Source organism: Globicephala melas, chromosome 9 (assembly GCF_963455315.2).
Source record: "Globicephala melas chromosome 9, mGloMel1.2, whole genome shotgun sequence".
Taxonomy (NCBI): domain Eukaryota; kingdom Metazoa; phylum Chordata; class Mammalia; order Artiodactyla; family Delphinidae; genus Globicephala; species Globicephala melas.
Genome location: NC_083322.1, coordinates 82,019,356 through 82,307,713, shown reverse-complemented (window position 1 = coordinate 82,307,713; position 288,358 = coordinate 82,019,356). Strand labels below are relative to the sequence as shown.

Sequence of the window (288,358 nt, the reverse complement as noted above, 5' to 3'; positions counted from 1 at the left end):
TTTTTAATATGGTAAACATTTTTAATCTGATTGAGACTGTTTACTTCTGTTCAAACATACCCTCCCACAAAAATTGTAATTTAGAGTTCAAAACATAATCATTAAGTTTTTAAATATCTGTAATCAAATCAAATGTACTTCAGGTTAAAGAATTTAAATATGTTTCACATACAGTTTGTCTTAAACTGAGTTTCTCAGAGAGCAGACCCTCAAAGAAAGGATTCATTGTAGGTGATGAATTCGGGAAGTGGTCCTGGGGAGCAGGAATGAGAGATAGGAGAAGTGAGAACTTTTCTTTTCTTTTTTTTCGTGTATATATTCTCAGTCTTTTTATTGTTTTCTATAAATATATTTGTACACTTAGGGATTACAAAAATAGAATTGTAGTGTACTTGCTATTGCATATTCCTGCTTTTTTCACTTAATGAAGTATCGTGTAGTATTCCATCATATTGATGTCCCATAGTTTAATGAATTCTTTGCAATTAGATTTAGACAGTTTGCTTTTCCCTGTTACAGATTTTTGAGGAGCTCTCTCTCCAGAGAGGACAAATGCAGAAAGCATTATCAATAAGCTGCTGATGTCCTTTGATGGTACTTGGCCCTGTGGGTGTGTTAAGTGCCCTGACTTCCTGGTTGCACTTGTCTGAATGCCCATTGGGCTCCTGAGGGTGTCCCCACGCCACAGGATTGGAGGAGGCCCTGGTCGGGGAAAGCATGCTGCATGGCCCAGACTAGGCACTGTAGGGAATCACTGGAGTAACGCTGTTGAAACACGGGCTGAAGTAAGAGAGAAGGCCAAGAGATGTGGGGAGGGGTGATGCCTAGCCATTCATGTAAATGTCAGTATTAGTGTTAGCAGATAATAGAGTTTAATAGCTATTTGCCTAAAATGTAAATGCTAGAAGGTAGAATTGCTAGTGATTACAATATAAGCTAGTTTGTAGGAACTCCATAAATTCAATTAGTCGAATGCCAACAAACTCAAGGCCACCAGGTTCAGTCTCTGCCATTCTCCTGCTTTTTCTCAAAATGTGAGTCAAATGTCAGGTGGTTCAAAAAATACTGATTCCTTAACATTTAATTTATTATACAAGTAATATTGTAATGACGTTAGTGAGATTTCAGCTGGTGCAGAAATTGAACCACCTTACCAGATCTCCTAAATCGTTAGATATAGCCTTCTAGTCTTTATACTAGCACATTTTACCATACTTGTATTAGTGTTAGGAGTTATTTTTAAATTGTTGTTGAATTAACAGCTGATGCTAATTCTTGATATATTACACCTTGTTGCTTTACATTTCACACCTTTGAATATTACTGAAAAAAATTTGACTTTCCTCGTTGTATTAGCTCCTTATTCCTAAAGATAACAACAAAATTAGTGACTTGAAACAGTACAATTTTATTATCTTAAAATTTCTCTGGATCAGGAGTCCAAGTATTGGTGAGATGGCTTTTCTACTCAGTGTCTCACCAGGTTGAAATCAAGGTACTGGTCAGGATTCCAATCTCATCTAAGGCTTGGGGTGTTGTATTGCAAACTCAGATAGTTTTGGGCAGAATTCAGTCCCTAATGGCTGTGTGACTGAGGTCCTTGATTTCTTGCTGGCTGTCAGCTCCTAGAGACCATAGATCCCTGACCCACCCATAGGTCCCCTCACAATGCTGTAATTCACTTCATCTTTGGGGCCCACAGGAGAGCTCACCTGATGAGGACAGGCCCACCCAGTATACTATCCTTTCTGATCAACTCAAAATCTAACCACAGGAGTGATAGCCCATCATATTCACAGTCTTTCTCACACTTGAAGGGAGGAGATTTTACAAGATGTGTACACCAGTGGGCAGGAATCTTGGGGCCATCTTAGATTTCCACCTACTACACTGAGCTAACTTTGGGGCATAAAATAATGTATTGACTAGGCACAATATCTAGGTCAGTAGATTAATGTTTCAAGTAAGGTGGAAGACAAACAGAATTATATTAAAAATAAGCAAAGAAACATTCCAACCTGTTACATGAATGTTAAGGATAATTGCCTTATGTTTCACATAAACTTGAAATGTCTTAAAATGTTGAATAAAAGTTGCCAAAGAACTACCCATTTTCATTCACTGAAAACCATATTGATGTTAGATATGCTTGTCCAGATAATTACTTTAAAGTACAACTTAAAGTACAAGAGCAATAGCAACATTGTAAAAACTTTAGAAAAATGAGAAAAGAAAAAGAATTCCTCCTAACGTCAACCCCAGGCCCCTCCGCCTTGTCTTCCTGACCTCCCTGACTTGCCTGGATGACTTGCTCAGGATGTTCATCCTCACCTACTATCCCCATTGCTCCCCCGCCGCTGTCCTCTGCCAGCACATTCATTCACTTTTTCTCTAATAGCATCCCTTTGACTCCAGCTTATTACCCATATCAATTCCTGCCACTTCTCATTATGCTGCATGTATATGGAGTCCCTTCTGTCTTCCACCTGTTACCTTGTGTCATTTCAGAGGCTTTTCAATGTGTTTTTTTTTCGATACGCGGGGCTCTCATTGCTGTGGCCTCTCCCGTTGCGGAACACAGGCTCCGGACGCGCAGGCTCAGCGGCCATGGCCCACGGGCCCAGCCGCTCCGCGGCGTGTGGGCTCTTCCCGGACCGGGGCACGAACCCGTGTCCCCTGCATCGGCAGGCGGACTCTCAACCACTGTGCCACCAGGGAAGCCCTTCAATGTGGTTTTTATGTATGAATCCTCTAGGTCATGTCCATTGTGATTTTATATTGATATAAGTGAAAAAATCTTACATTACTTTTTCCTTGTGAATTAACTGAAGTAGATATAGGTCTTGGTGGCTTCTGATACAACTTGGATACTTTCTTTTGATTAACAAAGTCACCACTTCTGTGTTTCTTAGAAGGCTACAATCAGAATAGTAACAACCAGCATTTATCTGTTTAATATTCCCTAGGCGCTGTGCTATGTGCCTTATATACATTACTTACTTCTTACATCAACTCATTGAATTAGGAAATCATTTTCATCACCACCTTTATAGACTAAATGCTTGTGTCTGCCTAAAATCCACATGTTGAAATCCGATCCCCCAATGTGATGGTAGTAGGAGGTGAGGTGGTTGGTAGGTGATTAGGTCATGGTCCTCCTCTTGGAGCACTCAAGACTGGTATTAGCGCTGCTTCCTGCTGACGTGTGAGGACTCAGTGAGAAGACAAGCTTCTAGGAACTAGGAAATTTGCTCTCATGGGACGCCAAGTTTGCTGGCACCTTGATCCTGGATGTCCCAGCCTCCAGGACTATGAGAATAAATTCTGTTCCTTATAAGCCACCCAATTTGTGGTATTCTTTTATAGAAGCATGACAGGACTAACACCTTAAGGACAGAATCTGAAGCTCAGAGTTGAAGTCACATAGCAAATAGCAGCGCTGGAGTTTGTACTCAGATTCTGAGTCTTTCATTTGAACTTGAGCTCTTACAGTCCTAAGCACTAGGCTGAGTTGGCTACAGTCACTTGGCATGTTGCCTTCAAAAGCTGCGGTCTGGGAGTGTGAGGGAGGGAGTAGGTAACAGGGTTTCTCTCACTCCCAGACCGCAGGCGTCTATGGTTCCCTCTCAGCGTTCCAGTGAATGTAGGTGCCTCTCCTGCAGAAAGTTGTGATTTATTCACTGGAAGCACAATCTCATTAAAGTTTTTCTCCTTTTCTTATTTATGTCATGTTCTATTAATCAATAGTGTATTAAAATCCTGTGCCTTTATAGTGCTGCTGTCAATTTTTTTCTTCTGGAATCATTGCTTCCACCTTAGAAACTTTCTAATTTTATATCAGAAAATAAATGAGAGTGTGTAGAGACATTCCTTTTGCTCCTACGTACTTTGTTAGATCACCTGCTTCTAGTTTAGGTTTGTTTGAGACCTCAAAGATGTATTACTCACACAAAGGAAAGCAAATACATGCATGTTAAATCCATGATTTTCCATCATCCTTTGGTAAATTGGCTCTAAGATTTTTTTCTCCCTTGCCATTCTTCTCCTCCTCCAAATATGTATGCTTATTTTTCCTTTTTGATTTACAAACTCAAGGGTGTGAGTGGAAATTATATCTCCACTCCCACATGTGGAATGTGTTTGCCCATCCCTCCTATTAACATGGGAAGTCATGCAAGTAAATTATAAATGTATAGTTTTTTCACATGTATAAATTTATAAGGAGTTATTTAACTTAACTCCTTAAGTTAAAAAGATTATAAGGTACAGTATGAGAAAAATTATTTAAAAACCAACCTTTTACTCTCTCAGTAAATAATGATAGGCATGTTGTTGTACATTACTTGAACTAACCTACCTTCAGTTTGTAGGTTTTTATAAATGCTTGGAATGAAGTAGCACATTAAGTATCTATTTTAAAGTAATGTGATGATAATGATTATGAAGTTTAGAGGAATATGTCTTCATGATTCAACCTAATCTGAATTGCTATTTAAATGTTGATTTTCTCAACAATATTTTGTAAGATTCCTGTTCATTTTTACATGTAGTTTCTGAGTGAAAACTGGTGTTAAAAACAAAATTCAACTGAGTAAATTTTAAAGATCTTATTGGCTTTATTCAGTGATTCATGACTCAGGCAGCATTCAATCTAGCACAGAGAAAGTTGTACAAAATGAAAGACTTTCACAGGCAGAAAGTAGGAGGAACAAGGAAGTTATAGTAGGCAAAAAAGCAGGTTGCTTATTACAAGGTTACTTTCCCTTAGGGTATGGTTGGGTGTACCAGGCAGATGACTTCACTAGTGCTGGCCAGGTGATTTCTGATTGACTAGTTTAAGGTTCCATTTCTGGGGAAGCTGAAACTGTAACTAAGTTAAGTCCCAGTTTGGTGAAATGGGGCTTAACATAAGTGACTCCATTTTGAGCCTATAGTCTTCTTTTTAACACTGGATAAAAGACATCATGAACATGAGTCAAATTCAGCTGATAATCATTGAGATCTACAGTGATCAGGAAATGTAATAAGCAATTTGGACTCACTATCTCATTCCACTTTCATTGACACCTTCACATAAGGATGAGTCTTCCCTTTCAGTTGAGCAAACTAAGTTTTAAAAAGTTATATTATTTACTGAAGTTTAGATTAGCTAAATAATAGAACTAGGGTGGATCTTCTCCTGAAATTAAGTCACGTGTTCATCTGGGCAGAGGGGAAAGAGGTTCAGAGTACTAGAGACCATTTCAACCTGCTGAAGGATGAGATGGGATCACTGAAGTCTTGGTAGAGGGTGTGTGTTAGAACAACATTACTAGCTTTGGTGATAGAGAGGTGCATGGTTTATTTAATAGAAAAGAAATGTGAAAGGAAATTAAAAGAGTGAGTAAGAAAGTAAACATGATGTTTTTATTGGGCAATATTGTATTTGAAATCAGCATTGCCTTATCTTTCCTCTTTATGGTCAAACATCTAAAAAAAAAAAAAAAAGACTCATTACTTACTGTCACCATCTATGCGTGCATTCCCTAACCCATAACTATCTGACTTTGCCAAATGTCACTTTGCCAAAATGTCATCAGTCACACCAGCGTCCCTAAATGCAATGGATACTTACAACTATTGATTGTTTTTTTCCATTTTTGAAAAATTCTCCCACATTGTCTTATTCCTGCACACTCCCTGGTCTGAATCCTACTTCTTTTATTTTCCTTTCCTTTTCAGTGTCCTTCACAATCTCCTCCTCTTTGCCAAAAAGCTTCTGCAGTTCTTGAAGGCTATATCCCAAGCTCTTTTTTCTGCCTACTCCATATTCTTAATCTCATTCGTACTCACAGTTTCTATTACTACCTTTTCCTTGATGATTCACAAATGACTATCTCTAGTCCATAGTTCTCCTCTATCCTCTGGATCAGAATTTCTAATTACCTACTCTACAGGGATATCTTCAGCGCCCCTCAAATTCATCATGTTCAAAATCATTTTCATCTATTCCCTCTTCCTTCCTCAAACCTGGTGGTCTTCTACTGTTCCCTACCTCAGTAAGTCACCACCATCCCTGAAATTTCCTCCCCTTTCCTACCCACTAGCCCCTACCATATCTGACGGTGATGAATTAATCACCAAGGTCTGTTGGTTTGGCCTCCAGAATACATGATAACTCTGTCTGTCCTTTTATTCTCCATCTCTGTTGTCTGAGTTTAGGTTGTTGTTATCTCCTTCTGGAACATTTTGAATAGCTGCCCACTCACCTGTACAAATCGAGTCTTCCTTCCTCTAGTCATTTTTCCAGAGCACAACCAAGTTGGTCTTTTCAAATTGCAAATCTTATCATGCCGTTCTATTTCTGAACACTTGTGTTTTTTAAAATAAAGACAAAAATCCTTGACGTATCTTATCATCCTGTGTAGTCTGATCTTTTTAGCCTTTTCCCCCCTTCCTCTTAGACCTCCAGCCACCACAGTCTTTTACATGCACATGATTTCTCTTACCCCAGGGCCTTTCCAGTGACCTGGAAGAGTTTTCTTCCTCCCTTCGTCTCATTACTGCTTCCTTATCCTCAGTTCAAGTTTATTTAGTAAGCAAAAACTTCCCGGCCCCTCTGACTAGATCACTATTTGCATGCTATGTGCCAATGAGGTCTTATTCACTGCTTTCATAACATATGCTGCATTTTATACTTACAATGTTATTAGTTTGTGTAGTGGCATTCTCCCTCCTAAAGTAGAAGTTCCATGAAGGCAGGACTCGTGCTTGTTTTTGCTCACTATTGTAGCTCCCTAATTTGACACAATGCCTATTCTTTAATAGGTGGATAATATATATTTACTAAGTAAATGAATGAGTAACTGAATGAGTTAGTAAATGCAAGATTGGAGATCCTACCTTTGTTATCTGATTCTTCTTGAGATACATAGCTTATCTGCCTTACTAGAATAGTCTGTTTGAAAGTGGACACTAATCTTATCCACTCACACTTCCCTCATATGTCTAAGTTGGAATATAGTAAGTGCTTCATTACCATTTAAATTGAAAAAATACAAGTGACAATAAAACTAAATTCAAATCAGTGTTGTATTTTTGATGTTTTAAGCCATGTTTCCCCTACTGCCTATTCATAACTATCACAAATGCTTGGGTGTTTTTCAAAGCAACAGAATCAGAATATGAATCCGTGAATCTATATTTTTAAAGGATCAAGTTTGGTGTTAGCAAGAAGAGTTTGTGAAACATCAATTTAATACAGGTAATATATTTATATTTATAATAGACAAAGTGATAAGGAAAAACCAATGACATCATGCAGACATGTCTTAAGGAAAAACTATATTCTTCCTATTTCCCTTTCTTTCTTCCATCTATATGTTAATATTGATGTAGTCCAAAATCAGAGTCAAGTTTATTTACAATAGACTTAAAAATCTTTCCTTTTTTCTTTTCCTGCCTCATAAGGACACTTTGGATTTCTGACCAGTTTTTTGCTAAGGGCAGGAACATCTTTGTCCTGTGTGATAAAGAAATTGTTACTTGTGTCTTGACGTCAGAGATAGGCTAGTTAAAGTTAGATGCTGAACATGTGGTTGTACCTAATAATGTGTAATTTATCCTAATTTACAATGATGTCTCATACATTTTACTGTGTATTGGGAAGTCTCAACCTACCTGTTAACATTTTTCTAGGTTCAACTGTGTGGGCTAAATCATCTGGAAAATAGCTAGGTTGAGAAAGCCATGTTAAGATTATTCCAACGGTGTTTTAGTGAAAAATTAGTGTCAAGGAAGAGTTGTATTCAGATGAATGACCTCATATTGATTTTATGCAAAGGAACAAGTGGTTTCCTAGGGAAGAGAGAGAGGATCTTCTCTTTGATTCATCATTTTACAATGGTAACAAATAAGATTAATGACATTCTAATGGTTCCAATTTTGGAACAATTAAGATTTCTGCCAGGGTAGGATTTGTGTTTCAGCATTACAATTTCATAACTTAAAAGACGGTGCTCAATTCACTTTGGAGAGTCAGGATGAAAGTCAAGTCCCTGGAGAACTCCCAGGGCTTCTCCTTATCCAGGGCTTTTTGTTTTTTAAAGAAAATTACTGCACCAAATAGTACCTGAGCTCCATTCAGAAAAAAGCAGTGCTGGCTCCTAGCATAAAACCATTATCCACAAGATGACCTCACCAGGCACAGGACATTGCTCCCTCTCCTGCAACCTGGACTTTGTCAGTCATCAAAACTGCCTTTTACTGTGCTGAATTCCGTTTTCCATGTGCATGATCTAAAGGCATACAAATAGCACCCTTGTTTCATTGAAACTGAATGTGTACTCTCATCACCGTATGCTGAACAGAACTGAAAACCAGGAAGTAAGGAGAAAAGGCTTTTGTCCCAAAAACCTATCACAAAGTCTGTGCAGTAATGCTATCGCTGTAAATTTATAACCCAATATTTCCCAAAACGCTAGTAGCTGCAGAAATAAGGGTTCCAAAAAGGAGTTCTTATACTGTGTCTCCATCTCAAAGATATACAGCGTTAAAGAGATGTTTAACTTAATTTAACTTTTGTCGACTGAAAGGAAAACACACAATGTCAGAGCTGTGTTTTGAGTGTCAGTTTCATTCAGGGAGCTTACTGAGGACTATAGCTGGGGAAACAGTCTCTCGGATAGCTCTGATGAACTGCTCAGAAGAGATAAGAGAGGAGCCAATATCTGATTAAATTTTGGGCTAGGAAATACATGCAGTCAAGCATACATCTTGGTTAAATAAATGACTGCCAATAACAAAGAACAGATAGCTCAGCTTAATAATTGTAGTGCTTTTCTGTGATGTATGGGAAGATGGAAGAATCCAGGGTCATTGAAATACTTCTGGAGATACGCATCTTAACTATCTGGGGGGCCCGTTTATCCAAAGCACAGGGTACTTCCTCCTGTTTTCTTCATCCTGAAATCTGCAGTGGGTTGCAGCTTAACCCTTGTGTAGCTGGATGATGAGTGACACTCTATGTGCTTTTTGTTTACACCTTGTATGTCAAAAATGTGTTTGACAAAGCTAATCCCTCACTTTTGCTGAAGTTGTCCAATGTGGGAAATTCTGTTCTGTTAATTTGCAAGTATCTTGGTGACAGAGGCCTCATATTGAACTTTAAGGATTCTGCAGTAACTTTCAAATTTCCTATGCATGGTAGCTGTTTGTTGAAAAATTGAATAAATAAATGAATAGGTTAGTGTAGGGATGGACATATAGATGGAAGGATGAACAAGTAAATAAATTAATAAAAATAATTCTTAGGCCTAACACAATGAATGCAATTATTAAAAATAGTTTTTTGTTTTTTTTTTTTTTTTTGCGGTACACGGGCCTCTCACTGTTGTGGCCTCTCCCGTTGCGGAGCATAGGCTCCGGACGCGCAGGCTCAGCGGCCATGGCTCATGGGCCCAGCCACTCCGCGGCATGTGGGATCTTCCCGTACCGGGGCACGAACCCGTGTCCTCTGCATCGGCAGGTGGACTCTCAACCACTGCGCCACCAGGGAAGCCCCCGTGAATACTCTTGATATTTCTCTATACAACTTCACAACTGCGTGTTAACTTTTCTGCTCCCTCTGCTAATAACCAGTCATCTCTAACATCTATCAGGCACTCTTGTGAGCACTCCACACATACTATCTCGTTTATTCCTGGGATCTGGCCTGTAGCTGTTGTTATTTTCCTCACCGTATGGACGTGGATACTGAGGAGTTAACGACCTTACTCCAGCTGTGCAGCTAATCAGTGGCAGAACCAAGATATCAGCCCAGATGACTAAGAATCCTTAGGCGGCGTTGTTCTTCTCTGTTTATATTCTGTCCACACTAGAGAGCAGGCTTCTCTTGCATGTTTTTCTTTAAAGGCAAGCACTTTTTATCCTGGTGACTCATATCATCTTCTCACATATATGAGTCCCTACGATAATGAATAACATGAAACCCACATACCTACATTGTAATTCAGAGTATCATTGCATTACAATATAGTAATTACTGTTCATCATAATGGTTATGGGACATTAAGGAAAGGGTAAAATATGTTGAATGTAGTCTACCTCAGAAGACAAATAGTTTATAATACACTTGAACTATTCATTATGGTTTAAAATACCAGGGTTTGAAAGGAGCAAATCCTTTACTAGTTGGAAAGCATCCTGTTTAGTAAGAAGTCTCCCATGTAGACAGATGATCAGAAATAAATGCCCTTTGAGTTCTAGACTGCACAGTTTTATCGTATACTGCTTACACAACTTAGGTAACAGAACACTTTTCTTCAAAATTCATGCTCAGCTATACTATTCTTCTTGCCACTCCTTGTTGGTATAGTAATAAGATATGACACCACGTGGGTTACTTGATGCAGTGATTGAGAACTGCAGCATGTTTTTAATACAGCTCTAACATCCTTAGTCAGCTGATGGCTGGAGATTAATGTCACAATTAGTATGTGGATGCTTGATATGCCAACCTCCTGGGTTTAGAATACTTGTAAAGTGCTGTGGGCTCAGCTGGGCATTTTGTTGTCAGAGCTCACAAAGGTAATGTAAACAGACATCTGACGGGCCTCTGCTGAGATGGGGTTTGAAGGTAGGCGTCCCATGGAGTAAGACGTGGTTTAATTTAGAAAAGAAAAAAAACTTTCAACGTGAAAATATTATTTTCAGAACGTAGGTATCACGACACATTTTGTACACTGTTACGTGATCATCAGAAAGTCAAATTGTGTGTATTCACCATTCACATGGTGTGAGTGTAATAGATTGCAAGCTGGTTGTAATTTCATCTGGTCATTATGCATGAGGGAAAATTTGCCTCTTCAGATCTTTTTAAAAATTGACACTGTCGCTAGTTATATTTTTAGAATTGAAACACAACTGAGAGATAGCACAGACTAGTCCATGGACGGTAGAAATTCGTTGAATCTTTAAGCTTTTTCAATGTTGTCATCAAAGTGTCACGAATTGTATAGGAAAAATGTACAGTCCCCATCTGGTGGACTTAAATTTCTGAGTTCAAGAAGGACTGGTAGGTTTCATTAGTTTAAAAAACACTTTAAAACCTGTATTTAGGGCTTCCCTGGTAGAGCAGTGGTTAAGAATATGCCTGCCAATGCAGGGGACACGGGTTCAAGCCCTGGCCCGGGAAGATCCCACATGCCGCGGAGCAACTAAGCCCGTGCGCCTAGAGCCCACGCTCCACAACAAGAGAAGCCACCACAATGAGAAGCCCACACACTGCAATGAAGAGTAGCCCCCGCTCGCCGCAACTAGACAAAGCCCACGCACAGCAACAAAGACCAATGCAGCCAAAAATAAATAAATTTATAAAAAGAAACAAAAACTATATTTAGCAAATGTATGTTAGGTCTTCATGAAGCATGAGGTGTTGAGGGCAATTGTATTCAGCAACTTGACTCCGTAATTTACAGCCAAAAAAAAAAAAAGATTTGAGACTTGCTAGATTTGCTGGGTTTATAAATTTAAGGAAGGTTATTAGAAGAAATCTAAAAACTTTATGATTTTCCCTGTTATACATACACACATATACACCCATGTGATTAATGGAAATTACCTAACACCTAAATCTGTATCAAAGATCACAATTACCTCATCAAGATTGTGTTTATTGCCTTCCCACTGAAATCTATCACCAATATTCTTATACATCTCAGTGAAGGTAATATTTTTTATGTAAACATATTTTAAAATGTGAGAAATTTTAAAGAAAACAATATATTCAGATTATGGAAAACATACAAATAAGAGTTCCACTATTATCTACTTATATTTATAGGCATTAAAGGGTCATTAATTTATTGACTAATTCTCCAAGTTACATTGCAAGTTTTGAAGTGTAAGCATTTTGAAGAGCTGTAATAGAACTTTGATCAAGTATGTTTTGTAATCTTCTGGAGTGTTCCAGGTAGGGGTTATTTGTAGTACAGAGGGAACTGGCTTTAAAAGGTACCGATACTTCGATGAAAATATGATTTGTTGGTGAAGTGGTAGCGTACAGAGAAAGTTCAGAGTCTGTCCTGTTAAGGGGATAAAAGTTGCTTTTGAAAGACTTGAAGAGACTTAACAACAAAAAAGAATATCAAAATATCAGCAGTAAATTTAAACCTTCTAATTATTGTAAAAAAATCATAAAAAGTTATGAAGCAAAATGTTTAAAGATTCTGAACCTTAATTCTTTTATTGTTGGGTGTTGCTCTTCTAAGGGTAGTGCTTTGTAGGATGTAATTCTACCTTTACAAAAATTAGATAAAAGAAATGCTCACATTTTAGGCTTATTTTTTTATACAAATGGACTAATTATTACAGGCCTTTGTGATGTGCTGCTGTTCATTATCCAAAACCTCAAAAAAATCCATATGACTTGTATGTCTGCCCTGGATCAAAAATCTCATTTCAAACCTCTGGGACATTTAAATGTGTCTCTGTTTACAGAGGCATCAGGCTGGCAGCAAAGCCAAGACTGGTGTTGTTTTCTTTCAGACGTCTTTAGGGTTGGACTAGCTATAACTTCTTCGAATAGTGGTGGGTTTGAGTTCTTCTCCAGAAGCTTGTTTATTCCTATTGATACTAATAGGATGTGGCAAATGGCTTTGGGGAAACAGATTGCTGACATACTTATGTAGCCTTATTTGGAATATAATATTAGTGTATAAGATTTACCAATTGGAAATTTTGCCAAATGCATTCAAGATTTTTTGCAAGTCTGAATTGAGTAGAAACAAATGATGTCCTTTTATTCATGTTACATCATTTTCTTTAGACATTTTTATTATTTCTTTCTATCCTACTAGGAACATTTAGAGTTGGAAACTTTAAAACACACACACACACACACACAGAGTAATAGAGCATACACACAACTATCCCTATCCTAAAGTAGATTGTCTGCTTTTTGTAGTCTTCCCAGGGGCTGAAATGAATTTACTTGACTTCCTTATCATGATAAGGTTTACAAAGAAGGAGGTGCAGGGTGGTCAATAGGACAGACAGGTAACCAAGACGTGGCAGGTGAGGAGAGAATTTCTGAAAATAATCAAAGTCTAAAGGTTGATTTAATCAGTCAATGAATCAGAAGGAAGAATGTTCTAAGAGGGAGCACATTTGCAAGTGGATTGAGATAGAAGAATGGCAAAAGATGGGCCAGAGAGGTAAAAAGGTACCAGATCATGGAGAACATGTAAACAGGCAGGTGGACTTCATGACACTGGAGAGCCATGGCAGCCTTTGAAGTCATGTAATGTAATTGTTCTGCATTTCAGAAAGGTCATCCTGTCAGTTGGATGGAAAACAGATGGGAAGTGGCAAGAATGGACGGTGGGCGGACAGTTTAAGGACCTGTGCCAGGAATCTCTGCAAGAGAGAGACTTGAAGTAGACAAGGGGTAGTGATGATGGAAAAAAAGCAAATAGTTAAAGAAATATTTAGGATGCAGCCCCACAGGCCTTGTTGAATAATTTGAGATGGGTAACAGGTGAAAGAAAAGAAGGGTAAAACCTGAAGTCTGGACTAAACAACTGAGAGATCACAGGAGGAGGGATAGATTTTTTGAGATTAATTAAACTTATTAAATCATGAGTTTAATTTTTTAATGTTATTTTATTAGTCTGTATATGTCCCCAGAGGCAGTTAAAATGTACATCCAGGGATCAGGAGACTGAAGCTGCCTAAAGAAAAATGAAGATGTGTAAGTACTTTGGATTTCTAATAGAGGATATGTGGAGTAAGAAGACAAGATGGTCTAGATAAGTATCTTCAGTAAAAGTAACGTTTACAGGAAAATCAGAGGAGTTTGAGAAGAAGCAAGAGAGAAGGGAGAAGGATCAGGGAAATATGGCATTCTGGAAGCTGAAAGAAAAGCAACTTTCTAGGAGAACCCGGTGAACAATCATTGGTGTATTGGTTTAATTCACAAATATTCTTTAAGTTCCCACTTTGCATCAAACACAACTATGGAAAACCCACATATGGGCTCCACCCTCAGGGAACTAACGGTAAAGTGCAGAAACAAATACACATCAAACAAGCACACACATAAATATTTCATTGTAAATGTCAGTAAGTTATAAAGAGTAAATTTATTATAAACAGCTATAAAAGGATGTAGCCTGTGATCTTGTGTCTGTAAGGTCTGGGAACCCCTGTCTCAAGACGTGAACACAGACTTAAAATTTGAAGAATAGGGCTTCCCTGGTGGCACAGTGGTTGAGAGTCCGCCTGCCGATGCAGGGGACACGGGTTCGTGCCCCGGTCCGGGAAGATCCCACACGCCACGGAGCGGCTGCGCCCGTGAGCCATGGCCACTGAGCCTGCGCGTCTGGAGCCTGTGCTCCGCAACGGGAGAGGCCACAACAGTGAGAGGCCTGCGTACCACAAAAAAAAAAAAAAAAAAAATTTGAAGAATACGTAGGAGCCAGTAGGGCCTGGAGTGGGAGAGGGGCAGTCCTGACAATAAAACAGCAAGAGCAAAGGACGTACTGAGTGAGGGACCAGGGCCATGTGCCCTGAGCACTAGGACTTATCCTGAAACTATATTTTAGCATGAGAATGATCTAAGCTTTTAGGAATTTTAAAAAAGTAAAACTAATTTATTACTCTTAGGCAACCAACCATGCAGGGAGGGCAGACCTAGCTAGACAGCAATATTGGAGTTTAGAACTTGTCTGTTTCAGGTAGAGAGGTCATTGTGGGGAATGTGACCTTATTGCTTATTAATTTATTAAATACTTATTAATTCCATTACATGTGTGAGATACTATTGGGAAGGATGGGTGCCATATTATTTTTAAAAATTATCTTTATCATTATTATTGTTTTGATTTGAGGTATAATTTATATGTTCGTCCATTTCAAGTATGTAATTCAATGTGTGGTAACTTTATAAGTTGTTACATTAGTCTTTAATAATTTTTTTACGTTAATCAGTGCAGTTTTCCTCCCTTGGATGGCAAGGGATGATCTACCTGACTGCACTAGGAAATGTTCTTGTGAATCCTTAACTAGGGGCAGTGCTAGGTGCTAGATTCTTCTTCCCAGGAATAAATAACACTTCTGGCCCTCAACTGAACACTGAAAAGAGAAAGTCACAGGTTTTACTAAGTCACATTTTAAGTGTTAATTAAAAATCCTTTACACATCATTCCTCTTCCTGTTTTCATTTTCTTTTAGTTCTCAGTTAAGACAGGCTTACTCTGGTATCAGGATTCAAAGATGTGGCTGACTCAGAAGCTCAGGCCGGATTGGCTCGTGGGAATTGTTTACTCTGTTCATCTATAGATAAGAAAAGTAGCCACCTGGAAAAAATCAAGTGTTCGATGTCGCACACAGGGACAATTGGTGATAGAACTGAGATTTAAATGCAAGTTCTCAAGCACAGCCCAGGGTTTCCTACAGCGACCATGTCACCTTTCTTGGGGGAAAATGTAGTTCAGGGGGACTCGTGCCACAGATTCACAGTGAAATACCTGACGAGTAAGTTGCTGTTGGAATCTCTGAGTTTAATGAAGAGAGGCCACAACAGTGAGAGGCCCGTGTACCACAAAAAAACCCCCAAAAAACCCCCCAAAAAACAAACAAAAAACAATTGTACTATTACTAACGAAAAACGTGTTGGCAGTGGCAGTGCTGATAATAGCAAAATGTCACAGAGCACTCCTGTTCCTCTTGATGTGGTGGAGTGGCGGTTACAGAAAAAGGTGCAATAAACAGAATAATGGAATGGCTAATATTATAGCAGAATGGAATTTTACTCTGATTTACTGAAAAGATACACATTAATAGGCATCTACTTGATAACTATTCACAGAACATAAATGGTAGGCATCAAATTATTCTTTAACTGTAAGCTAATCAAGATTTTAGACACAATGCAGATGAATGGAAAACACACACTTTACAAAATTAATGGTTACTTAGATTTCAATAACAGTTTGAAAATGGCAGACAATAAAAGCACGCAGAGACTAAATATCTGTATAATATCAAACAAATTTGGAGCTGTTTTAGTAGTGGTTTCTCACAAATTTGACTAAGATAGTGCAATTATAATTATGTTGTACTGAGCTGGAAGCACAAAATGAGCTATGATTCTTAATAGGATTTTATTATCTGTTTCATTAATGTTATCGATCATCCAAATTCATTATGTTTGCAACATTTGTGTAGGAAAAAACACATGATGTAAGTGTGCCCCCAATGGCTATGGACTAGTTTGTAAAAATATAGAAAAGATCCAAATGTTTCAAATAAGGGCCTTAGCTGGTTATATTCTCCAGTGAATCCTGGCTCTATCTCAGGCAGAGGGTTCTCGCTCCTATTTTTAAAGTTATTCCAAATTAGAGGATTCACAATTTCTCCTATAGTTTTTACAAAGAATTTATTTTTAGCAGATACACGTTAACCAACGCTTCTACCTCTGATTCTGATGTAACAGTGAAAACACGTAAATCAACACAAAAGATTTATTTTTTCCTCATATACATGGTGTTTGATTATGTTAAGCCGGACTAATTCTCTGCAAGTACTTAAAAATACGTTTTGTGTTTAAAATAGGATATTGGATGAAGCAAGAAAATGTGTATTAGGACAGGCTCATAGCCTGAAAAAGTAGTTTGCCCATTTGTGTGATACACATGAAAACTATTTGTTTATAAATGTTGTTAATCAGTAAGATATTAGATATCTATAAGGTATGTTGTAGATTCCTCAGAATCTGAAACCCCCTTTCCATAGAGCATCTTCATAGAGTTGCCAACTTTTTGTATTTTGACACAAAGACATTGCCCAGTTAATACTCTTCTTCATTTAACTCTAGCCACTAGTCCCAAGATGCAAACACTTAACTTGATCAGTTCATGCTTCTGGAAAAACTCTGCAAGAACTAGTTGTTAGTGACCCCATTAGATGTAAGTCTGCACTAGATCTCTGAGGTAGTTCAGTGTGTCTACAATTGGGCAAATCTTAGAAAATAATGAGTTAGGATTAAAAATCTAAGGCAAGGATTGTGAAACGTTCTCAGTCAGGAAGAGAAGCTTCAAATAAGAGAAAAGGAAAATATCAGTATCATCACATTTGACCTTTGAATGACAAAGACTATTTCCTTGAGATACTATGAAAGAACACCACTAACTGTATAGTAAAAAGGTTGAATTTTCAATTGAAACAGATATATATATATATATATATATATATATAGTTTTGTTTTTTTTTTTTTGTTTTTTTTTTTTTTTGCGGTACTCGGGCCTCTCACTGTTGGGGCCTCTCCCGTTGCAGAGCACAGGCTCCGGACGTGCAGGCTCAGCGGCCATGGCTCACGGGCCCAGCCGCTCCGCGGCATGTGGGATCTTCCCGGACCGGGGCACGAACCCGTGTCCCCTGCATAAGCAGACAGACTCTCAACCACTGCACCACCAGGGAAGCCCTGAAACAGATTTTTTTTTTAACATCTTTATTGGAGTATAATTGCTTTACTACACTTTTGTGTTACTTTCTGGTGTATAATGAAGTGAATCAGTTATACATATACATATATCCCCATATCCCCTCCCTCTTGCGTCTCCGTCCCACCCTCCCTATCCCACTCCTCAAGGTGGTCGCAAAGCACTGAGCTGATCTCCCTGTGCTATGCGGCTGCTTCCCACTAGCTATTTTACATTTGGTAGTGTATATATGTCCATGCCATTCTCTCACTTCATCCCAGCTTACCCATCCCCCTCCCCGTGTCCTCAGGTCCATTCACTATGTCTGTGTCTTTATTCCTGTCCTGCCCCGAGGTTCATTAGAACCTCTTTTTTTTTTTTAGATTCCATATATGTGTGTTAGCATACGGTATTTGTTTTTTCTCTTTCTGACTTACTTCACTCTGTAGGACAGGCTCTAGGTCCCTCCACCTCACTACAAATAACTCAATTTCGTTTCTTTTTATGGCTAAGTATATCCCATTGTATATATATGCCACATCCTTTTTATCCATTCACCTGTGGATGGACGTGTAGGTTGGTTCCATGATCTGGCTATTGTAAATAGTGCTGCAATGAATACTGTGGTACGTAATTCTTTTTGAATTATGGTTTTCTCAGGGTATATGACCAGTACGAGGATTGCTGGGTCATATGGTAATTCTATTTTTAGTTTCTTAAGGAACCTCCATACTGTTCTCCATAGTGGCTGTATCAATTTACATTCCCACCAACAGGGCAAGAGGGTTCCCTTTTCTCCACACGCTCTCCAGCATTTATTGTTTTTGGATTTTTTGATGATGGCCATTCTGACCGATGTGAGGTGCTACCTCATTGTAGTTTTGATTTGCATTTCTCTAATGATTAGTGATGTTGAGTGTCCTTCCTGTGTTTGTTGGCAATCTGTATATCTGCTTTGGAGAAATGTCTATTTAGGTCTTCTGCCCATTTTTGGATTGGGTTGTTTGTTTTTTTTGATATTGAGCTGCATGAGCTGCTTGTATATTTTGGAGATTAATCCTTTGTCAGTTGCTTCGTTGGCAAATATTTTCTCCCATTCTGAGGGTTGTCTTTTCATCTTTTTTATGGTTTCCTTTGCTGTGCAAAAGCTATTAAGTTTCATTAGGTCCCATTTGTTTATTTTTGTTTTTATTTCCATTTCTCTAGGAGGTGGGTCAAAAAGGATCTTGCTGTGATTTATGTCAGAGTATTCTACCTATCTTTTCCTCTAAGAGTTTCATAGTGTCTGGCCTAACATTTAGGTCTTTAATCCATTTTTGTGTATGGTGTTAGGTAGTGTTTTAATTTCATTCTTTTACACATAGCTGTCCAGTTGTCCCAGTACCACTTATAGAAGAGGCTGTTTTTTCTCCATTGTATACTCTTGCCTCCTTTGTCAAAGATAAATTGACCATAGGTGCGTGGGTTTATCTCTGGGCTTTCTATCCTGTTCCATTGATCTATATTTCTGGTTTTGTGCCAGTACCATACTGTCTGGATTACTGTAGTTTTGTAGTATAGTCTGAAGTCTAGGAGCCTGATTCCTCCAGCTCCATTTTTCTTTCCCAAGATTGCTTTGACTATTTGGGGTCTTTTGTTTTTCCATACAAATTGTGAAATTTTTTGTTCTAATTCTGTGAAAAATGTTATTAGTAATTAGATAGGGATTGCATTGAATCTGTAGATTGCTTTGTGTGCTATAGTCATTTTCACAATGTTGATTCTTGCAATCCAAGAACATGGTATATCTCTCCATCTGCTTGTATCATGTTTAATTTCTTTCATCAGTGTCTTATAATTTTCTGCATACAGGTCTTTTGTCTCCTTGGGTAGGTTTATTCCTAGGTATTTTATTATTTTAGTTGCAGTGGTAAATGGGAGTGTTTCCTTAATTTCTCTTTCACATTTTCATCATTAGTGGATAGGAATGCAAGAGATTTCTGTACATTTTGTATCCTGCTGTCTACCAAATTTGTTTCATCTAGTAGTTTTCTAGTGGCATCTTTAGTATTCTCTATGTATAGTATTATGTCATCTGCAAACAGTGAAAGTTTTAATTCTTTTCTGATTTGGATTCCTTTTCTTTCTTTTTCTTTTGTGATTGCTGTGGCTAAAACTTCCAAAACTATGTTGAATAAAAGGGGTGAGAGTGGGCAACCATGTCTTTTTCCTGATCTTAGAGGAAATGGTTTCAGTTTTTCACCATTGAGAACAATGTTGGCTGTGGTTTTGTCATATATGGACTTTATTACGTTGAGGTAGATTCCCTCTATGCCTATTTTATGGAGAGTTTTTATCATAAATGCGTGTTGAATTTGGTCAAAAGCTTTTTCTGCATCTATTGAGATGATCATATGGTTTTTCTCCTTCAATTTGTTAATATGGTGTATCACATTGATTGATTTGTGTATATTGAAGAATCCTTGCATTCCTGGGATAAACCCCACTTGATCACAGTGTATGATCCTTTTAATGTGCTGTTGGATTCTGTTTGCTAGTATTGTGTTGAGGATTTTTGCATCTGTATTCATCAGTGATACTGGTCTCTAATTTTCTTTTTTAGTAGTATAGTTGTTTGGTTTTGGTATCAGGGTGAAGGTGAGCTCGTAGAATGAGTTTGGGAGTGTTCTTTCCTCTGAAATTTCTTGCAAGAGTTTGAGAAGGATGGGTGTTAGCTCTTCTCTAAATGTTTGACGGAATTCACCTGTGAAGCCATCTGGTCCTGGACTTTCGTTTTTTGGAAAGATTTTTAATCACACTTTCAATTTCATTATTTGTGATTGGTCTGTTCATATTTTCTGTTTCTTCCTGGTTCAATCTTGGAAGGTTATATCTTTCTAAGAATTTGTCCATTTCTTCCAGGTTGTCCATTTTATTGGCATACAGTTGCTTGTAATAATCTCTCATGATTTTTGTATTTCTGCAGTGTCAGTTACTTCTCCTTTTTCATTTCTAATTCTGTTGTTTTGAGTCTTCTCCCTTTTTTTCTTGATGAGTCTGACTAATGGTTTATCAATTTGGTTTGTCTTCTCAAAGAAGCAGTTTTTAGTTTTATATTGATCTTTGCTACTGTTTCTTTAATTTCTTTTTCATTTATTTCTTATCTGATCTTTATTTCCTTCTGCAAACTTTGGGGTTATTTTGTTCTTTCTCTAATTGCCTTAGGTGTAAGGTTAGCTTGTTTATTTGAGATGTTTCTTGTTTCTTGAGGTAGGATTGTATTGCTATAAACTTCCCTTTTAGAACTGCTCTTGCTGCATCCCATAGGTTTTGGGTCGTCATGTTTTCATTGTCATTGGTTTCTAGGTTATTTTTGATTTCCTCTTTGATTTATTCAGTGATCTCTTGGTTATTAAGTAATGTATTGTTTAGCCTCCATGTGTTTGTATTTTGTACAGTTTTTTTCCTGTAATTGATACCTAGTCTCACAGTGTTGTGGTCGGAGAAGATACTTGATATGATTTAAATTTTGTTAAACTTACCGAGCCTTGATTTGTGACCAAAGATATGGTCTATCCTGTAGAATGTTCCATGAGCACTTGACAGGAAAGTGTATTCTGTCCTATAAATATCAATTAAGTCCATCTTGTTTAATGTGTCATTTAAAGCTTGTGTTTTATTTGTTTTCATTTTGGATGATCTGTCCATTGGTGAAAGTGGGGTGTTAAAGTTCCTTACTATGATTGTGTTACTGTCGATTCCCCCTTTTGTCGCTGTTAGCATTTGCCTTATGTATTGAGGTGCTCCTTTGTTGGGTGCATATTTACAATTGTCCTGTCTTCTTCTTGGATTGATCCCTTCGTCATTATATAGTGTCCTTCTTTGTCTCTTGTAATAGTCTCTATTTTAAAGTCTATTTTCTCTGATATGAGTATTGCTACTCCAGCTTTCTTTTGATTTCCATTTTCATGTAATATCTTTTTCCATCCCCTCGCTTTCAGTCTGTATGTGTCCCTAGGTCTGAAGTGGTTCTCTTGTAGATAGCATATGTATGGGTCTTGTTTTTGTAGGCATTCAGCCAGTCTGTGTCTTTTGGTTGGAGCATTTAATCCATGTACATTTAAGGTAGTTATTGATATGTATGTTCCTATTACCATTTTCTTAATTGTTTTGGTTTTGTTATTGTAGGTCTTTTCCTTCCCTTGTGTTTCCTGCCTAGAGAATTTCCTTTAGCGTTTGTTGTAAAGCTGGTTTGGTGGTGCTGAATTCTCTTAGCTTTTACTTGTCTGTAAAGGTTTTAATTTCGCTGTTGAATCTGAATAGATCCTTGCTGGGTAGAGTAATCTTGGTTTTAAGTTTTTCCCTTTCATCACTTTAAATATGTCCTGCCACTACCTTCTAGCTTGCAGAGTTTCTGCTGAAAAATCAGCTGTTAACCTTATGGGGATTCCCTTGTATGTTATTTGTTGCTTTTCTCTTGCTGCTTTTAATATTTTTTCTTTGTATTTAATTTTTGACAGTTTGACTAATATGTGGCTCAGCGTGTTTCTCTTTGGGTTTATCCTGTATGGTACTCTCTGTCCTTCCTGGACTTGATCGACTATTTCCTTTCCCATGTTAGGAAAGTTCAACTATAATCTCTTCAGATATTTTCTCAGAGCCTTTCTTTTTCTCTTCTTCTTCTTGGACCCCTATAATTTGAATATCTTGGTGCATTTAGTGTTGTCCCAGAGGTCTCTGAGACTGTCTTTAATTCTTTTCATTCTTCTTTCTTTATTCTGCTCCCTGGCAGTTATTTCCACCATTTTATCTTCCAGGTCACTTATCTGTTCTTCTGCCTCAGTTATTCTGTTATTGATTTCTTCCAGAGTATTTTTAATTTCAGTAATTGGGTTGTTCATCACTGTTTGTTTGCTCTTTAGTTCTTGTAGACCCTTGTTAAATGTTTCTTGTATTTTCTGCATTCTCTTTCTAAGATTTTGGATCATCTTTACTGTCATTACTCTGAATTCTTTTTCAGGTAGGTTGCCTATTTCATCTTCATTTATTTGGTCTTGTAGGTTTTTACCTTGCTCCTTCATCTGTAACAAATTTTTTTGTCACTTTATTTTGATGTGTGGTGCTGTATTTCTGTCTTACTGGTTGTTTGGCCTGAGATATGCAGCACTGGAGTTTGCAGGCAGTTGGATAGAGCTGGGTCCTTGGTGCTGAGATGAGGACCTCTGGGAGGCCTCACTCTGATTGATATTCCCTGGGGTCTGAGTTTTTTTTTAGTCCAGTGGTTTGGACTCAGAGTTCCCACCACAGGAGCTTGGGCCTGACCTACAGCCTGGGAACCAAGATCCTTCAAACTTTGTGGCACAGTAAAAAACAAAACAAAAAAACGAAAAGCAGTACAGTATCAAAGAATAAAAAACAAAAAATAAAATTAGAAAGATAAAGAATATATTAGGAAAAATAAAACTATAATTGAAACAACTGCAACAAGGTCAAATAAAGCTACGACAGAAAAAAGAAAAGAAAAAAAGGGTGGGAAGAGAGCAAGCCAAAAGGAGAGATCACTAACAAAGTATAAAGAATAAAATAAACTTAGAAAAATATTTTTTAGGAAAAATAAAAATATAAAAGAATCAGCAACACTGAATCAGCAAAGTAAAACAGACTGCCAATCTAAAAGAGGAAAAAAGAAAAAAAAAAAGCCTTGGCTGTGGGTGGGGGGGCAGCGTAACTTAGGCAGGAGTGGGGTTTGATGTGGTGTGGGACCTAGGTGAGTTGGGGGGGTGATGTTTGAGCATAGTGCGGGGCCTAGGCGGGGCCATGTGCAAGCATGGGGTGGGGCCTCTGCTTAGGACCTGCGCAGATGGGGAAAGGAGGGCCTCTGGAGTGTGGGGTTCCAGAGTTTGGAGGTAGGGCCCTGAGTGAGGGTGTGTGGGCGGGGTTTAGGCCCGCTCGTTGGAGGGGGTCTCAGAGGGGGTCTCTGAGTGTAGAGGTAGGGCTCTGGGTGGAGGTGTAGGGGTGGGGCTTGGGGTCTGCGCAGCAGGAGGGAGGCTCCAGGGCAGAGGATTAGGCCTGGGAGCCCAACAGGCTCCCTGATGCCTATGTGGACAGGGAAAGCGCTGGCCCCGTTCCCTTCCGTTCCTTCATGCGTCTCCCCCAGGGTCTCCCCTGTCGCTGCTGCCACTGGACTGCTAACCGTGGATGGGTCTGGGTGTAGAAACTCCTTCCCTTCCCCAGCCACCCCTCAGCGGTGCTGGTCCCAGAGGTCCGGCCTTTACTTTTGCTCCCCCTTCCCTCCCTCCCACTCCCTCAGGACCTGCTGGCTGGAGGGGGCCTAGGTGGGCAGAGGCTCAGGCCTGGGATCTCAACAAGTTCCTGGGGGTCCAAGTGGGCAGGGGAAACCTGGCCATGCTCCCGTTTGAGCCTCTGCCCTCCCAATGGTCCCCCCACCATCCCCCTTTGGGGGTGGGATCCCTTCCCCTCCCCCTCCCCCAGCTGCCCCTCAGGGGCGCCAGTCCCGTCCCACCTCCACTTCTCCTCCCCCCTCACTCCCCATGCCCCACATACTATCTGGTCACTGGGGGTTCCTCCCATCCCCTTAGGTGCCCTAGTTGTGAGGAGACGCACATTTTGCGTCCTCCTAGTACGCCATCTTGACTCCACCCCCAGAAACAGATGCTTTGATTCTCACCAACTTTAACGTTTCTGGTCTCAGGGTGAGTTTCTTCCAGCTGAAGTGTATCTTCCCATATTTCCCATTTTGCTGCTTTCTTTAATTAACCCAAAATGCTGTGTATCCACTCCAACCCCTTTTTTATTAAAACATTTAAAAAGTAAAATCAGAAATAGACTCAATTTTTAAGGAGTGCAATCATTAAAGAAATAATGGAAACATTTATTTTATATTTTCCAAGTAAAAATTTCTCTTAAAGTTGTCGTTTAGCATAGCAACTATTTTTGATTGTGAAGAAAAGTTTTTTAAAGTTCAATTTTAGGATTGGAAGGAATTGAACAGGTTTTTTTAAAATAAATAATCCAAACTGATCTCTAAATTTAGTTTGGTAATTTAACATTGTTTAAAGTTCTCAGAGAACAATATTCATAAATACATACTGATGCCTGTTAATTTTTGCAAAGATTGAAATGAGTTATATTTTTTTAAAAGACCATTTCTGACCTCACCCTTTCTACCTATGTTATCTAAAAGAGGAACCCTAAAGGTAAGTCAGAGTCAAAATCTAAGTTATAATAGTAGTATTTCAAAAAATATTCTTTTCTGGAACATTCTTTTCACACTGTTAGAGAAAACAGATTAAAGTAAAGCAGGAGAACAAAAACAAAGCAATGGATGAAAGGACAGAATTTCTAATCTTAATTTAAGGTCTCAAAGCATTGACTAGCTCCTAGCAAAATGTTGGGTTGTTGTCCTATAGATAATGGATCTTAGCCAGAAAAATTTACTGAATACCTGAACTAAATATTTTCTCATACACTTTTTGTCTCTGGTATCTTAGGCTCCTTAATAACTTATATTTTGCAAAGAAATTTCAAATTAATTGTTCTTACTATAGTAACGTTTTTATTTGACTGTATTTGTTAATAACTCCTCGTGTTTTTGAAAATAAAGCCAGAAACACTCTAGTCAAGGTTACTGATCGAATAATGATCATTCTTGCATGATTAGAATGGAAATGTGTTACAGAACAGTGAAGTAGTGACACTGAGACAGGGCTACCTAAATCCGCCTGAGCTACAGATTTGCAAATTGCTTAATTTATGTTCCTTTCTTCTCATCTAGTTACACTAACCTAATTAGCTCTCTTTTCAAAGAAGTTACAGATCTTAAGCACTGATCTCCTATTCTGATCTATATATCACCTTCTGCAAGTGGAGAGAGTAAATGATATCACACGTGCTTAACAAGTATATGTTGTAAATAGTGCACACTTTAAAAAAGAAAAAGTCATCTTTTCTGTTTATAAATAATGATTTTGTTTGTAAAGCACCAAATTAGCTTTTAAAGAGTAGGCTTTGACCACTAGCATCTGGTGTAACGTTTAGACAGCACAATACACTACTAACAAGAGGTTCAATGTTTCTCTTTTAAAAAAGTCTCCTAATTACTCACTCTTACTTCCTACTTCTAATTCACAAAGCTGAAACACACTAGTGCTAAGACATTGAATTATTTTTTTCTCTTGAGGTCTCGATTTATTGTCCCCAAACCATCAATTACAATAACGTTCCATGCTGCTCTGGAACAAAATGTAGGAAACAAGTACTCCATTGAGGACTTCGTTCAGCCTGAGCAGCCTTACACTGTGTTCTTGACCACACGTGGTCCCCTGTTTTCAGTCAGATTGGTACAAAAATATATCATTGGAATCCTCAATTCTAAAGGTAAATTCAGCATTAATGAGTTTTTTCTAAGGAAAAGTAGCAAATAAAAATTGGATGCATATGAAATTTCCATCAACAGATACATGTATAGTGAACATTGCATTTGCAGGTGGCTGAATAGGAGCAGTCAAGAAAATAAACACCAGTAAAACACCACATGTATCATCTTTGAATAGTTTCTACAGTTACAGGCATGGTTACATGATCAGCAAAAATGAAGGCCTCTCAATGTCTGGCCAGTGGAAGTAATATGGAACACCTTGCTTTTTTCCATTGCTCTGTCATTAAAAATAGGCCACAGTGCAGAATTTACTTCCAAGCAAATTCAGTGTCACTGATACGTACAGTTATAGTGTTACCAAAATGTATCAGTTTTCAGAACTGAGGACATCAAAGACACCCCAATCCTCAATATTTCAGAGAAATCAAAACTCATCCACACGCAGGTGACAATACATTAAAATTTTTGTGTGAAAAATTTTGCCTTACAACACTAGTTATACAAGTCAATATCTGTTAAAACTAAACACACAGCACCTTTTATATGTTGAAGAGTATACATCAGCAAGAGTGGAAGAAAAAAGGATTGATTAGAAGAGCACACAGTCTTTCAGATTCTCTTTATTATATCTGTAACAGCGTCAAACACGAACTTGACGTTTTGAGTATCTGTAGCACAGGTCATGTGGGAATAAGTTTCCTTATCTTTTTTAAAATCCAGGTCTAGAAACTGGTTCTTGATGTAGTTCCTTGCCTCTTCAAATGTATTTGGACCTTGTTAAAAAAAAATTAAAGAAGTAAACTTTAACTGCATTTAAAAAGCATCAAATTATAAGTAATATCAATAAGTTTTAGGAGTTTCCTTTGCTATTTGATGTTCTCAGGATTGAAAAATCAAAATGGCAGTGGTTAATTATCAGAGGTTTACACAACAAGTTCCTGGGAACTATGTGCTGGGAACTATGTGCTGGGAACTATGCTTACCTCCCTGGGGGCTTCAGGTGGCTAAAATGCAACCTCTGCGTCAGAAAGCTCACAGTAGAGTAGAAACACTAATATATTTATATAACAAAGTGAGTGAGTAAAAAAACCCATATGTATGTCAAAGATTATGCATGTAAATGTGTGCATGGGTTGGGTGCATGGGTATTAATATGAACTAAAAGAAGAAAAGAATGGAAATTATAGATGCGTGGACTACATAATGAGGTGTTATTTGAGCTGGACCTTGAGGGATAGCTAGGAGAGACGAAAAACTGTGTGAATGAAAGCCAAAAAGTGAGAGGCACTTATTGTATGATTTCAGCTCTTTGACATTCTCGGAAGGGCAAAACTACAGAAACAGTAAAAAGATAATGGTTTCAAGGGTTGAGGGCAGCGAAGACGTGGACCACAGGCATTTTTTAGGGCAGTGAAACTATTTTGTATAATGCTGTAATGGTGGGTACATTGACATGACTTTGGCATAACCCATTGAATTGTGGAACACAAAGAGTTAACCCTAACCTGAAATACAGACTTCAGTTAATAATGTATCAATATCTGTTCATCAGTTGTAGCAAATGTACCACACCCCTGCCAGATGTTTATAATAGGGGAAATTGTGGGAGCTGGCCAGAGAAGGAGTATGTAGAAACTTTTTTCTGTTTATTATTTTCATAAACTAAAAATTGCTCTGAGAAATAAAGATGATTACTTAAAAGAAAACATACAGCCCTGAATTATGATTCTATATTTAATCAGTAACTTTCAGTACAGAAGCATGATTATATTCAATCATATAATAAATATGTAAACATAATGTTTACAAATAAGAAAAATATAAGTACTCATTATAGATGAGCACAAACAGCTACTTTGACACAATTCAACACCCCTGGCACATCTGGGCTAGCCACATATCTAAGTGGTGAAATTGGGTTTATATTTGTGTTTAAATCATAAATATTTCCATCTTACACAATTTCATTAACAACAGGGCATATAACTATTTACCAAAAAAAAAAAAAGTCTCCAAAAGAAACACAACCCTTTTAGAGAAACTGACATTTATATTCATTGGCTAAGAGGGTCAGTACTAAAACTCTAGGAGTTAGGAAAATTGGAAAAATAGATGTCACTCTTCTCATTCATTCAAGCTGTTCCTCCGGAAACTTAATTCTGACTTTGAAGAGCCACTGAGGTCTAGTACAACATTAAAAGGTTTCATTAGGAAATATACTAAAAAACGCCAATTTGGAATATAATTTACACTCCTATTATAATGTTTAAGATAATATAGTTTGTAATGTCATTATACATTACACAGAGTAACAACCCTGGTCTATCTAACGACCTCCCCTTTATTCATTAGAGCTTTGCTTTAATGCAGGCAGTGTAGAGAGGGTTTCCTCTTTATTTGTAAGATTCTTCCCAGGTTGGATCATATACATGACTCAGAAAAGTATCATAAGCCTCAACCTCTAAATATTACACATCAAAATCCAGATAGAAAAAATGTATCTCTATACACAATTTTACTACTATGGAATTAAAAGGAAATTATCTTACCAGTGTACTCTGGAAAGCAGATACCAAGATGCCCTTTGGTTACTTTTTCTTGAAAGAGAATTTTTTATTGAGAAACAGGACAATGGAGGTGGTTGCAAAGTACTTGTGATTACAGATACTGTTGAACAGGTGAAGGCTTTCATGCATTCTGTTCTGTTAGGTGTAAAAGATGAAAATGTGTAGGATTGTTATTTGCAAGAAATTAATGGTGGGCATTATGAACAAGGATGTAGAAGTAACATCTGTCTTTGGAAGGTCTTAACTGAGTTGGGAAATGGGGTATTCATATTGGAAAGCACAACTGCTTATTTTTTACCTTGACCGTGTTTTCCTTTTAGACTTACCACTTCTTCATCTTCCACCAAGAGCATATCATAGGCACTGACTGCAGCACAAAATATAATTCATGTAACTCCTTCAAGGAGGGAATCCATTTCTTTCTCTCAGATCTCTGTCCACCTGCATCAAGCATTCTTTAAAAAAACAAAAATAACAGAATAAAGAATCATACAGATATCTTCCAAAATTTACATTAAGATGAACATTTGGACTTACAACTGAATGCTCCCATCTGTTTAAAAGGTAGTCTTTCAGTTTTGACTGTTTATAAAGTAAGGCTTGTTTGACCAATTTGCAGCTCAAGGACTAGAGAAAAAGAGAACATTTATTTACTGGTTTTGGTATTCATGCAGCCTGGAGCAAAATAATTCACATACTGACTTTGAGCAACTGGAAAATTTACAGCAGTTTAGAGTTTTAGTAAGACATCTATTGGTCTTAGGGATTTTGATCAAAGTCTATGCATATTCTTAAATATCCAGAGCCCACAAGAAGATTGGAAGCTACCATAGTTCTGATACTATGATTCTTCCCTCGTCTCTTAGCTCCTCTTACCTCCATTCATTCATTCAGTTATCATTTGTGTTCTATGTACTAGACACTGTGCTAGGCCTACCAACACAAGGATAAAAGGACATGGTCACTCTGTCCCCTATAAGCTGGGTAACCTTGGGCAAGTTACTTAACCTCTCTGTACCTTAGGTTCCTGATGAATAAATGATAATTGCAGTACCTATATTGTGAGGTTGCTTTAATGATTGAGTAAATACAGCATTTGTCTCAAGTGTTAAAAGCTTACAACATCATTTGAACTCCTTTCTGTAAGGTTCTTGGACTTTTCCTAACATAAAGTAAGGGAATTAACTTTTTGTCCATGTTTTCACAATTTATCTATGTATTCCCTGTGTGTTGTCACTTGCTATTGTGTATGGTGGTTTTTTTCCATATGCTTTTATTTTTCTATAATTTTATTTATAAATGTTCTTTTCTCCTTTATGGCTTCTGAAGTTTGAATTGTTACTAAAATTGCCTTTACCACTTAAAAAAAAAGGACTGGTCAGTATCTTCAAAGAGCTTGCTGTCTTGTAAAGAGAAAAATACATTATTATAATATTATGTAATATTCTAATATATAAGGTAAAATGTGAGCCCAGAGGAAGATTTACATCAGCCTGAGGGACCATGTAACAGTTCCTTTAATATAAATCTACCTTTTTGCTATCTCAGGACTTTTGCGTAATCCATCTCCTTTCCACGTGACACAGTTCCTTTCTTCCTTCCATAAGGCTGCTGCTTTCCCAACTTTCAGGTCTTAATGTCAATATCGCCTTCACAAGTAACCACCTTGAATGTCCATGTAAATTCTTAACTCTTTTTATTGCCCATTTCCTTTCTATTGTATCACTCTCTTTATTTCTTTTATAGTAACTGCCACAATCAATAAATAAGTGGTTTATTTTTTCACATGTTTAATAGCTATCATCGCCCTAATAGAATAGTAGCCTCATGAGGGCAGGGACCTTATCTATATTAGTGATGCCTATATTCCCAGTACCAGGCACCGTGCCTGACACATAATAGACATTCAATAAATACTTGCAAATAAATGAATAGAATCCATGTTAATGGAATGGAGGGAGGAGTTTTACATAAAGTGCATGTACAAGTCATCAAGGAACATGGCATGCTTGGGGCAAATAATTATATTTTTGGAAATGTGAAGATTAAGGTAAAAACACTGAGGTATATGGCCTGATACTTATTCATTTATTCAGCAAATATTTGTTTATTGAGCATTTATTATATTTCAGGTACCAGAGATGATTCAGTCTTGAGAACCTTGTAAGTGGATGATGGTGGTGTTTATGTGTGTGTGTGTTTGCGTGTGGTGTGTGAATACACTTAGGATATCAGTATCTGATAGGAAGTGTGGAGGGTGGGTTGTAATTTGAAATGGAGTGATCAGAAACTGCAGAAGATGATAGTTGTGTAAAAAGAATAGAGGCAGCAAGGGCAAAAGTTTTGAGCAGGCAGGAGTAAGCCTGAGGTGTTAGGCCAGAAATAGATTTACTATGTCTTTTACATTACATGAGAAGATTAGTTTTTATATTGTAGTCAATGGGGATCTATAGGAGATTTGGGGGTAGGGAATTAACGTTTGTTTGTTTTTGTTTGCTTATTGTTATGGTAAGTCACTTTGATCTGAGTTCAGAAGATAGATTTGATGAGGAAGAGACCAGAGGCAAAGGAAAAATTATGGGGCTTTCATAATAGCTTAATCCTAAGATATTAAGTACCAGGGAACATCCTAGCTGTACAGAGATTTCAAAGGTAATAACTATATTGGGATATTAAATGTCAACCAGCTGATTTACTGAAGATAATGAAAAGTACAACACATTGTAGTGTTAGTACTTTACCTTTCACATACCCAAATGGAGAACAGATACATAGAACTAAAATTCCTCAAATATATATGTGTACCAATGCAAAATCACTCCATTCAATAGTAGATTGAAAGAGCAGTTGCTCACAATATTGAAAACAACCTTTAGGAATTCAGTCGTTGTGTGGTTTGGAAATTTAAATTCAGTGACAATAAAGCCTATTTTAAGTGCTGCTAATTACCAAATCCTCTGCAGTTTCAGACTTGTGATAAAAGTGGAGGAAGAGGACGGTATTGACTTTAGGTTATATTATATAAAAATTAGCCAACAAATTTAATTTTTAAAATTCAGTAAGCATTCTTATGGAAGCAAGGATAATAAATATGCATTCAGACTTTTAAACTTTTAGCCAACAATTATTTAAACTTCACCCTAAACTTATAAGATAGGTACAATTATTATTCCTGTTTTTTCATGAGCCCTTTAAGCAACTTGCCCGAGGTTTATTAATTCAACTGATATTTGAGGCTTCTGTGTACCAGGTGCCGTGATAGCTTCTTTGTGTATGATAGTGACTCTGTGAACGTTGTTAAGCTTTGTTGTGAAGCTTGTTAAGTCTACTTAATTAGATTAGAGGTGTCTAACTAGTACTACATAGTGTCTACTGTTAGCTCTCAAACCCTCACCAAGTAGATTGGAATTATCTTTGTTAGGGAGTCTTCTTTCCCCAGGTCAGATAGTAACTCTTTGTGTTATCGAACAGGTGACTGGGCAAAAGTTGAGAACTTTCCCCTTCCCAATGGTTTTGTTGCATTCTTTCTTTATTTTTTTGGAGTTTTTAAACTTTTTATTTTATTTTTAAAATTTTTTTAAACATCTTTATTGGGATATAATTGCTTTACAATGGTGCGTTAGTTTCTGCTTTATAACAAAGTGAATCATTGTTGCATTCCTTAAGTGGACCATCTAGCTATCTCCTGAGTTTGATAATTCAGCTTCTCTGTAGCCTGCTGTTGATATTAACACCTATGTGTAAGAGATAGCTATTCTCCTCTTCAGTCAAATATACACAGTTGGTAAGGGGTATAAGTTATGTAATATGACCTTTAGCCTACTGTTCTGTCAACACATCTTACAGCCTCTAATAAACATGTTTAAATATGCTTAGCTCTCTCCCAAGGAAGGGAGGACAAAGTTTACTCAGTCTTTGGGTTTTATTCATGTTGGTAAAACGGCTTCTGAAAGTCTATCTTAGATTGCATGCTAATAATCCTCTCATTTTATGACTCACTTGATAAATAGTTTTTTTTTTTTTAATTTTCTGTGCAGATTGACGTTAGGACATAGGTCCAGGGAGCATTGACCAGGTTTCTCTAATGCCGTCTGCTATTATTGAACTGAAATGCTCATTAGCAAATCAGACCAGTGGCTGGAGTTTTGCTTTTATATTGATTCTCCTGGATATTACGTTAGGTCTAAGAAAGGTTACATTTTGTCTTGCTGCTGTTGTAGTAATTTGTTTTTTATACTTCTCTTTTCATGTTTAGCTCTTCATCTAAATTTTAATTTGGGGCTTATTTTAGAGGCGTTAAGGCATTATAACGACTGAAAAAATTTGGAGATTCCCAAAGTGGAGCATGGAAGAAATGCAAATATACACTCCACCATAACTATTCTGAGAAAAACAGTAATAGAAATCAGAGGAAAGCCTGTATACTTGCTGACTGAATATCTGGATTGGTCAAATCTACTGGGATAATTAATGAGGTGAATGGATATGTGATATAGCTTGAATAACCTTAATTCCCTGAGTAGTTAAGATAACTAGAGCTTTAGAGACTTTAAATGGAACTTGGAATTCTCATTTTGGAAAGGTTTTATTTATTTATTTACTTATGTATGTATGTAATACATGTTTCCTTAAGTCTGATATTTAAGTAAGGATTCTTAAATAGTAAAGAAAACGGGTTTAAATGCCTGAAATGTATGATGTAACTAAAAATTCACAGGCTAGGCTTTTAAGCGACAAGTGAACATCAATTATTTGTTAAACTGCCCATGATATTTATATATTGCAAGCCATCAGAGTTTTATGGATTTATATTAAACAGTTGACTAAACAGTTGGGTTTTATAGTCCATTTTAAACAGTTGGGAAAGTTACTGAGTTTTATTAGTTTATGTTAAACAGTTGGCTAAATATTTGGCCACACCAGATTATTTACATTTCATATCAGAAGAGACTATTATGGAATAATATGCCCTTTATAGTGTTGGCAAACTCATTGAATAGTCTAGGATACCTAAAAATTAATAATGTTACTGCAGCTAATTTATTTGTGAGATGTCTTTGCTCATCCTATAAGCACGTGACTCTCTTGGAAAATAACGATTTCTGACATCATTTATATATTTGAGCACAGAAAAATAGGATCTAATCTGAGTAGAAATTTATTTTAAACTATTCTGTTGAATGGGATTTATTCAACATATTTGACTATATCAGCAATGGTATAACTTTTTAATTTTTTTATTGAAGTATAGTTGACATATAAAATTATATTATTTCAGGTGTACAGCACAGTGATTCAACTTTTATATGCATTATAAATTGATCAGCACAATAAGTCTAGGTATAAAATCCTAAGGTGGCTACGTATGTCAGGGCCAACAGGTAGATCTGTGTCACCACTACACAGCCACAGCAAAATGGCTTAACCAAGTCTTGCCCTGGTACCCAGTTCTGAAAATAGATTAGGGCAGATGCTTGCAGATAAAAAGTATATGCACAGAGGTCATTCTAAATCCCTTAATTGCTTTTTATTAAAAACAGAATCAAAAGGATTTACAACCACAAGGGAAGCTGGGTCTCTAGACTCCCGTAATTGTTAATACCGTCATATATTTCCTACTAAATGTGTGTGTGTAACTTAAAATACCCACTAGATAATTCTCTGATTATTGAATAATATAATTTTTAAAGTCATCAAAGTAAATTCTATCATGAGAATAAATTAGACATCATCTTATATAGCTTATAATTTTGGTAACATTAACCATGAACATACCTGAAACAAAGGTATAGTTATACATGAGTTACTGCTCTGTGAGATCTAATAGAGAACAACAAAGCTAAGTTGGGATATAGCTGCTGGGTAGACAACCAGACTCACTGCTAAGCTGTCTCATACTCCCACAGGAATGAACATAGTGCACATGATTCAACTTGAAATTCAAAACAATTATGATTCATTTCATATCATGGATCCACTAAACACTGTTGCAAATAGTTATATAACAGGTACAAAACCTAAAGCTCTATGTTATAATGGTTGCTGACCTCTTTTCCCTAGCTTCCGTATAGTTTTATGTCCTTTCAGTTCTATTTTTTAATCATAAAGCAATTAGGAAGAAAGGACTTCTCTATAACTGATAAATCCTTGTAAATATGTAAGTTCTTTGCCCTGCAGAATTATTTTATAGCAATAAAAGGGCTCACGTTTGCTTTGCATTTTCTGTTTACTTAGTAACTTCTGTAAGGAGAATTAATTTTACCAGTTTGACAGTTGGAGTTCTGGTTTGATAAGAGCTCTAAGGAAATTTGCATTAAATTAGGTGATACATGAGGTTGATACAGTACTTGGACAGAGAGCATTTTTTCATTTCGATGTTCCTGTTTAAAATTCTATAGTTCTTGAATTTAATATGTAAATTAAGTCTTTAGTTTTAAATAGTCTTAGGATGATTTATGCTATGTGAATACAAATCAGTGCTAATGTGAGTACCTGGGCACTTACTGAAACGAAGTTGGAAGGTACCTTATTTTTTTACAATTCCTATTTTGAAATACTATGAAATGTTACACTGCAAAAGCCTGTGTGCTTTAGGATAAACCTATTTAACACTTGGAAAAAAGTGATTTAGCTGTGAGAATTTATTAAGGGATTAATATATCTCAATTGCTGTGACTGAACTTAAAAATGTATTTAAATGATTAAAATAGTTCCTTAAAAGTACGTATAGCTGTGTTTTTTGTTTTATAGTAAAATTTAAGTATTTTCAAAATTTTATTGTTTAAATATTTGTTTTTAGAGAAATTCTCCACATTCTCTTCCTCATAGACAGTGCCTTTAATAACACACCCTCTTAAGCCAGAGAGAAAGCAAAACCTATTAAGAAAACAAAAGAGCTCAAAACCTGTTTTAGTGGGTGCGAAAGAGGTAATAGTTGCATAGTATAGAAAATGTTATGTCAAAATAAGTCTTAACTGAGCTTCACAATCCAATTCACAAGCATCTTACATTTTAGCATCAATACTGTAATAGAGAATTAGCAAGACCTTTCTCATTCCTTCATAAGGGCCGGTGATACATGAAAGTAGAATAGATCACTTATACAACTTAAAATGCTTTACAAAATTAACCAAAGACTTATAAAAGGACAGGAAAATGATGATACACCAATGAAAGTCTAGCATCCTAATGCAAATGCTGTATAATATTCAAAAAATTGTTTTAAAAAATGTATGAATATGATATTGGTACTGAGTGAACTTGATGTTTCAGGAAATGAACATGATTTTCTGAGGTTTTGTGTGTTCATTGGCAATCGTCGCATCTAGCCTCGTTTTAGAAGCACAGAGTGGTGAAGTACCACAGAGCCCTGCCAACTGAGAGATACCTCCCCAGTAGACTGTCCTTTTATTCCCCCTTCCCTCTTCTCTTTGAAAGGAATTGTGAATGACCAACAACACTGGAGGAAGCACTTACTGTACAGAAAAGGAATGGTTTCCAGCCCAATTTACCTTACAGCCCATCAGTGATAAGCAGTGTAAGAAGTGTGATATTTGAAGTTGGGAAGATATGCATTTTAATCACATTTCTAGCACTTCTGTGTATGGTCTTGGGGAAACCTTTTACTTTGTTTTAGCCTCCATTTCTTGACCGTTTATCCTACGTAAGGATAGCAATGCCCATTCATCGTGTTACAGTAAGGGTGTGAAGGTAGTGTTCATAGGTGCCTGGCATAGTACATTTATTCCTCCAGCCAGGATTGACTGTGTGCCTGCTCTGGGTTGGTCAGTGTGATAATCACAGGAGTTGTAAGCAAATACGGCCCCTGGCCTTCTGGAGCTCAGAGCACATGACGCAGAAACAGAATCAAAAAGAACAAACTGATAAAGAAACAAGGCAATTTCATATATTGGTATGTTTAAAAAGAGAAAAATAGTGTGATAGTATCAATTGTGTAATGAATGGTACTGGCTCACATTGGCGAGGCTAGAAAGAACTGCTTGTTCGTATTTCTTCCCAACTCTACATTTAGTGACATAATGTTGGTAGGTTGAAATTGGCTATTGTCAGGGTGTTTGCACCTGGGGACTCATCAAGGGCCAAAAATCAGGCTGCCCTCCCTCCCCCCACTCCTGAGAGCTTGTTCTTATGTGCTTACTCACACTTCACAGGGTATAGTAGTGACAGGGATATTAAGGGATGGTTAGTAGATAGGATGGTCAAGGCTCCATGAGGAGACAGCCTTTGATTTGGAAGCTTAATGGTAAGAAGAGGCCAGTCTTTGCAGAGATCCAGGGTCAGAGCATTTTAGGCAAGGAGAGCAGTAGGTGTGAAGACTCTAAGGCTTGGAATGTTCAAGGAATAGATGGATTAAAAAGATAATTCATGCTAGTGACTATTTCTGACAAGATACTAAATTGGTTGATGTTGTAGAGAATGACCAGGATTGGGTCATTCTAGGTGTTCAGTGTACGGCATTAAGTGTTAAAATTGGCTTATTATGATCCAGACAGTCTAGGATCCAGAAAATTCCATTAACTTATGTAAGGTAAGCGAACGCCAAGTTATAACTCTGTGCTGGTACTTCATTTCAAATAATCTTCACAACAACCTCATGAGGCAAGTAAAGAAAAAGTAGCTTTATTCCTCAAAAACTGCTGCTAATTAATGGAGAACCTGGGATTGGGACTTTGGTAGGATTAGCCCCAAGGCCTACACTCAGCTTCTAGTCTGTGTTTCAGTGAGAAATTTGGAGAGGAGAAAGGAGAGTAAGAGAGAAAAGTGAGTGTGCCACAAATGCATGGACAGGCTTAGGAGGGGCAGAGAGGAGGAATTGGACTTGGGTTCTCAAAGGAAAACTCTGAAAACTGGACCAAAGATCACGAGTCTGGAGAAAGTAGTTGCTAAAGAGGAACTGTACCACAGTGATGACAAGCCCGAAGACAAACAGCTTACATTTGCCAAGAGAGATGTCCATCCCAGTCTTTGCAGTTCCTTTATCCTGGTTTGATCTTTGGTTCATCTTTCAGAAAATTAACTATTTGTGGGCCTGAAAATGAGGGGTAAATTTTGAAGGGCTTTGTTCCATATTAACTTGAAAATATCCTGGCCATCCATGTAATAACTATTCTAATGAGATATTATGTGTCAGTAGTTTTAATACTTAAAAAATATTAAACTTTGATCCCAGTGAAACAAATTTCCCTCATAAATGGATACAAATAATTCATGTCACATTTTTTTCATTTTTTATACTTTAAAAAAATATTCCCATTATCTCATACATGAATGACTGAACTATGTTCTTACTGACTTTTTTCATTACCAAGGGGTACATCTAAAACATGGTTTTAATGTTGAATATTCCATCTCATCCGCAATCATAGGGAGAAGTACTTAAGTGTCAAGGGACATTTTCTAACACTATTGTATGGATTTCGACTTCTCGGTATAGTAAATGAGTAATTTTACAATAGAATTTCTAGGAGTGTCTTGATAATGCAACAGCAATGAAAATAATGGACTCATCTTTATACCCAAACCGTGCTTATAAAATAGGCTTTGTTATTCCAATAAATAGCGTCACATTCAAATAATTCTCAATTATTTTCATTTTTTTTAAACTAAGAAAACAAATTAAGAATATTTCAAGCAAATGGGAGAGTAGGAAGGCACAGGAAATATGATCCCTGGCACCTCTTGGTTAAATGTTATTTTAAATATATTTCCTTTTTTTTTCAAAGTAGGATATCAGTTTCAACTACGAGGAAAATAAAATCTAGCTCCCACCTAGTCAAGACAGAGTCTTTTTTTTTTTTTTTTTTTTTTTTTTTGCGGTACGCGGGCCTCTCACTGCTGCGGCCTCTCCCGTTGAGGAGCACAGGCTCCGGACGCACAGGCTCAGCAGCCATGGCTCATGGGCCCAGCCGCTCCGCGGCATGTGGGATCTTCCCGGACCGGGGTGCGAACCCCTGTCCCCTGCATCGGCAGGCGGACTCCCAACCGCTGCGCCACCAGGGAAGCCTGACAGGCATTTTTACTGGAGGGAAAGGATGAGGCTCAGGGTGAGGGTTGGCATGTAGAGCTACAGGAGGGCAATGAAAGATAGTGGTACTGAAAGTACCTGAGGCCTAGTGAGCATGCCCAAGGACTCACTGCACTTGACCATGGGTTAGAGTTCTTCTCCATGAAGAAATATTGTGTCTGATGCATATTTCTGTTGAGAGTTCAAAGAGACATTGGATCATACCTGAAATGCAAGTCTTTAACAGGAGAATTGAGTTCCAGTGATTCTAGTTGTTTTCACTTGAGAATGTGGAACATCTTGCTCATTTGGGACATAGCCAGGAGCTGCTCTTCTGTCCAAATCGTTCAGGTAGCTAATAAGAAAAACAAACAAAATAGCATATATAATTTTAACTTTGTACTAGAAGATATCAGTATTGAGTACAAATGAATTTTTAGTTTAGAGCCCATTAAAATTATGAAACTCCAGACTGGTGCTTTTCCAACGCTGCTCCTCAGAATTACAAGAACATGGTGGCTGGAGTGTTGCAGAGCACTGGGTGTGACACACAGCTGACCTGTGGGACCTTTTTTTTTTAAAGGCAACTGGATGAATGCTGCCTTAGCTTGTATTTTATAAGGACGATGTGATGGATTCACTGGCGTCTGAATAGACATTTGAGAAGAAAGCTCTCCTTATAGGACTTAGATCATCCCCCAAAATGCTACCTTGTAATGATGGTTACTAGACTAGTCTCAAAAGGCTGTTGTTTGTATGTAGACACTTCAAATTTTAAGAGAGAGACTAGTTTTAATATCATAATTTGATGGTGGTTGTGTTGTGTCTCCTGGATTGTTTAGTTTAAGAACCGGAATGGTTTTCATTAAGAACCATGACTATATCTGGTTAGCTCAGTAACAGAAGAAACTTTTGACTTTCTTGCTGGTTCATGCTGGAACTAGTTCATGAAATTGCTGACCCGCTCCCAAATCACACTCCTGGGGATAGAAAGCTGAATTTCCACACTGTATCCTCTCCAACCTCTTCTTTGCTTCCATCAGTGCCTCAGTGTGTCCTTCACTCTTCACCGGAGGCCATACTTAAAAACCCTACTGTTACCAGGAGAAATACTGTCCTCCTCCTGCCCACAGGATCTCTCACAGGTGGTGAGAGGCAGGAGTGAATCCGATTAAGCTGTGTGGTCTAGAAAAGTCTGTTAGATTAGAGGAAACAAACTGTTCTTAGCGTCATCCTTCAAACCAGATCATGTCTTTGGACTAAAACAAACTATCACTGCTTTAAAAAGTTGAAAATCACTTATTATACACTTTTGATACTAAGGCTTTAGGAGCTTAGCAATATGGCTATTTCTATAAAATTGTTAAATAGAGATAGCAATAGCCTGGTAAGGTTTTTATGACAAAATTGCCCATTATACTGAACCAAGTTTATACATATAACCTAAATAGGAAGATCATAATGGGCATGTATCCATCTAGACAGAATTTGAGAGGTATAATCTAACTGAATATTAGTTATTGCTCAACAGTTGACGTTTTCAGGGAATAAGCTTAAGGGCTGTTATGCGTGAGCACCTAGCACAATGCCTTGAAAGCCAATGCTACTTTATTTTATTTTTTTAATAAATTCAACAGCAATATAGATAATTTATTCTTGGAGGAACTTTCTGATTTTAAGCTGAAATAAACTAAGAATTGCCAAGTGCCTCAAAGGGATTTTGGCCAAGGACCAATAGACAGTCACATTTCAGAAACACATATATGTATAATGTGAAAATTTATCACCATATTTTATTCTAATAAAGTTTAATTTTATTAAAAAAGACAAAGATAGAAATATCAGAAGAAAGTATTGGAAAAATGTTCTAGTTTATCTCTTTTCGATTTTTGAAGCCAGGTCCTTGGTGAATTTCCTGTTAACTCAGGGCTGCATATGTGGTAGTATACTACTGGTCAGCTCATGCAGGAGCAAAAACCAAACCAAACCGAACCAAACAAAAACATACCTGCCATGATAGAGATTAAATTCATTTTAATGATAGCTGAATGAATGCTTTGGTAAAGACACATTTTAATGTACTTTTATTTGCATGCATAAATGATCTCAAGCAAAGCAGAAGCAGTAGCAGAGTGACAAATTTGCATTTAAGATGTTCATTTTAATAAACAAATATAGAATTTGGGTGCTCAAGCCTGTGGTCTAAAACAAACCAGAGGCCCTGAATACATCCAGCTCAAATCACTTAAAAAATATCTGATTCTTTTTCTAATCATATAAAAATAGTATTCTCCTAGTAAAGTCCATGTTGAATCTTAAAACGTGGAGTTTAAGTCACACACTGGACAGCCCAATCAGCAAACCATGAAGTATTAATTAAAATTTTTCCCACTCTCATGACCCTTTTCTTTCAGTTTGCTAGTACTGATTAGGGGAGAGGTGTTACGTAGCCAACAAACAACATTCTCTGATTAGGACTCACCTCTTTGCTGGCCTCAACTTAAAGGGATGCTAGGTTTGAGAGAATAACAGATATCTCACTTTCACACAAAAAAATGGATGGATGGATGGACGGGTGGATGAATAAATAGAAGGAAGGAAAGAAAGGAAAAGAAGGAGGGGAGGTAGAAAGGAAGAGAGGAGAAGGAAAAGAAAGACCCCTGCCCTATATAATGCATATGAAATAAAATGGATGTGTTATCAATCTGATAGTGTATTTAGTTTTAAAACGTGAATGTAATTAAGTATTTGAAAGAAAAAAATCGGCTGTTAATTTTTGGAAGAAAGCAATGGCCATTTAACTATTTTTCTTAGCAGGCATTTACTTAATCTTCCTTTTAAGAATCGCTAAGGGAAAAGAAAGTTAACATTTAAATTTTTAAATTTTAAATGAAAACTTTCTTTTTCCTGTCGTTATTCTACAGCTCTTTGCAAATCGATGTGGGTGGTTAAAAATCATTACATTACTGGCGAGGTTCACAAAAATGGATGCAGATAGATACTGTGTAGATTTGTTAAACTTGAAGAACAGACAGATGCTTTTAATATGAATCTGAAATGTGATAGTCCCAGTGTAAAATATATTTTATGTGTCAAAACAAAGAAAAAAGCTAAAATTTAAGATTAGAAAGTCTAGGAAAAACAATAAAATGTCATTCTATTTGCCCATTTTGGGTATACAATGTGTAAAATTTTTTGTTATCAAAGAGCAAAGAATTTGGTAAACATAATGATAATATAATTGCAAATACAAGTTACATTATTTTAAGGGAAAATGTTTAACCAGTAATGTCTATCTGAAACTAAATGTATGAATTACAAGTGTTGAACTATCCTTCTCTTCTTCTCTCCCCAGAACATTGCTAAGCAACATTTTATGAGAATATTCCATAATTCAGTTTCTGATTGTGACTGCCTTTATCAATGATTCATATCAAAAAGCAATGTTTTATACTATAGCTTAGTATTAAAACATTGTTGATGTAATCACAGGATGATATCCATTCTCTAGGTCATCAGAGAGATAAGAGCAGGACTTTCCTCCAAGGGCAACATGTCCATTGGATTTTGGAATTTAAAATGAAAACGAATGAGCAATCACAGAAGACTGTTGTTATGTTTTCCTAGAACTTATATGGTTTGTTTTCTCTCCATAATCCTCCTACTCGTTATGCTTAAAAATCTGAAGCATCATGCACGTCTTACTGTTCTGTCCTCAAATAATCTTCCATTTGTTTAACTTTTACTTAACTGCTTTTTAAAGTACTGCTAGCATGTTCTGTTGGGAGCCTCAGAAGAACTGCTATTTTTACCCTTTTACACATTCATATGCATGGACAGAAATATAGAATAAGTATTTACATTATATTTACATGCATGTGCACACGTGCTTATAAGCATGTAACCATGGGACAGGTCAAGGACCACTTACTAAAATGGAAATTTAAAATCATTTTGATAATGAAATTATAAACATTGTTACAACATCCTAATTTCCTTATGGCTAAAAGTTGTGAAAATTATATAATCTTGCTTGAGACTCAAAAAGAATCCCACAATATACAAATGTTTTTCAAATCAATACATAACTTTCTTCTAAAATGCTATATCATGCCCATCGAACCAATGGAGCCAAAGCATGTATCATTAATAAGGTTATTTTAGAAGATGATTTTAGTAACTTGAATAGAGATGAAGTGAATAGCCCAAGACCTCAGTGTGCATGTTACCAGTCTGTGTTCATGCTGAACTTAGTGTGTAAGGATTAAATCTTTTTATTTGGGAGAAAATATTTACAACATATATATCTTCTCAGACATATAGGTTCAAAATTAGTTATTTAAAATGCTCCTGCGGTTATGTTTTTCACATCTTATTTACATCATCTTGATCTTTTTTTCTTTCTCTTCACTTGCTTTTTAGTATGATAAAATGTAAAGCCATTTACTTTCATCATTTGTGATTACAAATGTAAAGCATACAGAGTTACAATTCTTAAATGTAAATGTTTCAGCTACAGTTCCTGTCAAACCGCATTCACTTGCTAAGCTGCTGAGTCATTGACCTGATATTCAGATGCCCTTTCAAAGCAGGCCTGAATCCCTGGATCTCTCCACAGTCGTTTTATTACCTCAGCCAATTCAGGCATCATGCTGCCATCTTCCAGGGTATTTGTTATCGCATAAAGTTGTCTTTGGTCTTTCTATAGCATTGTTTTTGTGAGAAGGATAAAAATACATTGTTATTTGGGATCACATATTCATTTTTTTCCAATAGAGCATTTCAATTTGTTGATTCTTATTTCATTCAGTAATAATTTTATTGAGCATCTAGTCACTGTATTTTCAGGTTAATACATTAGAACTCAAGTTCCGTATAAGGATTGGCTCATGTCCAGAAAAGTTTTTCATTGCAAAAACTGTGAACTATTACGTGGAGAAATTAGGATATTTTGGTATATATCACTGACTTCTAAATGTGATGTAAAAAGGGATAACAATATTTTAGTGAGAGTCCACTGAGCTTCTAGACAACCAAAATGCTAGTGTCAAAGGGTAATGAACCTGATCTCGTCAGACACATTGTCTTCCTGTGATTATGGCCATATTTTCCAGGAAACAAAAATACCAAGTAAGAATTAGAGTAAAAAAGGAAATTAAAACTCAGTACTCTAAAATTATAGTTTAAAAAACTGTATTGATATATAGTATTATTTGCGATCACGTACCTCTTTGTAATCATAAAAATTAGCAATGGTAAACTTTTTTAAAAAATTAATTTTATTTTTGGCTGCGTTGAGTCTTCGTTGCTGCAAGCGGGCCTTCTCTAGTTTCAGCGAGTGGGGGCTACTCTTCGTTGCGATGCGCGGGCTTCTCATTGCGGTGGCTTCTGTTGCAGAGTGCAGCCTCTAGGCGAGCAGGCTTCAGTAGTTGCAGCGCACGGGCTCAGAAGTTGTGGTGCGTGGGCTTAGTTGCTCTGTGACATGTGGGATCTTCCCGGACCAGGGCTCAAAGCTGTGTCCCCTGCACCTGCATTAGCAGGCGGATTCTCAACCACTGTGTCACCAGGGAAGCCCAGCAATGGTAAACATTTTGATCCACCCAGTTTTTGAACATCCTTGTAGGTGTTGTCACTTGCGTGCCTTTGGGGCAAATCGATAGGGCAGAGTTGAGACTTCATTAGGAAAAGAGATGGGATGGAAGTAAAGTAAAAAGAGGAAAAGGAGAAAAGAAAAAGCAAGCATTGTGTTACTCCTGATGGGATATTTGGAAGTGACAAGGGCAGAAGGAAATAAAAGTTTGAGTAAATAATGTAGTCCACAGTTTACTTAAACTAATAATGAAAAACTGGTTTATGACAAAAATTTTTGATTAAGAATCTGGATTTCAGACTAATTCAGTTATTGACCATGATGCTAGACCAAGCAAATGAAGAAATCTGGGCTCAAATCTTGGTTGTCAGACTCCAAAGCTCATGCTCTTTCTTGCTCAAACTCTTTTGAGTGCATATTATTATAACGACTCACATGACATTTAGCACTTGTAATATTTTAAATAATCCTGACAACAGTAGTCACATAGACACAATATTTTCTCCGTCTTACAAATGACGAATCTAAAACTTGGAGGTAAATTTGCCAAATCAATGAAGACAATAAGCATTGAATAGTCAAACCCAAACGTATTTTCTGCAAAATCAGGTGGAAAGTATGTCCAATAAGAACCTGATGACTTTCTGATATAATTCAATTTATTATTATTTGAAATCTATGACAGGCTTCTGTCACCATTTTACTAAAAATCTGCTCTTTGCATGAAGAACTAAGGGTATAGCTCTCATTGTTAAAGAGAGGCTCTGTTGAGACTAAAAACCTTACTTCATCTTTCTTCAATTGGATTTTATTGCCAAACCAAACTGATCAGATGACCACTAGGCCCCAAACTTTAACTGGCCCAAATCAAGGGCTTTGATCCCATTTTATTGCATCAACAAAAGGTGAACTTTAAAATCCTTCTTCCCGATTAGTTTGATGTGATAGGAAAGTGCAAATTAGTGAAATATGATCCAATCACTTTGCTGGCATCATCCTATTTGCTTCCTTCCACACTAAAGTGTGATTTAGGACAAATGATGCAGCGCAACAGCTGCTCAAACAGTATTGTCCCTAAAGGGAAGAAAATCACATGCCTTGTAAGCTTTACAAAACAAGCTATTATATACTCTTTCATTCTTTTAAATGGTCACCATTTTTAATTTACATATACTTTATTCGTCGAGGTATCAAGAATATAGTCTCACCATGAGCATTTAAATGTCCTGAAGTCCTCTTTGATCATCATTTATTATTAGCTTCCCCAAGGGCAAGCCATCCTGTCAGTTTGGTTTTGTCTTTCAAGACCTTTTATATTTTAGTGCACTGCATGCACAGGTAAAGTTGACGGTAGTGATTTTCAAACCAGGCTGCACATTGTAAACATGTGGGGTACTTTTTAAAAAATGTCAATACCAGGACCCCAACCCAAACAAAATGAGTGAATCTCCAGGTGTCACGGTCTGCAAAGGTAGCTTTAAAAATCTCCCAGGTGTCTCAGATGTGCAGCCTGAGTTGAGAATACCTGGCAACGTATTTTTTTTAACCATAAATAATATCGTATTAGACATACTGCAATTCAATGCTTGAAGTTCTTCTACAGTTATCAAAGGGTTGATGATAATTAAAGAGTCCAAATTGATATTGTTTAAGGGATTGGGCCCACCAATGAAATTTGAATTTTTGAAATACATCACACCAAAATTAACAGCTATTATGAACAGTCTTCTATATAACAGCCAAGTTGATTGAACATCAAACTCCTACCTATTATCTTCCAGAGTTAAAAAAAAAAAAACAAAAAAACTGCAGTAATTTCCCGTCAAACTCAGAATAAAGTTCCAAATTCCTTACTGTGGCTCACAAGGTTCTACATTTTTAGCCACGTCTTCCTTTCTAATTTTATTTCCTGCCTCCCCCTTACCCCTGCACTTTTGTCCCTCTTTCCTCAAGACACACTGGACTCCTTACTATTCCTTGAACTCTCCAAGCCCCCATTTCAGAGCTTTTGAGAATGGCTAATCTCTTCGTGTGTTTGCTGTGGCTCACTTCCTACTTCATTGAAATTTTCCCAAATCTTCATCTCTTCCCAAATACCACCTCCTCAAGAATGCCTTCCCTACCACCCTTTCTTTCATTCTTTTATCACTTTCTAGCCCCTTAACCTCCTTGATTTTTCTTCATAGCACTTATTGCTACCTATATAGTACACAGTACTTTATATCTTTTATATTACACTATAAGCATATGAAGGCAGAGATTTTATTGTTTTTTTCATTTCTATATCCTTAAAACCAAGAACAGAACCTAACACATAGTACATGTCCCTGAAATATTGTTGAATGGATGAATCAGTAAAATGAATATACTAATTAGCTCAGATCTTATGTTCTAGAGAAATTTTAAGGGATATCTAATAATTTTCCAAAAGTTTCAAATAATTCACAGTGGGTATGAGTGGCATCCTAAAGAAATTTGTTTTCCCTATCATGTATTTGGAAAAGCTTGGGAATTATGGTGGTTCTAGAATAGCTCATTCTCTTAATGTTGGATAGTTCTAGAATTATGTTGCATAGAAAGTGAAATACATGTTTCCTCAACAAGTTACTCAGACTTTCTTCATCAACATTAGTGACCTCAGATGATCCTAGAACCTTGTGGAACTCATTCTGAACCCTAGAATCATATTTCAAAATGTTGCAGAAAAAAGTATTGATATATCAATGGAAGGAAAGGATATCATAGCCTAATAATTTGCAGAACTGTCAGGTTCAGAATACCAAGTTTTAACTATAGGATTTTCAGAGCCTTTGCTTACAAATACTGTTGGTAAATTTCCAGTAAGTTGTTATAGTACATATGTATCCCAAACTTATTTGATTACAGAACTTTTATCATAGAACATCTTGAGGAATCAGTGTTCTTTAGTTGAAATTATAGGATTCACTTCATAGCATGCTATGTCAAAGATGGTCACAACACCCAAAATGTGTAATTAAAGTGTTGTTAATTTTCAGCATCCTTTTATGTTGGTCTAGTGATTGCTTTAGATGCTCTAAAATAGAATATAGGAATATTCAGAGAGAGTAAATGCCTTTATTATTTCCCCCTCTTGTTTCTTCAACTTTACCCTCTTTAAAGTTATATACTCATGAAATTAGTTTATCAAACATTAAACCAAAAGGAACAAGAATGACCCCCCTTTAGCTGTATTCCCCTTCAACTACAGATTCTCTCTCTCTCATACTCTTCAGCGATAGTTCTTTAAACTCTGTTCTCATATCTACTCATTTCTGAACACACTTCATTGGAGTCTGCATTCACAACTTTTCTGAAACCTCTCCCATAATCTCTACATTATCAAATCCATTAGATTCTTTTAAATATACTACCTTCTGGACCTCTTCAGACCTTTCAATTTAGATCACCTTCCTTTGGAGCACTTCACTCAGATTCCATGATTCCATATTCTCCTGGTTTTCTTCTTACTGTTCCATCATTTTCTCCAAAGTTCCCTATTCCTCTCAAATGACCGGAAACTGTTGGAGTTTTTCAACATTGTTACCTAAGTCTCCATTCTCCTTAGTGCCCTTCTCTTCTCAATCTGAGCACTTGATCTCTTCCATCCCATCCCCTTCCTTAATGTAAATTATATGCCTTAGTGTAAGCGTATGGCAGTAACACTGAGACTTAAGTCTCTAACCAAATATCGCCTTTGAACTTCAAATGAACATTTTCAACTGTTCATACATGTGGATAGCTCGCAGAATTACAAACTCAACATTTCCAAAGGGAAGTTTATTAGTTCCGCCCCATCCTCATTAGTACAGTCTTCCCTTTCTCAGTAATTCTCTCTGCACATGATGAGGATTTAGCTCCATAGCCAGCTGTGCTGCTCTTTTGAAATAGCTCATGCTTTGTAATTACTTGTTCAACACCCGAAATAATCCTAATTGTTAAAAATCCTTGTATAGGGAAAAGCACTATAGTGGAAGCCAGGAGAAGCGGTTTTGCCCTAAACTCTGCCTATTTAATGCAGGTCAACTTGCTAATCCTCTCTGGCCCTTCGTTTTTGTTTACATCTTTAAATAAGGGGATTATACTTGGTTGTCTCTTAAGGGTCAGTCATTAGCTTTTTACTTAGCAAGGTTATTTCTTTTCAAGAGAAAGATTTCAATATTCCGAGGACAAAGAGATACACAGAGTTCTGAAACTTTTTGTGGTGTTTATAACATGACGTCTAGAGGAAATGAAGTAATTTAACATAACATTCACATCTTGTCCTATCACTTAAGACACACTGGAAAATAGGAGTGCCTACTTTCTATTTATAACAGTAACGAAGGCATCCTCTTTAATGGCGGTAATTACCCTCTGTTAAATCCATTGTCGCTGTTCCATGGTGTGTACCTGCCGCTGAGTTCTCAAAGTTGAAATGCCTAGACATTTAATTTGGCTGAACTCTTCTTTCCCTTCCACTCATTCAAACAGAGCTCAAAGTTTTACCACTAGTTTTGGAATACACACCTATTGAAAGTTAAGGTCTTTGTGTATGCTAATCACTTTTTTGCATAATATGTTCTTGTTGCTTTCTGTTTTTTTTCTTATTGCTTTTAAAAGTGCTTGTGTGTTCATTAGGCATCATTTGAATGACATATTACTAAGGATTTGCGTTGCATCCATACACATAGAGGCTTTAGCATAGGGGGAAAAAACAACACAAATGCCTCCCAAGATATTAGAACCTTCAAATACAAGGACTCTTAGTGAAAAGAGTAAAGGCAGTACCTATACCTATTATTTATTGTTTTTAATATTTGATTGCCAATAATGGCTGTATTTCTACTTCAAAAATGGCCATGTTTGTCCTGCTGTAGCAAGCAATTAAATAACTTAAATAAGTGAATAAAATAGTCAATTAAAGGCTGTAGAAAAAAAACAGTAAAATGTCTTTATGGATAGATCAGGAATAAGTTCATTAAAGAAATCCCAGTTCTCTGTCAAAAATTGAAATTAGAATATTACTTTAATTAGTAAATTTAAATGGCAATTATAAATAAACCTGGCATCTAGGTTTTCTTCCTGGAACAGATTCTGATCGCTATACTTTTCTCATAGGATGAGGAAATACCTTTCACCAAGCAAATTGACAAAAGCACAGTTAACAAAATCCAGTTGTAGTGGGACTTAAGCAATATTGCTTTTTAAGGGCTGCAATTGATGTGAGACAGAGCTCTCTACCTGGAAGTTCATTCCTAGATCTGTTCAAATTAATAAGTATTTACTGGGCATTTTCAGTAACATATTTCATGCACTGAAGAGAATGAATGAATTATAAAAGTCCCTCCTCCCTAAAAACAGACTAGTGCACCATTGCCCCATACAGTAGCCACCAGACATGTCAATTAAAATTAAGTACAATTAAAAGTTTAGTTCCTCAATCACACTAGCCACATATGGAGAGCACAGGTGTAACATTCCTGTCACCACAGAAAGTTCTACTGGAGAGTAGTAGATTACAGGAAGACAGGGCATGAAATTCTATTTTTGTACAGTGTGATAATGTTTAGCAAAAATACTGGCAGGTGGTATGATGAACTAGAAAAAGTGATCAACTCTATTGGGAGTGGTTGTAAGCGATCAGGGAGACTGCCTGGCAGCAGTGATGATCAGCTGATTTTTCAAGGATAAATAGTTATTTCCAGAGAGTCAAAAGGAAAACGAACATTTTAGGCAGAAGGATCTGTGTGACCAAATAGATGCTGACAATCGTCAAGCTTTCAGTATGTGCCAAACATTGTTTTAAGTGCTTTCTATGTCTTATTTCTTACAGTAAGCCTTCATTTAAAGTAGGTAAAATTATCACCTACATTTTACAGGTAAGAAACATAGGCATAGATACATTAAGACACTATCCCTGAGTTAAAATGTTAGTGTGTAGGACAGCTGTTCAACAAACACAGTCGGCTTTTAGAGCCTGTGATCTTAGCCACTAAGCTGTATTGCCACCCATAGCATGCTAGTGCACAGGACTGTTTTAGTCCAGCATTTCTGAAGCAGGAAGTAGGAAGGGGGAAATTGTGGAATGTTAGGATGAAGAGATAGGCAAGAGCTGGATTCTGAACTGTTGATTTACCACATCTAGGAGCTTCATCTTGATCGTATAGGCGAAGCATTCAATTTATGAAGGAGATACAATCATTTTTTCAGGGATCGGTTGGTGGCAGTGTGGATAATGCAGTGGAAGGAAGAGAGGGGGAAGTAGAAACAGCAGAGCAAGATGCCGTTATAATCCAGGTCAGAAATGCTGAGGTTTTGAACTAAGGCAGTGACAGTAGAGTTAAGTGACATGTTGGGAAACATACCTTACGCAGATGTAGCATAACTTGTAAGAGAGTGAGGGGTCAGTATAACTACACCTAGATTTATTTCCTTAGAGGCTGCTGTTGCTGTGATTCATTGTAGGGGACTACAGGCCAGATGGGCAGATAAGTTTAATGTTGTTTATTCTGATTTAGACCTATCCACAGAATATACAGGTAGATATTTTCTGCTTCCCTAGTTCAGACAAAGTGTCTGAGTTTGGAAGAAATATTCTGGTACAGTCCCCTTGAAGATGATTGTGAAAATCAGTGGACTTCAGCGATTTTCATGTGATGAAGCCATACAGTAAGCAGACAAGAGGGCCTGATACAGTAGAGACACCAACAATGAAGATGTAGTCAAAGAATTGCGGAGGATAGTAGAGTTTGGAGGTGAACTGGGAAAGGGAGTGAACCTAGAAGCCAGGGTAAAGTTTTAGGAGGGAAAAACTCAATGAAGTCAAGTGGAATTAAAATAAGGACTCATCACTTTCTGAAAAATGGCAATTAGGAAATCATAACTGACATTTATAAGGGCAATTTCTGTGACGTGCTAGAGGCAAGAGCAATGGAAATGGTTGAAGGACAGATGGAAAGTGGAAGAAGAGAGCTAGTGTTCACTGTGCTTTTTTTTTTTAACATCTTTATTGGAGTATAATTGCTTTAAAATGGTGTGTTAGTTTCTGCTTTATAACAAAGTGAATCAGTTATACATATACATATGTTCCCATATCTCTTCCCTCTTGCATCTCCCTCCTTCCGACACTCCCTATCCCACCCCTCTAGGTGGTCACAAAGCACCGGGTTGATTTCGCTGTGCTATGCTGCTGCTTCCCACTAGCTATCTATTTTACGTTGGGTAGTGTATATATGTCCATGCCACTCTCTCACTTTGTCACAGCTTACCCTTCCCCCTCCCCATATCCTCAAGTCCATTCTCTACTAGGTCTGTGTCTTACCCCTAGTTTCTTCATGACATTTTTTTTCTTAAATTCCATATATATGTGTTAGCATACGGTATTTGTCTTTCTCTTTCTGACTTACTTCACTCTGTATGACAGACTCTAGGTCCATCCACCTCATTACAAATAGCTCAATTTCATTTCTTTTTATGGCTGAGTAATATTCCATTGTATATATGTGCCACATCTTCTTTATCCATTCATCCGATGATGGACACTTAGGTTGTTTCCATCTCCGGGCTATTGTAAATAGAGCTGCAATGAACATTTTGGTACATGACTCTTTTTGAATTATGGTTTTCTCAGGGTATATGCCCAGTAGTGGGATTGCTGGGTCATATGGTAGTTCTATTTGTAGTTTTTTAAGGAGCCTCCATACTGTTCTCCATAGTGGCTGTACCAATTCACATTCCCACCAGCAGTGCAAGAGTGTTCCCTTTTCTCCACACCCTCTTCAGCATTTATTGTTTCTAGATTTTTTGATGATGGCCATTCTGACTGGTGTGAGATGATATCTCATTGTAGTTTTGATTTGCATTTCTCTAATGATTAATGATGTTGAGCATTCTTTCATGTGTTTGTTGGCAGTCTGTATATCTTCTTTGGAGAAATGTCTATTTAGGTCTTCTGCCCGTTTTTGGATTGGGTTGTTTGTTTTTTCGTTATTGAGCTGCATGAGCTGCTTATAAATTTTGGAGATTAATCCTTTCTCAGTTGCTTCATTTGCAAATATTTTCTCCCATTCTAAGGGTTGTCTTTTGGTCTTCTTTATGGTTTCCTTTGCTGTGCAAAAGCTTTGGAGTTTTATTAGGTCCCATTTGTTTATTTTTGTTTTTATTTCCATTTCTCTAGGAGGTGGGTCAAAAAGGATCTTACTGTGATTTATGTCATAGAGTGTTCTGCCTATGTTTTCCTCTAAGAGTTTGATACTTTCTGGCCTTACACTTAGGTCTTTAATCCATTTGGAGCTTATTTTTGTGTATGGTGTTAGGGGGTGATCTAATCTCATACTTTTACATGTAGCTGTCCATTTTTCCTAGCACCACTTATTGAAGATGCTGTCCTTTCTGCACTATACATTCCTGCCTCCTTTATCAAAGATAAGGTGACGATAGGTGCGTGGGTTTATCTCTGGGCTTTCTATCCTGTTTCATTGATTTATCTTTCTGTTTTTGTGCCAGTACCATACTGTGTTGATTACTGTAGCTTTGTAGTATAGTCTGAAGTCAGGGAGCCTGATTCCTCCAGCTCCATTTTTCATTCTCAGGATTGCTTTGGCTATTCGGGGTCTTTGTGTTTCCATACAAATTGTGAAATTTTTTGTTCTAGTTCTGTGAAAAATGCCAGTGGTAGTTTGACAGGGATTGCATTGAATCTGTAGATTGCTTTGGGTAGTAGAGTCATTTTCACAATGTTGATTCTTCCTATCCAAGAACATGGTATATCTCTCCATCTATTTGTATCATCTTTAATTTCTTTCATCAGTGTCTTATAATTTTCTGCATACAGGTCTTTGGTCTCCTTAGGTAGGTTTATTCCTAGATATTTTATTCTTTTTGTTGCAGTGGTAAATGGGAGTGTTTTCTTGATTTCACTTTCAGATTTTTCATCATTAGTGTATAAGAATGCAAGAGATTTCTGTGCATTAATTTTGTATCCTGCTACTTTACCAAATTCATTGGTTAGCTCTAGTAGTTTTCTGGTAGCATCTTTAGGATTCTCTCTGTATAGTGTCATGTCATCTGCAAACAGTGACAGCTTTACTTCTTCTTTTCCGATTTGGATTCCTTTTATTTCCTTTTCTTCTCTGATTGCTGTGGCTAAAACTTCCAAAACTATGTTGAATAAGAGTGGTGAGACTGGGCAACCTTATCTTGTTCCTGATCTTAGTGGAAATGCTTTCAGTTTTTCACCATTGAGGACGATGTTGGCTGTGGGTTTGTCATATATGGCCTTTATTATGTTGAGGAAAGTTCCCTCTATGCCTACTTTCTGCAGGATTTTTATCATAAATGGGTGTTGAATTTTGTCAAATGCTTTCTATGCATCTATTGAGATGATCATATGGTTTTTCTCCTTCAATTTGTTAATATGGTTTATCACATTGACTGATTTGCGTATATTGAAGAATCCTTGCATTGCTGGGTTAAACCCAACTTGATGATGGTGCATGATCCTTTTAATAAGCTGTTGGATTCTGTTTGCTAGTATTTTGTTGAGGATTTTTCATCTATGTTCATCAGTTATATTGGCCTGTAGTTTTCTTTCTTGTGACATCTTTGTCTGCTTTTGGTATCAGGGTGATGGTGGCCTGGTAGAATGAGTTTGGGAGTGTTCCTCCCTCTGCTACATTTTCGAAGAGTTTGAGGATAGGTGTTAGCTCTTCTCTAAATGTTTGATAGAATTCGCCTGTGAAGCCATCTGGTCCTGGGCTTTTGTTTGTTGGAAGGTTTTTAATCACAGTTTCAATTTCAGTGCTTGTGATTGGTCTGTTCATATTTTCTATTTCTTCCTGATTCAGTCTTGGCACGTTGTGCATTTCTAAGAATTTGTCCATTTCTTCCAGGTTGTCCATTTTATTGGCATAGATTTGCTTGTAGTAATCTCTCATAATCTTTTGTATTTCTGCAGTGTCAGTTGTTACTTCTTTTTCATTTCTGATTCTATTGATTTGAGTCTTCTCCCTTTTTTTCTTGATGAGTCTGGCTAATCAATTTGTTTATCTTCTCAAAGAACCAGCTTTTAGTTTTATTGATCTTTGCTATCATTTCCTTCTTTTCTTTCTCATTTATTTCTGATCTGATTTTTATGATTTCTTTCCTTCTAACTTTGGGGGTTTTTGTTCTTCTTTCTCTAATTGCTTTAGGTGCAAGGTTAGGTTGTTTATTCGAAATGTTTCCTGTTTCTTAAGGTAGGATTGTATTGCTATAAACTTCCCTCTTAGAACTGCTTTTTCTGCATCCCATAGGTTTTGGGTTGTCGTGTCTCCATTGTCATTTGTTTCTAGGTATTTTTTGATTTCCTCTTTGATTTCTTTGGTGATCACTTCGTTATTAAGTAGTGTCTTGTTTAGCCTCCATGTTTTTGTATTATGTACAGATCTTTTCCTGTAATTGATACCTAGTCTCATAGTATTGTGGTCAGAAAAGATACTTGATAGAATTAATTTTCTTAAATTTACCAAGGTTTGATTTGTGACCCAAGATATGATCTATCCTGGAGAATATTCCCTGAACACTTGAGAAAAATGTGTATTGTGTTCTTTTTGGATGGAATGTCCTATAAATATCAATTAAGTCCATCTTGTTTAATGTATCATTTAAAGCTTGTGTTTCCTTATTTATTTTCATTTTGGATGATCTGACCATTGGTGAAAGTGGGGTGTTAAAGTCCCCTACTATGAATACGTTACTGTCAATTTCCCCTTTTATGGCTGTTAGTATTTGCCTTATGTATTGAGGTTCTCTTATGTTGGGTGCATAAATATTTACAATTGTTATATCTTCTTTTGGGATCGATCCCTTGACCATTATGTAGTGTCCTTCTTTGTCTCTTGTAATAATCTATATTTTAAAGTCTCTTTTGTGTGATATGATAATTGCTACTCCAGCTTTCTTTTGCTTTCCATTTGCATGGAATAACTTTTTTCCATCCCCTCACTTTCAGTCTGTATGTGTCTCTAGGTCTGAAGTGGGTCTCTTGTAGACAACATATATATAGGTCTTGTTTTTGTATCCAGTCAGCCAATCTGTGTCTTTTGGTGGAAGCATTTAGTCCATTTACATTTAAGGTAATTATCGATATGTATGTTCCTATTACCATTTTCTTAATTGTTTTGGGTTTGTTATTGTAGGTGTTTTCCTTCTCTTGTGTTTCTTCTCTAGAGAATTTCCTTTAGCATTTGTTGTAAAGCTGGTTTGGTGGTGCTGAACTCTCTCAGCTTTTGCTTGTCTGTAAAGGTTTTAATTTCTCCATCAAATCTGAATGAGATCCTTGCTGGGTAGAGTAATCTTGGTTGCAGCTTTTTCTCCTTCATCACTTTAAATATGTCCTGCCAGTCCCTTCTGGCTTGCAGAGTTTCTGCTGAAAGATCAGATGTTAACCTTATGGGGATTCCCTTGTGTGTTATTTGTTGTTTTTCCTTTGCTGCTTTTAATATGTTTTCTTTTTATTTAATTTTTGACAGTTTGATTAATATGTGTCTTGGTATATTTCTCCTTGGATTTATCCTGTATGGGACTCTCTGTGCTTCCTGGACTTGATTAACTATTTCCTTTCCCATATTAGGGAAGTTTTCAACTATAATCTCTTCAAATATTTTCTCAGTCCCTTTCTTTTTCTCTTCTTCTGGAACCCCTATAATTCGAATGTTGGTGTGTTTAATATTGTCCCAGAGGTCTCTGAGACTGTCCTCGGTTCTTTTCATTCTTTTTTCTTTATTGTGCTCTGCAGTAGTTATTTCAACTATTTTATCTTCCAGGTCACTTATCCGTTTTTCTGCCTCAGTTATTCTGCTATTGATCCCATCTAGAGTATTTTAAATTTCATTTTTTGTGTTGTTCATCGTTGCTTGTTTCATCTTTCATTCTTCTAGATCCTTGTTAAATGTTTCTTGCATTTTCTCTATTTCCAAGATTTTGGATCATCTTTACTAGCATTATTCTGAATTCTTTTTCAGGTAGACTGCCTATATCCTCTTCATTTGTTAGGTCTGGTGGCTTTTTACCTTGCTTCTTCATCTGCTGTGTGCTTTTCTGTCTTCTCATTTTGCTTTTCTTACTGTGTTTGGGGTCTCCTTTTTGCAGGCTGCAGGTTCGTAGTTCCCGTTGTTTTTCGTGTCTGTCCCCAGTGGCTAAAGTTGGTTCAGTGGGTTGTGTAGGCTTCCTGGTTGAGGGGACTAGTGCCTGTGTTCTAGTGGATGAGGCTGGATCTTGTCTTTCTGGTGGGGAGGTCCACGTCTGGTGGTGTGTTTTGGGGTGTCTGTGGCCTTATTATGATTTTAGGCAGCCTCTCTGCTAATGGGTGGGGTTGTGTTCCTGTCTTGCTAGTTGTTTGGCATAGGGTGTCCAGCACTGTAGCTTGCTGGCCGTTGAGTGAAGCTGGGTGCTGGTGTTAAGATGGAGATCTCTGGCAGATTTTCGCTGTTTGATATTATGTGGAGCTGGGAGGTCTCTTGTGGAGCAGTGACCTAAAGTTGGCTCTCCCACCTCAGGGGCACAGCACTGACTCCTGGCTGCAGCACCAAGAGCCTTTCATCCACACGGCTCAGAATAAAGGAGAGAAAAAGTAGAAAGGAAAGAAAGCAAGAGAAAGAAAGAACGAAAGAAAAGGAAGGAAGGAGGGAGGGACGCAGGAAGGAAAGAAAGAAAGAAGATAAAATAAAGTAAGATAAAATAAAATAAAGTTATTAAAATAAAAAATAATTAAGAAAAAAAAATTTTTTTTAAAGAAAAAAACCCAAAAAGTGGATGGATACAACCCTAGGACAAATGGTGGAAGCAAAGCTATACAGACAAAATCTCCCAAGCATACACATACACACTCACAAAAAGAGGAAAAGGGGAAAAAATCATAAATCTTGCTCTCAAAGTCCACCTCCTCAATTTGGGGTGATTCGTTGTCTATTCATATATTCCACAGATGCAGGGTACATCAAGTTGATTGTGGAGATTTAATCCGCTGTTCCTGAGGCTGCTGGGAGAGATTTCCCTTTCTCTTCTTTGTTTGCACAGCTCCAGGGGCTCAGCTTTGGATTTGGCCCTTCCTCTGCGAGTAGGTCGCTGGAGGGTGTCTGTTCGCTCAGACAGGACAGGGTTAAAGGAGCAGCTGCTTCGGGGCCTTTGGCTCACTCAGGCCGTGGGGAGTGAGGGGCACGGAGTGCGTGCCGGGCGAGCCTGCGGCGGCGGAGGGCAGCGTGACGTTGCACCAGGCTGAGGTGCGCCGTGCGTTCTCCCGGGAAAGTTGTCCCTGGATCCTGGGACCCTGGCGGTGGTGGGCTGCACAGGCTCCCCGGAAGCGGGGTATGGATAGTGACCTGTGCTCGCACACAGGCTTCTTTGTGGCGGCAGCAGCAGCCTTAGCGTCTCATGCCCGTCTCTGGGGTCCGCGCTGTTAGCCGCGGCTCGTGCCTGTCTCTGGAGCTCCTTTAAGCAGCGCTCTTAATCCCCTCTCCTCGCGCACCAGGAAACAAAGAGGGAAGAAAAAGTCTCTTGCCTCTTCGGCATGTCCAGACTTTTCTCCGGACTCCCTCCCGGCTAGCCGCGGTGCACTAACCCCTTCATGCTGTGTTTACCGCCAACCCCAGTCCTCTCCTATCGCTCCGACCAAAGCCCGAGCCTCAGCTCCCAGCCCCGCCCGTCCTGGCGGGTGAGTAGACAAGCCTCTCGGCCTGGTGAGTGCCAGTCGGCACCGATCCTCTGTGCGGGAATCTCTCTGCTTTGCCTTCCGCACCCCTGTTGCTGTGCTCTCCGCAGCGGCTCCGAAGCTTCCCCCTCTGCCACCCGCAGTCTCCGCCCGCGAAGGGGCTTCCTAGTGTGTGGAAACTTTTCCTCCTTCACAGCTCCCTCCTAGAGGTGCAGGTTCCGTCCCTATTCTTTTGTTTCTGTTTATTTTTTCTTTTGCCCTACCCAGGTATGTGGGGACTTTCTTACCTTTTGGGAGGTCTGAGGTCTTCTGCCAGCGTTCAGTAGGTGTTCTGTAGGAGTTGTTCCACATGTAGATGTATTTCTGGTGTATCTGTGGGGAGAAAGGTGATCTCCGTGTCTTACTCTTCCGCCATCTTCCCCGGTGATCCCCAGACCTACTTTAAAACAAAGAGATTAAGTCTCCTGACTCGCATATTAATGCTATAATGTTGCTTTCTTTTTTTAAAAAAATTATTTTATTTATTTATTTTTGGCTGTGTTGGGTCTTCACTGCTGCACGTGGGCTTTCTCTTGTTGCGGCAAGCGGGGACTAGTCTTCGTTGCGGTGCGCGGGCTTCTCATTACAGTGGCTTCTCTTGTTGCGGACCATGGGCTCTAGGCATGTGGGCTTCAGTAATTGTGACACACGAGCTCAGTAGTTGTGGCTCGTGGGCTCTAGAATGCAGGCTCAGTAGTTGTGGTGCATGGGCTTAGTTGCTCCACAGCATGTGGGATCTTCCTGGACCAGGGCTTGAACCCTTGTCCCCTGCATTGGCAGGTGGATTCTTAACCACTGCGCCACCAGGAAAGCCCTGTTGCTTTCTTTTTAGGTATGCACTGGTAATGTCAATATCAAAATGATATCAAGACATAAGTTATTTTAAAATCACTTACTTTAAATTAATATGGAGGAAGTGAACTTTCATAGACATATGGGTTTGCAGTGTCTGCTTGTCATCTGTTGGTGGACTGTTGGCATAAAAGATTTTTAGGGTAACCCTTTTTGAAGCAACTTGATTTTATTACATTCACTATTTCTCTTTCTCATTGAGCAACAACAAACTTACCTGTCTCTTCCACATTACAACCCTTCAAATAGGCTAGACAGAGAGTAGAAGAATGTAATAAGCAAACTCATGCTTTGGAATTAAATAAAAGTGAGCGTGTACTCATTGCTGACTTTGCATGTCTTGATCAAAATTAATTTCTGAGAGTATCCTCTTTCATAAAATTGGCTTATTAATATCTACCTCTTAGGGTTTGGGTAGATTATCATATAAAGTACCTGGTGCATACTCTAACTTACAGTGAGCTCTCAACATTCTCAATTATTTGAAGCATGCCGCACCTTTTTTCCAAGAGACTTTTCAAGTATAATATGTTCCACTCCTTTAACCCTTCCTGGTGGAACATGAGTTTTAGATTCCTTACCCTCTGAACCACACTCCATGCAAGAGCCTATGTCCTTTTGAAACACTGTCCTACTGAAAATGGTGCCATAGATATCAGGTGATTTTATTGAGAGCACTGATATTCTGATGTAGAAAGATAGGGGTGCAACATAGGACTGCCTCAATCCTGGTACTTATTTCTAAATAGAACACTTTTCTTAATAGAGACCATGATTAGTTTGCCTCTTTTCTTCTTCTTTTCTTTTTTGTTTGTTGGGGTTTTTTTGTAGCTTTATTACTTTTTTTTTTTTAACCTATATTGAGCTTGTAGCAGTTAATTTGTTGCTATGTTTTTCACATCACATCTTAGTAAACAGATTCTCCCACATACTACATGTGTATACTGCATGAGTATAGTTGATTTTGAGCCTCAGTTGAAGATATCTGTTAAATTCCATTTTGCTCATTTGGGCCAAGCATTTCTGCTAGTTGAGATCACTTGGAATATTGACTTTCCTGTCACTATATCCTTCCAAATCCTGAATCTTACTCAAGTGTGAAATGTTGCCTTATCTATCTTTACCCAAATCCCTGATAAGAGCATTGAAGAGGAGAAGGTCAAGGGCAGGAAACTGTCAGACCCATTCATCATCATAAGTCCTTGTTCACTATGTGTAGTTAATGATGCTAAATGTTCCCCATTAAATATGACAGTTACTGCAGGTTTTTGTACATACTATTTATCCTGTTTAAGAAATTGCCTTCTATTCCTAGTGTGATAAAAGTTTTTATCTGGAATGGATAAAAAGAAGTTTATTTAGTGTGTGTGTGTGTGTGTGTGCGCGTGCGTGTATCTCCTGTCATAATCGTCATCTTTCTACTTTGATAATATGAATATATTAATCTTCTAATAGTATTTCAACAAGGCATTCTTGAGATAACATCCTTCCCACCTCTAGCTCTTTTTTTTTTTTTTAGTACATCTTATACATTGTTGGAATCAGTTTGCTAATATTTTGGTTTGGTTTTTGGATCTCTGTCAAGGAGATTGGCCAAATTTTGTTGTCAAGGTTATCAAATAATGCATTGAGAAGAATTTCCTAAAAAAGTTTATGTGATTTTAAAGTGATATGCTCATGAGATATCTCATAGAATTCATTTGTAAGGAAATGTACATGAATTTACAGATACATTTGTATATTTCTTTTGCCAAAAAAATGCACTTATTTTTCCCAAATTTTAATTTTAATAATCTTATAAACCTATGGAAGTTTGAGAAAATATTAGAAACATATTTTATACCTTTTATACCCTTCACCTTACCAAACACTTTGTCATTTGTCTTGTTTCATATATATATAAAAATTTACACAACACATGTGTATATAGCTATATATATACACATATTTATGCTTTGATTTGCTGAACCTCTTGAAAGCAGTCAGACACTTCACCCATCATACTTCAGAATGTGTCTCATAAGAATAGGCCATTTTCCCAGAAAACCAGAATACTATTTTCACGATTGAGATGTATAAATCCAAAATGTTATCTAATATATACTCCATGTTCAAATTTATCTGATTGTTCCAAATATTCAAATTTATCTGTTCCAAATATTCCACACATTTCATATGTCTTGGGCCCAAGATCCAATCAAGGCTTACACATTTCCTTTGGATATTATGCTGTAATATCTAAACTCTTAATTTAGAATATTTCCCTTGTTATATTGTTGTTGTTATTTTGTTTTCATGACATTGGCATTTTTCTAAAGCCTAGGACAATTTATTATAAAATGTTCAATATTCTATATTTGATGGTTAGATCTAGTGTAAATATTTTAGCATAAATATGATATAAGCAATATTGTCTTTTTTCAGTGAATCACATCAGTAGTCATATGGTGTCAGATATATTTCTATTACTATTAGTATGTCCAAGTACCTGTTTCTGTGATACAGTAATGATAAGCATTATGAAACTGTAAAATATGTCATCACCCAAACAAGCATATTTCATTTGTGAGAAAGAATGTTGTGGCTGTGTAATCTTTTCTTTCTAATGAAATTTTATTTAAATACTTTCAATTTTATACTTGCTCTAAAAATATCTGATAATATTATATTTAAAACATTATTTACATAAGCCTTCTTAGATTTTGAAGTATTTTAACAGATATGTGATCTTTCTTATCTTTTTAATATACTTTTTAGACTAAAAAAGGGGGAGAAAACCCTGAAATATAGAATTCTGTGATTTTTTTTCCCACCCAGGCCTGCTTTAAATAGAAACATAGATGATAGATAGAAAGATGGATTGATAGATAGAATTTATCTAAGTGTTCCTTAATTGTGGGAGCGCTTATGCACACACATTTTGTATAAATTAATGCTTCAAAAAAAAGGCCTTGGTTAATTATACAGTGTGTAAAGGTTGGCCTTTACACACTGTATATCTGGGAAAGGGAGAACAGAGGATTGAGTATATCAGATTGACAGCTCTCACTTGAGTTTATCCCTCCTGCTTTCCAGACCCATATATTCATCTATTTAATAGATATCTCAACTTGATTATTCTAGAAACATCACAAATTTGAATGTCTCAAATTAGTACTCCTTTCATTTCTTCCCTAACCGAAACTTTGTCCTCTCTTTCACATACCGATGAATAAAATAATCACTATTCCCAACTCTGCTCTTAATCATTCCTCTTATTTAACAATCACAGGCAGTCAAGTCACCAAGTTCTATTGATTTTTGTCTCTTAATGTCCTTCAAATCTCACTTTCAAACTTACAATTTCTGCCTTAATTTACAATCTCATCAAGTGTTTGCAAGGAAGTGACAATTTCCTAAATGGTCTACCTACCTTAACCGCCTTCATGAAATCTTTGTTTTATAATAGAGCCAGGATAGTCTTTGACAAAAAATCCAAGTATTATTATTCTCATTTACATTATAAAAACCTATCAAAATCTTGATTGACTTAAAAAACAAACTCCTGTCATCCACCAGAGGGCAGACAGCAGAAACAAGAAGAACTACAGTCCTGCAGCCTGTGTAACAAAAACCACATTCACAGAAATATAGACAAGATGAAAAGGCAGAGGGCTATATACCAGATGAAGGAACAAGATAAAACCCCAGAAAAACAACTAAATGAAGTGGAGATAGGCAACGTTCCAGAAAAAGAATTCAGAATAATGATAGCGAAGATGATCCAGGACCTTGGAAAAAGAATGGAGGCAAAGATTGAGAAGATGCAAGAAATGTTTAAAAAAGATCTAGAAGAATTAAAGAACAAAAATAGATGAACAATACAATAACTGAAATGAAAAATACACTAGAAGGAATCAATAGTGGTATAACTGAAGCAGAAGAACAGATAAGTGACCTGGAAGAAACAATGGTGGAATTCACTGCTGTGGAACAGAATAAAGAAAAAAGAATGAAAAGAAATGAAAACAGCCTAAGAGACCTCTGGGACAACATTAAATGCAACAACATTCGCAATATAGGGGTCCCAGAATGAGAAGAGAGAAAGGACCTGAGAAAATATTTGAAGAGACTGTAGTCGGAAACTTCGCTAACATGGGAAAGGAAATAGCCACCCAAGTCCAGGAAGCACAGCGAGTCCCCTACAGGATAAACCCAAGGAGAAACATGCCAAGACACATAGTAATCAAATTGGCAAAAATTAAAGACGAAGAAAAATTATTGAAAGCAGCAAGGGAAAAACGACAAATAACACTCAAGGGAACTCCCATAAGGTTAACAGCAGATTTCTCAGCAGTAACTCTACAAACCAGGAGTGGCATGATAAACTTAAAATGATGAAAGGGAAGAACCTACAGCCAAGATTACTCTACCCAGCAAGGATCTAATTCAGATTTGATGGAGAAATCAAAAGCTTTACAGACAAGCAAAAGCTAAGAGAGTTCAGCACTACCACCAAACCAGCTCTACAACAAAAACTAAAGGAACTTCTCTAAGTGGGAAACACAAGAGAAGAAAAGGACCTACAAAAACAAACTGAAAACAATTAAGAAAATGGTAATAGGAACATACATATCAATAATTACCTTAAATGTGAATGGATTAAATGCTCCAATGAAAAGACAGAGGCTTGCTAAATGTATACAAAAACAAGACCCATATATATGCTGTCCACAAGAGACCCACTTCAGACCTAGGGACACATACAGACTGAAAGTGAGGGGATAGAAAAAGATATTCCATGCAAATGGAATTCAAAAGAAAGCTGGAGTAGCATACTCAGATAAAATAGACTTTAAAATAAAAAATGTTACAAGAAACAAGGAAGGACACTACATAATGATCAAGGGATCAATCCAAGAAGAAGATATAACAATTATAGATATATATGCACCCAACATAGGAGCACCTCAATACATAAGGCAACTGATAACAGCTATAAAAGAGGAAATCAACAGTAACACAATGATAGTGGGAGACTTTAACACCTCACTAACACCAATAGACAGATCATCCAAACAAGGAAACACAAGCTTTAAAAGATACAGTAGATCAGATAGATTTAACTGATATTTATAGGACATTCCATCAAAAACAGCAGATTACACTTTCTTCTCCAGTGCACACAGAACATTCTCCAGGAAGATCACATTTTGGGTCACAAATCAAGCCTTAGTAAATTTAAGAAAATTGAAATCATATCAAGCATCTTTTCTGACCACAACACTATGAGATTAGAAATGAATTACAGGGGAAAAAACGTAAAAAACACAAACACATGGAGGCTAAACAATACATTACTAAATAACCAAGAGATCACTGAAGAAATCAAAGAGGAAATCAAAAAATAGCTAGAGACAAATGACAATGAAAACACAATGATCCAAAACCTATGGGATGCAGCAAAAGCAGTTCTAAGAGGGAAGTTTATAGCTATACAAGCCTACCTCAGGAGCAAGAAAAATTTCAAATAAACAATGTAACATTACACATAAAGGAACTAGAGAAAGAAGAACAAACAAAACCCAAAGTTAGCAGAAGGCAAGAAATCATAAAGATCAGAGCAGAAATAAATGAAATAGAAACAAAGAAAACAATAGCAAAGATCAATAAAGCTAAAAGCTAGTTCTTTGAGAAGATAAACAAAATTGATAAAGCATTAGCCAGACTCATCAAGAAAAAGAGGGAGAGGACTCAAATCAATAAAATTAGAAATGAAAAAGGAGAAGTTATAACAGACACCACAGAAATACAAAGTATCCTAAGAGACTACTAAAAGCAAATCTATGCCAATAAAATGGATAACCTGGAAGAAATGGACAAATTCTTAGAAAGGTATAACCTTCTAAGACTGAACCAGGAAGAAATAGAAAATATGAACAGAACAATCACAAGTAATGAAATTGAAACTGTGATTAAAAATCTTCCAACAAACAAAAGTCCAGGACCTGATGGCTTCACAGGTGAATACTATCAAACATTTAGAGAAGAGCTAACACCCATCCTTCTCAAACTCTTCCAATAAATTGCAGGGGAAGGAACACTCCCAACCTCATTCTATGAGGCCATCATTACCCCGATACCAAAACCAGAGAAAGATACTACAAAATAAGAAAATTACAGACCAATATCACTGATGAATATAGATGCAAAAATCCTCAACAAGATACTAGCAAACAGAATGCAACAACACATTAAAATGATCATCCACCATGATCAAGTGGGATTTATCCCAGCGATGCAAGGATTCTTCAATATATGCAAATCAATCAATGTGATACACCATATTAACAAATTGAAGGAGAAAAACCATATGATCATCTCAATAGATGCAGAAAAAGCTTTTGACAAAATTCAACACCCATTTATGATAAAAAGTCTCTAGAAAGTGGGCATACAGGAAACCTACCTCAAAATAATAAAGGCCATATGTGACAAACCCACAGCAAACATCATTCTCCATGGTGAAAACTGAAAGCATTTGCTCTAAGATGAGGAACAAGACAAGAATGGCAACTCTCACCACTATTATTCAACAGTTTTGGAAGTCCTAGCCGTGGCAATCAGAGAAGAAAAAGAAATAAAAGGAAGCCAAATTGGAAAAGAAGAAGTAAAACTGTCAGTTTGCAGATGACATGATACTATACATACAGAATCCTAAAGTGGCCACCAGAAAACTACAAGAGCTAATCAATGAATTTGGTAAAGTTGCAGGATACAGAATTAATGCACAGAAATCTCTTGCATTCCTATACACTAATGATGAAAAATCTGAAAGAGAAATTAAGGAAACACTCCCATTTACCACTGCAACCAAAAGAATAAAATGCCTAGGAATAAACCTGCCAGGGAGACAAAAGGCCTGTATGCAGAAAACTATAAGATACTGATGAAAGAAATCAAAGAAGATACCAACAGATGGAGAGATATACCATATTCTTGGATTGCAAGAATCAATATTGTGAAAATGACTATACTACCCAAAGCAATCTACAGATTCAATGCAATCCCTATCAAATTACCAATGGCATTTTTCACAGAACTAGAACAAAAAAATCTTAAAATTTGTATGAAGACACAAAAGACCCCGAATAGCCAAAGCAGTCTTGCAGGGAAAAAATGGAGCTGTTGGAATCAGACTCCCTGACTACAGACTATACTATAAAGCAACAGTAATCAAGATAATATGGTACTGGCACAAAAACAGAAATATAGAGCAATGGAACAGGATAGAAATCCCAGAGATAAACCCACACACCTGTGGTCAACTAATCCATGACAAAGGAGGCAAGGATATACAGTGGAGAAAGATACCCTCTTCAATAAGTGTTGCTGGGAAAACTGGACAGCTATATGTAAAAGAATTAAATTAAAACACCCCCTAACACCATACACAGAAGTAAATTCAAAATGGATTAGAGACCTAAATATAAGACCAGGAACTGTAAAACTCTTAGAGGAAAACATAGGAAGAACACTCTTTGATAGCAAGGTATTTTTTGATCCACCTCCTAGAGTAATGGAAATAAAAATAAAAATAAACAAATGGGAGCTAATGAAACTTAAAAGCTTTTGCACAGCAAAGGAAACCATAAACAAGATGAAAAAGGCAACCTTCAGAATGGGGGAAAATATTTGCAAATCAATCATCGAACAAAGGATTAATCTCCAAAATACATAAACAGCTCAGGCAGCTCAATATTAAAAAAACAACCCAATCCAAAAATGGACAGAGGACCTAAATAGATATTTCTCCAAAGAAGACATACAAATGGCCAAGAAGCCCATGAAAAGCTGCTCAACATCACTAATTATTAGAGAAATGCAAATCAAAACTACAATGAGGTATCACCTCACACCAGTTAGAATGGGCTTCATCAGAAAATCTACAAACAACAAATGCTGAAGAGGGTGTGGAGAAAAGGGAACCCTCTTGCCCTGTTTTTGGGAATGTAAACTGATACAGCCACTATGGAGAACAGTATGGAGGTTCCTTAAAAAACTAAAAATAGAATTACCATATGATCCAGCAGTCCCACTACTGGGCATATACCCAGAGAAAACCATAATTCAAAAATACGCATGTACCCCAATGTTCATTGCAGCACTATTTACAGTAGCAGGTCATGGAAGCAACCTAAATGCCCATCGACGAATGAATAAAGAAGATGTGGTATATATATACAATGGAATATTACTCAGCCATAAAAAGTAACTAACTTGAGTCATTTGTGGAGACGTGGATGCACCTAGAGACTGTCATACAGAGTGGAGTAAGTCAAAAAGCAAATATCGTATATTAATGCATATATGTGGAACCTAGAAAATGGTACACATGAACTGGTTTGCAGAGCAGGAATTGAGACACAGATGTAGAAAACAAACGTATGGACACCAAGGGAGGAAAGAGGCGGGGTTAGAGGTGGTGGTGTGATGAACTGGGAGTTTGGTATTGACATGTATACACTGATGTGTATAAAATGGATGACTAATAAGAAAAAATAAATTAATGAAAAATAAATATTAAAAAAAAAAGAGGACTTCCGTGGTGGTGCAGTGGTTGAGAGTCAGCCTGCTGATGCAGGGGACATGAGTTCGTGCCCCGGTCTGGGAAGATCCCATATGCCGCGGAGTGGCTGGGCCCGTGAGCCATGGCTGCTGAGCCTGTGTGTCTGAAGCCTGTGCTCTGCAATGGGAGAGGCCACAACAGTGAGAGACCCGCGTACCGCAAAAAAAAAAGGAAATTGAATACAAGAAGAAAGAAAAGTGTAGATTTCCATGTTCAATGATCTAATATTATCCTTAGCTCTGGTTATATGTGAACATATATATGAATTAAAAAAAAAGACAACTCAAAAAAAACCCAAACTCCTTATGAGATGGCTCTTTTTCAGCTCTATTTTCAAATACCAAATGTATGTCTGTGGTTTAGTCACCATGACCAACATACAGAGATATTTTAGGTTCTGACTCTGTCATTCTTCCATGCATTATGCATGCATGCTTTCCCGTGCTAAGCTGTTGGAATTCAAGAAGAGCAAAAGCATACATGCTCTCTGTTTTCATAGAACTTAGAATGCAGAGAGTAATTTAAAACTGACAAAGATAAAAAGAAAAGGGTGGAAAGAGTGTGGAGAAAAGGGAACCCTCTTGCACTGTTGCTGGGAATGTAAATTGATACAGCCACTCTGGAGAACAGTATGGAGTTTCCTTTAAAAACTAAAAATAGGATTACCATATGACCCAGCAATCCCACTACTGGGCATATACCCTGAGAAATCCATAATTCAAAAAGAGTCATGTATCAAAATGTTCATTGCAGCTCTATTTACAATAGCCTGGAGATGGAAACAACCTAAGTGTTAATCATCGGATGAATGGATAAAGAAGATGTGGCACATATATACAATGGGATATTACTCAGCCATAAAAAGAAACAAAATTGAGTTATTTGCAGTGAAGTGAATGGACCTAGGGACTGTCATACAGAGTGAAGTAAGTCAGAAAGAGAAAAACAAATACTGTATGCTAATGCATATGTATATGGAATCTTAAAAAACAAAAAGGTTCTTAAGAACCTATGGGAAGGACAGGAATAAAGACACAGACGTAGAGAATGGACTTGAGGACACGGGTAGGGGGAAGGGTAAGCTGGGACGAAGTGAGAGAGTGGCATGGACATATATATACTACCAAATGTAAAATAGGTAGCTAGCTAATGGAAAGCAGCCGCATTGCACAGGGAGATCAGCTCAGTGCTTTGTGTTCACCTAGAGGGGTGGGATAGGGCGGGTGGGAGGAAGATGCAAGAGGGAGGAGAAATGGGGATAAATGTATATGTATAGCTGATTTACTTTGTTATAAAGCGGAAACTAACACACCATTGTAAAGCAATTATACTCCAATAAAGATGTTTATAAAAAGAAAGGAAAGGTTCTGTTCTCCTGTAAACTCATTTGTCATCTTATAAATTGAATTACCTTAATTAGTTCTCATTTTCTTCTCTATATAATGAAAATACTATTTCATAGGGGTTCCTCATAGATTGAAAACAATAACAGAAGTAGTGGAGAAAAGAGAAATGTGAGACCCATTCTATCAGAGAAGAGCTAAAACTAAACTTTGTAACAGGCTTTGGACAATGGATAGAGAATGATTACAAAGAAAGGAGCTAAAGAAGATTGAAATATCATGTTGATCTAATGGGAAAGAATATAATGAGGGATCTCATTTAAAACATAAAAGTTTGAAGATGATTGGAAACAAGATAAACTTGGAAAATAATTTTGAGGTCTCCCAAAGTATACAATCAGGTTATTGATAAATAACGGAAATTTGCAAATATGGATCAAGAAATTGGACAAATTGTAGTCATTCTTGTAGAAGTGATAGTTAAGTCCTGATATGAGGTCCCTGAGAGAGTACAGATTGAAAAACACAAAGGCCCAAGGACAAATTTTGGTGAGTGAAACCACTCACAAATGGAGAGAAAGGAAGCAAGCTTCGGTGAAGTGGGGAGTAAAGGGATATAAAAAATGAGAAGGTATTTCAGTGTTACAGGAGTTAAAAAAGAAGAGAGATTCAGGTATTGAGGTCTCAGTTTTGTGAATTTGCAGGTTATCAGGAATCTGTGAGAGATCATTTTTTAGTAGAGAAAAGGATATACAAGTTGCTTTGCAGTTAACTGAAGGGAATGTAGAGAGTATAGAAATAGAAGCAGTGACCATAGACTATTTCTATAAGCATTTCAATATAATAACATTTTAAAAGATAACTCTATAAGGTGAATTCAAAGGGAGTCAAAGAAAAGAGTAAAAGCTTTTTAGGCAAATGGAGAGAAATATTATATGCCAAGGGGAAGGAGCTAGCAGAGAAGAATTTTGAAAATGGCAAAGAGATAAAATAATTCATAAAGCAAAATTCTTAATACAGAAGGGGATAGAATTTTTAGCATAAAGGCTGAAGTTAGCTTTAAATTAAAAATGGAATACCACCAATTCCTTAAAATTAGTTGAAGCAGAAGAGAATAAATGAAAGTTAATGAGTTTGGAGATGATGAGTTTGGAGAGATGAGTGATGTAAATTCTTACACACGGGTGGTCATCTAGGGTGAGGTGGGAAGAGAGGAAGTTCTAGAAGAAAATGATGTTGGAAATGTAGAAAGAGCTGCCTTTTGGAATATTTTAGTAGAAAAGTAGGAATAAGTAAAACAATTATTAGCCCAGCTAAAGCTAAAAACAGGAGGTTGTCAGCCAGGAAGCTGACAATGATAAATCGTTTTATTCTAAAACATCTGGGAATGAAGGAAATTAGGAGTTTACACTGGAACCAGGATGAGCACTGAGGGCTGAAAAGATGTTAAATAACATCACTTTGGAGGAAATCGGTTGGGAACAGTGTATTAAAACAATAATAAATGGAGAACATTGAGGAATTATCCAGGTTTGGGGTTGTGAATGCCAGTTAAGGTAGAAGATTAAGGGGACAGAATATTTCAGAGTTTTAGGAGGCGCACAGGTATAATGGCTGACTTTGAAGGAAAATATATGAAATTAAAGAACAAATTCAGTAACTGTGAACAAGTATGAGATAGTCAAGAATCCCATGCTCGTCAGAGAGTGAAATTTCCAGATACCTTAAAAGAGGAGCAATTCTAAATAGCAAATTTGTTCTATTTGAATATAAAATATTGAGGCAGGAATTAAACCTTCGAGTTCTACCTTATTAGCATCAGAATCTAGTAGAGAGAATGGAGATTTTCATATCTTGATTAATTTCACGCTCAGTTTCTCCTTGAATTCTGCTTCCTTAGGTGCAAATTCTACATTGATGTATTTGGAGGAAACTTAAATAAGGAGATGGATTCTGAATTTGAATCTAAATCTTAACTGTAAGTATATTTTATTTTATGTAAAATATATCATGGAGCCTTTACACCATCAAATGTTTCACTACCCTCTTTCCTTTCTAACACAATGGAGGGGTAAACGATTTTCGTTAACTGCTCATGTTGCTTATATGAATGTTTTTATAGGTACAGTATTGCTCTTGAGTCAATAATTCAGGTTTGAATAAAACGAATATGAAAATGTTCTGTGATATAACTAGAGAGGTTCTGTTAAGTTATAGTTAATGAGAGCTATTCTCAGCAAGACAGGATGTTTAATCTCATTAACAAATACCATCATTTGGCTAAATATGAAGTGCCTTAATGAATGGTTTGCATCTTTTATGTGAGAGACTTATGAGCCTATGGTTAATGTGTCCTGATTATTTGAGATAAATTAATCTAAAACAAACAACCAAATATATGCAAAACATTCGTCTAGGTGCTTTTTTCCTATTAGAAAAAAGAGACGTTGTAAAAAGCTATTTGATGCTGCCAGCTGCCTTCTTTATAAATAAATACAACTGCAACTATTTGGCTTTTCCTCTGGAACTTTCAAATTGTTATGGTGCAAATAGTTCATTGCTTTGAGACGATTGGAAATTCTCCAAGTAGACCTTTTCTTCCTGTTTTCTCTCCATTTACTCTAAAGCAATTTTAAACATTTGTATTAAAAATATTTGTGCACCTACAAGATTGATATCTTTAGAAACAAAATAAAATATTGTAAAATATTTTAAAACAAAAATGTATTGATATTACAGAAAGGAAAGAATGACTTTAATTTAAAAAAATGGAAACCTCATTCAGAAATAAGTTCTACATGTTGTTCACAAGGTTCTTATCACTAGTGATGAGAAAGAATTTTTTTTTCTTTCTAATTCTGCTAATTCTTCTTTGCAAGTTTTAAGTGTAACGTAATTATTCCAGGGGATCTGTGTATATGATCACATCCACAGACAGGCATTGACTCTACTGGTGTAATAGAAATTCAAAACAGAGCTTCTTACACTTGTTGAATTTATACTCTAGCCAGTGACTCAGGAACACCTCCAGTTTTCTGCATCCACTCCCACTCATATATAGAAATACTTCTTAAAAATAAAGACCTATTTAAACAAATACAATATAAATAACAACTTTGATATGAATCTTATGTCCTCTTTCTTCCTGATGTACATAAGAGGAAGAAAACCTGTATACATTTACTGACATTCAATTTATTTCAGATCTAGGAATCTGTTATACAGTAAGAGTAAACCACGTTTGTCTAGATTTTTACAATTCAGCAAATGCTTTGACACCCATCATTTCTCTGAGGTTATGTGTCTAGCTGAGGTCATTCAGAGAAGTGAAAAAAGCATAACACTTGATGAAAATATTAACAAATCAATTTTACCTCAAATGGCTTAAAAACATATTCTACTCTATCAGAATTGTAAATTGTATTCTCTCCACTCTGCCAGGTGGATAAACCTATTTAGCAAATTCTGCTTTGCAAGTTTTATTTTATCAGTTATTTTCTAACAGGCTTTTACATAGTGTCAGAATTATTATAATTCTCCTACTGTCATACTAAAACAACGGAACATCTTCTAAAACATCCACTTGTTGAATAAGTGGGCCAATTTGGAAAATTTGATGTTGATTAGTAAGTAAATATAAACATATTTAAAGTAGATTGAAAAATTTTAGACTCTGTCCAGGTTCATGTTTCTAAGAGCCAGATGACTAGAATAATATTTTTAAATGATAAAACTCAGCTGGCACCATTAAAAAAATGATAGTGTGATGCTTACAAGATAGCACATAAAAAATAAAAAATAAATGGTTTTAGAACTAAAGGAATAGAACAGCAGTGATGAACAGTCCATGACAATGTTGGGGATCACTGGCTAAAAGCTCATTACAATATCATAACTAAAAATTGTAGAGTGAATGAGGCAAGGTTTCAGATATGAAGAAAGAACGAAACTAATTTTTTCTCTATACTTCACAGCTTTGAATCTAACTAGCTCATGTGATAGAAATTTGTAAAAGTAAAAAAAAAAAGTAATGTAAATAAATAAATTTGAACTGAAATTTTTTCTTTCTTTTTTTTTTTTTTTTGCGGTACGCGGGCCTCTCACTGTTGTGGCCTCTCCCGTTGCGGAGCACAGGCTCCGGATGTGCAGGCTCAGCGGCCATGGCTCACGGGCCCAGCCGCTCCGCAGCATGTGGGATCTTCCCAGACCGGGGCACGAACCCGTGTCCCCTGCATTGGCAGGCGGACTCTCAACCACTGCGCCACCAGGGAAGCCCTGAACTGAAATTTGAAATAATAAATATAAGGAAAGGGGACAGGAAAAACAGAAACATGATCCACATTGATTTCACAATGAAATGCCATGTATTTCTTTTGAATAGAATACAAGTTTAATCAAACATTTGTAAATTAAGATTTAAAAAAAAGTAACATAGGAAGCTTACAAAAGAGAACAGCTTATTCATTAACATTTGTTTTTCTTATTAAAATGCATTCTTCCTGGGGCACCTTTACAGGCTAATTTTTTTTTTTAAGTATGTGACATTATTGTCTTGATAGCAGTTATCAAATGAGCCAGGAATGTATGTCATCTCCAGTGTTTCCTAGAAGCCTGCTTCTAGGAACAGATTTTGCATCTCTTCTATAATTTTACTGAATGTCTGAAAGGTACAATAAAAGGGAATCTGTCTGCAAAGTGATCCTTTAGTTGTAAAGTGCACTTTGATGTAGATAGCTCTTCAGATTAAGTGAAACCTTGTATTCAGTAATACCAAATGGTACATCTACTTTACAGCACATGTTAAATTTGGAAAGTTGTGTTAAAGCACCTAGAAATCTGTTGGCTAACAAGAGGATCAACATAAAGAATGAATTCTGTTGAAACTGTTTTTCAGATTTTTAATTTTTATAAAAATAGAGCTAGACTCAGGGACTGATTACTACCAACGCTTACCTGGTTAGTCCCACATGACGTCCGCTCACTGATAAACTTAAAAACAGTTGTTCAGACCAGACTGATGAGTGAGAATCATTGTCTCAATGATGGGAGAAGTTAGACAGATTTCATTAGTGAGGGGATTTGAGGGTAGGAAGGTTTTGTTTAGTTCCATTGAATGCTTTTATGATATCTTAATGACGCCAAATTGAATATAAAGATTATAGGTTAGAGAATTTGCTTTCAATTCAAAACATGAGAATTGAAGCAGAGTTGTTACAAAGCTTTATGGTTTTGAACTTGGACAACTTAATCATTAGATATCGAACTCATATAGAGTCCAGAAGGGAAAATTTAGTCAAGTGTTTGGACATCGAAATGTGAAAAGCTAAAGAGAATTTGATTCATTTTCTGTAAATAAGATGTGACAGAAAAGTTCAGGGACATATTGTTGGAACCAGATGAATCCAAGCTTATTGTATGGTAACATTGGGAACGAATTTGTGCAGTTGTCATTGTTTTAGGAAAGTTAAAGATGTAATAATACCATTAAGATTCTTTGATATCTTTTTTATTTTTTATTTAATTTATTTTTGGCTGTGTTGGGTCTTCATTGCTGCGCGTGGGCTCTCTCTAGTTGCGGTGAGCCGGGGGCTACTCTTATATTTCTTATAAAATGTTACCCTTTCCTCTTTATCTAGCCCACCACTTTAATCTAAAAATAATTGGTATATTGAAAATGTCTATTCTTTTGAAATTTTCTTCAAACATAGGGATTCTTAATGTAGTGTATCATTATTCCTGTGCCATTGTTCTTAGTACAAGAAGGACACAGAATGCATTTGCAGGAATGCTTGGTTTTCCCTCTCATCTTTTGTTTTCTCTGTGCCCACTTATTACTTTGACTCTTGATCAAAGCCTCGGAGAATACTCTGGAGTGTTAGGGGAGGTCTGTTTTCTGGTTTCGTAAGGGCTGACCCCTACATCTTTCCAAATTATCAGCCTTTCTTGGTGGTTACTTGCAAGTGCTGTGGGCAAGTGTGAGCCCTCAGGACTTGGACATAAAGGGAGAAAACGTTTCCTTTCCTTGGAGGAGCAAGTGCTGGGAATGCTATAGTTCGTTTCTGAGATACTCTTGCTACTGGGAGCAAATTAGACACAGTAAAGGGACACACAGACACACACACATACACACAAATGAGAGCATTTTGTTGTGTGAAAGATTCACAATTGTGGAATAAAATGAAGTCCTTTTGTGTATAACTAAGAGTAGGAGAAACATACAACTATGATTAAATTAAAGCTGTTTTGTATTCTTTTCATAGGTCTTTATGTTATTTCAAAAATATATTTATCTTCTAGTGACTATAACATGTTAAAAAATTTTAAAAAAATGTGTGGCATCTAGATTATTTTCATTCTTTCAATTCATTAAAGATTTATTAAGTTTATAGTTGTGGTAAAATATTGTGCTGAATTTTGAGGGAATAAAAGAGAGAAGAGATGTAACTCCTGACCTGAATGAATATTTAAATATCCCAAAAGGATTTAAATGGAGTATTTTTCAATCATACAGACAATATTACAGGCAGTATTCAGAAGCCTAAATAATATTATTAGTATAATTTAAAGTACTTTATCATTACTCTCCAAATAACTTGAGACTAATTGGTTTTAACAGTACAAGTAATTAAATAACATATTAGTGTAGATATCAAACAACTCAACATATTTTCAAACAAAATGACATAAATCTTTATAACTTGTAATTAAAGGGTTGTTTTCCATATAAAAAGTTGGTATTCACGAAATGACTAGGGTACAATAAAATAATAAATGTGCATGAGATTTTTAAAAAAATAATAAAAGATTATTGACATAGAGAAATTGAAACATCTAGTAAATATTTGTCTCTGTGCTTAACAAAAGACATGTAATAAAATGCTAAACAAACAAATAAATATTTATAGAGCACACAGAGTCAAGTTCCAAACACATTTTGGTAATAAATCTCCCGTATGGTAATACCCTTGCAATTAAAGTTTGAGAAAAGTAAATAAATCACAATTGAAAAAAAATCAGGGTTTTAAAGGCAAAAGAAAAAAAAAGCTATTACCTAATAACAGCAACTTTACAGTTCTTGCATCTCGCTCAGCATCTTCCTGAAGCTTTTTCTCCAGTTCTTTTGATCTTTTGCCTGACTCCTTGCTCTCTGAACTAATTCCACTTCCCATCTTGTAGTGTTTGATACTTGTCAGTTTATTTGCTCAAACTTTTTGAAATGTAGAGCACAGCTCTGGTTTGGACATAGGATGTAAAAGCAATGCTCTGCTGAAATACCCAATAGCCCATTCCCTCATTTTCTAAGACTCTGCTTTGACTAAGGAGATGCTTTCGAGCTGTCACCTGATCAAAGGGTAAAAACCATACAACGCTATGGCAGCTAAAGAGAAAATTCTTTATGCTTTCAGATTAAATGATTACTTCTGACACATCTTCAAACCTACTCTTCTTCCTTACAGAATAGCATACAATAATGTAGAAAGTTGTCAAAATCTGTACACTAAAGATAATCTGAAATGAACAGTTCAAATAGAACGTTTCTCACTAATAAGCAATCCTTATTACATGATTTAAAGTTATAATTACTAATGAACAAGTTGTGTCTTGTTTTTAGATATATGAGTCTTGAAATTCTTCATAATCACTCTAATATCACTATCAGAATATTTATATTGAATCACCCAAATTTATAGCCTTGCTACGCTTAGATTATGACTCAAAATGACTGAGACTTAGTATCTGCCAGCCAACTAGAAAACAGCTTTTTATTTAAAAAACGGAAACAAATACATGCAGTTCTTACACCTATACACATTGCTGTGTTGCCAAACATAGAATTCAACACACAGTGCCCTTAAATTACTTATTTTCGTCTCTTAGGATCGATTTCTATAAATTGAGCTTTTACTGCTTGTGAGAAAGTCAATCCATCAACATTAATTGAGGATCCGCTTGGTGTAGACACTGAAATGTGTTTGATTCAAGCAATACATTAACTCTTTGGGGCCATTAAGCAACAGCTGCTGTGCTGGAAGGACTTTGATTGATTTGGTACTGAGGGAATAAAAAGCAATATTCTTTGTAACCGTAGGTCATTTGGTTTCTCCTGAAAAGTAAGAACAGTAAATACACCTAAATATGTTCCATGCCTTTTGACTACCCCAATAGATGCCATGTCCTTCTTGATGAGCTGCAAGCTTGGGGACAGAGATTCTGTTGTATAATTTTTTGTTCATATGAAGCATAAAGTGCTTAGGTAGTCAAGTGATGTTTTCCTTATAAACAGAGTTGGCTACCTGTGGCAGCAGGCAAATCTCTCAGTGCACATTTTGGGACTTGTGAACATGCCTAACTGGGAAATGTTAGAATATAGTCAGTCCATCAGCATGTTGGTGCTGTTCTTGTGGTACCATGGGCAAAGTCTGAACAGGTGGATTTTTGCATATTCATAGAACAAGGAACTAGGCTGTCAAATTCAATACATAATCCTGCTTTGTTTACTTTTTCACATACAATGTTAGGCTGTCAATACATAAGTGTAGTCAAAACTTGCTGGGTTTCATCCATCCAAAGCCATTTTATGGTAGTGTAAGGATGTGGAAAGGTAGGTTTGTGAGGGTCCATGCAAATCATATGGTGTTGCTTTTAGAATGCAAAGGGCCTGCCCCAAGGGAACAAGATTTGCAATGACTGCTTTATTTATACTCATCCACGAACACGGAGTCTATGCTAACTGCAACACAAGATCACAAACGTTAAAATCTTTTATTTATTTTTCTTATAAATTTATTTTATTTATTTATTTTTGGCTGCATTGGGTCTTCCTTGCTGCGCGCAGGCTTTCTCTAGTTGCGGCAGGCGGGGGCTACTCCTAGTTGCAGTGCGCAGGCTTCTCACTGCAGTGTCTTCTCTTGTTGCGGAGCACGGGTTCTAGGTACACGGGCTTCAGTAGTTGGAGCACACGGGCTCAGTAGTTGTGGCTCGCGGGCTCTAGAGTGCAGGCTCAGTAGTTGTGGCGCACGAGCTTAGTTGCTCTGCGGCATGTGGGGTCTTCTTGGGCCAGGGCTTGAACCCGTGTCCCTTGCATTGGCAGGCGGATTCTCAACCACTGCGCCACCAGGGAAGTCCCCGTTAAAATCTTTTTGCCTTTTGTTTTTACGTAAAAATTGAACGTAAAGTACCTTGAATATAAAAGACTCTTGTATGTTCCGTAGCAATTATGAACGGATAAGGTACTTCGTATAATTGCATTCAGGTAAATATACCCCGTAGCTTTTTGGTGGGGACATACCCTGGCTTTGAAAGGGTATGTGTTTTAGTAGGACTTCCTACTGACTGGTTACTGACGAAAACGGACCAGCTCTTTCAGGAGTAGAGCTGTGCATTTTCTGCACTGTATAAAATTATGAATTTCCACTTTTCTGTGTAACCCAGAATGTTTAGTCATCAACTTTATGAGATTATTATGTGATTTTTTTCATCAGTGACTAAAATAATCTTGACATAAAATTCAAGATGTGTCTATATTTAAGGGAGGGAGGCTGGAGAAAGCCAGAGAAAAGAGAAAGGCTTCTTTCCCATCCCTCTCCCCTGGGTGCCTGGGACACAACTTCACTAATGACTTAGGGTTAATACAGCTATTAATCCATGATGCTTCACTTGGGATTATGGCTTTCTGGACCCAAGAAAATGATGACAATAAAACAGTAAATTCTGCTAGAGTGAGCACAACATCTTATTAGCTTGGATGTCCTCCACAGTATTTGGCACAGTGCTAACCAGAGGAAATGTTCAAAAATTATTTCTTTTTAAAAAATTGATAGAGACCTGGGGCCTTTTTGGTATGTGCTCTGCTGAGGTGACAGTATGGTTAGCATTTCTTTCCAAGGTTCAACGTCATAGTGGGTCTATCTCAACAGCCTAGAAATTTTAGAGTGACTCAAAAAATCAACAAAAAAGCCCAGTTTTAGTCAGAAGTTATGTCAATATCTATTGATACAATGACAACTGTTAGCCCAATATTTACCCCCTTTTTTTTTTCTCAGCCTTAAAAATAACACCAGCACACTCCCTTTCTATTGTTCAACCTTGCTCCATAGTGAGGGAAAGTTGATAGACAATGTCAATAGGAAAAGGTAACTAAATTCGATGTTTTTGTTCAAGGAAAAATGTGACCATAAATTTTGTTCTTTAAAACAGAAACATAAAGCTATTCAAGACCATAGCATGTTAGAGTTTCATATATTGACCAGCTAAAAAAGGCAGATTACTTTGTGTACACATATACACACACACACACAGATACACACGTATGTGCATGCCCAACCCAAACACACACACAAAGCAAAACACACTGTTGGAGCATCATGGTCTTTTAAAATAGTCATTCAAAAATGACTTCTAAGAACATTGTTGCCTTTAAAAAAAAAAATCACAAACCTGATTGTCAACATCTTCTTTGGGCAACAGGCTGTTCTAGAAAGAAAATTGAGGAGGTGAAATACAAAGAGTGAGTCCTCAATGCTAAAGGTCACTGAAATACTGCAAGTTTATATGGTGTCATAATTTTTCCTCTGTTTTGGATCAGGTTCTCTGAATCTTCAGACTGGGACATTAGCCTTTAAACAGTTTGAATAATCACCATTTTACATTTATATTTCAACATCTAGCTTGAGATAACGTGTGATTATTTACCATTTGCTTTTAGTATTGAGATGTCAACCTACGTTTTTAGAGATGTCTCTTTTGCCGGTATTACCGGATCTAAAATAGTCATCAAGCTGGATTTCCCCTGAGATTGTGACATGTGGCTGACATCAATAAGTGGCTTCAGTGGCTCAGCTCCTTCTGAAAATTGTCAAATCAGGTTGCCATCTGTATTATTTATTTTTTTTCCATATCTAATAGGAGGTGTTGACTTCAGGCATTGGGTCCCTGGGTGGTTTGAGTCCTGGCTCCCTTAGCGATGACCTTTATCCTTGTGTATTCCCATGACATTTGAGGCAAACTATCCCTTCTTTGCTAATTGTACTCAGATGTGCACTTCCGGGAGCTCTGTGCATGGTATTTCCTCCAGAGAGCTCATGTCTTTGGGGACTTCCTGAGAGCAGTCTTTCCATCTTGAGGGAATAGGGCAAAACTTGGTGTTTCAAGTTAGCACATTCAGATGGTGCAATAAGTTTACAGTGCCAGCCTTAAGCAGCTCTTATCTCTTAAGAGGTAGTGCAAATACATATTTTTATTCATTGCAGTTGACTTCTTCCTTTATTTTGCTACATACTCCTCTTTATGGATTAGGATGTAATTATATACCATGATTATTGGAAATAAAAAATGTTACAAGCCTGACTGACAAAGTAGATAATTATTTCCTGTGGGACCTCTTCCTGTCCCAAATTCTGTCTCTTAAAAAAAAAAAAACCTTTTATATTTCTTTAATGCAACATTTCCACTACATACTCGCTTAATCTTACTCCTCAGTAACTTCAGTCCTGATGATTTGCAACCACCTCTTATTTAGCTTTCCTGATTCTAGTCTCTACCCTATCCCAGTCTAACCTGTCTGCTTGTGCCATGTTAAATTACCTCAAACTCAAGTTTCATCATACTACTTTTCGTGTTGAAAAAGAACTTCTTATTTGTCACTGTCTCCTATATTAATCCTACCACCATGCACTCAATGAGATAGTCAGCACCACCCAACTCTCCAAATGTACTTCCCATGACTTCTCATAACACATTCTCTGTTAGAGCTGGGCTTTTACCTGCTTCCTAATTAGGTGTCCCAACTTAGCTTTCACTCATGCTTTTTTTTTCTCACTAGGAATATCTTGATCTTCCATGGCTGACTTTTTCTCATATAATCATCCTTTAAGAGAGAACCTAATCTGTATATTCTCCAATATGCTTCACATCTACTGTCCCCCATTAGGTGATTGTTTACTTTTCAAATCCCTAAGAGGAATCTGTTGCCGATCAGTTTGTCCATCCTCATTAACTAGGCAGAGTATTTTGCAGTGACCATGCCCTCTGGTACCTCTCTTCTGTTTGTAAGCTCCAAACTGAGAGTACATAGAAGAAAATCTTGTTTATTGAAATAATTAGTAAATAGTGAGTGATCAGTAGATAGATGCTGTTTGACAGCTCTTTGCTCCATCTTGGAAATGCACGATTCTCCTTCCCAAATGATTGCAAATGTGAAATATTACCTCTAGAATGGCAGGGATTCATTTATTCAACAATTGATATATTTAGCATTGTTAAGTACCAGGCATGGGAGATTCAGCAGTAAACAAATTAGATGCCTCCTCTCACAGAGCTCAAATTCTAGTGTGTGAGTGCATGGGGGGGTTCACACAGACAATAAACACACTAAATATTTCAAGGATATAGAATTATAGATGGTGACAACTGTTTAAAAAAGAAAACAGAGAATGGACATAAGGAGTATGGGGGTGGTGGTAAGGATGAGCGATTCGAATTTTATGTAATACATCCAAGAAAGACCAAACTGAAAAGGTAATTGTTTTAGGTCAAGTTCCATAAAAACTGACTTTTATATGAAAAAGGCATGCAGAAAGTTGACTGGAAAGTGTTCTTTGGAGTACTCCATGTAAGTGAGTGAAGGAAGCAATATTGGCAAAAGGAGAAATTGGAGTGCAGTGGAGTTGCAACAGGGAACTTAGCCAACCCTCTGGGGAACTTCAAAGCTGAGATGGTCCTTCATATTTATACTGAAATGGAGCACAAAGACTGGGGCACTCCACTCCATTTAAGGACCATGACAGCTGGGGACTGGGTGGGGCAGTAAAAGAGGCTCCCATCTGACGTTCCTCACTATGCTAACTCTTACTGTACAAGCCAGAGAAAGCAAAATGGGGAGTCTGCCATGTATATTCATTCCAACTGTGATATACACTCATTACAATTATACATTCAGGGAATTGAGAAATAATTACTGGCTGGGTCTGTGAATCCACTGGGCCCACTGTGACATTTATGTGGTCCAGGATACACTTATTACCTGGTTCCCATATGTCTCCACTCTAACATGAGGGCCGCAATGCTACTGCTGGTCCCCACGTATCAAAGTCCAATCAGACCTCCTAGGATTTGTTTAGTGAATATTCATTCTATACATTTGTCATGGTGTTGAAGATTTCTCCTTCATGAGGATCTTTCAGTATCTGGGATCTAGCTCTGAGAAATAGCTCAGTTCTGGAAACAGAATAAGAGAGCAAGACATTTTTTGACATTATCCCTCTAATAATTATCCTTGACTCTTGGGGTTGTTTAAATTCAGCAGTACTCATATGGCCCGTTCACTTATTTTGGTCTTAAGAACACTCTGTTCTATTAACTATTTCCATAGGTCTCTGCATATCAGGCTCTGCTGGCTGCCACTCTGACCTTTACTCTCTTTATAATATTATACCTTCTTTAGTGCTCATAATTAAATGCTGGTACCTGGCTTCTATTATTTTGGGGTCTTATAATGCCCATTGCTTTGAGGAAACCTAGGTCTGTAATTGCATTTTCTTTCATCAATCCCTGCCTATAGAGAACCATCTCAATAATGCTGAAATTCCTCCTCCCACTAGTGCATTCCTTACTATTTTAATACATGGAAATCTGTTTGATCATTTCCTAAAGTCTGATTATTTTTCCAATCTAGGAAGCCAACTTCTCTGAGCCTTTTGTTGCCTTCCTCTACCATTTTCCCTGGGACAACACTATATCTAGGCTTCTAAGAGCCATCTTAGAAAATATGTTGGTACTGTTTCCTAGGGTGTCGGCATCCTGTATCATAGGAAAGTGCTTCTGTGTGATACTTCTCCTTTATCCAACTTTATGTTCCACCTTCCTTTGATCTAGCACCCTTAACATCCAAATATATATAGGTATGTATATAAATATATACTCACCTAGCTCCTGCAAGTACATGTTGGATAGTTTCTGGAGCTCTTTTGGCTTGTGGGCTCTTTCTTCTGGTAGCAGGTCCAGAACTTCCCTGGTCAGATTATGTCATAAGTAGATTATAGTCATTAACCTGGTCTCCTGAAGCAGTGGGTATAGATCCTCATTAGATTGAATATTACCTTATAAGACAAAGGACTCTGCATTGTCTTCATGCAAGAGGGGGTGTTATTTTTAGAAGGGAATTGTGTGACACTTTCGCCAGCTCAGAAGGTCCAAGTAGAATCTAAGGATTCAAGACTTTTTGATGCATCAACTCAGGCATCGCTATTCTAATTATCTAGGTCCCATTCCTTTCCATGAAGACCTTGACTTTGGTGTTACAGTCTCGCCAAGGTTGAAAATTCAATCTTCTGTTGGACTCTCCTGTCTTTATAATTAAGTCCTATGCCTGATCATTACTTTTTCCACCTTCATCTCTACAGGAGATCCTCTGACTTTTGGACTTTGCATTAAGTTTCTGATTAATCACCCTTGGCCTTCCATTGTCATTTTTCAGTGAATTAATAGCTCCCAGCAACAGCCATGATGCTACCATCCTTATAATTTCTACTTGCCCTAACTCTTTCAAACACTGAGATTTTTCTTACTTATATATCGTCTCTCACTGATCTCCAATCTCAGATTACTACCAGTGAAATTTTTTAAAAACTTAACTGCTATTGCAAGCCGGGGGCTATCAGTCATAAACCTACCACCAGTAATGGGGCCCTAATTGCCCAGCTAGCTGAAGGTTGAGAGTGGGTGGTGGGTAATCTAGTTCCAATATCCATTTACAGTCTGCTTCTAAGGGACCACTCCTGGTACCAACTCTCTCAGATTACGTTTCCTGGAAACAGAATCTGAGGCAGATTTGCATGAAGAAGAGGGGTGGAGAACACCTTTGGCAGATACACCTGTATGGAAGGAGGGAGGCAGAGCTTGGCAGTAGGAAAGGGTGAACTATATACAGTTGTAACAAGGGCTTCAACTGATCCTTTGGGGAGTCTGTAACTGGAATGATTCTTCAAAGTTGTACTTGAGAAGGGAGATTAACGTTTATACTCCCAAGTTGCCAGTCATTGGATGAGGGTTGCTTTCAGGTGAGAGTTATAGCCTTGGGCAAGGCAGCTCCTTTTGGTCAAGGACCCCTCCCTGGAGAGGTACTCAGCTGCCAACACTGCCGGTAGCTGGAAGAACAAGTGTCTCAGTCGTGAAAGGAGCTCTTAGTGGTGCAGCAGAATGTTCACTTCAGTAACATTTGGGCAAAGACATCAAAGAGATGAGGAATGAAAAACACAGACATCTAGAGAAAGACAAATGTGAGCGAAGGGAATAGTAATTGTGAAGGCTTTGAGGCAGGCATTGGCCTAGTGTGATTGAAGAATCACAGGGAACCAGGGTGGCTGGAGTAGAGTGAGTGCAGGGACAGTAGTAGAAGAAGAAAAGAGTGAGTGAGCATAGGGTCGGTCCTTCACATTATTGAGGGACTCCTAAATTAGCTCAGGACTTAACCCTGTGAGAGTTTGGAAAACACTGCAGGGATTTGAGCAGGGGAATAAATTGATAGAACCAACGTGTTCACGGGAGAATTATGGATGACATGTTGAAAATTAGGAAAATTTCGCAGTAGTCCGGGTAAAAGGCAATGTGATTTAGGCTGGATTGTTGCCATGGTAACAAATGGACAGATTTCAGACACATGTTACAGGTAGAACTGGCAGGGTTTGAGATGCAGTGTTTAAGAGAAAGAAAGGGGCTTGAGTAATTTTAAGAATGGAGTTTCTACATATTGAGATGAGGAATACTATGGAACAAGCAGATTCGGAGGAGAAAGATCAGGAGCTCAATTTTGAATATCATATTTGAAAAATTATTAGCCGCATTAAGTGTTCAAGCAGGCTACCCATACATGCATTTCAATGTCAGAATTTTGGCTAGAATATAACTTTTTAAATTGAGGTATAGTTAATTTACAATGTTGTGTTTGTTTCAAGTGTACAACAAAGTGATTCAGTTATACATACATACATATATGCATGTATTCTTTTTCAGATAATTTTCCATGATAAGTTATTAGAAGATATTGAGTGTAGTTCCCTGTGCTATACAGTAGGTCTTTGCTGTTTACCTATTTTATATATAGTAGTGTGTATAGGTTAATCCCATACTCCTAATTTATCCCTCCCCCTATCCCCCTATAGCTTTCCCCATTGATAACCATAAGTTTGTTTTCTTTGTCTGGGAATCTGTTTCTGTTTTGAAAATAAGTTCGTTTGTATCATTTTTTTCAGATTCCACATATAAGTAATATCATATGAGGGCTAGAATGTAATTTGAAAGTCATCAGCAGATAATGACATTTAAAGCTACAAAAGTAGATGAAATAATCAAGGGAACATGTAAAGAGAGAAAAGAGGTTCAGGGACTGTGTCCAAGGTCATTTAAAGAAGTCTGAGAAGTTGCTGCTAATGTGGAAGGAGAAGAGTCTGGAGAATAGATTGTCCTCCTAGAAGCCAAGGGAAGAAAGAGTCTTAAGAAAATGGAGTGACTAACTCTGTCAAAAGCTACTGACTGGTCAAGTAAAAAATATACTGAGAATTAATCTTTGAGTCTGATAAGGCCTACATCTAACATTTCCAGGGCCAGAGTATCATTCAAAGCATGTATACTAGACATCTAAATATTTATGTTATAAATCAAGCTTACAAACTTAAAAATTCTTTCCTCTTACTTAAAAAAGTAACTTGATAATGCTGTGAAAAGACACGTTCAAATTTAACACAGTTTGCCTCCTTTTCATTAGTGAAATATGAAAGTGTAAGGATCCTACCCCCCTTCTCTACCCACTATCCACTCAGTGCTCTGCCACGAGAATTCTTGCACAGGCAAGCCCTGGCCAAGCTCTGTTAACAGCCGACAGACAGGCTGCCTTTTGGCAATCCCTTTTGGCAAGCTCTCTGGCGTAGGGATAAGTATGTCAGTGGTGTGATCTACTCCCGAGTAGTCAGACTCACAGAAGAGGCCCATGCAGAACCTGAAGTGGGTTTAAGTGATCTTAGCAAGAAATTATGGGGTTCTGGTTGCCTGGAGTGTGGGCTACAAGAGGAGTGTAGGCTCCAGGTGGGCATTTCCCCTTGGTCCCTGAACTCCTTGCTCCACTGGGGAGAAGCTCAGCCTGTGAAGAGCAGGAATTTCCAAGTTGCAGGGCCCAGGGAAGTGTCCCCTGTTGACTGATTCTAGAGGTGATACAGAATTTAGAAACACTGTCCTGGATAATAGTGGTTTCAAGGCATTGTCAAGAGTGGAAAAACAACCCAAAAGAACAAAAAAGGGGGGGGAGGGGAGAAAGAGTAGAGACTGCAATGGACATTGCTTTCAAGGTGCTTTCCTGTACAGGAAATGAGAGGACTAGCATGGTAACTGGTAGGGGAAGTTGATCAAAAAAGGCTGCTTTAATCTTGAGAGAGAAAAATGGAGCTGGTGGAATCAGGCGCCCTGACTTCAGACTATACTACAAAGCTACAGTAATCAACACAGTATGGTACTGACACAAAAAAAGAAATATAGATCAATGGAACAGGATAGAAAGCCCAGAGATAAACCCATGCACTTTGTCTTTGATAAAGGAGGCAAGAATATGCAGTGGAGAAAAGACAGCCTCTTCAATAAGTGGTGCTGGGAAAACGGGACAGCCACATGTAAAAGAATGAAATTAGAACACTTCCTAACACCATACAAAAAAAAACTCGAAATGGATTAAAGACCTAAATGTAAGGCCAGACACTATAAAACTCTTAGAGGAAAACATAGGAAGAACACTCTTTGACATAAATCACAGCAAGATCCTTTTTGACCCACCTCCTAGAGAAATGGGAATAAAAACAAAACTACAGTGGGACCTAATGAAACTTAAAAGCTTTTGCACAGCAAAGGAAACCATAAACACGATGAAAAGACAACCCTCAGAATGGGAGAAAATATTTGCCAATGAAGCAACTGACAAAGGATTAATCCCTCAAATATACAAGGGACTCATGCAGCTCAATATCAAAAAAACAAAAAAAAACCCAATCGAAAAATGGGCAGAAGACCTAAATAGACATTTCTCCAAAGAAGATATACAGATTGCCAACAAACACGTGAAAGGATGCTCAACATCACTAATCACTAATCATTAGAGAAATGCAAATCGAAAGTACAATGAGGTATCACCTCACACCAGTCAGAATGGCCATCATCAAAAAATCTACAAACGATAAATGCTGGAGAGGGTGTGGAGAAAAGGGAAGCCTCCTGTACTGTTGGTGGGAATATAAATTGTTACAGCCACTATGGAGAACAGTATGGAGGTTCATTAAAAACTAAAAATAGAATTACCATATGACCCAGCAATCCCACTACTGGGCATATACCGTGAGAAAACCATAATTCAAAAAGAGTCATGTACCACAATGTTCATTGCAGCTCTATTTACAATAGCCAGAACATGGAAGCAACCCAAGTGTCCATCAAGAGATGAATGGTTAAAGAAGATGTGGCACATATATACAATTGGAATATTAACCATAAAAAGAAACGAAATTGAGTTATTTGTAATGAGGTGGATGAACCTAGAGTCTGTCATACAGAGTGAAGTAAGTCAGAAAGAGAAAAACATACCGTATGCTAACACATATATATGGAATCTAAAAAAAAAAAAAAAAGGTTCTGAAGAACCTAGGGGCAGGACAGGGATAAAGACGCAGACGTAGAGAATGGACTTCAGGACATGGGGAGGGGGAAGGATAAGCTGGGATGAAGTGAGAGAGTAGCATTGACATATATACACTACCAAATGTAAACTAGATAGCTAGTGGGAAGCAGCCGCATAGCCCAGGGAGATCGGCTCAGTGCTTTGTGACCACCTAGAGGGGTAGGATAGGGAGGGTGGGAGGGAGACACGAGAGGAAGGGGATATGGGGATATATGTATATGTATAGCTGATTCACTTTGTCATACAGCAGAAACTAATACACCATTGTAAAGCAATCATACGCCAATAAAGATGTTTAAAAAAAAGAGGCTGGGGCTTCCCTGGTGGCGCAGCAGTTGAGAGTCCGCCTGCTGATGCAGGGGACACGGGTTCGTGCCCCGGTCCGGGAAGATCCCACGCGCTGCGGAGCGACTGGGCCCGTGAGCCATGGCCGCTGAGCCTGCGCGTCCGGAGCCTGTGCTCTGCAACGGGAGAGGCCACAGCAGTGAGAGGCCCGCGTACTGCAAAAAAAAAAAAAAGAGGCTGCTTTTGGTCCATCTGTGTCGTACAGAGTGAAGTAGGTCAGAAAGAGAAAAACAAATATCGTATATTAACACATATGTTGAATTTAGAAAAATGGTGCAGAGGAACCTATTCGCAGGGCAAGAATAGAGATGCAGATGTAGAGAAATGATGTGCGGACACAGGGCAGGGGGAAGGGAGGGATGAATTGGGACATTGAGATTGACGTATATACACTACCATGTATAAAACGGATAGCTTAGCTGGTGGGAACCTGCTGTATAGTGCAGGGAGCTCAGCTCGGTGCTCTTTGGTGACCTAGGTGGGAGGATTGGGACAGAGGGGGTGGGAGGGAGGTCCAAGAGGGAGGGGATATAGGTATACATATAGCTGATTCACTTTGTTGTACAGTAGAAAATAACACATTATAAAGCAACTATACCCCAATTAAAAAAAAAAAGGATGGTTTTGTATATGCTGACGAGAAAGACACAGTGGAGAGGAAAAATGTTAAAATTTGATAGCACATAATAGAGAAGGGATGGTATTGTTAAAGTGATATCCTTGAGTAGGTGATGAGGGATGGGATGTAGTGCACCGTGGATGGTTGTTTTCTATTAGAACACCAGACAGTTCATTCACAGTAACGAGAGAAGGAAAAGTAAAGAAATACAGAAGCAGTTAGAGGTTAGGTGTGACGGTGGAAGGGTTTAAATGTCTCCTCTGGTTGCTTCTGTTTTCTCAGTGAAATAGCAAGAGTGGGAACATGTGTTGGAGATACAAGAAAAAAAGAAAAAGAATAAAATAGTGACTTACTTCCTTATCAGCTCTTATTTAAATAACTCCTTGTATCAGTCATGCAACCCCACCCATCCGCCTCTACCAACATGTCTCAACAGCCATTCACGTTCGCCAAATCATCCAATCCTTTTTCTTTTAGGAGTTGTCCTTGAATTCTTTGCAGATTTGGAGATTGCTAAGCACTCATTCCTCTGAAGCCTCTCTCACTAGGGCTTCATGCTAGGGCTATTCTCCTTTTCTACCTTCTCACCTTGTCTTCGCTAAATTCTTCCTCTCATACTCATTTCTAAAGCCAGTTTTTTTTCATGTTTCTGTCTTTTAAATCCCCTGTTCCCTCTCCAGGCAATCTCGTTTCCTCTTTAGGGTTCCACGATCACGAGATGAAGCTGTTTACCCCAAATGTTTACCTCCACATAGACCACCCCCACTTCAGTTTGTGGCTAGTCCTACAGCACTTCAAAGTGAAAGTGTTTGAAAGTGAACTCACCGTAGTTCCTGATGAGCCCTCCCCCATTCCCCTGCGCAACAGCATAATTCTCTTCATCCCTCACACTTGAAATCTGAGCCATTTCTGATTCTTCCTTTCTTCCTATGTTTAATATAGTTCGATGGCACTCAAAAGTGCTTTCAAATCCTTTTCTCCCTTTCCACTTCCTTTGCCAACTCCCTTATCCAGACACATAGTTCCCTCTCTCTCCCTGATTATTGGAGCAGTCCCTTAAAGAATCTTACTTCCTCTTTTCTTTTAATGACACGCTTATTCAATCTGGCATCATGGGGCTGGAAGATTTATATTCCCAAGGAGCAAATGGCAACGTTTCTTATGACACATCCATTGTTTAAATTTAAGACAAACTTTTAAGCCTACACTAGTTGATCTCAATCCACCGTTCTCCTAAATTTTACATTTCTTTCCTATGTTTATTCTAAATCCGAATCAAAAGGAATCACATCCTATTTCCCATTTTGTGAAACTTCATGCCTTTCATCATTAACTTTGGGCTGTTCTTGTTGCCACATAGCCCTTTCTCAACTTAAAAAATATGTTAATGCCGAATTCAAACACAACTGCATCGAGTACTTTCAACTCCATCCTAACTTGAAAGTAATATTCTGTGAAAAATACAAAAGTTTACTGGCACCACTTTTATAGTACTAATTGAACTTACTGCAATTTATTTAAATTAGCCAACTTCTTACTCATACTAATTGACGCGCTGTAGGCTTTGGAAACAGAAATCTGAAATACTATATGTTATTGGTACTTTAGTCAGAACTCCTCTGCAGTGAAAGGAAATGTTCCGTATCTGCACAGCCCAGTTCAGCGTCCGCTAGCTGCGTGTGGCTAGTGAACACTTGAAGTGTGGCTAGTACAACTAAGGAACTAAGTTTTATATTTTATTTAATTTTAATCATTTTTATTTAAATAACTGCAAGTGGCTTTTCGATATTACGTGTTTGGCCTGCATATGGACTCTAAGATTTCCTGGGGTACCTCCCTCTGCAAAATCCATTCATCTCACCCCGTGCAAACTCTTGCTGTGAACGCTGCCTTAAGATTCAGACGTCACCCAGCCATTGCAGAACTTCACTGTATGTACCAACTTTGGCCCCCTTTCTATGACTCACGCTACGTGAATCCTAATCTGGTTATTTCCTCCTTTTCCCGTACCACGTGAAGCACGTGAAAGCCTGAAAGCAGTCACAAAAACGCTAACCCCGTTCCTGTATTTTCACTCTTGTTGTCATTTCTATATTCTACCCACATATGGGTTAGAGAGACATTACTGTCTGCTTGATGCGAGCAGGAAGAGAAATGAACCTGTTCCAATGACTGTGTATTTATCTCGCCCTTCATTGTGCTAGCTAAAGAATAAGTTCACGTCTTCATTGAATTATCCTTTCCCTGGCAAATCGTCAAGTGATTTCTCTGCCTATTCAACCCTACTTACATTTCTACCGAAGTTCTGAACTGTAGTCACAATGAAAAATGATACTCTTTAAGAATATAAAATATAGTTAGGGCAACACTACAGCTATACATGAAAAGAGAACTATGGTACATGAGGTTTATAGTTAATGTCAAAAGAATTGTACACACACACACACGATTTAAGGAGTTCAGAGGAGAGACCTATGGTTTTTACATGCTTTTATATATAAGAAATGTGATATGAAGAAGTTATGATTTTAGCTATACTTTTAATTATAGATAAAATTTAAAAGAAAAGGCATTCAGAACACAGTGTAGAATACTGAAAGGACATGTAATTTGTAGGCAGACATGCCATTTTCTTAGTAATTGTGTCATCTTGTATAAATTCCTTAGTATTTAAGGACTGAGAGGCTTAGAGTTGTTTTTCTTCAGTTTTAATTTTTTTATTGAAGTATAGTTGATTTACAGTGTTGTGTTAATTTCTGCTGTGAGGTGAAGTGATTCAGTTATACATATATATACACATTCTTTTTAAAAATATTCTTTCCATTATGGTTTATCATAGGATACTGAATATAGTTCTCTGTGCTATACAGTAGGATCTTGTTGTTTATCCATTCTATATGTAAAAGCTTACATCTGCTAACCCCAAATTCCCACTCCATTCCTCTCCCAACCCCCTCCCCCTTGGCAACCGCCAGTCTGTTCTCTAGGTCTGTGAGTCTGTTTCTGTTTCATGGGTAGGTTCATTTGTGTCAATTTTAGATTCCACATGTAAGTGATATACCATATGGTATTAGTCTTTCTCCTTCTGACTTACTTCACTTAGTATGATCATCTCTGTTTGCATCCTTGTTGCTGCAAATGGCATTCTTTCATTCTTTTTATGGCTGAGTAGTATTCCATTGTATACATATATACCACATCTTCTTTACCCATTCATCTGTCAGTGGACATTTAGGTTGTTTCCATGTTTGGGCTATTGGGAATAGTGCTGCTATGAATGTAGGAGTGCGTGCATCTTTTTAAATTATAGTTTTGTCTGGATGTATGTCCAAGAGTAGGATTGCTGGATAATGTGATAATTCTATTTTTACTTTTCTGAGGAACCTCCACACTGTTTTCCACAGTGGCTGCATTCCCACCAACAGTGTAGGAGATTTGCCTTTTCTCCACACCCTCTCCAGCATTTGTTATTTGTAGAATTTTTCATGATGGCCATTCTGACCAGTGTGAGGTGGTACCTCGTTGTAGTTTTGATTTGCATTTCTCTAATAATTAATGATGTTGAACATCTTTTTCATGTGCCTATTGGCCATCTGTATTTCTTCTTTGGAGAAATGTCTGTTTAGATCTTCTGCCCATTTTTCATTTGGGTTGTTTTTTGTTTACAATGTTCTTTTGAAGATTATAAATAATGTCTGTAAAACTCCAAACATGGTTCCTGGAGGATCATAGGAATTCAGTACAGAGTAGCATTTATGGCTTTTCCAGATGAAGCAAATTGCATGTCCTGAGAACCAGAGGCAGGAATCCCTACAGACACAGGTAAGTTTAAGAGACAGCATGGTGAGTTGCCATGAACAGATCAGTTTGGCTCAAGGACTGTGTGTATTTGGGAAAAATGGGAGATATACTTAGAAAAATAGATTGAAACAAGATGGTGAAGGGAATTATATTCCAAGGTAGAAAGTTTACTATAAAGCTTGGAAAGAGCCAATAAATATTTTTGAGTAAGGGAGTAGCCAAGTAGAAGTGATGTCTTAAGAATGTAAACCCACCAGTACCATGTCAGCTGGCTTGGAAGAAAGAGAATAGAAATAGATGATCAAGTCAGGAGTCTATTACAGTAATTAAAACATTAGAAAATAAGGATGAGAATTAGGGTATTAAATGTGGAAAAGTAATTTTAAAATAATATGCAAACATAAGAACTACTATCTAGAAAAAGCTAATAGATGCTTGATGAAAAGAGGAGCATAAAATGGAAACTCGATGCAGTGAAAGGAATACCTTTTCTTGGAGTCAGAGAGTTGTGCTCAAAAACCTGCCTTCCGCAGAGTGTCTGGGCCCGTGAGCCGTGGCTGCTGAGCCTGCGTGTCCAGAGGCTGTGCTCCGCAACAGGAGAGGCCGCAACAGTGAGAGGCCCGCATACCACAAAAATAATAATAATAATATTATTATTATTATATAATAATAAATAATCATTTCTCTAATGATTAGTGATGTTGAGCATCCTTTCATGTCTTTGTTGGCAATCTCTATATCTTCTTTGGAGAAATGTCTATTGAGGTCTTCTGCCCATTTTTGGATTGAGTTGTTTGTTCTTCTAATATTGAGCTGCATGAGCTGCTTGTAAATTTTGGAGATTAATCCTTTGTAATTTGCTTTGTCTGCAAATATTTTCTCCCATTCTGAGGGTTGTCTTTTCATCTTGTTTATGGTTTCCTTTGCTGTGCAAAAGCTTTGAAGTTTCATTAGGTCCCATTTGTTTATTTTTGTTTTCATTTCCATTTCTCTAGGAGGTGGGTCAAAAAGGATCTTGCTGTGATTTATGTCATAGAGTGTTCTGTCTATGTTATCCTCTAAGATGATAGTGTAGTGTCTGGCCTTACATTTATGTCTTTAATACATTTTGAGTTTATTTTTGTGTATGGTGTTAGGGAGTGTTCTAATTTCATTCTTCTACATGTAGCTGTCCAGTTTTCCCAGCACCACTTATGAAGAGGTTGTCTTTTCTCCATTGTATGTTCTTGACTTCTTTATCAAAGATAAGGTGACCATATGTGTGTGGGTTTATCTCTGGACTTTCTATCCTTTTCCATTGATCTATATTTCTGTTTTTGTGTCAGTACCGTACTGTCTTGATTACTGTAGCTTTGTAGTATAGTCTGAAGTCCAGGAGCCTGATTCCTCCAGCTCTGTTTTTCTTTCTCAAGATTGCTTTTGCTATTTGGGGTCATTTGTGTTTCCATACAAATTGTGAATTTTTTTGTTCTAGTTCTGTGAAAAATGCCATAGGTGGTTTGATAGGTGTTGGACTGAATCTGTAGATTGCTTTGGGTATTGCAGTCATTTTCACAATGTTGATTCTTCCAATCCCAGAACACGGTATATCTCCCCATCTGTTTGTATCGTCTTTGATTTCATCAGTGTCTTATACTTTTCTGCATACAGGTCTTTTGTCTCTGAGGTAGTTTTATTCCTAGGTATTTTATTCTTTTTGTTGCAATGGGAGTGTTTCCTTAATTTCTCTTTCAGATATTTCATCATTAGTGTATAGGAATGCAAGAGACTTCTGTGCATTAATTTTGTATCCTGCTACTTTACCAAATTCATTGATTAGCTCCGGTAATTTTCTGGTAGCATCTTTAGGATTCTCTATGTATAGTATCAGGTCATCTGCAAACAGTGGCAGCTTTACTTCTTCTTTTCCCATTTGGATTCCTTTTATTTCTTTTACTTCTCTGATTTCTGTGGCTAAATCTTTCAAAATTATGTCGAATAATAGTGGCAAGAGTAGACAACCTTTTCTGGTTCCTGATCTTAGAGGAAATGGTTCCAGTTTTTCACCATTGAGAACGATGTTGGCTGTGGGTTTGTCATATATGGCCTTTATTTAGTTGAGGTAGGTTCCCTCTATGCCTATTTTCTGGAGAGTTTTTACCATAAATGGGTGTTAAATTTTGTCAGAAGCTTTTTCTGCATCTACTGGGATTATCATATGGCTTTTCTCCTTCAGTTTGTTAATATGGTTTATCACATTGATTGATTTGCATGTATTGAAGAATCCTTGCATTCCTGGGATAAACCCCACTTGATCATGGTGTATGATCCTTTTAATGTGCTGTTGGATTCTGTTTGCTAGCATTTTGTTGAGAATTTTTGCATCTATATTCATCAGAGATATTGGTGTGTAATTTTCTTTTTTTGTAGTATATTTGTCTGCTTTTGGTATCAGGGTGATGGTGGCCTCATAGAATGAGTTTGGGTGTGTTCCTCCCTCTGCTATATTTTGGAAGAGTTTGAGAAGGATAGGTGTAAGCTCTTCTCTAAATGTTTGATAGAATTCGCCTGTAAGCCATCTGGTCCTGGGCTTTTGTTTGTTGGAAGTTTTCTAATCACAGTCTCAATTTCTTGTGATTGGTACTTGTGATTGGTCTATTTATATTCTCTATTTCTTCCTGGTTCAGTCTTGGAAGGTTGTCCTTTTCTAAGAATTTGTCCATTTCTTCCAGGTTGTCCATTTTGTTGGCATATAGTTGCTTGTAGTAATCTCTCATGATCCTTTGTATTTCTGCAGTGTCAGTTGTTACTTCACCTTTTTCATTTCTAATTCTATTGATTTGAGTCTTCTCCCTTTTTTTCTTGATGAGTCTGGCTAATGGTTTATCAATTTTGTTTATCTTCTCAGAGAACCAGCTTTTAGTTTTATTGATCTTTGCTATCATTTCCTTCATTTCTTTTTCATTTATTTCTGATCTGATCGTTATGATTTCTTTCCTTCTGCTAACTTCGGGGTTTTTTTCTTCCTTCTCTAATTAGTTTAAGGTTAGGTTGTTTATTTCTGATGTTTGTTGTTTCTTGAGGTAGGATTGTATTGCTATAAACTTCCCTCTTAGAACTGCTTTTGCTGCATCCCATAGGTTTTGGGTCCTCTTGTTTTCATTGTCATTTGTTTCTAGGTGTTTTTTGATTTCCTATTTGATTTCTTCAGTGATCTCTTGGTTATTTAGTAGTTATTGTTTAGCCTCCATGTGTTTGTATTTTTTACAGATTTTTTTCCTGTAATTGATATCTAGTCTCATAGCATTGTGGTCAGAAAAGATACTTGATATGATTTCAATTTTCTTAAATTTACTATGGCTTGATTTGTGACCCAAGATGTGATCTACCCTGGAGAATGTTCCATGAGCACTTGAGAAGAAAGTGTATTCTGTTGTTTCTGGATGGAATGTCCTATAAATATCAGTTAAGTCCATCTTGTTTAATGTATCATTTAAAGCTTTGTTTCCTTATTTATTTTCATTTTGGGTGATCTGTCCATTGGTGAAAGTCTGTTAAAGTCCCCTACTATGATTGCGTTACTGTCGATTTCCCCTTTTATGGCTGTTAGCATTTGCCTATAATTCGAATATTGATGCATTTAATGTTGTCCCAGAGGTCTTTGAGACTGTCCTCAATTCGTTTCATTCTTTTTTCTTTATTTTGCTCTGTGATAGTTATTTCCACTATTTTATCTTCCAGTTGACTTATCCGTTCTTCTGCCTCAATTATTCTGCTATTGACTCCTAGAGAATTTTAAATTTCATTTATTGTAGTGTTCATCATTGTTTGTTCACTCTTTAGTTGTTCTACGTCCTTGTTAAACATTTCTTGTATTTTCTCCATTCTGTTTCCAAGATTTTGGATCATTTTTATTATCATTTCTCTGAATTCTTTTTCAGGTAGACTGCCTATTTCCTTTTCATTTGTTTGGTCTGGTGGGTTTTTACCTTGCTCCTCCATCTGCTGTGTGTTTCTCTGTCTTCTCTTTTTGCTTAACTTACTCTGTTTGGGGTCTCCTTTTTGCAGTCTACAGGTTCGTAGTTCCCATTGTTTTTGGTGTCTGCCCCCAGTGGGTGAGGTTGGTTCAGTGGGTTGTGTAGGCTTCCTGGTGGAGGGGACTGGTGCCTGTGTTTTGGTGGATGAGGCTGGATCTTGTCTTTCTGGTGGACAGGACCACGTCGGGTGGTGTGTTGTGGGGTGTCTGTGACATTATGATTTTAGGCAGCCACTCTGCTAATGGGTGGGGTTGTGTTCCTTTGTTGCTAGTTGTTTGGCTTAGGGTGTCCAGCACTGTAGCTTGCTGGTCATTGAGTGGAACCGGGCCTTAGCATTGAGATGGAGATCTCAAGGAGAGCTTTCGCTGTTTGATATTATGTGGAGCCGGGAGGTCTCTGGTGGACCAATGTCCTGATCTCAGCTCTCCCCTTTCAGAGGCACAGGCCTGACATGTGGCCAGAGCACTAAGACACTCTCAGCCATACAGCTCAGAAGAAAAGGGAGAAAAAAAAGAAAGAAAGAAAGAAAAAATAATAAAATAAAACAAAGTTATTAAAATCTAAAAAATGATTAAAAATAAAAGATTAAAAAGTAATAATAAAAAAAAGGACAGACAGAACTCTAGCACAAATGGTAAAAGCAAAGCTCTACAGACAAAATCACACAAAGAACCGTACATTTACACATTCACAAAAAGAGAGAAAGTAATATATACCTATATATAAAAAAAGAAAACAAAAAAGCGAGAGAGCAACCAAATAAATAAAAAAATCTACCAATGATAATAAACTCTAAATACTAAACTAAGACAAAGATAAAACCAGAAACAAATTAGATGTATAAAGCAAACCCCAATTATACCGTTGCTCCCAAAGTCTACCGCCTCAATTTTGGGATGATTCGTTGTCTATTTTTGTATTCCACAGATGCAGGGTACATCATGTTCACTGTGGAGTTTGAATCCACTGCTCCTGAGGCTGCTGGGAGAAATTTCCCTTTCTTTTCTTTGTTCGCACAGCTTTGGGGGTTCAGCTTTGGATTTGGTCCCGCCTCTGCGTGTAGGTCGCCTGAGGGTGTGTGTTCTTCGCTCAGACAGGCTGGGGTTAAAATAGCACCTTATTAGGGGGCTCTGACTCATCAGGCTGGGGGGGGGAGGGAGGGGTATGGAATGGGGGAAAGCCTGTGGCGGTAGAGGCCAGCATGACGTTGCAACAGCCTGAGGATCATGGGACCCTGGCAGTGGCGGGCTGCACAGGCTCCCCGGAAGCGGGGTGTGGATGGTGACCTGTGCTCACACACAGGCTTCTTGGTGGTCGCAGCAGCAGCCTTAGCATTTCACGCCCATCTCTGGTGTCCGCGCGGATAGCCACAGCTCGCGCCCATCTCTGGCACTCGTTTAGGCGGTATTCTGAATTCCCTCTCCTCGTGCACCCCAAAACAATGGTCTCTTGCCCCTTAGGCAGTTTCAGACTCTTTCCCAGACTCCCTCCCAGCTATCTGTGGCACACTAGGCCTCTTCAGGCTGTATTCACGCAGCCAACCCCAGTCCTCTCCCTGGGGTCTGACCTCCGAAGCCTGAGCCTCAGCTCCCAGCCCCCCCACGGCCCGGCGGGTAAGTAGACAAGCCTCTCGGGCTGGTGAGCGCTGGTCAGCACCGATCCTCTGTGTAGGAATCTCTCCGCTTCACCCTCTGCACCCCTGTTGCTGCACTCTCCTCTGTGGCTCCAAAGCTTCCCCCCCCCGCCCCCCGCCCATCTCCATCAGTGAAGGGGCTTCCTAGTGTGTGGAAACTTTTCCTCCTTCACAGCTCCCTCCCAGTGATACAGGTCCCGTCCCTATTCTTTTGTCTCTGTTTTTTCTTTTTTCTTTTGCCCTACCCAGGTACATGGGAGAGTTTCTTGCCTTTTGGGAAGTCTGAGGTTTTCTGCCAGCGTTCAGTAGGTATTCTGTAGGAGTTGTTCCACACGTAGATGTGTTTGTGGGGAGGAAAGTGATCTCCACATCTTACTCCTCTGCCATCTTGAAGGTTTCCCCCTTGTGAGGTTTTTGAATGTACACTCCTCCTTCCCTGAGTTCAGACCATGAAGAAATCTTACTTAGACCTTGGTAATAGGTTTCCTAGCCTGCTGCTCTTACCCCTCCCATTCAGTTTCCACAACATGGCTGAATATATTCTCCTAAGCCCAGTTTGAAAATCTCCACTGATTTGGGGGGCTTGACATTCTCATGTTTCTGCTCTATGGATCCAGTGAACCAGTTTAGTCTCATAACTCACCACATTGCCATAAGTTCATTGTTGTTCTAGGTAAAGTCTCCCAGGACTTTTCAACGTTCCTCACAACAAAGTCTTTGCTTTATCTCTCTGTGTGCTGAAGTTATTTCTATGTGAAATGTTACCATGAATCCCATACATATCCAGGATATCAGGGTTGCACTCATTTTAAAATTGAAAATATGTTTTATGTAAATTAGAAAATTTAGGTAAGCTTAGATCTAGCAGTCAGGGTATTGGATTTATATTGTTAGGTGTTGACTCAAATAACTTGGGTCACATGCAAAATAAATGAGAATCAGTTGTCCTTCCTCTTTCTTAGCTTTAAAAATACTGCAAACCGTAAGATTTCTCATTAAGGGCAGTCATGGACCATTGACAGAATATAGAAAGGGCTTTATTACTCACCATAGTGTTTGCCACATGGGCAGCTGACATAACTGAATAATCATTGACTTATTTTTATTTGACCTGAGGCCAGTCCTGTTAAAGAGAATTGCCCTCGTTTGAAGTGAATGAAATATTATTTGCACCATCCTACCTCCCCTCCGAGAGTTACCTCTTCTGTCTTTTGGTACATTCTTCCTTAAAAGCTCAGAGGCCTCCCAAGACTTCCCATTTTCCAAATGTCACATTTCCTTCAGAGCCACCCACTAAACAGAATGTCATAATTCAGGCCTCTTCTACCCTCCGAAGATCAAGTTGTCAAAGGTGTCTTAGTAAGCAGTGTAGGGAAACAGAAAGTCAAGCAACTCAGGGAGCTTAAATCTTCTTATCTAAAAATGAAGACATTAAAATCTCTTGTCACAGTAAATGAACTAACGACACCCTGACGATTTGTCAGTTACAGTTCAGGTTTTCCTACCCTGGCACTGGTTTCCAAGAGGTGTCTGTTCTGGTAAGTTGTGATTCTGGTAAGTTGTATTTGCCTTTATATCTCTACAATTTGGGGGCGAGGTAGCAATTTTCCCTGTGACCTCACTTCTCTTAGGGATCTAAAGACAGTTGTTGATTTTACAGTTCGTTCAGCATTTTACTTGTTCGGATACAGTGGTGACTTCCAAGCTCCTTACATTTGAACCAGAAATTTGACGTTTAGTCTGTGTTCTTAACTCTGAAATCTCTCAAGCTTATGACTCTTTTTTATTCTTATTTCCACTGCTTTTGTTCACCTGTTTCTTCTCTGATTTATTGTAATAGCGTACTAGTTGGTGCCATGCTTTTCTCATGGGGCCTCTTCCATACATTTAAAATGTATTAGTACAGATTCATGTACAGAGTTTTAATATTCAGTGATTTCCCTAGGTCCCCCAAGGACACACTTGTGGTTTATAATAATTTTGAAGACAGAAGTTTCTTAGATTGTTTGTTCAAATGGTCACTCTTTCCTCCACAGAAAATAAAGTTATCCAGAAATACAAAACTTTTAAATAACTTTAGATAGATTTTTTTGAAGGAAGATTGTAGTACCATAAACCAAAGTTATTTAAGTTATTATTCTTTCTGCTTTGCAGTGAATGAGCTGAAGATTGTTCTTTAAATCAGATCTTGCTAGGAATTAGGGTAAGGTCATGAGGACTTAGAAGTGTGGGACGGGTGTGGAAAGGATGACAGCAAAGAGGACAAATTGGACAGAATAAACTGGAGGCTCAAATGACAACAGTAACTTTCCAGTTGACTGAGGAGTGGACTTTCTGTAGTTTATCTGTTCCTGAACATAACTGACTTTATTAATATCATCACTCTTCTCATCACCTTCCTTCACCTGTAACACTCTGAGTGTTCTTTGAGAGCAATAAATACATGGTTTTGCCTAGGGTAACAGCTATTCCAAGAAAATCATAGGTGCGAAATAAATTACCTATAACATGTTCCTCATATATTACTACAGGGAAGAAGAACACACACACATGCACACAGACATACACTCACTCACTCGCTCAGGCTGCTGGATAGAGAGCTTGCTTGCCTTGGCTACTCAGTTCAACAAGAAGCAGTCAGTCTTCTACAGTGTACAGGGCTCTTCATGATGCAGCCCCCACAGACGTGACATTCTTCTCTGGACTCCAAAGATTATGCACAAATTGCTTCCTCTGTCTCGAATTTCCTAACTACTTTAAACTCCCCCAATTTGGATAACTCCTCTAACCTTTCAAGTATCAAATTTAATGTCTTATCCTCTTAAAATTGAAAACAAAACCAAACACTTTCTATTACCCTACATGAGGCCGGGTCTTCTTCCTACCACTCTTGGCTTATCTAGCTAATAGTATTCACCAATACATGAAACAGAATCATTTCATTTTTGATTCATCAAGTGTGGTTCCAAAATAACTAGGAAAGATGCTAAGTATTATTTACTGTTGTAGTCTTAAATCTTGACATAGTGCCTGACGTATGGTAGGCACTCAAAATTTGTTGACAGAATGAGTGGTTTCTGTGTAGAATGAGTATTCTTTTTGCTAACTTGATAGAATCAAACTGTTGTTTTGAATGTGGTTAGGCATAGTTCTAAGCTGTGGACATTTTGGGGGAAATTTTTTTCTCTTAAAGTGTTGATATAATTTTAGGGCTCTGCATCAATCAGAATGGAGCAAGACATATTGCATGAACAGACAATGCCAAGATCTCAGGGACTTGAAACAACAGTGATTTCATATAGTGTTTATACTACATGTGGATAAAATTGCATGGAGATGGTATTTATGGAATGAGGAGACCAGAATTCTAAGGACAGAGTACTCGGGAATATTTATTTAACAAGTAAAATAAAGAGGAAATTTTTCTGTATTTAAGTATAATTACATGGAGATAATTACTTCTATCAGTTTCTACTGCACGGAAATGCATTTATGTGTACCTATGTGAGCAAAAATAAAGTTTATAGTTGTGTGTTTAAGAATATTTAAATATCCAAGCTAGCCTATTCATTACATTTTCTTATATAAGTGAGGCGTTTATATTTTGAATTATATGACTATTTTTCTCTAAAAGAGTATTAATTTCTTAAAAATTTTCCAATATCCCAGAATAAACACACATGAAAAGACATTTCCTTTTTAGATACATAAATTAGCAAGAATGAAAAACTTTCTCACAGAAGACTTTAATGACAATTTGTGAATTGTTGGCGTGTTACTCTATTTTTTCGGGTTTTATGACTTATATTAGTTCTAACCAAATTCCAAAACCTTATTATTTTTATGATTTGTTTGAAGTATTTGATTATTAGCAGTGATTCCTGTTCTTTGGGAAATTGTTGTTTTCCAGTTGATGTGCTGGCATTCTCTAGCTTATCTCCCACAAGTGGAGAGAATGTCTGACTTTAGGAATTTTATATTTTATGTCTTTTACTACTGAGAGTACAGATTATGACACTTTGTTAGATGGTAATAGATATCACCTCCTCCTATTGCCCAGCTTCTTCTAGCTTATTGCTTCCCTCTGTAGGCAATATTTTCAAGAAAGAACCATCTCTGCCCATGCACGGAATAGGTAGATTGATAAATGTATGATATAATTTGAGTGGTTTCAAATTCTCCCACCAATCAGTTCCAGTGTCTCACATTCCCACATTGGCCAGCCTTCTTAAGAGTCGCTATTCTGGCACATTTATAATGTTAACTCAAACTAACTCAAATGTTAACTCTTTTCTCTATGTCATTTCCTGTTTTCACATTTTTATTTCTCAGAGTTTTAAAGAGCAATCGTAAATTAGTGAGCTATTTTAGAAATGTAAATAAAAAGGAAAGGAAGCGAGAGAGGCTTCATCCACAGGCCAGATGCGATTAGCACAGCTCAAATCAATTATTTCCTTTCTTGTCCCATAAGAATTTTTTTGTCAGATTTATTTCTAAATATTTATACACTATTGTAAATGAACAATTAAAATATTCTTTTGGGATTTTTAGTATATAATAGAAATACAATTGATTCTTCGTATATCAAATTGTATCTTTTAGAAATATACTACCTTGCTAAAATCAAGTCCTTTTCCCTTTTTGCCTTACTGCATTACCTAAGATTTCTAGTAAATCATTGAATCGAAATGGTACACATGTATACCTTTGTTCTGTAGCATCTCTAAATTTGTTTTGTTCTTCTAAATGCTGTTGGTTTTAGTAAGCAATAACCTTGCCTTAATTTCAAATGTGAAATATCTTACCCCACAATATACAACACTGAATGGTTCAGTAAGTTTACAGATTTCTTCAGGCTTCAAATTTTCCCTAGGTTATCTGGGGCATCCAACATGCACTGGTTAGTAGTCAGCAGGGATGCATAGAGGGTTTATAAACTCAATGTATCTATGGCCCTATCACTCCCCAAATAGACTTTTATCTGCTCTATCAGCCACACTGAAGTGAGTCTATCCTGTCCAGCCAGAAAGAGGGCAGGTGTCTGTAGCCTGAGCTGAGAGTGAGGGCTGAAGTAGCAAAACAGGACAGCATCCAGGCAAGAAAGCCACAAACTTTCCACTAGCAGTTTTCATGTAAATGCACTTCTAAACTTATTGTCCCCTTTAGTAAATTTCTAGTGCAGTGAAATTTTTAAAAATAATTTTTTCCAGTTGTATACTTGCTTTGAGGGATTTGCTTGACTTTCCCACACGTCCAATACCAGGACTTCAAAACATTTTTAATAAAATGTAGACAAAAATATTCATGAATCCAATATAGGTAAAGATTTATTAAATAGAAAAAAGAACTAATTATAAATGAAAAAATAATAAATTGGACTACTTTAAATTTAAGAATTTTTGTTCATTTATAGATATCACTAAGAGAATGAAAAGGAGAAAATATGTGCAACATATTTAACAAAGAACTTACTCAAATATAGTTCTGTCTAGTATGGCACCAGCAGGAAGGGAAGAGTTGTAACATCACAGCCCCATCAGCATGTCCCTGAAAGACAATGAAGAAGGAAATCCTCTCTATGTGCAGCACTTTGAGAATCATACCTGGGTGTTAAATTTTGCCTTTAAGGTGAAATGACGAGAGGTCCCAATCTACACTGATTCATTGTCTTGATAGTAACTGTATTAGTCAGGGTTACCCAGGGAAACAGAATAGAGAGAGAGGGGTGCAGAGAGAGAGGAGATATTAATTGATTTTAAGGAATTGGCTCATGCCGTTATGGAGCAGACACGTCCAAAATCCGCAGAGTGGATGTATAGGAAGAATCAATTTTGCAGTTCAGTTCGAAAGGCTGTTTGCTGTCAGAATTCCTTCTTATTTGGGAGGAGTCAGTCTTTGTTCTATTAAGGGCTTCAACTGATTGAGTGAGGCCCACCCACATTATGGAGGATAATCCACTTTACTCAAAGTCCACTGATTTTTTTGAATTCTATTTTATTTATACAGTAGGTTCTTATTAGTTATCTATTTTATACATATTAGTGCATATATCTCAATCCCAACCTCCCAGTTCATCCCACCACCACCACCCCCCTTTCGCCTTTTGTGTCCATATGTTTGTCCTCTACATCTGTGTCTCTATTTCTGCCTTGCAAACGGATTCATCTGTACCATTTCTCTACATTCCACATATATGTGTTAATATACAATATTTGTTTTTCTCTTTCTGACTTACTTCACTCTGTATGACAATCTCTAGGTCCACCCACGTCTCTACAAATGACCCAATTTCTTTCCATTTTACGGCTGAGTAATATTCCATTGTATATATGTACCGCATCTTCTTTATCCATTCCTCTGTTGATGAGCATTTAGGTTGCTTCCATGACCAGGCAAAAGGGGCTGCAATGAACATTGGGGTGCATGTGTCTTTTTGAATTACGGTTTTCTCTGGGTTATATGCCCAGTAGTGGGATTGCTGGGTCACATGGTAATTCTATTTGTAGTTTTTTAAGGAACCTCCATACTGTTCTCTATAGTGGCTGTATCAATTTACATTCCCACCAACAGTGCAAGAGGCTTCCGTTTTCTCCACACCTCTCCAGCATTTGTTGTTTGTAGATTTTCTGATGATGCCCATTCTAAGTGGTGTGAGGTGATACCTCACTGTAGTTTTGATTTGCATTTCTCTAATGATTAGTGATGTTGAGCATCCTTTCATGTGTTTGTTGGCCATCTGTATGTCTTCTTTGGAGAAATGTCTGTTTAGGTCTCTGCCCATTTTTGGATGGGGTTGTTTGTTTTTTTGATATTGAGCTGCATGAGCTGTTTATATATTTTGGAGATTAATCCTTTGTCCGTTGATTCATTTGCAAATATTTTCTCCCATTCTGAGGGTTGTCTTTTCATCTTGTTTATAGTTTCCTTTGCTGTGCAAAAGCTTTGAAGTTTCATTAGGTCCTATTTGTTTATTTTTGATTTTATTTCCATTACTCTAGGAGGTGGGTCAAAAAAGACCTTACTGTGATTTATGTCAAAGGTTGTTCTTCCTTCATTTTCCTCTAAGAGTTTTATAGTGTTTGAAAGCCTTACATTTACATCTTTAACCCATTTTGAGTTTATTTTTGTGTACCGTGTTAGGGAGTGTTCTAATCTCATTCTTTTACATGTAGCTGTCCAGTTTCCCAGCACCACTTATTGAAGAGACTCTCTTTTCTGCATTGTATATCCTTGCCCCCTTTGTCATAGATTAGTTGACCATAGGTGCGTGGGTTTATCTTTGGGCTTTCTATCCTGTTCCATTGATCTGTATTTCTGTTTTTGTGCCAGTACAATATTGTCTTGATTACTGTAAGTTTGTAGTATAGTCTGAAGTCAGCGAGCCTGATTCCTCCAGCTCCATTTTTTTCCCCTCGAGATTGCTTTGGGTATTCTGAGTCTTTGGTGTCTCCATAGAAATTTTAAGATTTTTTGTTCTAGTTCTGTGAAAAATGCCATTGGTAATTTGATAGGGATTGCACTGAATCTGTAGATTGCTTTGGATAGTATAGTCATTTCCACAACATTGATTCTTCCAATCCAAGAACATGGTATATCTCTCCATCTGTTTGTGTCATTTTTGATTTCTTTCATCAGTGTCTTATAGTTTTCTGCATACAGGTCTTTTACCTCCCAAATTGGTTTATTCCTAGGTATTTTATTCTTTTTGTTGCAGTGGTGAATGGGAGTGTTTCATTAATTTCTCTTTCTGATCTTTCCTTGATAGTGTATAGGAATGCAAGAGATTTCTGTTTATTAATTTTGTATCCTGAAACTTTACCAAATTCATTGATTAGGTCTAGTAGTTTTCTGGTGGCATCTTTAGGATTATCTACGTGTGGTATCATGTAATCTGCAAACAGTGACAGTTTTACTTCTTCTTTTCCAATTTGGATTCCTTTTATTTCTTTTTCCTCTCTGATTGCCATGGCTGGGACTTCCAAAACTATGTTGAACAACAGTGGTGAGAGTGGACATCCCTGTCTTGTTCCTGACCTTAGAGGAAATGCTTTCAGTTTTTCGCCACTGAGAATGATGTTGGCTGTGGGTTTGTCATATATGGCCTTTATTATGTTGAGGTAGGTTCCCTCTATATCCACATTCTGGAGAGTTTTTTTCATAAATGGGTGTTGAATTTTGTCGAAAGCTTTTTCTGCATCTGTTGAGATGATCATATGGTTTTTATACTTCAGTTTGTTAATATGGTGTATCACATTGATTGATTTGTGCATATTGAAGAATCCTTGAATCCCTGGGATGAATCCCACTTGATCATGGTGTATGATCCTTTTAATGTGCTGTTGTCTTCTGTTTGCTAGTATTTTGTTGAGGATTTTTGCATCTATATTCATCAGTGATATTGGCCTGTAATTTTCTTTTTTTGTAATATCTTTTTCTGGTTTTGGTATCAGGGTGATGGTGGCCTCATAGAATGAGGTTGGGAGTGTTCCTTCCTCTGCAATTTTTGGGAAGAGTTTCAGAAGGATGGGTGTTAGCTCTTCTCTAAATGTTTGATGGAATTAACCTGTGAAGCCATCTGGTCCTGGACTTTTGTTTGTTGGAAGATTTTTAATCACAGTTTCAATTTCATTACTTGTGATTGGTCTGTTCAGATTTTCTGTTTCTTCCTCGTTTAGTCTTGCAAGGTTATATCTCTCTAAGGATTTGTCCATTTCTTCCATGTTGTCCATTTTATTGGCAAAGAGTTGTTTATAGTAGTCTCTTAGGATGATTTGTATTTCTATGGTGTCCATTGTCACTTCTCCTTTTTCATTTCTATCTTTAATGATTTGAGTCCTCTCCTTCTTTTTCTTGATGAGTCTGGCTAAAGGTTCATCAATTTGGTTTATCTTCTCAGAGAACCAGCTTTTAGTTAAATTCATCTTTGTTTTCTTTATTTCTGTATCATTTATTTCTGGTCTTATCTTTATGATTTCTTTCCTTCTACTAACTTTGGGTTTTGTTTGTTCATCTTTCTCTAGTTCCTTTAGGTTTAAGGTGAGATTGTTTATTCTAGATTTTTCTTGTTTCTTGGGGTAGGATTGTATTGGTATAAACTTCCCTCTTAGAACTGCTTTTGTTGCATCCCGTACGTTTTGGATTGTCGTGTTTTCATTGTCATTTGTCTCTAGTATTTTTTTGTTTCCTCTTTGATTTCTTCAGTGATCTGTTGGTTATTTAGTAGTGTATTGTTTAGCCTCCGTGTGTTTGTGTTTTTTACGTTTTTTCCCCTGTAATTGATTTCCAATCTCATAACGTTGTGGTCAGAAAAGATGCTTGATATGATTTCAACTTTCTTAAATTCACTGAGGCTTGATTTGTGATCCAAGATGTGATCTATCCTGGACAATGTTCCATGTGCACTTGAGAAGAAAGTGTAATCTGCTGTGTTCAGATGGAATGTCCTCTAAATAACAATTAAATCTATCTGGTCTGTTGTGTCATTTAAAGCTTGTGTTTCCCTATTAATTTTCTGTCTGGATGATCTGTCCATTGGTGTAATTGAGGTGTTAAAGTCCCCCACTATTACTGTGTTACTGTCAATTTCCTCTTTTATAGGTGTTAGCAGTTGCCTTATGTATTGAGGTGCTGCTATGTTGGATGCATATATATTTATAATTGTTATATCTTCTTCTTGGTTTGATCCCTTGATCATTATGTAGTGTCCTTCCTTGTCTCTTGTAACATTCTTTATTTTAAAGTCTATTTTATCAGATATGAATATTGTTACTCCAGGTTTCTTTTGATTTCCATTTGCATGGAGTATCTTTTTCCATCCCCTCACTTTCACTCTGTATGTGTCCCTAGGTCTGAAGTGGGTCTCTTGTAGACAGCATATGTACCGGTCTTGTTTTTGTAACAATTCATCGAGCCTGTGTCTTTTGGTTTGGAGCATTTAATCCATTCACGTTTGAGGTAATTATTGATATGTATGTTCCTTTTACCAGTTTCTTATTTGTTTTGGGTTTGTTTCTGTTGGTCGTTTTCTTCTCTTGTATTTCCCACTTAAAGAAGTTCCTTTAGCATTTGTTGTAGAGCTGGTTTGGTGGTGCTGAATTCTCTTCACTTTTGCTTGTCTGTAAAGCTTTTGATTTCTCCATCGAATCTGAATGAGATCCTTGCCGGGTTCTTCCCTTTCATCACTTCAGATATACTGTGCCACTCCCTTCTGGCTTGTAGAGTTTCTGCTGAGAAATCAGCTGTTAACCTTATGGGAATTCCTTTGTATCTTATTTGTCATTTCTCCCTTGCTGCTTTCAGTAACTTTTCTTTGTGCTTAATTTTTGCCAATTTGATTACTGTGTGTCTCAGCATGTTTCTCCTTGGGTTTATCTTGTATGGGACTCTCTGTGCTTCCTGGACTTGGGTGGCTATTTCCTTTCCCATGTTAGGGAAGTTTTTGACTATTATCACTTCAAATATTTTCTCGGGTCCTTTCTGTCTCTCTTCTCATTCTGGAACCCTTATAATGTGAATGTTGTTGTGTTTAATGTTGTCCCAGAGGTCTCTTAGCTGTCTTCATTTCTTGTCATTCCTTTTTCTTTATTCTGTTCCGTGGCAGTGAATTCCATCATTCTGTCTTCCAGGTCAGTTATCCATTCTTCTGCCTCAGTTATTCTGCTACTGATTCTTTCTAGTCTGTTTTTCATTTCAGTTATTACATTGTTCATCTGTTTGTTTGTTCTTTAATTCTTCTCGGTCTTTGTTAAACATTTCTTGCATCTTCTCAACCTTTGCCTCCATTCTTTTTCTGAGGTCCTGGATCATCTTCACTATCATTATTCTGAAATCTTTTTTTGTAAGGTTTTCTATCTCCACTTCATTTCATTGTTTTTCTGGGGTTTTATCTTGTTTCTTCATCTGATACAAAGTCCTCTGCCTTTTCGTCTTGTCTGTCATTCTGTGAATGTGGTTTTCATTCCACAGGCTGCAGGATTGTAGTTCTTGCTTCTGCATTCTGCCCTCTGGTGGATGAGGCTATCTAAGAGGCTTGTGCAAGTTTCCTGATGGGAGGGACTGGTGGTGCGTAGAGCTGGCTGTTACTCTGGTGGACAGAGCTCAGTAAAACTTTAATCTGCTTGTCTGCTGATGGGTGGGGCTGAGTTCCCTCCCTGTTGGTTGTTTGGCCTGAGGTCACCCAGCACTTGTAGCTACAGGTTCTTTGGTGGGACTAATGGTGGACTCTGGGAGGGCTCACACCAAGGAGTATTTCTCAGAACTTCTGCTGCCAGTGTCCTTGTCCCACAGCAACCCTCTGTCTCTGCAGGAGACCCTCCAACACTAGCATATAGGTCTGGTTCAGTCTCCTGTGCAGTCACTGCTCCTTCCCCTGGTCCCGATGTGCACACTGCTTTGTGTGTGCCCTCCAAGCGTGGAGTCTCTGTTTCACCAAGTCCTGCAATCAAATCCCAGTAGCCTTCAAAGTCTGATTCTCTAGGAATTCCTCCTCCCGTTGCCAGGCCCCCAGGTTGGGAAGCCTGACGTGGGGCTCAGAACCTTCCCTCCAGTGGGTGGACTTCTGTGGTGTAAGTGTTCTCCAGTTTGTGAGTCACCCACCCAGCAGTTATGGCATTTGATTTTATTTTGATTGTGCCCCTCCTACCATCTCATTGTGGCTTCTGCTTTGTCTTTGTATATGGGGCATCTCTTTTGGTGAGTTCCAGTGTCTTCCTGTCAATGATTGTTCAGGAGTTCATTGTGATTATGCTGCTCTCGCGAGAGGGAGTGTGAGCACATGTCCTCGTACTCCACCATCTTCCATAAGAATTATTAATCAAGGCAACATCAGAAAGGGTCAAGGAAAACTATCCTTCTGTGACTTACGAATACATCTTTTCTTCTGTTAAAGAGGATGCATATATTTCTTTTTTTTTTTTAAGAAGATGTTGGGGGTAGGAGTTTATTAATTAGTTTATTTATTTTTGCTGTGTTGGGTCTTCATTTCTGTGCAAGGGCTTTCTCTAGTTGTGGCAAGTGGGGGCCACTCTTCATCGCGGTGCACGGGCCTCTCACTATCGCGGCCTCTCTTGTTGCGGAGCACAGGCTCCAGACGCGCAGGCTCAGTACTTGTGGCTCACGGGCCTAGTTGCTCCGCGGCATGTGGGATCCTCCCAGACCAGGGCTCGAACCCATGTCCCCTGCATTAGCAGACAGATTCTCAACGACTGCGCCACCAGGGAAGCCCCAGATGCATATATTTCTTAATCCTCATTTTATTCACTTATTTCAAAATCCTCCAGAGATTTTTTTTTCTCTAATTAAGTTGAAGGGTAAGTGGTAGTGGAAGCCACCCAATTCCATTATAATTATTCCCACAGTCTTGCTTAGGAAAGGTTTACTCTCTTGGAGGCAGTGTAAGTATAGAGGAGGATACGGGGCATCAATGGATTGATAAGAATCTCTAAAAGAATTTACCTCCTTGATTACATCTGCACTTTGCCTAGAGCCTGATTTTGAGGCTTTCTACCTACTGACTCATCTTGACAACCAGCCAAAAGGAATTTCAAGGCACACACAGGATGTGTGGCGGCTCATTCAGCCTTTTCTGCACTCAGGAGAAACCATTTCCATGCACAAAGTTATTCGGGTTAAAGTCCCACCTAGAAAAGTGCATGGAGTAGAAAATTTGGGGATTTAAAATTTTTGAAAACTTATTATGTTGTCCTGAGGCTCTCTAATCCTTATTTGAACCTCCCCTGCCCCACCTCCTCCTGTCTCCCCATAGACCCCGAAAATTTACTGCTTCCTCCTCAGTTTCCTGGAGGACAAACTATGGAAATCGGGAACTTACCTAGAAGATCTTTCTGAGCCGGGGACATGTTTTATTTATCCTTTTATTTTTGTCTCCCTTAGAGTACCTGAGGCATAGAAGACCCTTAGAACTTATGTATTGATTTTCTGACTGCTGTACTGACTAAACGTCTGTGTAAATGAAAGAAAAGCAGTGAATAATCATATTTATCAATACAGATACTTTACTACCTTCCTTGCCCTTCCTCTATTCTTTCAAGTTATTTTAAGAGGACGGTCATTGTAATTAGCTTATTCTTCATTATATTTTGCCTTTTTAAAAATACTTCTTAACACTGTTTTGGTTTATAGCCTGCTAGACTTGTTATTTTAAAGGCCTCAAATTTAAGATGAAAACAAAACAACATGTAAAACTAGTGTGCCTTTGTAAATATTTGAAACCAATATATTTGTTTTTTTCTTGTTTTCTCTCCTTTTGTTTGTGTTTTGGAAACACTAAGCCCAAAGAACGCACAATTTGTTCAGATCAAGGAGGTATTCCTCAGAGGGAATATAGTCTGCTTTCTTGTGGTTCTTTATCTTTTCCTATAAGGCTTTCAAAAAGGTAACGTCAAGAACCTGTTATCCTTAACGACAATTGGGCAAATGCTTTATTTTGCCTGCTGTCTCATACCAGTTCTATGACTCTGTGATAATAAGAAGAAATTAAAGGAGTAAAAATATACCTGTCAGAGGTACAAAAAATAAAAAAGAAAGTGAAAAGGAAGTAGTAAGCAAAATGGAACTCAAAGAGAGTAAGCAAAATGCAAATACAGAGTAATGTAAAGTAGGATATTAATAAATTATTGACATAAAAATCGGAGAAAAGTATGGGAGTTTATGAAATCTGGGTGAAAACAGAATCTGGGAATTTCATGGTGGGTGATATGTAGAGATTATATAATAAAAAGTTTTTATGTCATGAAATAGAGCCCTGGATATTTTTCTCAAAGTAATTCCGCCAGTTCAGGGCCAAGACAAAGTTACGGTACAGTTTTTTCTGCTTGAAGCCATTAAAAAAGTTATTCATGTTATTAATATAAACTCTTTGAGAACAGAGGTTTTTATCTGCTTCATTGTGGTGTCTCTACGGTCAAAAACAATGCCTGTCGATATTAGGCACTCAACTAGTATTTGTGGGACACATGAATGTGTACTGAATACATTGATTCATTAAGACAATTTTTGAAGGGTTTGTGAGATAGCTTCTATGTTAATAAGGTCCAAGATATGTAAGCCCTGAAATATTTGATATTATTTTCTTAAATACTCTTGAAATTTTAGTAAATAGGTGGAATTATATGTAACTACTGATATTTGAACATTTTTCACCTATAGAGATAGCAATTTCGTGTTTCAATTGAAAAATCACTGACATAAATTCAATAATGTATCATTCTAAGACTATGAAAAAATAATAATTGTATATAGTGTTGGAAAAATAATATATCAGCTATGTTAATGATCTCTGATAATGGCAGAAAGGTTATTTATCTGATTAGGCTGGATGATTTAGGAAGAATCGTCCTGGAAGCTTGTTAAAATGTACATTTCTGAGTCCCTACCAATTGAGGTTCTGGACTAGAAAATCAAGCCTAAACTCTTCAGCCTGGCATTCAAGGCCCTCTGAATCAGGTCGTAGCTCTCGTGTGGTGACCATCACCAACTCTTCAGCAGCTCTCTGCTACCCTCTTCACTCTCAGTCACACGTCTTTGCCGTCTGCTCTCTCTATGTAGAATGCTGCACTAGTTGGTCAAATTAATACATTTCCTGACCATTTCTTCACAGATTTACTTAACTGTTTGTTTATTGTCTGTCTCCCTCAGTAGCCAGTAAAATCCCCAGTGGCAGGACCATTCACCAGCATTTACCAAGACCTTGGGAAATTTCTCTGGTAACTAGAATGTGATCAATGAATATTTGTGATATCTATAGTTGAGTGGCATGTGTACACTTTCCTATAGTACAAGGCATAATGCCATAAATATGAAATACAACTATACCAGCCATGCAGTAAGACTGCAGTGGGTGGGTTTATTAGTTCTCCTGGGATTGGGGAGTAGTTTTTGGAATGGCTTCATCAAATTGATGGCAAGTCAGAGTTGCATTTATGATTGAAGGCTAGGGATTTTCTCCATAGGCAAGGACCGACTGGGGGTCTTAGTTCTCTCTGTCTCTCTCTCTTTCTCTAGCTCTCGCTCTTTTTCTTGCTCTCCCTCAAAATGGCACATGTCGTAAGTATTTTTTCATTAATTTCTCATCTGTTGTTTTTTACTATCTACTCCTTATCATAGTTTGAGTATCTTAATTAGTGGCTTTGTCTTTTGTTTAACTGGTTTATTGTTATACTATGAGTGTTTCTCTCTTTCATAGTGAATTCCTATTATTTTTGTATAATTCTGTTGGTATTTGTGCTCAGTGTAAAAGGGAGTTGGCTTTTGGAAGCATTCCAGAAACTTTGACCTATGGTTTACAACATTTACTTAATGAGACAAAAGAAAACAAACAAAAGAACATTTTTGAACATCCCCAGAGACTTTCCCCATTAACATACAATTTTAGATTGTTTCAGTTCCTGCTATTGGCAGTCTTAGGAACTGCCAGTTCACACAGTGCCTTCAAATTTACATGAGAAGGCAATGAGAACATATGGGAACAAAGTTCTGTTTTTCATATTCTCCACTTTAACCTTTCCCTTTAAAATTAAGTCAGCATGAGAGGAAATAAACACTTTTTGTCTCCATTGTACAATGGGAGTGATATCCTCCTCCATTTCCCCAATTATAATCAGGTTCCAGATGGCTGCCTTAACATGCGAATTTTCAATCAGGTTGACTCCAAAGAGCAGTTTAGCAAGTATTTTTACCAGGTGGAGGCGAACTGTTTCTACGATTGGAGCCAAAGGGCCAAATAGTAATCCAAAACTGTTCACAGACTTACAACTCAAATTTGGAGCAAGATATCTTGTGTTAAAGAACTATTTGACATTTCACCTGAGAAACGAAAAACAATTATGAGAAGACAACTTAGAATTGATGCAGCACTATGTAGCTGTCAAAAAAACTGGGACTTGTTTTGCAAAATATTTTATGAACAATTATCAAGATGTACAAGTTAAAGGGGAAGTAGAAAGAATGATTAAAAACCACTGCTTTTTCTGAGCTATTTCTCCTGCTTCATGGAAGAAGAAAAGAAAGAAACAAGTGCTTGTGAAAATCCATAGATCTAAGAATTTTACCCATTTTTGTTTTTATAAAAGGGAAACCAAAAAGCATTAAATATCAACTGCTTCAGCCTGGTCATATGTGAAATGGAATTGCATAGATAGATATTTATTCCCTGTAGTGTTCACACTTAATGATTTGACATTTTATTGACTTCAGAATTAAAAACCAAAATTCTCAGTCTTAAACCTTAGAGGGGAAAAATATTCTAAATCTGAAGTTTTACCTTTCCACAATGGTTATACTATTTTATTGAATAACTGAGTCTCTCTCTCTCTCTCTTTTAAGGAAGACTTGACAAATTTATATCAACTTCTAATTCATTAACTCCTCAGGTAGATATCATTATAGTTTTCCTTAATTACTTGTTGAGATATTTCCTTTCTATCAAATATTTTTGTTACGGGTTACATTCTCTTTCTAGATAGTTTCAGCAATTACGAAACTTTGTCATTTAAGAAACTGGTTTTTTCCCCCACAATATAAAATACGTTGGTGATATTTTAAGTAGCAATGATTTTTGTTTATTGAGCTCCATTTGTGTATGAAACATTGGGGCAAGAAATGTGCACATGTTATCTCTAATTTATTAGCATTTTCTCATGTATAACAGAGGGTAGTAATGGTGTTTACCTCTTTGTGCTGTTGTGAAGAGCTGGTAAATGAAAGCACTTAGAATAATGCTGGCCACATGGTAATATCTGTATGTGTTAAGTATTATTTAATATAATACCTATAAAATATAATGTTTATATTTACATGTTACCTAATAGAATTGTCCCATAAGGTTAATATTTAAATGTTGAGAAAATTGAAGCTTAGGAGTTTAAGTAACTGGCCCAATTTTAAGAAGTATAGAAGACAAAATTTCGAACTCCAAAGCCCAAGTTTGTAAGCTCCCTCTCCTGAAGTTGCTTCAGTATTTCCCACACCACATGGAGTTCCCAGTGTATGGAATATAAATGTGGGGGAGAACTGAGACTTAGCACACGTGCCAAGTTATAGAGGTGCCTACCATGTTTATGGGAGAAGCACTTGCCTGAATTCTGCTCTACACATGGGGTCTTTCATTCCATTTTGTGTTTACTGGATGCTACTCCTTTTTTCAAGTCCTACTTTTGTCTTAGGTTTGTTACCTTCTGGCTCTCCCTCTGATTCCATCTTTCATCTCCATGCTAAGAGGAGGAAGGTTACTCTAGTTTAAAGTAAAACCATCCAATCTTTCCTAGTGAAAACCAGAAAGTTTTTCCCCAGCAGCTTCTCAGTAATCAGTAGGCATGGCACATTTGTCTCAATTAGTCCCAAAGACTTTCTTAATTTTAGTTTGCAGTTTTTAATGGTGGCTAGGAATATCTCAAATGACTCTGAAAGGATTAAGGTAGGCTCTCTTAAGTGACTGTGTGGATTTGTATTGAAGAAATGCATTTTTTGGTGAATATGATGCTAGAACCAAACAACGTGATTGCTGTGAGGAAGGAAAGCTTATCTCTCCATAAAAAAAAAAGTCTGACAGAAAATAATTTCATTTCCTTTTTTGATGTATCACATGATCTTTGTAAAAGCAAAACCAGATGGAAATAAAGATGTTTTAGGCAAGAATCCATAAGTCAGGAAGAAATTGAGAGGGGGAACTACTTTGAGATTTCATTTTCATCTTTGCTAGTATACATATACATGCTTATCTAGGTCAAGAGACCCCTGTGCCTCTTTAATTTATGAATTATAAACATGTAATTACTGGGGTAAAAGTCAAGAAGAAAAGTCATCCTGCAACTTCCTGCCTTTCAGTCAGTAGTATAGGCAGAGCTTCCGTCACTGTTCCTGTCTCTCAGTGTTAGCCTTCATCCTAATGACCCAGAGGTAACCTTTCCTGATTATAAGATTTTCCAGCAAGAATAGATCAATTAGAATTTCTCCTGCAGAGTTGCTGTGGAAATTGGGACTACTTACAATGATATTTCTCAAGATACTACTCTAAAATTGTTACTTTGAATAGTTGCATGCTTTAAATCTGGCTAAGTAATTTATCAGGACATAGAACTTACATTTATAATTTATGAGACATCCAGAAAATATAGTAAGGTTTCTGTTTTTCTTGCTTTTACTATCTCTGGGCTGCAAATCCTTGAATGAAGGTAGCTGTCACGGCATGTCTAACTTGAGAATAACTGAAGGAGTCAAAATTATCTGTTGAGAATGACTAAACACTTAGTGTGAAGTAAGATATTTGAGAACTAACTTAGGAATACTTATCATGCATACTGAGAAACTGGAAAGTTCTAACAACTTCCAGGTGCTCATCTCTCAATGATAACATTTATTTATGAGACTAAATATATTCTTATATACTTAGTAATTCATTCCTTTTTTGATGAATCAGTATCTCTTCTGTTTAGCCAATTTCCACATCTCTAAAAAACATTTTCTGTTTTGCTTAATTTACCAAATGTTATGACCTTTAATTTTCCTCTTATGACTCAGAATCCTATGACATGCACAAGTTTGAACATGTAATATGTGTGTCTGTGGAGGGTGGGGATAAATAAATGTTGATTTCACTTGACTGAAACTCAGGTTCAAGTCTTAATAGATACGTTTTGGATGTAAAAAATGATCTGGTAGGGAATGATCCTAATCATCAGAATTTTTTTGATCATCTAAAAAATTGTCAGTAATTTATGGGGAATTTTAATTTTCTTTTCCAAATTTTTCACTAGTTTATAATGTTGAGAATATTTATTTAAAGTGTTTTATTGTTGCTTTTGCTGTTTATTTGTTTTATTTTTCTTCACTAATTTTTTATGAAGCCAGTTCTACTCACCAAATACATGTACTAGATACATATCTCTCTTTTTAATTCAATTAAAGTATGCGAGACATTAGGTGCTATGGACTGAATGTGTCCTACCAAAATTCAATATGTAGAAGCATTAATTCCCAATGTGTTGGTATTTAGTGATGGGACCTTGGGGAGGTAATTAGGTTTAGATGAGATCATGAGGGCAGAGCCCCTGTGATGGGATTAATACCCTTAAAAGAAGATGGAGGGACCAGAGCTTGTTTTCCTTGCAAGAAGGGAGCTGTCTATAAACCAGGAAGAGAGGCCTCACCAAGAACCTGACCATGCTGATCTTGACTTCCAGCATCCAAAACTGTGAGAAATAACTGTTGTTTAAACCACCCAGTCTGTGATATTTTTATAGCATTATGAACTAAGATATTAGGGTTTATCTCCTGAGTGTTCTTTTTTTGAGTTGTTTATATTGTATGCATAGATGAGTGAGGTGTGCACTAAGCCCACATGGAACTTACAACCTAGAGCAGAAATCAGAATACATATACCAGCTGCTACAATACAAACTGAAAATTAAGTGATAGTATGAGAGCCACATCCCATCTGCCATATAAAGAAGAAAAGAAAAGAAAAGAGAAAGAATATTTCCAGCTTGAGGAGTTGTTTTACCCTTGAGGAACAAATTAGATTAAAATTTTTTTTTTAACATTTATTATCAAAATTTCAAAATTAGGGCTTCCCTGGTGGCGCAGTGGTTGAGAGTCCGCCTGCCGATGCAGGGGACGCGGGTTCGTGCCCCGGTCCAGGAAGATCCCACATGCCGCGGAGCGGCTGGGCCCGTGAGCCATGGCCGCTGAGCCTGCGCGTCCGGAGCCTGTGCTTCGCAACGGGAGAGGCTACAGCAGTGGGAGGCCCGCGTACCGGGGAAAAAAAAAAAAAAAATTTCAAAATTATGGAAATGAGAAAGGACAGTGTAGTGAAACCTATATACCCAATCCCTTCGATTCAACTGTTATTAACATTTTGCCATATTTGCTTCAAAAAATTAGATTTTGATGGTGGAAAAGCCAGGGTAGACATTTTAGTTAAAAGAAACTTTATAAAGAAAAGCACTGGAGTAAAGTCACTCAGGGATTGCTTAAGAAGAAGACATAAGAGGATAAGGGACAAAAGAGAAACCAAGGTTATCATATAATTTGCATTTGGATCATATGAACATCAAGCTCAAGAACATGTGTAATGGGATGCTGGGGAGAGAAGGGGTCTAACTTCTTTTGTGTAAAGCCCTATGCTGCATGTTCTCATCTGTATTATTTTATATAAGATGTTCTGAACTTTTTCTGTAGATAACGGAGATTTTTTTTTCTTCAGAGGTACTATTTGGAAAGAATTTCTAACGTGTTGAGTTGAATGGCTTTCAGGGAAGAAAGAATGGAAGCATGGAGGTCAGTTTAGAGGGCTAGGTATGTGAGTACTAATGAAAGAAAACTGAGTACAGGACACGGCGAAGGACAAGGAGCACATTTGCTAATACAATTTTAGTTAACTTTCAAGGATGTGGCAACTGACTTGGTGTGGATCATGAAGGGAAAGAAGAGGCAGAATTAAGAAGGGAATAATAATAAGCTGATATTTAATGAAAACTTACTCTGTGTCAAGCACAATGCTAAATATCTTAAATTATATGTTTGTGATTCTCAAAGTCACATGCCATTGGTTTTCCTAGTTTTGAAAAGAAGAAATTGAGGCAGAAAGAAGTTAGAACACTTTTATGGATAAAAAGAACTTGCAAGTAGAGGACTATCTTGCAAGTCCAGTCCTATAGTTTGATTCTACAAGCTCTCACTTTTCTACTTTACCTCCCTAAAATGCAGTTACAAGGAGATTTTGAGTCTTAATGAAGGAAAAAGGGATGATGCTATTAATAATGACAATAGGAAAAACTAGCCACGGAGAATGATAATGAGTTTGGTTTGGATACTGAAGCAGAAACTCGGGCTGTCATGTCCATTTTCCTCTCCTTCCACAATCAATTTCCTTGCAATTTTTAACTATTACCTGGTTGTCTAGAGTAAAGAATACATTTTCCAGCTTCTCTTGCAAACAGGTGTTGAAATGTGACAAAATTCAGGCCAGTAGGAAGTAAATGAAATGCTACGTTTAGTTTCCAAGAAATGTCATTAGGGAACAAATTTATGCTTCTCTTCCACCCCTTCACCCTGATAGATGGAAGGCAGGGGCCATGGCTGAAGCTTCAGCAAGAATTCTGAAAGATTTATTGTTCGGGTCATGAGACCGGAAGCCACAACCAAACATTAATAAGATAGAAGTCTCCTGGATCCCTGCTACTGTGATATTAGAGGGAGAATAAACTTGTTTAAATTATGATCACTCTAGTATTTTTCCCATGTGAAAAGCATAATCTTGTCCTACCAGATACAAACATACTGATTTTGATTTATGTTACTTCCTCATTCTTTTTTCCTATTGTGTAAAAGTAATAAGTACCTTCAATGTCTAAATGCCTGTATTTTTATTTACATGTTGTTCTCATTTACCATCTTAGACACACTGAATTGCTATTTTTAGCAATGTGGTTTTGGTTAATATTCCTTTCTTCTGTGAAAACATTTTGTGTAGCTGGAAAGAACTTAGAAGTCAGATATGATTTAGGGCTAAATCTCACCTATGCCATATATTAGCTATATATTCGTGAAAAATTCCTCAATCTTGCCGAAAATTATTTTTCTCAGCTGTAAAAACAAAGATAAGAATATCTGCCACAAAATTTGCTGTATAGATTAAATAAACTAATATATAGAAAATGTTAAGTAAAAACTTAGTTGTCCTCTAGTTCATGAACAGTGCCTGGCACACAATGAGTGATATTTGTTGAGTGAATTCTAGTTTTACAGATGGAAACCCCCAAATAAATGTAGTCCAAGTATTGAACTGAAAACCATATTGTGAAAACTGGTCAAGAAAGGCTGAGGAGCTATTACCGTTTTTTTTTTCCTCTTAGAGTTGACTGTTAACAGAATGCCTTATGTAACTTTTTTTTTTTAACATCTTTATTGGGTATAATTGCTTTACAATGGTCTTATGTAACTTTTGATTTAAATTTTTATGAAAGAAAAGAGTTCACAGAGAAGTAAGTTCCTGGATGAAAAAGGGCTTAAATTTGCATGTCAATTTCTCAAAATTTACAGAGTACTTAGGTAATACAAAAGTAATGCGAACATTTGATTTTCATAACATATAGTATCCCTTAATTCTGATTCTTAGTTGAACTCTGGTGACCTAGTCATATAAATTTACGAACTATTCATATGAATTTATCACATTTAAAAGGCAGTAGATGCTAATATTAGAATTGTTTATATAATTATTATCATCATCAAATAAATACTACTACTAATAAATGCATAAATATGGTAATAGTTGGAAAACCTTCAGTGAAAAAGAAATGTTTCTAGAATCAGTCAGGAGTTTTATATGGAGCATCTTCTTTGGTTATCAAATGAATGTTTGATTTCCAAGAAAATTGTGGGAACCTTAAGAAAATATGTGTCTCTTTAGAATGAACTGTTAAGCATCTATCTAGTCCTTATGGGGCTTTGGCTTGTTCCAAGTTACTTCCCTAAATAACTGATAAATGTATAATATAAGATAAATAATTGAAGAAGGGTCTATGTAGTCTGGAATTCAAGGAGAATTTTGGTGTGGGAAAGAAGGGTTTAAGCACAAAAACAGGAAGGGGAATGACTTACTAAGGAATGGCACACCTCAGTGTTGGGAATTATGGATTGGATCTACCTTTGATGTTTTGGGAGATGCAGTTATAGATACGCATATCTTTAAATGACTTGAGTTTTTGGAGTGCGTTCCGTTGAATGTGGCACTTGGTGGAGTTGGAGATAGTGCTTGGCCTGTTATTTATGTCACCTGGTGGTTGTAATATGAAAAGGCTTTCAATTTTTATTTCCTAATAAGTGTCGTTCTACCTGGATATAAAGAGATAATGGAGATATTGAGACGATCCGACTCTTTGGCTCAGATATGCATCTGAAACTGTGTGAAGCAGTCATTCTGGGTGACACAATGTTGGTGTATTAGATGCAGGAACTCTGGAGCTAAGCATAAAGTAGTGATTGATTCTTAGTAACTAATCTCAAACTGGGGCATGTATGTTTTGTATGCATTCCGAATATCCTTTGGAAGAGGAAAAGTAAAAGTACAATAAAAGATGAAATCATGAGGATGCTTATAGGTATAGTTATGCTTCTTCCTTGTTCTGAAATAGAAGGTAGGCTCATTTAGATGGAGACCAGGTCTGGTTTATTCCTAGCCTTAGGACAGCAGTTATTTATTAAATGAATACAAGTGGAGAATTTAAATGACCATCCCACATTATGCTAAAACAATCTCTCCTTTTGAGTGTGTGTGTTTGTATGCGTATATTATAGACTACAAGTGAGAGTTCATATATATGTATATATGTCATATATATACAAATATGTCATAAAATGTGTATATGTGTATATATATGCAAGATAATAATAGTAATGATAATTATAGTTAACATGTGTTAAACTTTTATTATGTTCTAGACACAGTGCTAGTCACTGAAGTGTTCTGTTTAAGAATAACATAATTCCATTAACTATAAAATTTCTATAAACATTGATTGTACTATTAGGAAAATGAATATGAATAAAATATCGAATGGTTAGTGGTAGTGCAAAATATAAACCCACGTATATTTGACTTCAGAGACAATGCTCTTAAGCAGTGTGTGTACATTTGTAAAGATGTCTAAAAGATCAGATGGACAAGTATGCTTTTACTGACTTTTTTACTGAATTAAGTATAATTCACTTCTAACAAAATGTTTAAAAATGTTTTCACTTCTATATGCAGTCTCATATACATGCACAGAATAAAGAAAATGCTATTCCAGTTATATCATTCTCTTATTTTTAAGATGATAGTCTAAAGTGGTAAAGTGAACCAGTGAAGCTAGTTAATTGTGAATGTATTCACAGTAAACTATATTATTACTTGCTCTTTTTGAATAAAGCAGGAATCTGATTCATAGTGGTATTCATTACCTACATCTATATAAGCACAAAACAGAATACTATTGATATATAGAACATAATTATATAAATTATGAAATCAGAATTATTTTTATCTCTACTCTTTTTATTGGTTTGGAATCATAGGTTTGACCTCTGGATAAGCCTTTAGTCTGTGAACCTCTTTGCAGGTTCCTCATCTCTTAGCCTGGACATTCTCCAGAGCTCTCTCATGTCCTGGACTCTACTCAACGTTGGCAGCCTTCTAAGTCACCTGATAAATTCGTTGGAGCAGTATTCTCAAATGTCATATATGCTGCTTCCGAAATCCAAATAGACTAACCAAACTATGTACTTCTTTCTTAGAGGTAGCATATACAAGGTATAATAACCTGCTCTTTTCCTTTGAGGGGATATCCTAAAAATCACCAGGCTCCTAAGACCCTTTCTGATGATCTGGCCCATGAATCTTGGTAGGTTTATCTTCCACCCTCTAGTTCAAAAGTGTGTAACAAGGCCATCCAGAGTACTTGGGCTTTATATTCACCAGTTCCAATTTGTATGTCATTTTCTATATATATATAGAACCAGAGTGACATTGTGCAGAATATGAAGCATCCTGTGTGCTGTATTACAAAAGAGAGCAAGCACTTTAACAAAGCCTAGGACCATGACTGTAAATGCTTATTGATGCCATTCCCATGTAAAGGCAGACTGATTTTTAAAATTCTCTTTATTGATGGGGATGGAAAAAATATATTTGTGAGATCAATGGATACATACTAAGTGCTGTAGGTAGCGTTGATGTGTTCCAGTAAAAATAACACATCCACATTGCAGCTGTAAACGGAGCCACTTTAGTAAGTCCAAGGTATTCCATTGTCATCCATGTGGTTTTTGCAAAATACGGCTGTAATGTATGACAGTAGAGAAGGACCAGGTTAATAACCACATATTTTTGTTTTGTTTGAGGAAATATTCTGAAGACACTCGTTAATGCATATTCCGTTTGTCCTCTTTGGTGCTTTATTTCCCTTGGAATTGATGGGAATAACAAAAATAAAGAGAGTTCCTGGCCCCAATTATCCTTAACTATTTTTGGCTGGATAATCCATTTTTTCTATGTTTAGGATAGATTGTTTCCAGCTGAGTCACAAGATTATTTCAAATGGAAGTAATCTATCCTAAACATAGATATTCTATTAACTAGCTCAGAGCTTTTAGCATCTGGCTGTGGACATGTTGTGTTTTTTTGTTTGTTTTTTCCAGTATCTCTGCTGCACATTTACCCAAGTAAACAGAATTTGCAAGCATTGGTCCAGCCATCTGAACTTTTAGTAAACTCCACAGCTGATTTTTGCACTATTGGGTTGAAAACTTGTTAAAGTCAATTAAGTTTCTCTTTGTCTTAAACCATCTCTTTCAAAGCTCTATTTTGATTATATTTTTCTGCTTTACTCATGCTCACGAGATGTATATTGAGATGATGGCCTAGGACCTAAGAAAATACTATACATCTCAATTAACTAATTATTCTTATTTTTAAATAATTATGGGGCTTCTCTGGTGGCGCTGTGGTTGAGAGTCCGCCTGCCGATGCAGGGGACACGGGTTCGTGCCCTGGTCCGGGAAGATCCCACATGCCGTGGAGCGGCTGGGCCCGTGAGCCATGGCCGCTGAGCCTGCGTGTCCGGAGCCTGTGCTCTGCAACGAGAGAGGCAAATAGTGAGAGGCCTGCGCACCGCCAAAAAAAAAAAAAGGAAAAAAAATTCATAAATAATTATGGTCTCTCTTTCTAGGACTCTGTGGCCTTCAGTTCCTGGTGTTGGTTATCTTATGTAATGGACTTTTTTCCAAATTTCATTCTTAGAATCTAAGTTCATATGGGAAAAATAAATAACTCTTATGGAGGGTTTGGATTATATCGACTCTGTATTGGTAAGTTATGGCTCTTTAGGCTTTTTCTTCCTTGTACACTTTTATTCATTTATTTAAAAAAAATTTTATTGGTATTATAGTTGATTTAAAATGTTGTGTTAGTTTCAGGTGTACAGCAAAGTGAATCTGTTATACATATACATATATCCACTCTTTTTTAGATTCTTCTCCCATATAGGCTCTTATATAGTATTGAGTAGACTTCCCTGTGCTATATACAGTAGGTCCTTGTACACTTTTAAATATTACAGGGGTGGCCATAGAACTATTTGAAGTTTGAAAATATGAGTCTCTTGATATATGAAGTTGTTGTTGTTTTTGTTGATCCTTAGGATCCTAGCATGGAAACTGAAAAACAGAGAAAACTCTTCATGTGTTCTGTGTTAGGGCAATCTGAATATATTCACATTACTCAATACGACCTAATGCTTTTAGAACCCTTGGTTTTAGTCCTTTTCTAAAAATTTTGTTTCTTTACTTTTAAGTAATATTTGCAAATGTTTAAAGATATAGAACCTCTAAAAAGAAAGAGTGCAATCTATGTCCCATTTCTGCCTGGCCCCAGTCCCATTTTTCTGAAATAACCTCTTTAAGCTATTTCTAGTTTTAGTTTTCATTGCAGTTCCTCCACAATTGTACGTGCAGTGAGCATAATGTTGTGGCTAAAAGTGTAGAGTCTGGGTTCAAATCCTTGCTTCACCACTTATTAGCTGGATGAGCTTTGGCTTATTAACCTTCAGTGCCTCTGTAAAATAGAGATGGAAGTATCAACTTTATAAGTTGTAATACATTGAAGTATCTTAGAATAGTGTATGGCATGTAATATCATCTATTCTTTATTTTTGAATTTTATTTATTTTTTTTATACAGCAGGTTTTTAATAGTTACCCATTTCATACATATTAGTGTGTATATGTCAATCCCAATCTCCCAGTTCATCACACCACCCCCTACCGCTTTCCCCCCTTGGGGTCCATACGTTTGTTCTCTACATCTGTGTCTCAATTTCTGCCCTGCAAACCAGTTCATCTGTACTATTTTTCTAGGTTCCGTATATATGCGTTAATACACAATATTTGTTTTTCTCTTTCTGACTTACTTCACCCTGTATGACAGTCTCTAGATTCATCCATGTCTCTGCAAATGATCCAATTTCGTTCCTTCTCATGGCTGAGTAATATTTCATTGTATATACATACCACATCTTCTTTATCCATTCATGTGTCGATGGGCATTTTAGGTTGCTTCCATGACCTGGCTATTGTAAATAGGGCTTCAATGAACATTGGGGTGCATGTGTTTTTTTGAATTATGGTTTTCTCTGGGTATATGTCCAGTAGTGGAATTGCTAAATCATATGGTAATTCTATTTTTAGTTTTTTTAAGGAACCTCCATACTGTTCTCCATAGTGGCTGTATCAATTTACATTCCCACCAACAGTGCAAGAGGGTTCCCTTTTCTCCGCACCCTCTCCAGCATTTGTTGTTTCTAGATTTTCTAATGATGCCAATTCTAACTGGTGTGAGGTAATACCTCATTGTAGTTTTGATTTCCATTTCTCTAATAATTAGTGATGTTGAGCAGCTTTCCATGTGCCTCTTGGCCATCTGTATGTCTTCTTCGGAGAAATGTCTATTTAGGTCTTGTGCTCATTTTTGGATGGGGTTGTTTGTTTTTTTAATATTGAGCTGCATGAGCTGCTTGTAAATTTTGGAGATTAATCCTTTGTCAGTTGTTTCATTTGCAACTATTTTCTCCCATTCTGAGCATTGTCTTTTCGTCTTGTTTTGGTTTCATTTGCTGTGCAAAAGCTTTGAACTTTCATTAGGTCCCATTTGTTTATTTTTGTTTTTATTTCCATTACTCTAGGAGGTGGATCAAAAAAGATCTTGCTGTGATTTATGTCAAAGAGTGTTCTTCCTATGTTTTCCTCTAACAGTTTTATAGTGTCCAGTCTTACATTTAGGTCTCGAATCCATTTTGAGTTTATTTTTGTGTATGGTGTTAGGGAGTGTTCTAATATCATTCTTTTACATGTAGCTGTCCAGTTTTCCCAGCACCACTTATTGAAGAGACTCTCTTTTCTGCATTGTATATCCTTGCCCCCTTTGTCATAGATTATTTGACCATAGGTGCGTGGGTTTATCTCTGAGCTTTCTATCCTAGTCCATTGATCTATATTTCTCTTTTTGTGCCAGTACCATATTGTCTTGATTCCTGTAGCTTTGTAGTATAGTCTGAAGTCACAGAGCCTGCTTCCTCCAACTCCATATTTTTCCCCCAAGACTGCTTTGGCCATTTGGGGTCTTTTGTGTTTCCATACAAATTGTGAATTTTTTTGTTCTAGTTCTGTGAAAAATGCCAGTGGTAGTTTGATAGGGATTGCATTGAATCTGTAGATTGCTTTGGGTAGTAGACTTATTTTCACAATGTTGATTCTTCCAATCCAAGGACATGGTATATTGCTCAATTTGTTTGTATCATTTTTAATTTCTTTCATCAGTTTCTTATGGTTTTCTGCATTCAGGTCTTTTGTGTCCCTAGATAGGTTTATTCCTAGGTATTTTATTCTGTTTGTTGCAATGGTAAATGGGAGTGTTTGCTTAATTTCTCTTGAAGATTTTTCATCATTAGTGTATAGGAATGCAAGAGATTTCTGTGCATTAATATTGGATCCTGCAACTTTACCAAATTCATTGATTAGGTCTAGTAGTTTTCTGGAGGCCTCTTTAGCATTCTCTATGTATAGTATCATGTCATCTGCAAACAGTGACAGTTTTACTTCTTCTTTTCCAATTTGGATTCCTTTTATTTCTTTTTCTTCTCTGATTGCCATGGCTAGGACTTCCAAAACTTTGTTGAATAATAGTGGTGAGAGTGGCCATCCTTGTCTTCTTCCTGATCTTAGAGGAAATGCATTCAGTTTTTCACCATTGAGAGTGATGTTTGCTGTGGGTTTTGTCATATATGGTCTTTATTATGTTGAGGTAGGTTCCCTCTATGCCTACTTTCTGGAGAGTTTTTGTAATAAATGGGTGTTGAATTTTGTCAAAAGCTTTTTCTGCATCTATTGAGATGATCATATGGTTTTTATTCTTCAATTTGTTAATATGGTGTATCACGTTGATTGATTTGCATATATTGAAGAATCCTTGCATCCTTGGGATAAACCCCACTTGATCATGGTGTATGATCCTTTTAATGTGTTGTTGGATTCTGTTTGCTAGTATTTTGTTGAGGATATTTGTATCTATATTCATCAGGGATATTGGTCTGTAATTTTCTTTTTTTGTAGTATCTTTGTCTGGTTTTGGTATCAGGGTGATGGTGGCCTCATAGAATGAGGTTGGGAGTGTTCCTTCCCCTGCATTTTTGGGGAAGAGCTTGAGAAGGATGGGTGTTAGCTCTTCTCTAATGTTGGAGAGAATTCACCTGTGAAGTGAGCGGGTCCTGGACTTTTGTTTGTTGGAAGTTTTTAAATCACAGTATCAATTTCATTACTTGTGATTGGTCTGTTCAGATTTTCTATTTCTTCATGGTTCAGTCTTGGAAGGGTATACTTTTCTAAGAATTTGTCCATTTCTTCCAGGTTGTCCATTTTATTGTCATAGAGTCACTTGTTTTAGTCTCTCAGGATACTTTGTATTTCTGTGGTGTCTGTTGTAACTTCTCCTTTTTCATTTCTAATTTTATTGATTTGAGTCCTCTCCCTCTTTTTCTAGAGTCTGGCTAATGGTTTATCAATTTTGTTTATCTTCTGAAAGAACCAACTTTTAGTTTTATTGACCTTTGCTCTTGTTTGCTTTGTTTCTATTTCATTTACTTCTGCTCCGATCTTTATGATTTCTTTCCCTCTGCTAACTATGGGTTTTGTTTTTTCTTCTTTCTCTAGTTCCTTTAGGTGTAAGGTGAGATTGTTTATTTGAGATTTTTCTTCTTTCTTGGGGTAGGATCATATTGCTATAAAATTCCCTCTTAGAACTGCTTTTGCTGCATCCCATAGGTTTGGGATCGTCATGTTTTCATTGTCATTTGTCTCTAGGTATTTTTTGATTTCCTCTCTGATTTCTTCAGTTATCTCTTGGTTATTTAGTAACGTATTGTTTAGCCTCCATGTGTTTGTGTGTTTTACGTTTTTTTCCCTGTATTTGATTTCTAATCTCATAGCGTTGTGGTCAGAAAAGATGCTTGATATGATTTCAGTTTTCTTAAATTCACCAAGCCTTGATTTGTGACCCAAGATGTGATCTATCCTGGAGAATGTTCCGTGCACACTTGAGAAGAAAGTGTAATCTGCTGTTTTTGGATGGAATGTCCTATAAATATCAATTAAACCTGTGTGGACTGTTGTGTCATTTAAAGCTTGTGTTTCCTTATTAATTTTCTCTTTGGATGATCTGTCCATTGGTGTAAGTGAGGTGTTAAAGTCCCCCACTATTTTTGTGTTACTGTCGATTTCCTCGTTTATAGCCGTTAGCAGTTTCTTTATGTATTGAGGTGCTTCTATGTTGGATGCATATATATTTATAATTGTTATATCTTCTTCTTGGATTGATCCCTTGATCATTATGTAGTGTCCTTCCTTGTCTCTTATAACATTTTTTGTTTTAAAGTCTATTTCATCTCATATGAGTATTGCTACTCCAGCTTTCTTTTGATTTCCATTTGCATGGAATATCTTTTTTCCATCCCCTTACTTTCAGTCTGTATGTGTCCCTAGGTATGAAGTGGGTCTCTTGTAGACAGCATATATATGGGTCTTGTTTTTGTATCCATTCAGCAAGCCTCTGTCTCTTCATTAGAGCATTTAATCCATTCTAGTTTAAGGTAATTATCGATACGTATATTCCTATTACCATTTTCCTAATTGTTCTGGGTTTGTTTTTGTGGTCCTTTTCTTCTATTGTGTTTCCCACTTAGAGAATTCCTTTAGCATTTGTTGTAGAGCTGGCGGTAATGAATTCTCTTAGCTTTTGCTTGTCTGTAAAGCTTTTGGTTTCTCCAACGAATATGAATGAGATCCTTGCTGGGTAGAGTAATCTTGGTTGTAGGTTCTTCCCTTTCATTACTTTAACTATATCGTGCCACTCCCTTCTGGCTTGTAGAGTTTCTGCTGAGAAATCAGCTGTTATCCTTATGGGAGTTCCCTTGTATGTTGTCATTTTTCCCTTGCTGCTTTCAATAATTTTTGTCTTTAATTTTTGCCAATTTGATTACTATGTGTCTCAGCGTGTTTCTCCTTGGATTTATCCTGTATGGGACTCTGTGCTTCCTGGACTTGGGTGACTATTTCGTTTCCCATGTTAGGGAAATTTTCGACTATAACCTCTTCAAATATTTTCTTGGGTCCTTTCTCTCTCCTCCTTCTGGGACCCCTATAATGCACATGTTGTAGAGTTTAATGTTGTCCAAGTGATCTCCTAGACTGTCTTCATTTATTTTCATTCTTTTTTCTTTATTCTGTTCCACAGCAGTGAATTCCACCATTCTGTCTTCCAGGTCACTTATCTGTTTTTCTGCCTCAGTTATTCTGCCATTGATTCCTTCTAGTGTATTTTTCATTTCAGTTATTGTATTGCTCATCTCTGTTTGTTTGTTCTTTAATTCTTCTAGGTCTTTGTTAAACATTTTTTGCATCTTCTTGATCTTTCCTCCATTCTTTTTCTGAAGTCCTGGATCATCTTCACTATCATTATTCTGAATTCTTTTTCTGGAAGGTTGCCTATCTCCACTTCATTTAGTTGTTTTTCCTGGGTTTTATTTTGTTCTTTCATCTGGTACATAGCCCTCTGCCTTTTCATATTGTCTGTCTTTCTGTGAATGTGTTTTTTTCCCCACAAACTGCAGGATTGTAGTTCTTCTTGCTTCTGCTGTCTGCCCTCTGGTGGATGAGGCTATCTAAGAGGCTTGTGTAAGTTGCCTGCTGGGAGGGACTGGTGGTGGGTAGAGCTGACTCTTGCTCTGGTGGGCAGAGCTCAGTAAACTTTAATCTGTTTCTTTGCTCGTGGGTGGGACTGGGTTCCCTCCCTGTTGGTTGTTTGGCCTGAGGCAACCCAACACTGTAGCCTACCTGGGCTCTTTGGTGAGGCTAATGACAGTCTCCGGGAGGGCTCACACCAAGGAGTACCTCCCAGAACCTCCGCTGCCAGTGTCCCTGTCCCCATGGTGAGCTATAGCCACCCCCACCTCCGCAGGAGACCCTCCAGCACTAGTAGGTAGGTCTGGTTCAGTCTCTTATGCGGTAACTGCTCCTTCTCCTGAGTCCCAATGCACACACTACTTTGTGTGTGCCCTCCAAGAGTGGAGTCTTTGTTTCCCCCAGTCATGTTGAAGTCCTGCAATCAAATCCCACTAGCCTTCAAAGTCTGATTCTCTAGGAATTCCTCCTCCTGTTGCCAGACTCCCAGGTTGCGAAGCCTGAGTGGGATTCAGAACCTTCACTTCAGTGTGTGGACTTCTGTGGTATAAGTGTTCTCCAGTTTGTGAGTCACCCACCTAGCAGTTATGGGATTTGATTTTTTTGTGATTTCACCCCTCCTACCATCTCATTGTGACTTCTCCTTTGTCTTTGGATATGGGATATCTTTTTTGGTGAGTTCCAGAGTCTTCATGTCGATGATTGTTCAACAGTTAATTGTGATTCCAGTGCTCTCGCAAGAGGGAGTGACAGCATGTCCTTCTACTCCGCCATTTTGAACCAATTCAGGTCAGAAGTCCAGCACCGCCTGGCTAGGTTCTTTCCTCAGAGTATCACAAGGCTAAAATCAAGGTATAAGCCAAGCTGAGTTCTTGCGTGTGAGATCTGGGAAAAACCAATTCATTCTTGGAGCAGACAAAATTCACCTTCTTGCTATGGTAGGCCAAAGCCCTATTTCCTTGATTGCTATCAGCCAGAACCACTCTTAGCTCTTAGAGGCTGCCCACATTCCTTGCCATCCCATCTATTCTTAATACCTCCAAATTTCTAAATACTTTAGTTATATAACTAAAGTATATATATATATAGTTATATATATATATAACTATATATATATAACTATATATTTAGTTATAAATATCTTAAATATTTTCTGTTGATGAGACAAAGATCTAACTCACAAAAACCAGTTTGTCTGGCTGCTCCTCTGCAACGATTTCTGTTTGTATTTTAGGGCATGACTTCCTTGTTTTTATTTCACCTTTCAGTGATTTTTTTTTTAATCCCTTTAGCCTTTTTCAGATATGTGTTGGAATCTCCTGTACTCAGAGTTCTCCTTGCATTCATTTTATTAGTTTATACATTTATTATGTGTTTACTATTATTTGAGTGGAGTTTTGGAGGAAAGGAGGTAAACAGCATGAGCTTAGTTTGTCATATTGTAAGATTAGACAGCTTCTTGAGTTTAAAAATCATATGTATTAAGAAATCAAGAGGGATATAGAAGAAGGCTAAATGATAGGTACTTTCATGTAAATAGGAAAGACAGAAACTTGTGCAAAATTACTTTGAGTTACCTAATATTTCTGATACTTGATTTCCCATCTGGAAAATAAAGTGGATGAATAAGATGATTTCTAAGTTCCTTCCAACTTGAACATTTTATCCTTATATTGATTTTCTCTTATGCTGGCTTAATCTGTTTCAATAAAACATAATCTACACATACTGCCTTTCTGTTTGTATCCCCAGTATGTTCATGAGTGGACATGAGCAGTGAAATTTGATAGATATCATAGAACATTCTGCCACCCTTCATTAATGATCACCTTCTTTCAAGGTTAGCAATTAAAAGGAAAGAACTTATAAACCTTTTATCTTGATTCTTATTGAAATTTACACTCAGTAATGCCCATTTTAGTTAATGTAGTTGGGTAATACTTATTTGTGTATTTGGGGAACATATGCATAATTTGACCAAATAAATCTGGCAGACTGTTATGGTCTTCAGGAATGCTTACTTGTTCTCCAATGCCGAGTTTGTTAGCCCTTCAAAGGGAAACATCCAGGATTCATCATGATTTTTCCCGTTCCTCCATATTCAACATCTAATCAATTCATTAGCAAGTATGCTTTACTTCTAATACATATTTATCTAGTCTTTTCTTATCAACTACACCAATACCACCCTCTCTTGGGTCACCCCTATAATTCTAGCCTCCTGTCCCAGTCTCCTAACTGGTTCCCTTGCTTCCACTCTTTCCCCTACATTCCACTATTTTGAAAGGGTTTCCCAACACACATAGAATCAAATCAAAACTCCTACCATGACCTATAAACTTTCCTAATCTGACGTGACTTCCTCCCATCTCATCTTCTTTTAATCTCTCTCACTCCTTTACTCCATTTCCACAATACTGGCTCTGGTGCTTCTCTAACTGTCAAACCCTTTCTATCTTTTGGCCATTGCACTTGTGGTGTCCTCTGCTTAGAATGGTCTCCCAGATCTTTCTATGGCTGATCTACTTCCCATTTACTTCTTTGCTCCAATGCATCACCTCAGAGAGGACTTTGAAAAGAGCCATGCTTGTTGTTCAGACCCAGGCACTCTGTTCCCTTTACCCTAACTTATTTTCTTCATAGCTTATCATTTTGTGGTATCACATGAATTATTTATGAATATATATTTATTTATATTTTACTTCTCTTTATCTCCACCCCTCTGTCTCTCCATCTCTCTCTCTCTCTCTTTTTCTTTCTCTTCCTCTTCTTTCCTTCCATAGAAGGGTAGAGGAGAGGTTTTGCCTGCCTCCTTTGCTGATGTACAGCTTTTTCTAGCAGCTTTTTCAGGATAGTGCCTGACAAATAATAGGGACTTACAATATTTTTATTTTGAGAGGGGGCAGAGTCAAGACGGTAGACTAGGAAGACTCTGAGCTTACATCCTCCTGTGAACGTATCAAAACTACAACTAAATACTAAGCAACTCTCACTGAGAATAACCTGAACTAGCAGAATCACTCTTCTGTAAACAAGACTGTAAAGAATGAATCAAATGGAGTCTAGTAGGAGGTGAGAAGATATTTAGTAATGTACAATATATAGCAAATATATAGTAAAGGCAGTGGATTAATCACTTAAATAAGCTAGTATGGGGAATAAAAGACAAAAATTATAAAGTCAACTATAACTACAATAAATGGTTCAGGGACAGACATGAAAATGTAAAAATATGGCATCAAACACACAAAACGTGGGGGAGAGGTGAGTAAAAAATGTAGATCTTTTAGAATGTGTTTGAACTTACATGACTATCAGTTTAAAACACATAGGTACAATTATAGGTAAGCATATATGAACTTCATGGTACTACAAATCCAAAACCTACAAGAGATACACAAAAATTAAAAAGAAAGGAACCCAAACATAACACTAAAGAAAAGCATCAAACCATAATGAGAGACTAAATGAGCCTAAAAGAAGAAGGAAAGGAAAGAACAGAGAAGAACTACAAAAACACCTACAAAACAAGTAACAAAATGACAGTAAGTACCTGACTATCAGTAATCACTTTAAATGTCAATGGACTAAATGCCCCAATCAAGAGACATAGTGTGGCTGACTGGATAAGAAAAGAAGACCGGTCTATATGCTGCTCACAAGAGACTCACTTAGGAGCTAAAGACAAAGACTGAAAGAGAGAGAATGGAAAAAGATACTCCATGGAAGTGAAAACTAAAAGAAATTGGCTGTAGCAGTACTCATATCAAAAAAGTAGAATTTAGGGGCTTCTCTGGTGGCGCAGTGGTTAAGAATCTGCCTGCCAATGCAGGAGACACGGGTTCGAGCCCTGGTCTGGGAAGATCCCACATGCCGCGGAGCAACTAAGCCCGTGAGCCACAACTACTGATCCTGCGCGTCTGGAGCCTGTGCTCCACAACGGTAGAGGCCATGACAGTGAGAAGCCCGCGCACCGTGATGAAGAGTGGCCTCTGCTCGCCACAACTGGAGAAAGCCCTCGCACAGAAATGAAGACCCAACACAGCCAAAAATAAATTTATTAAAAAAAAATAGGATTTAAACCAAAGTCTATAATAAAAGACAAAGAAGGGCATTATTTAATAATAAAGGGGGTCACTCCATGTAGAGGATATAACATTCATAAACACATATGCACCTGATATAAGAGCACCTAAATATATAAAGTAAATATTAACAGACATAAAGTGAGAAATTGACAGAAATACAATAGTAATAGGTGACTTTAAAACCCACTTCCGTCAATAGATAGATCATTCGGACAGAAAATCAGTAAGGAAAATGTGAACTTATATGTTAAACCAGATGAACTTAAAATATTTCTACAGGACATTCCATCCAGAATCAGAATGTACATTCTCTTCAAGTGCATATTGAATATTCTCCCAGATAGATCTCATGCTAGGCCACAAAACAAGTTTCAGTAAATTTAAGAAGACTGAAATTATATCAGGCATCTTTTTTTGACCACAACAGTATGAAAGTAGAAATCAATTACAGGAAGAAAATTGGGAAAAATACAAACATGTGGAGACTAAATATTTGCTACTAAAATACAAATGGGTCAATGTAGAAATCAAAGAGCAAATGAGAAAATACCTTGAGACAAATGAAAATAATAACACAAACTTCCAAAATCTATGGGATGCAGAAAAAGCAGTTCTAAGAGAGATACCAGCCTACCTCAAAAAATAAGAAAAATGTCAACCTACTTTTCCTTGTAAAGGAATTAAAAATATAAGAACAAACCAACCCCAAAGTCAGTAAAAGGAAGATCAGAGCAGAAATAAATAAAAGAGACCAAAAAAAAAAATTAATGAAACTAAGAACTGGTTTTCTGAAAAGATAAACAAAATTGTTAAACCTCTAGCAAAACTAATTTAAAAAAAGAAGTTACAAACAATATCACAGAAATATAAACAATCATAAGACTATACCACTAACACTTATATGCTGACAAATTAGACAACCTGAAAGAAATGGATAAATTCCTAGAAACATACAGTCTTCCAAGACTGAGTCAAGAAGAAATAGATCATCTGAAGACTAATTATTAGTATTGAAATGGAATCAGGAATCAAAATTCTCCAAACTTTTTGTTGGGAGTCTAGGGCTAGATGCTTTCACAGGGGAATTCTACCAAACATATAAAGAAGAACTAATAATTATCCTTCTAAAACTACTCCAAAAAATTGAAGAGGAAGGAACACTTAAAAAGTCACTTTACCAGGTCAGCATTAAATGATACCAAAACCTGACAAAGACGTTACAAAAAAAGAAAGTTACAGGCTAATATCACTGATGAACATAGATACAAAAATCGTCCACAAAATATTAGCAAACCAAGTTCAACAAACACAAAAAGGATCTCACATTGTGAGATCAGGAACAAGACAAGGATGCCCACTATCATAATTTCTATTTAACATAGAATTGGAAGTCCTAGCCACAGCAATATGACAAGATAGAGAAATAAAACACATCCAAATTGGAAAGGAAGAAATAAAATTGCCACTATTTGCAGCTGACATGATACTGCATAGAAAACCCTGAAGACTCCCCCTGAAAAATCTATTAGAATAAACGAATTCAGTAAAGTTGCAGAATACAAGATTAATATACAGAAATCTCTTGCATTTCTACACACTAAAAACAAACTATCATAAAGATAAAACAATCCTATTTACAACCACATAAAAAAAATAAAATGTCTAAGAATAAATTTAGGAGATGAAAAGAGGAGATGAAAGACCTATACTCTGAAAACTATAAGATATTGATAAAGAAAACTGAAGATTGTTGAAGGAAATTGAACAAACAAATGGAAAGATATCCATGTTCATGGATTGGAAGAATTAATATTGATAAAATCCGTACTACCCAAAACAGATTTAACGCAATCTCTGTCAAAATACCTATGACATTTTTCACAGAACTAGAACAGATAATCCTAAAATTTGTATGGAACCACAAAAGACCTTGAATAGCCAAAACAATCCTGAGAAAAATGAACAAAGCTGGAGATATCACACTCCCTTACTTCAGACTATACTACAAAGTCATAGTAATCAAAACAGCATGAGACTGGCACAAAAACAGACATGTAGATCAATGAACAGAATAGAGAGCCCAGAAATAAACCCATGCACTTATGGTCACTTAATCTACAACAAACAAGGCAAAAATTTACAATGGGGAAAAGACAGTCTCTTCAATAAGTGGTGATGGGAAAACTGGACAGCTACACATGAAAAATCAAAGTTAGAACAGTTTCTCATACCATATAAAAAAATCAACTTAAAATGGATAAAAGACGTAAATGTAAGACCAGAAACCATAAAACTCCTAGAAGAAAACAGGCAGTATTCTCCTTGACAAAGGTCTTAGCAATATTTCTTTGGATCAAAACACAAAAATAAACAAATGGGACCTAATTAAATGTAAAAGCTTTGCACAGAGAAGGAAACTATCAACCAAACAAAAAGGCAACCTACTGAATGGGAGGAGATATTTGCAAGTGATATGTCTAATAAGGGGTTAATACCCAAAATATATAAAGAGCTCATACAATTCAATATCAAAAAAGGAAAAAAACCAACTTGATTAAAAATTGGATAGAGGACATGAATAGGCGTTTTTCCAAAGAAGACATACAGATGGTCAACAGGTACATGAAAAGATGCTCAATATCACTTATCATCAGGGTAATGCAAATCGAAACCAAAATGAGATATTACCTCATGCCTGTCAGAATAGCTATTGTCAAAAAGACAAGAAATAGCAAGTGTTGGCAAGGATGTGGAGAAAAGGGAACTCTAGTACTTTGCTGATGGGAATGTAAATTGGTACAGCCACTATCAAAATCAGTTTGGAGGTTCCTCAAAAAATTAAAAATAGAACTACCATATGATCCAGCAATTCCACTCCTGTGTTATATTTGAAGAAAATGAAAACACTAATTGAAAAAGATATATGCACTGGAGTGTTCATAGTGGAATTATTTATAATAGCCAAGATATAGAAGCTACCTAAGTGTCCATTAACAGATGAGTGGATAAAGAAGATGTGGTGTATATACACAATGGAATATTACTCAGCCATAAAAAGAATGAAATTTTGCCATTTGCAACAACATGGATGGACCTGGGGGATATTATGTTCAGTGAAATAAGTCAGACAGAAAAAGACAAATACTGAATACTTTAACATATATGTGGAATCTAAAATATAAAACAAAAAATGAATATAATAAAACCAAACAGACTCTCAGATACAGAGAACAAACTAGTGGTTACCAGTGGGGAGGCAGGGGAGGGGTAAGATAGGTGAAGAGGATTAAGAGTTACAAACTACTAGGTTTAAAATAAATAAAATATAAGCATGTAATGTACAACCCAGAGAGTATAGCCAACATTTTATACTAATTTATATGGAGTATAACCTATAAAAATATTGAATCTCTATGTTATACACCTGAAACTAATATTATACTGTAAGTTAACTATATTTCAAATAAAACAGAAAGGTTTTTACTTTGATTCTAATTGCTTGTTTAATTGCTTCAGATCCCCACTAGTCTTCAAGCAATTACAGAGCAGGAAACATGTCTGCCTTGCCATTTTATCCCCAGTGCTGACTAGAGTGCTTGCAAAAATAACGGTGTTAAAAAAAAAAAAAGAAAAAGAAAGAATAATATTTTCTGAACTCAATGGCAAATCTTATTTGGAAGCTACACCCTATGACATTTTTATGAAAGTCTAAAAATTATAATAAATTATTGGCTTCAAGACATTTCTAGGCTGATGAGCTCTTTGAATAATTTTAAAAATGACAGTAAATTTAAAAACCTTTAAATGCATTCAAATTTTATTTATGATGGTCACCTTGCTAGTGTTTGTGGTTTTTTGTCTATTCCACATACGCTCCTTGAATCTATCAGTGTCCTACATAGCAACTGGACACTATATTAGAAATGAGGACACCTCCAACTCTATTAAATAACAATATGTATTTATGCAAGTCACTGAATCCTAGGGTATTCCATTTGCTTTGTTTGTAAGCTGAAAAGAATGGTGTACGTGATCTCCAAAATGCTGTTGTTCTTGTCATACCATATATTTTATGTCATATCAATAATACTGGCTTTCCATAAAAGAGTAGATGAGTCATCAGTAAACATACAGTCACATTTTAGTATTACTGGAAGATGGGTTTAGTTCTGAATAACTGTTTCAAGAACATTGTTTTAGTGTGCAGGCAATAGTTAACTAGTAGAACGTCCTTTCTTGCTGACCTTTGAGTTTATTTGCCTATTGGATTGTGATGATTTATTAAGGTAGATGATTTTCTTTGAAATGAAAAAAAAAACTAAAACAATTTTAAAAACCATGTTCAATGCTTCATAGTGTTGCTTACCAATGTTTAAGATAAAACAAATCTATTTGTTTTTTTAGATTAACAAATCATATGTTCATTGATGGTTTCCACTCAACTATGTGGCCTTATGTACTATATTCATATTAGTTCTTTATTCCAACTTTTTTTTTTTTTTTTGCTTCTCTTTATACCACTAGTCTTCTAGTCATTTTTAGGTCTTTCTCTTGAACTACTTTATGTTCTTCAAATTTCACTTAATGTAGAAGCCAAACTGCAAAGGTGGGACAATGAATATGGTTAATAGGGGCCATAAAGGAATTCCTTTACAATTCATTAATTTTCTGTTCACTAACATTTTAATGTCGTTTAAATTGTTTTTAGAAATAACAAAACATTGGTGATTTAAATCAATTTGAGCTCTATCAGGAGCTTATTAGTAGGCAGAAATAGATGTGATTGGCTACACATGATTAGGGGCATGCACTTTGCTTTAAAACAAATAAACAAAACAAGAAAAAAGGGGGAAATCAATAAAAACAAATACCACCATTATTTTTATATCTTTAAAGTGTTTTGGTTTTATAGAGTCACCAATTAAGTTGAAAACGTCCTCATGTCACACTGAGTAATAGGCAGTATGAGGATGTTAGGAAGAGTTGGTGTTTAGTTGTAGTTTCCAAGTTTAGAAAAGAAGACAGTGTATGCTGTAGGTCAGTATGAAGGAGATCAGACTGAGTCAAGAGCAAAACACTAGAAAAGACTGGAGAAATGGTAGATTAGACTTACAGTGTTCTCTGTAGGTATAAATCAAGATATGTAAATGAAAATCCTGGCAGCAGAGTAGATTAGGCTCTCAAAAATTGTATAAAGAACAGAACAAGGTAGAGACGGAAGAAAATAGTAAAATTCAGGAAAGGGTAAAGAAGAGGAGTTTTTCTTAGAAACATGAAGTTGAGGAGCTGGGACGCCATCATCAAGAGGCAGAGCCAATGACTAATGTGAGCGGGAGCCTTTATTTCTCTAAGGAAAGGAACTGAGTTCAAAGGGGTAAGAAAGCAGAAGTATTTAAGTTATGAGTGACTGGTGAATGTTCTATCACTCCCTGGCAAGTTCACTTAGTGAATTCTTATCACCAAACCACACGGTAGGAGTTATCAGAAATAGGGCTCGGGGAAATCACCTTCAATATTTGTAGGCATGGTTTGTAGTGGATATGGCTTTAATAGCCACAAGCTGAAGAGTGAGAAATATGTCATATACCTATGCCTTCTTCTTATAAACTTTGAGAACCCAATCAACTGGGAGAATTGAGTCTTTGTTGACTTTGGAGATTCTCTTTCTTCCTGTCAAGGTCATGGATAAATTCTAGAAGGTTAATCTGCATAAAAGCCTCAGAGGCTGTTCATGTACTTTGTTCTCACTGATTATTACTAAAATGTCCAATGACCAAGTCTTCATGGTACCCTGGGTTTCTGGGACTCTGTTGTTTCTGTGTTATGTTTTGGGTACAAAAAACCTTTATGGAAAGTGGGAGATCTGGAGATGCTAGATGCTTCCTCAGGCTCTGCTTACAGCCACTGAAATCCTACCACTCCCCCTGGGGTAATGAAAATGGAGAAAAATCCTCTTTTTTTTTTTTTGCCTTTTAGAGTCCTGCCTATCCACCCTCTACCAAAGTCAATTCTTCTCCACGATATCAAGCATAATCTCTTCAAATGTGTTTGAACACTTAAAAAGCTGTAACGTGGAGTTAACTTCAAGTGAGTTCTATTTTCTGCTCTACAGAAATCTTTATGGTAAGAACATTCAAATGGCGCAACAATATGCTTAGAAATAAGGGAAGGAAAAAATGGAGGTCAGTCACATATACATAACTCAATAATTTATCTAGTCACTTTGTACCACTAGAAAACCTTTGTGTCCTCTCAAAGAACACTTGTTTCCCATTCCTGTGTGACCACATACCATTATCACAGTCACCATCTCTACCACCACCAGAAAGCTGAAACATGTACACGTCATCCTGTATGGAGATGTTACCCCAGAGTGTGACATGTACACAAAACAGTGCCTGTCGACATCTCAAGAACTAGGAAGGTGAGCTTGGGTGCCAGGATAATGTTTGACGACCCCTTTCAGGAGCTCACTTTTCTTAATCTTCCTTCTCCCACCACCAGTTCCATCCCACCCAGGGTTTCAGTCTTAGAAGGGTTCTAGGGCCCCACTTATTCTCACGGGTGTTTGTCCTAAACATAAGCACATCTGACCTAAATGCAGTTATATAAAGCTTATATTTATTACTGGCAATTATAGCATTGAATCTTATCTCCACCAATACAATGTCATCTTCCTAATCATCCCTTTTCTTCCGCCATACCTGTATCACGATCTCCTGCTGATGTTTTCCTAGATTAAGTTAGTTTGGCCTCTTTATCTCACCCATTTGAGGATCAGACTTTAAAGGGTGAGAGAAGAATGAAAAGTTATGGTGCAAAATTGCTTAGGAGCAGAGTGGTCTCGCTCTAGCTTACCTGAAAATGTCAGTTGCTCAAAACAGTATTATGGCTTTATTCCATCAGTGTCAGCTGAGTGTTGTTTTCTTGGGTGGGTGTGGTTCACCCTGACGTTCTTCTTTCCCACAAAGAGTTGTGTATGCTTGCAAAAACTCCTTGCGGTTGCTCTTGGGGGTGTTTCCTCTTTGAGAAGGGCAGGAAAAGAGAGAATATCTTGTTTCCTGACCAAGTGGGAAGGCTGATCACGCAAGGACCCAGCTTCTCAGGTCTGAAGGGAGAGTGCAGAGAGTTTTAAGAGTGTCTTTCACACCACTGTGCTTGGTGCCAGAGGGCAAATATCAAAAAATCAGCCAGGGTGATTTACAAGGACAAGGTATTTGTGCGTGTCTGACTCTAAAGATTAAGGCTAGTGCTCTTAAGAAAAGAATTTGGAGTTGAGGAACCAAGTCAAACGAGGTTAGAATATGGACAGAATAGTGTGATTGGGTGGATCAGAACAATTCTAGAGATGCTGGTTAATGGTCAAGTCTAGATACTTAGATATTTCCCAGTTTCCACAGTAATGCTGATGAAGGCACCAATCCCCATTTAAAAAATTTTTATCATAAAAAAGAAAAAAAAGCCCAAGAATAAGAATACTCTAGATACACTCAGTGCTGATGACATAATTCGGAGTTAAAATAGAGAGTATAAACCATTTGGAGGGCTTCCCTAGTGGTGCAGTGGTTAAGAATCCGCCTGCCAAGGGTCGGCGGAATCCGTCAAGCCCTGGTCCGGGAAGATCCCACATGCCACGGAGCAATTAAGCCCCTGCGCCACAGGAACTGATCCTGTGCTCTAGAGTCCGCGAGCCACAACTACTAAGCCCTTGTGCCACGACAGCTGAAGCCTGCGCACCTAGAGCCCGTGCTTCGCAACGAGAGAAGCCACTGCAATGAGAAGCCCACGCACCGCAACGAAGAGTAGCCCCCGCTCGCGGCAACTTAGAGAAAGCCCGCATGCAGCAACGAAGACCCAATACAGCCAAAAATAAATAAATAAAAATTTAAAAAAAAAACAACATTTGGATGCCCATGAAGCTATAAGTTCCTCGATGGGACATGTCAAAGAGGAAGGGAGATCAGACTGGTAAATATCAGACTTGAGCCTTGCTGTCTCATGTGTGCATCTAACACTGACCCCCACCACAAGAGGCCACAAGAAACACTCATTTAGGCTTTGAATGGCATTCAGTGGATAATATCAAGTTTTCTAAATGAAGTGGCCTATGTAAGCACCTTCGTGTCTGGTGCAAATAGATAATCAGTATTCTTATATTAAGTACAATAATGTATCAGGGGATAGCCATAGCAGCTGCCCAAGGCCCAATTAGGAGAAAACAAGTTTGGGGACTTTAGTTCATTCAAAGCGATTTTTGTGGTTAAAAAATCTAATCCCTAAAAGGATTTATGAAGACAAAATTATGGAGTCAATTATTCAAGAACCAGGGAGTCACAGTATATACTATTCCTGTCTTCCTTACCAGACTTTGAACTTCTTAAGGGCCTGGAATATATATATTGCATCTTCCATGCCTGGAATGTAGAATGTACTAAATAAGTGTTTCTAGAATAAATGTACGATTTCTTTTTCACTTCGCTTATTGCAGTAATGTTCTCCATTTATCTCCATTTCCCCCTATTTCCCAAGCACCTTTTGCCCCTTGGCCTAGATATTGAATATGTTTCATCATATTTTAAATAGACCTAGTCAGAGGTTCCCATGATAATCTCTGCCACAAGCATGTTGGCCAACGTGCCAGGGCGTTAGGAGGCGTGCCAGCACATTGCATAAGTGTCTGGATCATGTAATCAGATACTGTGACATGGAACAAAGTGAGCAGGGGAAGCCAAAGAAGTAAGACAGAGTGAAAGGGGAAAGGAGAAAACCAGAGAACTGCTACCACAATGCACTAGAAGCAGGGGAGGCTGTCGGATTCTTCCGCAGCCATGCTGTCAGAGAGTTTACTGATAGAGAAAGGTTGAAATAAAATCCAGAATCTAACTGTGAGAAGAGTTATTAGACCACTTGATCGAAGATCAAAGACAAGAAATAGACATTTCCTTTTGTGGCACAGAGCTTGTGATCGCCCTAGTATAACTGGGACACACAAAGCTATGGTAGAGGCCGGGATCACTCACTAATACTGTTTGTACTTCATTTTTCTCTGAAATTTATTACAGATTTTGTTCCAAGGGATTATAGGAGAAATAAGAAAAGTTTTAGAATGTATTTGAATGCAATCTATGAAATGTCATTTGTTTTAAAAATCTGAAAGGAAAGGGATTTCACTTCATAGCGCATTTTCCCCATTTTAGGCACTATTGTTTTCTGCTTACCCTCAAGTGATTGTTTTCTAATACTCTTGCATATTTGGCAAAAAATGGATAACCAATACACTGTAATTTTATATACAGTAAAGATTAGAAAATGATTGTGGTAAGGGGTGCCTGGTGAAGACACTAACATCTCTACATGTTCCTGTAAAAGAGCCTTGAGATGATATTTTTTCAAATCATCTTGTTCAAACTTTGCTCTCAGGAACCTTAATGTCACCACTTAACTGTACCCAAGATTTTCGAAATAGTTTTAACATTACAGAAAGAAATGTTCTGGGAGCAGGTATGTAAGAGATGTCTGGATGTCAGATAATTTAGGATCTGAGCTCATTCTGTTTATTTACAGCTTGATAACTCTAGGGAGGAAATGTATTCCCTTTTTATTTACAGGATCTCTCAGGTGAAAGACAATTGTTCTTAGATCATTCTCCCAGCTCTTTCAATCAAAGTTCTTGGACTTAAAACTGATTTTTTTTCCCAAAGCTGTATATATCTTGGAGGAGGTAGATGATTTTGGAGAAGAAGGTACAAGATAGAAAAAAGAGTACACAGGCTATGAAGTGATTTGACATGCTATTTCTTGTAAAAGTCCTTAAGGAATCTTCACTTGCATGATCAACTTCCCCAAACTGAATGAATACTAATTTTACACTGAATTAATACTCATAAAGTAGTTATAAAAAACCATAGAATATTGTTTATGAGGCACTGTTGGTTCTATTTCTTATTCTACTATAAGTAAATAAACATTTATATTTTTATTTCTTAGACTCTTACATAAACTAAGAATATAAGTGTAATTCTGGCAGGTAGCATAAAGTGACGTTTCCTTGGAAAAATATTTAAACCATAGCCTTCATACTGGTTTTTCATATTTTTTATTTTTTAAAACTAATATTTTGGGGGTTTTTTTGTGTTAAAGATGAGCATGTTCCTTAAATGTAATTAGGGAAATACTTAAAAATGAAAAACATATATATCTATTATTTGTTCCACTAACTAAAGGTGACCACTCTAAAGGTTTTGTATATTTTCTTCCAATGAAAAGCCTATTTCTTATTGCTTAAGAGTAGCACTTAATGATGATCAATTATTGTAAAGTATCAAAAAATTAAGAAATCCAGTATTATTAATTAGGATTTGAAAGAAATGATAGAAATAAAATAGTCATACATATCATGACAACTTAGTTCTCATTCATTTAGGCTTTGCATCTATTGGATTCATTTTTTTCTTCTGATTGTAGTATTTTCTGATGTTCTAAATATCTGTTATTATGGTTCATTTTGACCACTATTCCTAGATATTATAGCAAATATCTATAGAGCATAGTAAAACAAAACAAAACAAGACAAAAAAACACCCTTGATTCTGATTTCAGGCCCTTCACACATCTCAATTTCAAATTTATATAGTGATAAGTCCAAGGCCAAATTTAGAATCCATGTAACCCACAATCTAACCTTCAAGGGCCTAGGATTCATAGCTCTTGCTCAGAGCTGAGGAAAAGTGGTCCTTGGTTTTAAAAGAAGGTGGGTTGGGGCAGCTGAGTATTGGGAAATCACCCAAGTGACAGTGTTTGGAAAACATAGACTCATGGGTGATCCATTAAAAATTCATTTCCTGTTCCAGAACTGTAGTTGTAAGGGTAAAGACAATAAGAACTGACTACTAGCATAAGGATGTTATTATCAAAGTAGATTTTGACACCTGATGAGAGGCTCTTCTAATAGCAATGGTAATGAGCAATGTCTGGCTAATATATAGGATAGTTTCCTCATCTCATAGATTACCTGCACTATAGTGTTCTTTTCAAAGGAGACGTCGTGAGGCTTAAGTGAGATGGTTAATGAGTTAGTTCTGTGACTGCTAAGTAGCTTTAAGGTGGGGTGTAGCAGCAGGGGCAGGAGTGGTAAAAGAGTGGTTATAAACTGCACATTGAAGGAACATCAGTCATAAGTTATACCTTGAGACCTAAACTCAGTGTAGTATAGAGACCAGGAGTTAGTGATGGAGTTGTTCACTCATAGCTGTGGAACCTTGAGGAAGGCATTTAAGTTTCCTCCTCTGCCATATGTGACTTGAGTTTGCACTATTAATATGCATTCACCATGAATAAATTGCTTTACGTATATGTGTCCGCCAGTCTGGATTTTATGGTCACAAGTCATCAGAAGAGTTTTTCTTAAAATTCAGCCTTACTCTGCAAAGTGCAAACATAAGAAGTCACTAAGAATGGCTTGACATTGGAGAGAATTCTGAGATCCAAGAGGAGGGATCGTTTAGCTTGATCTTAAAACTAAACTTTAAAATTGCTTGATTGTGCAATAGGAAATCTTTATACATGAGGGAGACTCACTGTGCAGGATTCTGATAGAACAGATGATCAGGATTCAATCAAAGTATTGATTGATAATTGATTATTCCCTTAAAGTATTGATGAATCCATATATTCAAAAATATCATTGAGCATCCACTATGTTCTAGACACAGTGACGACTATGAAGCCACAATCACGTCCTTCCAGAGGCTTCTAATTTTGTGGATAATGATAATTAATAACACAAAACAGCATTCATTAATTTTGAAATGAGTGTCACTGACAGTAAATTCTCCAGGAGTTCATCAGAAGAAACAATCTCTTTGAATAGAGGGGCTCATAAAGTTTCTCTGCTTCTTGACAGTATTTTGTCCAGCCTCGTGGGAAGCGAAATGTTCAGCTAAATGTAATTCTTCCCCAAGGAAAACCAGCTGGTGTTTATATAGAATTCCTTTTGGCTTTATTATTGCCATAAGCAACTTCTTCTTTATTTGTGTTTTATAACATGGCTGGGAGCAGCAACAAACAAATGAAGACATTAGTAATATTCCCTGAACATATTTCATTTGTGTCTTTTAAAAACATATTTTTTAGGCCATGATGCAAAATTACCGGAAGTTTCTATTACCTGACTAAATGTGAAAATTTTTCTTGAAAAGGAAACTCTTACATCTCATAATAAATACAGAAAAACATCAAGCCTACTGATAAACTAAATAATGTGAAGGTTTATCTAGGACCTAGGTTCTTGGTGAAAGAAAAACGAAGTTGCTTTGATAATACGTCTTGATCATTCTCTTACATTGCAGTTGTATAAATACATTAAAAAAAAATTTTAAGCCACCAGAACAGATAACCTAACTGTCCTTCCTGAGGGAAACCATGATAGAAAAGCATATGTGTCATGCTGTTTGTGAGGTAGTTATTCAAAGAACTGCAAAAGAAAGTTTTTGAATTCATAGAATGATGAATGGAAAGTTAGATGATGGCAGTAATGTTCATTGACTCCATGAAATCATTCAAAGGCCTACACTGAGATACCTCACATAATGTAGGGATATAATATCTTTTCTAATTTTTATGTACCATATCTAAATGCTTCTTATAGTTTCTAGAGGATATCTAAGTTTTGATCAGTGATTCAAGACAAGTGACATGAGTGTTGATACTCTCCTCAGGACATTTGCAAGCTCCTTACAGATTAGATTGCTGTGCAAGTTACTGATTTTCTCCAGTTTCTTCCTGTGAAGTTGGGAATGAAATCCTGATCATGGGAAAGGAGGAAGGGGATCTAGAAATCTGATTTAGTTGTATGGTCTGGAAAGATTTTCAAAGATGGGGAAGGGAGGCTGGGTTTAGGTAGGAGAAAAGGAAGATGGAGCGGCACTGGTCACATACACCTTTTGTTCTTAGGGCTTCTATAATGCTCATTGGAGTGTGGGAAGGTTTGCTAATGTCATCGGGTGAGCTCAGCTAGTTCACTCATAGAGCCAGTGCTGACGTGGCTCAAAGATGTAAAGTGGGTGACTTTTGTCCTCAGAGTATGGCAAGCCTTCCCTTTAATGGCTCTTGTCACCTTGGTAGCACACTAATCTCTCAATTGCCTATTCTGGTCCCCAGGAACACGTATTCTTACATGGCTCATTGAACTAATTTGTGCAGTAAATTTTCATGGAAAGCTTTCAGTGTGACAGGCTCTGTGCTAAACAAGGGTAAACTCACTAACGCTGGCAAAAAAAACTGAACCAAACCTCCAAGGCAATTTGTATTACAGTGTGACAAACCCCTAGGTGACATTAAGGCAATGGAATAGAACTCTCATTTGAGGTATCATCAAGAAGAGTAGAGTTGACATTTTTAGGTTCAGTGATTTATATCATCTCTCTGATCTTACAGATTTCTTAACACTATAGCATACTATTGTGAAATAGATCTACAGTGGCTTCTGGCTTGTGGATTGGCATGCGTACAAAACCAACATACAGTTCATAACTGTTTTTTCCTGGTGACCCCAGACCTTGGTCTTTGTGACTTTAATCTAATCTCTGACTTGGGGTCCAACTCCCAGTATTTACATAACCATTTATTTTGTATGAGTCTTCTATGTTTCCCTTTGTTTTCATCAAGGCCTTTAGGACTGAAGATCCAAAATTATTTGCTGTCCAAATGGCAAAATGGTGATAAACATTGAAGCTGGGGGATGGTCATACAAGGTCGTTATACCCTTATTTCCACTTTTGAAAAGTTCAAGAGAAAGTCAAAAGACAAAGAAAACCATAATAGAAGTGACTTCCAGATATTGTGTATGAGAACCAGATGAGTATGAAATTGATGTTTAACTTTACAGGAAGAGAGAAGTTTAGAGAAAGACTCACAGGCCTAACTGTGCTACCTCTGTCTATCAAAAACCGCAAGGATTTTCTGCTTTAAGGAGTTGTGTGCAGTCAAGTCTTTATATGAAAGACTGTCAGTCTCTAATCGTTTCTAAGTTTCCTTGATGGAGTGGTGTCATATAAATCTTGGTCAACAGGCCTTGGAATCTTAACTGCTAAATTCACCAGTTTCTATGTTGTGGTCATTGTTGTTAACTTACATTTAAAATTCTACAGGTCTGCATTTCTTTTTTAACATATCACTGATGTTAGGGACCAGATGTTTCCTCTAGATCAGGGTAGGGCTTCTTAGTTGCTTCCCTTGTTTTTCTTATAATATACGTCTTCCACGAGGTTGTTTTAGAGACATTACAGCGTAGAGTCCTTGAGCTGGAAGCTTGGAATAGTGTCTCAGGGACAAGGAAGGAAGCTCTAAGAGAAAAGTATGGTGGAAAAGGAAGGAAAAAAATGGAAGCAAGCACAGTGTATGGATGTACTAGATGAAGCTAAAAAAAAAAAAAAAAAACATTCTCACAACTTGTTGAACTGTGATCTTAATGTAGAAGGAAAAAAAAACCTTACGGGGAAACATTCCAATCTGCTTTCTTAGGTTCCTTTAATATTCAGATAAACTTTTAATAATTTTCTTTTAGAATATGACTATTTCCATGGCTTAATGTTCTCATTGTGTCATTAAATTTTATATTATATATCATTTAGTGGGAAAAACAAAATACTGACAATGTCATTCACTATGCTTCTTTTGATGTAACTTTTGTTCCATGTGATCAAATAGAATATATGCACCATCAAAAGGCATTCAGGATTATACTGGCTGCTACAAAAACCTAGTTCCTCAGGTCCTGTAAGTTATTATCTTTCTGTTGCATTTTACAGTTGATAAAATTAACATTTAGAGAGGGTAAGTAGCCTATGCTCACACATCTCGAAGTGGGAGAACTGTACTCCCCTTATAAGCACTCCCAGATCTCCTGATTCAGAACTGTTTAATTTTCAAGGGATCCCATTAGTGAAAAGCACTTTTGTTTCCTTTGACAATAAAAGAAACATAGCAGTTAAAAATATATATTCCAGGTTTTTTTCCCCAGCTTTTCAAAAGTCTTCCACAGAAGATGTAAGTGAATCTCAACCTGGTTGTCATTTGATTTTCAAATGTGTTGAATGGTTGAGTGCTGAATTTTATCTAATCTCATTAGATAAAATTCAGTGGTGGTTACATAATGTTTTTGCCTAAAAAACTACGTTATTTCTTAAGAACCTATTAGATTTAGAAACAGGATATTTCCAAAAGAAAAAAATGACAAGACAGTATCTTTTTTTTTCTTTTTTAAAGTAGGTCTCATTGAAACTGTGATGAGGAACCATGTCACTAGGGAAAAAGAGTCATTAAATTTTGTTTGTTTTGCATACATGCCAGTTCACAACTCAGAGGAAACTGGATTTATTTTGCTATCAAGTAACTTTATAGACATATACACAGTATATAAACAGATTCTTAAAACGACTTTAAATACTCAAATATCTCTTTTGAAATGCATTTTAATAGGTGATAAATGAATTCAGGAGACCTATCTAGACTTCATTTTTAACCCCCAAACTGTACACAAGCTGATCATTTGAAGCACCATCTGAGTGTCGAGAAAGAAGAATGATTTTTCCAAGGTCCAAGACCTCATTGAAAGTATCCCACTCAGAAATCTGGGAAACCCTATTTGCCAATGGCATGAGCCTAAGCAAAGCATAAGATAAAGCTGAGATCAATATTCCAGGCAAAGCACCTATGAACACTACATCCAGTGATGAAGCTTAAAGTTAAAATCAGAGAAGTATTCAGAGCTGGATGAGAGAACGTCATGAACACAGACTGGAAATGAGCAATGTCATGAACACAGACTAGAAATGAGGAAACAGACTGGAAATGAGCAATGTCATGAACACAGACTGGAAATGAGCAAACAGACTGGAAATGAGCAATGTCGAACACAGGTTGGAAAGGAGCCAACAGGTCTGAGTTTCACAGGCTGTCTGAGCTGAGCAGCAGAGTTCAGGTGCCAGTAATGCAGACTAATTTCTCCCATATTCTGAATGGAAATCTATGCTAGTGATTAGATGCAGTGATTTAGCAAAATTCTCTTTGGTGGGCTTCCCTGGTGGCGCAGTGGTTGAGAGTCCGCCTGGCGATGCAGGATACACGGGTTCGTGCCCCGGTCCGGAAGATCCCACATGCTACGGAGCGGCTGGGCCCGTGGGCCATGGCCGCTGGGCCTGCGCGTCCGGAGCCTGTGCTCCGCAGTGCGAGAGGCCACAGCAGTGAGAGGCCCGCGTACCACACACACACACACACACACACACACACACACACAAATTCTCTTTGCTTTCTGCTGTGCTCTTTTTCCATCAGAAATAATAACCTATGTTCTCAATGAAGGCCTCAGACCTCCTAACTGCCCCCCCACCTCCACCCCACACACAAATCAGACTATTTAAACTGGAAGTAAAAGGAAAGAAATTACATTATTGCGTGTTCAACAATTTCTTAGCAGCTGCCTGCTGGAAGGTTTGTGGCAGTTACATCAGGCGTATCACATAAAGTTTATATTCAATAACTTCTAGTGTCTTCAGTCACTGAAAAATGCATGGTAGGTCCCCACTGAGTGTATTGCCACTCTCTGTGCTAGCTGTTGAAATATTATTTAGGGGAACATTAAAGAAAAAATATTCTCAGGTTTCAGAGTCATGTTGGGTGACAAAAAGTCACCCAAGGAAAAGTTGCAGGGATCCAGGGTTAAAAAACATACTAGTGATTCACATCCAATGCACAGCAGAATGAGCCATCATGGGAAGGATACATTAAGAAAACTGATAGGATCGCAAAAAAATGGTTCCACAGTTCCATGGCTACAGGGGATCCATTTAGTTTTCAGACCTTTGACCTTTGCTCAAAAGATGACCTAATTAGTCTTCTATGCTTTGGCCTTTATATTTTGTCTCTTTGGACTAACAGCCATGTAGTAAATCTACAGTCATTCCATAAAGTTTCCCATTTATATCTGTGCACTTTCAAATATAATTTGATGTGGCCTCCGTTCCGGCAGAATGATCACTGCTTCATTATGCCATTTTAACCACGATCAGCAATTGTAGACAACAGTGTCCTTTGAGTACTGTGTATAAGTTAGTCAATCTATCTATTTGTACTTGAAAAGGCAAAAATAAAAAAAAGCAAATAACTTCTAGAAAAAAAGCAAAATAAAAACCTCATCAGAGATACATGAAATAAAGAACAGAAAGCTGTTATTGGTGTCATATACCCTTAAAGGTATCTTATCTACAAATGAACAGGCAAAAGTTAAAACTGAATTTAGCTCACGTCTTTCAGGAATGTATTACTGGAGTGCCGAAATTCGATAATAAACAAGTATGATCAGCAAACATACAGGCTTTCATTATCATCTAATAAAAGAGACTATTGTGATATGTTATGTAATTTTTAAACAGTTACTTGAACTTTACCTCATACAAAAATATAAAAACATCCTCTTATATAATATTATTATTAGGTCTTTAGGCTTTATGGCAAAACTGTTTCTTATACCCTTATAGTTATGACTGATTTCTGGCTACTTGTTGAGTCTCCAGCTGAATCATGGACAGGACCAGTGATATGACCTGAACTCAGTAATAAGGTACATAAACTTGACCTGGCTATCCCTTATCTCCCTCTAGTAGTAAGTTGTTACAAACTATTTACTAAAATAAAAATACTCTTTACATGTATGTAGGTGATACTCAGGAAATGGTGTGGCAAAGAATATTCAATTTATATGCTTAGAGTTCTAAGGTAAAAAACAGAAATTTGGTACTTGAATGCCAATATGTGATTAAGGAAATAGAATATCATGGAGAGTAATGGATCGCAAAATTTAGGATAATAATAACAGCAATATCAGGCCAGAAGGTAGTACAGGCATCTTGAATATCATTCTAATGTTCTTTATTACTGTCCTGAGATACTTATAATTTTCAAGGAGAATAATGGGAGTTAAAAATAGCAAAGAAAAAAAAAAAGGAAAGCAAAGGGAATGTATGAGCCAAGATAATACAGAGATTAAATTCTACCAACTTCTTTCATAAATCTTTGATATCTCCACAGTCCCTGAATGGATACTTTGGCCAAGCATTGAACTGCTTCTGTGATCAGCAAACATACAGACTTTCTTTTCCTTTTTTTCCCCATTTAAAAATTATCTCCTACTTCTTGAGTTGGCAGAACGTCAGGCAAATTGATTGCCCGTCTATTTTCTGTACACAGCCCACATCTTTAAGGACCTCAGAATTTTTCTTAACATTGTGTGCCCTACCTAGAAGCCATTTTTTCCGCCTTTTCCACTTGTTCAAATCCTACTCATTTTCCAAAGCTTAACATAATGTGCTATCTCTGCATTTCCTTATCTCTCTCTGAGGTCTCAAAGCAAATTAGTTATGCATATCCTATGATTGTAAAACTAGCTACCTATCTATTACTGTAAAGCAGTTTTTCCAACCACTGATTTAAAATATTCATGGATTAACAATGATAAAGATGGTAAATGTGTCCATTTCTATTTCAATTTTAAAATCAAATTGAAATATAACTGCTTAAAAGAGGAAAAAAAAAGTTTGAGGTCTCAAACACTGTCAAATGAATACCCGTTCAGTTTATCAAAACTGAACAATGCCAGCTGAAAGGAAGAGCTTTAAACTCTATTCAGTTTTAAACTACCATTATTCTTATTTTTAAAACTATTTTATAAATCATTGATTAAAGATATTGAGAGACCTAAGGGTATTGAAAACCAGAGGTGAAAGTAGAAGTAAGGAAGTTTGTATATCTGCAAATTTGCACCAACACCATCTTTATCAGGTTTGAAAAGTGCATTCAGGCAATTCACATTTCGATAAAGAAGAAAGAGTTGTGTCTGGAAATTCAAGATCAGTAACCAAAGAAAATATATGTGTCACATATATTTAATCTTTTACTTGTTAGGTACAAAAGCAAGACACGTCCAAATAGTGTTATTGATGTAGAAGTGTTTTCATAAAGCAGCCTCTAACCTCCTTTCTTATCTCATAATTAAGAAATTAAATAATTAATATAAATATAAAAAATAGTATGATATATTTAAAAAGTATGAAATACAAAAAGTCAAATATCAATTAAGGAAACGTTGTTTTTGTCCATATTTGATGACAAAAAATTGTTAAATTTCAGGTCATCTTTCACTATATATTTGGTACTGAAATACAATACATTAAAACTTTATGCATTAACAAATTAAGCTTCTTATTAATTATTTGGAGGTAAAATTTCCTTTTTTAGTAGGAAAAATCAAATTTAGTTTTCTATTATGGCTATATTAAAGAATACACAATCCTTAATAATTTCCTAATATAATTAGAAATCTGACTCTTCATATCATTAAAAATGAATAAAATTTTTTAACATGACAGGCTATAGATATAACTATGAAAATGGGTCACAGGTCTGAAAAGGTTTGGAAATGTTAGTTGATAAATAAAAATAATTAAAAATTGAATATAACAAATTAGTACTTTATATTCACTTAGAAATGTGATATATAAATAAATCAATAGATGAATAAATACATGAATTAGAAGGAGGAGGGAAGAGCAAGATTTGTTAGAGAAGAAATTGATTGTAAAGCCAGATAGACCTGGTTTGAATTTTTTAAACTGCCACTTATGAGCTATAGGTCCTTAGGAAAGATATCCCACCAAAAGTCTTTGAGCACAAGTTAATTATAAAAATAATAGATATGGCAGTTCCAGTAATATACCTACCTATGCAGTAGTCCTTATGCAAAGTTTTTATCCCATTCTTTTCTTGCTCTAGTTTGAGTGTAGTTTCAGCCTGCATGTGGTATACACATGGCTTCAACCTGTGTTGAAATGTTCAGGAGAAAGACACAAATCCTAGAAGTTAGTATTTCTTCCCAGCTTTCTTTTGTGTAATCCTCATTTATCCAAATTCAATTGCATTTTTTCCCACTGTTCTTTGATATCATCCATTACTTTCCTAGATGAGATGGAGGACTAAAAGACTAAGACTAATCTTTTAGTCCTCCATCTCATCTACCTTTTATAATACATTGTAACAAATAAAAAATTTATAAAATTCTATCTAATAAACAATAATCATTCATCTAATTAAGGGAGGGAATTAGATATTATCACCTAGATATTTTTCATAAGCTCAGATAATCTTCTTAATTTTCTCATGCCTAAACCTCAAAGTCAGCAGCACCATTCTAGTTTCTTCTGTTATATTTGGCTGGATAGATCTATGGATTGACCAAGAGATAGTAGAAGTCTCAGTTCTCTCTGTTCTTCTCCATTATTTCCCACAAACATATCTGAGAATGCTGTTCTAAAAAGAGGAAATGGATTGAAGTTACATTTAAATGTTGACTATCAAATAACAAAATATATCTATAATGACTGGAATTTTAGGATCAAAAGTTTCATTAGAATAAGAACGTATGTCTTAAAATTATGCAGTATGAGAGACTCTACTGCTGGCTTTCACGTAGTCATCTGCCATGTTTTGAGAGGATCACATATAGCTAGGACCTGAAGGCAGCCTCTAGTAGCTGTGGACAACACCTAGTCAACAGTAAGCAAGGAAGCAGGAATCTCAGTCCTACAACCACAAGGAACTCACTTTCTCCAGCAAACATACGAGTGTAGAAGATGACCTCAAGCCTCAAATGAGAAAGTAGCCCAGCAGAAACTGTGTGAAACTGTGAGAAGAGAATTCAGCCACTCTATGCTCGAACTACATACAGAACTGTGAGATAATAAATGGGTGTTGCTTTAAGCCACTAAGTTTGTTATGAAGCAATAGAAAATTAATATGATAGGGTTTTTTGTTTTGTTTTTTTTTTGTTGCATTAATTCCCATTGTTTCTTATATCAAAACAAATAACCTGAAAGCTATTTCTGGGACTAAAGACTTTCCATTCCCCACAGAAATTCTTTCATGGAATTAAGGGTTCCATGTTAAATCTTAAACATTTTAGTTGCAGGTTAATCCCATAAATAAATATATAAAAATAGTTTATTCAGCTAGTCAGCAAATATTTCTGGTATGCCTTCTACATGTTGGGTACTCTTTTAAGCAATGTGGAATATGGCAGTGAACAAGAGAGTGAAAATTCCCTGGCCCCAAGGGCTTTACATCTTCATATAATATATATTAAAGATTTTAAAAATACCAAAGAAATATATGATAAAATCAAGTAGCATAATAAATGCAACAAAGTGGAGTTAGAAGATAGAGTATGATGAGAGATTGCTGTTTTAAATACATTGGACACTAGAGAGATAACATTTGAGCAGAGAAGCTGAATAAAGAGGGGGAACAGAACCAACACACAAATATCTGGGAGAAGAGGGTTTCAGGTCAAGGGAACAGCCGGTGGAAGGTCCAGAGGTAGGATGTGTTTTGACGTGTTCCAGAAAGGCCAGAGTGGTGTGAGCAGAGTGAATGAAGTAGAAGATAGTAAGAGATAAAGGTGGAGGAGAAGTCAATGGCCAACCATATGAGGTCTTTTAGATTCTGAACCTTTGAAGATATTTTCTACTTCTGAACCTTTTGTTAGAACTCTTTGATGACACTGTCCATTTTAATGTATATCTCTTTTAAAGATCTAGTAATCAAGTTATCTTAAAATTTGGTTCATGAAGAAATTTGATGCCTTCTGAAGGACTGCTAAGTTTTCTTTTATGATGAGAGTTTTAAAACACATAACAGTACCCTTGTGGTCATGGCTGCCAGGAGACACCAAGCTTGGGCTTGAGTGAACGAATGTTCCTCAGCTAAGGTTTTGGGTAAACTCATCTCCGCTCCTTCACGATTTTTTTTATTTGTCTCACATCTTCATTAATTTTCTGTCATTTATTGTTGCTTTAAATACCTTTTGGAAATAGGTATAATACAAAAAAGACCAAATCTGCCAATCAGAGATCTTTCTATCTAAAACTATGATTCATATGACATCCATTTATTAAACAATTGGTTAGTATTTAGAGACTATGGACTAAATTAAATGAATAAGCCCTCGATTCCATCAAAGAGATAAATTTGTATGCTAAGTATAATAAAATAAGATTTAAACTTACAGGGAATTAAAGTCTCATATATAACACTCTGGGCGGTCAGTTCATGAAGAGCTTTTGTTGGCTAAGGGGAATTGAAGAAGAAATCACAGAGAGGAGGAGCTTAAAGGAAGACTCCTGCTGAATATGGTAAGACTCATTATACACTGAACAGTACTAAATGGTGTCATTCACATTGTATACGTGATATATATATATGTGATGTATTATATATGATATAATATATGTACATATATAATGGCAATTTTCTTGTAGGGTACTTCAAAGTATTTTGAAGAAGTGGTTCCTTTCATTTGCACAAAGTAACCACATAGGCCAATAGTAGCACAAACAGTAATTTTTAAACATGAAAGTATCCATTAATTCCAGTTCAATTTGTCTGGGATGAAGAATGAACATGTTATGTTTTTTAAAGCTTTCAGTGTCCACACCATGTTAAGGATCATTGAATTTGGAGAGTAACATTTAGGTAGAGAATTGAAAATTCTAGATAGAGGAAATATTTAAAGCAGTGGAAAATGCAAGAAAAAATGCAGAGAATATTTCATTGAAGAATAAACTTCATGCAGGAATAGGAATAATAGTTGAGAAACTTCTGTGCTGGTCTAAGGAGTTTAAAGTTCATTCTCTAGGAAATGGGTACTATTAATGTTTTATTTTAAATAAATAAATCATAAAATCAAATTTGGGTTTTAGAAAGATTACCCTGAAAGCAGTGAGAAGGATAAATGAGAGGGGAGTATTTCTGCATGCAGAAAAATCGATCAGGAGACCATGGTAATGGTTAAAGGTAGGTGGTGATTGAAACCTGACTTAGGTAGAGGCAGTGAAAACAAAACACAGGAGACAAATGGAAAATATATGGTGAGGTTAGAGTTGTTAGGAATTGGAAGATGATTGGGTGTATGGGGAACAGTTTTAGGCTGGGTAACAGGAGGTATGGTGATGTAATTTTACAGAGATGAAGAACACAGATGTAGAGGTAGGAAAGGGGAGTTGTGTTTACGGCAGCAGGGTAGAGATGTGCACGGAAGGTTGACGTGCAGTTATATCACAGTGAGTCAATCAAAACACGGTGTTTAAGAGCTTAAGACCTGGAGCCATGGAGATCTGGGCCCAAATCTGGCTACTTGGAGCACTGTAACAGTGAAGTAAGTTATTTAACTTTACTGAACTTTCATTTGAATGTGTAAAATGGTAAATGTTAGTTTTATATCCAGAATTTTGAAAAAGTGAGTTAATAGAGACACTTTACTGGTGTATAGAGAATTCTCAAAAATGCTAAGTAAATTTACTATTAGGGTAGAATTTAGGGGTAAAAAATAGATTTGGGGATTAACTGTGCAGAGGTGCTAAATTGAGCCCATAGAGTAGCATACATTGCCCAGGAAGAGAAGGTACAGGAAGAAGAGAATGGATAGGACTAGAACACAGAAGATACCTATTTTGAGAATGCAGATAGAGCAAGGGGAACACAAAAATGGACAGGGAAAGGACAATCAAGAACATGGTATGAAGAATTTATGCAGAAATAGAGGAATCCTATTTGAAGTATGATCTAAGGGCTGGAAATCTTGGTTCTAGAGCTTTGTTAGTACGTTTTGATTGGTCTCAGTATCCTTCTACTTAATCTTCCCCTGTCTCTCCCAAAGAAAACAGAGCTACAGCACACTAGATAGTGTTTTGTACAATTGCTTACCAAAAAAGTACATAAGAACTGCCTGATTATTAGCTGATTATCACGTGATAACATCAAAACAAAATTTCATAAACAGAAAGTGCTACAACATGTAAGTAATAATTATAAAAAACCAAAGCTCTGTGTCTGATTTAAAAACCAGTGGGACATCTGCTTGGTTGCTACCATAATTGGCCACCAGCCTGTTGTTTTGTTGTACTAGAAGGACTTTATGTCCTGTGGATGTTACTTGCTCCTGGTCCAGGGGGACTCAAGTTTCCATTAGATTACAAGCTTTATACACAGAGCCAGATGTGTGCAAGACTCTTGCACAATTTCTAAGTCACTTAAAATTTTTTTGCTTTTAGTATTAGGTTCATTCAGTTTCCTTTAGTCCTTCATCCATGAGAATTAATCATCTCCCTGGACTTCCAGTCTCTAAGGTGTCACTTGTGTTGTGACTCTCCTTGTGAAAGCTTGGTAGGATAACCCAAACAAAAAAGATAAATTGACATTGCAGTAAGCGTTCACTCCTGTTCACATTGTACTCAGTTCCACTTAGTCATTCATTTATATAATCTGTCATTCAAGAAATGTTGTTTCAGCACCAGCTGAAATATGCCAGTCATTGAGCTAGATGTGTTCTCATATGTTAACTGAAGAATAAGTGTTCATGTTAGGGTGTAGAATAATTTCTAGAATAGCTTCAATTTAAACAGTTTATCAATTACTCTTTTTCCCCTTTCCTCACATACCACAACAGCAAACTCCGTTGATTTTACCTTCTAAATATTTCACAAATCCATGTTTTTTTCTCCATTTTTTTCAATCATTTTAGGACGTTACTATTAAAGTCAGTAATAGTTGCCTTGATGGTTTCCCCACATCCATCCTTACCTCTCTTTAGTCCATTAACCATGAAGCTATCAGAGAGCTTGTTTTTAAATGTTATTCAGATCCAATCATGTATCTCTCTTGATTAAAATTTTTCAAAGGCTTCCCATTGTTCTTAGGATAAATCCCTACAAATCCCTATGACATCTGGTTCTTCCCCAGCTCTTCTGCCTCATCTCATATTACTCTTCCCTGCCCTCTTTCATCCAGTCACATTGGTCTTCTACCATGCTCCTTCCTGACCATGGCAGCCTCCTTAGAGTTGCTGGACCCCTACCTTTGAATGCTTTCCTAATTCTTTGCCACTTAAAAGCAACTCATTTTTAGATATTTCTTTGTGTGTGTGTGTGTGTGTGTGTGTATGATATATATGATATACATATAAATATATTATATGTCAGTATTTATATATGGTTGAACTAAATGGTAAATAAAGAGCCAAAGTTAATGCTCTCAAGTATCTTACTGTTTAGACAAGCAGTATTTAAGACATCTTAGTATATTATAATAAACTGAGATACACAAGGATATTTTTTGAAGGAATTTACACTGTGATAAGCTGAGAGGTCAGAGAGAATTCCCTAATATATCTATATATAGGCTTCCCTGTATAATATGTATATTTATATACATATATATAAACAATATCTGCATATATCCATATAGATATATACACACATACGCACATATAAACAAATGCATGCAATAGATAGATGTATACATATATGCACGTGTATATACATATATAAACAAATACAATGTATATATACATATATGCACACATATATATACATTCAAATGTATATGTATATTAGGGAAAACTCTCTGATCTTTTAGCTTAGCTTATCACAATAAAACTTTCCTTCATTATTTATCCCACTTTATGATAATACATTATGATTTGTGAAACACTGCTTGTCTCCCTTCACTAAACAATAAGATACTGAGAGGACAAACTTTGGCCCTTTATTCACCATTTTTTCTCAAAGGAGTAGCACAATGCCATACACATAAACAGAATCTCAAAGTGTTTTGCTGTTTGATGGATGAATGATTAAATGATCAACCATCCACCCTAGAAGGGAAGAATGTTGCTTTGGAGCTATAATATTTCATTGCAAATTATATTTTTAATTAATTTTTATTAGAGTATCCTTTACACTGCAAATTATTGGTAAGGCTTTTACAACTAATGAAGATGACACTGGAAGGGAGAAAAAAATAAAGATACACAACTGAGCAGTAATTTTAGATGTCAAAGACAAGAGCACCACTCCATTAGATCATTTTTATTAGTATAGATTTCCATCAATCCTCATTACTTTTGTTTTTTTAAAAAAATTATTTATTTATTTTTGGCTGTGCTGGGTCTTCGTTGTTGCACGTGGGCTTTCTCTAGTTGCCTCGAGTGGGGGTTACTCGTCGTTGCGGTGTGCAGGCTTCTCATTGTGGTGGCTTCTCTTGTTGCGGAGCACAGGCTCTAGGTGCACAGGCTTCAGTAGTTGTGGCACGCGGGATCCAGAGCACAGGCTCAGTAGTTGTGGCACATGGGCTTAATTGCTCCGCGGCATGTGGGATCTTCCCAGACCAGGGCTTGAACTCATGTCCCCTGCATTGGCAGGCAGATTCTTAACCACTGCACCACCAGGGAAGTCCCAATTCTCATTACTTTGGATGACAAACATAAAGCCAGCACTCGCCTCTAAAGTCAGCTCTGAGAGGAAATGGTGGTAAAACATTTACCTCAAGCTGATGTTTGGAATAAAGACATTTCACACATGTATAGATTTGAGGAGAGCAACGTAAGCAGAGAAGATTAATATTAAGACTTTTTCTCCATTGTATATTCTTTTCTCCTTTGTCACAGATTAGGTAAATCTGAAAGAGGAAAACAAATATCGTATATTAACACATATATGTGGAATCTAGAAAAATGGTACAGATGAACTTATTTGCAGGAATAGAGACACAGACGTAGAGAATGGACGTGTGGACATGGAGGGGGGTAAGGGTGGTGGGATGAATTGGGAGATTGGAATTGACAGACATACACTACCATGTGAAAAACAGATAGCTAGTGGGAACCTGCGGTATATAGCACAGGGAGCTCAGCTCTGTGCTCTGTGGTGACCTAGATGGGTGGGATCGGGGGAGGTGGGAGGTCCAAGAGGGAGTGGATATATGTGTACATATAGCTTATTCACTTTGTTGTACAGCAGAAACTAAACACAATATTGTAAAGCAACTATACCACAGTTTTTTTAAAAAAAGACTTTTCTCTAGCTTTTCTGCAAGAAAATGGTCCTTACAAAGAATGTCTGAGTGAAATTATTTATTCCATGCTAACATGGGAAAGCTAACAGACAAACAAACAGAAAAACCTAGAAAGAAGGGTGTGTTACTAGAATCAGTGAAAAATTAGTCCTGAAAATGTCTTTCAGATCCTAAATATATACTTTACACAAGCTGATGATAATCCAAGGGCGTTTTTCAAATGTGTTTTTCCTAAAAACAAGTTAGCAAGGTTCACATGTTAAAGTATATTGGTGAATATTCTCATTGTTTTCAAGTGTGTACAGGGGTTTATGCCAAAATCTCCTAAGGCCACAACCATTCCTTCCCTGTTATGTTACAGAACCAGGGACTCAAGAACAGATTGCTGTTAACACTTATACAGTGGACAGGAATATAAACAATGGGGTGAATCTCTGATTTAAAACTTGAATTTTTCTGAAGGGAATTTTTTTTTTTTTTTTTTTGGCTGCTTTGGGTCTTCGTTGCTGTGCATGGGCTTTCTCTAGTTGCGGCGAGCGGGGGCTGCTCATTGTGGTGGCTTCTCTTTGTTGCAGAGCATGGGCTCTAGGCGCGTGGGCTTCAGTAGTTGTGGCACGTGGGCTCAGTAGCTGTGGATTGCGGGCTCTAGAGCGCAGGCTCAGTAGCTGTGGCGCACGGGCTTAGTTGCTCTGCAGCATGTGGGATCTTCCCGGACCAGGGCTTGAACCCATGTCCCCTGCATCGGCAGGCAGATTCTTAACCACTGCACCACCAGGGAAGTCCTGAAGGGAATTTTTTAAAAGCATCATATTATTCATTGAAAAGGCCTAAACATGTTCCGCAGGACATAGTACTTAGGGGTGAAGTCATTGCTGGTAATAGTATTTGATGAAGCGCCCTAGGTGGTGCTGGTCAGATGGAGAAGAGATATCTGAAAGAGAGATGGCCCCTGAGGGCGTCAGGGAAAGAGGATCTGGGGGTTGGGGCAAGGAAGGACAGAAAATATGATTGTGACTACTGCCACTGTAACCATGATGCTAAGTGTAGGGATGGATTCATTTGATTGCTGTTCTGAGAAAAAAATTTCACATAGAAAGGGGACATTTCGCAATAATGTCCTGTGAAGAACATACTATCGACAGCTGGCAAAAGCTGCTGTTGGCAGCAGGACTGTTGGTTCAACTTTCATGCCTTACAGTTTATGGCACTCATCGTGCAATAAAAACCGGAAGAGGCTCTGAGTTTGCCTAGTTTAATACTTTAGGTTCATAAACACTTGAAAGGCAACGAATTTGGGATGAAAAAGTCCTAGGTTTAATTAACATCCTGTGATGAAATGTTGTATTTTGAAGATAGTTGCTGAAGAATGCCGATTCTTTGGTTGAAGAGGGTCAGAGGTCTTGTCGGAGTTAGTTACCCTAGAGCCCAGTTATTTTATTTTATTTTTTTTTATTTTTATTTTTTGCGGTACGCGGACCTCTCACTGCTGTGGCCTCTCCCTGTGCAGAGCACAGGCTCCGGATGCACAGGCTCAGCGGCCATGGCTCACGGGCCCAGCCGCTCCGCGGCACGTGGGATCTTCCCGGACCGGGGCACAAACCCGCGTCCCCTGCATCGGCAGGCGGACTCTGAACCACGGCGCCACCAGGGAAGCCCAAGCCCAGTTATTTTTTATCTCAATCCACCACTATTCTTCCCTCTCCCTCACCACCCACGCTTCAGAAGTCAATGCCAGCAGGGAATTAAAAATTTAATGATAATGAATACATAACTCATAGAAAGGATATTCCACATTTCCTATTCTTATTTATAGGACATAATCCACATTCAAAGATAATGGTGAGTCAGGTGTGGGCATGCTATGATATTTATTGTGATTCATAGAAAGTGTGTGTGATCCTGAGTTTGCAGAATTTGTGGTTTGTCCTTTGACCTCTTTGATAAAACATTTTGTTTAACAAGTTCCTAGCTCAAGTAATAGCAAAACTTTTTATACATATAGAACATATTTTTTTTCCTATAAAGAAAGGGGTCACGTTCTGTGATAGATGAGAACCTGGCCTTCCCTCTCATGCCAAAATCTCTCTGATCTCCTGACCTCACCAGCTGACTCCTTGCCACCTGGATGTCACTCCCCTATGCCAGTTATCCACCCTCCGACTGCCAAACATGATATTAATGGCTGAGAAGGGGCCATGAGACTGACCCTCAAGGCTCTGGTAGGTCAAACTCTGTTTATGCAAACTGACAAGGACAAGTTGAGAAAAGTAAATGCAAGAGATGAGAAATATCTCTGGTAGTAAGGTTGTGCCTTACAGATCTTTGATCTTTTCCTTGTGTTAGGGACATAATGCTTCTGGGGATTTCCTGGTGTCATAGCAATACTCCATAGGGACCATTTCTGTACTTTTCCTAACTTTGTTTGAAAAAAATTAAAGCAGCCTTGGCATTCATTACTCATAGGATGGTTAATCTGACAGATAATGTGTGGATGAAATTCCTTTTTCACCTATAACTATATTTTAGGGTGGGAAAGAAACATGCTTTCAGTCAAAACTGTATGAGTTAGACTCTCATATGAACTACTTATTAGCCATGTGTCCATTGTCAATATTTATCCTTTTGAGTTTGTTTTCTTTTCTGTAAACATTTGGACCTAAAAATATTAACTTGATTTGAAAGGATTTTTGGGGATTAGGAAAAGAGAATGAGATTGTACAATATTTCATTTAGCAAAGTACCAAGCATGTAGACAGTGCTCAGTGCATGGGATCTAGTATCAAGATATGAAAATACAAGGTTTGGTAATTTGAAAAAAGTCATTCTCTTTCCTGGGATGATAGATAATACAGTAGGTAAGATCAGTTCATTTAGAAAGTGGTAACTCCCAAATCCATCATTTTTCTCTAATGCCATTCTGTAAAGACAGTATTAACTGAAAATAATTAATACCTCAAAATCTCAGGAAAGCAGCATGACTTTTCTAGTTTCTCTAGTCACTTTGTTCTAATGTATTATTATAGATCCTTAATGTATGAATCCCAGGAAGTGACTTATTGTTAGAAATCTTGCCATTATAGCTTCAGGGTAATAACTTTAATCGTGGAGTCTGCTCAGGCTGAGGGTAGAGCCTTATTCATATGCTTACCAACAGGACTAAGCAAAATTCAATTTAAATCTACTACATTATACACCTATACCAAAAGATTAACTTAAAACGAAGCACGATGGCAATGCGTGACGCTTTCTGCCTTGTTAACTGAGGCAAACCAAAATGGACCAAATTACTACTTAACCTATGTAGGATAAAAAATACTAGAAAGTTTACCAAATAGATATTCACGTTTCAAGGACTCATCTGCAAAATTTCCCCCCCCAAAGTTTGTTGAATAAATATTTAATATTCACTATTATGTTTTTTTCATACTTCATCAAGGAAAATTCAAACCTATCACAGCAAATGCTAATCATAGAGGGAAGCAGATTGATTGTTTAAGATTGATGATCTGAATTCCCATGTTTCATAAGCAAAGCAGCTATCTGTTAAGGGGCATAACAGGTTTTAAAAGGAAAAGGATTAAGGGTTTTATTTTCCTCACCTGAGGCACAAAGTGAGTGAGATTTTTTTTTTCAAGTTAATTTTCATTTCATCTGGCTCAGGTGTCAGGGATCTATATTTATCTCGGTTTAGGCATGCGTCTGAAGCACTGGAAGTCTCAGGATGTCAATGGCTTTCACATGTCAGGATAACCTTAAATACAGAGGAGTCGTCAGGACCCTGAGCCTCATTTCTGAGTTCTCAGCTGCTGTGCTGTGGAAATCATGTGTTTATTTTCTGCATCTCCTCCTACAACGGTCACTCTGAAGCCAGTTTTAAGATCCTACCTCTGGGCAAGCAAGCGCCTCTAGAAGTTGGTGAGCACAATTATTTGTTTAGGGGTGTGGCTATAAATGTCTTTGTAGTTGATGGACTATCATCTAGTAAGTATTAGTAATTGTTATTTCTAACTCCTTAAGAAGATAAACATTAACTGGTATAATAATTTAGTTTATGATGCTTCTTTTAACAGAGTTATAAACTTTCAACTAAATGGACAGACTTAACACAAATGTTTCATTTCCACTAGTCTCTCAATTCATCCTATGAAATTCCATTTGCATATTTTCATACCTTTTATTTAGAAAATATCAGAAACTTGAACTAATTATTTTAAAAAGTACAATTTTAGTGGAAATTTTTCTTCCTTCAGATTCTCTTAGTTGATCTGGCATGTCCTAATCTAAACTGATTTCTTATTTTATTTCAATTTCTGTGCATCTTCTTTTAAAAATGTTACTCTTTTGAAAAGGATGCTCTAAAATTCTGACCAGTTCAATTTTTTGCTTCCAAACTGGAAAAACATGTTTTAAATGAGACTAGAAGTTGAATGACCTGTGTTCATGGGAGCTAAAAATGTTTTTTGGTGTGTTGTCCAGACTGATAATTTAAAAGACTCAGTCCTCTTTACAAACTGACTCCTAGAAGGAAAAAAGAATCATTCCATACATAAGCTTATTGATCACTAGTGATCACAGAAATTGTATTGACTGTGGGCACCAGATATTTGAGGGGAGGGGATTTTGTTACATAGAAGAATTTTTGTTACATGGTATGTTTCATACAATGGCTATATAAGACCAGGAAACACTTCAAAGAATGCTAGAGTAATGACTTACTCAGACAGGAAACTTAAGGATATACTTATTTAGAGACAAAATTAAGTGCTGATACAAATAAAAAGCAGTCCCCTCTGACTCTCTATGCTACGAAGTCTGAGAATGAATTGGACAGGTTTCTTTACCTTTAAAGAAGGTCATTTCTTTTTATTCTTTGGAGAATGGTTTCTTGGAGCTGTGCTGAATTCAGGGGAAAGCATTCTAGACTGATACTTAACAAAAGTATTAACTTTTCACTTCCTGTGAGAGAATTCAGAACTCAGGTAGGATCAGGATCAGATGAAGAGAAATAGGCAACCCGTCTTGTTCTCAGGTATACCTGACTAAGTAATAGAAGTGCGATTTGTGGGGCAATATATGAGACTCCTGCAATCCTGACAAGGAGAAAGGAGAGATATTTTCAGATGACGTACAACACAAACTGTAATTATTTGGAATAGGATCATTTTGTAAAGGACAGTCAGGACTTTGCAATGAACTGTTCCCAGAGTTTCAGAAAGAAAACCAACACCTGAAGATAATAAAACGATTTTCACCTGGGAAAAGAAGGTTAGCTCCTGAACTCAGAAGAATCATTGTTAGGAAAAAAAAAAAAAAAAGAAAAGAAAAAGGAAAAAGCAAAAGGCTTTAAAGTGCTAACAAATTAGTGGCAAAGACCAAGTAAGACTGCAGAGTGGACCAATCAAATGGAAGAATATATTTTTCTTAGAGCGAAAAAATACAGAGTAATATATTGCTGTTGATGTGACTAAGGCTAGTTTTGCTTTTAGCACAGATTGCTGATTGAGATTACTAATTTAGGAATTTAATAGTGTTTACAATCGAAGCTTCACAGTTGAATTCTTTGGAAAAAATTCATAAAATTTTGAAATGAAAAAGAAATGCTTTAAAATGAAAAGTGTTTTTTATTGGTCAGTTGTTTATATGTTTTGATGCTTTTGGATGAAAATTGGAAAGTGTGTCACCACTTTACTACAACCTAAAAGATCTGGAGTAAGAAGCAGGGCGGTGCTGGTGGAGGAGGGATGCTATTTCCATATCAGGTTCCTGGAATCAGAAATAATGCCTAATCCAAAACGATTCTCTCAATCACAAACAATGAATTGTCAGGAAAAGGAAATAGTCTAAAGCTAGCTTAAGTGCCCAGGGAATAAAAAGAGAAATATAGTTCAGTAAATAGTTTTACTGTTTCGTGTGTTTTATGTTGAAGTATAGGTATTGGCTAAGCCACTGGAAACTTTTTTCCATTACAAAGGGCAGTTAGTAGGTATGCCAGTGATTCCACAATGAACTTTCCAGCCATTTCTTTATGGAGAAGGGTAAGGTGAATTCTGCTTTGTGTCTTCTGACAAATTTAGTCGTGTGGAGAATAACACTTTTAAATCGGTGCTTGATAGTACACTGTTAATAGTTTAAGATGTTTTGAAATATACCCAGAGACCTTTGTCACACAAACACTAGCATCTGAAGGAGGAAATGACAGAAAACTGGCAAACATTCTGGAGGGGACATAGCAGACAGCTTGGCTACAGTCACCAAGGTCTCCAGAGTGTGCTCATAATAGAAAAGCATTGTTCACCCTTCAGTGTTTGTGAAGTTTAAAAGTGGAATGAGAACAGTTTTAAAAATGATCAGTTTGTTCTCTTAATGTTGGTTTTTTTCTTATTAAATCTTCCAAACTTATATCTTACATTTCTCCCACTTTAATTTTTAGGAAATCAAAAGGGATAGTAGTAGTCATGAGAACGCAGTCTTACTGAAATTCATTTGGAGGCTCACTTTGTTCTATGTGGAACTTCATCATTACTCTATTTGAAATGTAACAGATGCTATTGTAAGGGGTCTTTCTTGTGTCTCACTCTAGGAAGCTTTAGAAATAAAGTAATAAAAGGTTATTCAGTACAGTGAGCCCAAAGCATGGACCCTAAACACGTCTTCTCAGAGCAGGCATACATTTTAATAAGTGGGATCTTTTCTACAAGTATTCTTACTTTAAGGCAGAACCCTAAAACAGCAAAAAGCTATTTTGGTTGGATAGATAATGGAGTCACTATCTTTCAGATACACTTATTCACTGACGCATTTGTTGAAAAATATTTATGAGCACTTACTGTGTGTCAGACAATGTTGTAGGCTACAGAGAACATTATTAGAAACCTTACTGTGCTGGTCATTTATAAGGATCCAGGATTTTTTTTTCAGGTGGTGGTTCTACATTTTGTTTATATGGAATGAAACCTTTTGATGAAAATTAAAAAAGAAAAAGTTAAGTTAGTAAACGATGAAGACGTAAGTTGAATTCTGTGGATACTTTCCCACCACTGCCCACAAACAGACCCCTTAAGCAGCGGTCAGTCTCCTGAAGAAAATAGGCTAAACAAGTGACTTAAAAATAATGCTATATGTAGAGGAGGAGTAGAAGGAAGATACCGGGCAGAGTTAGCTTCTCGCCATTGCCTTTCCAAATGCATAATTAACTCTTAAAATTCTAATTAACTAACATACAGCACATGGAAATACCTCCAGAAAAAACTAACTGCACTGTAGACTATGAAGGCTTAGGTTTCATAGCTTCCTAAATTTATTTCTGGTTGAACTATTTTTGTCTGAAATGGGGAACATATATAATCTAAATTGTAGCTGAGTCTCTTGGTTAGGGGGGAAGACCTCTAGTTTGCATGGAAACCTCTAGTTGATATGAGCCCGATCCTTTTAAGAGCTGCTTGGTCAAAAGTCACATCCAAGCAGTCAGGTTAGACAGGCAATTACAGTGCAAGAGAACATGAGCTGTGATAAGGGCAATGCTCAGTGATAAGGGCTCTGTTTACAGAACTTTGCTCTTAGGTAGAGTCTATACTTCCTGCTGTGATGTAAGCTCCATGAAGGCAGGAGTCATTTGTAACTTAGAAATATCCAATGCCGGACACATAGTAAGCACTCAATAGACAGATTGTATCCATTTATTCAAAAATAGGTCTAAATCTTTTTTTTTTTTTTTTTTTTGCGGTACTTGGGCCTCTCACTACTGTGGCCTCTCCCGTTGCGGAGCACAGGCTCCGGACGCGCAGGCTCAGCGGCCATGGCTCACGGGCCCAGCCGCTCCACGGCATGTGGGATCCTCCCGGACTGGGGCACGAACCCGTGTCCCCTGCATTGGCAGGCGGACTCCCAACCACTGCACCACCAGGGAAGCCCTAAATCATTTTTTTAATTAATTTTTACTGGCGTATAGTTGCTTTAACAATGTTGTGTTAGTTTCTGCTGTACAGCAAAGTGAATCAGTTGTACTTATACATATAGTCATTCTTTTTTAGATTTCCTTCCTAGTTAGGTCCCCAGAGATCATTGAGTATGGTTCCCTGTGTTAAACAGTAGGTTCTCATTAGTTATCTATTTTATACATAGTAGTGTATATATGTCAACTAGGTCTAAATCTTTTCTAACCCAAAATGTTCACCTTCCAATGAGGTCTATGAATAGAATTTTAAGAATTTTTAGTCATTTAAAATAATTTAAAACCTTTGTTTTTTTACCCATCTCTTATACTTAGCACTTTTTAAAATATCCAAATTGACATAAATCTCTACTCTAAAGTAATATATAGATGTGTGCAGTTTTTTGAGTGAGAAATTCTCAGGTTGGTAGTTTCATGGACAGTCACCATCACTGGCACCAACCCCGCCTTTCCCAGAATGTCTGTTTTTTTTTTTTTTTTCAATTGGTGGAGGGGGGTGTATAGGGCAATCATCTATTAAAATTAATTACAGGGCTTCCTTGGTGGCGCAGTGGTTGAGAGTCTGCCTGCCGATGCAGGGGACGCGGGTTCGTGCCCTGGTCTGGGAAGATCCCACATGCCGCGGAGCGGCTGGGCCCGTGAGCCATGGCCGCTGAGCCTGCGCGTCCGGAGCCTGTGCTCCGCAACGGGAGAGGCCACAACAGTGAGAGGCCCACGTACCACAAAAAAAAAAAAATTAATTACAAAATTTAACACAGAAACATTCTATATTTCATATTACACTAAGTATGTAAACTCACAGACAGGGATAATTTCTCAGTGAGTCAAGTCTGTGAAGCTCATTCATCTCAGCTAATGCCACTGAAGCTTTAGTCCTTTTCCCCAATCTACATGGAAAGCTTAGGTGCGCTTGCTGGTGTGTTCAGTCTCTTAGGTGTCTTCACTACATGTACCAAGTTTCTGGATAGAGCCAAAGAAGAGCTCTTTGCTCAGTTGTTGCACTCTGGGTCCAATGGTCATCTTTAAGATTTGCTAACAGGCAACGAATAGATTTTGATTTCTCTACTTCTTACTTGTTGGGAAACCACAGTATGTATAGTAGTTGTTCTTTGCTAGCCTGATCACACATATCTCCAAAACCCTCCCTTGGGGTGGATGTAGAAGCCAGTGGGTAGTAGAGATGCAGACATCATTATCTGTTCTCTTCCTCAATTCACCGGTCAGAGTTCCTTCCAGACCTCGTTGAGAGTTTCTTTGCCTCCAGTTAGCCAAACTTCTGTGTTTTGCATTCTTATACTGCAGTCCTATTACAGTATTTCAGCAAAGTTCTGTTTTACCAGACGAAGTCAGGAAAAACAGGATTAGGCAAGGAAAAAAGTGAATTCTAATGTTGAGAGGCAAGCAGAAAGGAAGCTTACTATAATGACTCCCACTATCTTCTCTACCCCACTAATATTCCTCCTGAGTTTGAAAGATGCCATTTTGTTTTCTCTCTCACATCTCCCATGCGGAACTCTGTACATAGTAACAGCAAGAGCATTTCTGAAGCTGCAATCCTGTAGAATAAAGAAAAACAATTGAAACCATCTGAATGGGCTTTTGTGAGGAGAAAACTTGGTTAATAATTATTTACCATGGCAGAGCAGCAGCTATGAAGCTTGGCTTTTTTCTGCGGCTTAAGGCTAGAAGTCAACTTTTAGCAGGTCTCCCGATGTTCACATTTGTTCATGGAAAAAGCTGCAAACATTGGAAGTGGGAATAGTTCTTGGCACAGTCTTAAACCAAGATCCACTCATTTTTATAAGTGAGGACGCTGAGGCCCGTAGAAGTGAAGTGAGCTTTTGTGTCCTGGCCTAGCCATTGGATTGTCATTCTCATTTCCCTTTCTGCAGTTTTTCTAGGTCCCCCCTTCCCATCAACACCAACATCTAGTTTTTATGGTTTCAACCTATAACCTAGATGTTGAAGAGACCCAAATCTGCATTTCATGACCCCATTCTCTTCCCTGGGCTTTAGACTTATCCATTTATGTGCCTGCTGGTCAAGTTTGTAGACATGGATGCCCTACTCTGGAGCTGAAAGTTTGTAACCTCTTTCAACACATAACCTTGTTACTCTGTTCTGATTCATGATGTGCATTTTATGCTCAAAATTAAATTGTAAACAAACCCAAGAGTGGTGTGTTTCTTCCTCTGCTTGAATCTCTTATAATGTTCAGTAAAATATGTGCACGTGCATGTACTGTGCAAATACTTTTAAACAAATAGGATGGATTAAATTATATGAGCTAATTATAACCTACTGGTGGGCTCAGGGCACTCTGATAATAATTATGCAAAATGCCTAGTATTTAATGAGAGGCAGTGTAAATTATTGGTTGAGATGCACTCGCAGCTAGATTGAAAAGGTTTGAAACTTGGGATCTGCCACTTACCAGCTGTGTGACCTTGGGCGAAATAGTAAACCTCTTTGTGTCTCTGCTTCCTTGGCTGTTAAATAAGAATAATAAAAGTACCGTCTTCATGGCTCAGTAGTTCAAAATAAACAAGTGACTATACGTAAAATACTTACACAAGTGCCTTGCACAAGTGCTATAGAAGGGTTAACTATTATTATTTAATTCTCACAATAATTTTAAATAGGCAGTGTTACCCTCACATAAGACTGAGTAAACAGACTCACAGAGATTAAGATACTGGCCCAGGGTCCTGCAGCTAGTTTGTGAAAATGCTAGATAGAACTATCCTCTCCCACCACCCAAATCTCTTATTTCCTCTCCATTCTTTCCTTTTATCTTGTTACTCCGAGCCTGAAACCTAGAATCCATTTTTGATTTTTTACCTCTCTACCTAGCTCATTAAGATTTGCTAACAGGCAATGAATAGATTTTGATTTCTCTACTTCTTACTTGTTGGGAAACCACAGTATGTATAGTATTTGTTCTTTGCTACAGGCAGTGTAAATCACCAAAGGTTAGCTGTTCATGCTACCTTCTAAATATCTCCTCATCTCTACTAAATATCTCTGAAATCTTTCCCAATGTCTTCTTCCTCAACCACTGCATGAATTCAGACCATATCATTTCCTACCTAGATTATTTCAAAAGACTTTCTCATGCCTTAGCTCCAATCTCTTCTCCATGTTACACCACCGCCATCTTTCTAAATCCAACTTTTATCATATACTCCTTCCCTAAAATGCCTGAGTGATTCTATATTGCTTTCAAGAGAAATTCCTGAGAGAATGAATTCCTAGGTGTTCAAGCACAACCCTCAGTGGTATATTATGCGTGTTAGGGTTTCATGATGTCATTTCTGCCCACCTCTCCAATGTCCTTTCTTGTCTTTTCTAAAATTCGCACATTGAACCAAAGCCATACCAAACTATTTATATTTCCGTAGTTTTATGTTTTCTTATGCATCTGTATTTTGGGGGTATGCCTTTGATCCCTTTGCTGTCCTTTCACATCCTTCCATGACCCACCATTCTTCTCCCCACCTGCGTGTAGGTGTCACAATGTATTATAATTGTCTGTTTACAAATCTGTCTTCCTAGGCATGCTGTGAGCTACTTGCAGGAAAATATATCAGGTTTTTGTTGTTTTGATTCTCTCATTTTTATCCCAATTAAAAGTCCAGGCTAAGAATGCTTAAGGAATTTATTTTATTTTACTCTTGCAAGGGCAACAGGTTAATGACACATGTGCTAGTGTCATTGGAGGAATAAAAGCATAAATAAATGAAAAGCAAAGTTAATGATTCAAACTGTTCTAGGAAAGTAGCTTCAAAAGTAATCTGAAATTTTCAAAAATGCAAAAGAGTTTGATAGGGGAAACGATCCAATATGAGAACCAGTAAAGATCATTGCAGAAAGACTGCAGACAGAGTTTGCTTCTCTTCTGGGTTGTGATCTGGCTGTGAAGGGAGCCAGATCAGAAGTTGGTTCAGGTTGCAGGCGTGACTGCCTGGCAGGTGCTTGCCATGTAGGCGAGAGGTTGAGGGCAAGGTAAGATTAGGGAAGGACATGTACTATGATGGGTAAGGCGAGTTCCGAGTCTAAATTCTTCCTTCTCTGGGAAAATAAGGACTAGCAAGTGAGTGCTGGAAACTAGAGAGTCAGAAGTAGTATCTCATGGCACTCAGCTCAGTTTTAACAGTTGTTTAAATCAGATTAGATTTTGGCACAGTAGATCTCAAAAAATTGGTGTGCATGAGAATAACCAAGAATGCTTGTATGATCAGGCCACGCAAGATGGCTGTTCTCTTGCTCTCTGTACATCCACTGCTCAACCAGTCCCTGCCCACCTACATTCTACTCACATGACTGACCTTCCCTGTTAATCATTGAGTCTAATCAATAAACGCCTACAAACTTGTCCCAGGCCCCAGCTAGTGATTGTTCTAATCTGTGGATCAGAACATCTCCACCAAGATAGCTTATCAAAGGGGGAAGTGAAGGATGTGCTCCTCTGCTGGTTTCCATGGTAACCAGTGACCCAACCTGATGTCAACTGGTAACCTTCCTCCCGTGCCACCCCCCCGCACCCAGCAAAGACTGCTGTGTGTCCTGCTCATTGTCTGCCGCACTGTCACTCCAGGACCTTGCTTCACACATGTAAGATCCCTCATCCAAGCAGCCGCATAGCACAGGGAGATCAGCTCGGTGCTTTGTGACCGCCTGGAGGGATGGGATAGGGAGGGTGGGAGGGAGGGAGACGCAAGCGGGAAGAGATATGGGAATATATGTATATATATAACTGATTCATTTTGTTGTGAAGCTGAAACTAACATACCATTGTAAAGCAATTATACTCCAATAAAGATGTTAAAAAAAAAAAAAAAAAGATCCCTCATCCGCTGAACCACTGATGTCTCTGTCACTGACTCCAGGCTGTTTCTCTAGTCTTGAGGCTGGACAAGCACAGGGCTTGCAGGCCTGCGGGGTGAAGCCCAACAGTGCTTAACTCAGTACTCATAGTGCCTGCTTTTAAGAAACTCATTGTTATAATTATCTTCATCATCATTGTCATCATTACTCTTATTGTTTTCCTAATCTACATTTGTACCCTGTTCTCCCCACCTCACTGATTACCTAAAAAAAATTTTTTTAAATATCAAGTGTTTTTTTGTTTTGTTTATTTATTTATTTATGGCTGTGTTGGGTCTTCGTTTCTGTGCGAGGGCTTTCTCTAGTTGCGGCAAGCGGGGGCCACTCTTCATCACGGTGCACGGGCCTCTCACTATCGCGGCCCCTCTTGTTGCAGAGCACAGGCTCCAGATGCGCAGGTTCAGTGGCCATGGCTCATGGGCCCAGCCGCTCCGCGGCATGTGGGATCCTCCCGGACCGGGTCACAAACCCGTGTCCCCTGCATCGGCAGGCGGACCCTCAACCACTGCGCCACCAGGGAAGCCCTATTGATACTTTTGAAACAGGGTTATAAAGCTCTTTGATGTTTCGTGGTCCTTCGGCTGATGACCTGCCCTTCCCTGTGCCCTGGCCCGTGGTCCTCATCTCAGCAGGATCTTCTACTCCGTACTTGAAACTGCTACTTTTACCTCAAAATCTTTGTCCAGTGTCATTTTGCAAACCCCATAATAATCTCTCCCGTTCCTCATCACTATCTCATCTTCTAATTTTCCTTCTTTGAAGTTCTATTTACTCTGTTCCAAAATTCTAGGCAATTATGCTACCAAATATGTCAGAGCCTCCTGATAACGCTGGCATGAGGAGTCAAGCTTTTTAGCTGCCTTATTACTGTACGTGCCTTTCAGCCAGGGACTGCCAGAAAGATGCCTAGAGTTGAAAAAGTTGAATTCATTACTTATTGCAAAGAGGGAGAAGTGTATACCGTATGGAACCAATGGTGACTTGGTCTGAGGTGTTTAGAAAGGATGTCTTATAGAATTTGAACTTCGGTTGAGTGATTTGGGGAGAGGGTTTAAGGAAGTAGAGCATTGCTCTGAACTGAATGTCGTTAGGAAGCAGGGTGATTTTTACAATGTGGTGTCTTGATAAGTCTTATCTAGGAAGAGGAAAGAGGAGACTGGCTGGGTGATGAAGCAGCGGTGACCCATATTTGCTAGGAAAGGGGGACATGTGGTGTCTGTGGCTTAGACAGTGTTCATGATTGGTCTGTATTCAGACACAATTACAGAGTGTCTTGTTTTTGTCTTGATTCTTCATGATCATAGAGTGCCCTCATCTAGCGTCGATGTTCTGTGAAATTGTTTACGTTCAACAAGAGGATACCAAGGCCAGGCTGTGAGTGCCAGGCCAGTGTCCAGAAACAACAAGACCTAACAGATAGCACCAGGCCAGGTCCTGGATGTCAGGGGCTGTTTTCTCTATCTCATGATAAAATTTTTTGCTACTTCAGTAATTAAACCTACTTCCATGAAATCCACTTTCCACTACTTTGGCAATAAGATTTTCATACAGTTTCTTTGTAATTTCCTCCCTAAGTGCTACGGTATCCTCAACACACTGGGTATTTTAATACAAAATTTCATTCCCTTATGCTAGCAGTACGATGGTGACCAATAAGAACCACAAGAGAAGATTAATCTGGGTATAATAAAAGTATACAAATTGCTTAGGGAATTGATTAATTTTTTCATACTTATACCATAAACACTGATTTGTTATATAACTGAAAATATATACCATTGGCAGGTAGGAAATAGATGGAATAAAATCTTAATTTTATTTAGTGAAAGTTACTCGTGAAGAAATTAGAGGGTCTTTCCACTTACTACAGAGAGAAAGAACTTAATAATCAGAGACTGTAGAATCTTGGAGCTGGGAATGATCATAAATCAACATATCTCCGGAAATATACATCTAAGTTAAACTAATGTAAGTGTGGTTAAAAAACTTTCTACTTGGACATTCTAGATGCCTCCTAAAATAAATGCGATAATCTTACTTTTTCTCTTACATAATAGACTATCATTACCATAAGTTTTGCTTAAAGAAAAGAACATCTTGTGAGTGATTCAAGTTCATGACTGAGTAATATTCAATATTTAAGTAATGTGTGGATTTAAAATAGGTAGAACCATTGACAAATGTCCTGTGCTGATAATTTGCTTTGTAACTTGTCATAGGTCTGTAGAGGCAGTGCTGTGGGGCTCTGAGGAGGGGAGGAGGTGAGATGAGTCTGTATAAACTAGGCTTAGTCATGCATGAGAAAACATCTTTCCATAATGTAATATTTAAGGTATTTAGAATATTGTTAAATATAACACTTTCTTTGACTTACACATATATTCTCTTTAAACATGAGCTATATAATCAATTCGAGGTTACAGTACCATAAGTAAAATTAAGTTTCTTCATCTTTCAGTTTTTTTGATTGGTTTTAAAATAGAATTAAGGCAGTACAGAAGAAATAGCTATTTATTTTCCAGCTCTGCGTTATTTATCATATTGTCTTGTTAATAAGGAGAAGATGTCTTGATTGAACTTCATGGACTTTGCCCTTTAGTTACCCTTGAAGATATGATCTAAACAAAGAAAGATGCTCATTTTTCACTTTCTCCTTACGGTTTACTCTTTTGTATGATTCTATTTCATCTTTCCTGTTTTCGAGTAAAACATGTAGCTACATTTTACGTGAGCCAGAAATAATAATTTACTGAACGGGAAACTGAAATTGAGAAGTTAAAGTTCCAGTTAAACATTTTAACTTTTAATTAAACAACAAGGTTTAAATCATTTTAAAGATTACAGATGCCTGTCATGGGCCTAGAGGTGGGTTTATTCAAGCCTCGTACAACCAATGGCAGCACTTTGGATCCTTAAATCTAAATGGTTCAATAATTAAATTACATCCGAATCCTGATAATTGATTGAATTCTTTGTTAACAGTAATACAAGGGGAATAATGCCAATAAATATCCACTGGTTACTTGGGAACTTACTATTCTTGGAGTCGATTTTATGTGCGGTCAGATTTGTATAATGTGCTTTTGGATATGTATATTCTTTAATATTACTGTCTGGAAGTTTGCTGCAGATGAACATTTATTACTGCTTTTTGTCAAAAGGAGTATTTTGTGTACCCATTTCAGCAGTAGGCACCTATTTGAAATGAAAACAAAAGGATTAGAGTCAGTCAGTTTTCTTACCTGAAATATTCCTGCACATGGTGTGCTTCTGCAAGTTCTTTACACATCACAGATATTCTCAAAATAGTTATCGTACGACTTAAGCCAGAATAAAATGGCAGCTTTCTCTTTTTTGCTTACATATAATCCTTGCTGCTCGGAGCATATCAGGCTTGGAGGCAAACAGTGGCAATTGTTTTCATCTGCGAAAACCACCCAGATGATTTCTTGGAGAGTCTCCTTTCTTTCTGACTGTCTTCAGGCTTAGATTCTCTTTCTCTCTCATCCTATCCTTTTTGAACTGCCATAATGCATTTACATTTTACACACCTACTGGCCAAACAAGATAAATTATAAATATGTTCAACAAAAAGGAGTTTCATATAATCGTTTTATCTTCTTCCTGACAAGGGCCAGTTATTGACCCTAGACTAAGTAAATCAAATGATCGATGTCTCCTGCTTGCTGTCCCGTGGCCGTTTGCATCAGAGCTCTCCATCTCCTGACCTTTGTTCCTCACCCCCTACATATTTCCCCAGACTCGGGGAAAAGATGTCGAACACGGCCCTAATTCCACAAACCTCAGCCTGGAATGTGAAGTGGGGAAATTGAGAAATTAGGAGATTAAATACTTCTTAATGTCAACTGAAGTCTGTGCTTGCTCTTGTTATCTGGTCTGCTGTTTGTAGAGCAGATACTATGTTTGTCGCTTCAACCAGAGCCGGTATAAAAGAAGCGCTAAGTCCCTCAGTTCCTTTGATCTTTAGTGTATTGTCTCTGCTTGTACCAGGACTGTTACTTCAGTTTTTAGCCAGTTTTCATTACTTCGCCTCTTTGTAACCCTGCTGTTATGCTCCAGAGTGCCATCGGAAAAAAAGCAAAAACCCTTAGCAAGCGCATTTCTCCCACTCATGATGATGGCTGTAAGGGCTTGCGTTTTATTTTTACAGCCCTCTTTCCAACGGCTGCCGCCACAAACTGCACCCATTTTCCCACTAATCCAAACTCTGAAGGTGGACACCTTCTCTTCATTAGACTGAACACAAGTCTTAGTTCAGAGCTATATGTCTTTCCAGTATTATTTTATTAGTCTTCTATGTAGATTCTCATCCCAATTTACTGCTTTTAATTGGACCCTTTAAAAGTGAAAACACTTATCCTGTCCCTTTCCCTAATTACAATTACTTAACGATTCTGTTCTGCTCCCAGAATAAAGTTCAAGCTCCTTGGAATATTATACAAGGAGCTTCAAATCTGGTCTTCAGCCATTTGTCTCACTTTTTGCTATTGCCCTAAAAATCAAGGTTTATGATTTTCCAAATATGTCATTCCCTCCCGCCTCTGAATTTAGGCATGCTGTTCTTTCTGCTTGTACTGACCCTTCTCCCTCCTGTGTGATTAGAAAATGTCTTTTGTCACTGAAGCCCTTCCATTATTTTATAGTCTAACTTCTCTCAACAAAACCACAATCTATTAAAGACCCTATGTTATTCATCTTAGTGTCTCAGTGCCAAGTTCAAAGTCTATATATAGTTGATGGTCAGTAAGTGTTCAGATGAATAAATTAGTTCCTGAACACCTTTCCTTTGTTTTAACCCAAAGCTTGGAATTCTGTTTACTTCTACTTTTTATAGTTTCTCCCATGAAGGCTTAGTGAGGAAGCGTCAGTGGTTTTTCCTGATAGTAGTTCCCAAATGTAAAAACTAGAGGTTACATGGCATTGGATAGACTTGAGTTCAAGTGTTAGCTACCACATATTAGTTTTGTGACCTTGAATCAATTATGTAACCTCTCAGTGTCTCAGATTTCCCATCTGTAAAATGGCTACAAAATTATCTTATGGTTAAGATTTTAAATCAAACTATATATGAACAATTGGGAACACTCTTGTTTCCTCATCAGAAAAGTAAATCATTTAATTATTTTTAATACCCCTTTCAGCGTTCAGAATTGGGAGACATTAACTTGGTCTCTGTTCTCTTACTATCTGTGACACTGAAAAAGTAATTTCTAACATCTTATCTCTGCCTCTTAGCTAAAATGAAGCAGTTGTACCAGATGATCTATAAAGAATCTTCCAATGCTAGGTTTATTTGATTATTTATTATGTGAATCTGTGTTTCCATTTCCTTCCTTTTGTGTATATACTATTACACTAAAGTTTCCCAAGTACTTTTTTTTTTTAAATTATTGACAAATGAACATAATTTCAATAGGAGAAAGTGTTCTAGATTTACAGGACAGGTGACTGGGAGCTAGTAAGCAACTGGCAATAATATCTTGGCCAAATTCCAAAGAAAGAATTGCATTTTTGGTGTTGACTTTCTGACTATAGAATTATATAGCAACTGTTTGTGAAGACTTCAATAACATTTTTAGACTAAACAGAAATGATGTAAGCAAAATGGCCGTTACAGGAATTTCAGCACCCATCCCCTACCAGAAACGTGAATTTAAAGAATTATCCATGCACAAAAATACCTTCACAAGAGCTCAGGATTCCAGGTGAGGGATTATAGTTTCTGGGTGAAGGAGGTACTGTGTTTTAGAGAGATGTTAAGAGATACACAGTAGATGGCCTCAAACTTTTCAGTAAAGTAGAAAATAAAGCTGTATCCTGAGAACATAGGTTTCCAGGGAAATTCTTAGGAAAATGAAGAAGCCACAGCAAAGCCAAGAGAGTGAAGATAAGAGTCACAAGATAGGAAAAAAAGTAAAGGATTGGGAAGCATGGCTCAGTTCAAATATAATTTGTTCAAAAATGTATGTGGTTGTCAAATGAATGTTATTAAAAAAAAAAAACAAACGGTCAAATAGTATTTCAAAGCTTGAAGAAAAATAAAAAGACAATTGCCCTATTCTTCCCATTCCCCATGTTTTTTTCCAAGGAGGACACTGAACTATTTCTAGATAACATACTTAAAGTGTTACTCCTTGATTTAAAAAAACAAATTGCTTTGCTTTACACAATTTCCTCCTGTGGAAGAGAAGGATCTAACTTTTATAGTTATCACACACAATACCACACCACCCACCACATCCATATACATGCTTCCCATCTTCCACCCAATCAGTGTAGTTATTTTTTAATATTATTGACTGTTTAAATCATTATTATGAATTTTCTGAGCAGCAGAGCCAAGAAGTAAACAAAGAGTGCTTTCTTTCTGGTACAATTTATGTTTTCCTGGTGATAATTGCATCCTTAAATCCTCTGTCCTCCTGGTCCAATACTAACTGTTTGGTTTTCTTTTTCCCCTCGACCTGTAACATATTTCTTACCCTGAAACTTCCTTTCAGCTCTTCCTGGAAATTCCCTCTGCCCCTCATTTGTCAGATTAGCTATTTCCTTAATCCCCCGTCTTCCGATTTCTTCGTTTACTTCCTTGTTTCGGTAAAGTTTATATTCTGGGATTTCTTGGGCTCCTTAAGAAAGAGTAAAAGAGAAGTAAAATTTAGGACCTTGCATATATTAAAATGTCTATATCCTCATTCTTGAAAATGTGTTTGCACATAGAATAACGGTTGGAAATCAGTGTTGCAGATTTTTGAAGAGATTGCTCATTTGACTTCTAAACTCCCAGTGCTACTGTCTGTTGTCTTTCTTATTTATATGTGACATTACTCCCAAACCCACCAGAAGGTTTTAAGATTTTCTGTTTATTCTTGGTACTTGTGACGTGAAGACAGGCAGGTAGACCACGTCCTGTGGCCCTTTTTATCCACTGTGCTGTAGTTGGGTGGCTTCCTGCACTCTGGAGACTTATGTCCTTTGATTCTAGAAAATATTCATGCACGGTGTCGTATTTCCCCACTGTCTGTCTGGTTTTATCTTGTTTTCTCAGAAACCCTGTTATGTGGAGGTTGGATCTATTCTACGGCTACTCTAACGCTGCTCCAGAGACTCCTCTGTACTCAGATATTCCAACTGCTTGCTCTTTTGACTGTATTATTTCTACAATCATGGTTTTAAATTTCCAGATTGCTGCCTTTTATTTCTCTGGGTTTCAGGATTTCGTGATTTCATGATGTAACATCATCTCTTCGTTGTCTGAAGATATTAATCACAAAAATATTTAGTGTTTTTTTATTCCCTTTTCTTGTATTCATCCTTATTGTTTGCTTATTTGTTTTTAACTTTTTTCATGCAAGTCGGAAGTATTCCTAAAATGTCTGCTAATTGCCCCTTTATATTGAAGATTGTGGCCAAATGAATACAGATTTCATCTAGAGCTGCATTGTCCAATACGGTAGCCACTAGCCACTAGCCACTGGTGGCTATTGAGAACTTGAAATGTACTTAATCCCAATGGACGTGTCCTCCAAGAGTGAAGTAAAGATCAAACTTCAAGACTTTGTGCTGAAAAAAAATCTCATTAATAATTTATGTGGATTGAAATGATAGTAGTTATGATACTGGACTAAGTAATACATAATATTAAAATTAATATTACCTATTTACTTATACTTTCAATGTGGCTACTGGACATTTCAAAAGGATATTTAGCATGAGGCTCGTATCACACTTCCATGGGGCAGTACTGCTCTGGAGTGATCAGATAAGGGTCTGACCATTTCATTATGCTCTCTGAACTCCCCACTTCCACTAAGAAGTAGTATCTCAAGATTGCTTTGGCTATTCGGGGTCTTTTGTGTTTCCATACAAATTGTGAAATTTTTTGTTCTAGTTCTGTGAAAAATGCCAGTGGTAGTTTGACAGGGATTGCATTGAATCTGTAGATTGCTTTGGGTAGTAGAGTCATTTTCACAATGTTGATTCTTCCTATCCAAGAACATGGTATATCTCTCCATCTATTTGTATCATCTTTAATTTCTTTCATCAGTGTCTTATAATTTTCTGCATACAGGTCTTTGGTCTCCTTAGGTAGGTTTATTCCTAGATATTTTATTCTTTTTGTTGCAATGGTAAATGGGAGTGTTTTCTTGATTTCACTTTCAGATTTTTCATCATTAGTGTATAGGAATGCCAGAGATTTCTGTGCATTAATTTTGTATCCTGCTACTTTACCAAATTCATTGATTAGCTCTAGTAGTTTTCTGGTAGCATCTTTAGGATTCTCTACGTATAGTACCATGTCATCTGCAAACAGTGACAGCTTTACTTCTTCTTTTCCGATTTGGATTCCTTTTATTTCCTTCTCTTCTCTGATTGCTATGGCTAAAACTTCCAAACCTATGTTGAATAAGAGTGGTGAGAGTGGGCAACCTTGAGATATCATCTCACACCAGTCAGAATGGCCATCATCAAAAAATCTAGAAAGAATAAATGCTGGAGAGGGTGTGGAGAAAAGGGAACACTCTTGCACTGCTGGTGGGAATGTGAATTGGTACAGCCACTATGGAGAACAGTATGGAGGTTCCTTAAAAAACTACAAATAGAACTACCATATGACCCAGCAATCCCACTACTGGGCATATACCCTGAGAAAACCATAATTCAAAAAGAGTCATGTACCACAATGTTCATTGCAGCTCTATTTACATTAGCCATGTCATGGAAGCAACCTAAGTGTCCATCAACAGATGAATGGATAAAGACGATGTGGCACATATATACAATGGAATATTACTCAGCCATAAAAAGAAATGAAGTTGAGCTATTTGTAATGAGGTGGATAGACCTAGAGTCTGTCATACAGTTGAAGCAAGTCAGAAAGAGAGAGACAAATACCGTATGCTAACACATATATATGGAATTTAAGAAAAAAAAATGTCATGAAGAACCTTGGGGTAAGACAGGAATAAAGACACAGACCTACTAGAGAATGGACTTGAGGATATGGGGAGGGGGAAGGGTAAGCTGTGACAAAGTGAGAGAGAGGCATGGACATATATACACTACCAAAGTAAAATAGATAGCTAGTGGGAAGCAGCTTCATAGCACAGGGAGATCAGCTCGGTGCTTTGTGACCACCTGGAGGGGTGGGATAGGGAGGGTGGGAGGGAGGGAGACGCAAGAGGGAAGAGATATGAGAACACATGTATATGTATAACTGATTCACTTTGTTACAAAGCAGAAACCAACACACCATTGTAAAGCAATTATATTCCAATAAAGATGTAAAAAAAACAAAAAAAATAGTATCAACACTACTTTTGAACCCTGGAATCTTTTGCTTGGTAGAGTTCTGGAAGTGAAAGTGGAAGAGGAATCAGCATGTGGACTTTCACTTAAACTTATTTCAACATTGGCCTTAGCTGGGCCTCCTGGTCTTAGGTCCAGAGATCTCTTACTCCAAGTCTCCAAAGAAACACCCCACCTTCTGACAGGTGAGGAAGGAGAGGGAGCAGCCTGTGCAGAGTATATGGGGAGAAGATCTAGGGTTTAGGACTTCTAAAGATATTCAACCAAGTTAGACTCTGCTTCCCATGCACCCATGGTCCTATCTGGGATTGTATAGTAGATTCTTTTGGCTTCTGCTCTATGTCTAGATGTTTAGAATATGACACGTTAGGCTGAGCAATTACTGTTAGTCCATTATGGCTTTCTCTATGTTGACTGGTTTCCTGTCTTCTCTCATCTAAATCTTTGAGCTGAACATGTGTGTTCATATTTTTGTAAACTCTATTAATTGCATTTTAAAGAGATTTCAGGTGCAAGTGAAAATGTATTCAATCTGCCACGTTTAAACCTTAAAATCATCTTGCCATTCCCTTCTTCAATCTTTTCTGTCAGATTATGTTCAGATACTTAAGTCTCCTATAACCTGGTCTAATATACTTCTCTCTACTTGTAGATATGAACCTTCATGGCACACCAGGCTTAGCTTGTGCACATGCCTTTTTTCAAACATCCCAGTTACATTTCTAAATGCTTTATGTGATTATCTAATTTTATTGGCTGAGAATCCCACTTCCTTCTACTTTTTCACATTTAACTAATCTTCTAGGGACGATTAAGGATCTAAGAGTTCTGTGACCGTATTCTTAGGAATTTAGTCCCCATTGATCTCTTTCTTAGCTAAACTTCTATCATGTGTTTGTTTCCCAGAATTTATAGTTTTTATACTACGATAAAATGATATTGTGAGGTATTAATCCATATAGTTTTGTTCCTCCCACTTCATTCTCTTTTTTAACTGCAAGATATGAAGCAGCAAATTGAGGGAGGACTTTTAGTGGAGACAAGGAACTGACATTATGTTACTATTCGGTTTTAATAAAGACTTGGAAAATAGTTATGGTCAACTTGAAACCGCTGTTTTCCAACACTGTCCTAAAAAAGATAAAATGGGCATAAGCTTGGATAGAAGTGAGAACGTGGGAGCCTAGATGTGAATAAATCCCAGAGAGCTGCTGTGATCTGCCCCGCTGCAGACTCACTCCTGAAGGCAAGTTCTTTCTCCCCTTTCACCCCACAAGTGTGAGGATCTCAGAGTGGAAGTGTCACTCAGAGAGAAGCCTCAGAAAACACTGCATCAGTCATGGCACCAGAGCAGTGGAGTATCCTGGGCTGTGTGTGTAGTGTGTAGGCAGTTATGTGTTATGGGGCCCCTGGGACCCCAACACTGAGCTTAAGACCCTTGACGTTTGTGCAAGTCAGCTGAGAAAAAGAGCCATCACCTGCAAAGTGCTCAAGGCCAGGATGAGGGAAAGTTATAGCCACAAATTTAGAGAGGGCATGCTCTGTGTTCTCATCTCCTCCTCTGAAAATAGCACCTATTGAGAAAAATATAACACAGTTTTAAACTTGAAATGACTGAGAAATATCAAAAATGAAAAGTTTCTTAAAAGTGACTAAATTATGCTGGATCAGGCAGAATGGAGGCTTGAGGTAAAATGAAATTTCATTTTTGCAGACCTGAGTCTATGACTATAACACTCATTTCCATTTCAGTAATATACAGCCATCCCCAAAGTTTCTTTCTTGCCAAAACAAATGGAAAACCCTTCCATGGGTTTTCATGGTTTATCAGGTAACCATGATAACTTTTCTTTGTTTTAGATTAGTTAATTTTATATTTCACATTCCCTTTGTCAGGATAGACAATTCTGTTTTCTGGGAGTGATGGAAACTTCGACTTGATTTTTATTTTGAACTTTGATTTGATTTTGAAAACTTAACATGTAATTTTTTTCTCCCTTTAAAGAAATATACCCCTCTAGGTGACAGGAGAGGTGGTGGCATTTCTACGGTCTTTGTTTAGCATTGATTGCACATACATACACATGTATGTGCAATTTGAGCGAATAACTGTATTATCAAGATGGTATGACAGCCCAATATTGTAAAATGGCTGCTTTGGAGAAAAGCTAGCATTTTGGAAGCTGATAATTATTTCCTAATATTTATTACTTGACAAGTAGAGTAGTTCCCACTATGTTCTGATCTACTTTATTGGAGTATTATGTTACTTGCAGACAAAAGCATCCTAATTGATGCAACCGTAGTAGCTCAGCACTCTTTGACCTTGAGCAGTTTACTTAACCTCTCAGTCCTTTTGCCTCTCAGTGCTTTAGTATTTTTGCCAGTTGTAATATTAGCAAAACAGTAATTCTTATTTCAAGTCATTTTTATGAAGATTAATTTAGATAATCCATATAGAGTCCTTAGAATGGCGTCTGGCCTATGGTAAGCACCCTCAGTGTCAGCCGTATGTATAACATGACATAATTTGGGTTTTTCAAAAAATGAGCTTCTAATAAGATTATCATTTCACACATTAAATGCCAAGTGATATTCCAAGGAATAAAAATGGTGATGTGGTTATTTTAAAAGTCAGTCAACACGCAACAAGTGTGTCAACTGCCCTCCAGACAGATTCTGGAGATAAGTTCAATGACTTTTAAAAGTACTCGCCAGAAATAGCTTTGGTTACACTTAGCCTAAAGGAGGAAAGGACACAAGATACCATTTAGGTTGTATTTACAGTTAGACTTAAATAATTATTTGACCTGTTGTCTCAATCTACGAGGTTGCCCATGTACCTGAACATTGATTTGTGAGTTTAGACATTGAAGCTCAGTGAATTTCAAGGCAAGAAGAGTCCACTCCCTGCCCCCAGGGACTCTGGGAGTTACCTATTAGATAGGCAAGAGCAAACCTCTGCTGCTTCTTACTTAATCCAGTTGAGCAATAGAGAAGAGGGAGAGACTCCAGGACAAACTGCCTAACAGACGCCAGAGAGAGGGTTACACATGGAGAGAGTGTGCTGTCCTCATGTTGCCTCTGAGTCTGGTAAGGTTAGTAGAGTTTGGAAGTGAATATAATCAGAAAGCATTATAATTGGGTGGTACCTGTAGAGCCCATTTTAAAATGAGTGATCTGAGATTGTGAAAAAACTTTTAAAGTGAGGGGAATAAAGGAGATTAGAGGAAAAGCAGTACTTCTAAATAGCCAACTTCCATGACATAGTGCTACAATCTAGGCTCTACGTATTTTCAGAAAGTTTTATGGTGAAAAATAGAAGAAGCAAGAAATTTTTATTTTAAAATATTTTTCCTCTGTGCTTTCAAATGGAAATAAATTTCCCCCAGGTTTATTTTTTTTTAAATAAGAATGCATTATTAATTTTCTATCTTATTGTGAATTAGTATTTATACAACCTCAGGTTTCTTATTTCCTTAGCCCTGAGTATGAATGTTTGCTTTCTCTAATCCCTAACATTCATAGTAAGGTGATAAGTTTTATCTATAATAAGAGACATAGAGACATACTAAGATCTTTTTTAAAATTTACATTACTTAATACAGCAAAGAAATCTGTAACTACCTTAAACACTTACCGTTGATACATTTAGTCTGACTAGTTTTCAATTTAAAAATCATTGAAGTGCTTCCAAAGTTATGTATACACCTTTACTTTTAATCTCCATCATTTTCAAATTAAACTGGTAGGTTTTTTTTATAACAGTCAACATATTTGCTTTCATTTTCTAAATTTAAATGAGCCTTTCTTTATCTATATAGGCACCAGATAGTAACATAACAAAGATGCTTGTAAAATGCATCCAGTATGGTTTTCTTCTTTTTTCCGTATGCGGTAAAAATTTTTGTGCTTTGAAGCAGAATTTTTAGTTCTTACTTGTACTGTTTTTATGCAATAAAAGATTATAACTTTTGGTAGTTTAATACAAATTTCTTTTAAATTTTAAGGTGAAACTACATTTTTTTCCCTAACAGTGCCTGGACATAGCAGACACTCAATTCATTTGCATTGAATTTCCTCTAATCTTATATATTTTGATGTTGCCACAGCAACTTTTCACATTTTCTTCCTTGAAGTCACTGGCTTCTGGTAGAAACTCCTGTATCCTTCAAAAGATGGAGAAATATTCTCTGCCTTTATGTTAGCCAGTGTGTTCTCTGTGTTAGCCAATACATGGTTAATTGTTCTCTGACTCATGCTTGAGGAAGAAGCTAGAATATCAGGTTCTCTGAGAAGTTTGTCATCTCTCCTTCTAAAACCTCCCCGCTCTGTAGGTTTTCCACTGTACCATAAACCTTCCATTAGACCATCTATTGTTTGATTTTATAATAATTTTTCTATATGTCTATCTGTCATTCCATGAAGCTAGAGTTTTATTTATTTTATTTTCATAATTTCTGGACCCAGAAATATCTAGTACAAGGAGGAATAGTTTATTAAATTGAGTAATTTTGTGAACAAATGAGTCATTTTAACTATAATCTGCATATGAAAAAAATGAAAATAATTCTGAAACATCACAGTAGCATAGCACAATGCATTTGCTGGGAGATTTATATTGACACAAGGTAAGGATTTAGATATGGGCAAGAAAATGCCTTACATGATCATGCATCCTTATGTCTTCTGACTAATCTTTGATATTACTTGTCACCTGGATACATAAACCCAAGGTGACCTATTTCATACAAATCCTGGAAATCTTAGCATTTATCTAATTTTTCTAATTTTCTTTGTCAGTTATGCCCTCTGTAAAAATGTGGTTAACAATACCTAATTATAGAATTTTTTTTTTTTTTTTGCTGTACGCGGTCCTCTCACTGTTGTGGCCTCTCCCGTTGCGGAGCACAGGCTCCAGATGTGCAGGCCCAGCGGCCACGGCTCACGGGCCCAGCTGCTCCGCGGCATGTGGGATCTTCCCGGACCGGGGCACGAACCCGTGTCCCCTGCATTGGCAGGCGGACTCTCAACCACTGCACCACCAGGGAAGCCCTACAGAATTTTTTGTAGACTTAAATAATGACATGGAAGCATTTAGCATGATAATATGTTAACAAATATTTGTCCTCCCCCTTATCCTTTCTTAGAACTTTTCAAGTTGTCCTTATAAGGGAGAAGAAATAGTATTCTGCTTTTATATTTAATAATTTAATTTAAATAATTTTAAAAACATATTTAAAACAAAGTAAAATTTAAAAAGCCAAAAGAGCATTGGAACCAGAATAATTTTAAAAAACTAACTTCACTCTAGTAACAGGGTACAGTGTGTGGGAATCGAAGAGTTGTAAATTATTCCAATTATCCAGGAAATTAATATTAAACTGACTAGCACTGCTGAAGAAGAACAGAGTACAATGACATACACAAAAAAACTAAAGTAATACATTAGCAAATATCAGGCCAGATCCTGGGACAAGATATGTGAAAAGGAGAAAAAGAGAGCAATATTCTAGCTGAGGAGTCTTTTTTTTTAACTGCCACTAGGGCAGTGTAAAAAGAGCATTTCCCCAGACCTCTGAAGCTTCATCTGCTAAGTGATTAAGACTAGATGATTCTTAAAATTCCTTCACATTTTGTAGCATAAAGGTCACAAACGAGAGAGAGAAAAAATGTGTCATACATGGAAGTGGGTAAAAGGTCTTTGAACTAACAGTCACAGCTATTTATATCTGAGTAAATGTGAATGTCCTCTGAGCCTGGAGACTTGTGGCTGTTTACACTGGAATCTTTATGTAGAATTGTCCTCTGTGTCTGAGCTACACCTCTAAACTATGACCTCCTTCAAGGTAAGCGTTGCTAAACTATCCAAGCCAATTTGGGCACACGCTGTTATTGGGTTATCTTGGTAAATATTGGTAGCTTCCAATAAACAACAGTAGGGTGAGCTATAGATCTCTTCGAAAGACAGCTACAGAGAAACCTTCTCAGAATTGGCTTCTGATGGAAGGAGTTAAGTAGCCAGCAGGAACCCAACCTGCTCCATGTGCTCTGTGAAGTCCCCACCCAGTCCTTTTAAGTATCCCAGTAGTTCTTGCATGGAAGATTCCTCAGAGGCACAGACTTAACATACTAACTACAGAATTCAGCTAACCATCCAGTCCCAGTCAGGCAACCAGGAATGCCCTGAAATCAAGAGCTGGACAATGGGCCATTTCTGAACTGGGCTTAGTGGGTTTTTATAGCCTATAATGTAAGGGTAGAGACTTAGGCCAGTAATATTTCTAGCCAATTCGTAAATCTTTGAGACCATTAATTCCAGCAGTAAAAACCTCATTGTTACATTTATTATGAAAATTTCCAGATTTTAGGAGATAAAGATAACTAAATTACAGATTTTGATTACACACTAAGTAAACAGTTCTAGAATGAATATTCACAACTAGGGTAGCTGCCCATTTCGAGATGGTAGATTAAAAGTATTCAGTACTCCCTCATTGCATTTTATATGCGAGTATTTGAAGTTCATTACAGAAAACCTTCCTGTAGGGATCATGCTTTCTTCTTCTTTGTGACAGGATTCTAGGCACACAGTGGCCACCTCATGAATATTCATTGAGTATGTGTGTGTGTGTGTGTGTGTGTGTGTGTGTGTGTATGAGGATGCATGTCATCAACTTTAACCTTTACAGAATTATTACCTTAAGAGATATGGAGAAAATCATACATTTTTTTGTCTAATGTAGCATATACTGTAATGGCTTGATTTGCTTTTAGAATATCTTTATTTTTGTCTTAGTTTCTTTTTCTAATGAGTTGCAAATATAATAGCATACTCACCAAATATTGCTAATCTTACATGGCAAAAGAATGTCATAACTATCATAAACTTGAACTTGCTCATTTTGCAAGACCGTGCCCAACGTTCCTAGCATCTCCAGCTTTCCACAAACTAGAATATTCCCTGATGCTTTGTTTCTTATCCTAAAGACCAGTGTGCATGTTGTTATGTGGTTCCTAGGAAGACTGTAATGTCCTAAACAAAGACGAAGGATGAAAAGAGTCAAGGGAATTGCTATGAGAAAATAAGTAGGGATATCCCTGGAGAAGGAGTTGCTTCTGTGTTCTTTTAAATGTCACAGAGTAATTGTTTCTTTTTTTAAGGAAAGAACCAGGGGGAAGAGCAGCTTATTTTCAAGCTGGAGAGCTTGGCAAATATAGGCTGCAGGGTTTACTTTGGTTTAGGAATCCCACTGCCTCACTGGAGGGTCAATCAAAGTTCCACAGCCATTCTTGGATACTTGGAGGTGGGGCTGATTGATGTACAGCGGTGACCTGACCCAGCACTTAAGGCAAACACAACCAGAGTCATCAGTGTTAATTCCGTATCCTCCAACCAGCATTTTGAAAGTGCGTTGACATCGGTGGCCTTGCACTTTTTCATCGGACTTCTAACTGGTAATTACACCTATATAATCACTGTGAAGTTATCTAGCCTAACAGTGTAGGACTCAAGACCAGTGCCTGCAATACTAAAATCTCTTGCTTTGCTCTGAGTTTTGCTTTGTTCTTGTCCAGTTTAAGCTATACGTGCATTTTTCTCTTCTCTTAAGGAATAGAATATATGAGATGGTATAGACATTCAGGCACCCTGTCCCAAGCTTTTAGATAAGAAATTGTGTCTAAAAGAAAATGGAAGGAGTTGGTCAGGTGTTGTAATTTTACTATGATCTTGTCAGTAATAACTACAATACTAAGTGATAAGATGACATTCAAAAATATTTGAAATTGTCCAAACCCTCCAACTTACCTATGCTTGTATATGTGCAACGATGGAATATCTTAATAGAGCACCATATTAAAAGGGCAAATTCATGTGCGGCTACCTTTTATTCTTAAGAAGATATATGCCCAGGAAGACTGTTAAATTATAGATGGCCACTTTTACCCGAAGAGGCACTTAGAATGAATATTATTATATATGTTTTGGAGTCTCTTATATTAAGATTGTAAGGCAGAGTGGTTGTCTTCCCAGTCGTGGAGAAAGAAGAATCTATCCTCCCCCATCTCTTATAGTCAACAGTAACCAGTAGAGGTCACAGGCAGTTTCTACTGGGGCATTCCTGGAATGGATCTAGTCAGCAAGTGGTCACTGTGACTTGCTAGAGAGGTGACTTTGCAATTTTATTTTACCCTCAGGTTAGGGAAACTTAGTCATCATCTTGTATACCTGACTTGGGCTACTGAATCTTTTTTTTTTTTTTTTTGCGGTACGCGGGCCTCTCACTGTTGTGGCCTCTCCCGTTGCGGAGCACAGGCTCTGGACGCGCAGGCCCAGTAGCCATGGCTCACGGGCCCAGCCGCTCCGCGGCATGTGGGATCTTCCCGAACCGGGGCACGAACCCGTGTGCCCTGCATCGGCAGGCGGACTCTGAACCACTGCGCCACCAGGGAAGCCCTGGAGGTAGCTTTTGAATCTTTCCTTCTGTACTCAGTATTGAGGCGCATCTCTGAAAGCAAAGTCAGCTGCTTGTGGCTTCCGGAACACTAGTTGCTTCTCACTACACAGGATGTACTAAGGATCTGAGGATAAGTTCTTGAAGAAACATTACTATCTTCCTTTCCTCTGGGAAATTCTTAAGCATGTAGAAATGTCCCATCGAGATTATGACTTAGTCAATCAAAATGGATGAATTTAGTTATATTTATTCATTATGTTTCATCTTTAAAAAATTGAAGCCAATCTCCTAAAACATGTCTTAACACATGCATGTTGGAATTTTTCAAAAAACAGATATTGTCTATTTTCAATTTTAATTTTATTCACCTAAGATTGGAGGAAGATTGCCTGAAAGGTGACATCTTCAATGATAGAATGTTTTATAGAAAGAAAAGGTTTTCCCTGTAATTAATTGGCACCAAAAGACTTAAAAAGGCAAATCACCACAGCATTTTTTCCCTAACGTAAATGACATGGCAGATAAGCCAGAGAAAGTTTAGTAAACAGTACAAATTTAGTTTAATCTTTATTTTTTTTAGTTTCATAGCTTGAAGAATTTAAATATTTTCTACTACACAGGATGGTAAATAAATATGAGCTTAAAAGGTTAAGTGGCAGAATAAGGTTCAGTTATAACTAAAATATTTTTTGGTAATATTTGGAAACCCATGGTTATGTATTGAACTGCCATCGGGAGGTAGGTGTCTTTCAAAACAGAAATACCCATTAAGTGGATAATGTGAGTGTATCAATAAAAGGAGTGAAGGAATCATCTCACACCGGTCAGAATGGCCATCATCAAAAAATCTAGAAACAATAAATGCTGGAGAGGGTGTGGAGAAAAGGGAACACTCTTGCACTGCTGGTGGGAATGTAAATTGATACAGCCACTATGGAGAACAGTATGGAGGTTCCTTAAAAAACTACAGATAGAACTACCATATGACCCAGCAATCCCACTACTGGGCATATACCCAGAGAAAACCATAATTCAAAGAGAATCATGTACCAAAATGTTCATTGCAGCTCTATTTACAATAGCCAGGAGATGGAAGCAACCTAAGTGTCCATCGACAGATGAATGGATAAAGAATATGTGGCACATATATACAATGGAATATTACTCAGCCATAAAAAGAAACGAAATTGAGTTATTTGTAATGAGGTGGATGGACCTAGAGTCTGTCATACAGATTGAAGTAAGTCAGAAAGACAAAAACAAATACCGTATGCTAGCACATATATATGGAATCTAAGAAAGAAAATTAAAAAGGTCATGAAGAACCTAAGGGTAAGACGGGAATAAAGATACAGACCTACTAGAGAATGGACTTGAGGATATGGGGAGGGGCAAGGGTAAGCTGTGACAAAGTGAGAGAGTGGCATGGACATATATACACTACCAAATGTAAATTAGATAGCTAGTGGGAAGCAGCCGCATAGCACAGGGAGATCAGCTCAGTGCTTTGTGACCACCTAGAGGGGTGGGATAGGGAGGGTGGGAGGGAGGGAGACGCAGAGGGAAGAGATATGGGAACTTATGTATATGTATAACTGATTCACTTTGTTATAAAGCAGAAGCCAACACACAATTGTAAAGCAATTGTACTCCAATAAAGATGTTTAAGAAAAAAAAAAAGAGTGAAGGAACAAAAGAATTCATGGTTTCTGCAAACTTAGGAATAGCTGTGATTTTGTAAGTATAATTGCAGTAAGTTAATTTGGATGCAAATTTCAAACTTACATACCTAAAACCACATTTAATTTTGAAAAACTATTAGAAAGATAAAAATGAGATGTCAAATAAAAATCAACTAGGACAGATAAATGCAACGTAAACCAAGGAAGAAAAGAAGGAAAAATGAAAACTGGAATCTTGTGGAGGAGAGAAGTCTATACTGAAACTTATAAAAATAATATTTTGGGACAGACTTATTTATAACATGGGAAATATTTAGTGGTTTTTAATTTTGAGTTGCATGAAATGGTATGGTTTCCATGTTTTTATGGGCTTATTTCACCTCCAGATATTAATCACTGTAGTCCTCATTTCTTCAACCTACTGTGATTATCCAGTTTTCCCTGAGGAGTTGTAGAAAATGAAAGGAAAAACAGGCCTGCAGCAGTCTTGGATCATGTCCAGAAAATGTTTTTAGTCCTTGGACTACATGGAGGATGGTGCCCCAAGCCTTGTACACACAGATTGGGAAAACAATGAGGATCTCAGCGTATTCACTCTCAACAGGAAAGCCCTGTGTCCTTAACAAAAGGTGTACTACAGAGTACACTGAAACGCACTTGGATAACATAAACATCTCGATTCACATTTGTATCTTTACCCATGAACAGGAAGCAATGTGGAGTAAGACAGTTTGCTTGCTAAATACCACAACTGAGGGCCCTGGGCGCTGAAAGCCAGGAAAACAGTTGTGTTAGCAATCTCTGAGGATAAATGTACTAATCAGCCAGTGCAAAACTAGGAGGACCAGTAGAGTCATTTAGGGTGACATTCCCTAGCAATTCAGATTCCATAACCTGCTACTGTTTACTTAAGTCACAACCTCCGGAGAAAAGAGAAGAGCAACTTTCCGGAATCTGAAAGGGGATGGTGAGAATGAACATGATTTGAGTGCTTGGTCGCTTGTTGGAGAACGATGAGGATGACAGACACTTGCATAAAGACACGGCTGATGTTATTTAAACCTACTTCAGAATAGAAGATTTCTTTCTACTTAACCATAAGGTAAATTCCTTTATCAAGTCCATTGTCAGTGCCCCCTAATGTGAAACAAACTTTAATGATGCTACTAAAAACGTTAGGGCTAAAATGAAGTTTAATAGGTAAATTGAACTTCTCTATTATTCAAAGTTTAAGTGTGCAGATACTAAAGGGAAGGTTTTACTGTACCCCTGACTAGTTGTCATTTCTTTCATTCAAGCAGATAACCAACTGTCACAGAGAAACATGCAGAACAGTTGCAGGGTTCTGATATTTTAGAATTCTGAATTTTTATGATATCTACCTTATGCATGATAGTATAGTAGTCTGTCACTTTTATTCTGTTTGGATTTTAATGTTTATGATTTATAGAATATAGTCATGAAAATAAGATATATAGAAAGAAATTTAAATGATGTATAACATTTCCAGGAAAATATTTGCTTCTGGAAGTTTTATTTGATATATTAGATAGATATATAGCCACACACACCCATACACTCTATATGTGGGTATGTATGTGTGTTACACAGGTTTTTGTTTTGTTTTTACAGACTATTACACGAGACTTTGTTCAAACTGAAAAATACATTTAGAGCAGGATGTTCCCACTTTGAATCCTTATGGATTCTTGGAAATCTTAAGAATTTATTTCAAGTTCTTCTAAGGAGTTCATTTCAGAAGCAGAACTCTAAACCAAACACTTTGGTTTCTTGGAAGACAGAAAACTCTGGCTTATCCACAAGCAAATCCTTCCCTTAAGCCCACTGAGAACCAACCTGGAAAATGATGATTTGATTTCACTATAGGGTTTGATAGGCTGTTTAATATTTCTTTAAAGCTTCTAGCAGAAGCTGCTGTGCCACTCAAATGCAAGGTTTGTGCCAAATGTTTCTTCAAAGTGTCAGGGCAGAAGGATCAAACTTTTCCATTTTCAAGCAAACAAACAGAAAAAGAAAGACATCAGAAATATCTCATTTCCTGTGTGGTGATTTCTAAGATAAATTACTGTTACGTGACATACTTCTTAGAAAGTATTTTATTTCTAAGCTTTAAAAAAGAATTTAATTAGGTATGCTTCCATGTCCCTGGAAAAGTGTCTCTGTGTGTGTGTGTGTGTGTGTGTGTGTGCGTGCCTGTGCATGCATGTATGTGAGTTTAACTCTTTCAGGAATTTGACACCCAAGTGCTGTGTATCTCCGAACTTAACAGATTGTCAGATGGCATAGATGTCAATATAATTGTTTAAAAGACAGACTAGAGAGTATGGTTAGTATGTCTGTTTATTTACTACATGGAACAAAATCACTTTAAGTCTCATTATCCCTCTGATTTCTTTTCTGGTTTTATACATTCATCACAATGAAAGCTTCTTAGCCTTTTATAGCATATCACCTTGATCAAGCCATCAGCTAATGTGAATGTGTAAATTGATTTCTGTAACCCTTAAAATTATTTTATTGATTTCCTTTTTAAGACCCCACTTCAGGGACTATTTATAGTGTAGATGACATTTCTCAACACAAAACTCTGTTGTACCCTCAATTCAATGAATTTTATATTTCTGCCATGTGAAATTATAAATTAATTGCTCACATAATTTTTTTCAACCTTTTTCTGGTATTTGGTTAGCTAAACGCTTATTTTTGTAATTGATTATTGATTTTTTCTTATTATTTCATAACAACATGCTTTGAGGTCTAGTTATTCTTTTACCTGAAGATTTCTGTTTTTTCCCCCTAATAATTTCCTTTCTAATGTATGAAGACAAATTGTCCTGACAACTATGCTGATCTTAACACTTCCTTAAGGTTCATAGTATTGCTTAAATGTTGACTTTTCCCCACTCTCCTTAGAGAGTTAAGTCTGTTTTGCAAACAGTTCAAGTAAAGATAGGTGCCGCCAACATATTTAGAAGACCTGTGAAATTTACATATTGATCTGGCCCAGCCCACATGAGACTATCCGCATATACAGAGGTGCTCTCTCTTTAATCTGTCTTTTACACACAGCTCCTACCATGACTTCTATGAGACATATGGGGAAGTTTACTTTATATCACTAATGCAGTAAGTTTACTTTCATTGTGTGCTCTATTCATTAGACGACATAGCTTAAGTCTAAACTTTAATGACCCTGATATTCTGCATTTTACCTTTAATGATGTCCTTTCAATTTCTCCTTTAAACGTGATATTAAAAACTTCCATTTTAATCTCTCAAGCTTTCGCTGGCATTACCGTGTACTGCTAGGTCTTGTGAATTTAATATTCTCTTTTAAAATTATGTACGTATATATTTATTTTTATTCCTGCATGTGAAGGCCCTCCTCACCACATGAAGCAGGTAGAACCTGCCATTGGTTTAATACTTCCATAAATGTAAGGCAGCAATTGAAAAACTAGGTATTTGTTTATGTAACACACACAGTCAGGTGCCGTATGCATGTGCATAAATATGTGTGTGTGTGTAGATCTTCATGGTTAGTTAGCCCAAGGATTAAAGTGATAAGACGAATTTTGCCTCATGGTTTTACACTGGTGACTAATGTTTTGAGATACTTTACAGTGTTATGTGTTACAGGTCTTCAGAATGAATTTTGTTTTAGCTAATCTCAAAATAATTGTTAACTGCCACTTACAGAATATGTTCACTGTTCATTCCTTGGTTATTGTACTTAGATATCATTTTCTAAGAGGAGGTTATTTATAATTGTTATTCAATTTGAACAAATGTGTTGAAAAGAATACGTAAACGAGGTATTGATCAAGAACTTATTTATATATATATTTTTTTATTTCAGAAAAGAGTATAGGCTCTTCAGTCAGTCTTTCAGGGTTTTAATCCTTGTTTTGGCACATGTTAGCTGGGTGACCTCAACTAGTTGTCTAAAGAAAATAGTAAGGTGGTGTGGTGGGTCAACGAGATAACTTATGTGAAACACTTATTTCAACAACTGGCAGACAGTAAGCCCCCAATACATGTTAACTCTGTTACCTTATCATCATCATAATTTATAGGTCTTTGATTGCCCATACAATATAGAATTGCAAAGCATATGATACCAAAATTCTTTTCATTTGCTAGACTGTAAAAAAAAATGAATCACTTAAAAATTTTTATCTACTATATAGAATCTGCATACATCTTTACGTTTTAAATTTAAATCCAGCATATGATTTGATCTTCAGCTTGAGGCTGTAGGTAGGCTCTGTAGTTATTCTCTTTGACAAGAAAGGAAATCAGGAATATGAGTATGAGGACTGTGTGCTGCCCAGTTCACAAAACCTATTATTATTAAAAGAGCTGTAGTCAGGACTTGGGCTGTGTGATTCCTCTTCTAGAACTCTTACTATGCCTGCATTGTCTGCTTCTCACATATGTTGCAATGTTTATAATTACTCAACATACTTTACTCTTCCTCTTTTATTTCACAAGTGTTAAATTCCATGAATCAGCTCATCTAGAAATACTGTTCTAAAGGATTTTTTGAAACCATACAAATGCTAGAAGAAAGTTTATTATTTTTTATATTCTTGGAGAAAGACTTTCAAAGCATGACACAATACCTAAAAGGAATTGCTGTGAAAGTTAATGACATAAAAATTGAAATTGTCAGTAATTTAAAAATGCAATAAAAATAAAGTTTAAAATAGTCAAAAAAGTTTTAAAAACTGTCAAATGTCAGAAGACTGGCTATTGCCTTACTAGCTAATAAGGAAGGACAAACAAACGCACAGGGGAATAAAAAAGATGAACAAAGGTATTATCACAAATATTTAAAAATATAAATGCCAATACGCTTAAGAAAATAGGTGAACCTTCACTCAATTAAATATTTACCGATAAAATAAGTACTTGTTAAAAACAAAGTTTAGTGTAAACAAGTGTGAGACAGCCATTTTCACACATTGCTGTGTAAATGTATAACAGAAATTTGGTAAAACTCCCCCTGCCAAAAAAAGTACATACTTTTAAATTTCACTTTCTGCTATTTACTAGTGTCCTAGCACAGTAAACAAAACTATATGGGAACTTCCCTGGTGGTCCAGTGGTTAAGACTTCACCTTCCAATTCAGGGGGTGTGGGTTTGATCCCTGGTCAGGGAGATAAGATCCCACATGCCTCGCGGCCAGAAAACCACAACATAAAACAGAAGCAATATTGTAACAAATTCAATAAAGACTTCATTCTCCATTTTCTGATTAAGAAAATAGGAGTAAGTAGTTATTTAACTCCTAATCCCCAGTCAATATAGCTAGCAATGGTAACATCAGAAGTCATGGATGTCTGTCTGATTCCAAATTCTAAGTGGTCTTCCAGAAAAAAAAAGACTTCCCAAAGCACTGTGCCTAAGCTGACTTAAGCATATTGACAGTTTTATCTTTCATTCTACTAAATTTTGTCTAGTGCTGTAGTGGATTTACAGAAGGCAAGGTATATAGCCTCATATAAAAATATCACTTCAGAATATTGCACATACATTATATTTTTAAAATGAAAACCCCAACACGCATTACTCAGAAATGGGTGCGGCAGTTTTCTGCCTTGTTCAAGGTGAATATTTTGCTCAAAATATAGATATATGGTTGCAGATTTTACTTAGCTCTAGATTTCCTGGGTGTTGTGTGCCAAGCTACTCAGAACGGTTGCCTATGGGATTGAACACTTAACAGCTGCCTCTGGGAATGTAAATTTGATTCTTTGGGCTGCTCATGGGAGGGTGTGACATTTTCCTCTCCAGAGAGAGAGGATTTGGATGGCATTAGGCTACTGAGTAAATAGTGATCCAAGTAAGTTCAGTGTCAGCCTAGGCCTCTATTTTACACGTATTTTTTCTGAATCATCTTTCTCTAACAGTGTTCAAATTTTCATTATAATTTAACTATCCTTGACTTCCCTGGTGGTCCAGTGGTTAAGAATCCGCCTTCCAATGCAGGTGATGTGGGTTCAGTCCCTGGTCAGGGAACTAAGATCCCACATGCTGCAGGGCAACTAAGCCCGCGTGCCACAACGACTGAGCCCATGCGCCACAACGAAGAGCCCACACACTGCAATGAAACATCCCGCATGCTGCAACCAAGACCTGACACAACCAAAATTTAAAAAAATAATAATTTAACTAGGCTTTCAATATATTTAAGATATGCTGTTTAAAATGGCATCTGAACTCCTATGTTGGTGGACTCTTTCTGAATTGTCACACTGGAGGGTGTGTGTATGTGTGTGTATCTGTGAGAAGGCTGAGAAGGAAAGGTATCAAAGTAGCTTAAATACAATAAAATAGATACTCTTAATCAAAATAATTATTAAATTAGCTTTTATACTACCTTTTTATTAATACCACAAAGTTAAAAGGTCACAATTATAAGGGAATCATCTTTTTAAATTATCTGAAATCTCTGTAAGTTATTCTTTTTAAATGAAAAGCATCAATCATAATGAGATTACACAAGGCCATTTCTACTTTATTGTAATTAAATGATCAGATATTTTTTTAAAATTCTAATATACCTGAAGACTTTTATAACTTATTATTAATTTTTAAATAAATGTGTCTGTAAAAATATCCTGGAGAAAGAAAGCAATGCTAGAGGAAAAAAAGTGCTTTGGATTCCTTTCCAGTTGTATTGCACAGCTAGCAAATGAGAGGATCCAAGACATGCCCAGAAGTGACAGCACAAGCAATCCAATGAGGACTGGTTTAAATACAATCTGATGAACTAAATGTATTTCTGCCTATTACTGTTAGGTTGTTGTCTTTCAAGGCTGACTTAGAGGCATTTATTTAGCTGATCTGTCTGATAGATGACAGTTTAACCTTCTGAAGATTTTGATTTTTGCCTGTATGTTTCTAAGAATTTCTTTGTAAAAATGTATTTTTAATATTGAGGGTCTTTTTTATCCTCCCAAAGTGCAAGATTTGGTCAGATTTTAAAATAATTACTTTCTTTTAAAGTAACTTTAGTATATGCTTTTTATTAAAAGGTCATCCTAAATAGTAGAATTATTTAAATGTTATGTAACAGTTGTCTTTTTATCTGAAGAGATCTAAGAGAAATTTAATTTTGGGCGTTTTCGTAGAAGGATTTTGCTGTCCTCATGAAACTTCTATAAAACTAAGAGAAAATAATAAATAGTGAAGAACTTCCAGTTAGAACAATAGGCTATTTCCTTTTTTAAACGTCTGTTTGTTATCCTTGTTGATTGACAGAGTCTCCAGTCGTTTTCGCAATTATTAGGCTCAACACACTTTAGATTTATGAAAAGTGCATTTTGTTTAAACTTTATGAAATGAGGTTTTCAAGCAGGAAGTTAGACTCTGATAATTCTGCCCAATCTACACTTTCCACCCCTGGGCCCAGTTTATCATCTGGAATAATGATTCTGTAGTAAAAGAGTATATTAGAGGCCACTCAACAAGTTAGTTCCTTTTGTCTCTCTGGCCTCTAACTTACTTGGATGGGAAAATGGCCAAAAGAAAAAAAAAAAAGTACTGCAGAGGATCTCAGATATAGGTAATGGGTCCTTACCAGAACATAAAAATAGACCTGTAGGAGCCATATCAGTGGTGGGATGTGTGTGGGGTTTTTGTTTGTTTGTTTGTTGTTTTAATTACTCTTGCAACAGAACACTCACTGGGATCTGACGTCTGTCTGTCTGTCTCTCTCTTTTTTTTTTTCTTAAAGCATATTTAAACTCACTTTTTATAATGGGGATTTCAGTGTAGGGTTTTCTGCAGAATACCATTTGGTCCTACTAAGAATTGACTGTTCAAATGTTGGAGCATTGGATTGAAAAATCCTTCTTAGCCTTTTTAAAGGTAAGTCATAATGATTTTTTTTTAAATAAAAAGATTTCTATCTCCCAAATGATAGGAGATAACACTACTATATAAACACCCATTAGAAGTTATAGAACAGCAACAGCAAGCAGAAACTGTTTTCTTGAAGTCATTAGGCTTTTTTTAAAACATAGGTTTGTGTTGTTTTCCAAGTTATCAATCTTCTTACCTTTTATGTTTAAAAAAATATTGAAACCTTGTCCACCAGCCTATGACATTTTGTTTCTTGATGTTTAAAATCTTATGTTTATTTGTAAATATTTATTTGTTAATATTTAAAATGATGTACTATCCAATTTGATTATTGCAGAACTTTCATTATCTACCTAGGCTATTTATACATGATTTTTAATTTAAATTATGAATGAAAATCAACATAAATAAAAACCAGTATAGTAGGATTAGTTCTTATAAATGACTTGCCACTCTATGCCAACATGCTTTCTAATATGCAATTGTTAACTACCTATTATTTTAGAGAGTCATTATTTTGTTTAATCTTCTATCTTAATTTCACAACTTTTAGTGAACCTGACTTTGTCTACATGGTTAAATGCAGTGCATGTTTTGGATATATTCTTATTAAGCATTTTTTTTAAATGAACAAAGATATTGTAATTGCTACTGGGGATGGTTAATTGTATTAATTCCAAATAATGATTCTGATTTATATAAATGTTTATAAATTATATAAAATTTGGTAATAGAATAAAAAAACAAAATTAAAGTTTTTGGATATTTAGGAAGCTTATTACAAATATCAGCAAATTATTTTCTTGAATGATGATACAAAGTTTAAAGGACAAATCATTCTAGAGAAATTAAAAGTTTTAATTTATAGTAATTTATAGTAAGTGAATTCATACATAACTGTAAATGGCATAAATTCTCTAGAGTAAATTTCTAACAGTTTCTAGAATTGTAACATATTGAAAGATGTTTTTGAAATCTTTTCATGTACTTTTCAGTCCTTGACTGTGTAGTTTTAAATTAGGAAAAGAAACAGTGCTTTTAGTATTCGTTCAAAAAATAACCAAAATAATAATTTTTAAAAATTTTCTTATGTAGAGAGTCCAGTGGTGGACTGGATTTTATGAGAGGAAAAATACATAGAAATTTTTTCATTTACCAAAATCATTATGAGACCGGAACAATAAATCCAATACAAACTCATCAGAAGTTAAGCTGGGAGGAATAACATAATTACAACTGGAGAGGTATTGGACAGAGTGTACTAAAAATTTTGGAATTTATTTTGGGAGTTATAGTTGCTACGCTTAATTTTTAAGAAAATGTTAGCAAAAAATACTTGTGGATTTTTCTTTTCTTCCTGAAGGAATGGATTCTGTAACTATTTTCTGATTTAATCCAAACGTGTTTTAATTCACTGGCCCAAGTCATGGCTGAAAGTTTCAAGGAGCATTAGTCTAACCTAGAAGCTGCCTTTTCATTTGCATAATATTCTAAATCCTGGTATACATAAGAATAAACGATTTCATCAGATTTTACTGTAACCTAAGAGTTTTGGAAATAATCATTCTTCTTTGTGTAACTTATACACATTTATTAGATTTTTTAAAAATAATACTTGGCCAATTTGCAATAACATTTTACTATTAGGTTATTGTTCAAAATAATATTCCATAATATTTCAAATAACATAACATGTGCTATGATAGGAATTTTTATTCATTACCTCATTGAATTTTATTTGACATTTTAAACCATATATGATGTATTTATACACATTTTAGAGAAAACTGAGCCACAGAAAACTATAATGTTAGACTGTGAATTGAACCTAATTATTTGAATTCAAAGCTCAGAATAATTGCAAATCTTATAGTATTCTACTGTTTACAGTAAGAGTTGGGCTGGGAAAAAAGAGATAATAGCATTTCTATCTAGGACTCAACAATCAAGAATGGCTCTAGGGCTTCCCTGGTGGCGCAGTGGTTGAGAGTCCGCCTGCCGATGCAGGGGACGCGGGTTCGTGCCGCGGTTCGGGAAGATCCCACATGCCGCGGAGCGGCTGGGCCCGTGAGCCATGGCCGCTGAGCCTGCGCGTCCGGAGCCTGTGCTCCCCAACGGGAGAGGCTACAACAGTGAGAGGCCCGCATACCGCAAAAACAAACAAACAAACAAAAGAATGGCTCTAGATAATCCTATTTAAACGGACATGACTCTAAGAGAATCATTTCAAACCTATAGTAATCTCTATACTCAAGTACTCCAAAAACTACTCCAAAAAGGTTGGTTTGCTTCTAGAAGAACATTTAGTGTAATAATGAAGTCAATGTAATTATTGTTTTAATTTTCTAAGACTACCACCAAAACAAGTTTTAACTTGTTATACTTGAAAGGCATAATTTAGTAAAGTATATTATTGTTTTGTATTATAGATATCTATAAACTTTTTTCTGTTATGTATGTTTAGCTCCATATATTCTGATAGGATGGAAATGCCCATATAAATTAAAAGGATTATGGTAACTTGAATAAGAGAAGGTGTTGGAGATCTCCTAATCTGGTTAAATATTTTCCACATAGCCGTTGGGTTCTGTGGGGATGACTCAGAGCCCAAATGAGATGTGACTGGAAAGGGGAAAGGGCCACAGTTCTTGCCAACTTTGACCACAATAGCTATTCTTTTAACTATCTTTATATGTTGGGATTGTGTGTAAAATAAGTACTAGTCTAATTCCCTTCTGTTTCCACATGATGAAACACAACCAGATTTAAATGATTGACTTAACTAGTTTGATGTGAATCTGCATCTTCCTCATGGCTAGGGAATCATGGCTTTTTAAAGACACCTAGATATCATATAAAGTAAGAGTGTGAACAGGAACTTAATTTGGAAAGCTAATTTTCATCATTCATATTCAACCTGTTGTTTTTTTTGTTTTTTTTTTTTTTTCAACCTGTTGTTGAATTAATCACCCCCAGAACTCTAAAACTGCATTTTGTGGGCAGATACTGTATTTATTAGGTGAGGAAGACTGTGTATCAAAAGAATCACAGTGTGTGTCTAGTGGAAAACAGAGGTGTGTGATCTGGTTTCCTATTCCAAGGAAAAGTGGAAGGAAGACTTACGGAGAGAATAGGAAATTTCTAACTCACTCATGAGTTAGAAAATGTCATCCAGGTCCTGGCACTCATTTATGGTACAAGTACATACTCTTATAATCTGAAAATGTTAAAGTTTCGTAGTTCACATCCCAGGAAACTCTGGGCCATGCCTTTTCTGAGTGGAGTTTCCCAGGAAACACAGCTCTATCTGCACATGGGAATAATTACAGATTCTCTGGGAACTTTATTTTTCTGACCTACTAATGGAGACGCTTCTTATAGCTCAGTCTCAGTTCCTGTCACCAGGTTTCCAACATAGTAGAATGGCATAAATCTCATAAGTTCATCTGGAAACATTTCGTAGATATGACAGCAAAAAAAGAAACAGCCACGTGTACATATACTCATGAATTCTACAAAAGGAATAGGACTTAATGTCTGTGAACTGATAGGATACAGCTGATCTCCATATAGACTGCAGAAAGTTATGGGATTAGTGATATCTTAAAACATTTCTTTTTATTTTCTCTTCCTTCTTCTTATTGGTCTCAAAAATATGTTTTCTTCCCTGTACCTTTGATTATTTTTTGTTTTCCAAATTTAAGTACTTTAAGCAAGCAAGAAGTTATTACAGATATCAATATCTTAGTTTTTGTTTATGTTTGAGTAAAATGTGCTTTCTTTTTTTCTTTTTCTACATCTCTATTGGAGTATAATTGCTTTACAATGGTGTGTTAGTTTCCACTTTACAACAAGGTGAATCAGTTATACATATACATGTGTTCCCATATCTCTTCCCTCTTGTGTCTCCCTCCCTCCCACCCTCCATATCCCACCCCTCGAGGTGGTCACAAAGCACCGAGCTGATCTCCCTGTGCTATGCAGCTGCTTCCCACCAGCTATCTATTCTACGTTTGGTAGTGTGTATATGTGCATGCCACTCTCTCACTTTGTCACAGCTTACCCTTCCCCCTCGCCATATCCTCAAGTCCATTCTCCAGTAGGTCTGTATCTTTATTCCTGTCTTACCCCTAGGTTCTTCATGACATTGTTATTTTTTCTTAGATTCCATATATATGTGTTAGCATACGGTATTTGTCTTTCTCTTTCTGACTTACTTCACTCTGTATGACAGACTCGAGGTCCATCCACCTCAATTTCGTTTCTTTTTATGGTTGAGTAATATTCCATTGTATATATATGCCACATCTTCTTTATCCATTCATCTAATGATGGACATGTAGGTTGCTTCCATCTCCAGGCTATTGTAAATAGAGCTGCAATGAACATTTTGGTACATGACTCTTTTCGAATTATGGTTTTCTCAGGGTATATGCCCAGGAGTGGATTTGCTGGGTCGTATGGTAGTTCTATTTGCAGGTTTTTAAGGAACCTCCATACTGTTCTCCATAGTGGCTGTACCAATTCACGTTCCCACCAGCAGTGCAAGAGTGTTCCCTTTTCTCCACACCCTCTCCATCATTTATTGTTTCTAGGTTTTTTGATGATGGCCATTCTGACCAGTGTGAGATGATATCTCAGTGTAGTTTTGATTTGCATTTCTCTAATGATTAATGATGTGGAGCATTCTTTCATGTGTTTGTTGGCAATCTGTATATCTTCTTTGGAGAAATGTCTATGTAGGTCTTCTGCCCATTTTGGGATTGGGTTGTTTGTTGTTTTGTTATTGAGCTGCATGAGCTGCTTGTAAATTTGGAGATTAATCCTTTGTCAGTTGCTTCATTTGCAAATATTTTCTCCCATTCTGAGGGTTGTCTTTTGGTCTTGTTTATGGTTTCCTTTGCTGTGCAAAAGCTTTTAAGTTTCATTAAGTCCCATTTATTTTTGTTTTTATTTCCATTTCTCTAGGAGGTGGGTCAAAAAGGATCTTGCTCTGATTTATGTCACAGAGTGTTCTGCCTATGTTTTCCTCTAAGAGTTTGATAGTTTCTGGCCTTACATTTAGGTCTTTAATCAATTTTGAGGTTTTTTTGTGTATGGAGTTAGGGAGTGATCTAATCTCATACTTTTACATGTACCCGTCCAGTTTTCCCAGCACCACTTATTGGAGAGGCTGTCCTTTCTCCACTGTACATTCCTGCCTCCTTTATCAAAGATAAGGTGACCATATGTGTGTGGATTTATCATTGGGCTTTCTATCCTTCTCCATTGATCTATATTTCTGTTTTTGTGCCCGTACCATACTATCTTGATTGCAGTAGCTTTGCAGTATAGTCTGAAGTCAGGGAGCCTGATACCTCCAGCTCCGTTTTTCGTTCTCAAGATTGCTTTGGCTATTCGGGGTCTTTTGTGTTTCCATACAAATTGTGAAATTTTTTGTTCCAGTTCTGTGAAAAATGCCAGTGGTAGGTTGATAGGGATTGCATTGAATCTGTAGGTTGCTTTGGGTAGTAGAGTCATTTTCACAATGTTAATTCTTCCTATCCAAGAACATGGTATATCTCTCCATCTATTTGTATCATCTTTAATTTCTTTCATCAGTGTCTTATAATTTTCTGCATACAGGTCTTTGGTCTCCTTAGTTAGGTTTATTCCTAGATATTTTATTCTTTTTGTTGCAATGGTAAATGGGAGTGTTTTCTTGATTTCACTTTCAGATTTTTCATCATTAGTGTATAGGAATGCCAGAGATTTCTGTGCATTAATTTTGTATCCTGCAACTTTACCAAATTCATTGATTAGCTCTAGTAGTTTTCTGGTAGCATCTTTAGGATTCTCTATGTATAGTATCATGTCATCTGCAAAGTGACAGCTTTACTTCTTCTTTTCTGATTTGGATTCCTTTTTTTTCCTTTTCTTCTCTGATTGCTGTGGCTAAAACTTCCAAACCTATGTTGAATAAGAGTGGTGAGAGTGGGCAACCTTGTTTTGTTCCTGATGTTAGTGGAAATTCTTTCAGTTTTTCACCATTGAGGACGATGTTGGCTGTAGGTTTGTCATATATGGCCTTTATTATGTTGAGGAAAGTTCCCTCTATGCCTACATTCTGCAGGGTTTTTATCATAAATGGGTGTTGAATTTTGTCGAAAGCTTTCTCTGCATCTGTTGAGATGATCATATGGTTTTTCTCCTTCAGTTTGTTAATATAGTGTATCACGTTGTTCAGTTTGCGTATATTGAAGAATCCTTGCATTCCTGGAATAAACCCCACTTGATCATGGTGTATGATCCTTTTAATGTGCTGTTGGATTATGTTTGCTAGTATTTTGTTGAGGATTTTTGCATCTATGTTCATCAGTGATAGTGGCCTGTAGTTTTCTTTCTTTGTGACATCCTTGTCTGGTTTTGGTATCAGGGTGACTGTGGCCTCGTAGAATGAGTTTGGGAGTGTTCCTCCCTCTGTTATATTTTGGAAGAGTTTGAGAAGGATAGGTGTTAGCTCTTCTCTAAATGTTTGATAGAATTCACCTGTGAAGCCATCTGGTCCTGGGCTTTTGTTTGTTGTAAAATTTTCAATCACAGTCTCAATTTCAGTGCTTGTGATTGGTCTGTTCATATTTTCTATTTCTTCCTGATTCACTCTTGGCAGGTTGTGCATTTCTAAGAATTTGTCCACTTCTTCCAGGTTGTCCATTTTATTGGCATAGAGTTGCTTGTAGTAATCTCTCATGATCTTTTGTATTTCTGCAGTGTCAGTTGTTACTTCTCCTTTTTCATTTCTAATTCTATTGATCTGAGTCTTCTCCCTTTTTTTCTTGATGAGTCTGGCTAATGGTTTATCCATTTTGTTTATCTTCTCCAGGAACCAGCTTTTACTCTTATAGTTCTTTGCTGTCATTTCCTTCATTTCTTATTCATTTATTTCTGATCTGATCGTTATGATTTCTTTCCTTCTGCTAACTTTGGGGTTTTTTTGTTCTTCTTTCTCTAATTGCTTTAGGTGCAAGGTTAGGTTGTTTATTCGAGATGTTTCTTGTTTCTTAAGGTAGGATTGTATTGCTTTAAACTTCCCTCTTAGAACTGCTTTTTCTGCATCCCATAGGTTTTGGGTCGTCGTGTCTCCATTGTCATTTGTTTCTAGGTACTTTTTGACTTCCTCTTTGATTTCTTCAGTGATCTCTTGGTTATTAAGTAGTCTATTGTTTAGCCTCCATGTGTTTGTATTTTTTACAGATCTTTTCCTGTAATTGATATCTAGTCTCATAGCGTTGTGCTCGGAAAAGATACTTGATACAATTTCAATTTTCTTAAATTTACCAAGGCTTGATTTGTGACCCAAGATATGATCTATCCTGGAGAATGTTCCATGAGCACCTGAGAAAAATGTGTATTCTGTTGTTTTTGGATGGAATGTCCTATAAATATCAATTAAGTCCATCTTCTTTAATGTATCATTTAAAGCTTGTGTTTCCTTATTTATTTTCATTTTGGATGATCTGTCCATTGGTGAAAGTGGGGTGTTAAAGTCCCCTACTATGAATGTGTTACTGTCAATTTCCCCTTTTATGGTTGTTAGTATTTACCTTATGTATTGAGGTGCTCCTATGTTGGGTGCATAAATATTTACAATTGTTATATCTTCTTCTTGGATTGATCCCTTGATCACATGTAGTGTCCTTCTTTGTCTCTTGTAATAGTCTATATTTTAAAGTCTATTGTGTCTGATATGAGTATTGCTACTCCAGCTTTCTTTTGGTTTCCATTTGCATGGAATATCTTTTTCCATCCCCTCACTTTCAGTCTGTATGTGTCCCTAGGTCTGAAGTGGGTCTCTTGTCGACAGCATATATATGTGTCTTGTTTTTGTATCCATTCAGCCAATCTGTGTCTTTTGGTGGGAGCATTTAATCCATCTACACTTAAGGTAATTATCGATATGTATGTTCCTATTCCCATTTTCTTAATTGTTTTGGGTTCATTATTGTAGGTCTTTTCCTTCTCTTGTGTTTTTTGCCTAGAGAAGTTCCTTTAGCATTTGATGTAAGGCTGGTTTGGTGGTGCTGAACTCTCTCAGCTTTAGCTTGTCTGTAAAGGTTTTAATTTCTCCATCAAATCCGAATGAGATCCTTGCTGTGTAGAGTAATCTTGGTTGCAGGTTTTTCTCCTTCATCACTTTAAATATGTCCTGCCAGTCCCTTCTGGCTTGCAGAGTTTCTGCTGAAAGATCAGCTGTTAACCTTATGGGGTTCCCTTGTGTGTTATTTGTTGTTTTTCACTTGCTGCTTTTAATATGTTTTCTTTATATTTAATTTTTGACAGTTTGATTAATATGTGTTTTGCCATGTTTCTCCTTGGATTTATCCTGTATGGGACTCTCTGTGCTTCCTGGACTTGATTAACTATTTCCTTTCCCATATTACGTACGTTTTCAACTATAATCTCTTCAAATATTTTCTCAGTCCCTTTCTTTTTCTCTTCTTCTTCTGGGACCCCTATACTTCGAATGTTGGTGCATTTAATGTTGTCCCAGAGGTCTCTGAGACTGTCCTCAGTTCTTTTCATTCTTTTTTCTTTATTCTGATCTGCAGTAGTTATTTCCACTATTTATTCTTCCAGGTCACTTATCCGTTCTTCTGCCTCAGTTATTCTGCTATTGATCCCATCTAGAGTATTTTTAATTTCATTTATTGTGTTGTTCATCGTTGCTTGTTTCCTCTTTAGTTCTTCTAGGTCCTTGCTAAATGTTTCTTGCATTTTCTCTATTCTATTTCCAAGATTTTGGATCTACTTTACTATCATTATTCTGAATTCTTTTTCAGGTAGACTGCCTATTTCCTCTTCATTTGTTAGGTCTGGTGGGTTTTTATCTTGCTCCTTCATCTGCTGTGTGTTTTTCTGTCTTCTCATTTTGCTTCTCTGACTGTGTTTGGGGTCTCCTTTTCGCAGGCTGCAGGTTCGTAGTTCCCATTGTTTTTGGTGTCTGTCCCCAGTGGCTAAAGTTGGTTCAGTGGGTTGTGTAGGCTTCCTGGTGGTGGGGACTAGTGCCTGTGTTCTGGTGGATGAGGCTGGATCTTTTCTTTCTGGTGGGCAGGTCCACGTCTGGTGGTGTGTTTTGGGGTGTCTGTGGCCTTATTATGATTTTAGGCAGCCTCTCTGCTAATGGGTGGGGTTGTGTTCCTGTTTTGCTAGTTGTTTGGAATAGGGTTTCCAGCACTGTAGCTTGCTGGTCATTAAGTGAAGCTGGGTGTTGGTGTTGAGATGGAGATCTCTGGGAAATTTTCGCCGTTTGATATTATGTGGAGCTGGGGGGTCTCTTGTGGACCAGTGTCCTGAAGTTGGCTCTCCCACCTCAGAGGCACAGCACTGACTCCTGGCTGCAGCGCCAAGAACCTTTCATCCACACGGCTCAGAATAAAAGGGAGAAAAAGTAGAAAGAAAGAAAAAGAAAGAAAGAAGAGAAAATAAAATAATGTAAGATAAAATAAAATAAAGTTATAAAAATAAAAAATAATTATTAAGAAAAAAATTTTTTTAAGTTAAAAAAAAAGGGACGGACAGAACGCTAGGACAAAAGGTGAAAGCAATGCTGTACAGACAAAATCTCACAGAGAAGCATACACATAGACACTCACAAAAAGAGGAAAAGGGGAAAAAATCATAAATCTTGCTCTCAAAGTCCACCTCCTCAATTTGGGATGATTCGTTGTCTATTCATGTATTCCACAGATGCAGGGTACGTCAAGTTGATTGTGGAGATTTAATCCGCTGCTCCTGAGGCTGCTGGGAGAGATTTCCCTTTCTCTTCTTTGTTCTCTCAGCTCCCGGGGCTCAGCTTTGGATCTGGACCCGCCTCTGCGTGTAGGTCGCCGGAGGGCGTGTGTTCTTTGCTCAGACAGGACGGGGTTAAAGGAGCCGCTGATTCGGGGGCTCTGGCTCACTCAGGCTGGGGGGAGGGAGGGGTATGGATGCGGGGCGAGCCTGTGGTGGCAGAGGCCGGTGTGACGTTGCACCAGCCTGAGGCGCGCCGTGCATTCTCCCGGGGAAGTTGTCCCTGGCATTGGGACCCTGGCAGTGGCGGGCGGCACAGGCTCCCCGGAAGGGGGGTGTGGATAGTGACCTGTGCTCGCACACAGGCTTCTTGGTGGCGGCAGCAGCAGCCTTAGCGTCTCATGCCCGTTTCTGGGGTCCGCGCTGTTAGCCGCGGCTTGCGCCCGTCTCTGGAGCTCCTTTAAGCAGCGCTCTTAATCCCCTCTCCTCTTGCACCCGGAAACAAAGAGGGAAGGAAAAGTCTCTTGCCTCTTCGGCAGCTCCAGGCCTTTTCCCGGACTCCCTCCGGGCTAGCCGTGGTGCACTAACCCCCTGCAGGCTGTGTTCACACGGCCAGTCCTCTCCTCAATGTCTTATTATGAAGAAGAAATAACAGTAAAGAATAAAACTTAATCTAATATTAGCAAGTAAAATAAATTTTATTATGTAAGAAGCTGTACTACTGAGAAAACCATGTGTGCAAAACACAAATTTTATGTGCTCTAAATGGCTACATGTGAGAGGAGAGTGGGGAATAACTACACTTTTTTTATGAAGCTCTTGAATAGAATGTCCTGAGTAACCTGAACTTTTATGTATTCAATTCATGTCCTACTTAATTTGTTAGTCCCTCCTTTGCTTCAGGTGAATAAAACTACAGTTGACCCTTGAACAGAACAGGTTTGAACTTTGTGGGTCCACTTTGACACAGAATTTTTTCAGTAGATACTACAGTACTACCTGATCCACAGTGTGTAGTTGGTTGGATCCACAGATGCAGAACTACAGATAAGGAGGGCTGACTGTATAGTTATATGTGGATTTTCCACTGCCCGCAGGGTCCATAACCCCTCTGCGTTGTTCAAGGGTCACCTTGTATTTGTAATTTTGTAGTATGAAGCATAAGGTTAAAGTATAATTATAATAGCAATACTTAACTTATGGTGACAGGGCACTGAAGCATAATAAATGAATGCAAGTAAGTAGTTCCCCCATATTCACGGGTGTGGAGGATACCTTCTAAGACCCTCATTGGGTGCCTGAACCCAGAGATAGCACCAAACCCTAAGTAGTCCCCCTGTAGCCAAGATTTTGCTTTCTACAGGTTCAGTTACCTTCACCTGACCACTTTTGACCATGGGTAAGTGAAACTGTGGAAAGCAAAGCCGTTGATAAAGGAGGACTACACTACACATGTGAAATATCTTGCCTATTCTTAGAGAGAAAAAAAAAAAAAAGGAAACTTACATCAAGGTAACAAAAGTATGTCGGCCAATAGAAAATGTGAAAAATTAGATAAACTCAATCTTTTTCTGTTGAAAATATCAGTACACATATGCAGGAATGTTAGAGTAACTCTTGTATCTTTGCTTATGCATCATCCAGACAGTGTCAGACTAGGAACTGTCTAACCATGCAATTCAACCCAAAAAATTATTGACACTTTTGTTTTCTGATGAACTTGACTCAACAGCAGTGGGCTGTGTATACTCTCTCACTTCAGTTTTAAATTCAAAGCAGACAGAGCCTAGGCAGTACCCAGGTCTGCCCATGACTTCACATCTCTGGGCTCAGGGTCCTTGGAAGTCATAATAATGAGTTTTCATGTTTAGAGAGGCATTGAATAACCTGTTGCCCCCTGGGTCGTCCAGTGGACTTTCTTGAGACTCTTTGCCCCTTGCAGAAACTCTCTCCTGTAGTCCGTGGGGCTGCTTGAATAAAGGAGAATGATTCTGGGAAAGGTCAGGTAGATTCTTAACTAGGTGATGGCATAGATCTGGAAAGGGGCAAATAATACACACCTCTGTCCATCTCAGAAACCATAGAATTGTAATGTTTAACTCATTTTATATTCCATCTGTCAGAATTGCAAATAACATTAATATTGAATAATTTTTAGTGGTGTTTATATAGAAAATACAATATCTTTCGGAAAGAGATGATTTTATCTTTGAGTTGTATTTTTTAATAGATTCATGATGTTATAGAAACAAAACTAGAATTTGACTCTAGGGATTTCGTGTCCCAATTTTTTAACGAATTGCAGTCCATTTGTTTCTACAGAGATTCTCCTCAAGTTTCCTAAACATGGGATAGGATAGTGTTAGTTGGGAGTGGGGAGACCAAGTTGGGAATCAGGGTCTTGGAGTTCCCACCACTGCTGCCACTGCTGTAATCAAAGTCACTCTGCCTGGTCTTCCATGTAAGAATTTGAGTGAAGAACCAGTTCAGCTGCCTAAATTAAAAACTGGGGATCTCATCTTAGCATCTTATTTTACACATGAGGAAACTGAGGAATAGAGCTATTAAGTGACTTGCCCAAGGTCAGCTGGCAAGAGAGTAGCCCATCACGCTTCAGTTTATTCTCCAGTCTCTCAGTTACAGCAGGCTCGATCCCTGTATTTTGATGACTACCTTAAGTATAACTTGCAGATTTTGAACTGGGGAATGGTCTATGAAATGGGCATTCAGTAAAATATTACTTGATAAGCTCCCCTGAATATGATCACTTGTATACAATACAGAACACCTGGGTGACATTCTCTACTCAGCAATTACAATGATCGTTTAAAAGATGATGTTTCAGGGCTTCCCTGGTGGCGCAGTGGTTGAGAGTCTGCCTGCCGATGCAGGGGACACGGGTTCGTGCCCCGGTCCGGGAAGATCCCACATGCCGCGGAGCAGCTGGGCCCGTGAGCCATGGCCGCTGAGCCTGCGCATCCGGAGCCTGTGCTCCGCAACGGGAGAGGACACAACAGTGAGAGGCCCGCGTACTGCAAAAATAAAAAAAAAAAAACAAAAAGGATGATGCTTCACAAAAATTTTAAGGTGCTGTACAATTATCCTTTGCAAAGGAGATTCTACTTGTGAATATCTAGTCATTATTATCAGATTTAAATAATTTGTTCCACTGCATTATGACAATCCTGGCCAAAGTCATAGGAGGTAGCGTATATTCTTCCCCCTCCACCCCCAAGCAATTAATAAAAAGCCGACTCTACTTGCTCAGGGACACATAAAATTCCACAGGGAAAATAAATCACTTGTTTAGGCTTGTGTGTTTTGTTTACATTGGAAAAAAACATGTGACACTCATGACTATTCAAGCTTCTTAGCCATGAGGACCTCAGTGTGAATCAGTTTGCTCATCCTGATTTACAGTGGAAGTATCCTAGCTATAAGGCATTGGTAAAGGGAAATCCTAAAGGATGAAAAATAAATAAATTGCCATGAAAAAATTTTATAACATCTTTTTCCATTTTGGGGAAAAGTCTTATTTTCTTAACATTAGTCTTAACACTATTTTCTTAGCTATGCAATTAATATTTTAAAAAAACTAAATGTTTCCTCAAGTGGAAAGAACTACTAATAAAATCATCAGAGTGGTACTTCAACCACAACAAAGCTATGGAGGGAAAATCTGAGACCATAACAAAATATAATTATTATTCTACTTACAAGGTTGAGAAAAATATTATGTGTGCCTCTTTTTTGTCTGTAGCCTCCATTCTGTTGGCATTTTTGTTTTCCTTGGCCAGGGGCATTTTGAAGTAGGGAATATTTGTTTATAAGCTACAAAGCACATTCTGTTTATTGATGTCAGGTCAACCCCATTATAAAAAATGCGATTGCAACCAAAATAGCTCAAATGAGTATGTTTTCAATATTTGAATAATAAAGTCTTATTAACCTTGTTACAATAGGATCTACTTATTCCACTAAGAGTTTTCTTCCAAAGATAAGACTGACTAAGTGAAATACATATTGACACAATCTAGTTGCTTTTAACAGAACTGGCATGAGTCAGTTGCCCATGACAGAATGAACACTATTGCCCTTGAATATGTTAAAAAATATATATGTGAGACCAGCAAGAAAGCAATGACTATCACAGAAACTAGACATCCTCTACATATTTTCTTTAAAGTCTTTTCACCTTTAGACTACCTAAAAATCAGTTATTAAAAAAAGAAATTGACTAAATTTTGTTTCTTTTTATGGCTGAGTAATATTCCATTGTATATATGTGCCACATCTTTATCCATTCATCTGTCGATGGACATACATATGGAATCTAAGAAAAAAAAAAAAGGTCATGAAGAACCTAGGGGCAAGACGGGAATAAAGACACAGACCTACTAGAGCATGGACTTCCTTGAGGATATGGGGAGGGGGAGGGGGAGGTTGTGACGAGGTGAGAGAGTGGCATGGACATATATACACTACCAAGCGTAAAGTGGATAGCTAGTGGGAAGCAGCCGCATAAAACAGGGAGATCAGCTCGGTGCTTTGTGACCACCTAGAGGGGTGGGATAGGGAGGGTGGGAGGGAGGAAGATGCAGGAGGGAAGAGATATGGGAACGTGTATATGTATAACTGATTCACTTTGTTATAAAGCAGAAACTAACACACCATTGTAAAGCAATTATGTTCCAATAAAGATGTTAAAAAAAAAAGAAATGAAGTACTCTTCTTTAAAATATTTCAATGTTTTCAACACCGTGTATAAGAAAGAATGCAGGCATGAACTCAATATTGATGAAAGTGGAATTTTCTTTTAATAATTATAATTTTGATGTTATTAGGGAGTAGTCTAGTGCTAATTTTCTGGCAATGTATTTTCCCAATTTACTCATGCTTTTTTGTTTTAACAGATAGCTTACAATTGATTACAAGAATTGATTCCTCTGAGACTCATCAGATCATTTCCTGTAAAATCCGTATCTCTCTATTTGTGTCACCAAACTTGCTTAGCATTTAGATGTGATAGACATCAGTCCACCCACATTCAGTTTGCAGGAGAACTCCAGTTAGGGTGCAGATGGTTGTGTTGGGGTGGAGAAGCCAGATAGAGGGTGAAGATGCCCATAAGTGTCCCAGGCTGATGCAAGGTAAGCAGAGGGCGAGAGTACAGTAAGCGTATTCTCCTTAGATAAGATTTCAGAATGTTAATCATCCATAGAAAGAAAATTTTAAAGAGGAGAACTTTGAAGAACTGCTCTATGTGACATTATTTATTACTTCTACCACTGGTAGGTAGGTCAAATCAAGAAAGGACAAGACCTAGAAAGTTTTATTTTTTTTAAAAAAAAAGCATCTGTTTATAACTGGCAGAATGATCTGTTTCAGTTGCGTGTTTTCCTTGTACTTTGATCTTTTTGTTTGATACTTATGCTTCTGTTTTATGATCTCCTTCTAATGATAGAACCAGACCTCTTGGAAACCACCTTCATCAGACCTGGGAGTTTGAAGGAAGCAGGTGCTGAACCTTAGTTTTTTCCCAGAACAAGAAAAATGGGCTGCGATCGAAACTGTGGGCTCATCGCTGGTGCTGTCATTGGTGCAGCCCTGGCTGTGTTTGGAGGTATTCTAATGCCAGTTGGAGACATGCTTATTGAGAAGACAATTAAAAAGGTACAAGTAATTTCAAGAATATTTCTTGCTGTCCTGATTCATTCTATCTTCCATCCCTTTTTGGCTTAGGGTGGCTGTTTGATATTTCATTGTAACTGGCAATAATGTGTCTCCAACACAAACGTGATTGTGAACTACTGAAACTACATGATAGAGAAGTGGTCACAGTATGATGTATATTCTACAATTCATATTCTATATGAATGCACTGTCATCTTAGGTCTAAATATTTAATTTCTGATAAAAAACTATTATAGGTATGCAGGTAAGTAGAAATAATTACATTTAATTATGTCAATAGAGTATGCTGATAAGCTTTTGAATGAGAAATGAGTGTTATTTTGTGAGGGTACATTTATAAAATAGGTGCAGTTTGATTAATGTTGAGAAAAGTAAAATCATATTTAATATATATATAACTTAAACAAAATTGTGTTTAATATTGATGTAGGAATATTTGGTAAAACTGGTAAAAATTATTTCTGTTTGGTAAACTGCTCTATATGATATGTGTAATAATATATGATTGTCTTATGAACATTTCTTATTGATGAAGTTTGATAATTGACTTTTAGAAGATACTTCCAGAAATGTAATTTAGAACATATCCTAGTATATATGTAACAAGTTGACTATAGTTTTAACAAAACTAAAAATAAAAGTGACTAAAATATATTTAGTCACCTATGTGTTAAGTCACTAAAAATAAAGTGACTTAATATATAGGCTTTGTACAACAAACTAGAATTTATCTCCCACCCTAGTTCCTTCTAATTCACTTTCATACTCACCAACTTTAATTGATAAAGAGAAGGAAGACTAGAATAAAGGAAAGTAGATCTGCTGAAGTCCTAAATCAGGGATGGCAAATTCAAATGGCTTCAGGGGTTTGGAGACAAGGTTTAAAAAAAAAAAAAAAAAAAAATGGGGACCTACCAAGAACAAGGTAAAAACAAGACAAGGACTATTGTGAATTTAAAAGTGTGTGCTCTGCCCAAAGGCATGTATGTTCATTTTTAAAATACAATGCTACACTGCTTTTACACAAAGAGAAGATGGAGACAGTGAAGCAAAACCATGAAAAAGTGTGTGGAGCTAGTTGATGAGCAATTAGCATGCAACATTTGTGGATATTTTGTTGGTTCCTCTGATTGTGTAAAAAAAAATCTGTTGTACATATGTTTGGAAGTATATACCCTTTTTGTAAAATCTTACAAGGTGAAGCAGGTTAGGCTTTTTTTTTTACCATTGATGAAAAATGAAGTACATATGTGAAAGAAAAAAAAAAGATGAAATTTTGATATTCTTATTAAAAGGTTTGGGGCTTCCCTGGTGGCGCAGTGGTTGAGAGTCCGCCTGCCAATGCAGGGGACACGGGTTCGTGCCCCGGTCCGGGAAGATCCCACATGCCGCGGAGCCTGCGCGTCCGGAGCCCGTGCTCCACAACGGGAGAGGCCACAACAGTGAGAGGCTCGTGTACTGCAAAAAAAAAAAAAAAAGTTTGATTCTTTTGGTTTGTTTTTTTTTGTTTTTTTTTACTATTTCAATGCTATAGACAAAATGAGTTTGTGTATAAATACATTGAAAATCTAAGAAAACTGAAAAACAAATATAAAGTGAAATGGAGCTATGAGGGCAGTCTTGCTGACAAAATTTCTTTCATTCATTGTATATTAGGTATCCTGTATTTGTGGCAACTTACACAAAGTTATGTGATGCATCATATCATGTATAGTGAGGCTGAATAGAAGCCTAGTTCATTGTATGAACATTGAAAGTAAACACTGAAAGATTAATTTCCAAATTATTCTCTCGAATATCTCAAATTCAATTGTTCTCTATTCCTTTACCTCTTAATCAAAATTATAAAGTATTATTTCATTCACTAAAAATAAATAAATAAATAAATAAATAAAATACAGTGCTAGCCAAATAAAACATATCTGAATGCTGGCCTTAGCTCTCAGCCTGATTCAGATGTCAGCGGTCTAGACGTTAGTAAGCACAGTGCACATGGAGAACAACAAGAACTGAATCTGAAAATGGGCTAGACTACCAACTCATACTGAAGTTTCTGTTCCTGCTAAGACCTTGATCTGTCTCATCCATTCATCCATGTTTAACATCTTACTCTTACTAGGAGTATAAACATATACAATTATATTTCACTAAAGCACTGACCTAATTGACAAATAAATATGAAGATTTAATTTCAAATCTAGTTACCCAGGACAAGAAGTTACTATTTTCCAGTGTTTTTTTGGTTTAGCTAAAATGCTTAGTCTTTAAATTTAAAAACTTTTCTCACTGTACCATTACAGCTCTTGTCTTAGTATAACAGATTTTTAAAAAATAGGACATTTTTAGGTACAGTTTCTATACTTGCATGCTATATTTGCTTAATAACAGTATAGTCATTTCTATCCTTTCTCTTGCTAACAGACTGCAAAAATTTCAACCTCATGCATTTAACTGAAAATATACATTAAATTCCATCTCCTTCCTTGGAATTCCCAGTTTTCTTGATATTATTGTTATTATATTTTATATATTTATTTATTTTTGGCTGTATTGGGTCTTTGTTGCTGCACGTGGGCTTTCTCTAGCTGTGGTGAGCAGGGGCTACGCTTCGTTGCGGTGCACGGGCTTCTCATTGTGGTGGCTTCTCTTGCTGTGGAGCACGGGCTCTAGGCGCATCGGCTTCAGTAGTTGTGGCTCGCGGGCTCTCGAGCGCAGGCTCAGTAGTTGTGGCGCACGGGTTTAGTTGCTCTGCAGCACGTGGGATCTTCCTGGACCAGGGCTCGAACCCATGTCCCCTACATGGGCAGGTGGATTCTTAACCACTGTGCCACGAGGGAAGCCCTATTTTTAATACAGTTCAATAGAGACAGACAGGTGATGGGGAGGTGGGGAGAATCTAATAGTGCGAGAGGGAATTGCCATTGTTCAACACCCTTTCTGCTCTATAAACTTCCTTCTCTTCTGTATATTCTGGGGCGAGAGAACAGGATCAGTTCTAACACAGAGACTATAACTTATTTTGTGGAAAAATCTTCAGAATAGAAAAGTGACAATAATCTTCCAGTGCACAGCATTTTAGACTAAGACTTTTTTGATACATAATTGATCATCTGTAGCTTAATAGTGGTCATCTGTTCTTTCTTATTATTCAACAATATTATTCATTTAGACCCTGTTAGATGGCATGAGGGGTGCCAGCATCTATTTTAATTGTTTACTGTTTATCTCTAAGTTCACAATGGCTAATCCTGAGGAAATAAGAGTTTTCAGACATCAGAAATTTGCTTTTGTATAGAGGCCAAGAGAGAATAAAATAAATATTTATCTCAAGAAATATAAGTTTTAACTGGGGAAAGCATATTGTAAAAACTAGAGACCTGTGAAACTCTATAATTGAATTCTAAAGCATATACTGTAGAAAATAAATATTATTTAGAAAGAGAACTTTCTCAGAGTATTCAATAACTTCAGGAAGAAGGTGAGATTTGAATTGGATTTTGAAGTACAAAATTTTGAAAGTCCAAAGAAGGCTCCAATAAAAGTGTCAAAGGACTGTTTAATACTATGGGAAAAGTTGTGGAAATGCAAGTAAATGTTGTGACGAGGGAAGGAGGAATATTAAAAAATGTGCCAAAAATATAGGATTAACAGGAGAGACAATTAGAAAAATAATAACATGGGGTAAGATTTAGGAAGCTTTGAACATCAGTTAGAAGACTAATTAATGAAATGATAGGCAATAGTAGATGGTTTATGTTTTCTGGTAGGTGTTAGATATAACAAAATCTGCATTCAGAGATTGATATCAAATATACTATATACTAATATGCTATATACCATACATACTAATATACCATACAATATACTAATAAAGCATTTATTTAGTCCTACTAAGAGCTGCATATATACTAATTCATTTAATCTTCAGAAATATCTATGAGAAGGTACTACTATTTTACCCATTTTACAGTCACAAGACCCTAAATCAACTTGCCAACTCACCTAGCCAAAAGGAGGACGAGTTAGTTTCCATACCTAGGCAATCTAAAGGGAGAGACTAGATGATTTACACAGTTTTGTACTCTATAATTCTACAATAGAATGTACTGGAAAGTGAGGAGACCAAAAACAGGAAGCGCTATGTAGGACATGACCACTTTCAAGGAGAATTTAAGACTCCCTTTAGAAAGATCTTTGCAGAGTCTGCACATAACAAAAGGCACTCTGGTTTAGTGTGGTGGAGTACCTAGAACTGATGGGTGATGGGATACAATGGGATAGAGGGACTAAACAGGGAGAGAGAGGAGTAAAAAGAACAAACTGCAAGATGTCCAGTTGTTATTGATAGAACTGTATACCTTAGAAGAATAAAAAACAGACATTTTATAAGCGATTTGATATGAACATCAGTGTATATTTCAGAGGTCAGAGCTCAAGAGATTTGATCATTATTATAGAGAATACAGATAAAACTAAACAGTAGATTTGCTTAAGGAGAATTTGAATATAGAGACAAAAGGGCAGAGAAATTACTATAGGATATGTGCATTCTGAGGTAGGTAGGAAGACAAAAACAGAAAAGGGTAAAATTATTTTATATGGAGCAATGAAAACAATAGAGTGCATTTTTTGGGAAGTTAATAGGAAGCCAATTTTCAGGGAAAGAATAAAATGATCTCAGGCAGATGAAAATTAAGGAAATAATGGTTAGAACATCGTCAGTAATGACTTTGAAAGTATAATTTCACTAGGGCAGGGTAACAAAGCAGGGATAAAATAAATAAATAGAGTGTTTTCCCTTCTTGTTTTTGAAATGAGGGTTATCTGCAATCTTTGATTTACATTGTAACCCAGCTCAATATCCACAGACTAAGACATCATCAGAATACCTTCAATGGTCAGGGGCTGTGTGGTACATTTAAGACTAAGCCTGAGTTTGCTCTCGGATGTTCATATATCCATGATGATCTTGCCCATTTGAATCATGTAAAGATGCTGGGACTTTTTCTTTATTTAAATAAAACTGTTTCTTTTTTATTTAGTTTGAAAAATTATTATTATTAATTTTTTTTTTTTTTTTTTTTTTTTTTTTTTTGCGGTACACGGGCCTCTCACCGCTGTGGCCTCTCCCATTGCGGAGCACAGGCTCCGGACCCGCAGGCTCAGCGGCCACAGCTCACGGGCCCAGCCACTCCGCGGCATGTGGGATCTTCCCAGACCGGGGCACGAACCCGTGTCCCCCGCATCGGCAGGCGGACTCTCAACCACTGCGCCACCAGGGAAGCCCTAAAAAATTATTTTTTAAATGAGATTGGCATATGTATCTGTTCGGCATGCAATATAAGTCAAATCTTTGAATTATGTGTAATCCCAGAGAGCCAAGTATCTTACCACTGACTCAGAGCACTTAGGTTAATTCTGTTATTTTACAAATATATACAAGTTTTACTACTGGTCAGTTTTGTCTACAATTGAAACTCATTGCAGATTACTTGCTGTATTTAATGGACTAGTAGCAACTTGGCAAAGTTATTACCTGTATACAAGCACCATAAAAAAAAAGAAGTGCTTAATTTAAAAAGATCAGAAAATCATATCCTGTTGTTACCTAAGTTTTAAATATAGAATTGGGACTCTATGATGCCTTCCAGTTCTAAAAGATGGCACCAGACACCAGCCTTTGAAATGGCCTAAACTAGTCCATACATTTTACTTCATGTGTATATGTGTGTGTGTGTATATGTATATATATATGTATTTCTTTACTCGTTATTTCCAAGGGATATTTTTTAGGGACTTTGTGCTTTTTATGCATTATAACTGGAAACTTTTTTTACCAGTATTTTAGACTTTGATTCCTAATAGATTTGTGTGGGCCCAGCAGGTTTATGCACTCTTGCTAGACACACTAAAAGTCAATGGCATGAGCTGCCATGAATGTGGAAAGTAGAAATTACCAAAGGACTTCAGAAAAAGGTCAAAGTTCTGCCACCATTTACAAAGATTAACTTATCACTTGACACTGTTAATGTCACTTGATATATGTTTGGTGAATATTATATAACAGGCAATTTAAAATAATTTCAATTTAATTTCCCTATGATATTAACTGTAGAACACCAAGAAGGAAATTAAAGATACCTTTATTTCCAATTAAAAACTAATGTTCAATTATACCATCATTCAATTATACCATCATTTCCTTCCCCCATTCTTGAAAAGAATGATCCTTCAGTAGCCAAAAAAGTGCTTCCAGATAAAATAAATTGAAATAACAATTATTTATGTTCATTAAAATGACTAGAATTTCAAATCAACAGTACATATTTAATAGTAAAATTAATTTCATAATATATGCTTAGAGCATTTCCAGATATGATAAAATAGTTTTTACATTATTATAGTATCTAAAAAGCTAAAAAAAAGTGCCAGAAGTATAGGTTGTTAAAGATGGTAGCATTTGTTTTAAATTTAATGATAATATATGAGAACATGAAATACTCTAAAACAAATTATAAATTTAAAGAGCAGAATAACATGGTTTAAACACATATATTTGCATATTAGCTCCAATAATAAAATCACTTTAAAATGTTTTAAGAAAAAGCAGATCAGCATGTGTAATTTTCTTCCTCTAGCCCAATTTAATATCAACATAGTTTACTTTTCATGCCAAATACAAAATCTCCCATTTTAGGTTCTTCCATAAACTCTTGACAGCTGATTTCTGAGTTTCAGAAACACATTAAATCTGATCCATTTCACCAAATATTATTCTGTGGTTTAACTGTTGACTTGATAACCTGAGACTGAAACCACTTTTTGACTCTCAACACAACTGGTACTAATATTCTAATTCATTCTCTCTCAGCACGCACACACACACATATGCATCATGTACACACATAGGAGAATATTTTTTGAAATGGGAAGACTGCTTGTAACTGGTCCTAAACAGAACAAATTGTAGTAGTGAGTGGAGAGGATAAAGACTCTTTTCAGCATGTTTCTGCTTTCTAGGGAAGTTTTGATTTCACTGGATGGAGAATAAATAGAAGAATGGTTAAATAGAAGAAGTAGTGTCACAGGATTTTACATGAGTTCTTGCCAGATGACTGGTTTAGACAGGAATCCTATGAACGAAGTAGTTAAAGCAATCTGGAAAGTAAGTGAGATGAGAGTTCTCCCTCTAAGGGGTGGAGAATATTTGTATAATAATAATAGTCAATGTTTACTGAATGTGCTAACACTGTTCTGAGTGCTCACATTTATTCATTCTTACAATAACCTATGAGGATAAATATTTAATTACACCATATTCCACTTATTTTGACTTTCAAAAATACTAATTTCATATAGTTCAATCTAATGTTATTATTAGTATCCCTATTTTACAGATAAGGAAACTGAGGTACAAAGAAATTAAATAACCTGCCCAGGTTTAACTGGTTAGCTTGTGACCAAACTGGGAATCAAACTCATAGCATCTATCTCATTGTTAACCACTTCACTCTAGGCTTTGAGTGAAGAAGCCAATATACTTGGTCAGGCTGGGAGTAGGCTAAGGAAATCTACTCATAGATTAAAATCTCTTGGACTTCCCCAGTGGTCCAGTGGTTAGGACTCTGCGCGCTTCCACTGCAGGGGGCGCAGGTTTGATTCCTGGTCAGGGAACTGGGATCTGCGTGCCACGTGACGTGGCCAAAAAAAAAAAAAAGATCTGCTATATACGATTCCGTCTCTTGGTACTCTGTAAGAGCCCTGAGAAATGGGACAATATGTTTTCTACATATGTATTCTATATACTTCAGGCATAGGAAGATATCAAGGACATTTTAATAGTTACACTAAAGTTGATGAGTACTATTTTCCCGTAACAGCAATAATCAAGTGACCAGGTGACTACATAGAGGGCATTACAGTCCCATATATCTACCTTTAAATTAATGTAGCAAAATAGAAGTTTCAAGGTAAGTGGCTTTAAACCCAGCTGGAGACCCTGTCATGTGGCAGTCATCAGGCTGGTATCCACTCATTACTAGGACTGGATAGTCTGAACACTTAAAGTCAGGGACAGATACTGATGTACATATTAGCCAAGTGAGAGGATGTTAAATTATATTACTTTTTCTGTACACATAATTATCACCTTTGTACTTCAAATTTAGTAAAAGATCTGCAAAATGGGGTAGAGAGTCCAAAGTCAACTTAAAATCAAGGCCTCCTAAATTCACAAAGAACATAAAAACTTTTGCTCCTTTTACAGGAACTTATGATATATTTAGCCTTGGTAGTCAAAGAGGCCTCTACAATTTTTTAGTACATTTGATAATGTTAGGATCAGAAGAAATTCATTCCTATTGTGACTGCTTCAATATTTTTCTCTGTGTCTCTGAACAAACCATGGTGTTACGGAAACCACACAAGACTGGAGTGAAACGCCAGATTCTCCATTATCTACTACTAAATTGTCTTACAACATGAATCAGACATCTGCTTCTCTAGGACCCACTTCTATTTCTAAAAACTGGATGGGTTTAGATGACCCTAATTCTAAAGCTAGTAATTCAATGCATTCATTTCAACTCTTTGTGTTTCAATTTCCCCATTAAAAAAAATCTCTAGGTCAACAAATAAGACAAAGTAATTCATGGCCTTAGAAGAAAGGCATGATCAGTTACAATGTCTTTTGATATGAAATGTACAAGCATCAGAGTTAGGGAGTTTTCTGTCCTGCCAAGTACATTACTGAGTTCCTTTCATTAAGAACTGAAATAAAGTATGTGCCTTGAGAGGTACATGATAAACAATTGATACTATATATATTAGTCCTTAACATTCTATAGGGTGAGAGTAATTATGTGTATGTGTGTATGTTCGTGTGTGTTTTCCCCTCCTAAAGTCTCTTGAAATGGGTAAATTAACATAGCTTTCAGCTTCCATATAGATTTCAGCTTCAAAAGCCCCATCATTTAGGGTAAACACCTTTACATTTAAAAGAATAGCATTAATACTTTATCTGTACACAATTTTGTCTTAATTTTGAGCTTGCTATGGAAATAGACTTTTTAGGAGCAAATAAAAAGATTTTCAAGGATAATTGCTTGTAAAAAGTAAGAAGATCTAACATCACTTTAGCAGCTCCAATTGCATTGCAACAGCAATGATTGCAACAGCACAGGGTTTTGTAAAGGCATTTTAGCTGATGTCCTGTTCTTCTCTAAGGAATTCCCTTATTCTCTCCACTAAGTAATAAGTAACGTTTCCTGAAGATATGAAACTTAACTTGACTTCTACCAACTAAGTGCAGAGGTGACAGGAACAAAAAATAGTAAAACACGGTGTAAAAGAGGACCAGCCTAAGGGTCAGAGACTAGGATCCTCGTCATGATTCTACTTCTAGGTATTTGCCTCAGTTACCCTTGAGCCAGACACCTGGTTTCTCAGAGCCTCAGCACGCTCTCCTAGAAAATGTGCTAATGTCCAATGTCCTTTCCTGATCCATCATTCTATGAATTGATGCTTCCAGGTGACAGAAACAAAGAAGTCAGATTGTCCCTGTATTCCTAGGTCTTATTAGGCTCATTTTGTGTGAAATACTTTCCTTCCTCTTCCTCTGGCAGCAAGGTAAGTTGGAACTTGACACCTGGGCATTCCTCCCAAGGTGCTTACTTGGAAACACTGCCTGCTACAAAGTCACCTTTGTCTGCGTTAGCTACTAGAGCTCCAGAGGCTTCCTGCCCAGAGAGTGAAAGCCTTGGAAGGAATCCAGGAGCGCATCTATGATAATTCCCTCGTTTTACAGATACTGAAATTGACCCAAGGGGTTTGGTGACTTTCTACTCAGTCCCAACTCCTGAAGCACAAGAGAGATTTCTAATGTAGGGTTTTCTGATTCTGTCATTGGTATTTTTCCTATCTGTCCATCTTTATTACAAGGATCATCAAAGATTTTTAATGGATTTCACAAAAGGATAACATGAAAACTTCCTTATTTCATCCTTTTATTAAAAAAAGTATTAACCTAATAATAATGGATTAAACTTGTAATTTTTGGAAACATGTACTAGCAGGTTTCTGCAAATGTACTGAGAGTTGGGAAAGCCTCATTTAGCAGGGTTTTGAAGGGGAGAAGTCAAATTTGTGTTTTTCTTAATTTAAAAGATATTAAGTGATGTTCCCCTGAAGTATCCAACTTTTGAAGAAAGTGAAAAAGCTTCCAATACCACTAGAATTTTCTCTCAGTTTTTCTGTTTTGCCTCTTCAATCCATCTCACTGAGGGCAGAAGAGAAGTTAATATTCGACATGATAATAAATTTTTGGAAAGCTTTTAATTAGCTTAATAAATTGTGTTACAAACTGTTGCAATGTTGCCATAAGGTCACTCTAAAGCTTGCTAATGGTTGGCCTTACAATCGACAGACATGGTCTGCAATATTAGACACTGATTCTCTTTGTAAAGGGTTGACGAAAAGAGATTGCTATCAAATGTGTTGAAAACATTTCTGCCGCAACCTGTGGCAGGTTGCAGAGGTTCTCACAAACAAGATACTTGAGCTTGGTTCTTTCACTAACTCATTAATGGTTTTAAACTCCCACAAGTGCCCGTATTTACTACAAAGAAATAACCCAAACTTGTTTTCTTTTTCATAGGAAACTGTCCTTGAAGAAGGTACAATTGCTTTTAAAAATTGGGTTAAAACAGGCACAACAGTTTACAGACAGTTTTGGATCTTTGATGTGCAGAATCCAGAGGAGGTGGCAGTTAACAGCAGCAAAATTAAAGTTAAGCAAAGAGGTCCTTACACATACAGGTGAGCGAGTCCCCATAAAAAGTGGCACTCTTCCCTTGACCATATGTGTTTCTGAAAAAGCTTCCACTTGACAACTCCCATTGTATTGAAATGTACTTATTATTTTCTTGCCATTAACATACATTGAAATATTCTGTTTCTGCCTATACAAAAGCCTAATCTAAGGATTTAATGATGATAAGAAATATATATTTTATTATGAATTTACCAGCACCAATTAACTGCCCTACATTTAGGAAGTTACAGGAGTTTTACACTTGTGGCATATATTTTCAACAACTCTAAAATATGCATGCTAAATAAAAAACCATCTATCACAATTTTAAAACCAGAGCACTTTGAAATCCTAAAATTGAAAGTGTAGGTTATATGAGTGGTTCTCCAAGGGTGGCTCCTGAACCAGCCACATCAGCATCTCCTGGGAACTAAGTAGAAATGCGAATTCTCAGGCCCCACCTTAGACCAAATGAATCAGAGACACTTGGTTTAGACCCCAGTAATAAGTTTTACAAGTACTCTGGGGGACTGCAATACACACTCAATTCTGAGAACCGCAGCATTAAACTGTTTCTACCTAACTACAATACCTGCTAAGGACTTCTATTCAAACTAATTTCCAGGTCATGTGGGTGTTTGTATTTATTCAGTAGTTTCATTCTTATGTTTTCTTCAGTACTGAGACTGAATAAGCTATACCTTTATCTACATGCCTTAACATACTTTGGAATAGAATCATAGCCTATTGGAAGTAGGGGGAAATAATTAGCCAGAACTTTTCATTTTGTAAATTTAAAAACAAACTGATACCAGGGTAAGTGAAATGATTTGTCCCTGTTCACACAAACCTACGAACAGGTAACTCTTAGATATTTGTGTACATTTTCTCCTATGTAAATTATAGACTATGTGTATTTTCTAACTATCAAAGTAGGAAAAGGGGAGATTGAGGTGCTAAAAACACTAACCTTATCCAGGTATCAGGAATATATTTATGGTGCCCATATGTGAAGATAGCTAATCCTGCTGTATCATTTGTTATACACATGAGTGGTTTTTCCTCAAGAATAATACAACTACTCATATGCCATGATCAAGTATTATTACAAAATTTCATATTTGTAATGATTTCTTCTAATTCATAGTTTTACTTTCTTATCTGTTTCAGATAGTCTATGATTATATAATTTCTTTCCTTTCCGTGCATTAATATATTTCTAGATTGACAGCTCACACGCAAATATAATGAAATAACAGTAGTTGGGAGGGTGATGCCTGCTGCCGCAGCACATGATACGTAAGCTGCAGAGCACCTTGGTGCCTATTCTGTCCTAATAATTATCCCCACGTCTCCTGTCTCCCGGCACAGGTCTGTGACTATTCACAGCTCTGTCAAAGAAGACATGGTTTTCATTGTTACAAAAAAAAAAAAACCCAGAAAACAAAACAAAACAAAACAACACCTCACCTTGGAAAATATTTTTATTTTTTCATGGTCTTATAGTTCTTATGTTGTTATGAAAAGCTGTATGAATACCTTCGCCCAAAAACTGTTGTTAGCTGTGATGTGTACCTATGAAAATGTAGAATTCACATATGACCTAGTAAGAATCTATGCATAACTGATTAAAAATCATACCCTGAGAGAACCGAATACATGTGATAAAAGAGAATACTTAGAATTTGGGAACTCATCACAGTTTTTAATTTTTTGTTTGTTTGGAGGGGTTATGTTTTTACTTTTAAAGGTATTAATTGGGGTGTGGAAAACATAAACATAATATTGAATCCTGCCCTAGTCCTGCTCTGATAGTTGATAGTTAATACATATTTTATTCTTAGAGGCTTAAACCTTGCTCTTGAAGGGATGAAAGGGGGTGGGTTAGATATAATTGATTTACCTGGAGAAGAGAAGTTGGATTTGCAGCTAAAGTACATAAACAATAAACTCCTATTTATATAACAATGTTAAACGAATTTGTGATTAACTACAAGTCATCTTGTCTCATGATGTCAACAAAACGGTCCTTAGTGTCTGCTTGGATGCCTTAAATGATGGGAAAATGACATTTACCTTTCCACAAAAGTTAATAGTTTGAGAGTCTTCCACGTGTTGAGGTGATCCTGCCTCCCCATCAATTACACCCTGAACTCAGTTGAAATTCTAAGTGGAGGAGGATGTCTCTCCTCAAACCACAGGCTTATTTGGCTTTCGGCTGCTAAAGTGAGCTTGATGAAACTTTGACAAGATGTGACATGGGTCAAAGCATAAAATTGCCTGGATAGAGATCTGAATTATATATGTTCCAACCTACACCATCTCTATGAAGACCTGGTAACTCCTTCAGAATATTCTCAGATCCAATCTTTTTTTTTTTAATTACTTTGTTTTGGCGGGAGTACATAGCAAAATCGGAGGCAAATTCCTCCCTTTGGCCTTATTAACCAACACTTTCTGAAACCTGTATACATTCTAATTTTTAAACAAAAACTTTAGTGATTCATGTTCTCTTTTTAAAAGTACGTTCTAAACACAGGCCTCAGTTTAAAGGATTTTTCTGTTAGTCAGTGCCATCTACTGGTACAATGTAAGTACAACTAAGTAAACTAGAATTTGGGTCACAATTATTTTTCTATTTCAATTATTTTATATATATATATACACATATATATATATATAATCCTGAAAATTAAAGTATTTTCATTTTAAAAGTTAATATGTAATCTAATTTTAATATACAGTTATCTAATAGAAAAGAGTAATTGACTAGTAATAGACTCTCCAGGGAGATGTTCCAGATTTTTATATTCTTTGCATGTCTACAGTACTCCAAGAAGAATAAATAATAAAGCTTGATGAAATTACATTAGAAATAAAATCTATTTCAATTTTTTGTGAATTCTCTTTTTAAAGAATGTGAACAATAAATTTATTCATTCAAAAACATTTACGAAGAACTTACCATGTACCAGATACTGCTTGGGGATACAAAACACACATACTACCTATGTTATAGCAATTTACATTTTTATTATACCTGATTAAAATCAGGTCAGGTGTTTTTGATTTATTTTATTTTTTCCATTTCAGTCCCATGCTTTTTCAGTCTTTACCTTAGTTAGATAACAACAGATAACTATTAGAACCTCACATAATAGACATTCAGATATATAATAGAGCAATGAATAATGTCTACCTTATTGCATCTCAGTAAATATCTTATACTTGCAAAAGATTTTTTTCCATATATAACCCTTCACCACATTCCTAAAAAGTAGTTGGTACTTTGCCTAGAGATTTTAGAGCCAGGAGCTTAAAACTCGTAAGTATACAATACATGAGGCAGAGATGGAGGGGAATGGTCTCTAAAGTGGAAATTATATTTCATTAGTTATTTTAATTCTGATTAAAATACCAGAGATTATGAAAAAGCCAGTACTGGAAAGGCTGTGTACTTTGAACATTCTTTCTAATGTACGGAAACGTGCTTTTACTGTTCCTTTCCTTCAGCCTCTCTGCTGTCTCCTCCCGACCCTCAGGATAAAAAGCTAAATATCTGAGTACAGGACACAACCCTTTTATGTTTGAGATCTTGTTTATTTTAGTGGCTTTATTTCCACCACTCTCCTTACTCTAACTCTGTAAACCAACCATAGTGAAAAGTTTGCGTATCTAAAATTACACCATGTTCTTACTCCTTAATCTTCTACATGTTATTTTCTACCCTATTTTACCTAACTAAACTTCTCCTTGTCATTCAGACCACTTGTGTGGAATTGTATCTTGTCCATTATCCCCCCCATAACCATCCCAAGCCTGGGTTTGTACCTGTTCTGTGTTTTCCCACAGACACTGTGTAAACTCCTATAATAACGCGTACTCCTTCTCCCCTGCTCTGCACCTCTAAGACACCTCCCCACCCACCCCTCCCCACCTTCTCTGATTTGCTAGAAACTCAGCATTTGCTTATATATCATTTTAACCCACCTGTTTAGCCTAATTTCTGACATAGTCTGTGCACTCAAAAATTATTTGTTGCATGAATGAACGGCATTTGAGACTTAATGTTCACTTGCAACAATTATTTTGAATTTTATTTACTTTTTTTTTCCAGAGTTCGTTATCTAGCCAAGGAAAATATAACCCATGACTCTGAGACCCACACGGTCTCTTTCCTACAGCCCAACGGTGCCATCTTTGAACCCTCACTATCAGTTGGAACCGAGAATGACACTTTCACTGTTCTCAATCTGGCTGTAGCAGTGAGTAGACAAACAGCGAAATTACTGGTTTTGAAATACTCTAGAATCCTCTGTAATTAATCTCATGATTAGAACTACTATTAGATATCATTTGTTATGTTTATGAAAATGTGTTCTTACGGCATTATTTTGAATTACACTCATTTGGAAAGATAACAAGATTATAGAATAATCAACTGAATTAGAAAACTATTTAAAGTGTATTATTTAGGACTTCCCTGGTGGCGCAGTAGTTAATAATTCACCTGCTAATGCAGGGGACACGGGTTCGAGTCCTGGTCAGAGAAGATCCCACATGCTACGGAGCAACTAAGCCTGTATGCCACAACTACTGAGCCTGTGAGCCACAACTACTGAAGCCCATGCGCCTAGAGCCCATACTCCACAACAAGAGAAGCCACCACAATGAGAAGCCCGCACACAGCAAAGAAGACTAGCCCCCGCTCTCTGTAACTAGAGAAAGCCCACGTGCGGCAAAAAAGACCCAACACAGCCAAAAATAAATAAATAAATAAAATTTTATTTCTTAAAAAGTAGGATTTAACTTTGACAGTCTTCTTCCTGTGGCTCACACTGAGGCAGAGAAATGTAATCATTCAGAGATGAAGAAAAAATACACTTTTAGTCTTGGCAAGATTTGGCAGTCATTTTAAAGATACAGTTGAAAACTTTTATCAAGCTTAATTCTAGTATTTTCCATTTATTTGTTTAAAATCTGATACTACAATTGGTGTCTTAAACGGTGATTTTTTTTTTGCAGGCTGCACCCCACCTCTACCCAAACGTATTTATTCAAGGAGTACTCAATTCACTTATCAAAAAGTCAAAATCTTCTATGTTTCAAAAGAGAACTTTGAAAGAACTATTGTGGGGCTATAAGGATCCATTCTTGAGTTTGGTTCCATACCCTATTCCCACTACAGTTGGTGTGTTTTATCCTGTGAGTACGAAGTATGAATGTTGATACTGTTAGACTTTAATTGGATAAATATACTGGCACTGACAATTCATAATTTTATCATTTAGTGTGTTAACCCTATTTCTGATATGGGAATAAATGTTCTAAGTTTTTAAAAAGTCTCTACCTACATGGATTTAGTTTTCCTAGTTGGGAGAATTTACTTATCTGAATTTAGCACATTTAATCAAGTTTCCACTCTTAGATAAATATACAATTGTCAAAAATAAGGTTATAAGCTGGTAAGACTTTGAGCATTGTTTTTGGTTTTGATTTCCTGTCTGATAAATCAAGTTTAGGGGCTTCCCTGGTGGCGCAGTAGGTTGAGAGTCCGCCTGCTGATGCAGGGGACACAGGTTCATGCCCCGGTCTGGGAAGATCCCACATGCCGCAGAGCGGCTAGGCCTGTGAGCCATGGCCACTGAGCCTGCGTGTCCGGAGCCTGTGCTCCGCAACGGGAGAGGCCACAACAGTGAGGCCCGCGTACCGAAAAAAAAAAAATCAAGTTTAATACCATATTTTTATTTTTGTTAATTGTATTCATCATATCATTCTTCCTTTTCTAGACCTGTTACAAATTTATTTCAATGTAAATTTAAAAGTCACCAGAAATTGCACAGCAGATTGATAAGTCAGCAATGTCATATCTTCACAGAATTAGTTGATAAGAACTTCTAGGAATCTACAAATGTCATGAAATGGCAGTTTGGAGATAAAGAAAAATGTGAACTTGGTTATGTACTTAGTTATAGCATAATGTTTTGAATTATAAATAGGACAAGGTGACTATTGCATTGAAAATATGACGGTGATTTCATTTGGCACTATATGACGTATTAGTTATATTCTCCAGTTCGTGGTTGTTATTTTACTTTAGATGGTTTTTAGGATTGCAAGTTCATAGATCAATCAGATATGAATATAGAAAGCCTTAAGGGATAATAAATTCAGTTACTATTATTTAACACAAATATTCTTAATTCTTTCCTTGGCTAATTCTGCTTTAAATTTTGTAAGCACTTATTATCTTATTAAAGATCATAACATTGAGAATACTTCTAGAAATCTGTCACAGTTCTCATAGGTTTTGTTCATTATCCCCTCACCTCAATAAAATAGGAGTAGTGATTAAGATGGCCTTTCTGGCTTAATTATGAAAAGTGTGCTAGAGTGGGATGTCAACTTTGCTATTTGTTTCCTTCTGTCTGAGGATCTAGCGCTTACTTCTAGGCACCTTTTATATTATATCTTTTTAAAATGTTAAAGACCAAAAACTTAAAAACTTTATTGCATATATATATTTCAAATCATATTAAAAAATTATGAACAACCACTGAGAAATGTGTAAGTTAATTACATATTTTATAACTTAGAAAATGTGGCTTGTTGTAGAAGTAATTTTTTCTTGTACGTATCTTTTCAGTACAACAATACTGCAGATGGAGTTTATAAAGTTTTCAGCGGAAAGGACGACATAAGCAAAGTTGCCATAATCGACACATATAAAGGCAAAAAGTAAGTATTCACACAAAGTGTGTGTGTGTGTGTGTCACTAAGGTACTCTAAGGCAGGCAAGAAACTTATTTAACAACTGGTAATGCATAGACACCAACCTGTGGAACAGACCTGCCTGTATCTCAGCCCTAGAAACTCCTGTTCTGCCAGGCGTTAACCCTTTAGTTGTGACGACTGGTCACACTAGTGCATAGGTGCTGAGTGTCAGACCCACTGAGGGTTGACCTTTATACATAGGTTCTCTTACATAAAGAAATCTAAAGAAACTACTTCCATCTCTGCTGCATAACCAGCGTTATCGTGCACTCATACAATTACATAACCACAAATGAAAAGGAAGAAAATCAATACATTAACTCATCTAGTAAGTAGGAAAATACATCTTTCTGCTTTTTTTATTTTAACCGAGCATGTCAAATAAAAATTGTTCATTCCAAGGACATGACTAAATGTGCCTATAAAGGTGGAAGCTTAATGAATCCATGCCAACACTTTCATGACTTTCCCCTTCAAAATTTTCTTGAAATATTTTCTATATTGGTAACTTAGCTTTTAAAAACTTTATCAATGCAATAAGGGAAGTAGTATTTCAAGTGCTAAAACTGACATATTAAACTTGAAAATAAGGAGCATGCCTCCTGGGAAGCAGTAGTAGAATGAGATATGTTCATATAGCCATGATTTCCTACTTTCCCCTAGCTTGTGCCTGTTTATCTGGAGTACACCTAATTTATTCATCATATGTCTAAAATAGGACGAACCCCAATAAATATCAAGGGAAAAGCCTTTTCTCCTCAAAGTTAAAATGACTTTTAAGTCAGTGATTTTCTGACAAAGAATAGTCAAAATCAAAAGAGGTGAAATATTTTTATTAAGTAAACATTACCTCACACTGCATTCCTATCTAAAAGTTGCTTAAAACAGTTAAACACTCGTGTAGTCCTTTTTCTTCTACAGAGTTCATAGTCACGTATTTTTGTTGAAAATTCTAATGGAAGAAAATGAACACATCTAAATGCTCATTTTAGGGGAAATCACTATATATTGAGGCAAGTGAGCATTTCCTCTATTTCAATATTACAGAGAGTTTTTGAGGAGTGTTACTAAATGCTCCAAATTGGAGTAAGAATTTCCCATGAGTTTAAGATTATGACAAGGTTAATTTAACTGACCATGGCAAGACTGAGCATGATTAAGTTCACTCTGTTTAAAAAAGCAGGAGCAGTGGAGGTGATGGTGGTTGGATGAATTGGGAGATTGGGATTGACATATATACACTAATATGTATAAAACAGATAACTAATAAGAACCTGCTGTATAAAAATAAATTAATTAAATTAAAAACAACAACAACAACAAAGAATCAACAGCTTGCCTTGACATCTTATTGGATGGTATGTTGGGAGTGTGAAAAACCCACTTTCCATCACCAAAAAGTGGCTGAGTGTGCAGAGAAACTATCACTACTGTTGTTTTTATTGTTTCCAGATATATATGTTGATACATATATCTTATGTAGATACCAGAGTACAAATTAATAAACTCCATCCTACTTTAATGCCCACTCACGTAAGAGGTAAAAGAGAGGAAAAGTTTAAATTGATTATCTACATGTTTCTAATCTCTACTGATCAAACATCTGCTTCTTTCTGTCCTCCTCCACACTTCCCTCTTCCCTCATACTGAGTTTATACCAGTTATCTGGTTAATATTTTCCTCCTATTCAGCTGAACACACAAAACAAAAAAAACTTTCCCCTAAGTAGAGAGCTAAATTTCTGATAAGTGCTTCTCAATTTCCTTTTTGCAGAACTCTGTTCCAAGTTGTTTCTAACTACCAACTTCTGGCAGCTTTTATTGTATAATCTGGCCACTTAATGGCATCAGGCGCTTCACTTATCTCAACAAGATGCAAACTTCAAACAAAACATAGACCAAATGACTTAGAACATTTCTTAAACCTAGCATTTGATACATCTAGTCCAATCAATATGATTTTTGCAGGAGTACTGACTCATAATAGACAATGTAATGTGAAAACGTGCTCTTGAGACTGATCATTTTCTTTTTTTTTTTTTTATTCCTAAGGAATCTCTCCTATTGGCCAAGTTATTGTGACATGATTAATGGTACAGGTAAGGGCATTTGTTTTGTGGTAATAATCACAGTGAAACCAACTCCTTTCTCCCACAAATCCACCAGGGTACCTACAGTGTTCTGGAGTTTGAGGGTATGCGTTTACCTATCTTTGTATCCCTGCAACATAATTCAGAGTCTCTGTTCTTACGTAGGCTTAGTAAATGTCTGTCTAATGTGATGGGATTTCTGAAGATCAACCATTGAAGATGAGCCTTTACTGCATTCCTGGGGAAATGTTTGCTTCATAAAAGCTTTACTTAATTGAACTCCCTCCCTGGCCACAGAAGTCAGGGGTTAGAAAGTCTTATAGTCGTCGTCACTGTCTGCATCTTTTGTTAAGTACTGTGTACATAATGGTTTAAAACTGAAAGAATTAAAAAATCAAGATAAATACAAAAGTAAAACATGCATCCAAATTGAGGTTTCAATATGAGGTAGAATCAGTGAAGCTGTTAAGACAGAGCCACGGATTTTTGAATGAGGTGATCAGAAATGAGAGAGAAAACAGCAACAAAACAAGGTTATAAGTGTACTAACCATGAAAAATGTATGCAGAAATGCACATTCTGAATTAGAGTTGTGAAGAAAGAAGGTACTATGAATTTAGATTTAGTGTGTGGTAGATCCAGCTTATTATTCTCCTTAAAAAAAAACAAAGTACACATATGCCTATTATTTTAAGAATTAAGATTGTAGGGCTTCCCTGGTGGCGCAGTGGTTGGGAATCCGCCTGCCAATGCAGGGGACACAGGTTCGTGCCCTGGTGGGGGAAGATTCCCACATGCCACGGAGTGGCAGGGCCCATGAGCCATGGCCGCTGAGCCTGCGCGTCCAGAGCCTGTGCTCCGCAACGGGAGAGGCCACAACAGTGAGAGGCCCGTGTACCGCAAAAAAAATAAATAAAAAATAATAAAAAAGTAAAAATAGCATAAAAAAAAGAATTGATTGTGAAAAGCAATGGGAATCGAATCCCATGAGGTAATTAAAATCAGAGGTGAACTTTCAGCTGCTAAGAAGCAGAAGCAGAGTATAATGTTTACAAAGCCAGTGAGACAATGCTTTATAGAAAGGTAATATAATGAAGATGAAAAATGTTAAATACAAAGTTATGTAAAAGGCAGGGAATAAAAAGGAAACAGAATATTCATTTTCACAAACATATTGCTGAGTTTTGCATGTTTATTTAATTTTGTTAACACTCTTCTAGAAGAAAAGAGCAAAACCAAACGTTGAGTTTGCTTTGTAGTGCTTTGAGTCATGGGGATCGGTAAGGAGGTCCTTTCTCAGCAGTTCATTTCTGCAAATAGTCAGGTGTCCCAATACCACTAACTCTAGTAATTTCTTAAGCATAAACTTCAGTCCTTAGACACAGAGAAAAATATACTGTGCTTCTTCTAGTAAACTACTGTTTATGGGCTTAAAAATATATTTAAAAACTTTGTCCAAAACAGAGAAGTAGAGAAGTTTTAAAAGAGGAATTAGAGGGCTTCCCTGGTGGCGCAGTGGTTGAGAGTCCGCCTGCCAAGGCAGGGGACATGGGTTCGTGCCCCGGTCCGGGAAGATCCCACATGCTGCAGAGCGGCTGGGCCCGTGAGCCATGGCTGCTGAGTCTGTGCGTCCGGAGCTTGTGCTCCGCAACGGGAAAGGCCACAAGAGTGAGAGGCCCGCGTACCGCAAAAAAATAAAAAAATAAAGGAATTAGAGGGTTCGTTAATGACTATAATATAAATACATGTGTATCGGGCATGAAGCTAAAAGTATCTAAGAATAAAAAAGCAGTGAAACAAACTAGGAGCAAAGGTAGACTGAATAGGCCAGAGGACTCTGATGGAATCCCTGTGAGAGAGATTCTTAGTTATGGCACTAGGGAAAAGAGACTAATGAAATGGAAAGTGTTCAAAGGTGGTTTTTATCATGATTTAGATGTACCTCTTCTACCTTCTTCAGTAAGTTTAAAGAGACAGAAAATGAAAATATTGATTTACAGTTGAATGTATTACAAAAAAGAGCCCTGCTAATATCAGCTATCTTATGGTCATGGCCCATGGTAATTGCTGGTGTCATTATGACACAATTTTCGATGATATTTCAGATCATTTTTAAAGCTTTTCAAGGTATTCTTTTCCTTTTATGGCTACGATGTTGGGACAGCAGTTGTCCCAACATTCTCTCAATGGCAGTATCAAGTTCATTGAGATCTTCTGTTACATTTCACTTATCACAAAAATATAAATGAAATGTAATAAGATCACAAGGTTAGTGCAGTTACCAGAAGAAGAGCGTGGTATTCATAGTTGAAGGATAGGTCTTACTGTTTTGAACAGACACATTCAGTGGTGGCTCATTTTGGTGATATTCATTTGTGGAGCAAATGGGGGAATAATCTCATTTTTTCTGCTTATATCCAGTGTGTGCCATGGGTCATAACCATAGGAGAGATTCAATAAACTCAACAAATGCCCTTTTTATTTTGATGTGTACATTTTCCAACCATTTGCATGAAATTCTGTTTAGTGAGAGAACTTCAATAAGTGACTTAAAAAATATTAATCAGACGTTAGGATAGGTGAATGAATCGTTACTAAAAGTAAGAACAACATTTACCAAAATGAGTTCTAACGGAACCTCAAGGTAAGAAAAGTGCTACTCTACTGATAGGTGGAGGATTTCAAAACACACAATCACAGTTTTAACAACGTGCGATTTTGCCATTGTTTTTTAACTTTCATTAATTTTTAAGGAGTGGGAAAATTTAGTATGAAATTGAATACCAGTGATTGTGTACGGTGTACAGACTGGTTCAATGTGGTAACTGCTAGCACATGCCACAATTCGGCACTTGAAATGCAGCTAGTACAAACTGAAATGTGCTGTAAGTATACAGTACACACTGGATTTTGAGATTTTTGTTAATTTTTATATTGATTGTATTTAAAATGGTATTTTGGATATATTGGGTTAAATAAAATATACCAGATACTTTTTTCATTTTTAAAATGTGGCTACTGGAGAATTTTAATATTATATATACAGTTTGCATTTTATGTCTCTTAACCCTGCTGGAATCGAGATTTCTAGATTTGTCTAGGACACACATTATACCTAATCCCTTGCCACTGGCTTGGTTTTTAAACAGACGCAGCATCATTTCCACCTTTCATTGAGAAGACCCAGGTATTGCAGTTCTTCTCCTCTGACATTTGCAGGTAAGACAAGGACATTGATGTATTTCTCGAAGTCACAGTTCTTTACCTAAGAGATAAAACACAGACCAAGAAGCTCATACTTAATAATCGTGTTATTTGAGAAAAATAAAGTACATTTAGGGAAGTCTTTTCTTGATGTATTAAGAAGAAATATAATATGGAATTCATAATGTGTTCATAAGTCTTTAAAAAATTGAAAGATGTAGGAGGATATTTTGCATAATGCAAATCACTTTCTTCTTTGTTATTTCTAAGCGAGAACTATATTTTCATTCTTTTACTAAACTAGTAGTATGTGTAGTAACAGTCAACTCTAGAAAGGCATGTTCAGTCTTTGTAAAGATGTCCAAAGAGGATGATACCACAGTCACAGGGCTATGTTAATGTGCTCTACAGACAGTATAGCATCTTTTCAAATTGATGGGGCCTAGCAGCTATTACAAAAGCATTGGCACACACACACGGATATCCTTGAATCCTAGCCCTGTTTCTAAACGCTTGTGGTGTGGGTAAGCATTTAATATCTCTGAATTTTTCCTTATCTGTAAAACTGAAAAGAGCAGCATTTCTTCAACTAGAATTAACAGGGGATTAGAAAACATGTATTGCGTCCCGGTATGTTGCCGGGGTTATGGTGGACACTTGGTAAATGCAGGAGTGTAGGAGACATATATCAAAACCTATATGCACACACCCCAGCATGTGAGCAGCCTTTCTCTCCAGGATTAAGTTGTAGAAGATTGAAATTTTATTTTTCTTTAATTTAACTTGGGCACAAATAGAGGACTTGAGGGAGTCATATAAATATTTAATCTATAAAGGAAACTCTGAGAAATGTCCTCAGTATAAATGAAGATCTTTATCTGTGTTTAGGTCAATCTATGCTGTGTTTGGAGCCGAAATTAATCTGAAAGGAATACCTGTGTATAGATTTAGTCTTCCATCCTTGGCTTTCGCATCTCCAGTTCTAAATCCAGACAATCACTGTTTCTGCACAGAAAAAATTATCTCCAAAAATTGTACTTCATATGGTGTGCTAGATATTGGCAAATGCAAAGACGGTGAGTAAAAGTTCTCAACGGCACAATCCATGCCATAATTTGTAGTTTTCTTTAAACTTCACCCAGGAATCCTTTCCAGCAAAAATTTAAAGTGTGAAAGCAAGAAGGGCAGAAAGTAAAGGTGGTGGTAGGATATTTTTGTTTTGATTTTTGTACCGCTGTCAAGGTCCCAATCGTTTCAGTGTTGCAAAACTTAGTTATTATTAGGTAAAGCCCTACTGATATTTCCGAGTGCTACTTTGGAAAATGTCTCTTCAGGTCCTTTGCTCATTTTTTAATTGGGTTATTTATTTTTTTGAGTGGTGTGAATTTTTTATATATTTTGGATGTTAATCACTTACGGGATATGCATTTTTCAAATATTTTTTTCCCATCCCATAGATACCCTTTTCATTTTTTGATGGTTTTCTTTGCTGTGCAGAATCCCTGTTGCTCCTTATAGATTTAGGGTAAAATGAAAATAGTTCCCAGAATATTCTGAGCATCCTAACTTACCCATCTGACGTTTTTCTAACCTTTTCTACCCTAGAAAATGGTAAATTAAAATAAGTATATTTCAGGGTGTCTGAGACAAGAATTGATTCAAACATGAAATTTGGAGTCTATCTTATTTTGCTCACCTTCTTCATATTGGAATGGGTGAGAATAAAGAAACAAAAGCCTCTTAAATAAATTCTCAGTCCATAGACATACTACTGCCTGAAACATGAAGGTATATGGTTGTAACTTTGCGTTCAGCAGCTAAGCATTACATATTGAAAATAAACACCTAAGGGATAAACGACAGACATCAACTGAATGGTTAGTAGGATGATGCAGAAATTTATATTTTATTTTTGATCAAAAAGCAATCAGATATAATAATTTTCCCTCACCCTCATCCCCCAGTTAGTATTCAAAGCCAACTTTATGCATTTCTCTTTCTAACTTAAAAAGCTTTATTTTCAAGGAAGTCTTTCCTAAGTGGTATATGAAATGAGGAAAACAATTTATCCCAATTGTCTCTTAAACCTTGTTTTCAGGAAAACCTGTGTATATTTCACTTCCTCATTTTCTATATGCAAGTCCTGATATTTCACAACCTATTGAAGGCTTAAGTCCAAATGAAGAAGAACACAGCACGTACTTAGATGTTGAACCTGTAAGCAAATACATTATTTATCTCATTTGTTTTTTTAAAATGAAGGAAAAATTAAATTCTCTCCTTTTGTCAGTCACATTTATTGATATTTATTGTATCACAATCTTGATAAATTACTTCTATTTCAATGAAAATTATGTTGATTTCTTCCTATTGTTGCTTATGAAATGTCAAGGTAATTCAATTTTAGTTTTTCAGCAAAGGTCAGGAATAGCAATGATGGAAATGATTCTAATCAGTTTAAAACAATTTGGTATAAGGTACTCTCTTATGCTTCTTTCATACTTATCTGCAAGTATTGCTTACATGAAGGGACACTAGACTATGAGGGATTTAAAAAGTTTTATGGGTATATGTGCATTTGAGGCAAGATCTATGATATACTTAGTGTAAAAAAAATCTACTAAATTTCCTATAGTGTAACAGTTTTAACTTTTATTTTAATATTCCCTTGTCAACAGTTAAATGAAATGCCAGGATTTTAGTAGTCATGTTTCAGTTTAAATAATGACAGAAGTAGCATTATAATTATACGGATGATACATGGATTCTGACTGAATATATATTTGACAATATATAGTTCAGGATTTAAACTGACTACATGAGTTCTACGTTTCACTACTGTTGTTGTTGTTGATTCGCCAAAACCAGTTCAGATAAAAATCAAAAATCTAACTAAAACCTTGACAGTAGTTTGGGCAAAAAATTGTGCACGCGTGCACATATATATGCATGTGTGTATACATCTGTATACATACAGGCATATACACATAAAATGTAATTATGGACAGTTTTGTATGTAATATTTAATAAGTCCAATTAATTTTTTAATAAATTTCACAAGTTTTAAGTACAACAGTTTCACCTTAGGTTCTATATAACAGTAAAAATAAGTTTTGGATATTATAAAAGAATGTTTTTAAAATAAGTTGGTAATTTTTTAGTTTGTTCTCTTTTTAGATAACTGGATTTACCTTACGATTTGCAAAACGGCTGCAGATCAACATATTGGTCAAACCAGCAAGAAAAATTGAGTGAGTCCCTTGGAAAAAGTTTCATTATGATTTTTACTACCTCCTTGTAAGAATGTGGGTATATCTATGACAGGAAGTGGAAATAATAAAACTTTCCCCTTCTATTTGGCTTTACGTCATTAAATGATTACTAAATGCTTATAACTTTCATTTGTAATTTAGAATTATATCTAGTGTGTATTGTAATGGTATTTACACATATTTTGGAATGAGTATTTGTGGCACTGCTCATTTTGCTAGCTGTCCAAATATTTTCAAGAGAATAGTTTCTAGCATTCATATTTTAGTTTCCTGCATATAATTTTTTGAAAGGACAAAACATGTGCTTAGAAAAAGTCAGTCTAATTAGAAATGTGTATTAGATTTATAAGAGTGAAAGATGTCTGAGAAACAGCCATATTAAAATTTAAATGATTCACTACAGGGAACAAACATCAAGGTACTTAACCAAGTTTCAAGAGCAGCTAATTTCTGAAAATTTATTTTCACTAATAATTATTAACATTTCTGTCATATATGGGTAGTATATTATTATATATATTCATAATTATTTTCAATGTTTATTACAGAGCATTAAAGGGTCTGAAGCAGAACTATTTTGTGCCTATTCTTTGGCTTAATGAGGTTAGTATTTTTATTTCTTAGTCACTAAAAACAGTAAACTTCTTGGTAGATAGAAAAAAAGTTTTTGCTGTTTGAAAACTGAATACACATATATAGTATTTGAACTTGTGTTTCCATTGCATATATGGGAGATTTATATATTATTAATTATATAATAATTATTTTGAGAGTACCAAATCACACAGAAGTATCACGCTTATGTTAGATTTCAGTGTTATTTTCATAATGTTCATTAAACAATTTTTCCTGTCATAATGCATATGTTAGGAAAGAGTCATGTAAACGTGTAACTCCAAATAACTCCATGTGAATGTTGTAGTGCTAATAAAAGCCAACCAAACTTATAAAAACCAGGTTAGAGTAGATGTAGGCAGTCTATCTAGTGCCTGACAAGATATTTTAGTACAAATCAGGGAACTGATTAGCCACAGGATTAGGAAATGAACTGTATAAGCCTTTAGAGGAAGAAAACTGTTGACCCTTGGCATTTTCCTCTGCCACTAGGAAACAACCTTCAGAAAACTGGAGAATATTCCAGTAAAACCATTGTATTTATCAATGAAATCAGTATATTGAAGAATGCTAGCTGACATGTTTCAAGGGAGGAAGATTATATTTCTCTCTCTAAATATTCTACCTTGGCATTTATTGCCTTCTTTGACATGCATGCAAAGGGAATTCCATTGGCTTGTCTTACAGATAAAGATGACTAACATCTATGCGGTGTTTCAAAAAAAAAGTGATACACTTAAGTGGAGAGTTGAGTATTTTGTTCCCAAATCTAACCAAATAACGTTATTTATTAACTTGATTACAGACTGGTACCATTGGTGATGAGAAGGCAGAAATGTTCAGAAATCAAGTGACTGGAAAAATAAACCTCCTTGGCCTGGTAGAAATTACCTTACTCAGTGTTGGTGTGGTGATGTTTATTTTTTTTATGATTTCATACTGTGCATGCAGATCAACGAGAGTAAATTAAGTAAGTATATAACAAAAATTATATACAGCTTTAATAACATTAGTTTATATATTACTTGTTTTCATTTTATCAAAAAGAGGTTATAAACTAGGCTTCAAATATTTCTGGATATGTCTAGTCATCTAGCATTTTTAGCACATCCTTGAAGTTTTGAGATGCTTAATGTAAATTATAAACAAAGCCTGAATGAGTAATAAGGCCTATTAATATTAAGCAGATCACTACATTTCATCTTTATTCTGGGAGGACTGGGCTAAATTATGAAATTGTCACCTTTGAAAAGTTAGAATGTTGCACAAAAGCTATACATATACTAAATTTTATTTCTTGATTATTTCTAGCTAGTTATTTTAAAAAATCACAAATAATTAAATATCTCTCTGACTAGGAAAGGGTATGTGAAACTGAAAATGGTAGATATTAGGGGAGACTGAAATTTACAAAGGAAAAGAAAATAAAAGGGAAAATTTAGATTAGCTAAGCTAAAAATTAATGAGAATTAAAAACTCAATAAATGATATAGATAAGATAAAAATATGCTGTTTTAAAATGAAGATAGCATATTAAAACAGAGTTGCTGCATATAGATATGCTGTCCAAAATCATGATGTGGAAGCCCTGATGAATGATTACAATTTGGGAGCTTACAATTCGGGAGCTAGAACTGAATACAACAGTACAAGAAAATAGAGACAAAAAATGTTCAACATAGTAAAACCAAATTACTCAGAGTTTACAGGAAAAATCAGGTAAATGTGGACAGATAGATAGGAGTTTTAGCAAAACTGAAGAGACGGTTCAGGCCTCTGTGTTTTAGACATTAGTGCCTGTGCCCCCTTGTACATAGAGGAATGAATGTCTGACCCTATCTTTCCTAAATGGAAGCCTTTCTTTAATGATCATACGTGGCGTTGGTATGGCCTGAGCGGGGGGCGGGGGTGATTTTCCACTTACCCATAGCTTCCATCCACCCTTCCTTTCCGGGAACATCAAAAAAAAATGTGGAATCTAAATAAAAGCAATATACTTACTATGAAAAATTACAATTTCAAAACAAGTCTTCTTACTCTACTTTCAATCAGGTTGTTGACCGTAAGCTGTCTTATATAGAAATTCTGGAGCTGCCACTGATAATTATTGACCTTCTTAATGTGCCAAAATCATGCTAAATATTCTACATGAATATCACAACTAATCCCTAATAAAATTTTATGAGTTTCCAATCGCCATGGATCCATCATCATCCTTCTGTCTTTTGGAGACGTTCCAGAAAATTGTAAATTTTAACTGCAAAATTATCCATTTTCAAAATGGGAATCAGTCAAATTGAACATTAAAAAAAATGAAGTGGCATTTTGGGACCAATATTTTTTGTGTGTGAGATTGAGAGCTTGGGCCTAGGAAGGCAACTCTATCTTTCGTTCTGATGTTTTCAGCCTATATTTATTCCCTGAAAAGAAGACTGAACAATTCTGCCTACAATCATTTTGGACAGAATGTATTCCAAATGCTGACTTAATACATTCACATTATAATAAATAAAGGAAATACGGCATCACCATTAAGACCTGTCATCAGTCCAGTAACAAATGAGTTATGATTAAACAAAGTACTTCATATGACCATTTATATAATAGATAGAAGAGATCATTCACTGAAAAGCCAATTTACAACAAAACCTTGTTGTAGTGGGAGAATATGCTTTTCAAAATGAAGTATATAGTAGTTGTAAAAATTTTCTGATACTATTCTCTATTATTAAAATTATATGATCTATTTCATCAGTGCTTAATGAGCCCTGAATGTCCAATATCTTGGGTCTCTATGTGGCTAAATTAAGGTGAAAGATTGAAAACTTTCTAGAGTGTCTTGATCAACAAGTATATTGACTTGGCTTAAACATTTGACAGTTACAAGGAAAAGTTACTGCTCTTTACACAATGATATGTCTGTTTTCTTTTCTATACAAATAGAGAAGAACACTGTTCTCTGTAGATTACCTGATTTACTAGGTTTAGAAGAATCACAGATATAGATTTCCTTAAACAAGCTTCAGTTTCGAATATTATAATAATTATGCCTCTGGGAAGATTTATAAACAATTGAAAAATAAGGAGATGGATGTACAAGAGGGAGTAAAGCAAAGATGGTGGAGCTAAGGTGTGATTTTGCTCAATGCATCACAAAGAGAGTAAGCCAATAGTCCTTTCGAAAGTAGCAGTATATACACCGCTAAATGGAGGATGGTCTGAAGGGACAGCAAAGAGTGGAAATGCTCATCCAGAGCAGATTTAACGAGCTACCCCTCCTTATCTGGCCACGCGCAGCTCTTGAGAGCTGGGAAGCAGCCTTCCATGTATCCTGGAATGGGAAAATAACTGCCTTATCCATGAAGTTCATCAGAGAATTTTTCTCTGCAGCTTGAGAAATTGGGCTAATTACTAGAAAACATGACATCCTCAGTATTTAGAATTTGAATATTACCTGTTTTATTTTTCCACGACTTTCTGGTAAGTACTTACTTACCTTTCTTCTGCTTTCCAGGAAGCAAATGAGTCGACATTTATGCACCAGCTACATGAGGACCTTTCTTAATATCGACCTACAAAATGAAGATTTAATATGCTTTATGTTTGCAAAACACACCTTATCTTACAGTTGAAGAACTGGCGGCACTTTTGTTCTCTGCACTGAGCAGCAGCACGTTTCTAAAGGATTATTAAGATGTCATTAAAATCCACACTTTGAACAAAAAGCAGTAACTTTTAAAATTCAACATGTTCACAATGGAATGGATTTCAGTTTCTACAGATGTGGCTTCAGCATGATCCAGTTATTTTTATTTGGTACTGATTCACTGATTGGTTCCCTTTTGCTAAATTCAGAAAAGGGGTGGATGTTCTAAACAAATCCTGGACCCTGAACTCTTGTCGTCCTCATCAAAGGGAAAAACATCACTACCCTCATCAGTGTCCCTGCAATACACAGACCCCAGGACTGCCAGGACATTGCATTTCATGAGCATGAGCCATTTTGAAAGACATTTAAAAATGGAAACTAAATGACTGGCCTATGAACCATTTATTATACATTACTTAAGTTTCTTTCTCTATGGAATCCTTTGTACAGCATCAGTAGGCACTATAACCATGCTGTTTATAACAATATGGGCGTATATTTTTATCAATGATCATACAAATGGACATTTTTGGGACTGTCATTTTCCATGTTCTGCAGTTCTTTTGGAAATCTGAGTAGATTTTGATCTTTTCACTCAGTTGTATACAACTTATGCTTGGCAACTTCAGAATGCTGTGCTAGTATTAAGAGATGTAAATGATAATACAGAAATTATTGTGTGGGAGATTACAAAGAGTAGAATGTCCATTCATAGTTATTTGTTGTAGTATTTCTTGCTTTTATAGTCACCACAGAAAGACTGGTTTCAAACATTAAAAGATGTTCTTCCTTAAATTCCTGTGCTTTGCCTAGTTCCTGTTGTGTCACAAAATATTTACTCTAGTTTTCTGACTGATGCATTCTATCTGAATTTTTAATTCTTTATGCATCTACATTTCCTTCTGAAACATTTCTAAATTCAACCTTGACTACTTTTTCCTTAGGTAATTTTTTGAGCTAGTTGGGGGAAAAGGAAATAAAAAGATACTTGGTCATGCTTTAGAGTTGTAGTACTTAAAGTCTAGACTATGAAGGATCTTTCCTTTTTATTAGAAGATATATTGTTACGTAACCCCTTTCGTTAGCAGGGGTTCACTTATGGCAGAGAGCACTAGGCCCCCTAAAAAGGCTCCCCATAGAAAGGAAAGGTGGACCACATTCTGTTTGTGTTTTATGCACAGAGGTTTCTAGGATAAATTATTAGTAACTCGTTTGTTGAGATACTAAAATCAAAAATAATTAATCTCCTCATGTTAGCTGCCAGGGTAAATACTGAAAACCCCAAACCAAGATACCACCAGTTCCGAAGGATCTTTTGAAAATCTGAAGCTACTCAAAACATACTGATGTAATAATGTCCTCTCATTTATTGGCAATAGAAAAAAGTATCCCCCTAAGATATAGACAGATGAGATCCTAAACATCCTCTTCTGATACTTGAGACTACTCTTGCTGCATTAGGGTATTTGTGGACATGTTGATCAAGGAGGAATATAAAGGATACTTCTTTAAATCTTAAACTAAGTAGGGCTGAACGATGTAAAGTAGAAACTGTTCAAAAGAATTGGTTGAGAAATTACATATCCACTTCATGGTAGAATTGCATAACCAGTCAGTGACTCAGATTTTAACTCTTCATAAAGGAATGCACCTCCATAGTATTTGGGTATCAGTAAAAAAGTTTTGACTTATATGTCTTTAGTACCGTTCAACTAAATACATGTATATTCTAATCATTATCATTCCTCACCGTATTTTCCCTGAATTCTATAAATTATGCAGAGGAAAAAAATCCATACACAGAGATAAGTGAAACACATTAAAAATGCCCAGTAGAAAGTATAATACTTGCTTTAAAAAAATGGGAGATAGATTTATTTATGTGAAAAATGGGTTTGGATATGTGTGTGTATGCTCATGTGCACATGCTGAGGTGGGAGTGGAGCACTTTTTGGGAATGCATTAAACGTTGACCTGCTGATTGCCCCAGAGAAAGTGTAATTGTACACAAGGATGAATTTGTTTTGTAGAAAAACTACCCCATATTTTAGACAGGCATATATTCATTCAAAATTGTTTAATCACCACAAAACTATTGGTGTTCAAAACTTAAGTTTGAAAATGTATAGCATCTACAAACGGGTTAACATAAATTAGAGAGTCTACAGCATCTTAAAATGGGTTGAGGCTTATTGTTGCTGACAAGTACATGAAGAAAGAGAACAATCTATAAAGCTTTTAGTTCTCAGAAAGAGGTAAAGGGGGTATCATTTCAGGAAAAAAAAACCTAGCTATACATTAGATTTTTACATATGCAATAATCTGTCAATCTTAACCCATTATCAATGTCTGAGCTACACAATAATTATCTTTGGAGCTGGAATTTGTTGCAGGTGTGTTCCACCTCTTACTTCAGTGTTTCTGGTTGAAGTTCTATGTATTAGAGACACGGTGGCTGCTCTCTCTTCATCTGCCTTTTCTGGCCCGTCTACAACTCCACTTAAAGAATCACTGGACTTCAGACTATACTACAAAGCTACAGTAATCAAGACAGTATGGTACTGGCACAAAAACAGAAATATAGATCAATGGAACAGGACAGAAAGCCCAGAGACAAACCCGGGTATATATGGTCACCTTATTTTTGATAAAGGAGGCAAGAATATACAATGGAGAAAAGGCAGTCTCTTCAATAATTGATGCTGGGAAAACTGGACAGCTACATGTAAAAGAATTAAATTAGAACACTCCCTAACACCATACACAAAAAAAACCTCAAAATGGATTAAAGACCTAAATGTAAGACCAGACACTGTAAAACTGTTAGAGGAAAACATAGGCCGAACACGCTATGTCATCAATCACAGCAAGATCCTTTTGGACCCACCACCTAGAAAAATGGAAATAAAAACAAAAATAAACAAATGGGACCTAATGAAACTTTTTGCACAACAAAGGAAACCATAAACAAGACCAAAAGACAACCCTCAGAATGGGAGAAAATATTTGCAAATGAAGCAACTGACAAAGGATTAATCTCCAAAATTTACAAGCAGCTCATGCAGCTCAATATTAAAGAAACAAACAACCCAATCCAAAAATGGGCAGAAGACCTAAATAGACATTTCTTCAAAGAAGATATACAGATTGCCAACAAACACATGAAAGGATGCTCAACATCACTAATCATTAGAGAAATGCAAATCAAAACTACAATGATGTATCACCTCACACCAGTCAGAATGGCCATCATCAAAAAATCTAGAAACAATAAATGCTGGAGAGGGTGTGGAGACAAGGGAACCCTCTTGCAGTGTTCGTGGGAATGTAAATTGATACAGCCACTATGGAGAACAGTATGGAGGTTCCTTAAAAAACTAAAAATAGAACTACCACATGACCCAGCAATCCCACTACTGGGCATATACCCTGAGAAAACCGTAATTTAAAAAGAGTCATGTACCATAATGTTCATTTCAGCACTACTAACAATAGCCGGGACATGGAAGCAACCTAAGTGTCCATCTACAGATGAATGGATAAAGAAGATGTGGCACATATATATAATGGAATATTACTCAGCCATAAATAGAAACAAAATTGAGTTATTTGTAGTGAGGTGGATGGACCCAGAGTCTGTCATAAAGAGTGAAGTAAGTCAGAAAGAAGAAAACAAGTACCATATGCTAACACACATATATATTTACGGAATCTAAAGAAAAAAGTTGGTTATGAAGAACCTAGGGGCAGGACAGGAATAAAGATGCAGATGCAGAGAATGCACTTGAGGACATGGGGACTGGGAAGGGTAAGATGGGACAAAGTGAGAGATTGGCATGGACTTATATATACTACCAAATGTAAAATAGATAGCTAGTGGGAAGCAGCTGCATAGCACAGGGAGATCAGCTCGGTGCTTTGTGACCATGTAGAGGGGTGGGATAGGGAGGGGGGGAGGGAGACACAAGAGGGTGGAGATATGGGGATATATGTTTAGCTGATTAACTTTGTTATAAAGCAGAAACTAACACACCATTGTAAAGCAATTATACCCCAATAAAGGTGTTAAAAATAAATAAATAAAATAAAATAAAATGAAGGCCCCTTCCCAAAAAATAAATTAAATACTTTGTAGAAAAAAAGTCACAGAGCTGAAGAATACAATAATTGGACTGAAAAATACACTAAGAGGGGTTTAACATCAGAGCAGATGAAGCAAAAGAAAAAGTCAATGAACTCAAAGACAAGGCAGTAGAACTCACCCAACCAGAACATCAAAAAGAATGAGAAAAAGTGAAGATAATTTAACGGAATTATGAGACAACATCAAGTGGAGTAACATTCTCATTACAGTGGTCCTAGAAGGAGAAGAGAGAAAGGAAGGAAAAGAGAACTTATTCAAAGGAATAATGGCTGAAAACTTCCCTAACTTGGGGAAGCACACAGACATCCAGCTCCAGGAGTACAGAGAGTGCAAAATAAGACGAACCCAAAGATTTCCACATCAAGAGATATTATAATTAAAAAATCAAAAGTAAAAGAGGACAGAATCTTAAAAGCAGCAAGAGAGAAATAACTTGGTCTATACGAAGAAACTCCATATGACTACCAGCAGAATTTGCAGCAGAAATTTTGCAGGCCTGAAGGGGGAGGCATGATACATTCAAAATGCTGGAAAAAAACAAAAACAGAAATGAAAACAAAATACTTTCAACCAAGAATATTCTACCTGGAAAAGTCATCATTGAAAATCCTAACGATGCAACTGGAAAACTACTAGAGCTCGTCAATGAATTCAGTAAAGTTTCAGGATAAAAATTAATGTATAGGAAGCTGTTGCATTTCTGTACACTAACAATGAAATATCAGGAAGAAAAATTAAAGAAACAATCCCATTTACCATCACATCAAAAAGAGTGACCTACCTACGAATAAAACTTCGTAATGAGGCAAAAGAGCTGCACTCAGAAAATATAAACACTGATGAAAGAAACTGAATACCACACAAACAGATGCAAAGATATATCATGTTTTTTGATTGGAAGAATCAGTATTGTTAAAATGATCATACTACCCAAGGCAATCTACAGGTTCATTGCAATCCCTATCAAATTACCAGTGGCCTTTTTCACAGAAGTGGAACAAAAATTTTGAAATTTGTATGGAAAAACCAAAGACCCCAAATAGTCAAAACAATCTTAAGAAGAATGGAGCTGGGGAATCACATGCCCTGACTTTACACTGCAATATGAAGCTACAGTAATCAAAAGAGTATAGTGCTGGCACAAAAACAGACACATAGCTCAATGGAACAGGATAGGAAGCCCAGAAATAAACCCACCCCCAAATGGTCAAATAATCTACAACAACAGAGGCAAGAATATGCAATGGAGAAAAGACAGTCTCTTCAATAAGTGGTGCTAGGAAAACTGAACAGCTACATGTAAAAGAATGAAATTACATCATTCTCTAACACCATATACAAAAATAAACTCAAAATGGATTAAAGACCTAAATGTAAGACTGGAAAATATAAAGCGCCTAGAGGAAAACATAGGAACAACATGCTTTCACATAAATTGCAGCAATATGTTTTTGGATCTGTCTCCTAGAGTAGTGGAAACAAAAGCAAAAATAAACAAATGGGACCTAATTAAACTTAAAAGCTTTTGCACAGCAAAAGAAACCATAAATAAAAAGAAAAAACCTAGGAACTGGGAGAAAATATGCAAATGATGCAACCGACAAGCTCTTAATTTCCAAATTATACAAATAACTTATACAGTTTAACATCTAAAAGACAAATAACCCAATTAAAAATGGGCGGGAGATCTAAATAGACATTCCTCCAAAGAAGACATACAGATGACCAACAGCCACATGAAAAGATGTTAAACATCATTAATTATTGGAGAAATGCAAATCAAAACTACAATGAGGCACCACCTCACACCAGGTAGAATGGCCATCATCAAAAAGTCTACAAATAAGAAATATTGGAGAGGGTGTGGAGAAAAGGGAACCATCCTACACTGTTGGTAGGAATGTAAATTGGTGCAGCCACTATGGAAAAGCTGTCTGGAGGTTGCTTTTAAAACTAAAACTAGAGTTACCATTCCCACTCTTGGACATATATCAAGAAAAGATGAAAACTCTAATTAGAAAAGATATATGCACCCCAGTGTTCATAGCAGTACTATTTACTATAGCCAAGGCATGGAAGCAACCTAAATGTCCATTGCCAGATGAATGGATAAAGAAGATGTGGTGTGTGTGTATATATATATGTATTGTGTTGGCCAAAAAGTTCATTTTGATTTTTCTGTAAGATGTTACAGAAATATATATATATATATATATATATATATATATATATATATATTTATAATGGAGTATTACTCAGCCATACAAAAAGAATGAAATAATTCTATTTGAAGGAAAATGGATGGACCTAGAGATTATCATACTAAGAGAAGTAAGTCAGACAAAAACAAATGTCATACAATATTACTTATATGGGGAATCTAAAAAAAAGATACAAATGAACTTATTTACAAAAGAGAAATAGACTCACAGACATAGAAAACAAATTTATGATTACCAAAGGGGAAAGGGCGGAGGAATAACTGGGAATTTGGGATTAACAGATACACACTACTATATATAAAATAAACAACAAGGTCCTAGTTTATAGCACAGGGAACTATTCAATATCTTGTAATAAACTATAATGGCAAAGCATCTGAAAAAATAATATATGTGTGTGTGTGTATAATTAAATCACTTTGCTGTACACCTGAAACATTGTAAATCAACTATACTTCAATAAAAAAATAAGTAAAAATCAGAAAAAAAGAAAATAGATGCTAAAAAAGCTAAAAGAATAAATTACCACTAAACCAGCCTTACAAGAAATGTTAAAGGGTTTTTTTATAAAATGAAAAAAGGGTTCTAATTAGTAACAAAAAAAATATGAAAATATAAATCTCACTGGTAAAACAAAATATACTAAAGGTAGTATGAAGGTTAAAAGTCAAAAGTAGTAAAAACAGGGGCTTACCTGGTGGTGCAGTGGTTGAGAGTCCGCCTGCCGATGCAGGGGACATGGGTTCCTGCCCCGGTCCAGGAGGATCCCGCATGCCATGGAGCAGCTAGGCCCGTGAGCCATGGCCGCTGAGCCTGCGTGTCCGGAGCCTGTGGTCCACAATGGGAGAGGCCACAACAGTGAGAGGCCCGCATACTGCAAAAAAAAAAAAAAAAAAAATGTAGTAAAAACAACTAACTACAATAATTACTTAAGGGATTTACAACATAAAAACACGTAAATTTGACTTCAAAAACATAAAACATGTGGGAGAGTAAAAATGTAGAGCTTTAAAATGTATTCAAACTTAAGTAGTTATGAACTAATAGACTGTTGTAAATGCGGTTATATGTAAGCCTTTATGTGCATGTTATAATGTTATTATATATAAGATTCATGAGAACCACAAAGCAGAAACCTGTAATAGATGCACAAAAGATAGAGAGAAAGGAATCTAAGCACACCACAAAAAATGTTATGAAACCAAAAAGGAAGAGAAGAAAGGAACAGAGAGAAACTATAAAACAGACAAATAACAATTAACAAAATGGTAATAAGAACATATATGTCAATAACTACATTAAATGTAAATGGATTAAATTCTCCAATCAAAAGACAAAGATTGGCTGAATGGACTTTTTTTTAAAGATGCATCTATCTGCTGCCAACAAAAGACTCATTTCAGATGTAAGAACGCATACACACTGAAAGTTAAGGGATAGAAAATTATATTTCATGGAAATGGAAACCAAAAGAAAGCTGGGGTAGCTATACTTACATCAGACAAAAAGACTTTAAACAAAGACTGTAATAAGAGAAAGAGGAGAGCATTGCAAAATGGTAAGAGTCAATCTAATAAAAGGATGTAACATTTGTACATATTTATGTACCCAACACAGGAGCACAAAATATATAAAGCAAATATTAACAGACCTAAAGGGAGAAATAGGAATACAATACTACAAGAAGACTTTAATGCCCCAGTTATATCAATGGATATATCATCCAGACAGAAAATCAATAGGGAAGCTTTGGCCTTAAATGATAAATTAGGCCAGATGGACTTAAGAGATATATATACACCATTCCATCCCAAAGCGACAGAGTTCACATTCTTTTGAAGTGCACATGGATCTCCAGAATAGATTATATGTTAAACCAAATAACAAGTTTTAATAGCTTTACAAAGACTAAAATCATATCAAGCAACTATTACAACCACAATGCTCTGAATCTAGAGGTCAATTTCAAGAAGAAAACTGGAAAATTCACAAATATGTGCCAATTCCACAACATGCTACTGTGCTACTGAATAGCCAATGGGTCAGAAAGTAAAACAAAAGAGAAATCAAAAGACATTTTGAGACAAATGAGAATGGAAATACAAAATACCAAAAGTTATTGGATGCAGCAAAAGCAGTTTTAAGAGGGAGTTCATAATGATAAATTCCACCTCAAGAAACAAGAAAAATCTCAAACAACCTACCTTCACACTTCAAGGAACTAGAAAAAGAAAAAAAAAATGAGGTCTAAAGTTAGCAGAAGGAAGGAAATAAAAACAGAGCAGAAATAAATGGAGGCTAGAAGACAGTAGAAAAGATCAGCGAAACTAAGCGCTGATTCTTTGAAAAGAGAAATAAAATTGACAAACTTCTAGCTACATGCACCAAGAAAAAAGAGGACTCAAATAAATAAAATCACAAGAGAAAGAGAAAACATTAGAACTGATACCACAGAAGTACAAAGGTTTAAGGTTCATAAGAGACTACTATTGACAAATACACATCAACAAATTTGACAACCTAGAAGAAAAGGATAAATTCCTGGAAACGTACAACCTACCAAGACTGAATCATGAAGAAACAGAAAACCTGAATAAATCAATTACTTGTAAAGAGATTGAATTAGTAATCTAAAACCTCTCACCAAACAGAAGTTCAGGACCTGACAACTTCATTGTTGTTTTCCACTAAACATTCAAAGAGAATTGAAACCAATGCTTCTCGAACTCTTTCAAAAAACAGAAGAGGAGGAAACACTTCAAACTCACTTTATGAGGCCTGTAAAACCATGATACCAACAGTAGACAAGGAAGTCACAGGAAAAAAAATTACAGGTCAATATCCCTGGTGAACATAGACACAAAAATCTCAACAAAATATTAGCAAATGAAATTCAACAACGCTTTAAAAGGATCATACACCATGATCAAGTGGAATTTATTCCAAGGACACAAGGATGGTTCAACATGTGCAAATCAATCCATGTTAGACAGCAAATTAACAAAATGAAAGATTAAAAAATCATGTGATCATCTCAATAGATACAGAAAAAGTATTTTAAAATTCAACATCCATTTATGATAAAAACTCTCAACAAAGTTAGAGGGAATGTATCTCAATATAATAAAGGCCATTTATGACAAACCCACAGCTATCATCATACTCAATGGTGAAAAGCTGAATGCATTTCCTCCAAGATCAAGAGTGTCTACTCTCTCCACTTTTATTCAACATAGTATTGGAAGCACTGGCCATAGCAGTCATAAAAGAAAAAGAAATGAAAGATATCTAAGTTGGAAATGAAGAAGTAAAACTGTCACTGTTTGTAGATGACATGATATTATGTATAAAAACCCTAAAGACTTTTATTAAAAAAGCTGTTGGAACTAATAAATAAATTCAGTAAAGTGCATGATACAAAATCAAAATACAAAAATGTTGTGTTTCTGCATGCTAATAAAGAACTCTCAGAAAGAGAAATTAAGAAAACAATCCTATTTGCAATTCCATCAAGATGAACCAAATACCTAGGAATAATTTAACCAAGGAGATGAAAGACCTGTACACTGAAAAATATAAGACACTGATGAAATAAATTGAAGACGTCACAAAAAAAGAACTTCCATGCTCATGAGTTGGAAGAATTAATATTGTAAAAATGTCCATACTACCCCAAGCAAATTACAGATTCTTCCAATGGTATTTTTCACAGAAATAGAGCAAATCGTCCTAAAATTTCTATTGAACCATAAAAGACCCTGAATACCGAAAGCAATTTTGAGAAATAAGAGCGAAGCTGGAGGCATCATGCACCCTGATTTCAAACTATATTACAAAGTAATATAAAGCAAAACAGGATGTTATTAGTGTAAAACAGACACATATTAATGGAACAGAATAAGAGAGTGCAGCAATAAACCTATGCATATATGATCAATTAATTTACAAGAAAGTAGCTCAGAATATACAATTGGGAAAGAACAGTCTCTACAACAAATGTTGCTACAAAAACTGGACAGCCACATGCAAATGAATGAAACTAGACCACTATCTTACACCATACACAAAAATTAACTCAACATGCATTAAAGACTTGAATGTTAGGCCTGAAACCATAAAACTCTTGGAAGCAAAGATATGCAGTAAACTCTTTGACATCAATCTTGGTGATAATTTTTCAAATTTTACAACAAAAGTAAAAATGAGCAAATAGAACTACATCAAACTCAAAAGTTTCTGCACAGCAAAGGAAACCAATAAAATAAAAAGGCAAATTATGGAATAAGAGAAAATATTTGCAAATCATATATGTGATAATGGGTTAATATGTGAAATATGTAAAGAATAAAAAACTCATAACATTGAATAGCAAAAAAAAAAGAAAAAAAAATCTTATTACAAAAGTGGCAGAAGATCTGAATAGATATTTTTCAAAAGAAGAGATACAAATGGCCTAATAGGTACATTCAGAGATGCTCAACATCACTAATCATCAGGAAAATGCAAATCAAAACCACATTGAGATCTTACCACACCTGTTAGAATGGCTGTTATCAAAAAGACAAGAAATAACAAGTTTTGGCTAGGATATGGAGAAAAGGAAACCATTGTGCACTGTTGTTGGAAATGTAAATTGGAACATCCACCATGGAAAAACAGCTGGAGGTTCCTCAAAAAATTAAAAATAAAAATGCCTTAAGATCCAGCAATTACACTTCTGGGCATTTTTTGAAGAAAACAAAAACACTAATTTTGAAAGATATATACATTCCCCATATTGCTGCAGCATTACTGACAATAGCCAAGATCTCGAAACAACCTAAGTGTTGATTAAGAAATGGATGGATAGAGAAATTGTGATAGATAGACAAGCAGACATACAATGGAATATTATTCAACCATGAAAAGTGAATTCTTGCCATTTGTGACAACATGAACGAATCTTGAGGGCATTATGCTAAGTGAAATAAGTCAAACAGAGAAATACAAACACAGTATGATCTCATTTATACACAGAATCCAAAAGAAAAAAGAAAAATCAAGGTCATAAATACAGAAAATAGATTGGTGTTGCCAGCGGCAAGGGGTGGAGGTAGGTGAAGTCAGTAGGGAAATCAAAAAGTACAAACCTCCAGTTATAAAGTAAGTAAGTCTTGGGCATGTATTGTACAGCATGATGACTCTAGTTAGTAACACTCTATTGCACATTTGAAAGCTGCTGAGACAGTACATCTCAAGAGTCTTTATAACAAGAAATAAATTGTAACTATTTACAGTGATAGTTGTTCACTCTACTTATTGTGGTGATCAGTGCACAGTGTATAAAAACATCGAATCATTATGTTGTACACCTGAAACTAAGGTAATGTGACACAGTCATCCCTAGGTATCTGCAGGGGATTGGTCCAGGACCTCCTCGGATACCAACATCCAGGGATGCTCAAGTCCCTTATATAAAGTGGCATAGGGCCATCGGTCCTCCATGTCGACCATCCACATTCCCAGATTCAACCAACCACAGACTAAACTCCAAGTTTGGTTGAATCTGTGGATGGGGAACCCCTGGATATGGAGAGATGACTGTGTGTCAATTATACAATTTTTTAAAAAGTGTACTCAGCTCTGCTAATCAGAGAACAAATAACAAGGACAGATGAAACTAAGTGTAAAAGCTAGTGTGACTCATTAGATATAAAGTAGAGCATTTGCTGAAAACAGAAGGGTGGAAATACCAAATATACATGAGTCAGTCAATGTGTAAGACATTACATTTATAGGAGGCATAAAGATATCCCATTTGTCCCCTGTCAGTAGCAAGTAAAAAACAGAAACAAAAACTATGCTGTCCATCAGGTCACTAATTGTCTAGAGCTGGGGCTATACTTGTCCTTGTGTCTCTCCAATACAACAAGGGTAGCATTTGACACCAAGCACCTTCTGTATTTTGGACTCCCTTGCTCCTGAATCATGTACCTCAGGATTCAGGTACAGTGAGGCTTTCACCCCGCTTGCAACCTGTCCTACATTTGTAAACCTACCCCACCTCTCTCTCCTAACTTCTCACTGTGTATTTTAAATTGATTTTAAAATTATAGAATTCGAGCATCTAAAGTTCTCTGAGATTTTTTGTTCTAAGACCTCTGGGAGAGTGCCAGGACGTGTACTTGGAGGACACTATTGCCTCAAGGTAATTTTCTACACAACTCTATAGTTCTTACGTTGGGATCAAAAACAAGTGTCTGTTTATTTGGAATAATTTAGCATGCAAAATGTGAAGAAAATGTTCAACAGGCTTGCTAAATAAACAAAAAGTTACAAATAGTATATGCAGTATAAGGCACAGATGGCAAATAAGTTTCTTTCAACATCTATTTGATAGTAGTTACCTGAAATCATTTGGTGGAGAAAGACTGAAACTGGTTGAGAAAGTTAAACAGCCCAGATCTGTGTAGACCAAAGGCCATGAACACTTAGTAAGGTCTATTATGAGAAAGTTAAGTGAGAAAATTCATGGATCCCTAGGGGAAGGAAAATATCCCTAAAGGTAACTATGAAATGGGCAACTTGATGTCTGGCTTTAACCACTAACATTGTTAAATGGAATAAATATTTATGGTCAACTAGTTTAATTCACTGTCACATTGTAGAAATACAAACAAAAACACTCAAAGTTCAGAGTATATTGATAGTAGGGTTCACTTCGAAACATTAAAGCTCCATGTTTCACTCACTTTGATATACATGCTGAATAAGGTATTTAAATATCATATGATATTGCTAATATGTGGAATCTAAAAAAAAGGGTACAAATGAACTTATCTACAAAACAGAAATAGAGTTACAGATGAAGAAAACAAACTTACGGTTACCAGGAGTTAAGAGGGTTGGGGAGAGATAAATTAGGAGGTTGGGATTAACACATAAACACTACTATATATAAAATAGATAACTAATAACGACCTACTGTATAGCACAGGGAACTCTACTCAATTCTCTGTACTGGCCTATTTGGGAAAAGAATCTAAAAAAGAGTGGATATATGTAGTATGTGTATAACTGATTCACTATGCTGTACACCTGAAACTAACACAACATGGTAAATCAACTATACTCCAATAAAAATTAAAAACAAAACAAAGATATTTACCACTGATGAAAATGTGCTTAAGGTACTAAAACAGAAATCAGCAAACTTTTTCTGTAAAGGACCAGATAGGAAATATTGCAGGCTTTGCAGCTCACAGGGCCTCTGTAGCAGTTGCCCCTACTCAGCTCTGTCGTTGCAGCACAAAGCAGTCGTAGACGGTACCCAACAAATGGGTATGACTGTGTTCCAAAGAACATCAATTTACAAAACAGAGGGTGGACTACAGTTGGCCCACGTGCCACAGTTTGTTGATCCCTGTAGCTGAAGGTGCTTAATCTTGGTATCATGAGTAATCATTTTGAGTGGCTTGGTTAACCTGAGAGTTTCCTATAACACTACAATTATACTAAGCTATCACAGCTATGTAAAGTATATGTTATGCAAAATTGGAGCTACACAAAATAGATATTCTTCAACTGACTGAACTGCTTTGCCACACCAACAATGAACTCTGGACTTTGGAGATTAGAGGCCCATGTTACCATCTGAATGGGGCTGTTCTGCTTGATACGATCTGAATGATTAAATAAGGAGTATTAACCGTATCTTGACTTGTGAGGCCCTCCCTTCTAGCTCAAAACTCACTTGCTCTCTTCGCATGTGTTCTTTACACTTGTTGGACAATAAAATCTTGATTTGCTTTTTTTATGGGTAGACATTTGCAAACTCAGGTTTTTAATATTTAAAAAAATCCTTCTTTAATTGGGTTTTTATTATTTTTTGTGACAATTGTTCTTTGTTTCTATTGTGAATAAATTTAAAATTCCTATATCTCCTCTCTCTAAATGTGATGGATAGAAATTTGGTTCTGGTGCCTGGGGTTTGAATTCCAGGCCCACAACTTACTGTGTGACCTTATGAAATAATTAAGCCCTCTGTGTCTTAGTTTCCTCATCTGTAAAATGAAGGTACTGATACCTCCATCATACAGTGGCTTAGAGGATTAAACAAGTTAATGCATATAAAGTTCTTTCCACAGTGAATAAAAGAGTAAGCACTCAAATGTTAATTAAGACCTTGTAACTTTGGTAGATCATAGCATCTGTGAGTTGATTATCTCGTAACTCATACTTCTCCTCTGTCAAAATTAGTAGCCCTGGAAAGATTATTCAAATTAATCAATTTATGGAAAGAGCTGAAAGTTTATTATTACCACTTTGTACTGTTACATCCTGGATTTGAAGTTATCCTACTTACAAGCTAATAAATTAGCCTAAATTGTTCATAGATGTTGGCAAAAGACTTTATTACAGTTCAGTAAAAAGCACGCGTCAGTTCCCCTGGACCTCAAGTCTCACAGGGGAGATGCAACAAGGTCAAAGGGATGCTGTGCACATCGTGAGATTGTACTGCAGCTCAGGAAGACTGAGGTTCAGGGATCCACCACTTTGAGAGCAAGCAGTAAGCAAGGCCTCTTATGGTTTGGGGGCAGGAGCGAGACATTACATCATTCCTCCAGGTTCACCACTGCAAACATAAGCCCAAGTAAAGGCTCATGTAACGAGCAGTTAGCGCCTTTCCTTCTTGGCATACCCAGCAAGACACGTAGGAAAACAAGAAGCCCCATGGCTACTACTTCTTTCAGTTCTACACCAGGCCCAGCAGTGTGTGATAGGTTAATTTTTCTTTACTCTTTTTAGCTCTATGATAAAAAAATTTGGTAAACTTGGGTTTAATAACATTAAACTAACTTCTTCTGGGGAGGCTTTTCAGAGTGATTAATGTGCTGTAAATCTCCAAGAGGAAAAAAAATTTTTTAAGTTCTTTTTAATTGACTTATGGTTGACTTATAATGTTATGTTAGTTTCATGTGTATAGCAAAGTGATTCAGTTATACACATATATTATCTGAATTTTCAGATTCCAGGAGGTAAAAAAAAAAATCTGAATTTTCAGATTCCAGGAGGTAAAAAAAAATCTGAATTTTCAGATTCCAGGAGGTAAAATTTACTGAACACTGTTTCCCAAAGTTTTATGACCATGGATTCCTTTCACTTAAGAATAATTACTTACACGGACCGAGGCGGAAGATGGCGGAAGAGTAAGACGCGGAGATCACCTTCCTCCCCACAGATACACCAGAAATACATCTACACGTGGAACAACTCCTACAGAACACCTACTGAAGGCTGGCAGAAGACCTCAGACCTCCCAAAAGGCAAGAAACTCCCCACGTACCTGGGTAGGGCAAAAGAAAAAACAGAGACAAAAGAATAGGGACGGCACCTGCACCAGTGGGAGGGAGCTGTGAAGGAGGAAAAGTTTCCACACTCTAGGAAGCCCCTTCGAGGGCGGAGACTGCGGGAGGCGGAGGGGGGAGCTTCGAAGCTGCGGAGTGCACAGCAACGGGTGCGGAGGGCAAAGCGGGGAGATTCCCGCACAGAGGATCGGTGCCGACCGGCACTCACCAGCCCGAGAGGCTTGTCTGCTCACCCGCCGGGGCGGGCGGGGCTGAGAGCTGAGGCCGGAGCGCAGGGAGAGGACTGGGGTTGGCGGCTTGAACATAGCCTGAAGGGGTTAGTGCACCACAGCTAGCCGGGAGGGAGTCCGGGGAAAAGCCTGCACCTGCAGAAGAGGCAGGAGACTTTTTCTTCCCTCTTTGTTTCCTGGGGCGTGAGGAGAGGGGTTTAAGAACGCTGCTTAAAGGAACTCCAGAGACGGGCGCGAGCCGCGGCTAAAAGCGCGAACCCCAGAGACGGGCGCGAGCCGCGGCTGAAAGCTCGGAATCCAGAGACGGGCGCGAGCCGCGGCTGAAAGCGCGGAATCCAGAGACGGGCGCGAGCCGCGGCTGAAAGCGCGGAATCCAGAGACGGGCGCGAGCCGCGGCTGAAAGCGCGGAATCCAGAGACGGGCGCAAGCCGCGGCTAAAAGCGCGGACCCCAGAGGCGGGCGGGAGACGTTAAGGCTGCTGCTGCCGCCACCGAGGGGCCTGTGTGCGAGCACAGGTCACTCTCCACACCCCTCTTCCGCGGAGGCTGTGCAGCCCGCCACTGCCGGGTTCCCGGGATCCAGGGACAACTTCCCCGGGAGAGCGCACAGCGCGCCTCAGGCTGGTGCAAAGTCACGCCGGCCTTTGCCACCGCAGGCCCGCCCCGCACTCTGTGCCCCTCCGTCCCCGCCGGCCTGAGTGCGCCAGAGCCCCCAATCAGCGGCTCTTTTAACCCCATCCTGTCTGAGCAAAAAACAGACGCCCTCCAGCGATCTACACGCAGTGGCAGGGCCAAATCCAAAGCTTAGCCCTGGGAGCTGTGAGAACAAAGAAGAGAAAGGGAAATCCCTCCCAGCAGCCTCAGAAGCAGCGGATTAAAGCTCCACAATCAACTTGATGTACCCTGCATCTGTGGAATACCTGAATAGACAACCAATCATCCCAAATTAAGGAAGTGGACTTTAGGAGCAAGATCTATGATTTTTTCCCCTTTCCTCTTTTTGCGAACGTGTATGTGTATGCTTCTGTGTGAGATCTTGTCTGTATAGTCTTGCTTCCACCATTTGTCCTAGGGTTCTATCCGTCCATGTTTTTTTTTAAATTTTTTTCTTAATAATTAATTTTAATAACCTTATTATACTTTACCTTCGTTCTTTCTTTCTTTCTTTCCGTCCTTCCTTCCCTCCTTTAGACAACGAATCATCCCAAATTGAGGAGGTGATCTCTGACAGCAAGATTTAGGATTTTTCCCCATTTACCTCTTTTAGTGAGGGTGTATGTGTATGCTTCTGTGTAAGATTTTGTCTGTATAGCTTTGCTGCCAACATTTGTCCTAGGTTCTTTCCGTCCCTTTTTTTTTTTTTCTAAATAAGAAGTTTTTAATTCAATAACTTTATTATACTGTATTTTATTTTTACTGTATCTTCTTTCTTTCTGTCTTTTTTCCTTCTTTCCCTCCTTCCTTCCCTCCTCCCTCCCTCCCTCCCTTCTTTCCTTCTTGCCTTCTTTCCTTCTTTGCTTCTTTCTTTCTTTCTTCCTTCCTTCCTACCCTCCTTTCCTTCTTTCTTTCCTCATACTTCTACTAATTCCCTCTACTTTTTCTCCCTTTTATCCTGAGCCTGTGGATGAAAAGCTTTTGGTGCTCCAGCCAGGAGGCAGGGCTCTGCCTCTGAGGTAGGAGAGCCAACTTCAGGACACTGATCAACAAGAGACCTCCCAGCTCCACATAATATCAAACAGCGAAAATCTCCCAGAGACCTCCATCTTAACACCAGCACCCAGCTTCACTCAACGACCAGCAAGCCACAGTGCTGGAAAACCTATGCCAAACAACTAGCAAAACAGGAACACAACCCCACCCATTAGCAGAGAGGCTGCCTAAAATCATAATAAGGCCACAGACACCCCCAAACACACCACCAGACGTGAACCTGACCACTAGAGAGACAAGATCCAGCCTCATCCACCACAACACAGGCACTAGCCCCCTCCACCAGGAAGCCTACACAACCCACTGAACCAACCTTAGCCACTAGAGACAGACATCAAAAACAGGAGGAACCACAAACCTGCAGCCTGCAAAAAGGAGACCCCAAACACAGTAAGATAAGCAAAATGAGAAGACAGAAAAACACACAGCAGATAAAGGAGCAAGATAAAAATGCACCAGACCTAACAAATGAAGAGGAAATAGGGAGTCTACCTGAAAGAGAATTCAGAATAATGATAGTAAGGTTGATCCGAAATCTTGGAGATAGAATGGACAATAGATTGGACAAAATGCAAGAATCAGTTAACAAGGACCTAGAAGAACTAAAGATGAAACAAGCAACGATGAACAACACAATAAATGAAATTAAAAGTACTCTAGATGGGATCAATAGCAGAATAACTGAGGCAGAAGAACGGATAAGTGACCTGGAAGATAAAATAGTGGAAATAACTACTGCAGAGCAGAATAAAGAAAAAAGAATGAAAAGAACTGAGGACAGTCTCAGAGACCTCTGGGACAACATTAAACGCACCAACATTCGAATTATAGGGGTTCCAGAAGAAGAAGAGAAAAAGAAAGGGACTGAGAAAATATTTGAAGAGATTATAGTTGAAAACTTCCCTAATATGGGAAAGGAAATAGTTAATCAAGTCCAGGAAGCACAGAGAGTCCCATACAAGATAAATACAAGGAGAAATACGCCAAGACACATATTAATCAAACTGTCAAAAATTAAATACAAAGAAAGCATATTAAAAGCAGCAAGGGAAAAACAACAAATAACACATAAGGGAATCCCCATAAGGTTAACAGCTGATCTCTCAGCAGAAACCCTACAAGCCAGAAGGGAGTGGCAGGACATACTGAAAGTGATGAAGGAGAAAAACCTGCAGCCAAGACTACTCTACCCAGCAAGGATCTCATTCAGATTTGATGGAGAAATTAAAACCTTTACAGACAAGCAAAAGCTGAGAGAGTTCAGCACCACCAAACCAGCTTTACAACAAATGCTAAAGGATCTTCTCTAGGCAAGAAACACAAGAGAAGGAAAAGACCTATAATAACGAACCCAAAACAATTTAGAAAATGGGAATAGGAACATACATATCAATAATTACCTTAAATGTAAATGGACTAAATGCTCCCACCAAAAGACACAGATTAGCTGAATGGATACAAAAACAAGACCCTTATATATGCTGTCTACAAGAGACCCACTTCAGACCTAGAGACACATACAGACTGAAAGTAAGGGGATGGAAAAAGATATTCCATGCAAATGGAAGCCAAAAGAAAGCTGGAGTAGCAATTCTCATATCAGACAAAATAGACTTTAAAATAAGGACTATTAAAAGAGACAAAGAAGGACACTACATAATGATCAAAGGATCGATCCAAGAAGAAGATATAACAATTGTAAATATTTATGCACCCAACATAGGAGCACCTCAGTACATAAGGCAAATACTAACAGCCATAAAAGGGGAAATCGACAGTAACACATTCATAGTAGGGGACTTAAACACCCCACTTTCACCCATGGACAGATCATCCAAAATGAAAATAAATAAGGAAACACAAGCTTTAAATGATACATTAAACAAGATGGACTTAATTGATATTTATAGGACACTCCATCCAAAAACAACAGAATACACATTTTTCTCAAGTGCTCATGGAACATTCTCCAGGATAGATCATATCTTAGGTCACAAATCAAGCCTTGGTAAATTTAAGAAAATTGAAATTGTATCAAGTATCTTTTCTGACCACAACGCCATGAGACTAGATATCAATTACAGGAAAAGATCTGTAAAAAATACAAACACATGGAGGCTAAACAATACACTACTTAATAATGAAGAGATCACTGAAGAAATCAAAGAGGAAATCAAAAAATACCTAGAAACAAATGACAATGGAGACACAACGACCCAAAACCTGTGGGATGCAGCAAAAGCAGTTCTAAGGGGGAAGTTTATAGCAATACAAGCCCACCTTAAGAAGCAGGAAACATCTCGAATAAACAACCTAACCTTGCACCTCAAGCAATTAGAGAAAGAAGAACAAAAAAACCCCAAAGCTAGCAGAAGGAAAGAAATCATAAAAATCAGATCAGAAATAAATGAAAAAGAAATGAAGGAAACAATAGCAAAGATCAATAAAACTAAAAGCTGGTTCTTTGAGAAGATAAACAAAATAGATAAACCACTAGCCAGACTCATCAAGAAAAAAAGGGAGAAGACTCAAATCAATAGAATTAGAAATGAAAAAGGAGAGGTAACAACTGACACTGCAGAGATAAAAGAGATCATGAGAGATTACTACAAGCAACTCTATGCCAATAAAATGGACAATCTGGAAGAAATGGACAAATTCTTAGAAATGCACAACCTGCCAAGACTGAATCAGGAAGAAATAGAAAATATGAACAGACCAATCACAAGCACTGAAATTGAAACTGTGATTAAAAATCTTCCAACAAAAAAAAGCCCAGGACCAGATGGCTTCACAGGCGAATTCTATCAAACATTTAGAGAAGAGCTAACACCTATCCTTCTCAAACTCTTCCAAAATATAGCAGAGGGAGGACCACTCCCTAACTCCTTCTACGAGGCCACCATCACCTTGATACCAAAACCAGACAAGGATGTCACAAAGAAAGAAAACTACAGGCCAATATCACTGATGAACATAGATGCAAAAATCCTCAACAAAATACTAGCAAACAGAATCCAACAGCACATTAAAAGGATCATACACCATGATCAAGTGGGGTTTATTCCAGGAATGCAAGGATTCTTCAATATACGCAAATCTATCAACGTGATAAACCATATTAACAAATTGAAGGAGAAAAACCATATGATCATCTCAATAGATGCAGAGAAAGCTTTTGACAAAATTCAACACCCATTTATGATAAAAACCCTGCAGAAAGTAGGCATAGAGGGAACTTTCCTCAACATAATAAAGGCCATATATGACAAGCCCACAGCAAACATCATCCTCAATGGTGAAAAACTGAAAGCATTTCCACTAAGATCAGGAACAAGACAAGGTTGCCCACTCTCACCACTATTATTCAACATTGTTTTGGAAGTTTTAGCCACAGCAATCAGAGAAGAAAAGGAAATAAAAGGAATCCAAATTGGAAAAGAAGAAGTAAAGCTGTCACTGTTTGCAGATGACATGATCCTATACATAGAGAACCCTAAAGATGCTACCAGAAAACTACTAGAGCTAATCAATGAATTTGGTAAAGTGGCAGGATACAAAATTAATGCACAGAAATCTCTGGCATTCCTATATACTAATGATGAAAAATCTGAAAGTGAAATCAAGAAAACACTCCCATTTACCATTGCAACAAAAAGAATAAAATATCTAGGAATAAACCTACCTAAGGAGACAAAAGACCTGTATGCAGAAAATTATAAGACACTGATGAAAGAAATTAAAGATGATATAAATAGATGGAGAGATATACCATGTTCTTGGATTGGAAGAATCAACATTGTGAAAATGACTCTACTACCCAAAGCAATCTACAGATTCAATGCAATCCCTATCAAACTACCACTGGCATTTTTCACAGAACTAGAACAAAAACTTTCACAATTTGTATGGAAACACAAAAGACCCCGAATAGCCAAAGCAATCTTGAGAACGAAAGAAGGAACTGGAGGAATCAGGCTCCCTGACTTCAGACTATACTACAAAGCTACAGTCATCAAGACGGTATGGTACTGGCACAAAAACAGAAAGATAGATCAATGGAACAGGATAGAAAGCCCAGAGATAAACCCATGCACATATGGACACCTTATCTTTGATAAAGGTGGCAGTAATGTACAATGGAGAAAGGACAGCCTCTTCAATAAGTGGTGCTGGGAAAACTGGACAGGTACATGTAAAAGTATGAGATTAGATCACTCCCTAACACCATACACAAAAATAAGCTCAAAATGGATTAAAGACCTAAATGTAAGGCCAGAAACTATCAAACTCTTAGAGGAAAACATAGGCAGAACACTCTATGACATAAATCAAAGCAAGATCCTTTCTGACCCACCTCCTAGAGTAATGGAAATAAAAACAAAAATAAACAAATGGGACCTAATGAAACTTCAAAGCTTTTGCACAGCAAAGGAAACCGTAAACAAGACCAAAAGACAACCCTCAGAATGGGAGAAAATATTTGCAAATGAAGCAACCGACAAAGGATTAATCTCCAAAATTTACAAGCAGCTCATGCAGCTCAATAACAAGAAAACAAACAACCCAATCCAAAAATGGGCAGAAGACCTAAATAGACATTTCTCCAAAGAAGATATACAGACTGCCAACAAACACATGAAAGAATGCTCAACATCATTAATCATTAGAGAAATGCAAATCAAAACTACAATGAGATATCATCTCACACCAGTCAGAATGGCCATCATCAAAAAATCTAGAAACAATAAATGCTGGAGAGGGTGTGGAGAAAAGGGAACACTCTTGCACTGCTGGTGGGAATGTGAATTGGTTCAGCCACTATGGAGAACAGTATGGAGGTTCCTTAAAAAACTACAAATAGAACTACCATATGACCCAGCAATCCCACTACTGGGCATATACCCTGAGAAAACCAAAATTCAAAAAGAGTCATGTACCAAAATGTTCATTGCAGCTCTATTTACAATAGCCCGGAGATGGAAACAACCTAAGTGCCCGTCATCGGATGAATGGATAAAGAAGATGTGGCACATATATACAATGGAATATTACTCAGCCATAAAAAGAAACGAAATTGAGCTATTTGTAATGAGGTGGATAGACCTAGAGTCTGTCATACAGAGTGAAGTAAGTCAGAAAGAAAAAGACAAATACCGTATGCTAACACATATATATGGAATTTAAGAAAAAAATGTCATGAAGAACCTAGGGGTAAAGCAGGAATAAAGACTCAGACCTCTTAGAGAACGGACTTGAGGTTATGGGGAGGGGGAAGGGTGAGCTGTGACAGGGCGAGAGAGAGTCATGGGCATATACACACTAACAAACGCAGTAAGGTAGATAGCTAGTGGGAAGCAGCCGCATGGCACAGGGATATTGGCTCGGTGCTTTGTGACAGCCTGGAGGGGTGGGATGGGGAGGGTGGGAGGGAGGGAGACGCAACAGGGAAGACATATGGGAACATAGGTTTATGTATGACTGATTCACTTTGTTATAAAGCAGAAACTAACACACCATTGTAAAGCAATTATACCCCAATAAAGATGTTAAAAAAAAAAAAAAAAAAAAAAAGAATAATTACTTACAAATACAAAGTGTATTTTTCAAAAGTACTGCTGGACGTTGCTATGTTGCTTGCTTCACACAATTTATTTCCTGGTCGTTTAAGAAAAATCACTATAATACCCTTAATCTGTGCAGGAATATAAAGCACCTAGGGCAGAAAGAGGTACATATAAAGTGCTCAGTATTTGAAATAGTTGCCCTCCCTCTTCTGTGGCTTTCACTGGCATGCTAACCTTAAGCATCTGATCATGGTAGTAACTGCATTGTTTTATTAACTTTTTGTACCATATAACACATTCCTGGACTACACAGCTACCATTTTTAAGTGAATGCTAAACATTCCTTTAATTCCCTGCTGTAACTTTCTGAAATTCTTCTCTTGCTCTTACATGTGGGATATCTTACTAATGATTATTCTTCCTTTACCTTCAACACATTGTCACTCTGTGGCAAACTCTATTCACCATTGTACAATATTTAGATTACTCTATCATGACATTCAGGAGACATCAATCGGTTAACACCATGGCAATTTTGCTCATAAAAAGAAGTTAAGGAGTGTTATTAGCTGTGGCAGATACAGTGGTAGCCACAAATATTTTGTCCACTCCCCTGCATCTGTCAGACCCCTACAATTAGGAGCAGTTATGCAATAAATTCTGGCTGACTGTCCATGGATGGAAGCGCCACAGAATACTTCCTCAGAAGCACTGCAGAGCATTCAGGTTCTTATCAGCTGCTGCTACGCCTGACCACGTGCAGATGAGATGGTGGACTCCCATCAGCTTGACTTCCTGGGTGACTGTGTAGAGCACAGTCTCACCAGCTGTCAAGTGTGAGGCATGTGTTATGAGAAAGAAATCAACTGTTGCTGTGTTAAGCCATGCAGATTTTGTTAAGTTATATTATCATGAAAACAAAACCAGTTTTGAATAATAAAAGATCCCCCAAAAGCTGGAAGTTTTTCGAGTTCTCTTCGAAGCCACCAACAGCCTATATACTACCTGTTTGATAATATGGAAACCTTGAAGATCCTTGTATTTGAGAATTGAGATATCCTGTAGTAATGTTAACTAAATGGTATCCCTTAGAACACTAATTCTGGAATATAATAATACATACTATATGGGAAAATTTGGTCCTCTGGGGAAATATTTGGGAAATATGGCAAACTAAATAGCCCTCTTGGAGAGTCACTAAACATATAAGCATGATATATGTTCCAAGACACCAATATTCCTTTAATCCAATTTTCTAAACATAAGAATGGAACACAGTTTTTTCCATTAAATATATGGGGTAGTAACTTACAGAATTCCAATGTGGGAAAGCCAACATAAATAAATGTTTAGTACTTCTTTTCAATAGGACTGCTAAGTGATGGAGGGATTATGTATATTTTATATAGTTCAAGAGCTCCAGATAAATGGGTGCAATATAGGGAAGATAAAGAAGACATATGTTAGCTCAAAAAAGAAGCCTTTTTACTCCTAAGAAAGTGCTTGGATGGAAATAAATGAGGACAACCCTCAACTTCAGCAGGCAGCCGTCAAGCTCCAAATGCAAATAGATTATTTGTGTGGGTCCCTAAAGTACCCGAACCTTAACTTCTCAGTCATGACAAAAATTTCCTGTTACATATAAAATTTTGAAGCAGATAAACAAAGGGAAGTACAAGAGGCACACATACACACAAACATACATGTGCGTGCACATATGTGCATATGTGAGTGCGTGTATATATATGTGTGTATATACACATATATCGTGCATATAGATAAGAACATAAAAATGATTTTTTCCCCTCTCCTTAGAGAGTTGAGTCAGCTTTGCAAACAAGTCAAGTAAAAATTAGGTCTGCCAAGATTTTTAGGAGGCCTTTGACATTTACATATTGATCTAGCCCTGCTCACATGAGAACTACCCACATATACAGAGGCGCTCTCAATTTAACCTGTCTTTTATACACAGTTCCTACCACGGCTTCTATGAAACATATGTGTAAGTTTATTTTATACCTTTGATGCAGTAGGTTTACTTTCATCCTGTGCTTTCGTTAATTAGACAACATGGCTTAAGTCTAAACTTTAATGACGTTGATATTCTACATTTTATCTTTAATGATGTCCTTGAAAATTTCTTTTAAAAGTGATATTAAAACCTCAGTTTTAATCTCTCAAACTTTCACTGGCATTGCTGTATACTGTTATGTCTTGTGCATTTAATATTCTCTTTTTAAACTATGTATGTGTATATTTATTCCTGCATGTGAAGCCCCTCCTCACTATATAAAGCAGATAGAACCTGCCTTTGGTTTACTACTTCTGTAAATGAACAAGGCACCGATTGAAAAAATAGATGTTTGTTTATGTATATATATATATACAAACACAAGCATGTGTGTTATGCATGTGCACAAATATGTGTGTGTAAATTTCCATGATTAGTTATCCCAAGGATTAAAGTGATAAGATGAATTTTACCTTATTGTTTTGCAGTGGTAACTAATGTTTTGAGGTACTTTACAGTGTATGTGTTACAGGTCTTTAGAATGAGTTTTATTTAATCTCAAAATAATTCTATTATTTGCCACATACAGAATATGTTCATTGTCATTCCTTGTTTGTTGAATTTAGATATAATTTTCTAACATAGCATTATTTAAAATTGTTATTCTGTTTATACAAATGTCTTAAAAAGAATATGGAAAGTTAGGTATTGATCAAAAACTCATTTATGTATATTTTTTTCTTTCGGGAAAGAGTATAGGCTCTTCAGTCAGTCTATCAGGGTTTTAATCCTTGTTTTGGCACATGTTAGCTGTGTGACCTCAACTAGTTGTCTAAAGAACATAGTAAGGTGGTGTGGTGGGTCAACGAGATAACTTATGTGAAACACTTATTTCAACAACTGGCAGACAGTAAGCCCCCAATACATGTTAACTCTGTTACCTTATCATCATCATAATTTATAGGTTTTGATTGCTCATACAATCTAGAATTGCAAAGCATATGACACTAAAATTCTTTTCATTTGTTAGACAGCAAAAAAAAAAATGAATGAAACATTTTCGTCTACTATATAGAATCTGCATACACCTGTACATTTTAAATTTAAATCTACCATATAATGATCTTCAGCTTGAGGCTGTAGGTAGGCTCTGTAGTTATTCTCTTTGACAAGAAAGGAAATCAGGAATGTGATGACTGTGTGCTGCCCAGTTCACAAAACCTATTATTATTAAAAGAGCTGTGGTCAGGACTTGGGCTGTGTGATTCCTCTTCTAGAACTCTTATTATGCATCCATTGTCTGCTTCTCACATGTGTTGTAATATTTACAATTACTCAATGTACTTTACTCTTCCTCTTTTACTTCACAAGTGATAAAGTCCATGAATGTTTATTTAGAAATACTGTTCTAAAGGATTTTTTGAAAACATACAAATGCTAGAAGAAAGTCTGTCTGTTATTTTTTATATTCTTGGAGAAAACCTTTCAAAGCATGACACAATATTTAAAAGTGAAAGTTAATGGCATAAAAATTGAAATTTTCAGTAATTTAAAAATACAATAAAAATAAAGTTTAACATAGTCAAAAAAATTTTTAAGTGTCAAATGTAAGAAGAGAGGCTATTTCATTATTAGTTAATAAGGAAAGGACAAACACTAGAAAAAAAAAAGATGAGCAAGTATATTCTCAGAAATATTTTTAAATATACATGTCAATATACTTAATAGGTTAAAACTTCACTCAATTAAATATTTACCAATAAAATAAGCACTTGTTAAAAATTTAAATTTCAGTATAAACCAGTGTGTGTGATGTATGGAAACAGGCATTTTCACACATTGCTGTGTACATGTAGGAACAGAAATTAGATAAAACTCTTCCTACCAAAAAAATAAGTACGAATTTTTGACCCAGAAATTTCACTTTCTCTGTTTACTAGTGCCCAAGCACATAAACAAAACTATACAGACATGAATTTTTAGCATCATTTTTGTAAGATCGGAGAACTAGAAGGCACCTGATATTAAAAGAGGCAAGTCGCAGAAAGTATGATTCAGTGTATGTACTAGTCCATATACATATGTATATAAGTTTAAAATCTTAAAATTAATGGAGGGTATGAGGACACACCTGACATTGGTCACTTCTGAGGAATAGAACTGGTGGGTGAACGAGACTTCTCATTTTATACCCCTCTATAATTTTCAATATTTTTTACTTGTCCATATTACTTTAATGAATTTCCTAACATAAAAATTTGCCAATGATCACATAACAATTATTTATTCAACAAATACTGTATGTCAGGGTCTGTGCTAAGTCCTTCATATTACCACTCTCGATCTTTACAACAATGCTGAGAGGGAGCTATTTCCACTATGACTAAGAGAGGTAAGGTAGTTAGCAACAAGTCACACACTGTAGGAAGGGAAGAATTCCAAATCCCACTTAGGTCCATTCACTTCCATAGCAGATGCCCTTCACCTCAAAGCCCTGCCTATTTGTGTTACAAACTAGCAATATAATAACCTCTAATTTCTGGTCATTCTCACTCCTTTTAAAATATTATTGTGGTTGTGATAATCATATGTGTGTCCATTCATTCAACTGATTACCAGCTATGAGGCTGCTCTGTGCTCTGGGGATTCAGCAGTGCACTAAACAGATAAAACTGTCTCCCCTCCCATGAAGCCAACATTCTAGTAGATGCAGAGACAGGACCAAAAAATAGGTCAAATGTAGGTCTGATGAAGATATGTAATCTCCAGGAAGCAGCAGAGAAGGGAGAAAAGGGGCAGGGGCCCGATGGGAAGGGAAGCATTTTGTTGCCTCATAATCAGGTACCTGTCAAGTGTTGCACACAACTCGCCTTAGTTAGTTCTTATTGTGATGCTCTGATTTATTTTCCTCCATTTTTTGATTAAGAAAATAAGAATGAGTTGTTAGTTAACTCCTAATCCCCAGTCAATATAGCTAGGGCCTGGTAACATCTGATTCCAAACCCTAAGTGGTCTTTCAGAGAAAAAGAGTTCCGAAAGCACTGTGCCTAAGGTGACTTTAGCATGTGGACAATTTTAGCTTTCATTTTGTCTAGAGCTCTAGCGGATTTACATAAGGCAAGGTATACCCTCATAAAGAATATCCCTTCAAAATACTGCACATGCATAATCTTTTTAACGTGGAAACACCAACATACGTTAGAAATGGGTATATTTTTCTGCCTTATTGCTCAAGCAGAATATTTTGCTCGAAATATAAAAATACGGTTGCAGATTTTACATAGCTCTACATTTTCAGAGTCTTGTGTGCTAAGCTACTCAGGAACTGTTGTCTATGGGACTGAACACTTAACAGCTGCCTCTGAGAATGTAAATTTGATTCTCTGGTTTGCTCATGGGAGGGTGTGACATTTTCCTCTCCAGAAACAGAGGATTTGGATGGCATTAAGCTACTGATTAAATAGTGATCCAAGTAAGTCCAGTGTCAACTTAGGCATCTATTTTACATGTATTTTTTTCTGAAATATCTTTCTCTAACAGTGTTCATATTTTAATTATAATTTAACTATCCTTTCAGTACATTTAAGATATGCTGTATAAAATACCATCTGAACTCCTGTGTTAGTAGGCTATGTCTGAATTGTTACACAGGAGGGTGTGCATATTTGTGAGAATTAAGACTGAGAAGGAAATGTATCAAAGCAGTTTAACTACAAGAAAATACATATTCTTAATTAAAATATTTATTAAATTAGCCTTTATACTACCTTTTTACTAATACAACAAAGAAAAAGGTCACAGGTATAAGGGAACCATCTCCTTAAATTACCTGAAATCCCTGTAAGTTATTCTTTTTAAATGAAAAGCATAAATCATAATGAGATTACACAAGCCCGTTTCTACTTTATCATAATTAAGTGATCTGACATTTGAAAAAACCCCAATATACCTAAAGAATTTTATAACTTATTAATTGTTAAATAAGTGTGTCAGTCAAAAAACCCTGGAGAAAGAAAGCAATGCTTGAGGAAAAAAAGTGCTTTGGTACGCGGGCCTCTCACTGTTGCGGCCTCTCCCGTTGCGGAGCACAGGCTCCAGACGCGCAGGCTCAGCAGCCATGGCTCACGGGCCCAGCCGCTCCGCGGCCATGTGGGATCTTCCAGGACCGGGGCACGAACCCGCGTCCCCTGCATCAGCAGGCGGACTCTCAACCACTGCGCCACCAGGGAAGCCCTAAAAATGTATTTTTAATATTGAGGGTCTTTTTTATCCTCCCCAAGTGCAAGATTTGGTTAGATTTTAAAATAATGACTTTCTTTTAAACTAACTTATGATTATGCTTTTTTATATTAAAGGGTCATCATAAATAGAATTATTTAAATGTTATCTAACAGTTGTCTTTTTATCTGAAGAGATCTAAGAGAAATTTAATTTTTTTGGTTTTCATAGAAGGATTTTGTTGTGCTCATGAAACTTCTGTACAACTAACAGAAAATGATAGTGAAGAACTCCCAGTTAGAAAAATAGCCTATTTCCTTTTTAAAGTCTGTTTGTCACCCTTGTTGACTGACAGTCTCCAGTCATTTTCACAATTATTAGCCTCAATACCCTTTAGATTAATGCTGTATAGAAAAGTACGCTTTATTTAAATATCATGAAATGAGTTTTTCAAGCTCAATCATGCAGGAAAATGAGACTGATAATTCTCTTTAATTATTCACTTTAATTCCTCAGACCCAGTTTATCATCTGGAGTAATGACTGTGTAGTAAAACAGAGTATATTAGAGGCTACTCAGCAAGTTAGTTCCTTTTGTCTCTCTGGCATCTGATATACTTAGATAGAAAATGCCCCCCCCCCCCAAAAAAAAAAGTGCTGCAGAGGATCTCAGATATAGGTAATGGGTCCTTACCAGAACATAAAAATAGACCCATAGGAGTCATATCAGTGGTGGGATGTGTGTGGGTTTTGTTTTTTTTAAATTCCTCTTGTACCAAACCAGTCACTGGGATCTGACGTCTTCATTTTTTTTTCTGAAAACATATTTAAACTCTCACACTTTATGTAATGAGGATTTCAGTGTAGGGTTTTTCTGCAGAATACCATTTGGTCCTACTAAGAATTGACTGTTCAGATGTTGGAGCATTTGACTGAAAAATCCTTCTTAGCCTTTTTAAAAGTGAATCATAATGGTTTTTTTTAATAAAAAGATTTCTATTTCCCAAATTAATAGGAGATGACACTACTATATAAACACTCTTAAGAAGTTATAGAACAACAACAGCAAGCAGGAATTGTTTTCTTGAAGTTATTAGGCTTTTTTAAAAAATTAGGTTTCTGTTGTTTTCCAAGTTAGTAATCTTCTTACCTTTTATGTTTAAAAAAATATTAAAACCTTGTCCACTAGTCTATGGCATTTTGCTTCTTGATGTTTAAAATCTTATGTTTATCTGTACATATTTATCAATATTTAAAACGAGGTACTATCCAGTTTGATTACTGCAGAACTTTCATTGTCTACTTAGGCTATTTATACATAATTTCTAATTTAAATTATGAATAAAAGTCAACATTAATAAAAATTAGTATAGTGGAATTAGTTCTTATAAATGATTTGACACTCTTATGCCAACATGCTTCCTAATATGCAATTATTAACTAATTATCTTAGAGAGTTATTAGTTTAACTTTCTATCTGAATTTCACAACTTTTGGTGAAACTTTGTCTACATGGCTACATGCAATGTCTTCTTTGGATATGTTCTTTTTAAGTGAACAAAGATACTGTAGTTGCTACTGGGAATGGTAAATTATATTAATTCCAAATAAGGATTCTAGATTTAATAATTTTGTATAAATTATATAAAATTCGGTAGAATAAAAACAACTCAGAATTAATGATTTTGGCTATTTAGGAAGCTTATTACAATTATCAGTGAATTATTTTCCTGAATGATGATACCAAGTTTAGATAACAAAAATAATTCTGAAGAAATTTAAAGTTTTAATTTAATTAGTAAGTGAATTCATACATAAATGTAAATGGCATAAATTTTCTATATCTCAGTTTCTGGAATTATCAAGTTACATATCGAAAGATATTTTCTAAAATCTTTTGCATGCACTTTTCAGTCCTTTCTTTACTATGTAGTTTTAAATTAGTACAAGAAACATTGTTTTTAATATTCGTTCAAAAAATAATCCAAAAAATTTACAAAAATTGTTATGTAGATAGTCCAGTGGTTGACTGGATTTTATGAGAGAAAAAAATACATAGAATTTTTTTTTCATTTATCAGAATCATTAAGAGACTGGAAAAATAAATCCAATACACAATCATCAGATAGCAGGTTAACCTGGGAAGAATCTCAAAATTACAATTGGAAAGGTACTTGGACAGAGTATACTGAAAATTTTGAAATTTACCTTGAAACTTACAGTTGCTACCCATATTTTTTACGAAAATATTTGGTGAAGTTTACTCAAACATATTTGAATCTTGTGGATTTTTTGGTCCTGAAGGAACTGATTCTGTAACTATTATCTGATTTAACCACAAGGTGTTTTAGTTCAAGTGGGTGTTTTAGGCCCAAGTCATAGCTGAAAATTTCAAGGAGCACTGTTCTAAGCCAGAAGCTTCCTTTTTATTTGCATTATAGTCTTAGTTCCTGTATACATAAATAACAAATCATCTCATCAGATTTTATGGTAATCTAAGTGTTTTGCAAATAATCATTCCTACTTGTATAAACTATATATATTTATTGGATTTTTAAAAAATAATACTTGGCCAGTATGCGATAATATTTTACTGTTATGATTGTTCAAAATAACACATCATAATAACATTTGAAATAAAAATAACATGTGCTATGATAGGAATCTTTATTCACTATCTCATTTAATTTGATCTGACATTTGCAATCTTATATGATGTATCCTATCTCCAGTTAGAGAAAATTGAGCCACAGAGAAATTATAATATTAAGACCCAGAATTGACCTAAATTACTTAACTTCAAAGGCCAGAATCATAACTGTTGAAAATTGTATAGTATCTTATTATTTACAGTAAAACTTGAGTTAGGAAAAAAACAGAGAATAGCATTTCTGTCTTGGATTCATGAAGAATGGCTCTAGATAATCCTATTTGAACCAACATGACACTAAGAGAATAATTTCAAACTTATAGTAATCCCTGTAAATCAAGTACTGCAAAAAGTACTCTAAAAGATAGGCTTATTTCTAGAAGAATCCTTAGTATAACAATATAACAATAAATATAGTATTTATTGTTTTAATTTTTTAAGACTGTGACCAAAACAAGTTGTAAGTTGTAATATTTGAGAGGCATAATTTAGTGAAGTGTATTACTTTATATTATAGATGTCTATAAATGTTTTTCTATTATATATTTTTAGCTCCACATATTCTGATAGGATGGAAATGCAGAAGTAAATTAGAAGGATTATGGTAACTTCAATAAGAAAAGGTGTTGGAGATCTCCTAATCTAATTATTTAAATATTTTCTACAGAGCCCTTGGGTTCTGTGGGGATGACTCAGAGCCCAAATGAGATGTGACTGGAAAGGGCAAGGGCCACAGTTCTTGCTAACTTTGACCAGAATAGCTGTTCTTTTAACTATCTTTATGTATTGAAATTGCACGTAAAATAAGTACTAGTCTAATGACCTTTTGTTTCCACATAATGAAACACAACCAGATTTAAATGATTGATTTAACTAGCTTGAATGTGAATCTGCATATTACTCATGTCTGGGGAATCATGGCTTTGTAAACACACCTAGATATCGTGTAAAGTAAGAGTGTGAAAAGGAACTTAATTTTAAAAGTTAACTTTCATCATTCATATTCTACCTGTTGTTGCATTAATCATAACCAAAACTCTAAACCTGGGTTTTGTGGGTAGATACTGTATTTATCAGGTGAGGAAGACTGTGTATCAAAAGAATCACAGCATGTGTCTAGTGGAAAACAGACGTGTGTGATCTGGCTTCCTATTCCAAGGAAAAGTGGAAGGAAGGTTTATGGATAGAATAGGAAATGTGAGATACTCACTCATGAGTACAAAAATGTCATACAGGTCCTGGCATTCATTTGTGGTACAAGTATGTACTCTTGTCATCTGAAACTGTTTTAAAGTTTTGTAGTTCACATCCCAGGAAATTTTACCTCTGGCCAAGCCTTTCCTTCGGGGGGGTTTCCCAGGGAACACTCTATCCACACATCTGAATAATTACAGATTCTCTGGGAAAGTTCTCTGATTTTCTGACCTATTTACTGGACATACATCTTATAGCTCAGTCTCAGTTCCTACCACCAGGTTTCCAACATAGTGGAAAGGCATAACGCTCATAAGTTCATCCTAGAAACACTCCGTAGATATGACAGCAAAAAAAGAAACAGAAAAATTCTATTTCCTCTTTCAAAGATAGCCCACATGTAGATATACTCATGAGTTCTACAAATGAGAATAATCTATGAGCTGACACAGCTAATCTCCCTATAGACTCAAGAAAGATATGCAATTAGTGGTATCTTAAAACATGCTTTCTTATTTTCTCTTCTTGACCTAAGTTCCAATAATTAGTTTTCTTTCCTGTACCTGTGATTATTCTTTGTTTTCTAAATTTAAGTACTTTAAGCAAGCAGTAAATTACTACAGATATCAATGTCTTATCTATTTTTTATGATGAAGAAATAACAATAAAAAATAAAATTTAATCTAATTAGTAGGTAAAATCAATTTTAATATGTAAAAGCTACACTATTAAGAAAACCAAGCATGCAAGGCAAAAATTTTATATGCTCTAAATAGCTGCATTTGAGAGAAGAGTGGGGACAAACAACACTGGTTTCCAAAGATAAACATAAGTGGAAAAGCTAAGTAAAACATACTGAGTAACCTGAACTTTTCTCTTATGTACTCAGTGCATGTCTTACATAATGTGTTTGTCCCTCTTTTGCTTCAGGTGAATAAAACTACAGTTGACCCTTGAACAAAACAGTTTTGAACTTTGTGAGTCCACTTTTACACAGAATTTTTTTCAATAAGTACTACAGTACTACCTGATCCACAATGTGTAGTTGGTTGGATCCATGGATGCAGAATCACAGATAAGGAGGACTTACTGTATAGTTAGTTATATATGGTTCTTCCAGTGTGCACAGTGTCCATGCCTGTAATCCCTCTGTGTTGTTCAAGGGTCAAATGTATTTGGAATTTTGTAGTGTGAAGCATAAGGTTAAAGCACGATTATAATAGCAATACTTAATCATGCTGACAAGACACTGAAGCATAATTAATGGACTCACGGTCCCCCCTTATCCACAGGTGTTAGGGGATACCATTTAAGACCCTCAGCATGTGCCTGAAACCATGGATAGCAGGATAGCACCAAACCCTAAGTAGTCCCCCCTTATACATGATTTTGCTTTCTACATGTTCAGTTACCCTCAGTTGGCCTTGTTTGACCATGGGTAAGTAAAACTATAGAAAGCAAAGCTGCTGATAAAGCAGGACTACACTCATGTGAAATATCTTGCCTGTTCTTACAGGAAAACGTGGAAATTTACATCAAGGTAATGAAAGTGAGTCAGGCAGTTCAAAATTTGAAAAAGGAGGTAAAGTCAATCTTTTTCTGTTGAAAATATCAGTACACGTATGCAGGAATGTTAGAGTAACTCTTGTATCTTTGCTTATGCATCATCCAGACAGTGTTAGACTAAGAACTGTCTAACCATGCAATTCAACACAATAAATTATTGACACTTCTGTTTTCTGATGAGCTTGACTCAACAGCAGTGGGCTGTGTAAACTATCTCACTTCAGTTTTAAGTTCAAAGCAGACAGAGCCTAGGCAGTACCCAGGTCTGCCCATAACTTGACACCTTTGGACTCAGGGTCCTTGCAAGTCATAATAATGAGTTTTAAGGTTTAGAGAGTAAAGCACTGAAGAATATGTTGCCCCCTGGGTTTTCTAATGTACTTTCTTGGGACTCTTTGCCCTTTGGGACCCTTCCCTGTAGTCCATGGGGCTGCCTGAATAAAGGAGAATGATTCTGGGAAAGGTCAGGTAAATTCTAAACTTAGTGATGGCACAGAATCTGAAAAATGGCAGATATACACACATATATCCATTTTAGAAACAGTAGTTCTGTAAATTTTAGAACAATTTGGTACAGTCTCCCAAGACTGAACTAGGAAGAAATAGAAAACATGAACAGACCAAGCACTGAAATTGAAACTGTAATTTTAAAACTCCCAACAAACAAAAGTCCAGGACCTGATGGCTTCACAGGAAAATTCTATCAAACATTTAGAGAAGAGCTAACATCTATCCTTCTGAAACTATTCCAAAAAATTGCAGAGTAAGGAAAACTCCCAAACTCATTCTATGAGGCCACCATCACCTTGATACCAAAACCAGACAAAGATACCACAAAAAAAGAAAATTACAGGCCAATATCACTGATGAACATAGATGCAAAAATCCTCAACAAAATACTAGCAATACGAATCCAACAATACATTAAACGAATTATACACCATGATCAAGTGGGATATACCCCAGGGATGCAAGGATTTTTCAATATCCACAAATCAATTGGTGTGATATACCACATCAACAAATTTAAGAATAAAAACCATATGATCATCTCAATAGATGCAGAAAAAGCTTTTGACAAAATTCAGCACTCATTTATGATAAAAACTCTCCAGAAAGGGGGCACAGAGGGAACCTACCTCAACATAATAAAGGCCATATATGACAAAGCCACAGTGAACGTCATAATGGTGAAAAGCTGAAAGCATTTCCTCTACGATCAGGAGCAAGACAAGGATGTCCACTCTTGCCACTTTTATTCAACATAGTTTTGGAAGTCCTAGCTACGGCAATCAGAAAAGAAAAAGAAATAAAATGAATCCAAATTGGAAAAGAAGTTAAACTGTCACTGTTTGCAGGTGACATGGTACTATACATAGAAAATCCTAAAGCTGCTACCAGAAAACTACTAAGCTCATCAATGAATTTGGTAAAGTTGAAGGTTACGAAATTAATACACAAAAATCTGTTGCATTTCTATACATTAACAATGAAAGCTCAGAAAGAGAAATTCAAGAAATAATCCCACCTACCATCGCATCAAAAAGAATAAAATAGCTATGAATAAACCTACCTAAGGAGACAAAAGACCTGTACTCAGAAAACTATAAGGTGCTGATGAAAGAAATCAAAGATGACACAAACAGATGGAAACATATACCATGTTCCTGGATTGGATGAATCAATATTGTCAAAATGACTATACTACCCACGGCAATCTACAGATTCAGTGGAATCCCTATCAAATTATCAATGCCATTTTTCACAGAACCAGCACAAAAAAAATCTTAAAATTTGTATGGAGAAACAAAAGACCCTGAATAGCCATGGCAATCTTGAGAAAGAAAAAAGGAGCTGGAGGAATCAGGCTCCCTGACTTCAGACTATACTACAAAGGTATAGTTATCAAAACAGTATGGTACTGGCACAAAAATAGAAATATAGATCAATGGAACAGGATTGAAAGTCCAGAGATAAACTCACACACCTATGCTCAATTAATCTATGGCAAAGGAGGCAAGACTGTACAATGGAGAAAAGACAGTCTCTTCAATAATTGGTGCTGGAAAACTGGACAGCTACATGTAGAAAAATAAAATTAGATCATTCTTTAACACCGTATAAAAAAAATAAGTTCAAAATGGATTAAAGACCTAAATGTGAGACTGAACACTATAAAACTCCTAGAGGAAAACACAGGCAGAACACTCTCTGACATAAATTGCAGCAATATCTTTTTCAATCCATCTCCCACAGTAATGGAGATAAGAACAAAAATAAACAAATGGTACCTAGTTAAAATCAAAAGCTTTTGCACAGCAAAGGAAACCATAAACAAAATGAATAGAACAATTTTTATTCCACCTGTCAGAATTGCAAAGGACATTGATATTGAATAATTTTTAGTGGTGCTTATACAGAAAATAAAATATCTTTCCAAAAGAGATGACTTTATCTTTGAGTTATATTTTTTTTTGTTATGTAAACAAAACTGGAATTTGACCCTGGGGATTTTCTGTCCCAACTTTTTAATGAGTTGGAACCATAGGTTTCTACAGAGATTCTCCTTTAGTTTCCTAAAGATGGGACAGGATAGTGTTAGCTGGGAGGTGGGAGATCAAGTTAGGAATTGGGGTCAGGGTTCCCACCACTGTTGTAATCATAGTCACTCTGCCTGGTCTTCCATGTAAGAAACTGAGTGAAAAACTGGTTCAGCTGCTTAAAATAAAAACTGCTTAAATTAAAAAATGCAGACCTCATCTTAGCATCTTTTTTTATACATGAGGAAATTGAGGAAAAGTGTGATTAAGGGGCTTGCCCATGGTCACCTGGCAAGAGAGTGGCAAGACTTTGGTTTAATCTCCAGTCTACCAGACTCAATTACACCAGGTTGGATCCCTGTATTCTGATAACCTACAGGTGAGAATTGGGGAATGGTCTATGACAGCAGTCCCCAACCTTTTGGCACCAGGGACCAGTTTCGTGGAAGACAATTTTTCCATGGGTCGGGGAGGGGGGATGGTTTTGGGATGATTCAAGGGCATTACATTTATTGTGCACTTTATTTCTATTATTACATTGTAATATATAATGAAATAATTATACAACTAACCATAATGCAGAATCAGTGGGAGCCCTGAGCTTGTTTTCACTTGCCACTCACTGAGATATGAGTTTTGATATGAGTCTGCAAGCAGTTGATTTATTATGGTCTCTCTGCAGTCAAACCTCTCTGCCAATGATAATCTGTATTTGCAGCCACTCCCTAGTGCTAGCATCACCACCTTAGCTACACCTCAGATCATCAGGCATTAGATTCTCATAAGGAGCACGCAATCTAGATCCCTTGCATGTGCAGTTCATGAACAGTAGGGTTCGTGCTCCTATGAGAATCTAATGCCGCCACTGATCTGACAGGAGGTGGAGCTCAGGCAGTAATGCGAGCGATAGGGAGCGGCTATAAATACAGATGAAGCTTCGCTTGCTTACCCGCCACTCACCTCTTGCTGTGAAGCCCAGTTCATAAGAGGCCATGGACCAGTACTTGTCCATGGCCTGGCGGTTGGGGACCTCTGGCCTATGAAATGGGCAGTCAGTAAAATATTATTTAATCAGCTCACCTGAATAAGATCACTTGTATATACTACAGAACACCTGGATGATAGTTTCTACTTAGCAATTACAATGATCGTTTAACAGATGATGTTTCACAAAATTTTTAAGGGGCTGTGCAATTATCCTTTGCATAGGAGATCCTACTAGAGACTATCTAGTCATTACTATCAGGTTTAAATAACTTGTTCCATTGCATTATGACAACCTTGGTCAAAGCCATAGGAGGTAGTATGTTATTTTTCACCCTCCATCCCCAAGCAATTAATAAAAATCCTATCCTACTTGCTCAGGGACATATAAAATTCCATAGGAAAAGTAAATCACTTGTTTAGGCTTCTGATTTCTCCAATATAAACATTTTGTTTACATTGGGAAATCATGTGACACTAATGACTATACAATTTACCTCGCCACCAAGACCTCAGTGTGAATCAGTTTGTTCATCCTGATTTACAGTGGAAGTATCCTAGGTATTAGGCATAGGTAAAGGGAAATCCTAAAGGATATAAAACAAATAAACTGCCATGAAAGGAGGAACCAAGATGGCAGAGTAGAAGGACAGGCTCTCACTCCCTCCTGCGAGAACACCAGAATCACGACTAGCTTCTGGACAATCATCAATAGGAAGACACGGGAACTCACCAAAAAAGATACGCAACATCCAAAGACAAAGGAGAAGCCACAATGAGATGGGAGGAGGGGTGCAATCACAATAAAATCAAATATCTCAACTGCTAGGTGGGTGACTCACAGACTGGAGAACACTTATACCACAGAACTCCACTCACTGAAGTGAAAGTTCTGAGCCCCACGTCAGGCTCCCCAACCTGGGGGTCCAGCAACGGGAGGAGGAATTCCTAGCGAATCAGACTTTGAGGCGTACTGGGAGTTGATTGCAGGACTTTGACAGGACTGGGGGAAACAAAGACTCCACTCTTAGAGGGCACACACAAAGTAGTGTGCGCATCGGGACCCACGGTAAGGAGCAGTGACCCCAGGGGAGACTGAACCAGACCTACCTGTTAGTGTTGTAGGGTCTCCTGCAGAGGCAGGGTGTGGCTGTGGCTCACCGTGGGGACAAGGACACTGGCAGTACAAGTTCTGGCAAGTACTCCTTGGCATGAGCCCTCCCAGAGTCTGTCATTAGAGGCAACAAAGAGCCCAGGTAGGCTACAGTGTTGGGTTGCCTCTGGCCAAGAAACCAACAGGGAAGGAACCCAGCCCCATTCATCAACAGTCAAGTGGATTAAAGTTTAACTGAGCTCTGCCCACCAGAGCAACAGTCAGCTCTACCCACCACCAGTTCCTCCAATCAGGAAACTTACACAAACCTCTTAGATAGACTCATCCACCAGAGGGCAGACAGCAGAAGCAAGAAGAACTATAATCCTGCAGCCTCTGGAACAAAAACCACATTCACAGAGACATAGACAATATGAAAAGGCAGAGGGCTATGTACCAGATGAAGGAACAAGGTAAAACCCCAGAAAAACAACAAAATGAAGTGGAGATAGTCAACCTTCCAGAAAAAGAATTCAGAATAATGATAGTGAAGATGATCCAGGACCTCAGAAAAAGAATGGAGGCAAAGATTGAGAAGATGCAAAGAATGTTTAACAAAGACCTAGAAGAATTAAAGAACAAACAAACAGAGATGTAGAATACAATAACTGAAATGAAAACTATACTAGAAGGAATCAATAGCAGAATACCTGAGGCAGAAGAACGGATAAGTGACCTGGAAGACAGAATGGTGGAACTCACTGCTGCAGAACAGAATAAAGGAAAAAGCATGAAAAGAAGTGAAGACAGCCTAAGAGACCTCTGGGACAACATTAAAAGCAACAAAATTCCCATTATAGGGGTCCCAGAAGGAGAAGAGACAGAGAAAGGACCAGAGAAAATATTTGAAGAGATTACAGTCAAAAACTTCCCTAACATGGGAAAGGAAATAGCCACCCAAGTCCAGGAAGTGCAGTGAGGGCCATACAGGATAAACCCAAGTAGAAACATGCTGAGACACATAGTAATCAAATTGGCAAAAGTTAAAGACAAAGAAAAATTATTGAAAGCAGCACGGGAAAAATGACAAATAACGTGCAAGGGAACTCCCATAAGGTTAACAGCTGATTTGTCAGCAGAAACGCTACAAGCCAGAAGGGAGTGACATGATACACTTAAAGTGATGAAAGGGAAGAACTACAACGAAGAGTACTCTACCCAGCAAGGATCTCATTCAGATTCGATGGAGAAACCAAAAGCTTTACAGACAAGCAAAACCTAAGAGAATTCAGCACCACAAAACCAGCTCTATAACAAACGCTAAAGAAATTTCTCTAAGTGGGAAACACAAGAGAAGAAAAGGACCTAGAAAAACAAACCCAAAACAATTAAGAAAATGGTCATAGGAACATACATATCGATAATTACCTTAAACGTGAACGGATTAAATGCTCCAACCAAAAGACACAGGCTTGCTGAATGGATACAAAAACAAGACACATATATATGCTGGCTACAAGAGACCCACTTCAGACCTAGGGACACATACAGACTGAAAGTGAGGGGATGGAAAAAGATATTCCATGCAAATGGAAATCAAAAGAAAGCTGGAGTAGCTATACTCATATCAGATAAAATAGACTTTAAAATAAAGAATGTTACAAGAGACAAGGAAGGACACTACATAATGATCAAGGGATCAATCCAAGAAGAAGATATAATAATTATGAATACATACACACCCAACATAGGAGCACCTCAATACATAAGGCAACTGCTAACAGCTATAAAAGAGGAAATAGACAGTAACACAATAATAGTGGAGGACTTTAACACCTCACTTACACCAATGGACAGATCATTCAAAATGAAAATAAATAAGGAAACAGAAGCTTTAAATGACACAACAGACCAGATAGATTTAATTGATATTTATAGGACATTGCATCCAAAAACAACAGATTACACTTCCTTCTCAAGTGCGCAGAGAATGTTCTCCAGGATAGATCGCATCTTGGGTCACAAATCAAGTCTCAGTTAATTTAAGAAAATGGAAATCACATCAAGCATCTTTTCTGACCACAATGCTATGGGATTAGAAATTAAATACAGGGAAAAACACATAAAAAACACAAACAAATGGAGGCTAAACAATACGTTACTAAATAACCAAGAGATCACTGAAGAAATCAAAGAGGAAATAAAAAAAATACTTAGAGACAAATGACAATGAAAACACGATGATTCAAAACCTATAGGATGCAAAAAAGCAGTTCTAAGAGGGAAGTTTATAGCTATACAAGCCTATCTCAAGAA

The 288,358-nt window shown here is 36.9% G+C and overlaps 2 protein-coding genes across 7 annotated transcripts; one reads left to right on the top strand and one right to left on the bottom strand.

The window, feature by feature from the left end:
• Positions 1-26,425: 26,425 nt before the first annotated feature.
• GNAT3 (G protein subunit alpha transducin 3) lies at positions 26,426-75,715 on the bottom strand. The gene is given in 11 exon segments (XM_060304954.1): positions 26,426-26,460; positions 26,463-26,609; positions 28,386-28,445; positions 28,448-28,538; positions 28,730-28,812; positions 28,815-28,858; positions 38,653-38,672; positions 38,674-38,782; positions 42,972-43,129; positions 70,415-70,479; positions 75,598-75,715. Coding segments are annotated over 11 exon segments (930 nt in total).
• Positions 75,716-98,960: 23,245 nt separating this feature from the next.
• Positions 98,961-247,363, top strand: LOC115840852 (platelet glycoprotein 4). Of its 6 annotated transcripts, XM_060305040.2 has the most exons (16): positions 98,961-99,207; positions 139,515-139,625; positions 155,653-155,776; positions 215,926-216,134; positions 226,810-226,970; positions 231,083-231,230; positions 231,991-232,170; positions 233,612-233,703; positions 235,791-235,837; positions 238,978-239,047; positions 239,921-240,108; positions 241,131-241,249; positions 242,210-242,283; positions 242,853-242,907; positions 243,725-243,889; positions 246,434-247,363. In XM_060305040.2, exons 4-15 carry the CDS (start codon positions 216,015-216,017, stop codon positions 243,887-243,889), a joined length of 1,419 nt encoding a protein of 472 aa, XP_060161023.1. In that variant the 5' UTR covers positions 98,961-99,207; positions 139,515-139,625; positions 155,653-155,776; positions 215,926-216,014; the 3' UTR covers positions 246,434-247,363. The 6 variants fall into 6 exon arrangements, with proteins under 6 accessions (XP_060161023.1, XP_069902411.1, XP_069902408.1 ...); XM_070046310.1 differs by lacking the exons at positions 139,515-139,625; positions 155,653-155,776; XM_070046307.1 differs by lacking the exons at positions 98,961-99,207; positions 139,515-139,625; positions 155,653-155,776 and adding an exon at positions 193,614-193,901.
• Positions 247,364-288,358: the final 40,995 nt, after the last annotated feature.

Coding starts and splice junctions, on each gene's coding strand:
- LOC115840852 (XM_070046310.1), top strand. CDS start 216,015: ATGGGCTGCGATCGAAACTGTGGGCTCATCGCTGGTGCTGTCATTGGT. Junction 235,838..238,977: donor TGACATGATTAATGGTACAG/GTAAGGGCATTT, acceptor GTTTTTAAACAG/ACGCAGCATCATTTCCACCT. Junction 242,284..242,852: donor AAACCAGCAAGAAAAATTGA/GTGAGTCCCTTG, acceptor TGTTTATTACAG/AGCATTAAAGGGTCTGAAGC.